Source organism: Geotrypetes seraphini, chromosome 6 (assembly GCF_902459505.1).
Source record: "Geotrypetes seraphini chromosome 6, aGeoSer1.1, whole genome shotgun sequence".
NCBI lineage: Eukaryota > Metazoa > Chordata > Amphibia > Gymnophiona > Dermophiidae > Geotrypetes > Geotrypetes seraphini.
The window spans coordinates 205,736,820-206,025,177 of record NC_047089.1 but is presented as its reverse complement, the minus strand read 5'-3'; the positions used below and the strand labels follow the sequence as shown (position 1 = coordinate 206,025,177).

At 41.8% G+C, this 288,358-nt stretch overlaps 2 protein-coding genes across 8 annotated transcripts; one reads left to right on the top strand and one right to left on the bottom strand.

Annotated features, from left to right (window-relative positions):
* Nucleotides 1-19,995: 19,995 nt before the first annotated feature.
* Nucleotides 19,996-59,016, bottom strand: ARHGAP25 (Rho GTPase activating protein 25). Its single transcript, XM_033947630.1, has 10 exons — nucleotides 58,677-59,016; nucleotides 52,052-52,139; nucleotides 49,846-49,965; nucleotides 39,152-39,359; nucleotides 35,206-35,338; nucleotides 35,049-35,122; nucleotides 28,838-28,959; nucleotides 28,492-28,694; nucleotides 25,555-26,114; nucleotides 19,996-21,091 (listed from the first exon to the last, which is right to left on the bottom strand). Exons 1-10 carry the CDS (start codon nucleotides 58,914-58,916, stop codon nucleotides 20,881-20,883), a joined length of 1,959 nt encoding a protein of 652 aa, XP_033803521.1. The 5' UTR covers nucleotides 58,917-59,016; the 3' UTR covers nucleotides 19,996-20,880.
* A 54,027-nt stretch (nucleotides 59,017-113,043) lies between these two features.
* On the top strand, nucleotides 113,044-254,857 carry LOC117363119 (disintegrin and metalloproteinase domain-containing protein 9-like). Of its 7 annotated transcripts, none has more exons than XM_033950429.1 (21): nucleotides 113,044-113,172; nucleotides 115,993-116,072; nucleotides 118,069-118,136; nucleotides 120,022-120,100; nucleotides 123,648-123,724; nucleotides 125,856-126,045; nucleotides 128,953-129,018; nucleotides 132,863-132,934; nucleotides 145,812-145,981; nucleotides 150,564-150,642; nucleotides 154,366-154,505; nucleotides 161,399-161,576; nucleotides 164,640-164,723; nucleotides 167,228-167,423; nucleotides 197,803-197,908; nucleotides 207,478-207,661; nucleotides 225,929-226,018; nucleotides 240,845-240,956; nucleotides 245,843-246,011; nucleotides 247,242-247,317; nucleotides 254,284-254,388. In XM_033950429.1, exons 1-20 carry the CDS (start codon nucleotides 113,127-113,129, stop codon nucleotides 247,291-247,293), a joined length of 2,238 nt encoding a protein of 745 aa, XP_033806320.1. In that variant the 5' UTR covers nucleotides 113,044-113,126; the 3' UTR covers nucleotides 247,294-247,317; nucleotides 254,284-254,388. The 7 variants fall into 7 exon arrangements, with proteins under 7 accessions (XP_033806320.1, XP_033806321.1, XP_033806322.1 ...); XM_033950430.1 differs by having other exon boundaries at nucleotides 254,287-254,383; XM_033950431.1 differs by lacking the exon at nucleotides 247,242-247,317 and having other exon boundaries at nucleotides 254,287-254,857.
* The last annotated feature ends 33,501 nt before the right edge of the window (nucleotides 254,858-288,358 follow it).

Sequence of the window (288,358 nt, the reverse complement as noted above, 5' to 3'; positions counted from 1 at the left end):
TTTACCCCTCCCCACCTTGCACAGCATTTCTTCCTTTTTCCTCCACCCCCATGTGCTATGTCTACCATCTCTCTCTCATTCCTTCCCTTGCTGTAAAGGAAGTGAGGAAAGAAAGATAGAGGGATCCAGGATAAATCGCTCCAACTCCTTCTACTGCCACATCCAACATTTCTCCCTCTCTCATCCCCCCCGGACTGTGTGCAGCATCTTTTACCCCAGTCCACCAGCCCCATGCCCAACATTTCTCCTTCTATTATCCCTCTCCAGAACCATGCAACATCTCTTCCTCCATTCCCTCCACCACCAGGTCCAACATTCTTCCCACTGTTCCCTCTCCAACACCACATCCAACATTTCTCCCTCTCATCTTTCTCTACCTTACTCCTCTCCCACAAACATGTCCAACAATTCTCTTCCTATGCCCAACATTCTCCTCTTTCTTCCTTTCCCCATGTATACCATTTCCCTCACACCCATGCTCAACAATTTTCCCTTTCTATTCCCTCCTCCACCTCAGCATCTCTTTCCTTCTATCCTTCCATGCTATGTCCCAAGTTCATGCCCCTTCCCTCCCTTCCTTCTGTATCCCTCCCTTCCTTCTGTATCTCAAGTTTGTGCCCCCTCCCTCCTTCCTTGCTGACATTTTCTCTGCGTACAGTGTGCTTTGTTTTTTTAAATTTTATTGTTGGTAGATTATTTTGACTTGGTCATTTTAAAAGTAGCTCGCAAGCCAAAAAAGTGTGGGCACCCCTGCTGTAGAGCCATTTCTTATATGACTGGATGAACTATATTTATCTTTTTTTGTTAGTTCTTTAAATTCATGCAGAAATAAATGGCTAGATTGAACCTAATGACTTCATTAACATCTTTCCCTTTTTTAAACCTCTATACCATTTGAAAGAGGGCAAATATATAATTATTCCCTTCTAGAATTGGAACTTCTTAAATTTAGTAAAAATATTCTGGCACAAGTGTCAAACCTTAAAAAAGGAAATCATATTGAGCATTGGAAAATAATAATAAACTAATAAAAAATAGTGCACATTTAGGGCTCCTTTTACTAAGTTGCGATAGTGGTTTTAGCGTGCGCTTAGCACACGCAGAATTACGTGCACTAGATGCTAATGCCAGCATTGAGCTGGCTTTAGTTTTCCCGCTTAGCGCAGGGGTTTGCGTGCGCTAAAAATGCTAGCGCACCTTAGTAAAAGAGGGGGTTAATTTTCCCCATCCCACCCCACCCGGCTACTTTTCATGCCACCTGGCTGGAAGAAATTTCTGGGGAGAACACTGCAGTAATAGGAAAGCAGCAACTTTCGAGGAGCAAAGTTTATTTACAACAGGTGAAAGTGGGGAGGGGAGGGCAGGTTCATGAGGCAGACATCACTCGCACAGCCTATGGGACCATGAAAGCCCAAGTCCAAACGATGGGAGCAAAAGAGCAATGCTACAAAAAATCGCTAACTCTGCACCATGCCGGGTGCAGAGCAAGTCACTTCTCCCACAGTATGCAGCCACACACCAGGCCTGACTCAAGCAACTGGGCAGATTCTAGATCTGAGATGCCTCAGTGACACACTTTAGCTTCTCTGCCCTGTTTCCTAATCTTCTGCTGTTGCTGGCCAGGCTGCAATAGACCACTGAAACCTCCTGTCTCCACCTGCCTAGGCCACGCTCACTCTCCCCCCCCCCCCCACCGTGATGCAACAGCTATTTCATTGTTGCATTTTTATTGCAAAATTGTCAATTCATTTCACTGAAACGACCGCTGAAATGGCTGTTGATGAAACAACCACAATTAAACAGCTGTGATAAAACAACCACAAACAGCTGCGATGAAATGGTCATGCTGAAATGGCCATGGGAGTAGCCTTAGGGATCTGGTCAATCGGAGTCTTAGGCCATTCCTAGTGCATCCCAGAATCCCTCCTATGGGAGGGGCTTTCAGGGCCTGGGCCAATCAGGGCCTTAGGCCCCTCCCTGGTACATCCCAGGATGGATTAGGAAGGGGAAGGCCCACTATATGGAATAGGTGGGCTTGCTGACCAGAGAGAGTGGGCATCCCTCTGGCCGGCCTTCAAGAAAAAGGTATGTGGGTTTGGGGGGGGGGTGATGTGTTAGGGGGTGCCTGCAGGAGGGAGTGGGCATCCCTACTACCAGGATTGTTGCAGCAGATGTCGGCAGGAGGGAGTGGGCATCCCTCCTGCCGCAGACAGTGTTGTGGGGTTCAGGGGTTCCCTGTAATGACCGCTCAGCCAATCGCAACAGGGGAATTATTCCCCTCCCCCATAAGCTGAGCAGTATGGACTACCCAAAACCGCGATTCTGAAACCGGTGCCCTACTACAAACTTACACTGGTTACAAACTTACACTGGAGGCGCGAATAATGTTCAAGTTTGCTTGTATTTGTTTCAAGCAGACCTGGGGACTAGTGCCTTCCTATCTTCTACCACATTTCGGGCTACACAACCCCACGCGGTCAACCAGAAACTAACATATTTGCATACCCAAGGATCACCGTCTGTAAATATAAATCCCTTTTGGACAGGTCTTTCAAGTTTCAAGCAAGCAAACAGCAGGCCTGGCTGGGTAACTACATCAATGGAGCCAGGCTGACCTACGGTGCCTTTCGGAGAGTAATTAAAACTGTACTGTTTGACAGATTTATCTCCTAACAGAAGCCACACTAAATGTATATTCTCCTTCTGTCTATTTTCTTGTGTAATATGTTGTACCTTCCCTATTTGCATTTTGTAATTCGCTGATTGTCCAGCTCTCTTTGGTGTGAACCGCCTAGAAGTCATCTGACTATGGCGGTATAGAAGAATAAAGTTATTATCTAATATAATAAAATGCTAGACGCGCATGCGCACTCAGATCTGCGTGATCTGAAATCCCTGATCCGTGAGATGTATGTCCGTGGCTTTGCAGACGTGCGCATGTGCGAGTCCGAGCCTTACTGCTTCCCAGCCGCATTGCTTGCCAGCCGCAACCGTTGTACTCCCTGCTCTCCAGATCGCGGTGTACAGACCGGTAGGGCACTGGGAGCTAGGGAGAAAGCAAGGGCTCAGTCTTCGTCTTCGCCCCTCCCCCCAATCCCCGTTGAGCCTCCCACCCAATTTTCTCTTCTCGCGGTCTGGCCGGCTACCTTAGTCACTTGCCCCCGCCGCCACCCCCTTCCCTTCCTGCGGTCGACAAAACTCTTGGCTCCAGCAGCGGCCACAGCACTGTAAACACGCTGCTTCGCGGCCTCTACTGCCTTTATTTGCTCTTCAGTTTCTCTGATGATGTCATCAGGGACACGGAAGAGCAAATCGGAGCAGTTGAGGCCGCAAAGCAGCGTGTTTACAGTGCTGCGGCCGCTGCTGGAGCCAAGAGGTTTGTCGACCGCGGGAAGGGAAGGAGGTGGCGGTGGCAGCAAGGGACTAGGGGAGCTGGCCAGACCGCGAGAAGAGAAAATCGGGTGGGCCACGAAGAGACAGGGAGGAACTGGGAAGAAGGAAGAGGGAGAAAGAGGGAAAGGGGCCTTCTTTTGGGGGAGGGGTATGCTTTGCTTGGGGGGGAGACAGAATGGGGGCCAAGGAGAGACAGGGAGGAACTGGAGCTGGAGAGGGAAAGGGGGAGACAGAAGGGGGGCCACAGAGAGACAGGGAGGAACTGGAGCGGGAGAGGGAAAGGGGCCTGCTTTGGGGGAGGGGTGTGCTTGGAGGCAGACAGGTTTGCTTGGGGGGGGAGACAGAAGGGGGGCCACGGAGACACAGTCAGGAACTGGAGGGGCAGAGGGAAAGGGGGCTGCTTCGGGGGAGGGGTGTGCTGGGAGGCAGATCATTTTGCTTGGGGGGGAAGACAGAAGGGGGGCTACGGAGAGACAGGGAGGAACTGGAGGGGGAGAGGGAAAGGGGGCTGCTTTCTAGCACCCGTTAATGTAACGGGCTTAAAGACTAGTTATTATAATAAAATGATTGACAGGCGATCGGCAGCTGCTTTTATGGCAGCCATTGACTTGGGTTACAAAATCTGGCCCTATATGCATAAAATGTGTAATTTTGATATAAGTGTGTTATGAGACAGGATCTGGGTTGAATGCAGACTGAAAACCTGGCTTTTCTCTAACATATAATACTATTTCCCCCCCTTTTCTCTTCCCTCTATATATATGCTCATGTATATCTTTCCCATCTCTCTTCTTATATTTTTAAGCTTTGTAAACCGTGCCGAGCTCCACTTCCTTGGAGATGATGCGGTATATAAACTTAAGGCTTAGTTTAGTTTAGTTTAGTTGCAGTTTACACACATAATTTAGAAAATATGTGTGAACACCCTTATTGTATGTGTTCATGTTTACACCAGCTCTTGTGGTAGTATAAATGACTATGATTTCATTTTACCAGCAATTTTTGCAAGATTTGTGCTAGTATTTTATAAAGATCTATAGATGCTTCACGTATCTATAAATTAGGCTACAACTAAAGTGCCTTCTTCTCTTAATCTAGGCAAAATTTTATTAAAATGTTCTTCTGGGAATCTAAAAAAAACATATCTCTATTCCCTCACTATAGACTAGGCAACAAAAGTCTATGTCCTTATGAGCAACATACAGCTTAGCAGGCTACTTAGCTTCAACAGACAATTGGGGAAAGGATTACAGTCAATATCTTGGAACAGTCTCTATCTAGAAGGTTACAGGAAACCTGCTGGGTACCGGTGCCTGGACTAAACCACAGTTGGAAACAGGATACTGGGCTTTATTGACATTTTGACCTTACCTAATAGAGGATTTGCAATATTCTTAAATATTTATCTTAGTAGCCACAATGGTCCTGGAGAAACCTAGATTGCCGTTGAAGATTTTAAAGCAAGAATAATCACTAGACTGAGCTTTGCAATCATAGACCTAAAACGGAACCTCTAGGAGTCTGGTGTTGTTAGGTGCCATTGACTCGTGTTCGAGTCCTAATGACTTGATGAATTATGGATCTGAAAAGAAATCAGTTTTGTGCTAGTCTGGAAAGGTCCTCCAGCGTCATCCCCATAGTTGTTTTCAATGTGTCCAGCCATCTGATTGCAGGTCACCCTTTTCATATGGTTCCTTCGATCTTCTCAAACATGATGACGTTTTCCAGTGATTGCTCTCTTCTGATGGTGTGATTAAAATAAGACAGTCGTAACTTCATCTTTGGGCTTCGAGTGAAATAGCTTGTTTCATCTCTTCCATTTGGAAGGAAAAAACATGGCCAACTGATTGGAGAAGATCACTGTTCATACCTTTACCTAAGAAAGGTGACGCCAAGGACTGTAACAACTACAGAACAAATTTCATTAATTCCACACACCAGCAAAATATTGCTGAAAATAATACAATGAAGGCTCCAATCATATGTTGAGCAAGAACTACCCAAAAGTTCAGGCTGGTTTCAGAAAAGGTCGGGGAACAAGAGACATTATTGCCAATGTTAGATGGATATCGGAGAAGAGCAAAGAATACCAAAAACCCCTATCCTTTGCTTCATCGACTACAGCAAAGCTTTTGACTATGTGGATCACAATAAACTATGGAGAACTCTAGTGCAAATGGGAATATCCAAGTACATAACTCAGCTGATAGAGAGCCTATAGGAAAATCAAGAAGCTGCAGTGAGAACTGAATACGGCAACACTGATTGGTTTCAAATAAAACATGGTGTCAGGCAAGGATGCATCTTGTCACCTTACCTGTATAACCTGTATGGTGAAACCATCTTCAGAAATGCAAATTTGGAAGAAGAGAGTGTTGGTTTCAAAGCTGGTGATTGAAATATAAACAACCTGCTCTATGCAGATGATACAACGCTCATCACCAGCAGCAAAGAAGACATGCTGTATCTACTGAGAAAAGTCAAAGCCGAAAGTCATAACATGGGATTAGAACTGAACATAAACAAGATGAAGATTTTGAGCTTGAAGGTGATAGAAGTTGTAAAGATTTCAATCTCCTAGGCTAGGACTCTAGACAGCTCAAATACAAACTTGGAGAAAGATATCATGACCTGGAAATGATCCAGTTCCTAATCAATAACTTGCTTTGAATGAATTATGATCAAAACATTTTACTGGTAAAAACATTTTGTGGTAAAAACAAAATCTTGTTTTTTTTCTGCAGCAACAAGCAATGCTCTCATGCCACCTGTCAGCTGCCTTCAGTTCTTGCAACATGCCAAAAAAACTGGCCAATTTTCACAAACCAATAACTGCTGTTGCTATGTACATTATACTTCCATCGGGATTTTTTTGTGTGTACATTTTCATATTTTTCTTTCCTGTGCACAGTACATACAGCACATTAGTTAATTTTGAATGATTTTTTTTATAGTGTCAGTTTATTCATCTGGTTCTGTTATTTGCCTTAAATTGTCCTATATAAATTTTTGCTGGAAAAAGGCATGTTCCGCTTCATCAGTTGCGTTCTGTAGACCAGTTTTTCTCAACACGCAGTACACGTACCCTTGGGAGTATGCAGGCTGTCTGTTGGGCTCCCCCCCCCCCCCCCGCTGAAGCTGCCAGGGATCCCTCCCTGCCTCCGCCTGCCTGCCCACTGCACCCCCCCACCCCCAAAGCCAAACCTGCTATTTCGCTGGAGCTGACACACTCCATCCTTCCCCAGCAGCAACTCCGCATAGGGATGGGTCATAGCATATGCAGTGAATCATACGCTGCATGTGACCGGCCCACAAGACTTTCCTGGCTGGCCTGAAACCTTCTCTCTGACATCAGAATCGACGTTGGGGGGTTAGGCTTGTGAACTGGCCATGTGCAACATGTGAGTCACTGCACGTGCTGTGGTCTGTCCCTGCATGGAGTTGCTGCTGGGGGGGGATGACGCGTGTCAGCTCCAGCGAGATGACAGGGTTGGCTTTGGGGGTGGGAGGTGGTGCAGTGGGAGGGCAGATGGAGGCATGGAGTGATCCCCGGTGGCAGCGGCTTCAGCAGGGGGTAGGCAGTGATCCACGGTGGTGCCTGCGGCTTCTGTGGATGGGTCGGTGTTGGGAAGGGTGAGGGGCATGAACATGGGGGCACTAACTTGTGACATAGGAGGGAGGGAATAGAAAGGGAGAATCGATGGGCATGAGTGTGTGATTGAGAGATTGTGCACATGGGGAAAGGAAGAAAGGAAAATTGGGCATAGAGAGAGAGGACTTAGGTAGATCTGCATGGAGAATAGAAGAATGAGAGGGAGAAATGTTGGATATGGTGGTGGAGAGGGCAGATTGAAGGGGATTGAAGGGGGAGAAATGTTGGACATAGTGATGGAGGGAGAAATGTGGCATTGTGCTGGAGAGGGGTGATAGAAGGAGAAATGGGCAGTGGTAAAAAATGCTGCACATGATCCGGGAGATGAAAGAGGGAGAAATGTTGGATGTGGCAGTAGAGGGGGTGGGAAAACTAACAGGCAGCCATTCAGAGCACAGAGAGAGACCAAGCAGGCACGCAAAAAGCGCACACCTGCCTCCTGCACTGCTGTGCCACTGCCGCTGCCGGAAAAGAGCAATGGAACCCATGCAGGAGCGGGGAAAGCACGCTAGACCGCTGGGATGCCAAAAAAGGTATGGGGGGGGGGAGTGCCTGCCTGCCTTTGCCTTTGGGTTGGCTGGCTTGGGACTGGCTGGCTTGGGGTGGGTTGGATGGTTGCTTTTGGGCTGGCTGGCTGGCTGGCTGGCCAGGTTGACTGAGGGCTGGCTGGCTGGCTGCTTGGGACTGGCTAGCTGGCTTGGGGTGAGTTGGCTGGTTGCCTTTGGGCTGGCTGGCTGGCTTGGGACTGGCTGGCTAGCCGGGTTGACTGGGGGCTGGCTGGCTTGGCACTGGCTGGGGGTTTGGGAGCTGTCTGGCTGGCTGCCACTAGACGTGCCCATCATTAGACTTGCCCATCACTAGCTATGCCTTGTACCCTGTCCCAGCCTACTACTAGACTACCAGAGGGGGGACAGGGTACAGGGCACACCATTTGGTTCAGAATTTTTTTTTTCTTGATTTTTCCTCTTCTAGAGGTGGTTGCATCTTATGGTCAGGTACGTCTTATGGAGCGAAAAATACGGTACCTGTTCCATTTGTCTCAATCAGGCCTCAAATCCACATCCATCTCAGTACAATTGCTGTTTTCCATCAGCCTATCGAAGGGAAACCCCTTTCTGCTCATCCTGTGGTTTCCAGATTTATGAAAGGTCTTTTCAATGTCAAACCACCTCTCAAACCTCCTTCAGTGGTTTGGGATCTCAATGTTGTTCTTGCTCAATTGATGAAGCTTCCTTTTGAATCAATGGCTTTGGCTCATCTTAAATATCTCACTTGGAAAGTGATTTTTCTCATTGCTCTCACGTCTGCTCGCTGGGTCAGAGAGCTACAAGCTTTAGTTGTAGACCCACCTTTCATAGTATTCTATCATGACAAGGTGGTCCTCCGTACTCATCCTAAATTCTTACCTAATGTGGTTTCAGAATTTCATCTCAATCAATCCATTGTACTTCCAGTGTTTTTTTCCAATGCCTCATTCTCATCCTGGAGAAACAGCTCTTCATTCTCTGGACTGTAAGCGTGCTTTGGCTTTCTACTTGCAAAGAACTAAGCCACACAGATCTGCACCTCAACTTTTTGTCTCCTTTGATCCAAACAAGTTGGGACATCCAATTTCCAAGCACATCATCTCCAACTAGTTAGCTGCTTGCATCTCTTTCTGCTATGCTCAGGCTGGACTGCATCTACAGAGTCGATTCACAACCCATAAAGTCAGAGCCATGGTGGCATCAGTAGCTTTCCTTAGATCTACTCCTATTGAGGAAATCTGTAAAGCTGCCACTTGGTCGTTGGTTCATACCTTCACCTCCCATTGTCTAGATGCTTTTTCCAGATGGGATGTCCATTTCAGCCAGGCAGTGTTACAAAATTTATTCTCCTGAATTTGCCAAACACTCCCACCATCCCATTCTGGTTAGCTTGGAGGTCACTCATATGTTGAGAATAGGCTGCCTGCTTGTCCTGGGATAAAGCACAGTTACTTACTGTAACAGGTGTTATCCAGGGACAGCAGGCAGTTATTCTCACAACCCACCCACCTCCTCTGGTTGGCTTCTCTGCTAGCTATCTGAATTGAGGAGACACGCGTCCTGCATCGGGTGGGAAGGCACTCGCACATGTGCGGTGCAGCAGTCGTGAACTTTCTAAAGTTCTTCAAGCAAGTCTGCTTGCGAAGCTGTCCACATCCGGGCTCCATGGATGATGTCACCCATATGTTGAGAATAGCTGCCTGCTGCCCCTGGATAACACCTGTTACGGTAAGTAACTGTGCTTTAAAGCCAATTCCCAGTCCTTTCACTTTTCATATAGTGTTGCAATCGCTGTGACAATTAGCAATTATTGTCTACATGTATATTGGTCTGTCTGTTAGGGATGGACATTCATTTGCAATGCTATGGGAGATGTTAACGACGTACAACGACAAAAAATATATTATCAAATGAAAAAAAGTAGAAAAAACTCACAAAAATGTAATGTTTTATAATTTACAAATAACAGTAAACACTCTTTTGAGAGAGCATGCATTATTTGAAAGGAGGGCACCCATTCCGCATGCGCAAACCACTGCGCCCAGAGAAAGAGCATCCCACTTGATTCTATAAAAGGCGCCTAGCCGATGATTAACATTCGCGCTGAACAGCGCCTACAAGTTAGATGCCATTTATAGGATCTTTTATAAGTTCTGCATAAGTTGTGTATGCCTTTGCACCATCCAAACTATGCCCCTGAACAAGTCTACACATGCATCACACAAAAGTATGCATCTTCTTGTCTTCTCGTACATGTGATTGCAGTATTTTATTAAAACAGGAGTTCCTTGTAGAACAAGCTTTCAAAAAAGTACCCCTTATCCAGCTAAATATAAATTGGGTGTGCACAAAACTTAGCCTTGCGTTGCAGAATCCAAGCCTGTAGCACTGTGTAAGCCTCCCACTGATGAAACAGTGACAAAATTCATCACCATTTCCGTCCCTGCAGATAACTGTGGGAAACCATCTCCATGTCATTCTTTAAAGAGAGAGGGAAGAATTAGAGTATGAATGGGCACAGCCACTGACCCCCAGGCCTTGCATTGAAGAATGCTGGTATAGAAGGACTGAGGTTGAGATAGACACTAAAGAATAACATGGGATTATTTCCCGCGGTTATCCACGGGTACGGGAACAGTGATGAATTTTGTCACCATGTCATTCTCTACCAGCACAAGAAGGGATAGTAGTGAACATGATGATACTTCTTTCTCATTGATACTTTAGTGCCCTCTAGGGGATGTAGGGTTATCATCGACAATATTTTCAGTACATGATAGAAATGTCTGGGTTTAGATTTGGGGAAAATTTATGACATACATGGTCTAATTTTATCAAGCATTTCAAGAAATAGCTCTTATACTGCATTGTGATATACACATGTAATAGGTGCCTAGAAAGATGTATATCTATTTTTATATCATCTGTGTTTAGGCATACCCAGGTTCATAATTTGGCCAGAGTAAAGATGGGTCAGCACAAATTTACATCATCTTCAGAAGATGTGTTAACTTTGTGAGTGTGAATTTGCTGGTTCTGAGTGTTTAATTTCTAGAGGCAAATAGGTATCCACATTGCCTGTATAAGACAGGGATAAATTAGATTCCTTCTTGGACTTTCATCATAAGCATCTGCGGCAAGATTGATAACGGGAACGTCGAGATATGAACATATCACACCTTTTCTCCAACAGCTGCACTGATTGCCAGTTGCTTTTAGAATTCAATATAAAGCAGTTATGATTTGTCATCAATTTCTATATGGTACAATCCCTGAATTCTTTATGAATACAATGTCTAGCTATCAACCAGTAAGATCATTGCATTCTGAAAACTCTGCGCTGTTGAAGACAAATGTCAACTTCAGCTTGTCTGCGGTGTTCTTTGCTCACATGTTTAAAGATAACAGACTGTTTTCAGTCCAATTCTTTATATTTGAGTTTGCAAACCATTGGACCCCTGAGGAAGGCGTGTTCACTGAAATATGGACCATGTAGGATCCGGTTGGATTTTTATCGCTGTATTTTTTATCATTGTACTTTTAAAATTGAATTTCCATGTTTTTATATGTCAGTGTATAATAAATTATCTCCAGAACATCTGTATCCACAGTTTTTTTTACTATATGTGTATCATAAGTGCACTTACCACCCCTCACCAGCATCAAAGACTGCAAACTCAGAAATGCTTTGTGCAATTCTGAAACAGTTATCCTTCTGTGTAAAGATTTCCCAAGGTTCTATGAAAGAAAACCAAAATTCCTCAGGAAACAGCAGTCTAAAGCTGCAGCAGAAGATGTCTGTGGATGGTGGTGGGAAGGGGGATCATCACCCAATTTCTAATATGTGGCATTTTTGACAGAAGACCTGTGGAGCTTTTTTTTGTAGAAGATATTTTACATCTTGATGTTTTGCTTTCTGTGGATTCCCACTTCCACCTTTCATTTTGGAATTGATTCCATTTTGTAGCTATACAGCCAATTCTGAAGAATTAATGATATGGGGATTCTTCTAAAGCAGCGGTCTCAAACATGCGGCCCATGGGCTGCATGTGGCTCTCCAGGTTTTATTTGCGGCCCGCGATCTGGAGGCATCATTCTCTTCCTTTTGGAGCAGCAGCCGGCTCGTTCGTTCAAAGCCGCGGGTTGGCGGCTCCTTGTGCTATCCACTCCTGCATCGGAAGCCTCTCTGATGTCACAACATCAGAGAGGCTTCAGACGCAGGCACGGATCTCGCAAGGAGCCGCCACCCGCGGCTTTGAATGAACGAGCCGGCCAGACATGCTGCTGCTCCAGTGGCGTACCAAGGGGGGGGGCGGTCCACTGATCTCCCTAGAGTGCGGCTCGCGGCTCGTCTAGAGCAGTGGTGCCCAACCTGCTTCCCTTCCCTTCTCACTGCTGCCATCGGGGATCAGGCCGGCACCGTGTTCTTTGATCTCCCTGCTTCTCTTTCCTGTGGGGCCGACCAACTCTGGTGGCCCGACGTCAATTCTGACGTCGAGAGGACGTTCTGGCTAGCCAATCGCTGCCTGGCTGCCCGGAACGTCCTTTTCTACGTTAGAATTGACGTCGGGCAGCGAGAGTTGGTCGGCCCCGTGCAGAAGAGAAGCAGGGAGATCTCGGCCTGTTCCCGATAGCGGCAGCGGCAGCAGCCTATTCCGCGGCAGCGGTGGCATGGGGGAGGGCAGGAAGAAAGAAAGAAAGAAGGTGGGGTGGGGACAGGGAGCCAGAAAAAAAAGCAAAAAATGGGGCACGGAGGAAGGAAGGAAGAAAGAAAGAAGGAGGGGGGACAGGGAACCAGAAACAAAGCAAAAAATGGGGCACGGAATCAGAGAAAGACAGACATAGAGAAAGAAAGAAAAAGTTGGGGGAGGAAATGAGGTCTGGAGGAGAGGAAACATACAGGAGGCTGAAAGAAGGGAAGAAGTATTGGATGCACAGTCAGAAGAATAAAGTGCAACCAGAGACTGATGAAATTACCAAAGAAAGGTAGGAAAATGATTTTATTTTCAATTTAGTGATTGAAATGAGAAAGAAAAGATATTGAACTTTAAATGTGAGTGCTGCAGAAAAAAATAGAGTACTTGGAGGGCCGCAGAAAAAATAGTTAATGTCTTATTAAAGAAATGACAATTTTGCATGAGGTAAAACTCTTTATAGTTTATATATCTTTCCTTTTAACTGTTAAAGGAAAGTTTTATAAACTATAAAGAGTTTTACCTCATGCAAAATTGGCATTTCTTTAATAAGACATTAACTATTTTTTCTGCGGCCCTCCAAGTACCTACAAATCCAAAATGTGGCCCCGCAAAGGGTTTGAGTTTGAGACCACTGTTCTAAAGGCAAATAAGCCATCAAAAAGAGCACCGCGAGTAATACTGGGCAATACAAATGCAGATAACAATACCTGGGAGAATATCCTTTAAAATATATGTTTATAAAACTCTTTTATTGTCATGATTAAACCAAACTCTTATACATACAGTATATACAATATGCAACTTACAGGATGGTGGTGCAGTCTTCCTCAGTTCCTCTTTGGCTATAGGAGCTGCCAACGAGAGACAAACTGAGGATAAAGGCTAAACATGAAGACATTGGCTAGTCTGATACCTTGTTTGGCGAGGAGGGGGAGAGAGCATACGACATTATCACCAGGGATATCAAAGTAGTTGGCCTCTTTTTAAAGCCACAGGATGAAGGTGTATGTGATGGAGCAGGGGTGGGTGGGATGAGAGGCTGAAGAACGAACAAGTTTATCTCCCTCATTCTATAACATAGGGCCTACATTTATGCACCTAGGTCCTGATTCTATTAAAGATGCCTACCAATCTTAGCACCTAACTTAATTTTATTTTTTAATTGGCTTCATTGGCGCTGTTAATTGAAAGAGCCTTTAAAAACAATTTAAAAGAATTAATTAGCCTGTAGGCACCTACCACCTCACAGTAGGTGTCTACGACAATGCTCCTACATGCCTATATAGAAAGTAGGTGTGGTTAGGGCGGAATTTGGGCTTGGATTGAGTTAGGCACTGGTAGGCATCTTAGGCGCTGGTATTACTATTGGCGACTACTGAAGAAAGTGTGAGATATGTAGCTACCAAATCTAAGATGTTTTTAGTAGCTGGAATGTCACTTTGGAATAAGCTGTCGGGACATCTAAGCTTAAACACTGACCATTTTAGTTTCAAAAAGCTGTTGAAAACCAAGCTATTTGTGGACGCATATTTGTAGAGCTGCTCAGCCTTCATATTAATATATTCCTCGGTAGATGTAACACCAGCATCCCATATAGAATCACATCTGTCCTGACGGACTGACACCTAACCACCCCAATTCTCTAACCAGTGTCCATGTCACAGGCACTGGTTAGCGAATAGCACTGTTGCTGAGCTGTGTTTTTATGGATCATTGTCATTTAATACATATAGGCTTTGTTCCAAAGGACTATTATATATTTAAAGTTTACATTTTTAAACACAATTCACACAAGTGTGAGTGCCCATTGCAGAAGGTGAGGCCATCTGTCTTCTGTCCATATGCATACGAAGTTGAAAGTAAAAGAAGAAGAAGAAATGACCCACAGGACCACAAGGAGACTCTCAAGCCCCTGAAGCACAAAAGTTTTCTGTGGCAGTACAAGTCGTTCATGTAGTTTTACTGCCATGGAAAGCGCTTCTCCCGAAGCACAAAAGGGTTCTCTGTGGCTGCTTCTAATCCTCGCAGCAGACACCAAGAATCCTATGCAAATGCATCGCAAGGAGCTCAGTAGTATTTAAATAAGCTGTCCTTGTGATGCACAAAAGGGAACACACCCTTTGTTCGAGTCAATAAGTGGATTCTTAACAGCCTTTGCTACTAATTGCCTGGATGTTGTTTGTTGGGTGCAAATGAGGTTTTTTTTCTTTTTAAAGAAAATGTATTTTATGGTACTGTAATTTAGCTTTAATTGTAGAAATGTAATTTCGTTTTATATTCTGCAATTATGTATTTTTATTTTATGGAAATCACTTTGTTTAAAGGCGGTATATAATTTTTTTAAAGAAATAAATATTAAGCCAAGAAAACCATGGCTTAACATACTGGCCCCTAACATTATGATGCCTATCAGCGCCTAAGTTGATTTAGGTAAAACGGTGCCTGGAACAACTAAGATCCAAGATGGCTGCAAGTCTCTGAGCGTATGTGAGACGCTCACAGAAAATCGTCAGTTATTTTCTTCTTTCAACAATACCTGATGCTGAAGAGGAGAGGGAAAAGTGCCTCTGGAGCTTCGAGGCGCTTGGAGACCCCTCCACAGGCGACAATGGACGACTTCTTGAGGCATCTTAGCTAGGAGCCGATGCAGTCGGGGAATCGCCCGCTGGAACTGCGGGCTGTGAGTGAGGCTGCAGCGAGTTTCCTTGGGCTCGAATCGACACTGAGCCCCAACGCCAGGATCCCGCCCCCTCAACCATGGAATGCTAGCTCACCACGGGAAAGCAGCCAGTCTGAAGAGGCTGAATTCAGTGAAGCTCTGGAAAAGAACAATGCTGTGGATAAAACACCGAAGGGCCAGGAAGAAAGACAATACCTACATGGGGGAAAGATACCAGGAATAGCAAAACTGGATTAACGGCTGCAAGTATATTTTCAATGCCTAAATCTATCAATGTTACCCTAGACTCTTTATGGGAATTGGTAGCTGCATTGGGACAGACTTTGTCACCACAAATAAAGGACTTAGAAAATAAATTTTCTGAACAAAGGGAGGAATTAAATGGATTTAAACAATACATAATGGTTATTAAAAATAAGATAGAAAAAGTTGAGAAAGAGATTTTAGAAGTAAAGGAGGTACAAACAACTTTAATTAGAGATAATCTTAATTTAAGAAGAAAGATGGAAATCCTGGAAAATAATAATAGAATGAATAATCTTAGAATATTGAATTTTCCAAAGGTACCCTTATTGTCCACCAAAGAAGTTTTAAAGAAATATTTTTTGGAAGTACTTAATGTTCCAGAAGCTACTTTTCCTCCCTTTTCAAAAATATACTATCTTCCTACAAAAACTTTAAAGGAGCAACATCCGGTAGAGGGCAAACAGATGGACTTAACCACAATCCTGGAAACCTCAATGAAAGAAGTAGCTAGGCCAACAACTTTACTTGTTACAGTCCTCCTGCTACCCGATAAGAACTGGATATTAAAGTTATACTTCAGAAACAGACATAAAGAATTTATGGGACAGAGAGTTCAAATATTTCCTGATGTGACTAAAGAAACCCAAAAACATAGAAAACAGTTCTTGCTTCTCAAACCAGGGGTTACTGCGATGGGTGCTTTATTCTTATTACGCTATCCATGCAAGTGCATAGTAAAGTATAAATCTTGTAATTATGTATTTTTTGAACCTTCACAACTAACGGGCTTTCTCTCCATGAAACGTCTTGAAGAGGAATTAGTAACAACTTAGTTAATTAGATTTCTCCTGTGAATTACTCTCAGCTATCCGCCTGATTGATAAATATTCATATTCATTAGTTTTTATTTTCACTGAAGTTTACCATCTTGGATCTTTAATATGGGACTCTAAAATTTGATTAAGCAAATGAGTTATTCTTTAATTTTGTATTTAGTTTCTTTTTTGTAATATTGCTGATTGTCTTGATCATATTCTGTACAAGAAGTTATTCTTGATAATGTTTAATAAAATAAATAAATAAATAAAAAATAAAATAAAAATAAAAACGGCGCCTAATTTTGATTGACACGCAGTAGATGCCGCTTTGTTGGGTGCCTACCGAGTAGGTGCCATTTATAGAAACTGGCCCTAATTGTGCAAGTAAATTTATTAATTTAAAAAATTTCCATCCCGCTTATATTCTAAGCGGGTAACATATGATACATACATAAAAAGATAAACAAACTCTACAAATTCATCAAATCCCGCACTGCTCCTTGTCATGCAGTCTTCCAAAGCCCCAGGTACATTAGATAGATTGTGAGCCCACCGGGACAGACTGGGAAAATGCTTGAGTACCTGATTGTAAAAACCACATAGATAACCTTGATAGGCGGTATATAAAAACCTAATAAACTTAAACTTGATCAAACATCAGCACAAAATAAAAAGTCCTCATCTAATATTCACTTCACATGGGATTGCTCTGTCATCTACTAGTTTAAAACAATCAGGTAACGAAAGCTCTCACAAATAGACAAGTCTTTAACGATTTTTTGAAGGATTACGTGTAGACTTTAAATCTTTCCCCCTCTTTTACAAAGGTGCGCTAAGCTTTTTAGTACGCGCTAAAAAGCTAATGTGTGCATGCTATCCTATGAACGCGTTAGCGGTTAGCGCATGCGTTGATTTAGCATGCACTAAATCCGCACTAAAACGCTTAGCGCACCTTTGTAAAAGAGGGCCTTAATGTCCCTTTCATCGAGTTCCCGCTACAAATACGGCAGCTGCTATGCAGATAAGTATACACTTGTGGAAGTACCTGCTAGCCGAGCACTCAGCACTATTCTGTGACAAAGGCAGCTCGCTTAGTGCATAAATGTAAGGGGGCGTTCACAGGGAAGGGGCAAAGGTGGGGCCTGCAGGACCAACATATATGCATGCAACTTACAGAATACTGTAAGTTAGGCCCACAATTGCCATCCTCAGGGCATGCCCACTTACGCCTACTATTGATAAGGTGTAAGCAGATGTATATAAATGAAGGCACCCAGATTCCATTAAGGAATTAGGCCCCGATTCTATAGACAGCGCCTACCTCCTAGGCATCATTGAGGGCGATTGGCAAGCATCTACTAGGTGCCGCTAATAGAATTGTACCTAGTGGCACCTAAGAAGTCTTAGGCACTCTGCCATTTAGGTCAGGGGTTTCTTAGCCTAAATAAGTGCGCCTGAGTCACACCACGCCCAAAGTTCACCCCCTAACGACGCCCATTTTCTGATCGGCGTCTCATTATAGACGCCTACCGAGCTAGGCGCCTACCAGCTAATTAATTAAAATTGATTTTTAATTAGTTTTTTTTTAATGGTGTCTGCAATTATCAGTGCTGATTAGGCCAATTACGAAAATTAAGTTAGGTACCCAGATGGACTAGGCGGGCTAATCTAGGCACCTAACTTTAGGCATCATTTCTAGAATCTGGGCCTTAGCGCCACAATTTAGATGCCATGCACTGAGCACTCCGTTTTAGAATTGCCAGCTATGGTGGTAACTCTCTACATGTGTGTGTGCTAAGCGCAAATCCCATAAAAGTAATTATGTGCGCAATTGATGTAGAATACTAGCGCAAGTCCACAATTATGTGCATAACATTAGGCATGAGCACTTCTACTACCTCAATGCTTACGCCTAAATGTCACCAAACAATATATGGCAAAAATCAATATTAAATTACATTACATTACTGACTTCTATTCCGCCCGTACCTTGAAGTTCAGATTACAAAAGAGACATCTGGACATTTCCAGGAGAATTACAAGAAGATTGGTGAATTACAGTTGAGGGAAAATCTAATCCCTTCAAAAAGTGGGAGAAACATTTACAATAGCATTAAGTGCAGCTTCACTCGTTTAAATCACACGTTAAAAATGAATCAATGAGGAGTGTTGCCACACCTTAGCTGCTGCTTCGGGTGGCATTCTGAGAATCCTATAACGAGTGAAGCTGCACTTAACGCTATTGTATATGTATTTGCCACTTTTTTTTCTTTTAATAAATCTTTATTGATTTTCAAATCCTAACAGTGCAGTGCATTAAATCTTAACATATGACAAATCAAGAAAAGCACTTTAAACATTCAAATTTTCAAAAACCAACCATTCCCCCCCCCCTTAACTAATCAAAAATATAAATGCATACAAACTTCCAATAATCTGGTTATAATAAATAATAGTGCATTCCCACCTCCCTCCCTTCCCCCCTGGATGTGTAAGGAAATCCACAAAAATGAAAGGGACCTGACCACTATATTGAAGCAATAAAAGATGCCAATGGGCCCCACCCCAAGTTAATTGTTTTACTATGCCCCAAGATTTCCGCATTCATTTTTTCATATTTATAGGTGGAACATACGTTTGCCCACCAGAAAGTAAAGTTAAGTCGATCAGATGCACCTAAACGTGGCAGTTACTCACAGAGGTTTTAGAATAGTGTCAATTATAGACATAGGTGTTTGGCACATCCCTGCCCTGCCCATGACTTTCCCACATCCGCACTCCTCTCACAGTTATATGCTATGGAATTATGGGCTCCTTTTACGAAGGTGCGCTAGGGCCTTAATGTGTAGAATAGCGCGTGCTAAATTGCCACATGCGCTAGCCGCTATCGCCTCCTTTTGAGCAGGTGATAGATATTCGGCTAGCGCACGCTATAGCGTGTGTGCGATAAAACTGCTAGCGCACCTTTTTAAAAGGAGCCCCATGTGTTAATGCTATAAAATAGCTCCAAAATGCAATTACACAAATTAACTCCAATTATTGCCAATTATGAATGTCAGTGCCGATTTGCGCCCAGTAATGCAATAACGCACATAACTGCTAGTATTCTATAACCTACACACGCAAATGCATATCCATGGTGTGTAAAATTTGTACATGAGATTATAGATTGAGGGGGTACGTGTGTGCCCTCTGAAATAGACATTAGAGAGAACACCAGCTTTAAAATTTGAGATGTGAATTTTAAACTGAAATATTTGATAGAGCGAGTAATCATTTCCCTGCAGCAATGTCATTTCCGAAAAGAAAACTGTAAATGTTGTGCAGCTAGCAACCCTTTCCATTTCCCACAAATTCTTCCATTAAAGCCTGCTACAGTTTTACACATTTGTAAATTTGGGAGGTATTTGCTAGAAGGAAATGTTATATTTTGTGCATCTTCGACTTTTAAGGATGCTCCTCTAGTCAGGGGACCCTGACAGAAACTGTGAATGGTTTGGTTCCATATTAAACCTCTCAGAAGTGAGGGCTACAGGGCAACTTTCTGGCCCAAGTAAGAAAAGTCTGGAGCAGCTTTTCTTGGTTTTTATAAACCAAAATGACAGGTTCACACCTTCATCTAAGACAGGGGTGTCAAAGTCCCTCCTCGAGGGCCGCAATCCGGTCGGGTTTTCAGGATTTCCCCAATAAATATGCATGAGAGCTATTAGCATACAATGAAAGCAGTGCATGCAAATAGATCTCATGCATATTCATTGGGGAAATCCTGAAAACCGGACTGAATTGCGGCCCTCGAGGAGGGGCTTTGACACCCCTGATCTAAGACTAAGGGTCTCTTCTATTAAACTGTGCTAGCAGTTTCTATCACGGGGAGCCGCACTGAATGGCCCACGCTGCTCCCGACGCTCATAGAGTTCTTATGAGCGTCGGGAGCGGCTTGGGCCATTCAGCGCAGCTCTTTGCACTAAAAACTGCTAGCACAGTTTAATGGAAGAGGGGGGTAAGTCATGGCTATTCTAATAGCCCTTACACTGGAAGATGGGATGTCCAATATCCAATCTGAAGGAAAGGGTGGTACTGAGTTCAGTGGTGTAGAAACAGCAATGGCACAGCTGTGATGTGGTTGGCAGAGATCCCCAAGCCCTGCCAGCTAAAGACTCCTAGCAGTGAACAGCGACTCATACCTGTTGCTCTTGCTGGCCTCAAGCCTTCCCTCTGATGCAACTTCCTGTTTGCGAGACCAGGAAGTTATATCAGAGGAAAGATTTGGGGCCAGCACGAGCAAGCGGGTATGATCACTGCTGGTGAAGAACTATAGGACTGGAATGGAGTTTGGGGGAGTTCAGTTAAAATAAACCCAATCCCTGGGGGAAAGGGAAAGGAGAGATGCCGAGAGAGGTTGTCATACCCAGCCATTTGGGGCTCAGGACTGCCCAAAGTTAGGTGTCTGGCTATGCCCCTGTATTAGAAAGTTAAAAAAATCAGCTATTTACTTTCCCATGCAAAAGGCATGAAGTACAAAGATGACTTCTGCCATGTAAACAAGTGTGGTCATCTCCTAAACATCCAAAGTTTGTTGTGGGTATTCATTGCAGATTGAAAGATCATGTCTTTATCACATCACTGTGCTCTGTACTTGCCCCACCCAAACCTTCCCATCTCTTTGTAGATCTCTGGTTCACCAATTCCCATTTGAGCTGTTTCAGTTTTGAAATTCTAGATGAGCCAACATGCAAACAAACACAGGCTCCTCTGCTTTGTACCCTCTGCTTCATCCTATTTCCAATATTGTTACCATCTCTGCGAGGTGAGGAAGGAGAAGAAAGATCACATATAAGTAAAACCAAATGCAGTAAGTTCTTTTCAACTACTCTGCTTTGGTCCCAGGATCACTCATTGATTTTAACAACCCTTTCATTTCTTTCTCTAAGATCCCATTCCTCTTTTCGGTGTCACTTTTGGATTGCTGTGCATTCCTAAGGGTAATCTCCAGAGCTGAGTATTTCTTCTTTTCCTCCTCAATTTCTTCATTTAACCTGACCACCTTGGCCCAGACATCATAATTCTCCTTTTCAAGGCTGCAAGAAAAGACAAAGATAAAGGGGAGACTCCATTTTCTAACCCTGCGCCCGAGTGTTGGGTTTCCAGGCCTTATTGGGAAAAACATGTCAATGCTACGTGGCAGAATTCTTATTATACTGTGTTATTATTACTAGTAGTAATTCATTATTACAAACTGAAATACAGTGGTACCTCGGTTTACGAGTGCACCAGTTTGTGAGTGTTTTGCAAGACGAGCAAAACATTCGCAAACTTGGTGCCTCGTAAACCGAGCTTGCCTCGCTGTACGAGCGCCCCCCCCTGCGATCCGGCATCCCCCCCAGCGATCCGGCATCCCCCCCCCCCCGAGCAGTCAATGACACCCTTTACCCAACTTGGCACCAGTGCCGGTGCCCGAAGATCCTCCCTCTTCTGGCGTGGCCTGGGCTGGGCGGTGCATCGGAGATCCTCCTTCTTCTGGGCTGGGCTGGACTGGCTTTGAGCATTTGCGCATGCTCAAAGCCTTCTGTTCTCGCTCTCAATCTCGGAGAGAGCGAGACCAGAAGGCTTTGAGCATGCGCAAATGCTCAAAGCCAGTCCAGCCCAGCCCAGACCAGAAGAAGGAGGATCTCCAACGCACCGCCCAGCCGCGCCAGAAGAGGGAGGATCTTGGGGCACCAGCACTGGTGCCAAGTCGGGTAAAGGGTGTCATTGACTGCTCGGGAGGGGGGAAAAGTAGGATTGCGGTGGAGGGGGGGCAATGCGAGCGGGGGGGATGTCGGTTCGCAGGGGGGTGAAGCTGGATCGCGGGGAGGGGTTTGGAACAGCATCGGATTCCTCAAAGGGGGGGCGAATGGAGCAGCGCCGGTAGCCTCGTGGGGGGAGGGGGAGGGGGGAGGAGGTGGAACCAATCAAAGCAGTTTCCCTTACTTCCTATGGGGAAACTTGCTTTGATATACGAGCAATTTGGTTTACGAGCATGCTTCTGGAATGAATTATGCTCGTAAACCAAGGTTCCACTGTACATTGTTAAGTGTATACTTGTATACAGTGACAATAGAGTACTTAGTTTGTCTTTATCGTAGACAATTAGGAGATGTTTGGGGTTGCATTATAAAAATATAGCAATACTATTTGTTGGCCCTGATACTGCACAATGAAAGCTTAGTCCATAATGGCGTTTGGACACCCAAACTTCTGTTGTAGAATACTAGCATAATCTGGCATTGGCACATCTAAAACCTAGGTACGTACCAGCCATAGACCTTCTGTAACTTACTGTATTCTGCAAGTTGTGCATAAGTGTGAGGAAAGTGTGGCGTAGTGGTTAAAGCTACAGCCTCAGCATCCTGGGGTTATGGGTTCAAACCCACGATGCTCCTTGTGACCCTGGGCAAGTCACTTAATCCTCCCATTGCCCCAGGTACAGTACATTAGATAGATTGTGAGCCCATCAGGACAGACAGGGAAATATGCTTGAGTACCTGAATAATCTCATGTAAACTGTTCTGAGCTCTCCTGGGAGAACGGTATAGAAAACTGAATGAATAAATAAATAAATAAGTGGTGGCTCTGCCCATGCCCCTCCCATGTGAGCATCCCTCTTTGTAGTTACCTGTTATGCCTTAAGCACACCCTTACAGAATAGCGTCTAGTTGATTTGCTGTCACATACGCAGTTAAGTGTTCACTTACTTGTGAAAGTGCTGGTAATTCTGCACATTTATGCAGGTGCCCAGTTATAGAATTGTCCTTTTACGAGCTGTGTGTCCATGTTACAGCTGAACAAAGTTTGGATCTTCCATAACTAAAGCGGCCTTCGTGCTAATCTGTCTTTGCCAAAGGTCCTAGCTTTCCTGTATCATTACTTTCTATAAGAGTCACAAAGTACAAAGAAATTTGATTCAATCACAACCTTCATCAGGCAACTACATTGGCTCCCAATATCATCCCAAATAATTTCCAAATCATCATGTATCCTAGACCAGATTCTATACGGAAACTCAGCAGCCACTCTCAACCAACTATTCTCTACTGTTTGGTCGACATGAAAAAGACTCCTTAACAGAATCCAACTAAACCTACCATCCACAAAATACCTCCACTACAAGCAAATTTTCTACTCTATGCTAACTTATCTGGGTGTAAAAACCTGGAATGACCTACCAAAAGCTATCAGGAAAGAGACAAACTACCTACATTCAGAAAAAACCTGAAGACTCACCTCTTTGACAATTAACTGTTTTAGTTTCTGCATAGCACCCCCTACTTCTAGGTCCCTCCTCTTGCTTCTCCATGCCCCCTTCCCCTACTACTTTCCCCTTCCTCTTTGACCTGTCGCCTTGAGCCTTTATAGGTATGTGTGACTCACAAATAGAAGATTAGATTAGAAAGTACAGCATGAGCTGAAAGGGACATATTATTAAATATAACTTACACTGGCTATTGCACCAGGAATCACACTAACATTAGTATAAGCCACATAGTGACATGGTACCAGAGATAATCTGTTTCTATGACTGACTGTACAGACATGTGTTATTGTGACTTGGGCCTATGGACCCATAGTTTCAAGGACCCCAGTCAGATGACCTTTCCCCCTCCTTGCCTCACAACTGCTGAACTGTTTCTCCTTTCACCATGCCCCCAAACAGCTGATTGCTCCTATTCCCCATCATTATGTGATTTTCCTGACAGGTGTGAGTCTTGTAGTGCCCAAACTTCCACTTTGTTCTACAACCACAAGACGAATGCTGGCTGAAAATTGCACAGTGCTGAGGAGCAGAAGAAAGGAGCTGTCCAGAGGAAGTGGTGCCCGCAAGCAGCACGGTAATTTGGGGAACACCGAGAAGAAAGGGGAGCTGAGCAAGAGATCATTGGGGGGCAAGAGACAAAATTCCCCCTTCCCAAAAAAGCATAAACCTCCCCCCCCATCCAAAACTCCTACACTTGCTCCCTCTGCAGCCTGGCCTTAGCCTACAAGACAATGGTGCTGGTGGCCACCTTGTTAACCTGATGCTGTAAATGTCTGTCCCAAGTGGATCAGTGTTTGCAACCATATGGGTGCTCCATGGTACACAGTCAAAGGCGCAGAGGACAATGGCATGCCGATAATCTCGCGCCAACATTTGAACGCAGGAGAAATCCATGCTGCCGCTTTGAAGCCTTCTGTTTTATGCTGTGAGGGGGATGTGGGGGGAACCCTCAACTACAGTTAGAACTGCTCGCGCTCCTGTTGGAGGGGGTGTTTAGGGGGGGATACTGAAAACTCCCATTGTCCTTCCCATTTTCGGCCTTCGGGAGTTTTCAGTGTAGTGGGAGGATTCCTCCCCACCCACCCCAATGGGAGCGTGAGGACTAAGTGTAGTGGTGGGTTCTCCACCCCCACACCCCTCTTAGAGTGGAAAAGAGTCCTCAAAGCGGCAGAAGCAGCTGCATGCATTTGTCCTGTGCACAAATGTCAATGTGGGATTGTCAGCGTGACATTGTCCTCCACAGTTTTGACGAGTCACTGTGCTCCATAGATCTCTGAACCTTGAGGCAAGATGAGCTGGTTAGATAATTCAGCTTGTCAGTGCTTCTGTCCTGCTGGCTGGTTGGGTGGGCTTGAGTTTCAACGTGTGGAGAGGAGAATGGGAACTATGGGATTTAGTAGCAGAACAAGTGAAGGGATTGAATGGGAGAGTGGAACGGGAAGCATGGGAACAAAGTGATGGGGAAAGCATGGGCTGGAGTATTGAATGAGGCATTGGGAGAGGGAGAAGTAAGGGAAATGAAAAGGTATTGCGGTTTTGAGTGGGAGAATTGCCTCGCAAGAATTAGTGAGGGCAAAATGGGAACTAGGAAAAGTGAAGACTAGGAGAGAGAAAGACCCTTGGTCAGAGCAATGGGGACTGACTAGGTGGGACAGCAGGGAGATGGATAGTATAGATTCTGGGGGTGAGGAGAGAAACTAGGTAGATGAGGTAGAGGGAATTTCAGGGCAGGGGGAGAAAGAGGCTTAGGAAAGAAAGAGTAAAGATTCTAGGAAAAGAGTGAGAGAAAGGCCATGAGTACAGAGGGGAGAATGGAGATCAGGTAAGAGTAAGTAAGGTAAGTAAGGACTGAATGGGTGAGAAATTGGGAGAGGGGAACAGAGGGAAGTGGTATGGGAGAACAAAGAGAGTGCCCAAATAGAGAGGAAATAGCAAGATGGGAATTTGGGAATATAGGACAGGGAAAAGCTTGGACTGAAGGTACAATGTTGGTTGACTGTGATTTTGATTGCTTTTGCTATAGTACATTGTTCCTTGTTTTTTCTTCTGGTATGCCCAGTTAACCCTCAATAAAATATGTTTACAGGAAAAAAGCCAGCACTTGTTAATAGGTATTGGACAGCTGTCAACATTGTTAAAAACAACTGGACCGCTTACAAGTACTCAACATTTTTTTAAGAGGGTAGCAGTATGTCTAAGAGTGCCTGGGAAAGGCATCTTTCCTTGAAAGTGCCACACTGAATTTACCTTTTTATTCGCTCCTCATATTCCTTTTTCTGCATAGCCAATTCTTTTCTCAGCTCCCAGAGAAGATTTTCAAGTGACTGTGAACTTGCAGATTCTGTGCCTGGCTCTGTAGTCCCTAAAATTGGACTGTTCTCTTTTTGTTGATGTGGGCTTTGGGTTTCTTTTTCATTGCTCCTGCTGTTCAGGTTTCCTTCTGTGTTTTCTACCCTGGAGGCAGGAACATTATCGTAGGTTGAAATCCGATTTAAATCAAGAAGACTGAAAAAGTCCCCAGACAGAGATCTTTTGTGCTTTTCTGTTGGAGAGACAGTCTGACATCCAAAGTCTGAAGTCCAGAAGTCACTGCTGAATATTTCCCCTTTCTGGCTCTTTGGCATCTCTCCCTGGGGAGCGGAAGTGATGGAGCACTTCCTAGTGGGAAGGGTTTGAGTTCTTTTTCGAGGGCTTGCTTTCCATGTCTCTAAACCATCCTCGTACTGGTTGTCATCAGTTCTCATGAATGGGCCTAGGCCATCACTCAGTCCTGAGGAAACAGATCTGTTCAAATCCAGGTTGTCTTTCTGGAAATGAAGCCAAAACAATTACAATACCGATTACATTTAGCAGAGGTAGATGTCCTTTTTCATCTCATATACAGGTAACAATGTGGGCCCAGTTTCCAAGGGAATGGTATAATTTAGGGGTAAAGAATTTTTGTGCACAATAGAAGAGAGGGACTTGGGTGTGATAGTACATTAAGGTGGCCAAACAGTTTGAAAAGACAATGGTGAAAGCTAGAGGAATGATTGGGTGCATAGGGAGAGGTATGGCCAGTAGGAAAAAGGAGGTATTAATGCCCTTGAATGAAGCTCTGGTGAGACCTCATGTAGAATATTGTGCACAATTCTGGAGACTACACCTTCAAAAAGGTATAAACAAGATGGAATCGGTCCAGAAGAAAGCTACTAAAATGCTCAGTGGTCTACATCATATGGCGTATGGGGGACAGACTTAAAGATCTCAATATGTATACTTTGGAGGAAAGGGGCGATATGATGGAGACATTTAAATCCCTATGTAGCATAAATATGCATGAGACAAGTCTCTTTCAATTGAAGGGAAACTCCAGAGTGAGAGGGCATGGAATGAAGTTAACAGGTGATAGGCTCAGGAAGGAAATACTTTTTTTTTTTTTTTTACAAAAAGGGTGGTAGATGTGGTAGAGATAAAGACTGTGTCTGAATTCAAGAAAGCGTAGAACAGGCATGTGGGAACTCTTAGGGAGAGGAGGAGATAGTGGATGCTCCAAATGGGCAGACTGGATGGCCTATTTGGTCTTTATCAGTCATGGTTCTAAGGCATCATGATGGGACAATTTGTTTATTCAACTATATCACATTTAGAATTTCTGTTCTGATTTCTATGAAACTATGAAACAGCTAGGAGGAACCATTTTGCTCCTTTCCCAGAGATTTAACTATGCTTATTTAAATAATTTTATTTAAGTATCTGTAGCCTCCTTTTTATTAACAATTTTGTCCATTTTTAAGGAAAGGATAGAATGAGGAGGCCAAATCATGTTGAAATTGAAAATGATATGTACCATATATACTTGAATAAAAAATCTATCCGAATATAAACCAAGGTAACCTTTCTTCCATCAAAAAAGGGGGGGAAAAGGATGACTCAAATATAAACCAAAGGTTTATATCTAAGTATGGAAACGCTCTCTCTCCTTTCTCTCTTCCACGCCCTACCCTGCACCAATAATCTTACCTTCCCCGAGGTGTCCCCTCCTGGCCCACCCCAGCCTGGCAGCAACAGTCCCAGCCATTAGAGGCCTCTCCTGAGCCTACTATAAGTCCTGGTGGTCTAGTGGTGATTCAGGATAGGAGCAATCCCTCCCACATATTGTCCCAGCCAGCTCTGCACCTCCAAGACACATCCAAGCATATCTGGTGGTCCAGCTGTGAGTCGGGGAAGGAGCGATCATCCTACACAAGTTAGATGGGTGCCACAAGTTAGATGGGTGGGAAGAAGGTGGGAGGAGAGCAGGGAGGTGGAGTGATGCGGATTTGGCTGGGACTGGATACGGGAAGGATCGCTCCTTTCCCAGCTCACCACTGGATCACCAGGACATAAGGTAGGTGCAGGGGAGGCCTGCAATGTCTGGGAAGGGGAAGCACTCAAATATAAACTGAAACCCCCATTTTTAGTCCCAAAAATCTCAGTTTATATTCGAGTATATACGGCATATATATATGCATAAATAAATAAATTCCACAGAACTTGAGGGCCACAACCCAGTTGAGCTTTCAAAATTTCCAAAATGAACATATAGCATGTACTGCTTCAATTTTATGCAAATAGATCTCATGCATATTCATTGTGGAAATCTTGAAAATCCAACTGGGTGGTTGCCCAACCCTGACTTACATTACATTACATTACATTACATTAATGACTTCTATTCCGCCTGTACCTTGCAGTTCTAAGCGGATTACAACAAAAAGATAACTGGACATTTCCAGGAATAGGAATACAGTTAACGACGTTGGGCCTAATACATCTAAACGATAGCTGGACGTTTTCAGGAAGAGGAATACAGTTAAAGGCGTTAGGTCTAAATCACATTTTGAAGGGAGGATCCTAAGAAGGGGAGAGAGGGGAGAAGAGTGGGGTTAGGAAATTAGGATAAATTTCTTGAATAGTATGGTTTTGATTTCTTTTCGAAAAGCTTTGAGGTCAATTGAAGCTGTCAGTAGGTTGGTGATGGAGGGGTCCAATTTAGCTGCATGTGTTGCTAGTAGGTTGTCGTACATCTTTTTGCGCTTAGTTCCTTTATAAGGGGGGTAGGAGAAAGGGGACTGGGTTCTCCTTTGTCTGGAATAGAGGTTCCTATTTAGGCGGTTGTTTAAGCGGTTGTTTTAGACCATGAAGATTTGGCTTCTATCTTACTTGTTGGTTTTTGCTGATAATTCCTGCTCTGACTGGTGGTATGTCCTCTGCGGCATCCCATCCCACTGAGCTACGGGGGATGGTAACCTTCTTTGAACCGCCCTTCTGGAAAGATAGGGAAGGAGGTAAATCTTTTGATTTGGGGAAGATTTTCTCATGGTGGCTAATCATTGCAGTCATCAGTTTCTGGATCTGGGGCGTACCTAAAGGAGAAAAGGCATTAGAGTATGATCTGGACCCTGTAATCACTTTAACCGCTAAAAATATGCTTTAGACATCAGCACTTGTACAGCAATTATCTATGTGGAATAATCCATGTTTTATGTAATTTGTCCATCACAGCTACCTTTCATTATTGTTACAGGGTCCTCAAGCTTTGGCCGAATGAGGTTTACACCAATCACGGTTGCCAAGTTATCCACACTCATCTTATTAACACTGGAGTTCAGTTGTATTTCATAAAGAAACCTGCCAGAGATGAAAAGCAAAGTTTAACTTAGAAAAGGAGATAAGGTCAACAATAATAGATTTGGTCTTTTCTCAACCCACCCCACCTCCCTCCATTCAAGCAGACTTCTGTCCTTCACAAACCTACAATTTCACCTTTCCTGAGTCTGTTTCAGCTTCTTTGAGTTGTGAACAGCATAGGACTGGAAGGTAATGCAGTATAGAAATAAAAGTGATATGTTATGTTTCCCTCAATAGGTCTTCAATTCTTTCTCTCTCTTCTGCTTCCTTCTACTGAACTTTGTGAACCTGCGGCCTGCATTCGGAGCTCATTCTGTCTCTATGTGTACTGCTTTGTGAAATGAGCAGCATTAGCACAGAAACCAGAACTTGATCTGCTGGAGCGAGCAGCAAAAGGGAGAGGATGAACAGGAGGGTGGGAATAAGAACTTAATTAGACTGAAGGGGACATGATCAAAAAATTTAAGATATTGAGGGGCACTGACTTAGTAGAGAAAGAGAGATTGTTCACCCTCTCCAAGGTGAAGAGAACGAGAGGGCACTCGCTAAAGTTAGAAGGGGATAGATTCCGTACAAACGTAAGGAAGTTCTTCTTCACCCAGAGTGTGGTAGAAATCTGGAATGCTCTTCTAGAGGCTGTTATAGGGGAAAGCACCCTTCAGGGATTCAAGAAAAGGTTAGATAAGTTCCTGCTGGACCAGAATATACGCAGGTGAGGTTAGACTCAAATAAGGCACTGGTCTTTGACATAAGGGACGCCACGTGAGCAGACTGCTAGGCACGATGGACTGCTAGTCTGACCCAGCAGCGGCGATTCTTATGTTCTTATAGGCAGAAGACAAATGGAAGGGAGGAGGAATCACATTTTCTTGGAGGTCTGCAGGATATCATGCAGCAGGCATGTTATCATCTCTAGAATTTGAGCTTGGGAAAAAAAAGCAGAATGGGTTTCCAAGAACAGGTTGACAGGCAAACTTTATTAAATTCACGAAGATGTCCGCGTTTCAGTGGATGTCTGTATCAGGGGTCAACAAGGTCAATAATACAGTCTGGATAATATCCCGCTGTTCTTTTAATATAACGGTAAAGGGGGGAGATTTGATATACAGTACTGTTTTTTCTGTGTGGCTACAATCAAAGCGGTTTACATATTTTAGACAGGCAGTTATTTTGTAACCTGGGGCAATTACCTGTTAAGTGACTTGCCCAGATTCACAAGGAGCTACAGTGGGAATTGAACTCCCAACCTCAGGCTACAGAGGCAACCACTTTAACCACTAGGCCACCACATAAACAGGTAAGAGCAACGTAGCAAATTCAGTTGAGGAACAAAATGCTTCCAGGACTCTCTACTGAGGCAACAGAGTGTTAGGTATGTTCTCTTATGGCAGTGCAGAAACACCATCTATGTGAGTTGAGCATTTAAAAGAGCTGCCCTAGGATTTTGCCATTCCAGGCACTGACCTATTGTGTCTGCATACAGTGGCGTAGCAAGGGTGAGAGGCACCTGGGGCGGTGGCGCCCCTTCCCTGCTCTCATCTCCGTCCCCTCCCGAACCCCTCTGCTGCACGTGCCCCCCTTCCTTTCATGTCACTTCCCTTCCCCTTACCTCTAATTCACTGCCGCGAGCAACAAGAACTTCAATGTCCACCTCGCAACCCCGTCAGCTCTCCCTCTGACGTCACTGCCTATGCGCGGCCCCCTTAAGTGACGTCAGCGGGGAAAGACAATAGGGTCGCAAGGAGCACGTTGACGTTGTTACTCACGGCGGTGAACTAGAGGCACAGGGGAAGGGAAGGGGTGAGCGCGCATGGCAAGGGGATGAGTGGGAATAGGCAGGTGGGGCAGAGAGGAGGAGGGGTGCCAGCCCCCCCCCCAACATGGCGCCCGGGGCAGACCACCCCCCCTTACTAGGCCACTGCCTGCATATAAATGCAGGTGAGATCCATTGACCTCTGATGCTCTTTTCAGCTCAGAGCTCTTGCAACCATATCAGTTGTGGGGAAAAGTGTGAGACTCTGCAGGTTCTAGCATCTCTTATTGGATCAACATAAAAATGATGCGTAAAGGTTACAGTGCATGAATTTTACAGACCACATAGCCACTAGGAGTAGCTTAATGGTTGCATCAGTAGGCTGAGAACTAGGGTTGCTTGGAAACAAACAGGAGAAACTGCCTTCACACCAGTGAACAGCAAACAAAACAACAAAGGTGACCAATTGTTGTTCAGTCTCTTTTATTATGATGGACACGACATGATCGTGTTTCAGTCCACAAGGGCCTGCCTCAGGAGTCATGTTGTAATCAAATCATATGAAATCCACAAAATTTTCAACACATTCTATAGAAAACCTCTCCTTGGTGTATTAACATGTACTGCTGAATGCAGCTTGAGTGAACAGCATCTGCTGCCCGCGGTTAATAGAAAGAGGGTTTTACTTCCATTGAAAGCAATAGAAGTAAGGAGGACAGATTGAGACATCTGGGTTTTACTTCTATTAAAACCAATGGACGTAAAATCCGAATGTCTCAATCCACCCTGTTTTTTTCTGAAGTCCCAAAGTGATGGGCTGGGTCAGGAACCGGTTGAGTGGAAGGTGACAGAGGGTAGTGGTCAATGGAAATCGCTCTGAGGAAAGGGATCTTACCTCAAGGTTCTGTTCTTGGGCCTGTTCTTTTTAACATTTTTATAAACGATATTGCTAAAGGGTTGTCGGGTAAGATTTGCCTCTTTGCGGATGATACCAAAATCTGCACTAGAGTAGACACGCTGGATGGTGTGAATAACATGAAGAAAGACCTGGCGAAGCTTGAAGAATGGTCTGAAATTTGGCAGCTAAAATTTAATGCTAAGAAATGCAAGGTCATGCATTTGGGCTGTAAAAATCCGAGGGAATGGTACAGTTTAGGGGGTGAAGAACATATGTGCACGATGGAAAAGCGAGATTTGGGTGTGATTTTATGTGATGATCTTAAGGTGGCCAAACAGGTTGAAAAGGTGACGGCGAAAGCTAGAGGGATGCTAGGTTGCATAGGGAGAGGTATGGCCAGTAGAAAAAAGGAAGTACACGTTTACAAAAATTAGACAGTTCTAAGTCCAATAAATGCTGGCACTGTAATCTGGAACCAGGGACATTAGATCACTTACTATATCATTGTCCCTACATTAAATCTTTTTGGAATTCAATTTGGCCACAAATTAATAAATTGATGGAAAATCATATATCAATATCATATGATACAGTATTATTTGGAATGATGATGAGAAAAAAAAGTCAAATTTCACCAGAAAATAACAAGCTTTTATTAATTATGACAGGGGTTGCCATTCAACATATAACCAATAATTGGAAAAATTATAACAACCTAAATTATACATTTTGGTGGAATACAATATGTCATATATTTAAAATGGAAAGAACAATAGCAATACAAAGAGGGACATATACTAAATTTATAAAAATATGGGGGCCATTGACAAATTACTACAATGAATAAATAGTTGGATTTTTCTTCTTCTTTTCTTCTTTTAAATATCTTTTTTTGTGACACACATAAAGGGGGGGAAGTGAAAATAATTTTTACATAATAGGCTATAATATGATATACAAGATGTAATGTGTAATTAAAAAGTAATAGAAGGGTAGGGGGAGGGAGAAGGGATAAAAATATATTTAGAATATGATGTATTAGATACAAAAGTGATATTGTGTATTTATCTATTGAATTTAATATTTTGTACACTTTATGTAAAACTTGAAAATAAAAAATAATAAGGAAAAAAAAAAAAAAAAAAGGAAGTATTGATGCCTCTGTATAAGATTCTGGTGAGACCGCATTTACAATATTGTGTACAATTCTGGAGGCCGCATCTTCAAAAAGATATAAAAAGGATGGAGTCGGTTCAGAGGAAGGCTACTAAAATGGTGTGTGGTCTTCGTGATAAGGCATATGGGGACAGACGTAAAGATCTCAATCTGTATACTTTGGAGGAAAGGTGGGAGAGGGGAGATATGATAGAGACGTTGAAATACCTACGTAATATAAATGTACATGATTCGAGTCTCTTTTATTTGAAAGGAAACTTTGCAATGAGAGGGCATAGGATGAAGTTAAGAGGTGATAGGCTCCGGAGTAATCTGAGGAAATACTTTTTTATGGAAAGGGTGGAAGATGCGTGGAACAGTCTCCCAGAAGAGGTGGTGGAGACAGAGATTGTATCTGAATTCAAAAGGGCCTGGGATAGGCACGTGGGATCTCTCAGAGAAAGAAAGAGATAATGGTTACTGCGGATGGGCAGACTAGATGGGCCATTTGGCCTTTATCTGCCATCATGCTTCTATATTTCTAACCCTACTAAGAACCAGGGAAGGCCAGTGCAAAGCCCACTGCATTTCCTTATGATTTTAGGCCTGTCACTTAATGCTCCATTGCTTCAGTTACAAACTTTAGATTGTAAACTCTCTTGGGAATGAAAAAATACATACTGTATCTGAATGTAAGTCACCTTGAGCTACCACTGGAAAAATTGTAAGCTAAATTCAAAATCCCCTCTTAACCCCCCCCCCCCCCTCCTTTTCTTTGATCGTCATCCAGGCAGTTTCCATCCTACTGCAAAAAGTGTGCTCAGCTATTATTTTGAAAGGAATCCTATTACATTAAGGCAACTGAAAAAGGGAATCTGCTTAAATTTAGGTCATTCCAGAGTTCCAAAGGTTAGCACAGTAGAAAAAAGGAACAATAATTTTTTTTTTTATAATGTTCAAACCTTATTGAATTTCTTTCCTCCAACAAACAGTGATGGAGTAAAGAAACATCCCACCATTAGGCAAGTTCTTCCGGTTGCCTTTGCTCCCGTTGACAGCTGCTGTATATATAGCAGTAGCATAGCCAGACCTTTTATTTTGTGTAGGCCAACAGTTAATCTGGGTGGGCCTCCCAAAACTAAGCACCCCCTTTTATCCTGCATCTTGCATTTGCTACCGCCATTTCACCTGTGCCCCAGCAATTTCCCCTCTCCCCCAATGTACTTCAGCTTTTTCACAGGTGGTGGCATTAACATGCATCTGCTACCTATACCTCACAGGCTTCCCTCTGCTATTACATTACATTACATTAGGGATTTCTATTCCGCCATTACCTTGCAGTTCAAGGCGGATTACAAAAGAATTATCAAGGAAGTATTACAAAAAGATCTTACCAAAAAAAAATTTGGTCATTTTCAAAGAGAGTAAGAAATGAGTATGGCTATTTGTTTAGGGTAGTTGGCTTTAGTGAGAGGCAGTGTTTGATTCTTGCGGTGTTATTTCTTTTTCAGGGATTTCTTGAAGAGTATGGTCTTTATTTCTTTTCTACAAGTTTTATAGTCTAGGGATGCCGTCAGTAGATTGGCGATTTGGTTGTCTAGTTTGGCTGCTTGAGTGGCTAGTAGGCCATCATATAGTTTTTTCCGTTTGATCTCCTTAATTGGGGGGTATGAGAATGGGGTGTGCCCTGCCAAAGAGGAAACATAGACAGTAGATGCACTACATGCATAGGTGGTGAGGTACAACAGGAAGGGGGGAGTTGCCAGTGTGTAGCCACAAAGGCCGGATCCAGCTGTGGGAGAGAGGGGAGCAAGGGGTCACTGCTGAATTGTTGTAGGTGGGCTTGAGCCAATAATAGATGGGTCTGTGCCCATCCAGGCCCACCTGTACCTATGCCACTGTATTTAAGTAAGAATAAATATGTTTATATGTATTCTAAAACCTGAAGAACTTTCTGAAAAGTTGTTCATTTTCTAAAAACCCCCAATACTTTTTTCAATTCTCTCATTGATGATGTCATTTCTCTTTTTTCAGAGACAGGACAGAGGACAAATTAAGTACTTCCAAGGTCATGTTAATTTATTGGACATTTGAATGAACACCTTTTAATTGCTCCTAATACTATACAACCAACATAACAAAATAATAGCATGATCAGGAGACAAGACACCCATTAGTCATGATAAATATTTTTTCAAATGGATGCTTCTCTACCCATTGATGGTTTTTCAACAGTCAAGAATGCATGCATATGATTTTTGAAAACCTTTAAAACTCACATACCTGCAAATGAAACTCAACAGATTGTAATTGTCCCTGGGAAGGAGAACCACTTGGTTCATTAGTTCTTCATGACCCTAAAACAAGTAGAGTTAACTTAATCACTGATACAGAAATTATCAACTTAAGCAGCTACCTTACATTCACATAATCTACGTACCTTGACTTCATCAATACTCATCAGCTGAGCACTTGATAGGAAATCTTCATATTGTGCCCAGGGTATTACCGGTTCAGGCAGCTCCCGTAGATACAATTTAAACAAAGAGGCAACAGTGTGAACATCTGTAGTGCTGGAAGGTATGATTATTACAGTCAGGATTAGCCCAAGTATATATAATGTATTAATTAATTATTTTAAAAAATGTATAAATCGCATACAATCGAAGCGATGTACAAAATGACATACATAATAAAATGACAAACCATAAACACATCTTAACAAAATAGCATCTACATAGCAAAATAGGAAAAACTAAAATACACACATGATTGTATAACATCCTTTCATTGGCTCATTGGGGCAGAGTGATAGGGGATTATAACAACCTACAGTCAATCCATGTTATATGAACACATCGACAAACAACTGAGTTTTCTGTTGTTTTCTGAAACATACCCTGTCTTTTTTGTTTTTTTATCGATTTTATATATATTTTGTACAGTAAGATTGTAATGAAAAACTAAAAATTAAAAGAAAAATAAAGAAATTACAGTATAAGAGATATTGACATATTCTCCTTACAAAAACAATCTATAGTCCACAATTAATTTATGATCCAAGACTTCAAAGAGTGACTATAACAATCTAGGAAAATCAATATAATCTTAATCTTAAGAAAATCTGAGTGACTGAAATCGCGGGGAGTAATTAAACATGTGACTCAGTTGTTCCTTCCATTATTTCACCTTTCTCAAGACATTTCAACGCTACAAATTTTGTTAGGTGTGTCGGATCAAAGAAAACATATTTATCTGAACCATAAAGAACAAGGAAATCTGATGAAAAATCCCCCCCCCCCACTGAAATTATTTCAGATTTTAATAACAGAAACTGCTTTCTCTGTTTTTAAGTCTCTTTGGTGGCATCTGGGAAGATCTGCACTTTCTGACCCAGAAACTTTAGTTCTATTTTTAAAGAACATCTTCATTATCCAGTTCTTATCTGGCATCAATGCAACAGTTACCAATAATGTCACCGGTGTGTAAATGGTTGTAATTAATTCTTCTGAAACTGAAAAAATTTCCATGAAATATTTTTTTAACATTTCCCTAGGGGACATAGAAAGAACCCTAGGGAAATTTAGAAATCGTAAATTGTTGGCACGATAGCCATTTTCAATCATTTCCAGTTTCCGCCTAATATTAATACAATCTTTAATCACAGTTTCTTGTACTTGTTTGACCCTATTATTTCAATTTCACTTTTTTGAGAAATAGTTTTATCTGAGGTCATTTGATTGTAATACAGTCAGTTCTTGTTCCTGTTTATCAATTTTCATTTCCAGCACTTTAATTTGTGGATTCAATGAGCTTCCCAATTTAACAACTAGGTCCCAGAGACACTCCATTGTGATTTCAGTGGGTTTTTCAACCATGAAAGAAGAAACCTCACCTCCCAAGTTTGTAGGTTTTGGGTCTTGTTGTGCCTCCCTCTTTCCTCGATGTTCCAACCGTAGTATCACTCTCCAGACTCAAAAAGTCTTTTGGTAGATCTGTGTCATAGCTCGCTGATGAACAAGCCTCTTGGGTTATAGGCACTGCCTCATTGGACGCACCTGATACCCGCGTGAGCTAGTGCGCTGCGGTTGGGGGGAGAGTGTCTCTCACTTCAGGGCTAAGCGTGACCTCTAGCCCAGGGATCCTTGCGGCGTCATTCTATACCGCCAAGTCCTGCGGGCAATTCCCTGAAGCTGTCGACTTCCTCTGAAGCCGGTTCAAGAGCTGCTCGATAGTGAGAGGAGGAGGATTTTCAGAGCTCCGCGAGGCTCCAGCGGCACTTCTCCCTCTCCTCTTAGGCATGGGAAAATCTCAAACAAAGCTGAGCAGGTACAATAAGTACAATAAAGTAGAATTTCAAAATTGTACCAAATGCTCACGAGACGCTTCCGAAATTCAGCCACTCATGGCCATCTTGAATCATCATATCATATCCTGTCTTTACATAGTCTCATAACCCTAGGAAGGGAATCCTGATTTCCTTGTCATTGACAATCCTCATATACCCCACAGATCGCAAACTACAGTTAGGATGATAAACATTCCAAGGATCTTGAAACCATGCTGGAGCAGTAGAATATATCACCTTTGCACATATGAAAGCCCCTTGTGATATAGTCATTGAGGGAATGGAAGCCAATTAAGTTTTTTTTTAGAATTGGCATAATGTGCTCAAACCTGAGAATATCAGCTATTAGTCTTTCTACAGAATTCATTAGCAGTTGAAGAGATCTTAGTTTAGACTTGGGTAACCCAAGATATAGCACATTACAATAATCAAGACAAGTCAGTATCGAAAATCAAATCGTGAAAGCATTGGTTCCAATCTATGCAAAATATGTAATTGAGCATACCCTGATTGTATCACCTTGACAATCTACTTCGTCATAGAGAGGGCAGAGTCTAGGCAGACACCCAGAACTGTCAAGGATGCTTGTCGGTCTTCTAAATCTGCAATCTAGTCAGGTTTTCAGATTTCTCCAAGATTTCTCCAATGAATATGCATTTAGATCTATCTCCATACAGTGAAGGAATGCATGAATATAGATCTCTTGCATATTCATTAAGGACATTCTGAAAACCTTACTTGGTTATGAACTGACATTGAGCACCCCTACATTAGGCATACCTTCAGCTATGTGCCATCCCTGCCCCACCTCCAGAGGTGGCTCAAGGACATAAGCCCCATGTCCAGTGTATCCCCTTCTATTCCCTCCCTCCAGATAGCCAGCATCCTCTCTTTTCCTTCCCACTCACTGCAGGTGGCCAGCATCTCCCCTTTCACTCCCTATGCCAACCCTTGGGTCTCCCTTCCCCTCCTCATACTTCCACTATCACCCTATTATTTCCAGGATCACTCAGATAGTACTCTACACTGCCACAGGTCCTTCCAGTAGAGTCCCACTCTCAAGCACTGTCATGTTCCACCTACCTCAGATACATTTTTATTTGGGGGAGGGGAGGAGAAGAGGTCAGGACACAGCAGCTCTTGAGCACAAGTCTCTATTGGAAGGCCCCTCGCCCATACAGAGTGCATTTGAAGTGACAATGGCAGCACGGGGAATGGAAGGTGGGAGGAGAAGATTACAGACCCAAGACCAAGGGGAGGGGAGAGAGGCTGCTCTCCTGTCACACTGCCATCCCCCAAATGCTTTCACACTAGCTGTCACATTAGTAAATAGACCCTACCGACAATAATGGGACCTGTGCTAAAACAGTGTTAAACAACTCAATAAACAATCTGTATTATCTTTGGGGGCTACATTTCAACTTAGAAATCCTTGTAAATGTTTGATCTTTTTTGATCAACATTCGTACATTTTTTTTTTCTTGAGGCAAAAGAAGCAATACTTTCCAGTGCTCCCATAGTGAAATAAGGTCCAGTTTTTATTTATTGGAAGACATAACAATACATTAATTATGATTTTCTTTAATTTCTGTATATACTAGACCCTATGATTGTGAATTGCTTCTCCTATAATGTGGGCTTTATTTGAGAGATGATTAATAATATAATTAATGTTATATGGCCAGATTGGTCATTTGATTTTTTTTTCTTTCTTCTTTTATTTAATATGTTAAATCTCTCTTTTCCTTATATATATATACTGTCTTATGTATATTTATAAAATTACAAATAAAGAAAAAAAATTAATAAATAAATCTAGTCCTACGAACACGAAACAGGATAAAAATCATGATTTCCTCAGCCTATTTTTGATGGTCTTGAAAGAGTTTGGAGCTGCTACCGTTTACAAACTGGAGAGTGAGGTCAATGGCAGAGAAAACCAAAATAATGAAATAGTACTGAGGACATAAGAGAAGAAGCGACACTATTCAAGCAAACTATAATCACAACAGCAAACAAAAACAACACTAAACCATACCGATCAAAGGATGGTCTTTCTCCAGCATCAAAAGCATCTCTCAGCTGTTTCACCTGGTTGTCCTGTCCGGGAAGGCGGAAGACTCCCTCCTCATTTAGCCCTTGCTCTAGGATGAAGTCAGCGCACTTCTGCATGAGGATGGGGACCACATGCTCTCCAAACTTCTGTTCATAGGCTATGGTATCTGCTAAACGCTGGCCAAACACAACTGAAGACCAAAAGAGGAGAAGGAAAAGGGTAATTCCGGCTGCCATAAGCTTTCTTCCTAACCGAGACATGTATAACCCCTTGAACTGGTGGAATGATCTCAGAAGCTGCTTGTGCAGTAAAGTCATTTTGATCGCAGCAATCAAAGATATAACTTAAAAGCTCAAATTTCACAAAAATGTGCTTTTTACATACTCTACTACCATATTATTTTCTATTTGCAGAATATAGGGGTCTTTTTACTAAGGTACACTAAGGGCTCCTTTTATCAAGGTGCACCTGCCGTGTGTTAAACCGCCTGCCGCGCTAGCCGCTAACGCCTCCATTGACGAGGCGTTAGTATTTTGGCTTGCCGCGGGGGTTAGCGCGTGGTGAAATGTCCGACGCGCTAACTCCCGTAGCGCACCTTGATAAAAGGAGCCCTAACTGATGTACCCCCTCTTTTACTAAGGTGCGCTGACTGATTTGTGCGCGCTGGACGCTAACGCATCCATAGAATAACACGCACATGTTAGCATTTTAGTGCATGCTAAATCAATTAGCATGCGCTAATCAGTTAGCACACCTTAGTAAAAGAGGTCCTTAGTGTGCTGTAAATGCAGTGAAAGACCATTGTATAACTATAAGCTGGATGGCACGCAACTCACACTAATTCATTAGCGCATCTTAGTAGAAGGACTTCCCATAGTCCTGTACTACGTGAATGCATAAGCCAAGGCAGGGAATATATTCTTAACATGCAGTTGAAAACAGTATACAGACTATCCCGCTCTTTTACTAAGATGTGCTAATCGGTTAGCGCACTTTCGTAAAATAGGGCCTAAATGTATAAGCAGGGATACACAAAAGCAATGAACAATTAAAGTGAAATCAGATTTTTTAGAACAATGTAATGTAATGTAAACCCTGCTTTTCAAAAAATGCATCCAGCTGTCTTAACTCTTCCCCCTGCCTCCCCCTTGTAAATTCCCCCCCAAAATCTCTTCCTCTTTTGCTACTTCATTCTCCTCAAAGTCCCATCCAGGTAAACAACTCCCTAAATTGCAATTCTCCAGGAAATGTAAACAAATCCCTCAATTATAATTCTCCTGGTCTTGTCCATTTATCTTTTTTTTTTTTTTCTTTTGCAATTCAAAAATCCTAAATTGTATTCTCCTGGAAATGCCAAGCTAGATTCTTTTGTAAACCGCCTACAACTGCAAGGTACGGGCGGAATAGAAGTCATTAATGTAATTTTACCACACAACCCATTTTTTCCAGGGAGTCTTTCTTTTATATATATATTTCCTGACAGCAGGAAAAAGACTGCATAATAAAAAATGTGCAAGCAAAAAAATCTTCTGGAGCATAGGGTTGAGTTTACAAAAAGGCAAGAAAGGCATGCAGTGCATTTTGGGAATAGAAAACTTTAAGAATAGCCTTGCTGTGGCAGATCAACGGTTCCTTAAAACCAGCATCCTGTCTCTCACCATGGCCAATCTGGTGCACAAAGAAGTCCCCAGAAAATCTCTGAAGTGGTGATCTCTGCACCTACCTGGCTAAGGACTTGTAGTTTCAGAAATTTGTCCAAATATTTTCCAAACCCAGCTATTAAACTTTGACCACAGCCTCCAGTACATTTTTGTTTCCAGGGTGTTGGAGGGGATATGTTCTGTTGAATTTTATTTTTTTTCTCTTGTGGGAGATCTGGATTTTAAATTTACATACCCCCCCTTTCCCCATATCTGAGATCAAAGAAATTTACAATTGGGTACACAAGTTAATTTCATGTGATTTGAAGCTTTGAGCAAAAGATAGGCTTTTCCATAAGCATGTGAACAAATTGCCTCATCAGCTTTTGATATTTTTGGCATCTTGTGTGTTCTTTAAATCAGGCAGTAGGTCTGAATAGCCTGGTACCCCTAATTTGTTAACTATGAGTCATGCAAGAAGCATCGTTTTGTAAGCAACAGTGAAAATGAAATCAGCTTTCTTGTAGGTTCAGCAGAGAGAAAAAAAAAAGTTTAATTTGCATACATGTGAAACCATTTAAGATGTTTGTACATTAAAAAAAAGTCTTTTTAGCAAAACCTGGGTTTACATAAATCCCTGCGGGAAAAAATATCTTTGGAAAGACTGAAATTTAGTGTAGAAAAAGAAAGCTTATGCTTATAGTATAACTTTTAATCCCAACAGCAATCCGCCTGCCAGCTTTTCTTTTTTTTTTCAGCCCTTTCACATGTCCTGGTTGTCCTCATTCTTTCCAACTGCAAACTCTCCTGACATGCTCTAGGCTTCCTCCCTCTTCACACATCTGCTTGCTTCTCACATCTGGACCTGAGTGGCAAAAAGGTAAAAGGATACCTTTTGTGCGTTGCACTGGCTTTTTCCTCCTGAATGCCAGACAGATCAGCCTGAACTCGAAAGTTGGGAAGCAGCAGCCCAGGTCCCAGCTCAGCGTTCTTGCAGCTTTCCGCATCCCAGCTGCCATGGTGGTGGGTTATGACCAGCTGGGTGCCTAACTGTGCCGTGTCAGAAACCAAACCAAATGGCCTCAGGAATGTGCCCTCCTCCTGAGCCGAACCCTGGAATAAAGATCCTGCGTCTCTTCCAGATCAGTAGTGTAAAGATTCTCTGTCTTTTCTTTCCCTCTGCAACCACAAGACTTGCCCACACCTGCCTCTTCCTACAAAGAGCTTCTTTTGTTTTTCAATAACGCACATAAACCTTTCCTTGAGTATAATAAATGCATGTGACTCCCTCTCTCTCTGGCTAATTACTAACTGAGATTCTTTCCTTTAGCTTGCAGAAGGTTGATAAAATACCCCCCCCCCCCCCCCACCGACTTGCTTTGCTCTTCTGTTCTCCAAGTGACAGGCATTTTCAATTAGCTTTTATGAATGATGAGATATTCCTGAGTCATCACTGGATGCTACTGGACCAGAGCAGAGCTTCTGCAGTTTAATTTCATTTGCTTTATCCAGAATCCACTCTCCCTCTGGAGTTAATTCTCTCGCAACACAAACAGAACAGTTTGTTCATCTCCAGGAAGTCTGTCTGGCTGGAGAACAAGGTATTGGATTCCCTAGACAAAAAAGCATGGCCAGATCACATTGGCTGCAACGTGCAAAGGTCAACGCTGAACATAACGCACAGAAAGCGGCTCCAAATAGCGCTACCTCCTCGTTCTATAACTTTAAGCACCATTTAGGGCCCCTTTCACAAAGCTGTGGTAACGATGCTGCCGCGGTAAATGCACCAAAGCCCATTCAATTCCTATGGGCTTTGGTGCATTTACCGCAGCAGCATCGCTAGCGTGGTTTTGTAAAAGGGGCCCTAAATGGTGCTTAAATGTAATGAATATTAGCACTCAAATGGATAATTGTACACTCGGGGATCCTTTTACTAAGGTGCGCTAGCGTTTTTTTAGCGCATGCACAAAATTAGCACGCGCTAGCTGAAAAATTACCGCCTGCTTAAAAGGAGGCAGTAGTGGCTAGGGCATGTGGCATTTTAGTGCACGCTAAGCGCATGCTAAAACCACTAGCACCTTTGTAAAAGGAGCTCTTGGAGTACAAACAGGAGAATCTGCTTTCACCACCGTGAATAGCCAAAAAACATCAAAGGTGACCAATGGTGTTCAGTCTCTTTTTATTGTGATTGACTCGACACGATCGTGTTTCGGCCCACAAGGGGCCTGCCTCAGGAGTCTTGTAGTTAAGTCATGAGAGACAGAATCACAATGCTTTTTTACTCATCATGGAAAGTACTACTATATATAAAACCTGCATTATCGGCTAAACTACTGGCTTGAAGAACTGTGTGCTGCTGTCCGTGCCGAAATTGTACACTTGTACACCTAAGTGCTCTCTTTTACAAAACTCCGATAGTAATTTTTAGCCCAGGCTGGTGCACTGAATGCTAGCGTTGTTCCTAATACTCATAAGAGTTCCTACGAGCGTCGGGAGCAGTGCAGAGCATTCAGCATGCCAGCCTGGGCTATAAAAATGCTATTGCAGTTTTGTAAAAAGGAGGGTAAATGACACATGCAATTTGCTTAGTGCAGGAATGCAAGGGGACTTTCTAATTTTTTTAATTAAATGTTTTTAAATTTACAATTTGAGAAAAATATAGCAATCTACCGACAGAGAGAAAAAAAGATATCTGGTTTTCCAGCTTAACTACAAATCATATTACAAAAATTTTCATGTCCTTGAAAAAAGACAATACAGGAAGTAAGGCCTAGATTCACTAAGGGCATGGATCGGATCCGAGTCCGGGGGGCTGATTCACGAATCGCCCTCATGCAAATGAGGGTGCTCGGAATCACGCCCCCAACCGACCACCGAGATCGCTCTGTAGCAAACATGACACATGTTCAGACCATCTGTAGATGGTCTGCGCATGCATCGAAGAGCAGCGACTTTTTTTATTTTTTACTTTTACCTAGCCCAGCGAACCCGTGGTTTTAACCCACTTTAAACACGCAGGTTAAAACCACGGGCTCGCACTGTGAGGGAAGGCCAGGGCAGTGCTTGGGGCAGAGAGCAGGAGAGTCAGGGGCAGAGAGCCGCGCAGGAGATTCAGGGCAGAGCAGGGCGGCAGGAGAAAATCACGGCAGAGAGCGCACAAGAGTGGGGGCAGAGAGCTGGAAAGTCAGAGTAGACAGCAAGCAGAGAGCAGGAGATGGCAGTCAGAAAGTAGTGAACAACTGGTCCCCAGCAGTCGCTTGTTTGTGATCGACCAGCCTAGTTGGTGTTGCAGGTTTTTTGTTAGTGAATCGCTATCATTTCAATGCCATTCCCCCTCATTTTCATGCGCGGATCGGAATCGGATCGAAGGTGATCGGCCTCGAGGTTAGTGAATCAGGTCATTGGGGAATCGGGTCGCAAACCGATCGGTACACGATCGGTTTGCTTAGTGAATCCAGCCCTAAGTGCCTAGAAATATAGAAGAAAAAATAAACTAAGGCCCTCTTTTGCTAAGCCACGGTAGAGGTTTCTATCACAGCCTGGTATGTAAATGCTCAGACGCTCCTAGAATTCCCATGCAATTTAGAGCATACTGTAAGATTATGCGCAAAAGTGCTTTATTTAGGTATGCACATTTTCGCCTGTTATTGACATGGCATATCGATGCACATAACTGCACTAATTGGAGCCATGTGCAGTTACAGAAAAAGCTCCGTGGAGCGGTGAATGGCCTTGTCCCCGCAGTTAAGGGAAGGAAGGCACGCGGTCACCGATCGCGCATGGCCCCCTCCCTACCTACCTACGGCCAAATGTATCTTCCTCCCCCCTTACCTTTGCGGCGCTTTAGTAAAGCTGAAGCTGGCGAAACTTGCCTGCCTGCAGTCACGTGTGTGTGGGTGGAAGCTTCTCCTCCTCTGAGGTTCCAGTAGGCATCATAATGTTAAGCGCCAGTATATTAGGCCAGGGTTTTCTTGGTCTACAATACCAGCATCTAAGGTGGGTAACTCAATCCATGCCTAAACTCCGCCCCTAACCATACCTACTTTTCAGATAGGTGCCTCGGTATAGACACCTACATGGCACCTACCGAGTTAGGCACCTACCCAAAAGTTACATTTTTTAAATTGTTTTTTTAGTGGTGCTGTTCAATTAACAGCGATGATTGTACCAATTTAAAAAAAATTAAGTTAAACACCTAGATCGGCTAGGCATACCTATCTAGTTGCTTTATGGCAGGCACTTTTCATAGAATCAAGGCAGAGAACTCTTGATTACAGATTGAATGCAGACAGGCAACTTTCAAAAACTGTTTCTATGGGAATACTGGACATCTCCAAAAATCCCATTAATGTACAATGAACTAGATGAATCATTATTTGCTAAACTCTCTCTTGTTTTTTTAACCAATACGAGGAATAATCCCTAAAAATGCAATCTGTGCTGCTTGACCACTCAGAATTCTGTCACATTAGCCCATGGTTTGCATTTTACTAGTGAATCGTTCACTCTATCAAAAATTACAAAGACTAGGGGACACTTGATGGAGTTATAGGGAAATACTTTTTAAAACCAATAGGAGAAAAAAAATTTTCACTTAGAGAATAGTTAAGCTCTGGAATGCGTTGCCAGAGGTTGTGGTAAGAACGGATAGCGTAGCTGTTTTTAAGAAAGGTTTGGATAATTTCCTGGAGGAAAAATCCGTGGACGGGCATAATCAAAAAAAGCGTCTAAGTCCCCTTTTGGCCTAAGTCCCTAAATGTTCAACCCAGAAGCAGGGAAAGTGTCCATAACCAAAACAAACGTCCATGTTTTGATTATGGCCTTCCTCTGCCTAAACACCCTATCTCCACTACGTCTAAATGTATACCCACACCACGTCTACACTTTTTAGCCATAATGAAATAAAAAAACGCCTAAGCCCCAAACGTCCAACAGAAGGGCTTTTAGGCGAAGGAGGAGCCAGTCCTTTGCCTAAAAGCTGGATTCTGTAACCGGTGTCTGTCAAAAACAGCACCGGTTACAGAATCCCCCCCCCACAACGATCCAGGCAGGAGGGTGCCCAAGCCCTCCTGCCATTTCAAACCACCAACCCCCCCCCCGACACGATCGGGGCAAGAGGAAGCCCAAGCCCTTTTGCCCCACGGCAGCCGCGACCCCCCTGACTCGATCGGGCCAGTAGGGAGCCCAAGCCCTCCTGGCCCAGGCGACCCCCTACCCCCACCCCCCACTACATTACAGGCAGGAGGGATCCCAGGCCCTCCTTCCCTCAACGAACCCCCTCCCCCCAACATCCGCCCCCCCCAGAACCCCCAATCGGCCCCCCAGCTGACCTGTGACCCCCGGCCGACCCCACGACCCCCCCCACCCCCACCCCCTTCCCCGTACCTTTTTTATGTTGGCCGGACAGACGGGTGCCAAACCCATCTGTCCGTCCGGCAGCCCACAGAAGAATGGGGCCGAATTGGCCCAGCCGTATCAAAGCCCCGCCTACTGGTGGGGCTTAAAGTGCCTGGGCCAATCAGAATAGGCCTGGGAGCCTTAGGCCCCTCCTGTGGGTGGGGCCTTAGGCACATGGTCCCAACCCAGCTTTGGTTATGGGTACTTGGACGATCAGGCTTTTTGATCGTCCAAGTAGCCATTTAGGACCCTTTTTAGACTTTTTTTTTATTATTACCCCCATAGTCTATTATTGAGAAAGACAAGGGGGAAGCCACTGCTCGCCCTGGATCGGTAGCATGGAATATTGCTACGCATTGGGTTTTGGCCAGGTACTAGTGACCTGGATTGGCCACCATGAGAACAGGTTACTGGGCTTGACAGATCATTGATCTAACCCAGTATGGCTGTTCTTATGCTCTTATGTGTGCCAAGTATAGGACAATCAAGCCTTTGTAACATCACTGATGAGGTTGCCTCTGAAGCACTGTGGAATGAGGCACTATGACATCACAATCTCAGCTCTGGAATGTTGCTCTCATTGGGGTTCCGGAATCTTGCTATTCTTTGAGATGCTGGAACGTTGCTACTCTTTGGGTTTTGGCCAGGTACTAGTGACCTAGATTGGCCACCGTGAGAACGGGCTTCTGGGCTTGATGAACCATTGGTCTGACTCAATAAGGCTATTCTTAGGTTCTATTCTTCAGATAGGCTATGGGGCTCTATAAAATGGCATAAAGTGGCATTTGGACATTTTTATTGCTAAAATGTTCAAATCATTTTCATAACCTATATTTTAGACATCTTTCTAGGCTGTTCTTCTCCTTTTCATCTAAACTCCAAGGGGGCGTGTTGAAGGCATGTTTTGGGTGGGCTTAGTGCGGGCTTAGGACTTGGATATTTTGCACTGATAATCAAATATTTAACAAAACGTCCAGGGCACCATTTAGACATTTGAGGCTAGACCTGTTTTAAAAATAAATAAGGGCCAACAAGGTGCCCAAATTGACCAGATGACCGCTGGAGGGATTAAGGCAGGGATAGGGAACTCCGGTCCTCGAGAGCCGTATTCCAGTCGGGTTTTCAGGATTTCCTCAATGAATATGCTTTGAAAGCAGTGCATGCAAATAGATCTCATGCATATTCATTGGGGAAATCCTGAAAACCCGACTGGAATACGGCTCTCGAGGACTGGAGTTCCCTACCCCTGGATTAAGGCATGATCCCCTTTTACTCTCCCAGTGGTTATCGAACCTCTGCTACCACCCAAAGATGTGAAAGAAACCGTAAATTCCAGCCTGTATTACAGCTTCAGATGGCCACAGAGACATTTCAGCAGAGCAAAGATGCACTCTAGGGGGATATTGCGAGGAACGTCACATTAAAAAGTCCCAGATACACATTTCACCATAACCCGCTTATATTGTATGGTGAGCCCTCCAAAACCCACCCAAAATCTACTGTACCTACATAGAGATGACACCTGCAGACATAAGGGCTATTGTATACAGGTGGTATACAGGTGGGTATAGTAAGTTTTGGTTGGGTTTCGGTTCATACTATGCCCAGTAGTAATTGTCCAAACTACAATATTTCAGTGAAGTCACTCTTAATGTTTCTCAGCACGACCCACACCACAGAATACATAACTGGCCTGCAGCAGAATGATGTAAGCGTTAATATGCACAGATTAAAGCTTTTTGAAATTGTGCCTGATAGCAAAGCAAACCACTGAATTATTATTACATTGCCTTCAAACCTGACACTCCAGATGGCATATAGAAGTTAATAAAGGACTTCCCAGATGGGTTTAACTAACTGCCAGGATAGGCAAATCGTATTTTAATATCACATATGCATAGAGGAGAGTGTGGTACAGCAGTTAAAGCTATAGCCTCAGCACCCTGAGGTTGCAAGCTCAAAGCCACACTGCTCCTTGTGACCCTAGGCAAGTCACTTAATCCCCCCATTGCCCCAGGTACATTATATAGATTGTGAGCCCACCAGGACAGACAGGAAAAAATGCTTGAGTATCTGAATAATTTTATGTACAGTGTTCCCCCCGCGAATTTGCGAATCGCAGACATGGTCATTCGCAGAATGTTCCGACCACCTCTTCCTGTAGTAAAGTCAGGCTACTACAATCAGGAGCTGCGTGTCAAAGCAGCTCCTGATTTGTGTAGCCCGATTTTACTACAGGAAAAGGCGGTCGGAGCAGACAGCGAGTGATTTCCTTCACCCGCCGACCCTCCAACTGCCCTCTCCTGCCTCTCCAGCTGCCCTCTCCTGCCTCTCCAGCTGCCCTCTCCTGTCTCCCCTGCCTAAAAACCGCATTCGCGGTTTTTCAAAATTCGTGAGGGGGGTCCTGGAACGGAACCCCCATGAATTTCGGGGGAGTACTGTAAACCATTCTGATCTCCCTTGGAAGAACAGTATAGAAAATTAAATAAATTAGATCAATGAATTTTCTCCTACAATGTGGCTCGCTGAGCAAAAAGGTACCAAAAGTACAGCATGTGACTTATTTATACCATAAGATAGGAGGATATTAACTGCATAATTCTACAAAATTTCAGCCTTGGGTATAGTCTAATTATCCCCCTCCTTTACTAAATTGTAACTTATAGAGCTGCCGGCGCTAAAACCCGCGCTATGCGTTAGTAAAGGAGGGGGGTATGTCTTTAAAAAATGAGAAACCTTTATTAAAAAAAAAAAAAGTAATTAACCTCAGAAATCATATACAGTACCTCATTTTAGGTACCTGCAGTTTTTGGGCTGTAGAACATGAAAAACATTCAAACTGTGTCCCATTCTACTGATCCTAGAGTACATAAAACTTTCAAAATAAAAGTTGCCCTTCCAAACCTTTATAGCCTTTATCTCTGTTTGTGACCCTATTTTTGGTACCTTTTCACTCAGCAGGTCACAAATATTTTAGGCATCCCTTAGAAAAATGATGTGGCAGGGATTGAAAGAATGAAAATTCCAGCTCATGAATCCAAAGATATAAGCCCATGAGAGAAAGAAAGAAAAAAAAAATCCATCAATTTCTGTAAAATTCTCAAAAGAAAATTAGTCCCACCATGCAGAAGACAATACACTTCTCCCTCCGAATCCACGGTTTTAGTATCCGCGGATTTGGTTATTCACGATTTATTATTATTTTTTTTTTAAATAAAGCTGCATTCTGGACTTTCCCTGCCTCCCTCCCGCCTCTCCCCCAGCATCCCTGACCTTACCTGGTGGTCTAGCAGGCTTTTGTGGCAGGAGCGATCTTCCTACGCTCCTGCCCCGTGCAGATCACTCTTAGGAAATGGCTGCCGTGAGCTCCCGTAGTCTCTCACAGCAGGGCATAATTCCCTGTACCCTCTATACAATGAATTATGTAACAGACTGAGATCATATCGGCCCCATAATGGAAATGATGCTAGATATCGCATTCTCTCACTCACCGCATAGGCCTATCAGATATGTGCGTGTGTTCAGATATTACCAGAAGATTCTAATCATTATACAACACAACGTGATGGCGTTCTGGTGACACAAATTAACTCGTATTTTAAAAACTTAAAGGCATGCCTTGCTAAAACCTCTCCTCACCTCCCGAGGGTGCTCCTGTCACTCTTTTGATGGCTTTAACCCATTCTTCCATCTCAGCCTGTGAACTTGCCATGAGGATGCATGAATCTTGCCCTGAGCGGGTCTGGTCCCCAAAGATTCCTGGCAAAACAGTTTACTTTAGTTTATTAAATATTTGACTGACTGTCCTAACACCAAAGCAGTTACTAGTATATCTTTAAATACATATAACTAACAAAATTCAAAACACAAGATAAACAAAGGTATTACAAGACATTTCAACAAATATAAGTCCTATATATAATCCCCTTCAACTAATAAGGCGAGTATCGTTCTTAGCCTAATTTGACGATAATCCTCAGTCTTAAAAAGTCTGTGTCATTAACCAAGATTTAACTCCTAATTGAAATCTGGGGAAGGGGAGGGGGGTCACGGATTTGATATATCACCTTTCTGTGGTATAACCAAAGCAGTTTACACACATTATGGTCTCCTTTTCCAAAGGTACGCTAGAGGTTTTAGCGCGCACTAGCCGCTGCCGCCTCCTTTTAAGCAGGCGGTAGTTTTTCGGCTAGCACGCGCTAATTGTGTGCGTGCGTTAAAAACGTTAGCGCACCTTCGTAAAAGGAGCCCTATATGAAGGTACTTTTTCCGTCTCTAGTGGATGCACAATCTAACCCCCTAAGCCATGGTAGAGGTTCCTACCGCAGCCCGGAGCGCTAAATGCCCCGCCGCTCATAGAATTCCTATGAGCGTAAAAGCATTTAGCACTCCAGGCTGTGGTAGAAACCTCTATCACAGCTTGGTAAAAGAGGGCCTAAGTTTTTGTACCTGGAACAATGGAGAGTTAAGTGACTTACCCAGGGTCACAAGGAGCTTCAGTGGAAATTGAACCCAGTTTCCCAGTTCTGAGCCCACTTCACTAACCTCCGTCCTAAGATCCCCCCAAACAAATTTCCATCCTTAGTGGTCAAATGATATAAACGTACCGCATGAGTTCCATAACCTAAATGATAGTGGGCAAAGACCATGTTTCTCCTCATTCTACTATACATTGAAAATCACTTAGGCAAACAGTTTGGTAATAATTATAACCGTGGCTACTTTTTATTTCCTTCTGAAAAACTACTTTATCTAAAGAATAAATTGTTTTAAATTAAACTGAAAACATTTTATTAAAAAGTAAACAAGAAGGAGGGATGTTTAAACCAGACCCAAGCATGGCTTTTCTAGAGCTTCTTTACCCCAGTGTTTCCCAAGTCGGTCCTGGAGAACCCTATAACCAGTAAGGTTTTAAGGATATCCAGAATGAATATGCATGAGATTAATTTGCATATATTGTCTCCATTGTATTCAAATTTCTATCATGCATATTCATTGTGGATACTCTGAAAATCTGACTGGCAACATGGGGAACATTGCCCTGTTGAAACGGTCTGGAGCCTCATTGGGTATCAGTTTGGAATGTAATTATCTAGATCAGGGGTTATCAACCCAATCCTCAGGTTACATCCAGCCAGTCAGATAGATTTTCAGGATAACCACAATGAATATGCATGAGATAGATATGCATACAATTAAGGCAATGCATGAAAAACTCTCTCATGCATTTTCACGGCGACCTGTCAAAAGCATGCCAGATAATGACTGCCCCGACATTCACACACAGGACAAATGCAGAACACCGTTTTTCTTCATTTTTCTATTCTTGGGAGGGGGGGAACTCCCCACTTACACTCACGCTTTGCTTGAGAGTTTGTGTGAGGCGGTGTGTGTTGGTGTGTGGGGGGAAACTTAGAACTCGCACGCTACGGACATTTTGCCATCTGAGGAGGGGTGTGGGGGGAACCCTACAAAAATTAGTGCTCCCGTTGAGGGTGGGGGGTGCTCAATGCTGACATGGTCTTTCCCGCAAAACCTCTCTCCCCCACTATACTTACATTGGTACACCAACAATTCCCCTCCCTTCATGCGCGCACTTGTTGCTGCACGCAAATGTCGGGGTGGGATTGTCGGCGCGCCACTGACGGTGTGCCTTTTTCACTGTGGATATCCTGAAAACCTGACTGGCTGGGTGTATCCCAGGAACTAAGTTGAAAACCCCAGATCTGGATCAAAGCTAGTACTACCAGTAAAATCAATAACTCAACTAGACTAATTCAATCAATTCTCCAGGAAGTCCAGTGACATTTTAAGAAAAGAAAAAAAAAAAACCCTATTGACTTACCTGGGATAATTTCAAAGATGAACTTTCCGGCATCTTCTGAGTTTCCTGCCACTTCCCTGACAGTGCTTTTTTGTACAGTTATGCAGCCCTGGAATCAGCAGATTAATACTTTTTGACTTCATTGAAAAGTAAAATAGAAATTATGGTGGCCAATGAGCGATTTCTTTGATTGATCAACCAAGTCCCTTCCCATCCCATAACCCCTCATTGAAGTGCTAATTTAGCAAAAACAAAAAATAGAAATAAAAAATTGTGATTTGGTTAATAATGAAGAAAAACAACATTATGTGGCTCATCAGTTCATATTTGAGAATGCAAAACAAATAATGCTCTGTTAATTTTCAAATGAGGGTGATTTTTTTCTTACATATTCTGGAGAGGAACTGAGAGAGGATCTGCTAAGGGGAAGAAAAACTGCATTGGGATATCTTTCCTGCTAGCAACTTGGGAAAAGATAAAACTTGGACTTCAGGAGTTTTTTTCATTATCCTTCTCTTTTTTAGTTCCGTACTCTGATTTTTCAGTAAATTCAGGGTCAATCTTGTAATGGACTGGCCACCCAAACATGGCAACAGAGCAGTGGGGCACCTTGGAGGGAACTGCTGTGAACTTCACAAAAAGGGTGCCAGATAAACATCTCACCAGAACTCCCTTATAGGTTATGGTGAACCCCCCATAACACCCCCAAAACCCACTATACCCATCTGTCTTCAACCCTAATAGCCCTTATGGCTGCAGGTGGCACCTATATGGCAGTAGAATGGGGTTTGGAGTGCACATGTTCCAGTATAAATGTAGTGGTTAGAGTGGCTTATGGGCCTGGGCCCTCCTCTCTGTGGTTCACTAGCCCACCCCAAAGGCTATTTAAAACACCTGTGTGCAGCTCTACTAGGCTTTCCTTAACCAGGTGCTGATGTTCCTTGGACAGGTATGTACTTTTTAATTCTGATCTTTGGGGGGGGGGGGGGGGGTGAGGGGGTCAGTGAACACTGGGGGAGTGTGTAGGTCTTTACTTTGTCTCTGCAGTGGTTATCTTGTCACTTTGGATAACTTTTTGGCACTTATATCTGTTTTTACATCATCTAACTCACAACGTTTAAGTGTCATCCAGGATGTCTAGTAAAACATTCAATTATCTCTGCAGGATGACTAAGTCTAGGTCGGCCCCCATCCCGCTCACAAACTGCCCTAACCCCTCCTCCAGATATATCCCGTTCAGCTCTGGGTGCACAGCAGCATTCAGAGGCATAAAAAGTCCCACTACAAGTCCAGAAAGTCGGTTTATCAGCACTTGGTTGACCTGTCTTTTAGGCTGGATGATATATATCCTAGAGTGTTGATAGAATTGAAAATGAATTTGCAGAGCTATTGTTAGCAATTTATAATTTTGCTTTAGATTCAAACAGTTTTTATTGATGCAAACAACAAATACAACATCAAAGCACATCAATAATGCATCAACTTTAATAATATAATATACATAATAAAAGACAAATTCCACTTTCAATAAACCCCCACTTTATCTATATGTAATTATGTGTCTGAACCTTTCAATAACCTCTACACACCCACCCTTCCCCACCCAATAGTACTCTCTTCCCAATGATACTCTCTTCATTCAACTAAATAAAAGCCCAATTAAGAGACCCAACTTAAAATCGCAAATCTTGCAAATATGAATCCCAGGGTTCCAGGGGTGATCCAGGAAATTATAGACCGGTAAGTCTGATGTCGTTGCCAAGTAAAATGGTAGAGATTATTATAAAGACCAAAATGACAGAACTGATGGATTAACGAGAGAAAGCCAACATGGTTTTAATCAAGGGAAATCTTACCTCACCAATCTAATGCATTTCTTTGAAAGGCTGAATGAACATGTGGATAAAGGTGAACTGGTTGATATTGTGTTTTTGGATTTTCAAAAGGCCTTTGACATAGTAACTCATGAAAGACTTCTGAGGAAATTAGTCATGGGATAGGAGGTAATGTCCTTTTATGGACTGAGAACTGGTTGAAAGACAGAAAACAGAGAGTGGGTTTAAATGGACAATATTCTCAATGGAGAAGGGTAAACAGTAGGATTCCCAGGGGTCTGTGCTGGGACCGTTGCTTTTTAACTTGTGAAATAATTAAATTTGTTAATGACACAAAGTTGTTCAAAGTTGTTAAATCGCAAGAGGATTGTGAAAAATTGCAAGAGGACCATGTGAGACTGGAAGACTGGGTATCAAAATGGCAAATGATGTTTAATGTGAGCAAGTGCAAAGTGATGCATGTGGGAAAGAGGAACCCAAACTATAGCTATGTGATACTGGGTTCTGTGTTAGGAGTCACTGCCCAGGAAAAGGATCTAGGTCATTGTTGAGGATGCGTTGAAACCCTCAACTCAATGTGTGGCAGCTATTAAGAAAGCAAATAGAATGTTAGGAATTATCAGGAAAGGAATGGAAAACAAAGATGCAAATGCTATAATGCCCTTGTATTGCTCTATGGTACAATCGCACCTTGAATACTGGAATTTGTTGTCAGAGAATGTGGTGAAATCAGTTAGCTTGGTGGGATTTTAAAAAAGTTTGGATAATTTCCTAAAAGAGAAGTCTATAGGCCATTATAGAGATGGCATGGGGAAAATCCACTGCTTATTTCTAGGATAAGCAGCATAGAATCTGTTTTGCTATTTGGGATCTAGCTGGGTGCTTGGGACTTGGGTTGGCCACTGTTGGAAACAGGATATTGGGCTTGATAGACCTTTGGTCTATATGGCAATTCTGTTCTTAAATTTTAGGGTTTTTATGGAACTGCTTCACTTCCCCACTTCAAGGGCACCGCTCCTGGGCATCATAAATGACGTTATGGTTGTTGATATGTTGAGTTTTGTATCAATACTATCCTTTTCCTATTTAAGGATCCTTTGTATCTGGCCCATACATTTTTGAACTCCGTCACTGTTTTTGCCTCCACCACCTTTACAGGGAGGGCATTCCAGGCATCCATCACCCTCTCCGTGAAAAAGTATCCCTTGATGTTTCTCCTAAATTTACCATCCCACAACCTTTAGTTTCTTTGCCTCTCCATCTTAGATCTGGCAGGCCTACCCTGCCTCTTTCCTTTTATAGTATCCATTTCAAACTGCTGATTCTTGGGTTCTTAAGGCTATAAATTTCCTAACTATGGCTTATATTGCATTTCCACCTTTATTCTTAACCCAAATTGGCACAGATTGTAATGGATAGAGCAGAAGTTAAGAACTTTGTTTTCAAATTTTCTCAATTATGGAATGAACTTCCTCTAATTTTGAGGGGTCCTAGTCTTTTTCAATTTTTTTCCGCAAATCTTTAAAAACTTTCCTATTTGCTAAATACTTTGGAAATTAGCCCCATTGAAATTCGTATTTTTTTTAAAGTATTGCTAACTGAGTCGAGCTTCCTTTGGTTGATGACCAGGAATATCAAGCTAAGGTTTAGTTTAGTTTAGCAGTTTAGGCAAAATCAGCATTTTCATCAAGACCATTCTTTCCATCACTGAGAGTGGCAAATCTTACCATAGAAGAGATATGTTTTTTAACATCTACAGTTTTGTCCACAAAATTCCTTCTGTTCATAACTTGCCAACAAAACAAACAAAACCAGACAGATATTTTAATTCCCCTTTACCCAGAAGAAAAGTTCCTTTGCCACTATTCTTCTCTTCCTGGATTGAAATATAGAATCTCTAAATTTTCATAATTTATCTTCAGTCCTGAAAAACTTCCAAATTAATCTCAAACCACAAGTACGTGTGAATGATACAAGAACTATGAAGAAAATGACAAACTAACCCCCTTTTATAAAACTGCGAAAGCGGTTTTTAGCACCGACTGTCGTGCTGAATGCTATGCACTGCTCCCGATACTCATAGAGTGCCTATGAACATTGGAAGCAGCGCAGAGCATTCAGCGCACCGGCCTGCGCTAAATAACATTTCCACAATTTTGTAAAAGGGGGGGATAAAATTCGAAGGGCACAAAAAATTACTTTTAAGTTTTCGCACTGAGGAGAAACTGAAGACACAGCTTCTCGGCTCTGTGGAAAACTAAGAACTGATGGCTCTATGAGCTGATGTCGGGCTGTAAAGCTCTGGCATGCATGTGGTTATGGGCACTGCCTAAAAATTTAAAGTGACAGTGCACTTGGCAATGTTCGTATTAGGCTCCATAGGTGAAAGTTATATATTCTAATCAGAAACTAAAAATTGGAGAAAGAGAAGCAACCTAAGAATTTAAGGTAAAGCAATAGAATAGTGGTTTTTTCTGTCATGGAACGGTTTCTGTTAAAACCAAAGTTCTCGCCCAATAAGCTGGAGTTTCAGTTCACCTCAGAATGGAGAAGAGTGTTGAGAAGAATTTTCCTGAGTGGTATTAAGAAAGAATTAATAGAGAAGAATTGGAGCCTTACGGAAATAAACCACTGTACGGAGGTGAGAGATGATCCTCAGGTCAACAGTTTAACAGTGTGCACAATTAAGGCCTTGGAGACAGAGCCTCCCTCCCTCTCCCTGAAAAATAAAGTTCTGTAGCCCCATGCACTTCCCACAATACATGGGGGATATTTCACTAAGGGTCCAACTAAACCTTTCTGGGATTGGTGACCCTCAGCTACAAATCCCAAATGCCTTCAGCTGTCAATAAAAAGCAAAAAGTGAAAAAATACAAAATCAGGTTCACAGTTTTACCTATCTCATCCAGACTCAAGAAATTCTGGGCTTCAGAGCCTAAAATGCAGAACCTACTCATAGCTTCATTGTGAAAGATTCTTTCACCAACTGCCCAAGAAAGACTAGTATGTGGGGTAATTTGGAGGTGGGCCTACACCAAGGGTCTCAAAGTCCCTCCTTGAGGGCCGCAATCCAGTCGGGTTTTTAGGATTTCCCCAATGAATATGCATGATATCTATGTGCATGCACTGCTTTCAATGCATATTCATTGGGGAAATCCTGAAAACCCGACTGGATTGCGGCCCTCAAGGAGGGACTTTGAGATCCCTGGCCTATACGGACTTGATACAGAGGCACTATGCTATATTGTAACAAATATATAATTGTAAATATGGCTGTGGTGATAATAACAAAAATAGAACCGATATGTAAAGCACACCGGAACCTAGGACTTGAGACTGTAAAGAAACACCTTACAAAAAGGCTATAACATGATGTACTCTTGATATCAATTCTTTGGCCACATGCAGATCGCATCAGAGAAGGAGGTGACAGCGCTCTCTTTATTAGTCCCACAGCCACATCAGCAGCAGCCTGAAGTTGTTCCCAGGGAAGGTGTCCCAACTCCTTCATGCACTATGCATTAGGCCAGGGGTGTCCAACCTGCGGCCCCTTGAAGTATTTTGTGCGGCCCCGGTCGAGGGCGATGCAGTATTTTCCTCTGCTGCCCCCAGGTGTTTACGGTCTTGCAGGCTCCCTCCTCTGACTTGCTGCAGCGTTTGCGTGGCCCCAGAAACATTTTTTTTCGGCCAATGCGGCCCAGAGAAGCCAAAAGGTTGGACACCCCTGCATTAGGCCATGGGGTGGGATCTTTGCTGCTGTGGCTGGGCCCAGTATGGTAACTCACTTAAAACTACTATTATCCCAGGGGCAATAAAAGCACTGAACATCAAATATATGCATGAGCTCTTGGAACATCTCTTTTTAATCCAGCAGTGGAAGCCTATGGGCACCTTCAGCCAGAGAGAAGGCAGCAATATCAGGCAACTTGGTTTTCTTGGGAAAATGGCCATTTAAATCACTTGTCTGGGGCTAACCAAGCATTTTCAGTGGTACTTAACCAAACAGTGCCACTGAAAACACCCAAGCCAAAAGCAGCTATTCTGTGGCAATTCTTGAAGCAAAGTTGGCATTTAGCCAATTAAGGGCTGATACTCAGTATTCAGCTAAGGCAATCACATATATAGAACTGCATCAAACACAATTCTCTCTTTATGTTGTTTACCTTAACCAGTTAAGTGCTGAATATTGCATTTAACCAGCTAAGTTTTATCCAGCTGCATATTTTTGGATATTCAATGCCAGTGCCCAGATATGGCCCAACATTGAATATCTGGGTATAAAGCTGCCAGTGGCCAAAAAACCACTGACTGCCGATGGCTGAGTATCTACCCCTAAGTAAAAACGTAGGCTGCCTCTATCTGTTATGGGTATCATTTCCCCATCTTTCATAACTAAAGAGGAAATTATTTTTCTCTATTAGAAAAAATTTACGGCTACAGCAAAGTATAAATGCTAATTTACTTTAAGATAGTTCAGATGTAATTCTGCCCTGCATATATTGTCTTTCTTCTAGTTCAGGGGTGTCAAAGTTCCTCCTCAAGGGCCACAATCCAGTCGGGTTTTCAGGATTTCCCCAATGACTATGCATGAGATCTATTTGCATGCACTGCTTTCATTGTATGCTAATAGATCTCATGCATATTTATTGGGGAAATCCTGAAAACCCGACTGGATTGTGGCCCTCGAGGAGGGACTTTGACACCCCTGTTCTAGTTATTCCAACTATATAGGATGCAATTATTTGGCAAGGCCTTATCGTTCAGTTATACCACTAGTGAACAGGTACTGTATGGGGGAGCTATGCACCTACCTGAGGTTTTGTCTCCTCTTCATCCTTGTAATAGTACAGATGTTGGCCCTTCAGCACAAAGTACCTCTGCTGCCAGTTCTTCACAATGGATCTCTGCTTCTTCAGCCAGCCCGTTTTCAAAGGCCACTCCAAGGAACTTGGGGAGGATAGTTGATTAGAGCCTGCCATGTGTTCACCAGCCATGACACTCCGAGAGCGGGCTAGGGAAAGGAAGAGAGAGGTGGGCTGATTTATGGACATCGAGAAGAAAAGCTACTGGCTGGAGAAAAAGACCCATTGGAGAGAGAAGATCCAGTGGGCATTTGGACTCCGAATTCTGAATTAGAGACAGTCCAATATGATGCCTGGAGGGGATTAGCAGAAAGGGCAAAGACAATGTCTACTTTCAGAGATTAAGACTGCAGTTTCTTAAAGGAAGTGGCCACAGTAACTTTCAGAATATACTTCCTTTTTTTAATGCGTAGGAGTTAAGACTTACAAATAGAAAAAAGCAAGCAAGGCTGCCTGATTTTTGTCACTGAAAAGTTTAGCAACATAGTTCCGTTTGCTTTGAGTCTGTGCTGGCCTTAACCGGAACCTCCAAAATTATTATTTTCACTTAAAGTTCACTATATGGAGTTGCCAATACAGCTCTGTTTGTGTTGCAGTCTTAGTAACCTTCATAAAAGTCTATCAAGCCCCCCTCGTCAACATTCATGCTCCCTGATCATGTCTCTGCAAGTCAAGTGAGGAATGCTGATCACTCACGTTTAATGTTTTAATAGCAGACCGATTAGTCTTCCAAAGCCAAACCTGTGGAATGGTAATGGGTTAAGTCTGGCATGTGCTAAGGATGCTGGCTCAACTCAGCTAGAGAGCTCAGCCTGCTAGACTTCAGAGAGAAACTACAGAATCCTCTTTTATTTAGTTGATAGGTGTGATGACACAAAATGTAACTCTGTTGTACAGTACAAGTGTAGTCCTTTCTCTCCATAAGGTGAGGGTTTGTACAAATATGAGAAGTGGGGAGGCAGATCCCTCAAGACCCTCACTGGCTGACTTAATATTTCCCATACATCAATAGACCCACAAGAATTCTCACTCCAACACCAGGAGATTCTTTTAATAAAACATCTTTATTAGGTGAAATCCTCATAATCGAATATTTACTAAATAGCTTTCTTTGTTCATTTTTTCTTTGGCTAACATAACAAAGTACCAATTCCTTCCACTTTCACTTCTAGATACAGATCAAAACATCATCTCCTGGTCACTTTCTGGGGTCCTGGGTGGACACCCCCTCTGCTTCTTTCCTTCAGAGTCCCAGATTCCTCAAGATCTCCTGCAAGACTCTCTCACAGAAATGCTTTCCAGACTTCACAATTTGTTCCTCAGCACTTTCTTAGTGACAGGGCCACTGGATCTTCAATAAGAAAATCTCAAAGTACAACCGTACTTGACTATATGTCCTTTGGTGAGATAAAAGAAATAAGGAAAATTGTCAGAAGTCTGTTAAAACTCTTATTCTCAGAAAATTACTCTACCTTGGGTATTAAGGATGCACCGCAGTTCAGCTCATCACATAATTGGACTTCTCATGAGCTAGGATGGGATGTAAAGTGTTGGTCCACCTAATGCCTAAGGGGCTCATTTTCAAAAAACAGACATCCATAAAAGGGAATAAACCAAGTGGGCATTTTTGAAACTGACTGTTTATGTGTCTAGTTGTTTTGTCTCTAGTGCCTCTAAATATTAAATGTTAAAGAGGTATGTTAAAGGCATGGTTTGGGTGAGATCCCTCCGAATGAGTACGACGTACAAAAGATCCTACAGCCATTTCCTACCTCAGCTACGGAACCGACTACCCACACAGATCAGGTCGCTAGACTCAGTAATGACCTTCCGCAGAACAATAAAGACCTTCATCTTCTGCCAATCGGGCCATTAAAAATTGCCTCCTCAATATACTTCTCCTAGTACTGTACTCTTTGCTATGACCAGTCTGGTCTCTAGAATAAGCTCTGTTATTGTCTACTGTAACCTATTTGTTGTCATGACTAGTCTGTTTTCAAACGATTGTGAATGTCTACCTGTAACCCGTTCTGAGCTTCTGGGAGAACGGGATAGAAATCGAAATAAATAATTAAAATTAGGGTGGGCTTAGCACTTGGACGTTTTACAGCAATAATCAAACATTTTACAAAATGTCCATGGCATAATTTGGATGCTTTGGACTAGACCTTTTTTTTTTTTTTTTAATGAATGAGGACCAAAAATGTAACCAAACTGAACAGATGACCACTGGACGGATACAAATATGGTTCCCACAAACTTCCCCAGTGGTCACTAACGCCCCTCCCATCCACCAAATATCTGCATGAAACAGTACATATCTATCTGTAATGACAGCTGCTGCAGATACTATGGCCAGTCCTAGCAGAGATGCAAGCAGGACTCTGGAGTAGCCTGGTGGGCAGGGTAGTAGACAGCAGGGAAAGGGACCCAGGACATTTCCCCCTCCGTATTCGCGGGGGTTCGGGGCAGAGCCGGCCCACGAATATGAAATAACCGTGAATAATATTCAGGTCGGTTCTGCCCCTAACCCCTGCTTCCCCCGGCTATTTTAAGCCCTGAAAGCCCCCCCCCCCTTAAGCCTTACTTGATGGTCTAGCGGGTTTTCAGGCAGGAGCGATCTTCCCATGCTCCTGCCCCGTGCAGATCGCTGACAGGAAATGGCTGCCTTGAGCTCCCGTAGTCTCTTGAGCCATTTCTTGTGAGTGATTTGCACAAGGCAAAAGTGTGGGAAGATCGCTCCTGCCCCGAAAACCCGCTAGGCCACCAGGTAAGGCTTAAGCGAGGGCTTACAGGGCTTAAAATAGCCCGAAAAATAAAAGTGATTTTTTTTCATTTAAAACCGCGAATAAGCGAATCTGTAGATACGGAGGAGGAAGTGTAGTACACTTTTGGAAAGTGTGAGCCTAACAAAAATCTACTGTACTGCCATATAGGTGACACCTGCACACATAAGGGCTATTGGGGTGGTAGACAGGTGGGTACAGTAGGTTTTGGGGAAGCTTTGAAGGGTTTACCATATAATGTACGTGGGGTTAAGGTGAGATATGAACCTGGCACCCTTAATGTGAAATTCACAGCAGTGCCCCCTAGGGTGCCACTTCTCTACTGGTATTTCTGTGTAGCCAGTTCATTTAAAATGCTAGCCATTTCTACATGCAAATGGCTTGTTCTGGACTTTATCTTTTTATAATGGCAAAACAAATTAGACGTCTAGCTGGACTATTTTTTATTTATTGGACATTTTCTCCACCAATTTTTTGGATGTTTTTCTCAAAACATCCAAAGTCAGAAATAGACCTCCTATTGAAAATGCCCTTCCACGTGATACTCAAAAAAAATTGTACTGATTCTTCTTTCAAGACCTTCCCTTAAGTCTGTACCTCTTTAAATCTTTTTTTTAAGCCAAGTAGATCTAGGGCTGCTTCTTTCCTAGTAAGTCATGGTGATAGGCAGCCTCTGCTGTTCCTCCTGAACCCAGAGAGGTTTCTTCAGCACACACCTTGTGTTTAAACCAAATTCCAACAACTTTTTTACATAGTGATTCCAAGGCATTATATAGTTCTCTGCTAGGGTTACCATATGACTCCAGAAAAAGGAGGACAGATTGAGACATCCGGGTTTTACTTCTACTGAAAGTAATGGAAGGAGGACAGTTAGAAACATCTGGGCTTTACTTCTATTGAAACCAATGGAAGTAAAATCCGGATGTCTCAATCTGTTCTCCATTTTCTGGACTAAATATAATGAAGGTACAATCGTATTCCGTGAAGAAAAAATTGTAAATATAAACGTTGTAAATAGTTAAAGTAGGGGTTCATTCACACCAAAAAGTATATAATAACAAGTACAGGACAGTTGACAAAATCATAAATAAACGGAGAAAAATAAACCTCAATTGTGGGTCGCCGGGACTACACAAGTACCCAAAGCTCACCACCTCATCACGGGTTTATAAAAAAACTCCGTACAATTATAAGTTGCTTTAACACTTCAACATCTCTTTAGAAGAATAGTTTTCAAAAAATTCTCAAAGGATTTAAATTTCAACGTCCATAAATTTTCTATAATTAGGTGAAACAGTCCCAAACTAACTATATTTATGGCAATCAGCTCCAGCTGTAGACAAATTCAAAACAGGGTTTAATAGCGTGGCTGTAAAACCTGCATAATAGCTTATATAAGAGAGTTAAACACTGCTTTCAGGCGAAATAGAAGATCTTTTCTATCGGGACGAAGATTCTCCTTCAGATGAGTGTTTAACTCTCTTATATAAGCTATTATGCAGGTTTTACAGCCACGCTATTAAACCCTGTTTTGAATTTGTCTACAGCTGGAGCTGATTGCCATAAATATAGTTAGTTTGGGACTGTTTCACCTAATTATAGAAAATTTATGGACGTTGAAATTTAAATCCTTTGAGAATTTTTTGAAAACTATTCTTCTAAAGAGATGTTGAAGTGTGAAAGCAACTTATAATTGTACGGAGTTTTTTTATAAACCCGTGATGAGGTGGTGAGCTTTGGGTACTTGTGTAGTCCCGGCAACCCACAATTGAGGTTTATTTTTCTCCGTTTATTTATGATTTTGTCAACTGTCCTGTACTTGTTATTATATACTTTTTGGTGTGAATGAACCCCTACTTTAACTATTTACAACGTTTATATTTACAATTTTTTCTCCATTTTCTGGACCCATATGGTAACCTTAGACTTTCTCTTCAAATACTGAAAGCATATGCACACTACTCAGTGATAGGCAGGCCTATTCTCAATTTCATCATCAGCAGGCTCCAGAATTTTCCCCACTTAGGGTCTTATATACTAACCCACAAAAATTCTGCACAATTTAACTAAGAGATACAAATGAGAGCTCATCTGCACCCTTCGTTAAATTTCTCAGGGAATTTTTCACATGTTGCCACAAGCACAAACTTTGCTTGGAAGTAGTCCACAACTGGAGATCATAGATTAAAACACAGCAGGCTCTCTGAAACTCAAAGAAATTCACATAGAGACCCCACAGCCTGCGCTCAAGTCTCAGATAAATCAGAAAGCAAGCTGGCTTCTGGGGGAATGGACTACGAGCCTCGAAGAGCAGGTTGGCTCCAGAGGCACACCTGGGTGTTGCCCTGCAAGCTGCAAACTGTCCTCTCCCAGGCAGACTATCCCCAAACTTGGGGGTCCTCTGGGCACTGAAATCTCCTGAAATGGAAGAAAAATACCCCCAAATAATAAAAAACAAACGGAGCAGATCAGATCAGAACACACCTCAGTTCGCTTGTAGAAGGACAAACTGAATAAGGCACTATACTCCACTGGTGAAGGAGGAGGAGCTGAAAGATGTAATAGACATCTTTCTGTAATCAGTTTGTGATACAGACTCCTGTGTTTATGTAGCAGAATCAGTGTTCTGTAGGAGGCCATTTATGTATCCTCTTGCCACCTACGACTGGCTGCATTCAAAAGCTCAAGAACAGACTCTGTTTTAGCAATGAAAATAGGTTGTTTAAGGAAGGAGCAATTGTGACTAGTTTGAGGTTTACTCTAGAAAATACATTATAAATGTCTTCTATAAAATGTCTAAGAATTTATAAAAACAATACTGGCTTCAAGAAAGGCAAATATTTTATGCTACCTTGTGGTCATTTGCAAAGCAATATGACCTTTCACTTTCTATATTTATACACATCAGGCATACTGTATGAAAAATCTCATTTTGATCTTTATTCTCATTCTTTAGGATGGTCCATCTCTGGCATCTCTGCTCCCATGCTCCAGGGCTCAGGCTGTATCTAGAACAGTGTCTCTGAAACTGTGTGCCAAGGCACAGTGATGTGCCCCGAAGAGATTCTGGGTGTGCCACGAGAGATTCCAGAATTTTTTTCTTTATTTCTAAAAATTCCCTTCATAAGTATACACTAGAATAAATGACATGTATGTCATGTATGCAGGAGTCTGTCAATGTTATGAGTGTCTGCATGTGTAAGGATACAACCACCCACACAAGCATCAGTTTGTTTGTTTTTACGTGATTGGTCCTTGAAAACTAACGGCAAGTAATTTTAATTTTTATGCAGTAGTAAACCTAACTTGAGCAACAAAGCAATTAAGGCTTTGTTACAGTTTGGATCTTCTTATCTTTGCCAACTTGGATTTTCAGCTCTGACAGAAATTAAATTTAAAAAAAAGAGAACGACTGCAGATGGTGGATGACGAAATGTATGTTGGCTTGTCGACTATCAAGCCGTATTTTGAGTTTATTAGCACTCAAAAACAAGCACATCTATCGCATTGATTAGCAATTCTATTCTATCTACCGTATTTTCACGCATATAACGCGCGCGTTATACGCGTTTTTACCTACCGCGCATACCCCTCGCGCGTTATATGCGTGAGCGCGGTATACCAAAGTTTTAAAACATAGTTCCCACCCCGCCCGACGCCCGATTCACCCCCCCAGCAGGACCGCTCGCACCCCCACCCCGAACGACCGCTCGCACGCGCTCCCACCCGCACCCGCATCCACGATCGGAGCAAGAGGGAGCCCAAGCCCTCTTGCCCGGCCGACTCCCCGACGTCCGATACATCCCCCCCCCCGGCAGGACCACTCGCACCCCCACCCCGAACGACCGCTCGCACGCGCTCCCACCCACACCCGCATCCACGATCGGAGCAAGAGGGAGCCCAAGCCCTCTTGCCCGGCCGACTCCCCGACGTCCGATACATCCCCCCCCCCCGGCAGGACCACTCGCACCCCCACCCCGAACGACCGCCGACTTCCCGACAATATCGGGCCAGAAGGGAGCCCAAACCCTCCTGGCCACGGCGACCCCCTAACCCCACCCCGCACTACATTACGGGCAGGAGGGATCCCAGGCCCTCCTGCCCTCGACGCAAACCCCCCTCCCCCCCAAGAACCTCCGACCGCCCCCCAGCCGACCCGCGATCCCCCTGGCGACCCCCACGACCCCCCCACCCCCCTTCCCCGTACCTTTGGTAGTTGGGCCAGAAGGGAGCCCAAACCCTCCTGGCCACGGCGACCCCCTAACCCCCCCCCGCACTACATTACGGGCCGGAGGGATCCCAGGCCCTCCTGCCCTCGACGCAAACCCCCCTCCCCCCCAAGAACCTCCGACCGCCCCCCAGCCGACCCGCGATCCCCCTGGCGACCCCCACGACCCCCCCACCCCCCTTCCCCGTACCTTTATTAGTTGGCCGGACAGACGGGAGCCAAACCCGCCTGTCCGGCAGGCAGCCAACGAAGGAATGAGGCCGGATTGGCCCATCCATCCTAAAGCTCCGCCTACTGGTGGGGCCTAAGGCGCGTGGGCCAATCAGAATAGGCCCTGGAGCCTTAGGTCCCACCTGGGGGCGCGGCCTGAGGCACATGGGCCCAACCCGACCATGTGCCTCAGGCCGTGCCCCCAGGTGGGACCTAAGGCTCCAGGGCCTATTCTGATTGGCCCACACGCCTTAGGCCCCACCAGTAGGCGGAGCTTTAGGATGGATGGGCCAATCCGGCCTCATTCCTTCGTTGGCTGCCTGCCGGACAGGCGGGTTTGGCTCCCGTCTGTCCGGCCAACTACTAAAGGTACGGGGAAGGGGGGGGGGGGGGTCGTGGGGGTCGCCAGGGGGATCGCGGGTCGGCTGGGGGGCGGTCGGAGGTTCTTGGGGGGGAGGGGGGTTTGCGTCGAGGGCAGGAGGGCCTGGGATCCCTCCTGCCCGTAATGTAGTGCGGGGTGGGGTTAGGGGGTCGCCGTGGCCAGGAGGGTTTGGGCTCCCTTCTGGCCCAACTACCAAAGGTACGGGGAAGGGGGGTGGGGGGGTCGTGGGGGTTGCCAGGGGGATCGCGGGTCGGCTGGGGGGCGGTCGGAGGTTCTTGGGGGGGGGGGGGGTTTGCGTCGAGGGCAGGAGGGCCTGGGATCCCTCCTGCCCGTAATGTAGTGCGGGGTGGGGTTAGGGGGTCGCCGTGGCCAGGAGGATTTGGGCTCCCTCCTGGCCCGATATTGTTGGGGAGTCGGCGGTCCTTCGGGGGGGGGGGGGAGGGATGTATCGGACGTCGGGGGGGGGCATCAGGCTTTCAGGATGGGGACAGACCTTCAAGGGGGGACAGTGCACGGAAGTCAGGGGGGGTGAACGGAGAGTCGGGACAGCGCACGAAAAGTCAGGGCGGGCGAAAGGAGCGTCGGGCAGCATGCGCGGTATACCCGTGAGCGCGGTATATCAAAGTTTTTGTGCAAATCATCGTGATTTCTGCGCGCTATATTCGTGTGCGCGTTTTATACGGGTGCGTGTTATTTGCGTGAAAATACGGTACTTTAGTTTCAGCATTGTTACAATTACCCATACATAGCTTAAAGAACTTTAAATAAATAACTCAAAATTTAATTTTTGCTGGTTTTGCGTGAAAAACATTTGCTCCATTTAGTATGGCGCAAAAATCATTTGCTTCGTTTAGTGTGCTGGAGCTAAAAAAAAGTTTGAGAGACACTGATCAAGAAGGAGAAAGAGCGCTCAACTACAGAAGTACTTAGAAAAGAGTCCCTACACATTTAAGTCACTATTAGTGTCTCTTATTGCTGTGAGATGCTTAGAGTAGAGTCCATGTGCCAGTCTGAATCTGAACATTGGGCAGTAATGATTTTTTTGTCATAGTACACCTGATCATATTGATTGAGAAATAGTAGGGCAGACCTTTGAAACTATAACAATAAGTTCAATTTAACCCTTTATTTGGCATTGTTGCTCAGAAGCAACATGTGTCTTCCATTGCTCTTATGGGAGATCTGCATCTCCAAATGCTCTCGTTCACCATTAGGTTACGTAAAGCAGCTGTTTTCACCATCTGCCAATTAAAGGGCTAATATAGATAAATCATTCCCTTACAAAGCAGCACTATGAAACTACATCATTAAATGTAAGATTTAAAAATAGAAACAATACAAATAATGGAATGGGTCAGGTCTGAATGAGATACAAGATAGGCCAAAGATATCTTCTTTCAGGTACAGCATAGCAATACTTCTAGCAAGTTCCAGCTCCATACCTCTGTCTGGCTCTGGAAAACCTGCAGGCTCATACCTGTTGTCACTATTGGTTTTGGGTTTTTTCCCCCAACATTCAGAAAACAAGGATCCCACAGATTTTCTAGGCTTACATTTCACGTATGCTGGCCTTTGAATAAAGCAGAGTATTCCAAAAGGGTTTGCAAAGCATAGCCCTAGGGTTACCATCTGGCTCCAGAAAAAGGAGGACAGATTGAGACCTTAAGCAGGGCTGTCTGTGCAAGGTGATAGAGGAAAGAAACTTTCAACTTATTTTATTTTTAGCAGCGATTTCACCGCGCGATCACTTCCAGGTTTGATGTCATCATCCGGGAGAGCTACATAACCCAGTACAGATATGGTGTAGCCATCTTTTGATCAGGAGATGCGTTTCGGTGTCCTGTTAAAAGGTATGTCATAGTGGCTTCAAAAATTTCTTGAAGTTGTGCATAAGTCCAGTTTATTGATATAAATTTCTATTCTGGCTCTAGTTTGATCGGATTGTTTTACACCCTGAGGCAGCAGACTCGTGAACATAAGAAGCGCCATCTCCGGATCAGACCTTCGGTCCATCAAGTCCGGCGATCCGCACACGCGGAGGCCCTGCCAGGTATACACCTGGCTTATTTTATAGCCAACCATATCTTTATATGCCTCTCTCAAGGAGATATGCATCTAGTTTGCTTTTGAAGCCTAGGACTGTCGATTCCGCAATAATCTCCCCTGGGAGAGTATTCCAGATGTCAACCACTCTCTGTGTGAAGCAGAACTTCCTGATATTAGTCCTGAACTTGTCCCCCCTTAGCTTCATTTCATGTCCTCTTGTCCATGTCAAATTGGACAATGTAAATAATCTCTGCTCTATTTTGTCGATTCCTTTCAGTATTTTGAAGGTCTCGATCATATCCCCACGCTGGCCACCGTCGGTGTACCAATCAACAGAAGATAAGTTGAAAGTTTCTTTCCTCTATCACCTTGCACAGACTGCCCTGCTTAAGGCTTTTATACTTTGGGAGTGTAATGGAGGTTATCACCCAACCACCTTGGACCACCATTGTGGTGGTGGGAGGGCTTCAGTCTGAGGCTTTTTCCTCCATTTTTTTGAAACACATCCTATTTAAACCAAAACAGCACTGTTTATGTTGCATATGACATTTTTTGTATTTTTTTTGTGAAAAATTATTGAGTTTTCACATATCCGAGTTTATCTTACTGTTCCATTTTATAAACATATATTTGCAAGTGCCACCTATTAAGGCTGCACATTAATTTAGCTTTGTTTTGGAAATGGAAATAATTTGCATGTGTTTAAGGAAAATGATTCCCTTAATCCCTCATGTAAAGCCCTGGCTGACACAAGCAGTTTTTAAAGATCTATGCGTGTCTCTGAACTGGCACAAAATCCAAAGGGGAAATTCCCATTGTAAAATTGGGAATATGTGTAGAGGTTTGGACCGCCCAAGTCATGCCCCTTTGAAATCTCAGCAGTATAGATATCTATGTGCAAATAGCAGCTTTTCAAAAAGGTCATTTACACTTATAAATGCTGCTGCTTACTTGTGGAGATGCTTCTAAAATAATTTCCTATCTCTACTAAATAAATGCAAAAAATGTTCACATCACACAGTAATGAATGTGAAGGCGGCAGAGGAAATTTATTTTACCTGGTACTGAACTTAGAAGCTTTTTAACATCAGCAGCAGAACGCAAGAGCATATGATGAAGTTGAATGGGGGTAGTTTCAAGTTTCAAGTTTATTAGCATTTTTTGGATCGCCTATCGAAATATCTAGGCGATGTACACTCTAAAAGCCACAGATAGTGGTTTCACATATATTTTTGACAGGTTAGACATAATACAGACAATTTAAAACAGTTTTTAGAGAACGATCTTTACAATACATTTGGGGTTAAGGAATGATATGAGTAGGCAGGAAAGAAGGGGAAAGTTACATCATTTTTATATATTGAAATTTACATAAAGGGAAAACACAGTGGGAACAAGGGGAATTAGAAAGTGCAATATTTATATTAAGAAGTTTAAAAATTATGCGTGTTATAATATGTGTTCAAATGCATCTTGAAATAAGAAAGTTTTTAAAAATCTTTTAAATGTATGTAAATCTTTTTCTATTCTTATATAGTTCGGTAATGAGTTCCATAACGTGGGTGCCATAACGGAGAATATTTCGTTTCTTCTTATGCCAATAATTTTTAAAGAGGGGATAGATAATAAATTCGAAGTAGATGAACGTAAGGAACGTACGGAGTTATACGGAATGATCATTTTAGAAATAAATTGTGGTTCATTGAAAGTCAGTGTTTTATGTACTAAAAGTATAATTTTGAAAGTAATACGATGGGAAATGGGTAGCCAGTGTGATTTAATCAGTAGTGGAGTGACATGATCATATTTTTTGGCTTTATGGATTAATTTTATTGCGGTATTTTGAATTATCTGAAGTCGTCTTTTTTCTTTCTGGGTTATATTAATGAAGAGGGGAAGATGTGGCTCACTGGTAGAGCTGCTGCCTCTGCACCCACAGGTTATAAGATCAAATCCCAGTGCTGCTCCTCATGACCCTGGGCAAGTCACTTAATCCTCCAGTGCTCTTTGAAATGCCAAAGCCACAAAAAGCAAGTATATAAGTCTCCATTTCCTTCCCTTTTTGTCTGATGCAGAATAATCTTCCCAACCCCTTTTTTCCAGTTAGAACTATCCCAAGGATACAGTTCAGCAGTCAACCTAAAGTGATCTGAACGCAGTGTCAATAAAAAGCCAAGCCTGCTTTGGATCAGCATTTTCAGGGAGGTTTTTTTGGTTTTTTTTAACATCAGGACACTGATCAAACAAGAACCCTTGTGCAACATAAAACCCAGCACATTGCTATCTGCAAAGGCAGAACAGGAAGTTACAAGGCCAGAGTAGCTGTGCCACTGCACACATTAGACATTACAGACTTGATTTTTAAAAATGCCTTCCGGGGAGCCTTCCATTTCCAGCAAGGCATCCAAAGAAAAGTCTATCCCTGGCCACAGCCAAGATCAAAGCCTCACTAGAAGAGAAGGATTCATTTGTCAATCTATGTTAGGGGCTTCTGTATTAGAAACATTTTCTGCTCTTTATTTTGGGCTGCTTTTTCTCATCAGTCAGAGCGCCTTTCATCTTTTTCAGGCACACATGGTTCTCCCTTCATGATCCCAGTGGCCTTGCACGCACCCAGCTTCTCTGTGCATTTATACAATTTCCCTTCTTAGAACATATTGAGGGATCGTAGCTCGAGCTCTATCATCAATCCTGAAGGAGGCACATGCAAGTAGTTTTACTTGCCTAATTTTTTTGGGGGGCGGAGGTGGGTGTGTGTGTGAGAATGCAGGGACCAAATGCTTATACATTCAGGAAGCTACCGGAAATTTAACTGTTGGGTAAAAAAAATGTGCCAAATCAATACAAAGTCAAGCAAACTGGCCTGTTTATTAGAACCTTCTATACCGCTACTAATGACTGGGGAGTCAATTCAGAGCGGTTTGCTTGAGCTTTAGTAAAGGTGTTTCCATACTTGAGCTTCTGTATAGGTGAACTTTGTTTTGCATGTTTCACACAAAGTAAATTTCATCCATTCAGAGCATATATTTTTTATAGTACTCTCTATGAATTGACCTCATAACTAGCCTTCTTCAGTGACCCTCAGAAGTATCACCTAGGACTCAAAAAATCTCATTGTCCCAGGCTTTAAGTACTGTTTCCTCACTGACTCATTGCACTTTTATATATAAATACATTAATAAATATTCTTAACATTACTTATAAATAATTTTTTAATTCATTGTGTGATTTACTATTTAGCTTTAATGTGGTCTTCCTTTCAGGGATAGCGGTGCCGACATGTTTCACCTGAATGTTTTTTCAAGGCACTGATCTCTTATAGAAGCCTTTTAGAGCTGAGCTCAGATCATAGGTTCCCGCTAAATATACATACCTAACACAAGCTTTAGAGCAAAATTGTGTATGCTGTTTTCATTTTCTTTCTTTAACCATGGTGAAATGTAGAGAGAAAGGGACAGTTTCCTTTTTGAACCTCCTCATCCATCACAGACCACCAATGAGCACTTTGCAATTCGTTCTGCAAAGGTACCAGGTGAAGTTGGTACTGGCATACAGGTAGGTGCCCTTGCCGGTGCTTGATGTTTCTTTGAGCCCTGGGGATTGACTGGTTGACCATATGCCCCAAGATTTCAGGAGATTTTGGAGTTATCAGCATCAAGACCCTGGAGAGATACCAGGATTCAGTGTGGTTGTAAGGGCTTCAGGTGCACTCAAGAAGCAGGGAGTTGCTGTGACTCTCCTATAAGGGGAGCAATGAAGGGGAATTTGGATGTGTTACAAGAGATGGGGATGAGTGCCAGTTTGGGAGTTTCGGTACCTTTCCCTCTATCTCCCAGGTTGCTTTGGGCTCCTTAACCTCTTAAACTCCCTTCTTAAGCCTGCAGCTGTAACTTTGGAGAATATCTGGGATGCTATAAATAGGTTAGAGCAAGTTTTCTTGGGACGTAAGACTGTGGTGAATATTTCATTACAAGAATGTAAGTCTCAGGCACAAGAGCAGAAAGCTCATGGAGTAGAATTAATAAGGAAAAATGAAGAGTGTCTCGGGACTCTAGAAGATGGGCGAACTGCTGATAAGAGGTATCTCAGTTTTGACCAATAAGGTTGAAAAACTGGAAAATCATGCTAGGAAATATAACATTCTTAGAAAGATAGGAATAGAGAAAAATAAAGACAGATAAAGACCATGTAGCCTACCAAGTCTGTCCATCCATATCATCTGCTATCCGTTCTCCCATTCGATTGGTTAATTCTTCTAAATCTCCTTATATATCCCTAAATGAGATGTTTAAGAAACATCTAATGGAAGCCTTCAAATACTACCAACTCCAAGTTTATTATCTTCCTGAGATGAAATGCTCTAGATCAAATGGATCAAACATCTTTGGAAAAGGACCAGCAAAAGACAACCTTAATGTCACTCAGCTACTGAAAACCCCTATTGAAGAAGAAACTGTAAGAACAACTTTGTTGATGATGTTTACGCTATAAGCAGATAAGGAGTTGGAGCTCCTTTTACAAAGCCACGTTAGAGGTTTTAGCACACGCAGCTTTTTAGCGAGCGCTAAACCCACACTATATGGCTAGAACTAACGCCAGCTCAATGCTGGCATTAGTGTCTAGCACAGCTGGCAGTTTAGCGCGCACTATTACACGCGTTAAACCACTAACGCGGCTTCGTAAACGGAGCCCTTGGTCTTGAGAGTGTATTTTAGAAATTGTGATACATTATATTGGTTTTGGGAGTGAAGATGTAGAAATTTCCTGATGTTTGCATTGCTTCTGAAGAAAAAAGGGAGGAGATTTTTGACTAAGCACCAAGCAGTTGTGCTAGGTGCTACTTTTTTATGTTTCCCCTATAAATGTTTGATCAAATTTGAGAATAATTGATAAATCATCTTTGATCCCAATCACTGAATGTATTTCTGGAGAGCCACCGACCAACTGTAATGCTCTGAGCTGAGGATATGCACTGGATGTAGTCTACTTGGATTATGGTAAGGCCTTTGACATGGAGGAGATCCATAAATAAACTCAGTGGGCTAAGTTAGGACATAAAATGAACTGGATTAAGAACTGCTTGACTGACAGACAGCAATGGGTGATGGTAAATGGAGTTTTCTCAGAGGATAGAAATGTAAGTAGTAGAGTGCCTCAGGGATCAATACTGGGGCCGATGCTATTCAACATATTTGTGAGCGACTTTGCTGAAGGGTTAGAAGAATGGTTTGCCTTTTTGTGGATGACACCAAGATTTGCAAAACAGTAGACTCCTTGGGAGTGGACAATATGAGACGGGATCTACAAAAATTAGAAGAATGGTTGAATGTTTGGCAGTTAAAATTTAATGTGAAGAAGTGCAAAGTGATGCACTTCGGGTGTATAAATTCAAGGCAGCAATATGTGCTAGGGGGTGAGAGATTGACATGCGCGGGCCAGGAGAAAGACCTAGAGATGATAGTGTTTGAGGATTAGAGAACGACATGGGGCACAGTTTGTCCCCACCCCTTCCCCACAGGCTCTGTCTCCATCCTCATGAGCTCTGTCCTCATTTGCACAAGCCTCAAAAACTTATGATTTAATATTTAAATATTTTTATTAAATTCTAAAAAGGGACAATATTCTGTACAACTGTATATAAATCACAAATAAAGCCTTCCATTTCAATCTGGTTTTGGTATAACTTTCCCAAAGATTCAGCTGCCTATGTTTATATAATCTGGAAAGTTAATTGGATTATCTTTCAGACTTGGATGTAGAAGAGAAGCTAAACTGTGTAGTAGGCGAACAGGAAAATAAAATGTTCATTGATGGATAGATCTGTTGCAGTAACAGTAAGATGCTTGAGCAGCTGGGCACATGATGGAAGGACATTGCAGATGGTAGGAGTTTGATCAGCAAATAAGACTCTTGTTCCCACATCACTGGTAGACAAGACACAAATGATGTCATTTACCAGAAGTTCATTTAAATCCAAAAGCAGTTTCTGCAGGGTTTTTTTTTTTAATCACTGAATTCAGTTGTCAATTGTCTAAGATGTGTTAAGTTTTTACATAATAACACAGGGACAAAGTTTGTCCCTGACCCCATCCCCACCGCATCTCTGCAGGCTCTGTCTCCATCCCCACATCATGGGCTCTGTTCCTGTCTCCACACCGCAGTTAACTGCGGGCACCCGTTTCTGTGTCATTCTTTACTGAGAATCTCAAAGTGGTGAAACAATGTGACAGGGCGGTGGCTGTTGCCCAAAGAATGCTAGGCTGAACAGAGAGAGGCATAACCAGCAGAAGAAAGGAGATATTGATGCCCCTGTACTGTGCCCAGTTTTGGAGGCTATATATCTTCTGAGGACATAAAAGGACTTGAGATGGTTCAGAGAAGGGCAACAAAATGGTACAGGGTATTTGTCATAAGATGTATGTAGAGATTGCAGGACTTGAATATATATTCACTAGATAAAAGGAGAGAGAGAAGTCTATCCATGAACACAGAAAACTTCTAGGGACCAAAACGGTTGTAAGATTTCCTATCATTTGATGAAAAATACTTTGAACAAAAAGCATATTGAGCAGTCTTATTTCAGGGAGTAAAAATATGGAATCAATTACCTCTATAGGTTTGACAGTTATCGTACTTTTCATTTTGAAAGCCTTTGAAAACTTTTTTGTTCTCAAGATAAGATTTAGGCCCTCTTTTACTAAGCTGCAGTAGAGGTTTCTACCATGGCCCAGGGCGCTAAATGCTCCGACGCTGCTCCGATGTTCATAGGAATTCTATGTTCAAACCAAACGTCAATGGCTGATATATAACCTCAGAAATGTCCACACTTCGCTTAAATCCAAATGTCTAAGGTGCTTCTATGCTGTTCATCTTTTCCACCTTCATTCTTAAATACTACATGTAATATTTCGCCTTAAGACCTCAGAACCACCACTCCTCCGTCCCACTCTAGGTGTTGTTTCACGGGGAGATTCATGTGGTAACTCCTCACCGGTCTAGACTACTTTTTCATGATTTTATCACGATTTTATTCAATTTGTATAACTTTCTTATTTTTTATTTTTTTATATTTACTTATCTTAGTAATGGCTTCTTTATCCTTCAATAAATTAAGTGGTTAGACCCAACATGTTTCATCGAAATTTCGTCAGGGATCCACTCATAACCGCTATCATCCAACAAATAGAAGTGAATGTGTAGGTTGGATGATAGCGGTTATGAGTGGATCCCTTACGAAACTTGGTCCAGAGGAAGGCTACTAAAATGGTTGGTGGTTTACGTCATAAGGCGTATGGGGACAGAACCAAAAATCTCAATATGTATACTTTAGAGGAAAGGCTGGAGAGGGGAGATACGATAGAGACATTTAAATACCTATGTGGCATAAATACGGATGAGACGAGTCTTTCAGTTGAAAGGAAACATCAGAGTGAGAGGGCATGGGATGAAGTTAAAAGGTGATAGGCTCAGGAGTAATCTAAGGAAATACTTTTTTATATAGAAAAGGGTGGTAGATTTGAGGAACAGTCTCCCAGTAGAGGTGGTGGAGCAGGCATATGGGATCTCTTAAGGAGAGGAGGAGATAGTGAATGCTATGGATGGGCCATTTGGCCTTTATCTGCCATCATGTTTCTATGGGATACAGGTTCTTCAGACACAGACTAAACCATAAGCTCCAGGGCAGGAACAGGAAATACTAATACTAAAAGCACTACTGGCCTATTTTTGCTGACAACTTTCAGATGCAAGACCTCACAGTTAGTAACAGAAATCAGAAGACATGCCAAAAGTCACAGACAAATACCCCACTAAGAAAACTACATGCCTTGCACATGACAGTGTTGTATTCTGTAATTTCATTTCCTGGTGATTTCAGCAAATACACACTGTAACTTAAATTCTAATCCCAGCAGCAAATTATATCACAGAAGAAGCCAAGAAAGAAAGTGCCCAGGTTCTCACTACACAGATAACATTATCGTTCTTGGAGCCTTAAAACTTGGCCATCTTGACTGTGATGTACACCAACAGTCACTAGGTGTCAGTGTTCTACTACTCATTAAACACAAGACCGAGTAGCTTCAGAAAAGTTTTTGAGTGCTTGACATTGTGCTAGCAAGTTGTATTCTTAGATCTTCCAAAACTACAGTGATGGTGTGCAAAAGCAGACAAGTTGAGGTGAGAAGGAGAGAGGAAAACAATAGACCAGATAGGACATCACATGCAAATAAGGAAAAAAACCTGAGTTATTTCTTCACTTTTTTAAAATATAGTACAGTAGCTAGCCTAACTGGAATTCAAAGGAATCTACTCCCTGATCCCCTTCCTACTTGATTCCTATCATCTCTTATGCATATGTGCAGTTGGAACTCATCAGAATTGGCAACTCACCATCTTTAGGGGAAAGGTTCCTTTCAATCTGATGAAAATTGTTGAATACTTACTGTCCACTGTTTGTTTTTATAAAAGCTATTAATCTCTAATGTATTTTAATAGAAAATTTAAAGGATCTTTCTTTGTTTCAGCCTCTCTTTCACTAAAGAGCTTTGCAGTCCTTGCCACTAGGTCACGATATCTATTGCAGAGTGCAGACAGAGCCTCACAGCTGAGTCTTCTGCCTCAGAGGAGCTATCACTTAAATCACACGTGACAGAATGGTGCTGCTCGACAGCTGAAATGAAATGAGGTGATGCCAGTCTCAGCTCAGTTTTGCGGTATCAAACATAGATGCATTTCTTGGTTTTGAATTCTTTGGTGAACTACTGCAACTCAGCATACTTGGGGATCAACTCCTCTCTAGTTTACAAACTGCAACTCATTCAGAACACAGCTGTCAGACTTATCTTCAACCTACAGAAATATGATTCAATCTCAGCCTACCTCAAACAATTACACTGGCTACCAATTTCATTGCGAATATTCTTCAAAACATCATGCATCCTACACCACATAATCCACGGAAACTCAGCCACTCCTCTCACCCAACTATTCTCAACAGTCTGGTCTACCTCCAGGAGACTCATAAACAGAATACAGTTGAATCTCCATTACAGGTGTTTGTTCCACTCCATGCTTACATTCATAGGAGTCAAAACATGGAATAACCTGCCAGAAATGATCAGAAAAGAAACTAAACATACAACATTCTGAAAAAACTGAAAACCTTCCTCTTTGACAGCTGAACCTACTTGACTTCTCAGAAATGAATCTTTCCACCTCTTTCGCTAGATGAGCTCCTAGACAACTATGATTTCTTGCCTCCTCTTACCCTCCCCCCCCTTTCAAGGCCCCTTTTAGTCCTTCCTCCTGATCCCCTTTCAACCCCTCTCTGAATGTCGCCTAGAGCCTGAATAGGTATGTACGACACACAAATAGAAAATTAGATTAGATTAGATTAGATTAGTGATATATTTGATTGGATCAACGTGTGAATTCTCCAAAAGAGATACTTTTAAAACCCCTACAAGTCCCTTCTTCAAGTTTTCTTATTGCTTGATGTACCGCTTTAATTTCCAAAGCGGTTTACATCACCCAAATTTAAAAAAAGAAATTTGTTTTAAAAGGGGTATTGACATACATGCTAAAGATTTCTATTGACTAGACACGGTACAAAAGGGGAAATGGGTAGGGTTACATTACTTTAAAAAAAATGAGATGCAAATGAGCATATGGCAAAGGCCCCTGCACTATATCCAATAAAGGGTATCACAAGCCACAATGACTCATCTTCTGCAAATCAATATAGCAGACCAGAAAACTGGCACTGCTGAGGTCAATTTTCAAAATGGCAGGTTTTTTAGCGCACTGTACCAGATGACTAGCTTCTATTTGAGTTTCATTTTCTTCTGAAGTACAACTATAAAACTAAGCACATATTCCAGTTTACACCTATTTTTTATACGCGCAGATGAATAGGTGTGGAAGGGGCATTTTGAAGGGATGGAGCTCACTATGGGGGATATTCTATAAACAGTGCCTACATTAATTGAGAAATGCCGTTTTAAATGGGTGAAAAATGGTAGAATTAATGTGCCTACTGGTGCCTAAATAAAAGATGCCGGAATCACACTTACGTAGGCCCTTTATGGCGCTTAATGTCACTGTAGGCATGGCTAATGCCGGAAGTAGCATTAGGCGCCATAAAACGCCTACGTAGGTGATTCATAGCATAGATAGGTGCCGGAAATGTAGGCCTGGAAAACCCTGGCCTACATTTCCAGTGCCTATCTGTCCCAGAGGCACAATTCTAATTTGTAATTTTCCTGGAAATGTCCAGTTATCTTCTTTTATAATCCGCCTAGAACTGCAAGGTACTGGCGGAATAGAAGTCACTAATGTAATGTAATGTAATTCTCTCTATGGTGCTGTCGCCTGATTGATATGCCAACGGCAGCCGCTTTGTAGGAGGCCACCGATATCGGCACCATATAGAGAATCTGGGCCTGTGTGCCTACTCTAAATCTATAGGTGCAGATATTGAAACACCTATATGTCTAGCATATACATTTCAGTTAGACTTGTCCAAAACAGGTATAACCTGGAGTGTGTGGCCCAAAAATGCATGCCACTATAAATGAGAGGGATCATACAGACAGTACAAGACGTGTTAGGGTTCTTTATCGCTGGCTGTTGCGGTAAAAGCACTGACGCTCATTGGAATATTAAATTCTGTTTCATGTATATATACAGAATTCCTAAGTATAAGGGGGGTCAATATCCAGTTCAACTGGTCAGGAGAAGCTGCTGCCCAGTTAAACCACATTCAACCTAACAGTGCTACTGAATATCTGCTGCCTGCCAGAGCGCTCGACGGTTAGTGTTGGAGTGGCCCAGAGGCAGAGCCAGGAGTTACACAGGCACTGTTGATAACTTGTTTCCCCTAAAATAAGACAGTGTCATATTAATTTTGGGTCCAAAAAATGCACTAGGGCTTTTTTCGGGGATGTCTTATTTTTTTTCATGTACAACAATCATCTCTCCCTTCCTCTCCTCCATTCCAGTTCTTCCTCTTTCCTTTCTCCCCCCTCTCCCCATGTGCAGCATCATTCCTCCCCTCTCACCCATCCCCTTGTGCAGCAGAACCCCACTGACCCTCCCACCGTGAGACTGACATACCTCTGCTCCGAGGCTTCCTAAAGCAGCAGGGGTGGGGGTTGCTGAATTAACAAGTCCAATTTTTTCAGCAAATCAGGCAGCACTAGCGTCAGGGATGGAGTCAGGGAGTGTCAGGGACATTTGGAGAGGGGAGGGCTTCGGGGGTCAATCTTAACTAGGGCTTATTTTTGGAGTAAGGCTTATATTAGGAGCATCTTTAAAAATCATGCTAGGGCTTATTTTCGGGATAGGTCTTATTTTTGGGGAAACAGGGTATTCAGATGCAGTACCTGGACAGCTACTCAGTTAACTTGGCACAGAAAAAAAGCTGTCCTAAGTTAACCAGGTAGCTATCCTGGTATTGCCACTGAATGCAGGCAGTTCCTGGATAATTCCCGGTGGCCACTCCAGACCTAGATGTTGGTATCAGGAACAGAGGCTGGTACTGAAAATCAACAGCAGAGTTAAAAAAAAAAAAAAAAAAAATGCCGGCTCAGTGTTGCCCAGATAATGTCCAATTATGCATTAGAGAAATGATCTGAGAAAAGTGATTGTGGGATGATCAAACTGTTGTGTTTACCAAAATCTTGGAGGAGGGAGGAGCCTGTAAGCTAATTGAGGGGGATGCACCAGCCCTGAATATATGCAATCTATTGCAAGCATCCTGATTGCAGCAATCCTGAAAACCCATCTAGTTAGATGAGCTTCCAAGCCAGAGTTGGGAAACACTGCTGCAGTGAGTAGACAGATAAGATCTACTAGCAGGAGAATGTGGAGAGGTTTGTAGAGACACAGCCCAGGCTGTACCTGCTGTAAGGAACCTCTACTACTAACGTGTTTCCCCGAAAATAAGCCCTAGTGTAATTTTTAAGCATGCTCCTAATATAAGCCCTATCCCAAAAATAAGCTCTAGTTAAGATCGACCCCGCAGCTCCCCCTGAATGTCCCTGACACTCCCCAACTCCATCCTTAGTTTAAAAATAAAAAATAAAAATCCAGGCTTCCACTATTTCTGGGCTCCCATCCCCCTGTGCAGCAGAACTCCACCAACCCTCCCACCGTGATAACTCCGAGGTATCCAAAAACAGCAGTGGCGGCAGCGGATTGAACGGGTTGCTTTGCAGCCTTCCCTACTGGGGCCTTCCCTCTGCCGCCTCGCTGATGCAGAGGGAAGGCCCGTTCAGAGCGCTGCCGCTGCCACTGTTTTGGATGCCTCGGTGGTGCAGTATGTCCGTCTCATGGAAGGGTTGGTGGGGTTCTGCTGCACAAGGGGATGGGAGGGAGGGATAGAAAGATGCTGCATAAGGGGATGGGTGAGAGGGGGAGGAAAGATGCTACACATGGTTGGGGGAGAGAAAAAGGAAAGAGGAAGAATTGGGGAGAGGAAAGGAAGGGAGAGATGATTGTTGTACATGGAAAAAAAAAAAAAAATGACATCCCCCAAAATAAGCACTAATGTATTTTTTTGTAGCTAAAATTAATATAAGACCCTGTCTTATTTTCGGGAAAACACGGTGGCACTCTTAGTCCAGTATCTTTCACAAGCACTAAAAGTTTTGAAAACTGCATCACATTTGACTGGAGACTACATCAGTATGTTTCCCATGAGTCACAGATATACTCAATGTCCTGGTCATACAGTCATGGTCATAAGCACAAGCAGTTTCCAGGACTAACCCTGTTTTTTTTTTTCTGCTGTAGATTCAAAGTATTTTATTTATAGAGCAATGGGGTGGAGAGTGAGGAACTAGCCAATCATAATAACTGGCTGATATACACCAATCTCTTAAACTGTATATAACACTGTTGAAAAGGGAAACAGTGATAACCCACTCCACTGCCTGAAAGTGAAGAAAGCTTGCTGCTCTATTCCAATTTAACAATGGTTAAAGCAATGTCTTGTAAGTTTATTAGTGATATATTATCCCGGACTAGTTGGTCAGACAGAATGAAGTAGATCTCCCAAACCAAGCACAATGACCGGTATTTTGCCATAATATACATCGCTCAAAGCACCAATTAACTAATATTCTAAGCCTTTGGCCTTTGGAAATAAACATTCAATCCAAATATAGATACAGTACAATAACTTGGGTCTGGACATATCTCTGACTCAAGGCTGGGCACTGTAACTAAGCACATGAAGTCAGGTGCACCTTTGCATGAGTATATGCTCATAAAAGTAACCCTTATATGTGTTAGCACCCTAGGCGCTATTCTATAAGGATGTGCATTAAGTGTTACAGCATGTACATGTGGGTGGAACATGGGTGGGGCTCCCATTTATGCAAATAACTTACAGTATTCTATGCATTATGCACCCTTGCTGCACCTAGGTACCTGGACAAACTTTCCAAAACCTGGCAGTTTGTCCGGGTTTTGGAAAGCCCCGAGCTTTGATTGACAATAAGAACATAAGAGTTGCCATACTGGGACAGACCATACTGGGAAGGTCCATCAAAGTCCAGTATCCTGTTTCCAACAGTGGTGAAGCCAGGTCCCAAGTACCTAGCTAGATTCCAAGTACCAAATCAGATTTTATTCTGCTTATCCTAGGAATAAGTAGTGGATTTCCCTAAGCCATCTCAATAATTGCCTATGGACTTCTCTTTTAAGAAATTATCCAAGCCTTCTTAAAACCCTGCTAAACTAACTGATTTCACCACATTCTCTAGCAATGAATTCCAGAGTCTAATTACATGCAGGGGGTCTCCATGCCCCCGACAGGGACACACTGAAGGCCCTCCTGGGCTCCGTGGCATTCATGCGTCTGCACTTCGCACTTCCTTCGGACGACTCTGGCAAGGGCCTCTTCCCCTGGGATCGAGTCTCCTGTGGATCCTGAGCCCTGGAGGATTCAGAGGAAGCTGAGCCCAAAGCTCCTGCCCTTTCTCCATGTGCCTTCAGTCAACCATCCTGCATAAATCTGGCATGTTACAGGGGTAGAAAGGCCTGAGGGTCCATCCATATTGATTTTAAACAATATTGAGGGGTTTTGAGGCAGATGGAAGCTTAGAAAAGAATCCAAGATAGCCACCAAAAATAGCCTATCAGGGGTCCCCTGAAGTTCAAAAACTACAGGGAAAGGGGTTTTAGAGGAAGGGGACCCTAGCTCTGGCCCCAGAATCATTCAAAAATCACTTTTTCAGACCCCTTCTAATAGCCTTACTCATTGTGCCATGTAGTACCTGCCTGCCTCAGCTCAGAAGTATAGGTGGAACAAACGGAGAAGAACCTCACAGGTTCACTTTATAAACTTGGTCTTTGGGCTGCCAGTCTAATCAATGTTGGACTGAGCCTCAAGTCCAGTGTTCCCTCTAAGGTGAGCGCATGAGCGATCGCTCACTATTTTCAGTGGCGTCGCTCATACGCTTTCCCCTGTCGCTCACTCGAGGGCAGAGCTGAGAGGAAGCGGCGGCGGCCTGTAGTTTAAAGTTAAAAGATACATCGGCAGCTCCTCTCAGGATCCCCAACTGCATCGGACTTCCCGACGGGTGGGGATTCGTGAGAGAAGCCGCTGCCACGTCTTCAGTGTCCTCCAAGGGCGGGGGGGCGGTCCTCCCCGGCTGTGCACCGCCCTAAGGCTGCAGTCGGAGAGGAAGTTTGGGCCAGCCAATCGCTGCCTGGCTGGGCGGAACTTCCTCTCCGACGGCAGAATTGACGTCGGGGGAAGCTGGTCGGCCCAGTGTGAAGCAGAGAGAGCTTCGGGCAGCCGCGGCGGTGGCTTTGGGGCCTGTTTCCCCCGATGGTTGCAGCGGTGGCTTTGGGGCCTGTTTCCCCCGATGGTGGCAGCAGTGGCTTTGTGGAGGGTAGGGAGAAAGAAAGGGGGCAGGCAGGGAGACAGAAGGGAAACAGAAAAAAAGAAAGGGGGCATCAAGAGGAAAAAAAAGAAAGAAAGGGCAAGGAGAGAGGAAGAAAAAGTTAGGGAAGGGAATGAGGTCTGGAGGAGAGGAAGCATACAGGCTGAAAGAAGGGAAGAAAGATTGAATGCACAGTCAGAAGATGAAAGTGCAACCAGAGACTCATGAAATCACCAGACAAGGTAGGAAAATGATTTTATTTTAAATTTAGTGATCAAAATGTGTCTGAATTTATATATGCTGTCTATATTTTGCACTATGGCCCCCTTTTACTAAACTGCAATAGTGTTTTTTAGTGCAGGGAGCCTATGAGTGTCGAGAGCAGCGCTGGGCATTTAGCGCAGTTCCCTGCGCTAAAAACTGCTATTGTGGTTTAATAAAAAGGAAGGGGGGTATATTTGTCTATTTTTGTATGGTTGTTACTGAGGTAACAATGCATAGAGTCATCTGCCTTGACCTCTTTGAAAAAAAACCAGAATAGGAATGATAATTAACATTTTCTCAGCGTATAGTGTGCTTTGTGTTTTTTTATTTTATTGTTGGTAGATCATTTTGACTTGGTCATTTTAAAGTAGCTCGCAAGCCCAAAAAGTTTGGGCGCCCTGAGCTAGAGTGTTGAAGCTCTGTATTTCTATTTTATCCCCCTTTTACAAAACTGGAGCGTTTTTTAGCGCCAGCCGTGGTGGTAGCAGCTCTGATGCTCAGAATTCTATGAGCGTCAGAGCTGTTACCACCGTGGCTAAAATCCACACTACAGTTTTGTAAAAGGGGGAGGGGTTAGTTTGTGATGACATATTCCATACTAGGCGAAGGTGTTTTCTGTGTTCTGTGTGTTCGAAAGATATGGTTTTCTGTTAGGATTGACGATGTAGGATTGATCTGTGCTGGTCTGGCTTGTTTAGTTTTACAATAGGTGTATTGATGTACTGCTCACTGCAATATGTAAGATGCTGCCTTTTCCTAGGTACTCATGTGTGATGTGTGGCTTGTTACTAAAAATCATGTTTTTCGTACAGATGGGGGGGGGGTTGCCAAAAAATGATGGGCCCCGGGTGTTACATATGCTAGGTATGGCACTGTATGTAAAGATACCAGAAAGCTGGCGAAGCAAAAACTTTAAGTAAATTGTTATTCTTCTAAGTTTTGAGTATTTATCCCTCCCACAATCTCATGGGCACTCGTTTCAAGTTTATTGAGATTTTGATTTAAACTCAATATCAAATATTTTCAATGCGTATAACAAAAATAAATTTGGGGAAATAAATAAAACCATTTGAACAATAAACATACAAACATATCCATGGATGATTAAAAATACATAAGGAGTACAAGGATAAACTACATTTGTTTAAAAATGCATCCTCCGCGCCTGCTCATAAATTTGTGGAGTATGTAACTTGTCGCTCGTGCATATTTTTTTTTGCACACACCTCATCAATCCTTAGAGGGAACATTGGCCTCAACCCCCAGAAACTCTCCCGCAATAGGGGGAGGTCCACGCAGCCGGCCCGTTATTAATACAGGCCAAGCCAGGAAGGAGCCAAACAGCCTGCGCTCAAGCCTATTAAATCTGGGATGTGAGCAGCTACTCAGGGGACGGCCCCCAAGCTCCAAAAATATTATAACAGGTTAGCTGGGCAGGTGTCCCCGAGGGCTGATACTGCTAGCAACAGACCTCTGCTTCACCAGTCTGTGTCTTCTCCCAGGCAGAGGTCCTAACAAGAGGAAACCTCTGGGCACCGAATCTCCAACTTAAAATGACAGGAAACCCCCTCCCCCCAAAAAAAAAATAATAATACAACCGCAGAGCAGAGCAGAAATGCTTCTGAGCAACTTGTTTGCAGAAGAATAACTGAGGGGACAGGAGCAAGCCTTCTGGGAAGGAGGCGGAATTGAAAGATGAGTGATACCATTCTGCAAGCAACTTATGGGTTCAGATGCATAACCGTAGCAATCAGGACTACTAGACACTTTGCACTAGAATAGGCTCTCACGGTGTAGCCTCAGGATGCCTATAATGAGGTGTCCATTAAGAGAATTGCCACCTGTGTGCAATTCATGTGATTTTGAGGAGCTGGCACATAGTGGTTCTGTTTCATTTACCTTATTGTATTTCTAGGCCCTTCCCTCACGCCAGTGCCACTCTTCAAAGGTCTTCCAGCTCTAATATATTTACCAAAGAGAATTTTAGCAGAACATCAAGTTCTCCTTTCAGCAAATTCTTCCCCTTTTCCTATTTATTTACTTGGCATACACAAAGTCATGTCCCTTTTCATTGTTTGGCCAAAACGCGAGACAAAATGCTAATCATTGAAAGTACTGTCAAACAGAAATAACGATTGGAAAGCTCTTATCACTGTTTGCACTTTCTAGCAAATGTTTCAGCACAAGCGAAAGGAGTCAACAAAGGTGGTTCAGGACTAGTGATGGAGACTGCCTTTGGCCCTGGTATTCCTGTGACCATGAAGAATAATATCCAGTCACCCTATGCTGGACAGGAAGAGTCTGTACCTTTGACAGCCTCCTAATGCAGTCCTGGAAAGAAACCTAACCAGACTGGTTTTCTGGATAACCCCACTGAATGTGCATGCATGTTTGTTATTGATAACCTGAGAAATAGATTGGCCTGGTGCAATTGAAGGACAGGACCGGGGAACAGACAGTAACAAATCAGTCAAGAACTGTGGTTGTCAATTTAGTTAAGCAAGCATCGTTCAAGACAAGGAGAAACGTGGGGGGCCGATGCTCAGAAACAACGCTGACATTAACAGGCTGTTAGCCCCAAATAGTGTCAGTGTAGATGCTGAAACCACTAGCGTAAACCACATTTAAATGCAATCATTAACTACCCCACAGCTCTGCTCCTCCCCCCCCCCAAAAAAAAAATTCTCAGGAACATTTAGCACCAGAAACTTTCTACCAGGTCCGGGGCAGCTTTAGAAGGGTTGGTTGGGATCTTGCCTGGTACGTGTGACCTGGATTAGCCATAGTTGGGCTTGATGTACCTTTGGTCTGTCCCTCATGATATGGTAACTTTCATGTAGAAGTGTCTAGTGTCACCCTCTTCTCACCTGATCACTCTGCTATAGATGGGTTTTCCTAACAAAACTACATTTAGTGGTCTAATGGCCCCTCCCCCTTTCCAAGCATCAGCCCCAGCCTTGCACACCCCTACCCACCCATCCCCACAAATCTTAACAAATACCCTGGTAACCCAACTTCCATTCCAGAATAAAATAGCCTGCCAAGTGCACTTTGATAAATACCTGAATATACATCTTATACCTTATGAACTTCAAAAGGTGTACCGTAATACAAGCGTTGAGACAAATACTGTAGTATCTAAAATCTCTTCAATTTACTGTTATCTCCAACCAATCCTGACATATGAGTAAGGCTCATTCCTACCACAGTAAAGATAATTGGCCCTATATCCCTTACATCCAAACCTCCAAAATACATGTCTTATCTATACACACGCATCCCCAAATACCACACCTGTACCCAAACATACGTCCGCTCTCTCCAATCCTGTCCCCAACAGAATCTCACCAGTACTCCCAAAGCATCTACACATTTATGGTGGAAATATTCTCGAATGCATTAATTCTCATTTGTTTGTTTAGTTTCAAAAGAAATAATGAAAAAAGACTCACTTTTTTATTTTGTTGTTTTATTGTCAAGCCAAGGTATTAATGTTCCTAGTTTCTGACAGCTCCTCCTCCTTAGCTTTTCATTTTTTTTTAAATTATTATTTATATACCACTTATATCCTAAGTAGTTTGCATTCATGTACTTTATCATATTTCCCTATCTGTCCCAGTGGGATCAAACTCTATCTAGTGTACCTGGGGCAATGAGGGGATTAAGTGACTTTCCTAGGGTCACATTGAGCAGTGAGGGATTTGAACCCACAGCCTGAGGGTCCCATGCAGTTGTGCCATTGATACATAAGCAAATTGTGACTATCTAAAAAGCAGATCAACGGAGCTCCTTGCGGACATTCCATTAATACATATAAGCAAAACATGAACAACTGAATCTTTATCAGAGCCTTGTGCAGGTGTCCACTGGTAGATATAAGCAAAACATGGACAAAACACTAACGGAAGATCTTCATCACAGCCCGTCAGGCCTTGCAGTGTAAAACATAATGAGAACATGAACAGCTTGTGATCAGGCCCAGAGGAAGGAAGCTTGTTAAAATACTAATTATAGCTATAACCCAGGACATTTCTTTAAAAAAAACAAAAAACAAAAAAAACCTGCAAAAAAGCATGCCATTGTTCCCAATAAAACCATTAAGGCAATTGAACCCCTCACCCCCATGTTTCTGACTGGAACTTTGAGAGATAATTAATCTTTGTTAACATCTATCTCTACTGAATCAGAAAATGAGAGGGGTTTCTGTCATTTGGCTGAACTGAAATAGGAAATGTAACAAGATCATAAAGGTCACACGGCTGGCAGCACCGCATGAAAATTATTCCCTGAAAGACAGACACACAGATAGCTTGGAGGAATTTTATACCTTTTAAGTCCAGTGTATCCAAGTGGACGAGGAGTTATAAAATAAAGAATCAGAATGAGTAGAGAGAGGGAGAATATATCATTTAGAGGCTTCTGTTTAGGAGATGAATTTCTCAAATAGAATGGTTATAATTGACTTTCAGAATGCGCCGTAGGTCAAACTGGCTCTGCTTATGTAGTTGTTCAGCCAGGACTGCTGTCTGTCTGCTTGAAACTTGAAAGACCTGTCCAGAAAGGATTTGTATTTGCAGCCTGTGATTTTTGGGTAAGTAAATATGTTTTGGTTTCTGGTTGGTCTTATGGGGTTGTGAAATATGAAGTGTGGTAGCAGGTAGGAAGGCGCTAGACCCCAGTCCTGCTTGAAACAAATGCAGGCGAATTTGAACAGAATGCGCGCCTCCATTGGCAGCCGGTGCAACTTTTTGTAGCGACGAGGAGAGCCTGCTGCCGCCTGCCTGCTGCGGAAGCTACCTCTCTGCAGCAATTTCTTTTTCCTGCATAGGCGGGACTTGCAGGGAGACAGCTTCCGGGGTAGGCCAGTGGCAGCAGGCATACCTCATTGCTACAGCTGCCGGCTGCCCAAAGATATATTACAGCAGCCGAGCACGGGGTAGGGGAGTCGGAAGCTAGAGAGCAGCGTCAGAGGAGGGGAGGGGGTTTGCGAAACAACATGGAGGAAGGGAGGGAGGGCTCAGTGGCATAGCGAAGGCGGTGGTGCCCCTCCCTGCCCTCTTTTCCGCCCCATCTGCTCCTTCCCCTGCTACCGCGCCCCTTCCTTTGTGCCTCTTAAACATTCTGGGAGCGAACAGCAAATCCAACCTGCTATTTGCACCAGAGTCAGCTCTACCTCTGATGTCACTTCCTAGGCGCAATGGGCATGCAGTAGTGGGGGTGGGGGGTGGAGAGGAGGATGGGTGCCAGCGCCCAGGCAGACTGCCCCATCCCCCTTACTAGACCACTGGGAGGGCTGGAGAAACAGCATGAAGGGAGAGCTGGAGAAGCATTAGGAAGAGGAAAGCTGGAGAATAGAGCATGGAGTAGGGTAGTGCTAGATAGGAGGGGAGAGACAGAAACAGCAGAAGAGGAGGTTGAAGGAAAGAGAGAGGTACCCGCAAGGGGGGGAGGAGTTGAAAGGAGAGAGAGTGAGAAAGAAAGAAGCACCCATAGGAGTTGGAGAGAGAGAGCAACAAGCATTAAAAGGGTACAGAGGATGGGAAGGAACCAAGGAAATGGGTGGAGTGTGGGCCTGGTCACGTGTCCTCTTTTTTTTTGTCTTCACAAATATGGTAACCCAAGTTCTAGAGGTGAAATTAAAAACAATTCTCAGAAACCCTGTGATTGGTAGCTACAGAGCTCTTATAAAAGACTTGAACATCTCTAGCAGGTGACTATCAATTATAGATTTATGTTGTGTTGGATTAGCTGCATAATTATTAACTTACCAGTAATTGAGAAAGTAGACACTGGTGAAAGCTTTATAATTAGACCTATGTACATAGTTCAATAAAATCTGTTTAACTTATTAGCCAACCTTGTTTACAGAAGTCTTTTCAGATTTTTTCCAGGGGGTGGGAGGGAAGGGAAGAAGAGGGTATTGATTCCACCTGCTAACACAAGAACCACAGGAACCCAGAGACTGCCTTTGGAGGACTCCAGCCAGGTCTAGCCTCAGACCCTGAGCCGCCATGAAGAAGATGTAGAAATAAAACCAAAACAGAATGCAATCATGAAAGATGAAGCAAAAAAGCTTACACATTTGGGTCTGTCTCTTAAGTTTGGCTTTATTAGGCAAGAATGTGAAGCACAGAAGGTTAGAGACTGTCAAGTGCATTTATCCCACAAAGTGTCATGCTCTTTTATAATCTTTGCCTGTTGGAAGTGTTTTAGGATAGTGTCGGTAGATATGGTACACCACTGTCACACTGACCCTGTCCCACCAAGTGCACTAACAAATCATGTTGCACTTTGGGGGAACATAGCAAGTGAAACACTAATGCTCAGATTTAAAGATCAGGCACAGTTGCTTTTTGTAAATGTATGCAAAACCTTCAAGATAAGTAAATCCCAGTGGCCAAATGGCTGAATCTTTACATTTGATGATTATTATTAATTTTCATTTTTGACCACAAAGTGGACTGTTCTTGAGAGATTTTTGAATTCTTTATGCTTGTTTTGCACTTGGCACGTTGGGTACCATCTAGTCTATTTTAAATTTATTATAATTTATACATGAAAAAATAATTTATTATAATTTATACATGAAAAAATATATTTAACAGTTCCAAGGTGAGCATTATGATGTTTGTGGGTTAGTCCGGCTTAGCACTTTGGTGCTGTATGCTAGGACACATCCAGGTGAACTTTCCATTGACTGGTAAGAAGTTCCCATGAACTGATTGCACACCTGGCATTGGGTAATAAGTGTGAATTCTCTCAGAGCATTTATTGTGCTCAAGCACCCTCAGTCCCTACAAGCTTAATAAGAATTGAGAGCAGGTCTTCTCTATCCAACAGTTGCTATTTGTACATCTTTTAACATAAATTTGTTTTCCACGGTTTATTGTGTCCCTGTCCCTCTTCATAGTCAGCTTCTTTCCTCAGTGGTAGCTACACCCCTGGACAAGAGGTGTAAGAAAGACCACTACAGCCGAGAAACCAAAAAAACAAGAGGAAGGAAACAGAAAGTAAAAAAAGAGAGATCTTGTTGGTGAGACAGGAAACTAGACTGTACCTGAGAAATACAAGCTGTTCCCATTGTAAGTGTGGTCTGCACTTTTACTATACCATGCAAAAATTGTGACAAAGCCTCTGATACTGTGTGCAGACAGCAAGACCACAAATGGTATAGCAAATTGCTCTTCCCCCCACTTTGTCAGTGCCCAGTAGGACCCATAAGACAGAAATAGCAGCACGATTTCAAATTCCACAGTCTGTCGGCAGTGGTGAGAAAACAAAGCCAGAGCAGGGCCTATCAGCTGGTGCCTGCACCCCACTTCCTGTTTTCAAGGAAGCTTGTAGAGTGCAGGTGGGTCTCTGAATGCATACAGAGTCCTGTGGGCCTTGAGCTTTTTGAAAAATCACAGTGGGAAGATCTGATTTGCAGTTCCTGATATGATTTGGGTTGGAGGCTACTTGGGCAGAATCCTACGAGTAGAAAGAGCTTTAAGGGACAACACAAACCCTCCCTTGAATTTCTACTGCTGTCCCCTTTGGTGGTGCCATCCCATCCCACCCAGTCCCATCATCGCCACCCACTTCCCTGCTGCACTGGATGGCCTTGCATCAGTTTGGTCAGATATTAAATGCAATGCCACCCCCCTCTACATAAACATACAACTCATAGTCTCTTGGGGTGTGCCAAAGTCCCCAAGGAACTTAGGAAGGTCAGGCTACAGGATTTATAAATGTAAAATAAGCTATACTTGCTATGTATGGTGAATTTCTTCAAAAAGGTGGCAAACATTGTTCCCCTTTTACAAAGCAGTGCTAGTGAGTGCTGTGCGGCAAATACTCCGACATCAATTCAATCCCTATACGCATCAGAGCATTTACTGCATTGGCCCAAGCTTCGCCTATATTTGAGAAGCCTATATTTGAGTTAATGCGTCAACAGGCAGTATGGTGGCTGTGATGGCACAATTGCAGTGGGCTGAAATTCTCTGCATTATTATAAAGACTCATGAGAACATAAGAATAGCCTTACTGGGTCAGACCAATGGTCCATCAAGCCCAGTAGCCCTTTTTCACGGTGGCCAATCCAGGACCCTAGTACCAGGCCAAAACCCAAGGAGTAGCAACATTCCATGCTACCAATCCAGGGTAAGCAGTGGCTTTCCCATGTCTTTCTCAATAACAGGCTAAGGACTTTTCCTCCAGGAATATGTCCAAACCTTTCTTAAAACCAGCTACCATTAACACATCATCAAGAATGGCCAAATCAGAAAATGAAGTGAGACCCCAGAAACAAGAAAACACAATAGTCCAACATATTTCAAGATAAAATCAAACAGCACTGAATTTCCTAAGGGGCCCTTTTACAAAACAGTGCTAAAGAATGGCCTTAGTGCACCCTTTTTCCCGTGAACTAACCCCCCTCCCCTTTTTTTATTTTTTTAAAAAAGCATGATTACTGCAGGACCTAAGATTATTTTTAGTGCAGCGGTAAACTGACCAGTTTTTGAATTTTTGTATTAATGTAGCCATTAGCGCTTGGCCATTAAAAAAGATTAGCGCATGAGCACCTATCACCATTTATTTTATAGGTGATAAGTGCTCATGTGCTAATCAGTGCGCAGCAATGTAGCTTCACTGGTTACTGTAACCATGCCCACTCTCTGGTAAAAATAAAAATCATTTTTTACCACATGGTGTGCCTGTGCCCCCAGAACTTACTGTAGGATGGCTGAACATGCCCTGTGACAAGCTCTTTTAAGCTGCAGTAAGCATGTGTTAGTGCTACCACTGTTTGGTAAAAGGACCCCTAAGTAATCTAATTAGCGCAGTGAGCTGAGACAGTGTTCAGTTCCCACTATAACTCCTTGTGACCGTCAGCAGGTCACTTAACCTTCCATTACTAAAGGTACAAAAACATTGTGAGCCTCACCTAATATATTACCCGCTTTGGTTATACCACAGAAAGGCGTAACATGCATGTGTGACTTCCTATTTAGCTGTCGAAATGGGTTTCAAAATTGTAAACATGCCTGGAAACCTTGTGTCCACCTCACTCCGTGGATCACAGAATTTTTTCTTGTGTTTTTAACTGTCCCTAGCTGTTTAATGGGAACCCCCCCCCCCCCCCATTTGAGCAGGACCCTGGAAGTACAGCAGGGAAAGACTGTCCAAACCAGAACATGGCCTAGATCATCAGGTCAGCAGTTTGGCTTTTCCTCATTGCCAATTTGCCTTTTCTATCTCAAAGCTGCTCCCTTTGGCTTTTCACCGGGGCAGGGGGGGGGGAGGAAGGAGGAATCTCCAATAACTATCCTCAGCCTCCTTTATGGTGGGGTGGTGGGGGAGGGAATGTCTGTGAAAACACCCATGTTGGCAGTGCTTGCGCTGTGAAAAATGCGGATTCTGTGTCTCCAGAAGGCACCAGCTCAAAACCAGTTTCAAACACAGAGTAAGCTCTTTAGAGAAGGGGAACTCCAATGTAACTTTTCTTCTGTAATACTGCAGATATCTCCTGTCTTTTTATAAATCTTATATCTTTTCTGTACATCCCGTGAAAACCCCCGACAGGTCACAGTTTTAGAATCCCACCGCCCTCATCACCAGCTAAACCCCAAAGCTTCAGGAGACATGATCTCCTATGAGATTATTAGACTCTCGAGATACCACTTTTTTTTTAAACTGAACCGCAGAGCTAGCATGAGAGCTACAGAATAAAATGTTAAGAGGCTTGGGTACCTAGTTTACCAGCATCCATCTTCAGGCTGAAATCCCAGTTGCGGGGCAGCTTCAGGGACATGTTTCTTGAGCTTTTCACCCCCTGTAGTGATGTGTGTTAGGTAAAGAAGCCGGGGATCCCCTGACCCACACCCACACCCCAGATCCCCTTGCAGTTCAGTTCAGGTTGAGTGCACGTCCTCTCTTCTCCGAAGAAGCTCAAACATGATTTTCCAGTCTTTTCCCCTTTCCTGTATGTCCCATCCTCTGGTTTTCTTCTTCTGCCTATAAAAGTCCGAAACAGACAGCAGTACTGGCTAATTTTATAATAACCACTGGGACGCTGCTTGCAAATTAGGATAACTTCAGTTGAATCTTTCTGGCAACCTCTTGGGGAAGAGTGAAGTGCACTAACAGCCTTTCAGTTTGCTTTCTCCCTCCCCTCTTCTTGCATTTGAGGAAGTGGGTGTCCTTGCTCTGCTGCTCAACTTGTACTCGTGGTTAAGGGCAAAGAACCAGCTCCTGAAACCTGTGTTCGGAAAAATGTAAAACTGCTCTAGAGTTTGCTTTTAGAAAGATACTGAGGAAGGGATATTTCCAAAATCACTTTTTCATGGCTTTGGGGTGTGGATAGGCAGACAAGACTGGATCCTGCGTCCATCGACTGGCACATTTTTTTAGGGTACAAGAGCGACGCCAGCCCAGGCACAGAAACATTACAAAACAATAAGGGAGGGAGAGAAGAGAAAAAAAAGGGGTGTATCTCAAGGATAAGTAGAAGACTCAAGTTTTAACAAAGGAAATATTGCACTCTGGTGTCCCCAAGTATAATTGCATCTGTATTTACATTATAAAGATTTTCTAAGTACCATTGGCTGTCCCCAGAAAGCAATTTTGTATAGAGCAATGAACAACGGAGGTTCAAGTTAGACAAAATATTTTGAGAAGTTGTGCCTCTGTTACGTAGATCAAACTTCAGGAGTCTCCAAGTGGCTCCTTTTATAAATTTCCAAACAGGCTTAATGGACAAATCAGAAAATGAAATGAGACCCCCCAGAAACAAGAATAAACAATAGGCCAACATATTTCAACACAAAATCAAACAGCACTGAACTTCCCAAGGGGCCCTTTTACAAAGCAGTGCTAAAGAGTGGCGTTAGTGCACCTTTTGTTCTTGTGCATTAACCCCCCCCCCCCTTTTTTTTTTTTAAATGATTACTGCAGACCGCTACAGTACTCAGCTTTTTTAAAAAGAACCTAAGACTATTTTTAGTGCAGCAGTAAACTGACCAGTTTTTGAATTTTTGTATTAAAGTAGCCATTAGCGCTTGGCCATTAAAAAAGATTAGCGCATGAGCCCCTATCACCATTTATTTTATAGGTGATAAGTGCTCATGTGCTAATCAGTGTGCAGCAATGTAGCTTCACTGATCACTGTAACCATGCCCACTCTCTGTGGTAAAAATAAAAATCATTTTTTTACCACATAGCGTGCCTTTGCTACCTCAGACCTTATTGTAGGATGGCTGAGCATGCCCTGTGATAAGCCCTTTTAAGCTGCAGTAAGCATGTGCTACTGCTACCACTGTTTGGTAAAAGGACCCCTAAGTAGTCTAATTAGCGTAGTGGGCTCAGACAGTGTTCAGTTCCCACAATCACTCCTTGCAACCCTGGGCAGGTTACTTAACCCTCCATTACAAAAGGTACAAAACGTTATCATTGTGAGCCTTACCTAATATGTTACCTGCTTTGATTGTACCACAGTCAAAATGGGTTTCACAATTGTGAACATGCCTAGAAACCTTGTGTCTACCTCACCCCGTGGACCATAGAATTTCTTCAGTTGAATCTTTCTGGCAGCCTCTTGGGGAAAAGTGAAGTGCACTAATAGCTTTCAGTTTGCTTTCTCCCTCCCCTCTTCTTGCATTTGAGGAAGTGGGTGTCCTTGCTCTGCTGCGGCTCCTGAAAACTGTGTTCAGAAAAATGTAAAACTGCATTACCACAGAGACCTATGGGCAGTTATATAGAGTTTGATTTTAGAAAGATACTGAGAAAGGGACATTTTCAAAATCATTTATTCATGGCTTTGGGGTGTGGATAGGCAGACAAGACTGGATCCTGCTTCCATTGACTGGCACAATTTTTTAGGGTACAAGAGAGACGCCAGCCCAGACACAGAAACGTTACAAAACAGTAAGGGAGGGAGAGAAGAGAGAAAAAAAGGAGTGTATCTCAAGGATAAATAGAAGACTCAAGTTTTAACAAAGGAAATATTGCACTCTGGTGTCCCCAAGCATAATTGCATCTCTATTTTAAAAGACTTTTCTAAACACCACTGCCTGTTTCCAGAAAGTACTATTGTATAGAACAATGAAGGTTCAAGTTAGACAAATATTTTGAGAAGTTGTGCCTCTTGTTACATAGATCAAACTTCAGGAGTCCCTCCAAGCTGGGTAGGGCTGTGGCTCACTAGTTGAGCTGCTGCCTCTACCCCTAGAGGTTGTGAGATCCAGCGAACAAGAAAAGGACCTGGGTGTACTGATAGATAGGACCCTGAAACCGTCAGCGCAATGTGCGGCGGCGGCAGCGGCAAAGAAAGCAAATAGAATGTTGGGTATGATAAAGAATGGAATCATGAGTAGATTGGAGAGGATCATAATGCCGCTTTATAGAGCAATGGTCGGACCCCACTTGGAATACTGTGTACAACATTGGTCCCCTAACCTGAAGAAGGATATAAAACTGCTGGAGAGGGTGCAGAGACGAGCAACGAAGCTAGTAAAAGGTATGGAGAAACTGGAATACGAGGATCAACTTAAGAAACTGGGATTGTTCTCCCTTGAGAAAAGAAAACTCCGAAAGGATATGATCGAGACCTTCAAAATACTGAAAGGAATCGACAAAATAGAGCAGAAAAAATTATTTACATTGTCCAAGTCGACATGGACAAGAGGACATGGAATGAAGCTAAGCAGGGACAAGTTCAGGACAAATATCAGGAAGTTCTGCTTCACGCAGAGAGTGGTTGACACCTGGAATGCTTTCCCAGAGGAGGTTATTGCGGAATCGACCATCCTAGGTTTCAAAAGCAAACTAGATGCACATCTCCTACGAGAGGCATAGAAGGACATGGGTGACTAAAAATTACGCCAGGTGTACACCTGGCAGGGCCTCCGCGTTTGCGGATCACCGGACTTGATGGACCGAGGGTCTGATCTGGAGATGGCGCTTCTTATGTTCCTAGCACTGCTCCTTGTAAACCCTGGGCAAGTCACTTAATCCTTCAGTGCCCACCGCTTTGAATGTAAACTTTGTATTGCCAAAGCCACAAAAAGGTTGTATACAAGTCCCCCATTCCTTTTCCAAGTGGCTCCTTTTATAAATTTCCAAACAGGCCTAGTCTGCTCAGTAAGATAGTTGTAAGGTAGGCCAAACAGTCCATCTTTTCCACCCACTGAATGCTGGAAACATGTAAGTGCAGCATGTGCTTGAGCACCCCCAGTATAGAGCAGTCTTTCACTGTATACAGAGAAGGGCAGTTTGTGCTTTGTTAGCACCTCGGTTGTTTTGAAAGATTGACTGCTGTGCTCCTAGTTTTATCATCTCATTTCATGTATCTGCTTTCATAAAAAGAAAAGGGATAAATAGACCTGGTTCAACTACTCCCTCTCAGACTGTAATTCCAAGGCTAGTTCTGGCTCCCCAATTGCCTTTGCCATGTTCAAGGATGGAGGGGATTTCACGGGGAGGAGAACTGAACATATTGGCAGTTACAGAGTTACAACTATCTTACTGAATGGATCTTTTTAGTCTTTATTGGACATTATTTACTATGGGGTTGATATTCAAAGTGATTTAAACCAGTGTTCTTCAACCTTTTGACACCCATGGACCGGCGGAAATAAAATAATTATTTTGTGGACCTGCACCGGTCTGTGGACCAGCAGTTGAAGAACATTGGGCTAAGTCGTGAGCCAGACCCCGCCCCACTCCATAATAGTACTAATTGTAACACCATTTTTTCCATTCATTTTTCATATATACACATACACAACATAATTGTATTAACAACACATAATGGTTAACCACAAAATTAAACTACACAAAGCACACTGTATGCTTCTCAATATTCATTCCTACCATAACACAGATAACCCCATGCAAATACGGGACCAAAAAACATCATAGAGAAGGTTTCCGGTTCAGGCGCAGGACGCGCATAGGAGCCTCTGCCCACAGCTTTGTGCACTGCAGCACTGAGGAAGAGGGAGCCAGCCCGAAGACAACGCCGCATCGATCGCACTATGGACTGGCTGCTGAAGAGCACTGTCTGGGGCTCGATGCACCTGCCAGACCTGTGGACCGGCAGGAAATTTCTGTGGACCGGCACTGGTCCACAGACCGGCGATTGAAAAACAGTGATTGAAACAGTCAGAAGAGGCTCATGGCTAGTTTGGGGCTAACCACAGATATTCAGTGGCAGTGGCAGTGGCATAGTAAATTGAGGCAGAGTTAAAAAGACCTGTATGGTTTGTCCAGTTTGCCTAGTTGCCCATCAGTCACATTCATTATCAAGGCGATCCAGTATATTACATTTTACTTGCTAAGTTCCACTATAAGATGTCTTCCTCTCCTCCTGAGATATGCAAGAACTGTACTGGTTCCTGATCCATCCTTGCCATTTTCAAGGCTCAGTCCGTAAAAAAAGAAGTCTACCCTGCACTGGCCCTACTTCCCCAGCTACCAAGGTGCCATCAAAACGTACTCCAGCCACTCCTGATCTGTCTTCCCACATACAGGACACAGACCGAAGAAGTCTATCCAGCATGGGCTACTCTTTCCCACTGCTGGAGCTACACTTTAAGTACCGCTCCTGCGCATCATAAACAAAGTTATAGCTGTTGATCTGTCAAGTTATGTTTCAGTTCTATCCTCCTTGTAACCCTGGGTAAGTCACTTCATCCTCCATTGCCCCAAGTTCACAATAAGTACCTGTATATGTAAACCACTCTGTGTGTGGTTGTATAACTACAAAAAGGTGATATACAAGTCTGAATTCTCCTTCTTTCTATTTAGGGATCCTTTATGTCTATCCCATGTATGGAGGTGAGGAGGGGCCGAGTGGTAGGGCTGCTGCCTCACCATCCTGAAACTGTGGGATCAAATCCTAGTACTGCTGCTTGTGACCCTGGGTAAGTCATGGAATTCTTCATTGCCTCAGGTACAAAATAAGTACCTGTATATATATATATATATATATATATATACATACACTTCCCCCTCCCCATTTGCGGTTTCGGTAATCGTGATTTCACATATTCGCGATTTTTGGGAGAGGGGGAAAAAAAAGAAAAAAAACAAACATAGTTAAGTCTTCCCCCTGGCATCCTGGCCTTACCTGGTGGTCTAGCGAGCTTTCGGGGCAGGAGCGATCTTCCTACGCTCCTGCCCCGTGCAGATGGCCATTAGGAAATAGCTGTAGGGAGTTCCCGTCGTAGTCTCAAGAGACTACAGGAACTCAAAGCAGCCATTTCCTAATGGCGATCTGCATGGGGCAGGAGCATAGGAAGATCGCTCCTGCCCCAAAAGCCCACTAGACCACCAGGTAAGGCCGGGAAGGCGGGAGGGAGGTGGGGGTGGGTCAGAGCCGGATATTCGTGTTTTTTTGCCATTCGCGGCCCCTATCTCCCGCGAATCTGGAGGGAGAAGTGTGTATATATATGTATATATATATATATATATATATATATATATATATATATATATATATATATATATATATATATATATATATATATATATATATACCAAAGTAGTATACAAGTCCCATTCACATTTATGAACTCTACCACCTCTATCAGGAGGGCATTCCAGGCAGATTTCATCTTGGACCACTGCTTTTCCATTTTTTTTGCCTGCCCACCCCATCAGCCCTTCTTTCAGGCATTCCCCCATTTTACCCCAATCAATCTGAAATCCAGTACTTTGAATTTTGTATATCTGCACTCTACTTTTGCTCTTATATCAAACCCTATAATTTGATGATCACTGTTACCTGGGTGTGTGCCTACCCAGATATTGGAAGCATTTCCTCCATTCGTGAGAACTAGACCCAGTCGCCCCTTCCCTTGTGGGTTTCATCACCGTTGTCTGAGCAAATTGACAGGCACCCACGATGTCCCTGCTTCTTTGTTTTTCTGCAGATGAGATGTTCCAGTTCACATCAGGCATTTAACTGGTTAGTGCCTAAGCTGAAATCAGCTCATTTCTGGACAGACTGGAGTGAGTCAACACTCCAGACTAAGCTGCGGTAGTGTTTTTAGTACATGCTGAAGATTAGCGCACGCTGACCCCCGCGCTATGTGGAAATACTAATGCCAGCTCTATGGAGGCGTTAACGTCTAGCACAGTGGTTCCCAAACCTGTCCTGGAGGATCACCAGGCCAATCGGGTTTTCAGGCTAGCCCTAATGAAAATGCATGAGAGAGAACTTGACTGATTTAGGGCTCCTTTTACTAAACTGTGCTAGCGGTTTTAGGGCACGCTACAATGCCACGTGCGCGAGATCAGTGGTTCCCAACCCTGTCCTGGAGGACCACCTGGCCAATAGGGTTTTCAGGATCGCCCTAATGAATATGCATGGAGCAGATTTGCATATAGTAGAAGCGACAGGCATGCAAATCTGCTCCATGCATATTCATTACGGCTAGCCTGAAAACCCGATTGGCCTAGTGGTCCTCCAGGACAGGGTTGGGAACCACTGATTTAGAAGATCATTGAAGACTCACTTATTTGATAAATTTGTTTAAATTTTTAATGGTATGACTATCTATACGCTGGTGTATTTTCTTGCTATGTGTTTTGATGTACTCTCGCTGCAGATTATGCAGTTTATTCTTGATGTAAACCACTCTGAACTGTAAGGTATCGCAGGATATAAATAAAGCTATTATTATTAACCACATAAGCGTTAGTTGACTGCTTATGCTTCGATATATTCAATGCTATGTTACTGGGCTTTAGTACCAGATTTCTCCATCAGATTCATGCCTAGGTAACCTGGGTTGAGATACTCTTTTATGAAGAGCAAGACAAAGGGCTCCTTTTACAAAGCCACGCTAGCGGTTTTTACGCACGCACCGGATTAGCCAGAAATCTACCGCCTGCTCCAAAGGAGGCAGTAGCAACAAGTGTGTGCGGCAATTTAGTGTGTCCTATTCCGCGCGTTAAGGCCCTAGCGCAGCTTTGTAAAAGGAGCCCAAAGTTTGGAGCTGACAACTTCCCCGGGTGAGAGACTTTTTTGGCCAGTTCTGGTTACCTCTGTCTACTTTCTTACTCCCTTTCACTGAACTGTAATACCATTTGCAGACAGATGAGTATGTAACTGCTTAAACCCAATGAAGTCTTCACTGACCTTTTGAGAAGATAACTCTCAAAAGCTTGTCAAAGATACATGAAGTTAGTCTAATAAAAAGGTATCACAACCTACCTCTCAATGCAGTGTGGTATTTGTAGTCTCTGCTTTTGCCCAGGAAATGTTTGTTTATTGGCCTTTCAGTGCTCCTTGTTCTTTTAATACACCAAAAAAGGGTTGTAAGAAATTAAGGATGAGTCAAAAATATTCCTGCTATGACTGGCAGACTTAGCAGTTCTGCAAGGTTAGTGATATGAATATGAAGGCTAGAGCCAGGCATGGAATGCTGGGAAAAGAGGTTGGAGAGAAACATTCTATTCAGTTGGGAATCAGATGATGTAGAGGGAAAAGAGGCCAGAATCCAGGATTTGAGATCAAGAGAGAAGCAGGAAAAAGGTGGTTGACAAAGCAGCCGGGAGTGGTGAAAGCTGATGAGAAAATTAATGTAAGTGTGTGGGTCAGGAAGACAGTAGAAAAGGCAAGGTCAGAGGATTTATAAGTCAGATTTGGGTCTGGAGTTAATATATATGATTTCTTTCTTCTGCCACCTCTCATGCATCTTGTAGTACCTTGCAAGTTCCTCTCACAAATTTGGTATGGCAGGTATTTCAACTGTTATATTCTGCTAACTGGCCTTGTGAAATTGACCATCTGGGGAAGGGGGCCTATTTCTGAGCACCGTCTCTTATTATTGCTGGATTTACTCAGGAGGGCAGGGATAGCAGGCTTGGTTATAAAAATATCAAGCCAATTTTTGTCAGGATTATACTATACTTTGTAACCAGGCGTTATGGGATTTGTAGCTTTTAGATGACCTGCCATGGAACCATGAAGGATCCAAAGAGAGCCTGGCAAAGCATTCCAACAGGTGGCCTTATAGAAACATGATAAATGATGGAAGATAAGAATCCATATGGTCCATCCAGTCTGCCCAAGGTAGCCACTGTTGTACCTGCTACTCTGTGCAGCCCCGCTATGTCCTGCTTAAAATGCAAAGGTGATTTAATTTTGCTTTAATTCCATGCTGTTTGTAGGAATCCTATGTGTTTATCCCATGCATTTTTAAATTCAGTCACAGTTTTTGACCCCACCCCTACCGAGAGGCTATTCCAAGCATCCATCATCCTCTCTATAAAAAAATGTTCCTGATGTTATTCCTAAAGTCTAACATCCTGTAACCTCAAATCACATCCTCTAGTTGTACTTCCCAATCTCTGAAAAAGATCTGTTTGTACTGCTGTCATTTTAGGTAGGCATTTAAAAGAGGGTAAGTGTTTTCTGCAAATTTGGTCATCTCACTCATTGCTCCTTTTTTCAGATCATTTACATATATGTTAAACAACAAAAGTCCCTCTACAGACCACTAAGATACTCCAATTTGGAAACTGACCATTTAATCCTACATTCTATACCTGTCTTTTAGCCAGTTTCCAATTTACTTTTTAGTTTCATGAGAGGAAAAATCCTAATACACAGGGCTAATTTTCAAAGCACTTAGAAACACAAGTGACTTACCTTTATCCATATATTTGTTTAAAGTTTCAAAAAGTTTAATAAATTGGTATAAAGCAAATTTGCTAAACTCATGCTGACTCATTCCCATTAAGCTTTGTATATGTATATGGTAAGTACTTTTGTTGTTAGAGTAACTTCTAGCATTTTACCTGGAACCAGCATGAGGCTTACTGGTCTGTAGTGTCCCAGATAAAACCAGGAGCCCTTTTTCAAAATCAGTGTTACATTGGCCACCTTCCAGTTCTCCAGTGTGTGGCCATTTTAAATGATAGGTTAGAGATTATGTGTAATAACCAGTGGCATACCTAGCATATGTGACAACCGGGGTCCATCATTTTTTGACGCCCCCCCCCCATCTATATGAAAAATATGATTTTTAGTAACAATCCACATATCGCACAACAAGAGTGTACCTACGAAAAGGCAGCATCTTAAACACTGCAGTGAGCACTAGAACACCAACACATACATTGTAAAACTAAACAAGCCAGATCCTGTACAGTCAATTGATCCTGTACAGTCGATGCTATCAGAAAGCCATGTACCTTTCATACACACAGACAGATACACCCTCGCCCAATATGGAATAATCACAAACTAAAAATAGAAATATGTAGACAAAAGTTAAACTGAACCGCCAAGAAACCAGACTCTGCATACAATGCAACACTACAACACCACAAAACCAGTAATACATGTCCTCTAATACTGTGCAAAATATAAAGACAGTAGATGTAAATTTGAAAAAACTGATACATAACAATCACCACTTTACAAATTAACAAATAAAAATAAAACAAATCATGAGAAATAAGAAAATACCATTTTATTGGACTAATCCCCGTAAGCTCGGTCCCCATCCCCGCAAACCATCTGATTCCATCCACACAAGCCTTGAATTGTTTTATATTGAACTTATTATATTAAAGTATAAAAAGAAACAATTATTATATTAAAGTATAAAAAGAAACAATTGTCAATTTATGAATCAGCGTCTTCTCCCCACTCTCTCTTTCCCATTTCCCTTCAGCGTCCTCAGCCCACTCTCTCTCCACTTTCCTTCAGCGCACGCACATAAAAACAAGCAAGTAATTTTATATCATTTTCATTCTATTCATTCATAGAAATTAAAGTCTAAATAATGCCAGTCACATAACAAAACATGATTTTACAAAAATAATTCCCTGCACAGTCAAGCCTGCAAGGATTACTAGATGTCTTACAGCAGCTCCCCTCCCTCCCTCCCCCTTACCTTCGTGTCCAAGTCAAAATGATCTACCAATAATAAAATTTTAAAAACACAAAGCACACTGTACGCAGAGAAAATGTTAATTATCATTTATATTCCGTGGGTTTTCAAAGAGGTCAAGGCATATGACTTTATGCAATGTCACCTCAGTAACAACTATCCAAAAATAGACAAATATACTCCCTCCCTTTTTACTAAACCGCAATAGCGGTTTTTAGTGCAGGGAGCTGCGTTGAATGCCCCACGCTGCTCTCAACGCTCATAGGCTCCTTGCGCTAAACACCGCTATTGTGGTTTAGTAAAAGGGGGCCATAGTGCAAAATATAGATAGCATATATAAATTCTCAAAATGGACACATTTTGATCACTAAATTGAAAATAAAATCATTTTTCCTACCTTTGTTTGGTAATTTCATCAGTCTCTGGTTGCACTTTATTCTTCTGACTGTGCATCCAATATTTCTTCCCTTCTTTCAGCCTCCTGTATACTTCCTCTCCTCCAGACCTCATTCCCTTCCCCAACTTTTTCTTTCTTTCATCCTGCCCCTTCTTTCTTTCTCTCTCCATGCCCCCTTTCTTTCTGTATGTCTGTCTTTCTCTCTCTCTCTCTTCGTGCCCCATTTCTTTCTTTGTTTCACCCTGCTCCCTTCTTTCTTTCTCTCTCTCTATGCCCTCTTTCTTTCTCTCTATCTGTCTTTTTCTCTCTCTCTCTCTCCGTGCCCCATTTTTTCTTTTTCTATGTTTCACCCTGCCCCCTTTCTTTCTGGCTCCCTGTCGTCCCCCCCCCCCCTTGTTTCTTTCTTTCTCCCTCCCCTCCCCTATGCCACAGCCATTGGGAAAATGCTGCCACCGCCGCTGGGAAATAGGCTGCCACTGCCGCCATCGGGAACAGGCCGGCTCTGAGTTCGCCCTGCTTCTCTTCCCCACGGGGCTAACCAACTCTTTGCTGCCCGACGTCAATTCTAAAGTCGGAGAGGATGTTCCGGGCCAGCCAGGCAGCGATTGGCTGGCCCGGATCGTCCTCTCCGACATCAGAATTGACGTCGGGCAGCGAGAGTTGGTCGGCCCTGCAGGGAAGAAAAGAAGGGAGAACTCGGCCGGCTTGTTCCCGATAAAGGCAGTGGAAGCCTTTCCCCGGCGGCAGCCTATTCCCCGGTGGGTGGCCAGCTGTGCACCCCCATGGGGCGTGCACCCAGGGTGGACCTCCCCCCCCCCGCCCTCCCCTTGGTACGCCACTGGTAATAACTTAGAAGTTTCATGATTGAATTCATTCAGTACCCTGGGATGAATACCATCTTAGGGTTACCATATGGCTCCAGAAAAAGGACGGATTGAGACATCTGGGTTTTACTTCTATTGCTTTCAACGGAAGTATAACCCAGATGTCTCAACCTGTCCTCCTTACTTTCATTGCATTTAATGGAAGTAAAACCCAGATGTCTCAGTCCTCCTTTTTCTGGACTAATATATATGAAATCACAGTGTATTTTTATACTTATATTTTCAACAAGAATTATTGTTATGTGAAGTGCTCAGACCCGCAACCATGTAGAATAGTATAAAACTAAACCGGAGTTGCCGCTGGGACCATCATAGCATTTTCACTGTCCCGACAGCCATTAAGGAAAAAAATATGAAACAAAACTGAATCTGTGAATATCCAGACGGCTAGCTGGTCTCATATGCAGGCAGCAGCTGTGGTTGTGCATTTAAAATGAAGGAAAAAGCTCCTATACTCGTTTATACTGTGAAACCCCCCCGACTCGAGTTGCGTGGCCTTCATCAGGAGGGGATACTAGGGGCTCCTTTTATGAAGGTGTGCTACCGGTTTTAGCGCACGCAGAAGATTAGTGTGCGCTCTAGCGTGCGCTAGTCAAAAATCTACCGCCTGCTTAAAAGGAGACGGTAGCGGCTAGCACACGGGACAATTTAGTGCGTGCTATTCTGTGCGTTAAGGCCCTAACGCACCTTCGTAAAAAGAGCCCTAAATGTGGCTGCAAGAGCTGGACTGGCTAACATGCGTCTTTTTTGGCTTCTGCCTTGTTAGCCAGTCTGGCTCTTGCTGCCACATTTAGTATCCCCTCCTGATGAAGGCCACGAAACTCAAGTCGGGGGGGTTCACAGTACAAACGAGTATAGGAGCTTTTTCCTTCATTTTAAATGCACAACCACAGCTGCCGCCTGCATATGAGACCAGCAGGCCGCCTGGATATTCACAGATAAGTTCAGTTTTGTTTCACGTTTTTTTCTTTAATGGCGGTTGGGACAGTGAAAATGCTATGATAGTCCCAGCGGCAACTCTGGTTTAGTTTTATACTATTCCACATGGTTGCAGGTCTGAGCACTTCACATAACAATGTTTCTTATTGAAAATATAAGTATAAAAATACACTGAAATTTCATATATATTTGATTATAATCATCTCAGTGGTTTAAACTCCCTGGAATTGATGTTTATACTTCTTTTTCTGGAGCCATATGGTAATCCTATACCATCTGATACTGATGATTTTGTTACTCTTTAGTTTCGTCAGCTCTTCGGAATTATCACCATCAAAGAAGTTTTCTGCTTTGGGTTAGACCCCAATATCCTCATCAGTAAAGATAGAGGCAAATAATTAATTTGGTTTTTTTTAATTAACATTTATTTATTTTTATAGACCACTTATAGTCTAAGTGGTTTATATTCAGGTACTCAAGCATTTATCCCTATCTGTTCTGATGGGCTCCAATCTATCTAATGTACCTGGGGCAATGGGGGGAATTGAGTGACTTGCCCAGAGTCACAAGGAGCAGTGTGGGTTTGAACCCAGAACCTCAAGGTGCTGAGGCTGTAGCTCTAACTACTGCACCACACACTCCCCACATTGGGCTCCTTTTACTAAGATGCGCTAGCGGTTTTAGAGCGCGCTACAATGCTGCACGTGCTAGACGCTAATGCCTCCATTGAGCTGATGTTAGCGTCTAGCGCGTGCAGCATTGTAGCGCGCTCTAAAACCGCTAGCGCATCTTAGTAAAAGGAGCCCAATGTGGGGAGTGTGTGGTGCAGTAGTTAGAGCTACACCTCAGCACCTTGAGGTTCTGGGTTCAAACCCACACTGCTCCTTGTGACTCTGGGCAAGTCACTCAATTCCCCCCATTGCCCCAGGTACATTAGATAGATTGGAGCCCATCACTTTGCCTCCATTGAGCTGGCGTTAGGTTTTCCACGCTACCGCAGCTTAGTAAAAGGAGCCCATTGTCTTCCTTTAGTATTCTTTTTGTTCTTTGTTGTGTAGAGGTCCAACTGGTTCCTTTATAGGCTTTTTAGCTTTGAATTTACCTTAGAAAAACTTTCATGTTAGGTTTTTACCTGTGGGGCAAGCCTTTATGGATTCTCTTTTGGCCTGTGTTATAACTGTTTCATCTAACTTGCCAGTTCTTATGCTTATTCCTATTTTATTTTCTTAATTAGGGTCTGCTTTCCATTTTATGAAAGATGTCATTTTGGCTTTTACTGCTTCTTTAATGCCACCATTAAGAGGGGGGGGGGGAGTTATCAACATGGGCTACTGTTAATTTGGGCTATTTTTCCAAAATTTAGGTTATTCTAGCACAGGGTCTTATTGCATAAAATGGGACCTTGTGCTAAAATAACTTGATTTGTAGTAAAATAACCCATCTTAACTGTAGCCCACATTGCTGATTTTCCCTCTAAATCACAATAATGGTCATTGAGGCCTTTTTTCAAACTCTTTTTATAGAGTGGAGTATATTTTATCTTGGCTTCTGATATACAATAGTATTTTTAAATAATGACCATGCCTCATGAAAACCTTTGATCACAGCAACCATTCCTTTTAGTTTTTCCCCCTAATTTCATCATCTTGAACCTGTATAGGCACAAAGCGATCCACAAATCCTAAATTAGATTAGATTAGATTTTGTCTTTGTCTCCCCTTTTTAAGATAAAATGCTACAGCAGTGATTTAAAAAAAAAAAATCCTCCTTCCAGAAACTTTTCCCAGGATAAGTGCACTTTATAATTATCTAATATAATAAAGCCCTAAGTGCGCATGCGCACTCCCACCTGCGTGCTCCTGTTTTCCGTGCGCTGTAGGGACCCGCAGGTAGGAGTGCGCATAAGCGCGGCAGCGCGGAGTCTGTCGGCCGCAGCAGCTCTTGCCATCTGAAGGATAAAGCCAAGAAGCACAAAATCTATAAGGAACACATCTGAAGATCTTATGAGAAGACTGTAAGTTGCAGTATATAGTACTCCTTCCCTCCCTTCCTGTAAGTTTGCCGCCGCCGCTGCCGTCCTTCCCCAGAACCCATGCTCGCGGCAGCAGAAAGAAGAGGCCATATAGCGCCACGTCTCCCGCGGCTTTGGAGTGTGAACTGGCCAGGGCGAAGTCAGCGGGGGCCGGACCGGAGCTGGAAAGGAGAGGAGCTGTTCTCCTCCCTCCTCCCCTCCTCCAACGGACTTTAATTCCTGGCTCCCAGGCTTCTCCTCCTGCTCCGGCTGGGCACACATAAAAAACCCAAAAAACCCCAGAGTTCGCTTCAGGTCCGGCAAGGGCTGCGGGTCCTGAAACCTTCTGATTCAAGCAGCGTCTGCAGCACTCTACACACGCTGCTTCATGGCCTTCTACTGCCCTGATTTGCTGGGCAGTAGAAGGCCCTGAAGCAGCGTGTGTAGAGTGCTGCAGATGCTGCTGGAATTGGAAGGTTTGTCAGGACCGCGGGAAGGGAAGGGGAGGCAGTAAGGGATTAAGGGAGCCAGCCAGATCGCGGGAAGGGAAAGGGGGGTTAGGGGAAATGCTGCTGCTGCACAGGGAAGTGGTGTGGGGGGAGGGAAATGAAGGGGGAGGGAATACTGCTGTAGCTGCTGCACAGGGACGTGGTGGGAGAGAAATGGTGCTGCATAGGAGGCAGGGAGAGAGACAGATAGATAGAAAGAAAAGAAGAAAGACATAGGGGCAGGGAGAGACACAGAAAGACAGACAGACAAAGGGGGCCAGGGAGAGAGACAGTCAGCAGGAGGGAGAGAGAGACAGAAATAAAGACACACAGGCATATATTCTAGCACCCGTTAATGTAACGGGCTAAAATACTAGTATTTATATATATGAATAAGGGACACTGAAGTATTACTGTGTTGTAATTAGAATATTGAAGATAACCACTAGTTCATTGTAACTTCATGGTTATTCTTTTGCAACAAGCTCATCTATGAGCACATTTTTTTTCAAGTTTATCTGTCTGTCGGTTATGGTTTATTGGGATAGAGTTATTATTAGCCTGGGAATAGGCAGCAGAAGCTCAGGTAGTTGAATGACAGAGGTGTTCTTTCCCTTCTTTCTGGGGGTGGATTTTTCTGCTTAGCTATTCGTTGACTAGCTTCCAGGGGACTGCACAGCCCACTTATAGATTAGATTGAAGTTCAGTGGTTCTCAATCTCCATCTGCTGATGTGCATCATACCCATCTGTGCTAGTCTAGAGAGACTAAAGGAATGAAAATTAGCAGGTAAAATCTAATTTCCCCTTCCCCTCCACACAGTTTGGAAGTTCCTATTATCTCCCCACCTCTAAATCTGAGCAATCTGGGAAACCCCATGCCCTCCCTTTCCTTTCAGTCTCTGAGTCCCAACTCTCTCCTTCTCCTAACCCACCCATTCTTCCCCTCTCCATCCCCAAATCTCCATCCCTCACCCTTCACCAATTCATCAAATCCAGAAGACCCTTGTACTTCTCTTTCCAGTCCATGTTCTCCTAATTCATCTTAGTCCCATCGTTTTAAGATTCTGAAGCAATTGAATTTTTATTTTTTTTCTTATGTCCTTAATTGCCCTCCTTCTGATGCATGTAACTAACTTCTACTTTTGAGGTATTGTTGTCTTATTCTTCCTTTTCTTCAGGCTGTTCATTGTCAAGTTGTTTGAACTATGTGGTTCTGTGCCTACATCATCCCATGCAGTTCAAACAGTTTGTTACTGAACTGCACAGAGCAAAAGAGTAATAGGTGCCAAGTATAATCACTGGATAGGACATGAATGAAGGAGATAAAAAAACAGGAAGCTTTAGCTTGGTGCTTTGAATCTTCTTCCTCCTGTGGCTTTAACACAGATACTCAAGTCACAAGGAAGGAAGGTGAACTGCCCATGACCAGGTCCTGCACCACTTTGGGATTTTGTTCTTACTTTCCCATCTTTGCTTTCTCCTGCTTTATTAGTTGTACTCGTTGGAACCAAATTCTTTCCTTTGTGGACTTTTGATAACTTTTTACTGGACATAAGAATAGCCTTACTGGGTCAGACCAACGATCCATCTAGCCCAGTAGCCCATCCTCACGGTGGCTAATCAGGTCACCAGTATCTGGCAAAACCCCAAAAAGTAGCAACAATCCATGCCTCCGATCCAGGGTAAACAGTGGCTTCCCCCATGTCTGTCTGAATAACAGAATATGGACTTTTCCTCCAGGAAATTGTCCAAACCTTTCATAAAACCAGCTATGCTATCTGCTCTTACCACAACCTATTTTCTGAGTGAAAAATATTTACTCCTGTTGGTTTTAAAAGTATTTCTTTGTAACTTCATTGAGTGTCCCCTAGTCTTTGTAATTATTGACGGAGTGAAAAATCGATCTACTTGTACTCGTTCTACTCCACTCAGGATTTTGGAGGCTTCAGTCATATCTCCCTTCAGTAGTCTCTTTTCCAAGCTGAAGAGCCCTAACCTTTTTAATCTTTCCTCATACGAGAGGAGTTTCATCTGCTTTATCATCTTGGTCACTCTTTTTTGAACCTTTTCTAGTGCCACTATATCTTTCTTCAGATAAGGAGACCAGAATTGAACGCAATACTCCAGGTGAGGTTGCACCATGGAGCGATATAGAGGCATTATAACATTCTTAGTCTTGTTAACTATCCCTTTTTAATAATTTCTAGGATCTTGTTTGCTTTTTTGGCCACCACCGCACATTGGACGGACAGTTTCATCCTATTGTCTACAGTGATACTCGGATCTTTTTCTTGGGTGCTAACCCCCAAGGTGGACCCTAGCATCTGGTAACTGTGATTTGGGCTTTTCTTCCCAATGTCCTTCACTTTGCATTAGTCCACACTACATTTCATCTGTCACTTGAATGTCCAGTCTTCCAATTTCCTAAGGTCTGCCTGCAATTTTTCACAATCTGCATGCGTTTTAACAACTTTGAACAGTTTAGTGTCATCTACAAATTTAATCACCTCACTCATCATTCCAATTTCCATACCATTTATAAATAAGTTAAACAACACTGGCCCCAGTACAGATCCCTGTGCCACTTCACTGTTCACTCTCCTCCACTGAGAAAAATGACCATTTAACCCTAACCTCTATTTTCTATCCAATAACCAATTCCTAATCCACAACTGAACTTTGCCACCTGTCCCATGACTTTTTAATTTTCTCAGGGCCTCTCATGAGGAACTTTGTCAAAAGCTTTGTGAAAATCTTCATACACTATGGGACTCATAATTGAAAGAGAAAAATGTCCAAAAAACGGCCTAAGTCGGCACTTGGACGAACATTGTCCAAATACGTCCAAGTGCCAATAATAAAAACGGGTTTGGGGCGTATTTCTAAATGACCTAGGCCTTCATATTGCCGCTGAACGACCAAACCTAAATGGGGCGTTTCAGGAGGAGTGTCGAGGGCAGGAATTGGGCGGGATGTGGGCCGGCTTTTACTTAGTTATACAGCATGTATAACTGAAAGTTATACAGCCCAGGATCGACGGAACTTGAACGTTGTGACTTAGACCATTTAAAATATGGTCTAAGTCACAAAAAACCGCCTAAAGTCAGCAGATAAGCACTGCAAACACATAAAATAGACCCCCACACACTACCCAGTGATCACCAACCCCCCCCAACCCCATAAAAATCGTAATCACACCTTTACAATTCTGCCTCCAGACCATCAAAACCTGGCAGCCTGGCATGGTTTTGGCAGCCTGGCAAAGTCTAGTCGTCCAGTACAGAGGTGACTTAAGCCATCTTGGGGGTGGGTTATGGACTCATGGAGAGGAGGATCCATGCCCATAAGCCCCTGGAATCGCTGCATTGATACTTAAACATAAGCACTCCCCTATACACCCCCAAAACCCTTTTGTACTGGCATATAAGTGGCTCCTGCAGCCATAAGGGCTATTAGGGTGGTAGATAAGTGGATCTAGGGGATTCTGGAGGTGGTTTGGGGGGCTCACCATGACCTATAAGGGAGCTGTAGTAAGGAGAAGACATGGCATCCTTTTTGTGAAGTTCACAGCAGTGCCCTGTAAGGTACCCCACTATTTAGGTGCCATGTCTGAGTGTTCAGTCCATCACTTTGCAGACCCCTCCCACATCCAACAGGGCTTGTTCTAGTCGTTTTTGACTTGGACGAAAATGTGGTATAAAAGCGGACGATTTAGAGTCTTGGATGATCAGATTGGCAGGACGTATAATTAGATGATTTTCGAAAGAAAAAAAATTTTGGATGTATTTTTTGAAAATGTGTCCTAGGCTGTTTTTTTACTTTGGATGACTTGCGACTTAGACGAAAACAGACTTAGACGTTTCTTTCGATTATGCCCCTCCACATCAACCGGCTCACCTTTATCCTCATGTTTATTCATATCTTCAAGGAAGTCAAGCAAATTGGTGAGGTAAGATCTCCTTTCTGCATTCTCCAAACCTACTCTACCTGAATGTAACTCATCTTGAGAACATAAGAATTGCTGCCGCTGGGTCAGACTAGTGGTCCATTGTGCCCAGCAGTCCACTCACGTGGCAGCCCTCTGATCAAAGATCAATGCCCTGAGACTAGCCCTACCTGAGCACGTTCTGGTTCAGCAGGAACTTGTCTAACTTTGTCTTGAATCCCTGGAGGGTGTTTTCCCCTATGACATACTCCGGAAGAGCATTCCAGTTTTCTACCACTCTCTGGGTGAAGAAGAACTTCCTTATGTTCGTACGGAATCTATCCCTTCAACTAAAAATGGTATGAGCTAAATCCAAAATCCCTTCCTTTCCTTTGTCTTGGAATGCAGAAACAGAAAATGTTGGCAAATAACGACTGCAAGGTGTATCTGGATTACCCACTTTTGACCCAGTACTATAGAGCCTACCCAAGGATGGCATTACTTACAGTGCTGTATTTTTATTTGCACAAAATGATAATTACATATAGGTTGTATTGGTAACAAAATGGATGTTTTATTTATTTTCTTACCTACACAACATATATGTAATTACCATTTTAGTTTATCTATATGGAGAAAGAATGAGCAAGAGAACACCACTTAAGAGAGAGAGAGAGAGATGCAAATGGGGAGAAACCAGAAGACAAGTTCTGGGAGTTACAAACACAGTGAGATCCAGCTGATGAAATGCTGATACACAGGGAGATGAATAACAGGATGTGAAGATAGTTTTTAGTTCTTTGTTTGAATGATAGTCTCTTTACAGATTCTGAAGTCTTAAAATGGCATAGGTCAGTGATCCTACTAGCATGAGGATACTTGTATTTTCTCTAAGTGTTGGGCATGAAAGGCCCACTACTTAGCTTATCTGTTTTTACCTCATCCTTTTTCATCACCTTGTGATTTTAGTGTTTTAATGAAGAGCAGAGATGTTCGACCCCCGGAACTGACAGAACGAAAGTGTTAAAAAGGAGACACAGGGGTGTCCAGTCATGCTAATTCACATTATTCTTAGCATCTACCTGATCTCCATTGCAGGTGGGTACAGGAGTCTTATTTATCAAACTCACTCAGTCCTAGAGGTCCAACGTGGCATCACAGTGTTTGGGGCAAGCCAAGAGATGGAAATGTTTGTGTGGGAGATGGGGAGGGGGAGGGGGAGGAGAAGACTAACCTGAAGAATGAAACATTCCATTCCATCTTCATTTATTTGGTCCCTCATAAATATATATATTTTTTTTAAAAAAATCATTTACCGGTAGTTGGTGTGTTCAAGTTTTTATACAAGTTTCCTAGTATATGGAATTGTTATAGCTTATCCTTTGATCAGACACATGGCCTGGGGTGGGGGAGACTGTCTTAGGCTTATAGAAAACCTGCTGGCACTTCTCAGTAAGTCAAAAAACACACAATCATTCTGTATGAGGTTGCTCCAAAATTAAACAGTTAATTGGGGTACTTCATGCAGATGAATTATTTCACAAACAAATTTATATTTAGTGCACCCCATCAGAAGAGTTCAAAGTGGTTTACAATATTATAAGAATTGCCATACTGAGACAGACCGAAGGTCCATCAAGCCTAGTATCCTGTTTCCAACAATGGCCCACCCAGGTCTCAAGTACCTAACTAGATCCCAAGTACTAAAACAGATTTTATGCTGCTTATCCTAGGAATAAGCAGTGGATGTCCCCACTCAATAATGGTCTATGAATTTCTCTTTTAGGAAATTAGCCAAACCTTTTTTTAAACCCCACTAAGCTAAGTGATTTCACCACATTCTCTGGCAACGAATTCCAGAGTTTAAGTACACATTGTGTGAAGAAATATTTTCTCCAGTTTGTTTTAAATGTTTGAAATGCAATATTAAAAAGGAAGCAATGATAGCAAATACCCATTAGACCTAGGTTACAATAGTATCTTTAAAAAATTATATTAAATCAAAGTGGGGGGAAGGGGGCAAAGAGTGTGAAAAAACAGATTCCAAAATTCCAAAGGTGAGACAATGATGCAGTCAGTGCCAAGGTGAACAGGATAAATACAAATCTGAACAATTAAATCTTTATTGAGATGGGATTTTGTCCACACCAAGGGTTTCTTCACCAACCACTCCCTTGTAGTCCTATTTGGAGAGGGACTCTTTGGTGGTGGTGGTGGGGGAGGGGGAGGTCCCAACTAGGTACCTGAACAACCTGATGCAATGTTTCATCTTCAGCATAAAACTTGAATTCTTCTCTTGAAGACACTGCAGATGAATTTCTGCTGCTTTCCCCATTATATTGCAGCTCTGTAGAATTTTTACATGTGTGAGAGAACTCGCTCAGACTGCAAACAGACACTCTACATCTCTTTGTAAACACTCTATGGTAAACTGCAGAAGTATGGGATTAATTTCCCTTTCACCCTTGATTTCCTTTTGGTTGCTTCACTTCAGGATCCTGAGGAAAATTCTCAATTCTTAGAGGCCTGTCTGTGTCCCCCTCTCCTTCCTAGGAAAGAAAAAAGAGGGACGTCAGAATGACACCTTTCACTGCTAAATATCTGAAATATAACACTCACGTTCTCTGACCTCATCAACCCAGTATCATTAAGGCACAAAAGTACTTAAGGGACATAACCATATTGATTATGAAACAACGATATTAGCAAGTGTTCCTTGTAACTTTTTAACTCCAGTTATCATGAGGTTCCCCAAAAGCCAAAAAAATAACTGATCCTTGTATCCTTCCACCTCACTTCATCAAATAACCATCTGAAGTGACTAGGACACTGCTGTCTATTGCCATGGAAAAGATTTCAGGGACAGATTTATAGTTTATAATTTATATTCTGCCTTTAAACAAGGCAAATTGACAGTGATCTGGGCCCCCAGGCACTAAGAGCCATGGCCCCTAACTATCTATCAAAAATAATTAAATTAGATGGAAGCTAATAATGAGTTGTGGGTCTTTGGGCATAGCCCTATTATCCCAATGGTCAGTCCACCTCTGGAAGCCATACCAGTTTTCTTTTTGAATTTATAATAATTTACCTCCCTTACCCCCCTCCTTTACAAAGCCACACTAGCGTTTTTAGCACCGGCCACTACGGTAACAACTCTGACACTCATAGAATTCCTTTCAGCGTCTGAGCTGTTACCGTGGTGGCCACCACTAAGAAAGCTAGTGTAGCTTTGTAAAGGAGGGGGTTATTGCCAGAGGGAGGGGAGGGGCAATTTCATATGCTGTGAATATATTTATTTATCTTTAAAATTTATATACCGTTTTATTCCAAAATGGTTTACAAATAGTTACATACATACAATATTATAAAATTCAGAACAAGGTTCGAACAAAACAAACATTCAATCCTTACAGAAAATCAATTTCTCAAAGAAATGCATCTACAAATAATTGCATTTTCCTAAATCAGCATTTTCCTAAATGAGCTCGTCTCTACATTTTTGGATTTGACCAACCAGGCTATTCCACAACTTAACCCCTGCACATGTAAAAGTCATGGCATCCATTGCCACATATTTAGAGTTAGCCTTCATTTTCTGCAATGCTGAACTTTCAGAGCGCAATGATCTTAATGGTTGATACTCAGACATCAAACCTTTAAAAAAATTCAGGGATCGTACCATATCAAAATTGGTGACGTTTCATAATTGCTTTGTATTGAATTCTGAAAGCAACTGGCAGCCAATGCAATTGTCGGAGAGATGGAGTAATATGCTGATATCTTGATGTTGTAGTTATCAATCTAGCTGCAGCATTCTGTACCACCTGGCAAATGCAATCTGTGAACAATACATTGTGTAGCTTTAATTGCCCAAAGTCAATGTATTACTAATTTCAAGTTGTTCTTCCTCTCTAGTTTTCAAACCAAAATCTGCAGAGATTTCCTTTGAGATCGTAACTCCCCAGAAATTAGAAACAAACTACAGCGAAGAACAGGTACAAATGTTGTTGTATCCCAAACAGTGTGAGCAAACTCCAAATAAAAACTTCCTCACTCTTATATACCGTAAAAGGATGCGCTATCCTTTAGCAGGGTGGTTTATTTTTGATTTTTTTTTTTTCATTCTAAACCAAGGATCTCAAAGTCCCTCCTTGAGGGCCGCAATCCAGTCTTGTTTTCAGAATTTCCCCAGTGAATAATCATGAGATCTATGTGCATGCACTGCTTTTAATGCATATTCATTGGGGAAATCCTGAAAACCCATCTGGAATGTGGCCCTCAAGGAGAAACTTTGAGACCCCCCTGCTCTAAACTTACTCCCAGTGTCGTAATAGTACAAAAAAATCTATAGTAAAAGCAACACTAAAGAATATCATGGTCGATATGATTTAAAAAGGTGCTACATTTGGCTGCAGCTTTTAACTTCTCCTATAACATAGAATATTTATTTCCACTTAGGACTGGACAAGGTACGTATTATTATTCCTGGAGGGTCCCACAGCACCAAGGTTGTCTGGTACAGGTCTTCTGTTTGCCAGTTGACTGGTCCAGGGGTGCCCAGACCACGGATGCTCCGGACCAGAAAGCTCTGGTGGTGTTTGGGGGTCTGGAGCCACTAGAGAATCTTTGCTGAATGCAGATGGGGGTCAAAAAGTCTAGGGAGTCTTTGCAGTGTTGGAGTAGAAGTGGAATTGATGAGTTCATGGCCCATTGGGCCACCAGAGATTTTTGATTGGGCTTTTTTGTTTGGCTTACATACTGACAGGAAATGAGACAATCTTTGCCCACATGCTGGCAGACATGAGACAAAACGCCCAGTGCCGTACACCATGGCAGTGTGTGTTGGCTCTTCCAGTCACTGCTCATTTTTTAATGCCACAATTTGCATGCCGTTAGTGTAAGTAGAAGTTTTTTCAGTACATGCGTTAGAAAGCTCAACACACTCTTCTAATGCCCTGCTTATTACATCAGCCCCCTTAGAAAGATTTTACCTACACAGAGAAAGAAGCACTGCATTACTCTCCTCCTCCATTCTAAATGTCTACATTGATGCTCCTACTGTGGCTTTACCCTAAATCTAACCAGGTGGCATGGTCACCACTCATAGCTTTAGTCAGCACTATGGTTTAAACATCTGATGCTGCGAATGTACTGTACATATTAGTGATTGTAAATTGTTGAGACATAGCAATGAATGGTGGTATATTACGTATTGTAATAAGCATATAAACTGAGGCACCAACATTTAGGTTTATGCAGGTTGAATATGGAACCCATTATTTTTATTTTCATGTTACTCAATTCCATTTTGGTTTACAGAGCAGAAAGGGCATGAATATGTATCCTTGGTGTAATTTAGGGCTCCTTTTACAAAGGTGCGCTAGCGTTTTTAGCGCACGCACACGATTAGCACGCACTAGCCGAAAAATTACCACCTGCTTAAAAGGAGGCGGTAGCAGCTAGCGCGCACACTAAAACCGCTAGCGCACCTTTTGTAAAAGGAGCCCTTAGTGTTCTAATCGCAGAGTGCCTCCCACTTTGACACAGGGCTCTTTTCCATCTTGCCTCTCCTCCAAACCCCCCCCCCCCAGCAGAAGTGTCACCGAGTTCAGGCCTCAGGAATTTTCACCCTCGCCTAACACACACAGGGAACAGATTTCCCAGGTCTTTGCAAACGTTGTTCCAGGTTTATTCAATACAATCTCTACATGTTCCATGTTGGGCTTAGTAGTAAGGAAGTGGGGAAACTTCAGATGAAAACGGAAGCAAAAATATGGTAAATCTCTCCGTTGTGTCATAGCTTCACAAATAGAAACCCAGAAGAGGAACCCTATACACCTCTGGGGAAAAATGTGTCTAAATATATCTCAAACGTATGATGCTCATCAGCAGTAATGTTCAAGTATAAAAGTAGAATGACATCATTTTGCTTAATGAAACTGTCTTTTTGTAAATTACTGGTGTGTTCTTTTTCTTATGGCCTCCTTCTAGATGGATGATAACATAACATATACCATCAATATAGAGGGGAAGGAGTATATTATTCACCTGGAGAAACAGTTAAGTGCTTAGTCAACTCCATTGTAATAGATATATTGAGGAACTGGTTATTTGTATAGCAGTGTAAAAAAAATTGTACAACAGAATACTGGCCAAATTATTCTGGGCAATTTATCTCGCATCATAATTCACAAATCTCCTCTTAAGTTCTAGCTTCTATTTTATTTCTGAGGAGATAATTGTCTTCCAAAATCACCTTCCGGCTTAGTTACTCCTCTCTCAGTTATGAATGCTGACCTCTATGAGAGCCCCTAGCAAGCTTCATACTGATTTAATTGAATTTGGTACTAGGGGCTCCTTTTACTAAGGTGCGCTAGAATAGCGCGTGCTAGATTGCCGTGTGCACTAGACCTTAACGCCAGCATTGAGCTGGCATTAGTTCTAGAAGCGTAGCGCGCAGTAATTTCCTGCGAACGCTAAAAACGCTTGCGCACCTTAGTAAAAGGAGCCCTAGGTCTTATAAACTGCCCCTTTCAATGAAAACATGGAAACAGCACAAACAGCTGAAGATTAGATTATGGTCAAAATTGATACATGTAAAATACAGGTACAGTATGAACAGCTGAAGAGCTGAGCTTCATCTGAACTCCATGCAGGCATCATAATGATACATGTAAAGGATGAAGGTAGCATGTTCAGCTGAAGAGGTGCTCTTTATCAGAGCTTGGCCCCGTATCAAAATGCGCAATTTCCTCCAAGCTTTTCTTTTTTGAATTGGCACACCGGCTGGAGCCTTTTATTACCATTCTGCTAACAGACTCCTGAGGCAAGCCCATATGGGGCCAAAACACAACCGTGTCGAGTCACGATATATCAATAAAAGACATTGAGCACCACAGTCTTCCTTCAATGTTTGTTTTTCATTTTCCAAGTTTTGGGAAGTAATCATCTCCTGTTTTTCTAAAATTAAAAGTTAGACATAAGAGGCTAGTCTAATGAAAACTGTATATTTGCTATTGTAAAATGTGTAAAAAAAAAATAGCAATTAGCATATTAGAGTGAGAAAGAAGAAAGAATTATAGGAATAAGATTAAAAGAGAAAATAATATGCTGAAAAACACTTTCATAATGATTCTAAAATTTCAGACATAAGTATCACTTGTTCAAGATGGTATAAATCAGAAAAAGGAAAAATCGCTGACCATTATATTTGTTTTAATTGCCAGTAGACTTTGGCTAGCACAGTCATAGAACTAAAGCAATTAGTTAGGGGTGAAAGGGTTAACTCAGAAGTCCCCAAAGTGTTACCCACCAACTACTCCCTCCACCCCCCCCCCAACACACTTTTATCAAGTAGCGCTAGAAGTTTTTAACCTGGGCTGGCAAGGTAAGTGCTCTGACGCTCATAAGAATTCTATGAGCGTTGGAGCATATGACTGCGCTGGCTCATGCCATAAACCTCTAATGTAGCTTGATAAAAGGAGCCCTAATTTTTCTGTCCCTTCACAGATTTCCTGACCTCAGCTTAATCCATCTGACAGAGGAAGTTTCACTTTTGTTTTTGGTCATGGCAGTAATGCAAGTAGGGATCCCAGGCTCCACCACCTTGGCAACAAACACACCACACCTGAAGAGGGAACCCTTCCCTCACTCAACAAACTCCAAAGGGAAGTCGCCTCTTGTTCAGCAAACTCTGATGAGAACTCCTCAACCATTCTTTTCGGTGATTTCAAATATCCTATGTGGCCCTTTTCTTGAAAAATTTGGAGACCCCTGGATTAGCACATAGACACCGGGGAGGGGGACTGGCCTGTTTCAGCCTCGATTACATACTAACAGAAAATCTTTCTAAAGTGATTAAGCTGATGGTAAGACTTATTTTACTCCATAATGTAGTATTTAATTTTTTTTTCTGGTGGGGATCTTTGGTTTTCTTTCTTTTAGGATATTTTTATCTTCTGACTTCAGAGTTCATACGTATGATGAGTTTGAGAATTTGAGATTTTATCTTCCTCGCATTGAGGTACCATTTCTCCAATTTTGACTGATGGTTTGTTGTACCTCTGCAAGATGATTGATCAGGCTGTCCTCCAACTGCTACAAAGCTGGTGGAAAATAATGTTATTTTTGACAAGTTTCAGTTTGCAGGTTACATCAGAGTCTCTGCTGCTCCCAGCTATTAATGCCCAGATGATGGAGAAAAAAAGTAAGGCTTCTATAGTAGTTGCCTTTCTAAATTTTTCTGTGGTGTTTGATAGCATGGAGCATCCCATATTAATAAAGAGAATTAGGAAATTTGGAATTGGCACCATGGTGCTTAGATTGTTTCAATTTTACTATTATGGAATAAATTCTTTATAAGTCCCATTAATTTAATAACTTCTTACTTAATCAGGACTACTAGTTATCTTCAATGTACAAGCTTAAATGTCAAATAAATATCTTCCACCATATGGTAAAAAGAGTGCTCAGCACCTTAAAATTCTCACATCACAAGGCAAGAGGATTCAGGAACCATCATCGCAACTCTTTTATTCCTGTGCCGCTGCCACCAGTGCAATAAATATGACAATATCACTTATCTGATAGGTGGTCATAGACGTTTTTATATTCAACTGTTTGCAAATCCACTTGCCAGACAAATTCTTCATCCTCTGAAATATTCACCATAGTAATCAAATACTAATATTCTACTAATCACAACTCCCCTCAACTCAGATCTGGGTTTTGCCGATAAAGGCTTCATCAGGAGGAGAAACCTTTACCCCCATGTTCAAATTTGAATATATGAGAGGTAGGAATGTAGGTGAAATTTTATCTAATAAGCGAGATACAGATAGTCGGCATCAAATTCAGCAACTGAGGGGCCAGTTTAAATGTGGCCAATGCCTATATTGTCCACATGTATTAGAAACAGATAAGATATTAATTCCTAATACTAAAAATTGGTATTACAATTTTTATGGTCATTATAATTGTAATACCAGTTGTGTTATTTATTGCATAGTCCATCCATGTGGTTTGTATTACATTGGGCAGACCTAACGAAGTGTTAAAGTTAGAATGGGTGAACATGTGAGTTGTGGTATAAATAAATATATTGAAGCTCCACTTACCAATCATTGGCTAGAGAAAGAACATAGGATTAGAAGTTGATACAGTGACAAAATTCATCAATATGGCAATTCTTATGTTTTTATGTATAAATATTTAAATCCTTATTTTACTACGCCAGATATAGACATCTAAAAGAAGCATATGACCCAGTAAGGATCATAAGACTCTTCACTAAAGTGTGGTAAATGCAAAGTCTGTGCACTGCAGTAAATGCTTAGCATCTGCCCTGAAATTACTACAGCCACCAAATTATATGCATTGGCATAAAACGCAGGAATACCTGTACCATTTGGCAAAGCATGTAACAGTCCAAAGATGAAAAACAAAAGATCCACCATGGTGATGCAAGCCAATCCCTTCCACAAAGGAACCCCCCTCCCCCAGAGCAGATCCCCCCCTCTTGTATGGCTGTTTGACCTTGAGATTATCACTAGGTGGTCATATATACCATTTTGAACCGGGGGCACTGGCAGGGTGGGAGCAGAGGGAGATCACTCCCATCCCAGACCACTGTACTATGAGGGAGATTTTGAGAGGAGGAATTGGGGTATGGAGGAGGTCTGCTGTGGGTGGATCATATCTCGGGGAGTTGATCACGTGGAGGGTTCTGCTCAAAGGGATTATGCAGAGGGGATAAGATTGGGGTGGCCATGTGGGTGAGGAGATTGGCCATGTAGGGGTGGATCATATTGGGGAGAGACTTTGATCAAGGGGTTTGGGGCAAGGTGATACATGTGGTGGAGAATTATGATGGCATTACTGGACTGCCGGTAGGACAGCTGTACTTACATTACTTCTTGGAGGCTATTAATTGCAGCTGGTACTATTGACGGGTGAGTAGCACCAATCTACATACTAGCTGTCACTAGCAGCCATGCCCTGTCTATGGCCATGTCCCGCCTCTATCCCACTAAGAAGCTAGTTCAAGTCCTTGACTGCACTGACTAGTTTTAACTCACAGTAGCCATTATTGCATATGTGTATTGACATGCATAGTAAAACCCGCACTAGCTGCTTAATGCAGTTTAGTCAAAGGGGCCCTCAAATCCCCACTGTACCTAAAAGTATCTCATCATGAGTTAATATTTAAAAAAAATATATGAGCTAAATTTTTTTTTTTTTAAAGCCTGTATGACAAAAAAGTGTTCTATACCTCCCATCTCCTGGAGTACAATATTAGAAAAGCAAAGCTTACAGTATATTTTAGATAATTCTAGCAGTTATTAAAACCATTAATAATCCACTTTCCTCAATTCTGATTCTTTGTGTGGCCTTTACAGGTTTTAAAAGCTCCCTCTTGTAGATTCATCCAGTCTTCTAAATTTAATCTAAACTTAATGCCACAGTGCTGTTTGGCATCGGAAATTTTGTGAGCAAGTCTTATACATATGAAATGCGAAGGCATCATGAACGAGGAAACAGAATGGTTATGTGGCTATAATAAAGGATTCACAACCTTTACTTTTAAATGATAGAGATAATCTAATCTAATCCTTAGGTTTGTATACTGCATCATCTCCACGTTCGTAGAGCTCGACGCGGTTTACAGTAGGAGAAATAGGAAGGAACTACAACAGAGGGTTAGAGGTAGAAGTGTGAAGAAAATTTAGAGGACTTGGGATGCCAAGATATAAGAGTTTCCTTGATTCCTAAGTTGGAGAGAGACTTACATTTTTTGAGAAAAGCCAAGTTTTCAGATGTTTGCGGAAAACTTGGAGAGAGCTCAAGTTCCGAAGAGGGGAGGTAAGGTTGTTCCAGAGCTCAGTGATTTTGAAGTGGAGGGAGGTCCCTAGCTTTCCTGTGTGGGAAATGCCTTTTAGCGAGGGGAATGATAGTTTTAATTTGTAGGAGGATCTGGTGGTATTAGGGTTTGAGGAATTCCAAGAAAGAGGGATAAAGGGAGGGAGGATACCATATAGGATTTTGAAAGTTAAACAGGCGCATTTATAGTGGACCCTGGCGATTATCGGAAGCCAGTGGAGCTTGGCCAGGAGCGGGGAGACATGGTCAAATTTACTTTTAGCGAAGATGAGCTTGGCCACGGCATTCTGAATCCGTTGGAGTCTGTGGAGGTTTTTCTTAGTTAGGCTTAAGTAGATAGAGTTGCAATAGTACAATCTGGAGAGGATGATGGATTGGATAAGGAGGGTAAAATGTTTTTGATGGAAGCAGGATCTAACTTTCCTCAGCATGTGAAGGCTGATAAAGCATTTTTTTACCAAGGATTGGAGGTGGTCATTGAAGGACAATGTGGAATCAATGATGATGCCCAAAACCTTGCTCGAGAACTCAACCTGCAGAGAGGAGCCAGAGGGTAGTGGGATGGAGGTGGGTAGGTGATCTAGTTTTGGTAAAATTATATTGAGTCAAAAAAAAGGAAGAGAACATAGGAGTAAGACCTAGTTTTGCACTCAGACATGTAACCACCACTTTGTCTTTCTTGATTTTTCTAGACTAATTGCTTTTATCAAGGTGTTATTGCTGATATCCCAGATTCTTTTGTGACACTTAGAACTTGCTCTGGACTAAGGTAATCTCTCTTCTGGCTGGCTCCTTTTACAGCAGAGGTACAGCTTTATTCCTTCAGTTTAGAATTGGCTGTATAACAAAAAATTATATATAGTATATACATTAGGGTCGATATTCAAAGCAGTTTAAGTGCAACTGAATATCCCCACTGAATGGCCAACTGACCTGCCAATAGGCAGGTCTGGAGGTGGCACTAGTGAGGAGACTGAAGTTATTTGGGTGCTAGTAATGTTCACTGCCAGTACCTGCATAGCTAAGCAGTCTAATGCAGGAAAGCGTCAAAGCTGTCCTAAATTAGGTCACTTAACTATGTGGGTGCCGACACTAAATATCAAGCCAGCACCTGCATAATTTTTTTTTTTTTTAGAGCCCCCAAACCCTTTCAGTACCTCCAACAATGTCCCCTCTTTCACTCCCTTTTTCCCCTTCCCTAGCCTGTGGCAAGAACCCCTTCCCCAAAGCCCCCCCTATTCCCTCAGCCATCCACGTAAGCACCCCTTGGGCCCACCTCTATCCCTAGCAAGCCCCTTGTGGCTTCTATCCAAAATGGCTACCACAACATCTCATGACAGTTCATGGCTCTAAATGAAGTACCACGAGATGCTGCGAGAGGTTCTGGCAGACATTTTAGACAGTTGCCTTCAAGGGGCAGGAGCAAGGGGCTGCGCTCCTGTCCCCATTGATCCCTCTGGACCACCAAGGATATAGGTAGGTCTCAGGGAGGCCTACCTGGACATTTGGGGAGGGAGACCAGCCATTAGGGGGGCGGGTTTCTTGCCACAGGGATGCGTGAGGAAAGAGGGGGCATTGGGGGCTCTTAAAAAAAAGTTATGAGAGTCCCACCTGAAATTAGCCCCCAATATTCAGTGCCAGTTCCTGGACATGGCCCAGCACTGAATACTGGGAGCTAATTTAGCCAGTGACAGTTAGCATTTAAAATAACACTGACCTATGCTAACTGAATATTGGGGGAATTGTGTCAGCTATATGAACTTTATTTTCTGAAAATGTGGAATTAGAGTCCTAGCTGCTTCTAGGAGCATTCTCAAGGGAAGAGAGTGTAGTTTTAAGCTCCTGAATACTATTTACTTCTTCAACAGTTTCTTCAAAAGCTCTTCAAGTTATAAATCCTACTAAAAAGGAATTGCAGGAGATAACTGTTGAATGCATCTCTTTCCTAGGAATGTGTGGTACGGTGGTTAAAGCTATAGCCTCAGCACCCTGAGGTTGTGGGCTCAAACCCACACTGCTCCTTGTGACCCATTTGATAGATTGTGAGCCTGCCGGGACAGATGAGGAAAAATGCTTGAGTACCTGAATAAATTCATGTAAACCATTGTGAACTCCCTTGGGAGAACAGTATAAAAGTTGAAAAGACTCATTTCTTTTGGGAACTATTTGAGCTGAGCATTTCTAGGTATTGATGCTTTGCAATGAATGGTAGGTTTAGATTCTTTTGTATGTGTAATATCCCAAATAATTTTATTTTTATTTTTTAAAATAATTTATATTCCGGATATCCTACAATTCTATATGGATTACAAATTATTCAGGTATACTCAAGCATTATTCTATAACTGTCCTGGATCATGATAAGAAACTGAATGTGGATAGGCTCAAGAGTAACAGAACAGAAAGTGCAGTCGTTGCATGGAACAGCCTCTCATGGAAGAAATAGGGACAGAAAGGGAGACTCGTAGGCCATAGAATGGGATAGGCCACTGAAAGCATGACCCAGTCAATTTTATGTCTCGAATAGCATCAGCAACTAAACCTTTGGTGGTTGGAAGACAGATGTGGAGGTTGGTGTGGCCTCCTAATCATAAAAGGTGTTCTGCTACCCCTGGAGATAATTCTTTAAGCCCTGGGATAAGTGCTGAAGATCCTTAGCTAGCGGGAGAAAGGGTAAACCCAGAGATCAAGTGAAATATGTGGTAATATTTATTTATTTAAACAAATTCTTACCCACCTATTCCTAGACGGTTTACAAAATACAATCATAATATTAAAACAGACAGGTAAGCACATACAGTAATTTCTTCCAAAGATAGAAAGGGAAAGTGGGCAGAATAAATGGGTCTTGCAGTCATTTTATAGCATTATATTCTTTTGTGTTTCTGTGGAAACTGCAGGGGTTTGCTACAGCTAGAGAATACCAGCTATATCATAAAGCCCCTGGAATCTTCCAGTACATTCCAACACTTGATCTATGAGATAAAGACCAAGTTTCCAAAAGAAGATATTTCGGAATTACATAACTTTGACCCATATGATGAGCAAAATAAAATGCAAAGGTCCATGGTCTTTATCCAGCCTAAAAGGGTAAGCATGACTTTCCATCAGGATGCACGGTGACATAATCTGGTCCCCATCTCCACTCCATTCCTATCTCCAGGCAATTGTTTTCTGGCCCCACCACATTCCAATCAAATGGCTTTCGTCCTCTCACCATCCCCACAGATGGTTCCCATTGTCCCTGTCCCCATGCAACCTCTAGTTGTTGGGAATTGTTAGCCATTCTAAATTCCTATTTAACAGTGCTTCGTTAAAATCACATTCTCTGGGAAGCAGAGACTTATTTTTCCAAAATAAAAATTTCAAAGAAATTCAACCTGGCAAAAATATTATTTAATAGATGTAATGATCAACGTGGGCTACTGTGAAGACAAGCTATTTTATTGTTAACCTTAGTTATTAGTAACTAGGGGCCCCTTTTATCAAGCTGCACTCATAAAATTGCTATGAGCGTCGAAACACATACCTCGCCGGCCTGGGCTAAAAACCTTTAGCACAGCTTGATAAACGTGGAGGTAGGTCTCATTGCATAAAATAGTACAAGTTAGTGGTGAAATAATACAGCCTAGTGTTAGCTCACATTGATAACTATGGGCAGATTACACAAAGCTTCGGCACCATGGTAAAAAATATAGCGATGGGAGCAATTTTTTTTTTACTAGCAAAGCTCAGCACAATAACATGCAAATTATATGGTATAATTAGCCGACAGAGAGGAGAGCGATGGCTACAGCTGGCTGGGGCTTCTTCCTCTGCCGGCTCCTGCTTCAGAGTCAGCAAGGAAATCGCTAATCACCTGTATTTTTTAATGGGCAGTGTTGTGCAAGTACACAACACACATACACTAACTACGCCTATTTAAAAAAAAGACCAATCACCCCCCCTCCCCATCACCCTCCTGCAACTCCCACAATGCCAGGATTCCCCCTCTTGCCAAGCTCCCCTCCAAGAAACCCTAGTAGTCTAGTGGTCACAACACCCCCAGCTCACAAGAGCCCTCCCTCCATACAGGCCGGGCCCCCCACCCTGACACCATGACCTCCATACCTCTTATTCAGAAGAAGATTAGCAAGAGGGATGCCCACTCCCTCCTGCTGGCAGGCCTGCCGGCAGGAGGGAGTAAGCAACTCTCCTGCTGATCTTCTTCTAAATATGAGATATGGGAGCCCTGGTGTCAGGGGGGTCCTGGCCCTTATGAGAGGACTCTTGTAAGTTGGGGGGTCCCGGCCACTAGGCCACCAGAGTTTCTTGGAGGGGGGCTCTGCAGTAGGGAGAATCCCGGCATCAGGAGTGTCATGGGAGGGGGGCTGGGATTGGCTGGGTGTGTGGGTGGGATCAGAAGAAGGAAAGGAGGGAGGGAGGGAGAGATCTGGGGTCTTTTTTAATTGGCAGGTAGGGTCTGAGTTGGCAAGCCTTACTTTCCAGTCAGTGCCTGAGCCAATCAGCGTTCAGGCACTGCTAGGAAAGTAAGGCTATGACAGATCAGACCTTGGTGTAAAAGTCTGCTAGGGAAACAACACATTTCCCTGCTGTGCATTACACATAGTGCTCATTATAATACTAATGAGCTCCTTGTAATGCATTAGCATTGAATTCTCGATGGCTGCTACGATGATCAATAGCAGTAGAGAACCCTTTGGTGCATTCGGAAGGAGGATATTCCTGAATGTAAGACTGGTTTAATAAGTCTTATTGGTATGGAAAACCTTTTGTACATTGTTGGTCTATGACCCTAAATGTGTTAGTGTTTGCAGCAGCAATTAATTGACACGCCATGCCCATCTTTCAACAAAGATCAATACAAGATCTTAGTACAATCCCTTGTACTAAGTATTGTTGATTACTGCAACAGCCTCTACTTACCATGTCCAAACTACATGATAAAACAACTACAGACCGTTCAGAATACAGCCCTCAGACTCATCTACTCCCTCGGCAAATATGACCACATCACCAATGCATACCTAGACTCACACTGGCTACCGATAAAAGCAAGAACCCAATTCAAATTCTACTGTCTACTATATAAAGTAACCCATGGAACTGCACCCAACTACTTAAACAACTGTCTATACCGTAACCTGTCTCACAGAATAAGGAGAACTCAGAGCCTATTCATATACCCACCTCTCAATGGTACCAGACGCAAAAACTATACGACAGCCTTTTGGCGACACAGGCAGCAAAGATTGACCCTACCATCTCCAATCTACTGAGCAAATCAACAGACATTAAAGTATTCTGAAAAGAAATCAAAACTCATCTTTTCAAAAAATACTTCCCATCATCTTAACCTCACTATAGCATTAGAATATACTCTCATGAATACCAACTCCTCCACCACAACAACTCCTTCAACATAGTATAACTCACTACTGTATCCCGAATGTATTATTATTATTCACCACAGCAACCTATTAAATACTTACTCTTTGCTTTCTAATTCTCCTGGAAATGTCCAGACTTTCAATGTAACTTGCTATACACATGACTCTTTGTATTGTAATTTGTATACATACTCCTTACTTTGTAATTCTCCTGGAAATGTCCAGACTGTCAATTGTAACTTGCTATATACATGATTCTTAGTATTGTAACGCTCCTGGAAATGTCCAGACTTCTAATTTGTAATCCACTTAGAACCGCAAGGCACAAGCGGAATAGAAATCACTAATGTAATGTAATGTACTTGAAATGTCCCTTCAGAAACAGCAGCTTTTGTCTCAAGGTGTTTGTGGGATGCCACACCCCTGAATTAACTCTTCCAGATGTAGCCAAAAAAGGTGCACCAGCTTGTAAGGAGAGGTTGAAGGCTAAGAGTAGTCCATCTGAGAGGTTGAGTTTTGAACCCTTTTTTGTAAAAGATTGTCTGAGATTGGAAATCATAAGTCTAAAGTTTAAAATTAAGCAATGTCCCGGGCTTGTATTCTCCAGGTAAAAGAATCTGTGCTTCACCTACCCAAATTTCTGGAATTATATTTGATTCTAAGCAAGGATATGGTGAGTAGAATCAGCCTTATTTTAATTTTCTCTCCTTTCTCAACCTACATAAAATCTCATAAACTGAATAGAACTTGATTGAAGCAAAACCAGTGAAAAAGCCCTAGTTGAATTTCTAAACCCAGGTATGATGAGGTACCCTCCATGTGTTATTTGACGATTGTATTCATACAATTCTATTGATTTAGGCCCAGATGCACTAAAGTCAGCAATCATCTAATGATCATCGCTAAACCAGTTTTGACTGGTTTAGTGACGATTGCAATTGCCAACCTGATGCAGAAAATGGCTCACCGCGTGGTTTTCTGCACAATCACTTATTCTCCGATCCATGCAAATAAACTCATTAATATTGAAATGCCATTTAAACTAGCAGAGCGACTGTTGCTCTAACATAGCATCCTGTTGTGAGAAAAAATTGGCAGGGGGATGCCTACTCCCTCCTGCCAACGGATGCTCCCCTATGGCAGGTGACCCACCCCCTCCCAAACCATCCCCTCCACTCCTCTTCTCCTTCCCCAAAACAAAGGTAGGAAGGATGCCCATGCCCTCCTGCCACCGGATGATCCCCCTGATAAGCATAAAAATCCCTTATATGTAAACAATTTTTAATTAACTTCCAAACGTTGCAACATAATTTATAGGGTTTTTAGGAACTGTGTTTATGGGTAATATTATTAATTGATAAATTGCACAAATAATAACATAAATGAAAATATTAATCAAAAGTATTAATTGGTAGGTGGTGGTGGGCATAAATGATTATAAAGACACTAGTCTTTAAGCCCGTTACATTAACGGGTGCTAGAGAGCAGCCCCCTTTCCCTCTCCCCCTCCAGTTCCTCCCTAACTGTCTCTCCGTGGGCCCCCTTCTGTCTTCCCCCAATAAGCAAAACGATCTGCCTCCCAGCACATCCCTCCCCCCGAAGCAGCCCCCTTTCCCTCTACCCCTCCAATTCCTCCCTGACAGTGTCTCCGTGGCCCCCCTTCTGTCTCCCCTCCCAAGCAAAGCTGTCTGCCTCCCAGCACACCCCTCCCCCCCAAAGCAGACCCCTTTCCCTCTACCCCTCCAATTCCTCCCTGACTGTCTTTCTGTGGCCCCCCATTTTGTCTCCCCCCCAAGCAAAGCTATCTACCTCCCAGCACACCCCTCCCCCAAAGCAGACCCCTTTCTCTCTGCCCCTCCAGTTCCTATTGGGGGGAGGGGCGAAGACGACGACGTAGATGAACTGAGCCCTTGCTTTCTCCCTAGCTCCCAGTGCCCTACCGTCTGTACACCGCGATCTGGAGAGCAGGGAGTCCAACGCTGGCGGCTGGAAAGCAATGCGGCTGGGAAGCAGTAAGGCTGGGGACTCGCGCATGCGCACTCCTGCAAAGCCACGGACATACATCTCAGGGATTTCAGATCACGCAGGTCTGAGTGCGCATGCGCGTCTAGCGTTTTATTATATTAGATACAAGGCAGGAACTTGAATACGTACATATCATAAGAGGTTCCAAAGATTAACGTCTGTAGAGTTATGATATGCCCATCACAAGTTTCAACCACTCAAAGAGGGAATAAGAACAATATGTATTAAAACACACGGTGAAAATGGACATTAGAGATTGATAATACAAGTTTATTTGTCATCATAACATTTGGAAGTTAATTAAAAATTGTTTACATATAAGGAATTTATATGCTTATCATCTGGAAAATACGTTTCTTACTATCAACTGTTTTACATGGGGTGGATATATTCTGTAATACCAGTTGATCCCCTGACATCCTCCCCAGTATCCCGGAATACAGAGGAAGGAACCTAAGACCATGATTGGCTCATGCGCCTAAAGACCCCTATTCTTTGGGGGGATGCACCAAGGAGGGAGAAGGCCCACCATTTTGGATCGGCAGGCCTTAGAGCTGGCGGAACCAAGCCTTCCTCCTGCTTTCTTCAGACAAAGGTACTGGGGGATTCAGGGGGGCATCCTTCCTGCCAATTTTTTTACCTGCGAGGGAGGGCGCAGCATGGATTTACACCAAATGTCAGTTGGTATAAATCCTCACTCCCAAAATGTAGCATGGAAATCGGCTCAAAGTGCTGTTCTATAAAGAGTGTACGACTTGTAGCACTCCACACTGATTTTTTTTCAGCACTCAGATTTGGGTGCCATTTACTGAATCTAATCCTTAATGTCCAATGTTTTATGTTTACGTTTCATTTGATAAGGTGCATCATCTCCAAGAAAAAGCTTCAAATGTTCAGGGTGGGGTGGTTCAAATTTCTGGCAGCAAGACAGCTTTTCATAATGTGGTAGAAGGCAATTTTCAAAGTTTTTCCCCATGGAATAAGGGCTGATGAAAATGGCTTCCCCGTCTGCTGTTAAAAGTACTCATGGTTTAAAGAGGCGGGTCTGGGATGAGGATAGGAAAGAGCATTTGGAAATTCCTGCAGATGGTTTCAGCCTTGGACTCTGCAAAGACCATGGGTACTATGTAGCTGTCCAATCAAAAATAATGGGTCAAATTATAAAGAACGTGGTCTCCCAAAGGTATGAACCAAACAAATAAACAAAACAAAGGAGAACTTGTTGTATATGAATAAAAAGAGAAGACTTTCAACCAAAGAGGTGCTCAGGACATTGAACAAAGGTGGTGAAAACACTAACTGGAAGTGATGTAACTATGGGTGACGAGGAAGGAAGAAGTTTCACTCTGTTCCAGCTTTTGAAGGCTCTCTGAGGAAGCCAACGTCGAAACGCGTTAGAGCCTGCTGGAGTGAGACCGCTCCTAACCACCCGTGCAAGTTAAGTTTCAGTTTATTTAATGAAAACGTTTAAGTTATTTTTGCTTATATTCATATACATTTTGGACACCAGTTAAGTCTACTTCACAAGTTTATCACAGAAATTCTTTCTACCAACGGAGATGATGCCATGATAGAGCATTGAAACACTTATAGGGGTTTTTCCCCCGTTAATGTTTTCACCACCTTTTTTCAAGGTTCTGAGCACCTCTTTGGTTGAAAGTCTTCTCTTTTTATTCATATACAACAAGTTTTCCTTTGTTTTGTTTATTTGTTTACTATGTAGCTGTGGCACAGTTAGCATCTTCATTTTCAAAGAGAAACCCTAATGAGCTTACAGTCCTGTAGGTATAATCTTCTGGCAGGACTGCAAGCTCCCCACAGTTTCCGAATCGCCCCTCATGGAAGAATCTCAGTTGCATAAAATGGAGGAACCAATTAGGTCTTTATCATTTTCATTATATCATTCATGTAGTGCTAGTAGGTGTGTGTGGCACTTTATAGACCCAGTATAATAAAGTCTCTTCTTGAAGCTTATAAATTGATAGACAGATAAATATCAAGAAGTCATTGGTCTCTAAGGGGTCCTTTTACAAAGGCGAGCTAGCGGTTTAATGCACGTAATAGCGCGTGCTAAACTGCCGGCCGCGCTAGCCGCTACCGCCTCCTCTTGAGCAGGCGGTAGTTTTTCGGCCAGCGCAGGGGTTAGCACATGATTAAAAGTTGCGCGCGCTAAACCTGCTAGCGCAGCTTTGTAAAAGGAGCTCTAAGTTAAGAGTGAATTGCAAAGAGTGAAGCTTTTTCAGAGTCCCTATAGGAAAGCTATTGTCTGCTGTATTATTGGGAGGGGGGTATATCTTTTGTTTTGGTATTATTCCTGATGGTAATGATGGATGGGGGAGGGAATTTTTATCTGTTGTATAGATACTGATTGTGCTTGGTTGATTATCATTATTTGTATATAAATTGTATTGCACTTTTTTGTTGGCATTAAAAACTAAATAAAGTAAAAAAAAAAAAAAATAATAATGCATCTAATATCTTATTTTTCATAGTACCAAGTTATGGGTGAGGATATAAATGGAATAACAATCAAAATGGTTCAGATGATCAGTTATGTCAACACAGTAAGTAGATAATCTTATTTCCATTATTCAAAAATAATGGAAAATTGTAAATGCCATAGAGGCCTGATATCATGAAGTTTGGGGTTTCTTCTGTGTATTTGGTTGAATCCTGGGTTCTACCATAATCGGACTTTCTGAAATAGTCCAATTGCTATGACATTTTTTTCAGTTCTAGTATGACTATGTAAAAAGAGTTCAGGGCTTTTACATGTGTTTATACATTGCCCACAATGATCTTCTTGAATCCCAGCAAGTCATTTGATTTTCTTGTGTGTGAGAATTTTGTCTTAGACTTAGAACAAAGAACATAAGCATTGCCATACTGGGACAGACCAAAGGTCCATCAAGCCCAGTATCCTGTTTCCAGCAGTAACTAATCCAGGTCACAAGTACCTGGCAAGATCCCAAAAGAGTATTTTATTTTTTTTTATTTATTTAAAAAATGTCTGCTCCTTGTGACCCTGGGCAAGTCGCTTAATCCTTCATAGCCCCAAGTACGTTAGATAGTTTGGTTTATAATTCTTTATTCATTTTTGTATGTTACAACAAGTGTATTAAATAAACTCATAAAAAACTTAAATATACACACTTGATTAGCTCACATATTAGCATTAAATTTAACATTTCATTAGAAAATTAGTATTATATAAAATTAAAATATTATGTAAGAAATCTAAATTTATATCATTTTTATTAAATATAATAATCCCCCATCCCACCCTCCCTCCCAATTCAATAATACATAAAATCAATTTTATTATGAATTCATTCAAATATTGATATATTATGTAATAATCAGAAATAAAATCCCACCCCTTTCCCTTCTAATCAAATATCTTATCATAGGAAAAGTTAATCATTCATTACAAAAATCTGTTAACGGTCCCCGTACTTTCTGAAACTTACTCATATAATCTTTTTGCGTTGCATTGGTGAGTTCCATTTTGTATATATGACATACAGAATTCCACCAGAAATTGTAATTTAACCTGTCATATTGTTTCCAATTGTATGTTATTTGTTGTATTGCTATTCCAGTTAAAATAAACAAAAGTTTGTTGTTACTTGACAAAATTTGACTTCTTGCTCTCATAGTTGTTCCAAATAAAATAGTATCATATGTCAAAGCTATCGGGTTTTCTAACATCCTATTAATTTGAGGCCAAATTGATTTCCAGAATGATAAAATAAATGGACAATAGAATAAAAGGTGATCTAATGTTCCAGCTTCAATATGACAATGCCAGCATTTATTAGACTTAGAACTATCTATCTTTTGTAAACGAACAGGGGTCCAAAAAGCTCTATGTAGAAGCAAAAACCAAGTTTGTCTCATAGATGCTGACACTGTATATTTTAACCTCCAAGACCAAAGTCGTGGCCATTGAGATGCATTAATTTGATGCTTTATCTCAATGCTCCAAATGTCTCTAAGACCATTTTTTGGTTTTTTATTTACAAATCCAGATATTAATTTATACCACAGGTACGTTAGATAGATTGTGAGCCCACCGGGACAGATAGGGAAAATGCTTGAGTACCTGATTGTAAAACCGCTTAGAAAACCTTGATAGGCGGTATATAAAATCCTAATAAACTTAAACTTAAACTTAAATATTTAAAACCTAAACGGTTTACATGATATCACATACATAAGTTTATAAAACAAAATAAACAAAACAAATTCTCAAAGTATCAGCCGCAGGAAAATCAATACCAGAAAAGGCCTATATGAGCAATCATACAGAATTTCAAAATATCAGGAGTCAGGAGGAATCAATGTCTAGAAAAAGGCATTTATAAATAATTGTGTTTTAAGTAATTTCCTAAATGTTCATTTTCCACCATATTTCCATATTTGCCCCATAAGTGAGTTCCACAGTTTCACCCCTGCGCAACAAAAGGCCATTGCGCTGGCTTCAACATATTTTTGGGTTAACGTTTGCCTTTAATAAGGCTGAATTCTTAGAGTGCTGTGTTCTGTTTGGTAGATATGTGGCCATCTTACTCTTTTTTTTTTTTTTTTTTTTTTTTTTTTTTTTTTTACGTTTAAAATCTTTATTCATTTTTTTGTGTTACAACAAGTGTTACAAATAAACTCAATAGAAACTTAAATACACACTTGAATAACTCATATATTAATATCAAGTTTAACATTAATATAATAATCCCCTGTCCCACCCTCCTTCCCAACCAATAATATATTAATCGATTTTATTGTATATTCTTTGAATATTAATTTAGTATGTAATAATCAAAATTGAAAAACCCACCCCATTTCCCTCTTTACAATTATCTTATCATGGGAAAAGTTCATTAGAGAAATCATGTTAACGGTCTTCAAATATTTCCAGTTTTATTTATGGGAAAAATTATCCTTCTTTACAAAAATCGGTTAATGGTCCCCATATTTTTTTAAATTTATTCATGTATCCTTTGTGTGTTGCAATAGCGTGTTCCATTTTATATATGTGGCATACCGAATTCCACCAGAACATATAATTCAATCTATCATGTTGTTTCCAATTGAATGTAATTTGTTGTATTGCAATTCCAGTTAAAATAAATAAAAGTTTGTTATTACTGGATGAAATTTGACTTTTTGCTCTCATAGTTGTTCCAAATAATATAGTATCATATGTCAAGGCTACTGGATTTTCTAACAACCTGTTAATTTGGGGCCAAATTGATTTCCAGAATGATAGGATAAATGGACAAAAGAATAAAAGATGATCTAATGTCCCAATTTCAATATGACAGTGCCAGCATCTATTAGATCTTGAACTATCTATTTTTTGTAAACGAGTAGGGGTCCAAAAAGCTCTATGAAGAAGAAAAAACCAAGTTTGTCTCATAGATGCTGACACCGTACATTTTAGCCTCCAAGACCAAAGTCGTGGCCATTGAGATGCACTAATTTGGTGTTTTATCTCAATGCTCCAAATGTCTCTAAGACCATTTTTTGGTTTTTTATTTATATATCCGGATATTAATTTATACCACTGTGCGGCTTTGTGACCTATTGAGTCCATCTGGAAACATAAGAATTCCAAACTGTGATATTTAGCAAGATCTTTCCATTCAGGGAACCCTTTCTGAATAGATTGCTTCAATTGCAACCATTTAAAATATTGTGTTTTATTGAGACCAAATTTTTGTTGCAATTGTGAAAACTCCAGCAATTTATCATTTTTAATTACATCATCCAAAGTGCGAATGCCTGCTATCATCCAATGTTTCCAGATGACTTTAAAACCGCCAATTTTGATCTTGGGGTTTAGCCATATAGTTTGGTTGGTTGATTTACTAATTGGAATTTGAGTAAGATTACTTATGTATTTTAGAGTTTTCCAGGTATCCATAAAGATTTTATGATCTTTGTATAACCTTGGCATTTTGATACTAATTACATGATTAAGACGTAATGGAAACATAAGTCTCCATTCTAGCCAAAACCAATCTGGAGTATTATCTGTGGGTTCTGGGAGGATCCAATACATACCATGACGTAAGATATAGGCTTGATGATACCTATAAAAATTGGGAAAATTTACCCCTCCCTCCTTAATTGGTCTTTGTAATGACGCTAGAGCAATTCTTGGTTTTTTATTAAGCCATATAAATTTTGTCAAAGTCCTATTAATTTTTGTATAAAACGAATCTTGAAAGAAAGCTGGTATCATCCCCATTTGGTAACATACTATCGGTAAAATCATCATTTTTACCGTTTGTACTCTTCCCCACCAAGATAAGTGCAAAGGATTCCATTGCTCACACATTTCTGTTACTTTTTGTAATAAGCATTTTTCATTAATTTTCATTGTTTCGTCTACTGTTTTTGTTATCAAAATTCCAAGGTATTTAATATATTCTTCCTTCCAAACAAAAGGGAATGTATCAAATAAACCTTTTGTACAATGTATATTTAGTGGAAGAATTTCTGATTTATTCCAATTAATTTTATATCCTGAAAAATTTCCAAATTTCTCAATCAATTCAAGTAGATGTGGAATGGTGGATTCTGGATTCTTCAGATATAGTAATAAATCATCTGCGTAAGCAGATATCTTATATTCTTTATCTGAATGAGGTATACCCTGTATCTCCTTAGCTTGTTGGATAGCTAATATTAAGGGTTCTAAAACAATATCAAACAGCAAAGGGGATAAGGGACATCCTTGTCTAACTCCTCTCTGTAGATTAAATTTTTCTGAAAACGTATTATTAATATATAGTCTAGCAGAAGGGGAGCTATACATTGTTTGTATCATTTGTATAAATCCAGGACCTATACCAAACCATTCCATTGCTTGATACATAAAAGGCCATTCTACTCTATCAAAGGCCTTTTCTGCATCTAATGAAATTGCAAAAGTAGGTTCATTCATTTTCTTTGTTAAATATAACATATGGAATGTTAATCTGGTATTGTGAGATGAATGTCTTTGAGCAACGAATCCTGTTTGATGCATACCTATTATATGGGGGAGAGCTTTAGCTAATCTTAGCGCAAGTATTTTTGCTAATAATTTTCCATCTACATTTATTAAAGATATTGGTCTATAGTTTGATACCAAAGTGGGATCTTTATTGGACTTTGGCAAAACAATAGTCAAAGATTCTGCTATAGTGCCTTTAATACAACCTTTATTGAGTTGATATTGATAGAGATTTAATAAATAGGGTAATAAAAAGTTTTGAAATGTTTTATAAAATTCCACTGTATATCCATCACCACCTGGAGCGGATCCAACTCTAAGGGACTTCAAAGCTGTTCCTAGTTCTTTTAGTGATATTGGTTCTTCCAAACTTCGTTTTATATGTTCAGGAACTTTTGGACCCTCTAACATTTTTAAAAATTCAAAACCATCTTTTTCTTTATTTGGATAATTTTCGGAAGAATAAAGAGATTTATAGAATTTTAAGAATTGTTTTAATATAGGTTCAATTTGTGTATATGTATTTCCATTTTCATCTTTTATTGCTATTAATTTTGTTTTTCTTTTTTTCGCTTTAAGATAGTTTGCCAATATTCTTCCTGATTTGTTTGAATTACCATAGTACAATGTTTGTTGAGAAAATAAATCTTTCCTAATCATCTTAGATGAGATCTCATTATATTTACCTTTTAATTTTAATAATTCTTGTTGAATAGAATATTCCCATTTTTCTATAAGTTTTGATTCTAAATTTTTTATCTCTTTTTCTAAGATTAAAAATTGTTTTTTAATTTGTTTTTTTAGAAAAGCCGAATAAGAAATTATTTGTCCTCTAATTGTTGCCTTAAAGGCATCCCATAAAGTTTCTCTGTTAATATCATCATTATCATTTATTTGAAAAAATTCTTTCATTTTTGTTAGAAGATTTTCACAAAAATTTTTGTCAACCAACATTGTATTATCTATTTTCCAAATTGGTCTGTTATTATTTTGATATGTAGTTTTAATTTTGATCCACACTCCACCATGGTCAGATAGAATAATTGGATCAATGGCTGCTTGTGTCACTTGATGTGCAAGATGTTTTGAAGTAAAGATATAATCTATTCTTGAAAAAGAATTGTGAACATGAGAACAGAAAGAAAATTCCCGACCATCAAAATGAAGTATTCTCCATATATCTATTAAATCACAAGATTGAATCAAATTATCTAGTCCCATAGATTTCATAATTCTACTTGGGTTTTTATCTAATAAAGGATCCATTACAGCGTTGAAGTCCCCTGCTACTATAAGATTTGAAGTAGCCAGTGGTATGATCAGTTGTTGAAGAGTTTTAAAGAATTCATTTTGGTTCGAATTAGGGGCGTATATGTTGATTAACGTCATGGTAGTATTTCCCATATTCATTTCCACCATTATCCATCTTCCATGAATATCTGAAGCTTTTAGTTTAAATGAAGCAGAGCATTTTTTATTAATTAAAATAGCAACACCTGCTTTTTTCCCTGTAGCTGGTGAGAAAAAACACTGTTTGACCCAGCCTCCTTCTAGCTTTTTAGATTCTATATGTGAGAGGTGGGTCTCTTGTATAAGGCATATATCTGCATCTTGCCTTTTTAAAAATGATAGTGCTTTTTTTCTTTTAATCATATGATTTAGACCGTTAACATTTAAAGACATAATTTTAATATCCATTTATTTTTAAATTTTCAGGTATTAAATTATGTATATTTTCCCAATGTTTTAAGTATTTCATTTCTCTTTTTTCCTTTATTCCCATGATTACCTTATATATTTCCCTTTTATTCCCTCCCATCCCTCTTATCCCTCCCTTCCCCCCCTTATTAATTACGAAAACTTGGATACGCAGGTTGAGGTTAGATTTAGATAACTCCGACAAGCTATTAATAATTATCTAAAGTACTACCATTTTTTCCCTATTTCTGTATATTTTCTCTTATTTTATTATTAATTATAAGAATAAGTAAAAAGTTTTTCATTCTTATGTATTGAAAGATTATTTTCTGTATTTGTATGTCTTTAAATCCATAAGAATGATTATATTAAATCATTTATATCTAAGAACATTTCATTACAATTCGTTTCTTTTCAGGTGGAATATTATTTTTGCTTTAAAAAGCTTTCCAATTTAGCCTCTTTCCTCAGAACTGTAACAAGAGTCTTCAGCACAGGAATCCTCCCATCTCCTATACTCATTATTTTCTTATAATTCACAAGAGAGTGTCAATTAAAAGAAGCTAACACTCCCATTAGTGTTCTTATAAGTTCTTTCTCAATAGTATACTCTCTAGATATCTATGATTTTAAAGTATCTGAGGCCTGTACAGATAAGAGTGAAGTCCTGTGCCAAAAACCCTCATTTTATCTCTCATAGAGGATTGCCAGGTTGAACAATTATGGGTACTAAAATTCCACTTAATAAATAAAAGAACATAAAATTTGAGATATATATTGAAGGATGATTCTCTTTCTTATTATGACTCCGCTTTCAAAATTTCTCATTCAATCAGTATATTTTAAGTTTGTTGAAAAAACTTTCTTCGTCATTATTTGAGTTCGGAGATGTGTTTCAATTCATTTTCATTCCTTCCAGTAAGTTTATCTTATTTATTCTGAGTAGAATTCTAGAATTTTATTGTATTTTTCAGTTTTCTTGTTTTCCAAGGAGAATGTTGAGAGTTGTTTAAGTCTTTAATTCGATCCTTGTGTGTTCTTTTTCCATTGTTTTCCGTTCTGAACTATCTTTAACCGTCAATATTCTTTAGTATGAACTCATTAATTGTTTTTTAGATTGTCATAGGTTGCTCCATTTGATTTATAAATTCCTGTAGTTTTTTTGGATCTGTAAAATTTTGCGTTTTGTTAGCAATGGTAACCTTCATAATCGCCGGATAGAGGAGCCCAAATCTAGCTCCTAGAGATCTTAGTTGTGGCCTCATATCTAAAAATTGTTTTCTTCTTGTTGCTGTTTCTTTTGCAAAGTCCGGGACAATGTATATTTTTGAATCTTGGCATTTAAGATTTTTGATTTCCTTGGCTAATTGGCAAATTTCAACTGCTTGTTGATGCCTTAAAAGTTTGAAAATTAAAGTTCTTGGACCTGTTTGAGTGTTATTTCTTTGTGTTGGAATCCTATGAGCTCTTTCAATTTCCAGTTCCGTTTTAAATTTCAGTGGTAGTATTTTAGGTAGAAATTTTTCAAGGAATGCAATCGGATCATTCTTTTCCACTCCTTCAGGTAATCCGATTATTCTTAAATTGTTCCGTCTTTCACGATTCCGGCTGTCTTCAAGATTTTTTTTTATCTCTGTTATTTCTTTCCATATGATTTTGCTGTGATTCATATCTGTATTTAATTGTTCTGTAATATCTTCTAATGTTGAAATTCTATTTTCTGTAATGTCTACTCTTTTAGTTAGGATTGCAGCATCTTCCATTGCTTTTTGTAGTTTTTTGTTACTATCTAAGACAATTTCTTTTATTTGTCTTAGTTCTTCCATAACATCCAGATTTTTTTCTGTTGGTAATGGGATTTTAGAGGGTGTACCTGGCTCAGGTTTCGACCTCTTATTACTTCCGGATGTTCCAGCTCCCAATTCAGCTTTATTTTGTTTAGTTGAAGTCATATTTCAATATATATTTTAGTTTCTTTAAAATTAAAATATTTGATAGTAGATCTTTTTAATTTATTTGCATATAAGGAGCTATTCGTTTATCCAACCATCCGTCCAAGCCACGCCCCTTTTTTCTCAGTATTCTTAAAGCAACTGTAAGTTATTTGTCTTAGGTTCTATTGCTTTGAGAAAAATGTCAGTAATCTTTCTTTTTTTTTTTTCCTTCAAGCCTTATCTCAGTCTCTATGAAGGCAATAAGACTCAGAGTAGCAATTCCTTTTTAGATATGGCTGGTTATTCTTTTATAGGATTAATTTATCAAACTTGTTGTGACATCTAGCTTCAGTGCTGAAAAATTTGTAGCCTTCTTTTCTAGCTCTCCTCTTATAAGCCCAATCGCAGCCTCTACCAAGGAGAGCAATATTCCATCCAATATTTTTATTTCAGCATCTCTCAATTATCTCAATGTCACTTTTTTTTTCAGATTACATTAATCCTTTTATTTGTCCTTTTCTCATGGACCAAACGCTGAGAAAAACATACAATCTCCTATATCTGATCTTTTCAAATACAACAGCAGAGATTGTTCAGTAGATTTACTACAGACCTTGCCTTATTTCCAGCAGAGGACAATTAATCCAAGATAGCCTATTTCCTTAGTATGACAGGCATTAAGCGTTTCAAATCCTTTATCCCTATCACTAAGCAGCTCACCGGCAGTCACAGACTTTGTCTATTAATAATTAATTTTTTTTTTTTTTCGATCCAAGATGGCCGCGATCGCGCATCGAGCAACCGCCCGCAAATCCCACTCGGGGAACCTCTCCTCCAGCGTTTCACACCGCAGGACTCAAACCGTGCCAAAGAGGGGAAAGGAAGCCTCCTCTGCCCTATGGCGTCTCAAATCAGTCTCCTCCGATAATATTCAAGAGCTGCTGAGACGTACTTAGCCCTCCACTCCTCACTTCCCAGAAATAAAAACGGCACCTCTGTCTCCCGACTCTCATTCAAAAACGTACCAGGATCGAGAAAGGCACCCCTCTTTCTCCAACTTGATTAAGGAGGCAAAGTTTAATTTAAATGTAAAATCTTTTTTTTTTTTTTGTAGTTTTTTCCTGAAAATTAAGCCTGTTTGTACGGAGCTATACTTTCACCCAACCGTCTTCATTCGCGTCCAAGCCATAAAAAAACACTCTTTTTTTTTTTTTTTTTTTTTTTTTTTTTTTTTTGATTTATAATTTTTATTCATTTTCAAATTTTACATAAAGTGTACAAAATATTAAAATACAATTAATGAATACACAATATCACTTTTATATCTAATACATCATATTTTAAATATATTTTTGTCCCTTCTCCCTCCCCCCACCCTTCTAGTACTTTCCAATCATACATTACATATTGTATATCATATTATATCATATTATATAAAAATTATTTTCACTACCCTCCCCTTTATGTGTGTCACAAAGAAGATATTGAAAAGAAGAAAAGAAGAAGAGAAATCCTATTATTTATTCATTGCAATATTTTGTCAATGGCCCCCATATTTTTATAAATTTAGTATATGTCCCTCTTTGTATTGCTATTGCTCTTTCCATTTTGAATATATGACATATTGTATTCCACCAAAATGTATAATTTAGGTTATTATAATTCTTCCAATTGTTGGTTATATGCTGAATGGCAACCCCTGTCATGATTAATAAAAGCTTGTTATTTTCTGGTGAAATTTGACTTTTTTTCCTCATCATCATTCCAAATAACACTGTATCATATGATATTGCTATATGATTTTCCATCAATTTATTAATTTGTGGCCAAATTGCATTCCAAAAACTTTTAATGTAGGGACAATGATACAGTAAATGATCTAACGTCCCTGGTTCCAGATTACAATGCCAGCATCAATTGGACTTGGAACTATCTAATTTTTGTAAACGTGTAGGGGTCCAAAAAGCTCTATGTAATAAAAAGAACCAAGTTTGTCTCATTGATGCTGACACTGTACATCTCATTCTCCAAGACCAAATTAGTGGCCATTGAGATGCATTATGGCCATCTTACTCTTAAATAATTCAGGTATAGTGTCATGTAGGAATCAATGACAAATAATCACTGCTTTGTACTGAACTCGGAATGCTACTGGCAACCAATGTAATTGTTGGAGATAGGGTGTAATGTGAACATATTTCGACCTTCCCGTTATCAATCTGGCCGCTGCATTTTGTGCAACTTGCAGTGCCCTGTACCTCGTCTTGGTTATTCCAAGGTATAGGGCATTGCAATAATAAAGCCTCGACAATAGCATTGCCTGTACAACGGTATGGAAATCAAAAGGAGACAACATCAGTTTCACTCGATGCAATAAATGCATCTGTGCAAAACATGCTTGTACTGTCTTAACAACTTGACAGTTCATTGTGAAGCCTAAATCAAGGGCTCCTTTTACGAAGCCGCGTTAGCAGCTTTATCGCAGGCACCTTTTTAGCGCGCGCTAACCCCTGCGCTAGCCGAAAAACTACCGTCTGCTCAAGAGGAGGCGGTAGCGGCTAGCGCGGCCGGCAAATTAGCGCGCACTATTACACATGTTAAACCGCTAACGCGGCTTCGTAAAAAGAGCCCCAAGTCTTACACCTAGGATGGTCGATTCACTCGCTGGAAGTACCTGATCTATTACTTTTAATTCCTTAGGCCACTTATCATGATCAAATTTCCCCACGAACATTACTTCTGACTTGTCCACATTTCATCTCAAATCCTGCTCTCCCATCCATTCAACAATTTTGCTCATATAATTACTCAATAACCTTTCCAAATCTTCTCCCCTTCCACACACTGGGGGAAAAAAGATAATGTTATCCGCATATATTCGGTAAATCAGATTATGACAGGGGATGCCATACAACAGATTACAAGTAACTGGAAAAACTGGAAGAGACTTAATTACAGTTTTTGTTGGAACTTTTTATGTCACATTTATAAAATGGAAAGGACAATAGCTGTACAGAAGGGGAATTTTAGGAAATTTCAGGAGATTTGGGAGCCATTAACAAAATATTGCAATGATTGAATATTACTTTTCCCCTTAAAAATGCACAGCTAGAATGGGAGGAGGGGGGAATGGTTTTTTGACTTGAACATTAAATAAAGTATATAGGAATAGGGTTTATGATAGATTTTCTTGAATTTAAAAAATGTAATTAAGTAGGGGGGAGGGGGATAAATTCTGATATAGAGTTTTAACGGAATATTAAGTGTTGTATTTGTGTTTAAAATATTATAAATGCTGTTACACTTATTGTAAGTTTATTAAAAATGAATAAAGAATAGTAAAAAAAAGCTGATTTCTTTTTTTTTTAATCTAGCATTTTTCCTGTCAAAAATATAATGTACAGGCACAAGTTTTGTGGTTCCCATCCCTTTATTGCCCATCCTGAAGTGCTTCTGGAAGGTTTTACATTTTTGTAATGACTTTATTTCCCATGTCCTTCTCACCTCACACCCCTTCACACTGAATGTGAAGTTTCCAGCATACCTTAGCATATTACATGGAGGATAACTGTAAACTTGTGGAGGGGCATAATCAAAAAAACGTCTAAGCCCCTTTTTGGCCTAAGGCCTTAAACATTGAAAGTAGAAGCAGTCCTTCACCTAAAAGCTGGATTCTGTAACCGGTGTCCGTCAAAACCAACACCGGTTACAGAATCCACCCCCCCTCCCCCCCCCGACGACATCGGGGCAAGAGGGAGCCCAAGCACTCCTGCCCCATGGCAGCCCCGAACCCACGATGAAGCCCAAGCCTTCCTGCCCCAGGCACCCCCAAACTGCCCGACAGGATCGGGGCAGGATGGAGCCCAAGCCCTCCTGCCCTTGAAGCAAAGGCCCCCCCCAACCCAGATCGCCCCCCCCTCCGCCGACCCCATGACACCCCCAGTACCTTCAATAACATTAGTCAGACGGACGGGTGCCAAGCCCGTCCATCCGACAGGCCAGCCATCCATTGAATGGCTGGCCTAAGGACCTGATTGGCCCAGGCGGCTCAAATCCCGCCCACAGATGGGGCCTGAGATGCCTGGGGCAGGAGGGCTTGGGCTCCTTCCTGTCCCGATCCTGTCGGGCAGTTCGGGGGTGCCCAGGGCAGGAGGGCTTGGGCTCCCTCCTGCACCGATCCTATCGAGCAGTTCGGGGGTGCCCGGGGCAGGAGGGCTTGGGCTCCCTCTTACCCCAATCTTCATCGGGGGTTTGGGGCTGCCGCGAGGCAGGAGGGCTTGGGCTCCCTCCTGCCCTGATCGTTGTTGGGGGGGGGAAGGTAGATCGCGGCAGCGGAGGAGGTGAGCCATCTCTCCTGCCGCGATCATTGCTGTAGGGGTAGGCAGGTTGCTGGAGCCGCTGAGCTGATCGCAGCAGCCACGATCAGCTCAGTGGCCCCTTTTCTGCACTTATACCTGTTTTGACTTGGTCTAAGTCAAAACGTATATGTGCCAACTAGGCAACCTGCCTAAAGTTTTGGTTATATCTGCTGCATGCCTAGGTCAAGGTCGGCCCACCTCCCGCCCACCGCCCGCCCTTTCCCCTCCTCTAAAAACGCCTCTTTTCTCTCTGTGCATTTAGAGGCAGGGGAAAGGCCTAAGTTGGTTTTAGATACGTCTAAAACCAGCTTTGATTATGGGTACTTGAACGATCAGGCTTTTTGATCGTCCAAGTACCCATTTAGGCCACTTTTTAGATGTTATTTTTTATTATTATTATTATTATTATGAGCCCCTAGTTGTTTATTTTAGGATATTTTGTTGGCAGATGTACATCCCACTTAATCTGCACATCATATTACGCGGACTCGAGATTTGGACAATAGAAGATAAAGTATCTATGGAAGGATCGACAGATGACATGCTAATCAGATTTATAAACTGGAGAGAGACAGATCTTATCCCTCGTCAAAATCATGATATTGCTTATCTGATAACGTAAGAATGTTAATATATTTACAGATACTGAGGGGTGGAGGGAGGGAAGGGTCTTTGCAGTTAGAGGATAAGTTTATAAAATAATTGTATGCGCAAAATATTGATTTACGCATGCAAACAGACTCTAAGGGCTAGATTCACTAATCTCCATTAGGGTTCCTGATCCGTGGCCGATCTGTGCAGGCCCGACGAATTTACAAAACAAAAAAAATTTAATGAGGGTGATCGGTGGAACGCCCCCCCTCTGACCGTACAGATCGCTAGTGTGTGATCCCGACGCATGCACAGATCATCTGTATATGGTCTGCGCATGCATTTAAGAGCCATCTAGAGCCGTTATTTTTTTTTTTTTTAACTTTTAATAATAATAATAATAATAATAAAAAATTTATTTTGTATACTGCCATACCCAGGGAGTTCTAGGCGGTTCACAGCAGTTAGATTCAAAACAAACAGTGCAGTTGCAGTTGACAACCAAAAAAATGAACAAAGCAATTATAAAAGTTAACATGCTGGTTATACATCTACAATTTAAGTGAAGGGAACAAGAAAAAAAAATACATGCATATGTACAAAAAGTACATGCAATAAGGACATGCATAAGTACATGCAATAAGTACATGTGGCAATAAGTACATGCAGCAGAATACATGCAATAGATACAATAAGTACATGCATACAATTTAAGTGAGGAGAAATGCATGCACACCATAAGGAAGGAGCATACAAGGGAAAATGTATACAAGCCATAAGGAGTGGGCAACAATCTTAGAAGAGTGAAAGGGGATAGTCATGGGGAACGATTAGGGATTCGGTCTGTTGAATAGCTGAGTTTTAATCTGCTTTCTAAAACTGAGGTATGAAGAGGCATCAAGTATAATTTGGGCTAGCCATGAATTTAGTTTGGCCGCTTGAAAGGGGAAGGTTCTTTCGTAGAATCTTTTAAGGTGACACGATTTTAGTGATGGAAAAGCGAACAGATTTATTCTGCGGGAGCTCTTATTGTTGTGGCTTAGGTTGAAGTGACGGTAAAGATAGTCCGGTGACATACCAAATACTGTTTTGTAACAGATGCATGAGAACTTAAATAGGACTCTGGATTCGAACGGCCGCCAGTGCAGCTTGTGGTAGAAAGGGGTTATGTGTTCCCATTTCTTCAAGCCAAAGATGAGACGGACGGCAGTATTTTGGATCAGCCTCAGCTTCTTGATGATTTTCTTGAAGGCGCCTAAGTATATGATATTACAGTAATCCAGAACATTCAGAATAGAAGATTGTACCAGCAGACGAAAAGAGGTGTCGTCAAAGTATTTTTTTATGTTGCGGAGTTTCCAGAGAACCGAGATACTTTTCTTAAATATTAGGTCGGAGTGTTTCTCCAAAGTGAGATGCTTATCTAAAGTGACTCCTAGTGTTTTTAAGGATTGCTCAATACAGTAGTCCAGCCCATTCACATGTAGCGTGGTTTCCTTGATTTTGTCATTTGGGGTTGCCAGGAAGAATTTAGTTTTTTCTGGGTTTAACTTTAAACAAAACACTGACATCCAAAGTTCGACCTGATTTAGAATAGATGATAGAGAATTTAGCAGCTCTGGTGTAAAGCAGGATAGCGGAATGATTATGATGATATCGTCTGCGTAGATGAAGAATTTTAGCTGTAGACTCTGCAAGAGGTTTCCTAGGGAGGCAAAATAGATGTTAAACAGGGTGGGGGACAAAGGGGAGCCCTGTGGACCCCACACGGGTTGTCCCAGCTGTAGGAGATGATATCGTCCTTAAACACCTTATAGGATCTATTTCCCAGGAACCCATGGAACCAATTGAGAACATGGCCTGAGATTCTGATAGATGCCAAGCAGTCCAGCAGAATAGCATGGTCAACCAAATCGAATGCACTACTCAGATCAAGTTGCAATATCAGAGCATTTGATCCTTGGCTGAAAAGAAGGTGAAGGTAATCAAACAGAGAGGATATAATTGTTTCAGTACTGTGCCCTGATCGGAAGCCGGATTGGTTGTTGTGTAAGATGTTGTGTTTCTCCAAATATGTAGTGAGTTCGGTATTTACCACCCCTTCGGATATTTTGGTTACTAGAGGGATATTGGTGATGGGTCTAAAGTTAGAAGCAATGTTAGAAGGTTCTTTAGCATTTTTTATAATGGGTGTAATCATAATGTGACCTTGTTCCACTGGGAACTTCCCTGAGGATAGTAGAAAGTTTACCCAAGTCAACATCTTGACCTTAAAATTGATGGGGGCAGATTTCATGACGTTTGGAGGACAGGTGTCCAATTTGCAGTAGGAATTAACATACTTATTGTAGAATTTACTAAAAATTTGCCAGTTGAGGGTTGGAAATTTGTTCCTATTCAGATCAGCTCTGGAATCGTCAGAATCTTGCAGAAAGGGGTAACACCAGTGGGGCTTGGCCGGGGCGGGTAGAGAAGATCTCAATTTTTGAATTTTTGAATTGAAAAAATCAGCCATGCTGTTTGCGGTTAGAGTAGGTTCTTCAGGAGTGTCGGTAAATGTTTCGATATTGTATAAATCATTTACCAGATTAAAAAGGCTGCTACTATTGTTTGAAATGTTACCGATTATATGGGCATAGAAGTTTTTTTATTTTTCTATGGAAAGATTTTTGTAGTTTTTTAATTTTGATCTCCAGGCAACTCTATGCTCTTGTGCTCCTGATTTTAACCATAGTCTTTCTGATTTTCTTAATTCTCTCTTTGTCATCAGCAGCTCTGTATCAAACCATCCCTCTAGGTTTCTAAGTCTTTTTCTACGGGTTTTAATGGGAGCCATTTCATTTAGAATGTTAGTGCTATCATTAGTCCATGAGTTCATGAATTGTTCGATTTCTTCATTTTGTTCAGATACGATCTCATAGTGAGACCAGAACTCAACGGGATTTATCTTATCTCTGCTAGAATGAAATTTTTTATTTCTTGTTTTGGGGTTATTGTTTGTTGGTTTAGTTGTCTTTAGTTGGCGGTCGAGTTCAAAATTACAGACCATAGTGAATCGGTCCAGTATTCTTGCTTCCAGTAAATTTTGGGATTAGGCAGTTCTCTAGTGGAGAAAGCAACTAAGTCTAACTGGTGTCCTCTTTGGTGGGTTTTAACTGGGGGAGGTTTGAAGTAACCTAATGAGCAAGCCCATGATTTTAACCCGCTTTAAACCACGGGTTAAAACCACGGGCTCGCAGTGCGGGGAAGGACAGGAGAGTCGGACTGGCAGGAGAGATTCGGTTCAAGAGCAGGGCGTTGAGTCAGGGCAGCAGGCAGGAGAGATTCGGAGCAGAGCACGAGATCGGGGCAGGCAGGAGATCAAGGCTGAGACAGGGCAGGAGATCAGGGAAGAGAGCAGATCAGGGCAGGCAGGCGATCGGGGCTGAGAAGCAGGGCGGCAGAAGGCAGGGCATTCGGAAAGGACCTCAGCAACTGGTCCTCAGCAGTCGCTTCTTGTGTTGATAGGCCAGCCTAGTCAGTTTGCAAGTTTTCTGTAGTGAATCGTGTCCCTGCCTACTTTGCATGCCGTTCCCCTCATTTGCATGCACGGATTGGAATCGGATCAGAGGAGAGGTAAGTGAATCAGCCGGAGTAAAATCAGGTCACACACCGATCGGTACACAGTCAGTTTGCTTAGTGAATCTAGCCCTTATTCAGTTAGGTCACATGTTTGATCATGTGATCCCTTACTGCTAAAGTATCATTGGCTGCCTGTGTTATATAGAAATGCATTTAAGACTCTGCTTGGCACATAAATCACTGTGGGAACAGAAGTGCCTAAACTTAAACAAATAGTAGTTTTATTTATGCCTGTAAAATGCCTTAGGTCTTTGCAAGACTATAGGCTCTCGATATCACATCTTTCTAAGGGGCATTGGGCACTGAGCAGCCACAAGGGAGAAGGTATTCTTCTGGCTTGCCCAAATGCCTTGGTGAAGTTAATTATAGGTTCAGGGATTTCTAAAGATGCATCTATTTAAGTGGGCCTATAATTTGTAATTATTAGTATGCAGAAGACAACTCTGTCCTTTTAGAGAAATATTTTAGAATGTGAGATAGGAAAGACATCCCAAGGTCACATTCACGCTACCTTTGTGGAGTTCTTTTCCTCATTAAGAATTACTGGATTTTAAAATTGTAAACCACTCTGGTCTGATAAAAGTGAGTGGTAAATCCAAGTTTTTAAATATAAATGTGGGTCACAATTAAGCGTTCTTAGGGGAAGAAAGCAGGAGTCATCATGTATATTGTACATGTGTACATTTACACCTTTTGTCAGGCAGGTCTAATGTCCACACTTTCAAATCAAACATGATTTCTGCAGGATTTGTGCAGTATTTTATGAAGACACATAGGTGACCTGTTACAAAATTACTTCCTTAGGGAACAGATAGGGAGGCTTAGAGGATGAAGACAAATCTACAGTTTCTTAGCTCATCAAAGCATCACCAACATGGAAATGTCCAACCTGCTTGTCATTCCTACTAGAGTTTTTACAGCAAAATAAAGCTTATTGCATTACATATTTTGCTTCACTGTGTATGTGACCAAAATTGTTCTCTGATAGTTCTAGAAAAGATGTTAAATCTTCAGGGGCAGCGACTTTTGGAAAAGCGTGTTCTAGTTCTGGTGGAGCCATTGTTGTGGTATGTTACAGACTTTCCAATTGTTTCTATTTTAAATATTTTCTACAAATTAATCCATGCTTTCTTTATGAAAGAATCTACATACCCTTATGCCTGCAGGTGTCACCTATATTTAGTTAGATTTATTAAGTACCTTTTCATGAAGAGATTCACCCAAGGTGGTTTACAATGCATTGAAGTATTTTCGCCATCTGTCTCAGCAGGCTCACAATCTTAAAAAGTCACTTAACACCCTGTGAAAACAGGGTGTTAAGTGACTTTCCAGAGTCACAAGGTGCAGGCTGGGATTGAACTCACAACCTCAGGGTGCTGAGGCAGCAGCTCTAACCTCTAGGCCGCTTCACCATATGTCAGTACAGTAGGTTAATGGTGGGTTTTAGAAGGCTTATGCTTTCTACCAAAAGTGCACTAAACAGAGTGGGATATGGATTATAGTCCTCTTCTCTGCAGTCCAGGAACCTGTTTGCGGCTCTACTAGGACTGGCCATAACATCTAAAGCTGTCATAAAGGCTGATATGTACTGTTTTATTCACATCTTTAGGGGATGACAGGGGTTCAGTGACCACTGGGGGAGTTAGGGGGGACCATGCCTTCATGCCTCCAGTGGTCATCCGATCCGTTTGACCATCTTTTGGGCACTTGTTTGTTATTGAAACTAGTCTACCCTCAAACGTCCAAGTTTTGCCCTAGACGTTGTATGCAATGTTCCATTATTGCAGGAAAATGTCCAAATCGTAAGTCTGCCTAAAACATGCCCCCATCATACCCCTTAGGTACATATTTGTCTTTATAAAATAGCCTCACAATAAGTGACTATTTGGCCTTCATAAGAACTTTTCCAGAGTACAATAGGTTAAACCTGAAATCTTCAACATCATCATTCCTGGGCATTGTACTTAAATTCCTCAGCCACAGAGCTAACAAATTCCTAGTTCCAGGTGGGAAACTTTTTAGCCCCATCTATAAGAGCATAAGAATAGCCTTACTGGGTCAGACCAATGGCCCATCAAGCCGAGTAGCCTGTTCTCACGCTGGCCAATCCAGGTCACTAGTAACGGCCAAACCCCAAGGTGTAGCAATATTCCATTCTACCGATCCAGGGCAAGCAGTGGCTTCCCCTATCTAATATAATAAAGCCCTAAGCGCTCATGCACTCCCACCTGCGTGCTCCCATTTTCCGTGTGCTGTAGGGCACCGCAGGTAGGAGTGCGCATGCGTGAGAATCCCCCGAGGCGGATGTCAGCCGCGACGGCTGTCGGCGGCTGCAGGCCGCGGCAGAAGATGGCTGAAGCCTGGCTTCCCAAACGCAAGAGGACGCGTCTTGCTTCTGTAAGAGGAATAGCCATTTATAGCTGCAGCTGTCATAGAGCCTGAAATGTACTATCACGTTTGCCTCTTAGGGGGGGTAGGAGAGTCGTAAGTCTCCATTGGGGGTTTAAAGGGGGGGTCATATCTTTATTCCTACAGCAGTTTGGTCATTATCACAAATTAAAAGCCTGCCCTAAAACACTCTGACATGCCCCCTTGAGATTTAGATGAACTGCAGTTTTGCCCAAAAAACATCTGCCTGCCACTTTATGCCATTTTAGAAACTGAGCCCCAAAATAACAACCAGTCCTTAGGATAAATAGTTGGGTTTTCCATTCTCAGACTGGCCATATTGCTCAATTATCTATAAGTGTAGTCTTCTAGAGAATATTGTAATCACATCATATGTCATATTGTATTAATAATTGGGAGGAGGGTAGGAGAAAATGATTGTTTTATGTATTATTTGTGTAGTTAATAGTGCATTTTATGCAGTATTTTATGTTCAATTAATTGTATTGCACTGTCAAAGTTTGGAAAAAGGTGGAAATAGGGAAGGTAAAAGGGGAAATGGGAGCCTGAATATGGGTAGGTAAAAGGAAGGGAGAGGGGTTACTGCTGGACAGGGGGAACAGGGAAGGGGTACTACTGGAGAGGGGGGAGTTAAAAGGAAGGGAGAAGGGCTACTGCTGGACAGGGGGAGCAGGGAAAGGGTACTACTAGACAAGGGGGAGGTAAAAGGAAGGGAGAAGGGCTACTGCTGGACAGGGGGAGCAGGGAAGGGGTACTGCTGGACATGGGAGGTAAAAGGAAGGGAGAAGAAACAGAAAGCCAGACAGACAGGGGGCCAGGGAGAGAGACAGTCAGAAAGAAAGAAAGGAGGCAGGAAGAAAGAAAGACAGACAGAAAGAAAGAAACGCCTCAGCGCCCCATTGTGCTAAAAGTCTACACATATATTCTAGCACCCTTAATGTAACGGGCTTAAACACTAGTGTCTTAATAACAGACTATGGACTTTTCCTCCAGGAAACTGACGAAACCCTTCTTAAAACCAGCTATGCTATCTGCTCTTACCACAATCTCTGGCAATGCGTTCCAGAGCTTAACTATTCTCCGAGTGAAAAAATATTTCCACCTATTGGTTTTAAAAGTATTTCCCTGTAACTTCATCAAGTGTCCCCCTAGTCCTGTGGTCTCAAACTTGCGGCCCGGGGACCAAATGCGGCCCGCCAGGTACTATTTTGAGGCCCTTGGTGTGTTTATCATAATCACAGAAGTAAAATAAAGCAGTTTCTTGATCATATGTCTCTTTAGCTATAAATTGCATTATTATTATTAAGACTTAGCTAAAAGGAAAGATTTATAAACTATAAAGAGTTTTAACTCATGGAAAACTCATTTCTTTAATAAGACATTAACTATTTTTTTGAGGCCCTCCAAGTACCTACAAATCCCAAAATGTGGTCCTGCAAAGGGTTTGAGTTTGAGACCACTGCCCTAGTCTATGTTTCAATATACATCTTAATGCATGGAAGTACTTGTTCCTGATTTTACTCATGAAATCAGTATTGCAGCAGGTGCCATAATGCATCAGGATGAGATTGTCAGAAGTTTAGAACTGGTTTAAAATCTCCTTTCTGGAACCGAGTGCAGTCATGAAAGCACATGAACAACAATAATTTTTAGCTACCCACAAAACCTAAATTAGTTAAATTTTTTAACATATTTTAATTAGTTTTTAATGGCTTGGTCAATTTCCATGCCATTAAAACCAATTAAAACCAATTTATATCTACGCAGAAATAAGTTAGGTGTCGCTAGGTATCCTCAATGTAGGCACCCTATAGCATCTAACTTAGGCATATATAGAATCAGGCCCATGGTGCCATTGAAAATATGTATAACTAATAATTTATATAATATCTATCTATCTAACGTTTAAGTTACAGGATCAGTTCTACAACTGGGCACTTCCATGTAAATATGCTTTGAGGATATGCAGGGGAGGGGATCTTATTCTGCAATAGCATCTGGGCACCCAGATTTCATAATATAATACTAATCTAATCTAATATCAGCACACCATACATTTACGTACCTGAAGATAACACCCGCCATAGACCTAGTGGAACTGTGGGTATAGAAATGCAACAGGCATATGCATAGCCTACAGTTTTCTGCAAATTACATGGTAAGTAGGGGTCCTTCCCATGTTCTACCCATGTACCTGATAAAAGTTCAATAGACTACGAAAGAACCAAATCCCTACACTCAAGGGCATTGCCATGGTACTGGGAGATATTTTATTTTTCACTTCATTATTCCAGTTAGCCGTTCAACAGCTTTATGTTTAGTTGATCTCGGAAATAAAATCTATCATCCATAGTAACCTTTTGTTTCATTTCTGGGTTTAGTATCCTCCATCAAGGACTACTGAGACATTTGCGTCAATCTTTGCACACTTCCTGGCACACAATCTGGGCATCCGCCATGATGATTCTGATAAGATGTGTTCATGTGCGTCAAGCATATGTATAATGGATAGCAGAATAATGTAAGTTGGGGGAGGGGAATTCAGGCTTGCTCACTATTTTTTTTTGTTCATATCATTATACATTATTTTCTGTGCAAGGTTTTTATTCCTTCTAGATCCCCCGTCTCTTATTTTAAATGGTAAAGAATAATTTAAATAAATAAACCGGAAGTTGCGTCAGAGACGACCTTTACGGCAGCCATTTGCAACGACAACGCTCCACCAGCTGAAAGAAGGCCGTTTAGACATCGCCAGCCACAGGGCAGGGAGGTTTGTCGGACCGGGCCTGTTGGGGGGGGGGTGAAAGTACCATGAAGGTAAGGGGCAGGGAGGGAGAAAGGGAGCTGATTCAACTCGGTGGGACAGTAAGGAGGGTGGCAGTAAAGAGGGAGGGAGGGCGATAGGGACCAGCCGGCTGTGCACCTCCCCTAAGGCTGCACCCGGGGCGGACCACCCCCCCACCCCCCTTGGTAGGCCACTGCACGTAGGTAAGAGAACTTTTGTATTGGATATAGACTGTGGAAGAGAATACAGGCTATTGGAAGAGCTTTTTCTATTAGTCAAAGGCTTTGAAATGGAGCACAAGTAGCTTGGAAAACTCTTCCATAATTTAAAGCAGGGGTGCCCACACTTTTTGGGCTTGCGAGCTACTTTTTTTTTTTTTTTTATTCTGTATTCATTTTTAAAAGTGCAGTATAAGTGCAGTATAAGATAAAATCATTGTATACTTTAACATCACTTAATAGTCTAACATCTCATCCTCCAAGCCCAAGTTCATGGCCATTGAGACGCAGTAATTTGATGCTTTATCTCAATGCTCCAAATGTCACGCAGACCAGTTTTTTGTTTTTTTATTTATAAATCCAGATATTAATTTATTATACCACTGAGCGGCCTGGTGTTCCAGGAAGACCACTTGAAAACATAAGACCAGCAAGCTATACTGATTACTAAGATTTTTCCATTCAGGGAACCAACCCCTCCTGAATGGCCTGCTTCAACTGCAACCATCTATAATTTTGTGATTTATTGAGGCCAAATTTATGTTGCAATCGTGAAAAGTCAAGCAGCTTACCATCAGAAATAACATCATCTAACGTGCGTATACCCACCTTCATCCAGTGTTTCCAGATGACCTTAAATCCGTCAATTTGAATCTTGGAGTTCAGCCATAGGGACTGAAATGTTGATTTATGAATTGGAATAGTTGTTAAATTATTCACCTATTTTAGTGTCTGCCAGGTATCTGCTAAAATTCTATTGTTTTTATACAATCTAGGTAAAATGACCAAGTCAAAATGATCTACCAACAATAAAATTTTAAAAAACATAAAGCACACTGTACACAGAGAAAATGTTAATTATCATTTATATTTCACGGGTTTTCAAAGAGGTCAAGGCAGATGACTTTATGCAATGTCACCTCAGTAACAACTATACAAAAATAGACAAATATACCCCCTCCCTTGTTATTAAACTGCGATAGCGTTTTTTAGCACAGGGAGCTGCGCTGAATGCCCTGCGCTGCTCGATGCTCATAGGCTCCCTGCGCTAAAAACCGCTATTTAGGTTTAGTAAAAGGGGGTCATAGTGCAAAATATAGACAGCAGATATAAATATTCTCAAAACGGACACATTTTGATCACTACATTGAAAATAAAATCATTTTCCTACCTTTGGTGATTTCATGAGTCTCTGATTGCACTTTCTTCTTCTGACTGTGCATCCATTATTTCTGTCCTTCTTTCAGCCTCCTGTATGCTTCCTCTCCTCCAGACCTCATTCCCTCCCCCAACATTTTCTTCCTCTCTCCCTGCCCCTTCCCCTTTCTTTCTTTCTGTCATTCTCTCTCCATGCCTCCTTTCTTTCTTTCTCTCTCCATGCCCCATTTCTTTCTGTCTCCCTGTCTTTCTTTCTCCATGCTCCCTTTTTTTCCCCAGAGGTAAACAATATATTAATAGTTTAAAAGGATGTACACAACAAAACAATCTTGTGTATGGTTTCCTCTATCCTTTTTGAGGTGCCCTACTCGTCACAGTTTCTTGATTGCTGCATCAATATCTGGAATCTGCTCCTTCAGCTGGAAATAAAGCAATTCATGAAACATGTTCCCTTCAGTACTGTCTTCCTGTGGATTCGTAGCGGAAGCCTTTATTTCCTTTGCAACCTTCTGTTTCTCTCTCTTAGTTTTAGCTGGAGAAGGTTATTTCTTTCTCTTCTTCCTCTCAAGTCTATTATCTGAGTCACTGCAGGAGCTGGATGAGCTCAAGTTCTCTTTGGTCTTAGGCATTCTAAGCCAAAAGCCCTCACCAACACCTTCGTTCATGTTGAAAAACCAGAACAGACCTCTGTACAGACTAATGCTATCTCCATGTTCCCTTTCTGTCTGTCTCCCTGCCTTTCTTTCTGTCTCCCTGCCCCCTTTCTTACTTTCTCTCTCACTCCCTGCCCTCCCCCAAGCCACTGCCATCGGGGAACAGGCCGCTGCCGTAAAGCACCGGGCTGACAAACCTTCCCCGCTCGATGTCAATTCTAACGTCGGAAAGGAAGTTCCCGGTCAGCCAGGCAGCGATTGGCTGGCCCGGAATTTCCTCTACGACGTCAGAATTGACGTCGGGTAAGGAAGTTTGGTCAGCCCTGTGCTTCAGCGTCCTCTTTACAGGGTCAGGAAGCAGGTAGAATGGAAGGCAACGCGAGTCTATCATGGAGCCCAAGATGGGCTCCACGATCAACTCGCGTTGCCTTTGCGATCTACTGGTTGATTGTTATTGACCTTTTGGGCACTCCTGATTTAAAGGGTAAAGGGACTTGTATACCATTTTTTCTGTGGTATACACAGTCAAAGTGGTTTACATATTTTAGTCAGGTACGAGCAGTCCCCGGGTTAAGAACAAGTTACATTTTTAAAGCTGTTCTCAAGTCATATTTGTATGTAACTCAGAATTTGTAGATTTTAAGATTCTTGCTGCTTACCTCTGCTCTCAGCTGACAAGGCCCAACTGTCCCTACTAGTGTTCCTCTAAGGCACAAGTGTGAAACTCAAGGCCTGCGGGCCAGATCCAGCCTGCCTGGCCGTTTAATGCGGCCCGTGGTCGGATGCCCTCGGTGTTATCTTGTGACCTGCTCCCTCCTCATCACAACTGCAGTGTGCACGAAGCTGCATGCGGCGGCTCCTCGCGCATCCCGCGCCTCATCCAGAAGCATTCCCTCTGATGTTGCAATGTCAGGATGCATGAAATGTCAGGATGCATGAAAAGCCGCTGCACACGGCTTTGTGCACACTGCAGCTGTGAGGAGGAGGGAGCCGGCCACAAGATAACACCGGGGGGGCATTGGACCGCAGGCCACATAAAACGGACAGGTTGGAGCCGGCTAGAATGTAAGACCTACTGGAGGAAGGCACAGCATGGAGGGAGGGAGACAACAAAGTTAGGGGGGAATGATTTTATTTTCAAGTTAGTATTTGAATTGTGTCAATTTTGAGCATTTTAATCTGCTGTCTATCTTTTGCACTGCTCAGGAAGAAATACATTTGTTTCTTTTTCTCTGGGGGTTGTACTGCATGCAGAGTCTTGAATCTTAGGGTTTCTTTTTTATAAATTAGTACTTTTAGTTTTTGGTCCCGTATTTTCATAGGGGTTATCTGTGTTCTGGTAGGAATGAATGTTGAGAAGCATACAGTGTGTTTTGTGTAGTTTAATTTTGTGGTTAACCATTACCATTATGTGCTAATAAGATTATATTGTGTATGTATATATGAAAAATGAATGGAAAAAATGGTGTTATAATTAGTACTATTATGGGAAAGGGATCTTGCCCACGACTTAGCCTGTGTTTTGGATTTTGGCCCCTTAATGTGATTGAGTTTGACACCCCTGCTCTAAGGTATAGCATGCACAACCACACACTGTTCTTAATGTGGCCATGCATCATTCCTGAATCTGCTACAGGAGAAGTGGAGGAGTCTATGCCATTGGAAATACTGCTCAGTGAAATCAAATGAAGCCGCAACCGAGTTCTTAAGTACAAGTCATACTTAAGTCAGGTGTCTGTAACTCAGGGACTGCCTGTACTTATTTTGTACCTGGGGCAATGAAGAGTTAGAGGATTAAAGCATGTTAGGCTGAGGGAATTATTTTACTGGCTGAAAGTTTTCCCTTTAGTGAATCATTCTAAGAGAAACTTGCCCTTCATTCTGATTGAAAGTCTGTGTGGAAAAAAATTCATCGATGAATACAACTTCTATACTCTACCATCTAGATCAGCAGTCTCAAACACGCGGCCCACGGGCCACATGTGGCTCTCCAGGTTTTATTTGCAGCCCGCGGTCTGGAGGCCATCATTCTCTTCCTTTTGGAGCAGCAGCCGGCTCGTTCGCTCAAAGCCGCGGGTTGGCGGCACCTTGCGCTATCCACTCCTGCATCGGAAGCCTCTCTGATGTCACAACATCAGAGAGGCTTCAGACGCAGATGCGGATCTCGCAAGGAGCCTCCACCCGCGGCTTTGAACGAATGAGTCGGCCAGATACGCTGCTGCTCCAGTGGTGTACCAAGGAGGGGGCGGTCCACTGTTCTCTTCCCTGCAGGGCCGACCAACTCTGGCGGCTCGACGTCAATTCTGACGTCAAGAGGACATTCTGGCTAGCCAATCGCTGCCTGGCTGCCTGGAATGTCCTTTCCGACGTTAGAATTGACATCGGGCAGCGAGAGTTGGTCAGCTCCGTGCAGAAGAGAAGCAGGGAGATGGCCTGTTCCTGATAGCGGCAGCAGCAGCAGCCTATTCCGCGGCGGCAGTGGCATGGGGGAGGGCAGGAAGGAAGGAAGAAAGAAGGTGGGGTGGGTACAGGGAGCCAGAAAAAAAAGCAAAAAATGGGGCACGGAGGAAGGAAGAAAGAAGGAGAGGGGACAGGGAACCAGAAACAAAGCAAAAAATGGGGCACGGAATCAGAGATAGACAGACAGAGAAAGAAAGAAAAAGTTGGGGGAGGGAATGAGGTCTGGAGGAGAGGAAGCATACAGGAGGCTGAAAGAAGGGAAGAAGTATTGGATGCACAGTCAGAAGAATAAAGTGCAACCAGAGACTGATGAAATTACCAAACAAAGGTAGGAAAATGATTTTATTTTCAATTTAGTGATTGAAATGTGCCAGTTTTGAGAAAGAAAAGATATTGAACTTTAAATGTGAGTGCTGCAGAAAAAAATAGAGTACTTGGAGGGCCGCAGAAAAAATAGTTAATGTCTTATTAAAGAAATGACAATTTTGCATGAAGTAAAACTCTTTATAGTTTATATATCTTTCCTTTTAACTGTTAAAGGAAAGTTTTATAAACTATAAAGAGTTTTACCTCATGCAAAATTGTCATTTCTTTAATAAGGCATTAACTATTTTTTCTGCGGCCCTCCAAGTACCTACAAATCCAAAATGTGGCCCCACAAAGGGTTTGAGTTTGAGACCACTGATCTAGATCATCACACATCTGTTCTCTTGATTTCAATTGACCTTTCATCAGCTTTTGATACTATTGGCCACAATCTCTTACTAGATAGACTTCAATCTATTGGCATTACAGACCAGGTTTTGCTTTGGTTTAAATCTTACTTTGATAATCGTTCTTCTACTGTCTTCTTTAACAATACAACTTCAGAAAGCTTTTCTGCACCTTATGGCATTCTGCAGGGTTCTATTCTTTCTCCTCTTCTATTCAATATTTTTCTTGCGCCCCTTATGACACTCTGTCAGTCTATTGGTTTTTCCGTATTTGCATATGCGGACAACATACAGCTATTACACCCTCTTGACTCTAATAGTTCTTTTGAAATATCAGCTATAAATTGAAAACTTGAACAGATTCATCAATGGCTTGATACAAATAGATTAGCCCTTAATATTAATAAAACAAATATCATGCTTTTCCCTTGGAAAGACTGTTATAAACTTTTCTTCCCAATCACTATTAAGGGCATCTCCTTGAAGTTGATTCACAGAATTAGGATTCTCGGGATTATCTTTGATGATAAATTATCTTATCATGACCATATCAGTCATGTTGTCAAATCAACTTTTTATAGACTCCGCCAAATTCATTCAGTATCCAAATTCTTATGTCCAAAATCTCTGAATATACTAATTCATTCTCTGGTTATTTCTAAAATTGACTATTGTAATGCCCTGTTTAAAGGATTGGCTCAAAAGGAAATTAGACGTCTGCAAATTATCCAGAATGCCTCAATCAAACTTATTATGAAAGCCAAGAAATTTGATCTTGTGATACCCTTACTTAAAAAAGCACGTTGGCTTCCAGTTGCTCATCATATAATGTACAAATTATGCCTGCTCAACTTTAAGTCTTTGGCATTTAAAACCCCAGTTTTTATTTATAAAGTTTTAATCCCTCATACTTCATCTAGATTATTGAGGTCAAATGACCAACATTTATTGGTCATTCCCTCTCTTAAAATTATTAACACACGGCGGCAATCTATTTTTTCAGTCACAGCTCCTCAATCCTGGAATGTCCTTCCAATTTATCTAAGAGAGGAAAAGAATTTTGAAAAATTTAAGAGCAAACTCAAGGGTTTTCTTTTTAAAGATACATTCAATGATTAAATGAATTACTTATTGCTCTTAATCCATCTTTAGATTTTTTTTGATAGTTTTCATTTCCCTTTCCTATTGTTTTTAACCCTAATTGTTTTTCTTTATAACCAGATTGTATTTCTTTCTGTTTGATTGTATGTGCAAGTTGACTTATTAATATGTTTTAGTAGATTTAGCACTTGTCAGTTATGTTTGTCTTCCTTAACTTTGTAACTTTTATCAATCTGTACATTGCTTAGAATTTGGAATAGGCGATTAATCAAATTTTATAATAAACTTGAAACTTGATTAATGTGATGCTATCATTTTTTTTTAAGTGAAATAGATACAAAGAGCTTTAGTAACTGCAGCATCAAGTATTTTAAGGAGTTCCTTTGGCAAGAGAAAGGAAACTGCCTATTGGACTTTCCCATGCTCCGTGAACCCTACAGGCAGGCTCGCTGTGGTGATGGGGTTCTGAATACAGGAGAAGATTGTGACTGTGGCACAGAACTTGTTAGTACTAATTGATGTTCCTCATCTTGCATAAAATTATTAAGTCCACCATTTTGAGTGAGTTGACTTGCATAGAAAATCTAGCCCTCAGATGACTAGGCCAGTGGTCTCAAACTCAAACCCTTTGCGGGACCACATTTTGGATTTGTAGATACAAATGGATTTGGATTTGTAGATACAAATGGATTTGGATTTGTAGATACAAATGCGGATTTGGAGGGCCGCAAAAAAAATAGTTAATGTCTTATTAAAAAAAGGACAATTTTGCATGAGGTAAAACTCTTTATAGTTTATAAAACTTTCCTTTAACAGTTAAAAAGAAAGATATACAAACTATAAAGAGTTTTACCTTATTGTAATTTCTTTAATAAGATATTAACTATTTTTTCTGTGGCACTCCAAGTACTCCATTTTTTCTGCAGCCCTCACATTTAAAGTTTAATATCTTTTCTTTCTCAAAACTGACACATTTCAATCACTATATTGAAAATAAAATCATTTTCCCTACCTTTGTTGGCTGGTGACTTTATTTTAACTATGTTTCCAGGGTCTTCTTGTCCTTTGACTGTTTTTCTCTCCGTCTTCACTTTCTGCCTTGCATCCATCTTTGGCATTAACTTAATATTCAATTTTTCTGCTTTCTTTTCAAAATCTACGTTTCCATGTCTTACCTTTCCTTCTATCTCTCTCTTCTTCCATCCCTATTTCCATGGTCTGACATCTCTCTCCCTCCCTCCTTCCTTCCTTCCTTTCCCCTGGTCTGGCATCTGTCTCCTTCCCTCCCCCATGCCCTGGCATCTCCCCCTCCCCCTCCATGGTCTGGTATCTCCTTTGCTTCCCTCCCTCCCATGAACTTGGCATCTCTTGTTCCTCTCCTCTCCCTTGTCTTCCTTTTCCTTCCTTCCCTCTCTTTCCCCAATTTGGGTGCAGCAGCAACAGAAGCAGCATTTCCCTTCCCCCTTTCCTGTGCAGCAGAAGCATTTCTCTTCCCCTTTCCTTCCCCCTCCCTTTCCCTGTGGTGCAGCAGCAGCAGCAGCATTTCCCTTCCCCCTTTCCTGTGCAGGAGAGGCATTTCTCTTCCCCCTTCCCTCCCTCTCCCTTTCCCTGTGGAGCAGCAGCAGCATTTCCCTAGGGTCCTCCTTTCCTATGTAGCAGAAGCATTTCTCTTTCCCCTCCCCTTCCGTTCCCTTCCTTGTGGAGCAGCAGCATGTCTGGCCGGCTCCCTTGCTCAGTCGATTGTTCGTTCAAAGCCGCGGGTGGCGGCTCCTCACGAGATCCGCGCCTGCGTCTGAAGCCTCTCTGATGTTGTGACGTCAGAGAGGCTTCCGATGCAGGAGTGGATAGCGCGAGGAGCCACTACCCGCAGCTTTGAATGGAACGATGACTGAGCAAGGGAGCCGGCCAGAAACGCTGCTGTTCCACAAGGGAAGGGGGAAGAGAAATGCTGGTGTGGATGGCACCAGGAGCCGCCGCCGGCCACAGCTTTCACCGGAACAATCAACTGAAGCAAGGGAGCAGTTGATCATCACGTTCAGACTGCGGGCCGCAAAATAGCACCTGTAGAGCCGCATGCGGCCCGCGGGCCGTGTGTTTGAGACCGCTGCTCTAGGCCATATATAATACGCCTAAACTTTCCCTAGAGAAATGTTTATTCAGTGTTAGAGATTCTTCTGTTAACGTAGGTTTACTAATTTGGTTGTTTGGACTGCTCTTATAGTTAGAAAGTTCTTCATAATATATAGCCCTTAATCTTCCATGCTGTCATTGAAGCCCCTTAAAGGATAATCCTGTAACGAAGGTGCCAACTTATAGGCACCTAGAATGCATGTAAATGATCAGAATTCTCGTCTGTGCCAAAATTCCAGCTACACGTTATTGTATAAAATGGTTCATAGTATGCAGGTGGGTATACATATTAAGAACCTGAACAAATTCATGTAAACCGTTCTGAGCTCTCCTAGGAGAATATATGAACATAATTGTTGCCATACTGGAACAGACTGAAGGTCCATCAAGCCCAGTATCCTATTTCCAACAGTGGCCAATCCAGGCCATAAGTACCTGGCAAGATCCCAATGAAAAAAAACAGATTTTATGCTGCTTATCCTAGGAATAAGTAGTGGATTTCCCCAAACCATCTTAATAATGGCTTATGGACTTATGAAGAGATGCCAGAGCATGGGGGGGAGGGTGAAAGAGACAGATACCAGATCTGGGGGGAGGATAGTAGAAGAAAGAGATGTAAAAACCATGGGTGGGGAAAGAGAGAGATGCCAGACATTGGGGGAGAGGGGAGAGAAGGAAAGAAGATGGATGCCAGACCAATGGAGGGGGGAGGGAGAGATGGAAGGGGGAAGCAGACAGGTTTTAGAAGGGGCTTAGAAAGAGGGCAGATGCCATCTGGAAAGGGTAGAGAGAGGTATATGAAAGACATGGTTTTCTGTTAGCATTGACTGCAAGATTGATCTGTACTAATCTGGCTTCTTTAGTTTTACATAGGGTGCACACTTCCCCCTCCGTATTTGCGGTGATAGAGGAATAACAAGTCAGCGAATACAGAAAAAACGCAAATAACTTTTCGTACGTTATTCAGTTTTCTGTTAAAAAAACAACAACCCTAGAGAATATGATAAAACCGCGAATAACCTGACCTGTTCCTGTGAAGAAAGTGCAGCGATTTTCTCTGTACAATGCTGGGAGCAGTAATTTTCTCTGATGTAATTTTGGGGGCGGATCCTGCAAACGAAAAACCACAAATAACCAAAAACACAATTGGTGAAACCGCGAATACGGAGGGGGAAGTGTATTGATATTCTAATGCTCAATGCAGTGTGTAAGATTCTGCCATTTTCTAGATACACTCATGTGCGAGTTGTGGATTAGTATTTAAAATCATGTCTTACAAATAGAGGAGGGGGGTGTTAAAAAAATGATCGACCTAGGGTGTCACATATGCTAGGTTTGCCACTAGTTAGAAGTTTTCAATTTCTATGTAAGGAGGAATCTACAATATTCTAAGATTTCATTGGATTTTAAAAGAAAATACACATTCTTTTCTTCTAGAATTGTCCATGCTGTGATCCTGCAAGTTGTACAGTGAAAAGAGGGGCAGTTTGTGCTATTGGAGACTGCTGTCTGATGTGTCAGGTAAAGTACAGCATGAGTGTAGTTTCATAACACGGTGGCTAGGTTTGGAGGTGGAGAAGGTCCTTTGTTTTAACCTATTTTAAAAAGATACATGGTGTAGTAAGGGGGGAGGTGGACCACCCTGGGTACAGTCTTGGGGGGGAACCAGCACCTCTCCACTCCCCCATGCCATGCTCACAGCCTTCCGTCTCCACCCCTCTTACCTCTTTAAAATCTTCACCAACACGAACAACTACTCTGGCCTGCTGCTTGCACCGGCCTGGCTCCCTCTAAAATCACTTACGGGTCGTGGGGCCAGGAAGTGACATCACAGGGAAAGCCAACGCGGGCACAAGCAGCAGGCCGGAGAAGCTGTTCACACTAAGGAAGATTTAAAGAGGTACGGGGGTGGGAAGGAAGTGCGCGAGGGGGGCGCCACTGCCCTGGGTGCCTCCTACCCTCGCTACACCACTGAAACTACTAGCACAAATTCAATAGAAATAGCACCAACATTGAAGCTGCAGATGTGGGGAGAATTCTATAAATGGGACTCAAAATTCAGTGCTGTGGAAAAAAAATCAGCTTAAATGCTATTCTATCCCAGATCTCATGTCCCGGCCTACCAGAGGTGGAAGAGGAGGTGGGACAGGGTGCAGAGCCTAGCAGGGAGGGGTGCATTGCAGAGCCTGGCAGGGAGGGTGGCTGGCTGCATAGCCTGGTAGGGCAGGGAGGGAAGGGGGCTGGGTGTAGAGCCTGGTAGGGAAGGGGGCTGGGTGCAAAGCCTTGTAGGGTAGGGAGGGAAGGGAGCTCGGTGCAGAACCTAGCAGGGCATGGCACTTGAATATTAAGCCCCTGTCTATATGCCTTTTATAGAATTTTATAGCATTTGGAGCAGATTCCCATACCCATCTCTGGATATCAAACTTATGCCAGCTAAAACCTGGTGTAAATCCCGGTGTGCAAGTTGGGCATGGATCCCCCATATTGTATAACACTGCATCCTACTTTTTGGAACGCACCTGATTCACCCATGCTCCTCCCACAGCCATGCCCCATTTTGATGGGAATTTGGCACCCAGCATTAAAGAATAAGGTACAGCCAGATGTACATGCAAATCCTAATTGATGTTAGCATCCGATCCAATTATTGCTCTTTAATGGTTTGTCATCCAATTAGGTTGTGTGCACAGGTTATCTTTTCTAAAAGGTACATTGATGACATTTTTATTCTGTGGAAAGGAGATGATACCCAATTAAATTGATGACACCTAACAACAACAAAGTATGGCAGTGTTACCACTGCTATAAGCAATAACATTCCATCCGCATTTTAGGATTTCTAGGCGTAATACCAGCATGGCCAATAATGAAAGCTCCTTTTATAAGAAATAGTACTAAGAATTTAAGGTGTACCGCATCAATGGCGTAGTAATGGTGAGTGGCGCCTGAGGTGGTAGAGCCCCCTCCCCCCGCCGCGCATGTGCCCCCCTTCCCTTTCCCCATACCTTTTTAACTTCTCCAGCATGAGCAGCATGCCCACATCGGTGTCGGCTCGTCCTTTGACATCACTTCCTAGGCATGGGCCCCAGAAGTGACATCGGAGAGAGCGCTAATGCTGGTGCAGGCAGCAACTTCAGGCCGGGGAAGTAAGAAAGGTATGGGGATGGCAAGGAGAGGAGCAGGGGAGGGGGGAGTAGAGAGGAGGAGGAAGGGTGCAATGCCCTTAGGAAGACCATACCCCCTTACTGTGCCACTGTGCTGCATACCAGAGATCATGTGACATATTACTTCCTCTTTTTTGTTCAGCTTGTACCTCACGCAGTTCTGAAACTCCAGGGGAAATGGTCTCAGGCTTAAAAGTATGCACAGTGCAATGAGGTCCATATTGTAAGCAGCTTTAGAAAGTAGTCAGTTCAGGCAGTGGCATAGTGGGAAGCAGGGGAGGGGAGAGAGTGTGTCATGGGGGGCGCAGACTGCCCCAGTTGCTATCTTGGTGGGGGTGCCCGCAAGTCTTAAGCCCCCCCACCCAAGCCATGCTCATGTCCATGCCCTCCCTTCCCCACCCCCCACATACCTCTTTAAAATCTTTGCCTGAACGAACACAACTACTCAAGTCTGCTACTCATGCCAGCCTGGCTCCTTCTGAAATCACTTTCAGGTCATGAGGCCAGGAAGTAAAGTCAGAGGGAAAGCCAATGCCAGCGCAAGCAGCAGGCCAGAGAAGCTGCTCACACTGGCAAATATTTAAAGAGGTACGGCACAAGTGTGGCATGGGGGCATGGAAGGAGTGGGGGGGTTGGCACAGAAGGAGCAGGAGGACAGAGAGGAGGGCACAGGGGCACCATTTCCCCAGCCACCTCTTACCCTCACTGTGACACTCAGTTCAGGGGAAGAGTTTGGGTGGAGTTGTGATTTATGTGCATATTTTAGAAAGCATGTGCATATTGATGATGATGCCCTGCTCAGTAAAGTAGTTCCAATTGCTTAAATGTCCCAGTAATCTGATTTTCATCTCATTCTACTAGCTTGCTCCAAAGGGCACACTCTGCAGAAAATCAGCTCAAGAATGTGACCTTCCCGAGTATTGTAGTGGAAAGTCTAAGGATTGCCCATCTGATTTCTATCTCCATGATGGGTACCCTTGCTCTTCATTAGAACATTACTGCTACAAAGGATTTTGTCGAACCCACACTGCTCAGTGCAAGAGGTTGCTGGGTGAAGGTAATAGTGAACACTGGTTTTCTGAACTGGTCTACTATGTTTGGACTAGATAATATGATTTACAGGAGCTGTGTGAAGGGAATTATTTTAAGTTCAAATCCAGTACTGATCCTGTATTAAGGAAACCAGCCACTAGGAAATGTTTCTTGGAGGTTAGACTCCAAAAGATTGATATTCAGCGCTATGTAGCCAGCCGGGAACAGCTCTCAAACAGCTAAATACAATAGCTCATAGCTGGCTATCCACTGATATTCACTGGGGGATAGCCTTCTATCTCACTTTGAATATCCCAGTCTCTGGATTGGCCAGTAACTGGCTATATTGCCCAATATAGCCAGTCACCACCAATATTCAGAAGCCAAAGAGAACCGCCTAAAAGGGTAGTATATCTTTGGAAATGGTAACAAGTTCCGTTTATATAATCTGTTTATATAACAGTCAAAGTAAATGTCTCACTATGTCAGTAAGAAACCCTCAGAGTCCTGCACTGCTCAATATTATCATTGAAACAGATGGAAGCAGGTGTACAGTTTTTCTTTCATTGGGTTTTCATACTTCCTTTTTTAAATCTTATTATTCCATCTTGTGCACTGTGTTAACTATGAAATGTACAACTAATGCCAATAAATAGATAAATAAATAAATAACTAGCAGCACTTAACTTTATCGTGTTGCTACGTGAATGGCAACAAATGCCTAGCTCGTGAACCAAAAGGCCAGACGGGACCAGTTTCGCTGATAAGGCTTCTTCAGGGGTCGAGAAGTTCGGGCTGTAAAAAGATTGCAATCACTCAATACATAATACTCTTAAAAACCACTAGTCAAGTATAACATTTAAATTAAACTTTGGTACTCACTGTGAACAGCTTGACCCACGCTTAGCAGATCAAAAATGGCGTCGGCAAACTGCCAGAAACGCGCACGCTCTATATAGCCTGATCTTATGACTCACTTTGTGACCTCACACTACCTTACAGCTTTTTAGTAAAAAATAAAGAAATTATTATTGTCATATTCTGCTGTTACTCATCAGGATTTCAATTACACTTAGAAAAAAGCATGCCAATCAATGGCACTGTTGAGACCTGATGGTTTAACTGTATTTAAGTAGAAAATCCATCGGCACTCCTTTTGGTGCAACTGCCTCTGTTTATCTCCCCCTCTTATGCTGGATTCTACTTTGTCAATACAGAAGCATTTAAGGTCAGTAAACTTGTGCTTGAATTGGACACAATGCTGAATAGTAGGAGCTGTTAATTTGTTGTGTTTTAAGTTGGATTTGTGTTCAGACAGTCTGACCTTAAAAGATCATGTTGACATCCCTACATACCACTTTTGACAGGGGCAGACTATAACATAGATAATGTGGTCTGTACTACATGTCAAGAAATGTCTAATGGTGTATTTTCTACCATTAGCTGGATTAATAAAATCTTTGGTAGGCACCATTACTTCACAAAAAGTGCATTTTCTGCACTTGAAAAACCCTTTGGGTAATAAATTATCAACTTTAAACTGTCGTTGTGTTATCATAGCAGGGCTTAAAATATCTTTTAGATTTTTCTCCTGAGTAAACACAACTCTAAGGTCTGTTTGATGAAAAAGAGGATGAGATTGAATGATCTTCCAATTGTTTCTAATGATGTTAGCTGGCATGTTTCCATGCGTGGAGTAATGCATCACGCAAGTACAGATGTCTTCTTTAGTGTCTTCTTTAGATCCATTTTGATGTTGTGAAAGATAATCATGGTTATAATATCTAGCTCTTTTCCATGCGTCTTTTAAAAGTTTTTCGGGATACTCTCTTGCACTTAGTTTCTTCTTCAATCTTTTTGCCTGCTTTTTAAAAGTGGAGATGGAGGAACAGTTGCGTCTTAAACGAAGAAACTGAGAAAAAGGCAAGTTTCTTCTTAAATCTAAAAATGTATTTCTGTGTTGAATTCAAAATGATCAATGGTTTGAGTAATAAATAAATCTAAAAAGGTTATATTGTCAACTGCATAAACCATCGAAAACTTAATATTTGAATCACAACTATTGAGCCAAACTTGGAATGCCAAAAGATTCTCTACGGTACTTGTCCAGAGCATCAGCACATCATCAATATATCTGAACCATTTGTGGATATGTTCCCCAAATGGAGAATTATCTATCCAGGTTTTTTCAAAAGTGTCCATAAATAGATTGGCTGCCAATGGAGCAAAAGTGGTGCCCATAGCAACCCCCTTATTTTAATTTAATATTTTCCATCAAAAAGGAAAAAATTCTCCTTCATCGCCATCTTTGCTAGTGAACATAAGAACTCAGTTGGGATGGTATGGGGTCGTGTCCTTGTTTCCAACACCTTTTTGATAGTAGATAGGGCTTTCTCTTGGGGAATAGATGTATACAATGAAGCTACATCAAATGAGACCAAAATAAACGGAAAATCATCCTGTGGAATTGTATCGAGTTTCATAATCACATCTTTGGAATCTTTGATGTAAGAATCCATCTTGGTGACTTCCCCTTTTAAAAACTGATCTATAAAAATGGAAAGGGGTTCTAAAAGTGAGCCCTGAGATGACATTATTGGTCTACCAGGAGGATTGATAGTACTCTTGTGTATTTTAGGTAACACATACAATACTGGTGTTGTTGGAATTTTTTTGTTCAAAAATTTATGGTCTTTATGGGTTAAAAACCCATCTTGAAGACCTTTGTTGGTTACCAAAAGTATTCTTTGTAGACGTATAGTCGGGTTTAAGGCTAGTTTTTCATATACTTATGTGTCACTCAATTGTCGATGGATTTCATTCATATAGTCTTTCTTATTCATTACAACTATGGCGCCGCCTTTGTCTGACTTCTTGATTACTATTGAAGGATTTTTCTTTATGTCGACCATGGCTTGTTTCTCTTTCAAATTCAAATTTGACTGATGTCATGTATTCTTATCTACCCATTGTTTAATGTTTCTTAGCACACACTGTTTGAATGCGTTGATGACAGGATCCATTGACAGGATCCATTGGCCTTTTGGTTCACGGGCTAGGCGTTTGTTGCCATTCACGTAGCAACACGATAAAGTTAAGTGCTGCTAGTTATTTATTTATTCATTTATTTATTTATCTATTTATTGGCATTAGTTGCACATTTCATAGTTAACACAGTGCACAAGATGGAATAATAAGATTTTAAAAAGGAAGTATGAAAACCCAATGAAAGAAAAACTGTACACCTGCATCCATCTGTTTCAATGATAATATTGAGCAGTGCAGGACTCTGAGGGTTTCTTACTGACATAGTGAGATATTTACTTTGACTGTTAAGTCAAGTGTGATAAAAGTTTATGTGTTGTTCTTCTCATAGTATATCTTTGACCATTGAGACTTATCCAATTAGCCACTAAATATTGGCATAGCCGGCTATGTCCTGGCTGGTCAAAAATATACTGGAAATTCAATGCCGATGGCCAGATATGGCACTGGCATTAAATTTCTGGAATCTCCCATGGCCTGAATATGAACCTGAAAGTCTTAGAGACTGATGCAACTTATTTTCTCTATAGACTTACCAGGGAAATGCAGGCACACTTGGAGGTGACGTCATCCAATGGAACCTCTGGTGCCGCAGTGGTTCTTCAGGTTAGAGATGTCTGATTTTGACATCTTTGTGCATGCATGGGAGTTCACCCCCTCCTCGATCTCCCTTCTCCCCTTCATTCTTTAACATCTGTGAGTCATGATGATAGGTTCTTCATATTTCAGCTTCCTTACAGTTTTCAAATTCTCTCTTTCTCTTTTTCATTTGCAGCGAGATTTATTTTCTTGGCCAGAAAAGTACATCTTGACTTCATTTGTTAATTTTGTTGTCACTTTCGTCTTCTTTTGCGTCTTGGCAATTTCATCGCTGTCACATAGCTTCCTGTTCAAGCGGACTTCCTAAGTTGTCACGTGCTAGATCCCGGAGAGTGGTGCATAAGCCCTGTGGCCTTTCAGTTAATAGTGCAGTCTTGGGGTCAGCCCCTCATGGACCTGATGGCCACAAGTGTCAATGCAAAAATGCCCCGCTTCTTCAGTCGTTGCAGAGACGGTCAGGCTGAGGGCCTGGATGCTCTGGTTCAACCATGGCCAATGGAGGGGCTGTTGTATATGTTCCCTCTGTGGCCATAAGTGGGCAGAGATCTTCTTCGCATAATTCGCCATCCGGGCCTCGTGGTTCTGATGTCTCCAGATTGGCCTCGACGACTGTGGTACACGGACCTGGTGAGGCATCTGGCGGCAGATCCTCTTCCTCTGCCTCTCTTGGACGACCTTCTCACTCAGGGTCCCATTCCAATGTTCGATCCGGGTCCCTTCTGTCTTACAGATAAAGTGTTCTCTGCTCTATTGGGATTCCGGAGGCTTTCCACCTCTCGGACTTATGTGAGGGTTTGGTGTCTCTTTGAGGAGTTGTGTGATGCGCGTGGAGTGGTCTCTTTTCGCACTTCCCTGCCTAACATCTTAGAGTTCTTGCAGGATGGCCTGGACAGGGGACTGGTTTGGTCTTCTCTCCGGGTTCAGCTTGCGGCTTTGTCAGCCTTTCGTGGGTTGTTGAAAGGTCAACATTTGACTGCCATTCCTGATGTGATTCACTTCTTGCGGGGAGCCAAGTTGCTCAGGCCTCCCTTGCGGCCCTCTGTTCCTTCCTGGGATCTGAATCTGGTTCTAGTGGCAGTTCTAGTGCGCCCTCTTTTTGAACTGTTGGGCGACTGCTCTTTGAAGGACCTTACTCTTAAAGCGGTCTTCTTGGTGGCCATTACGTCAGCTAGACATGTTTCTGAGCTGCAAGCTTTCTCTTGTAGGGCTCCCTTCTTGGAGTTTTCTAGGGAGCAGGTTGTCTTGAGGCCTGTTCCTTCTTTTCTGCCTAAAGTAGTTTCTCCTTTTTATGTCAATCAATCTGCAGTCCTCCTGGTGTTGGGTAGTCGGGAGGGCTCTTTTGAGCAGAGACAGCTGCACAAGTTGGATGTCAGTCGGGTTCTTCGCTCTTATGTGCAGAGGACCCAGGAGATCAGGAAATCAGATCATCTCTTTGTCCTTCTAGCAGGTCCTCATATGGGGGATGGCGCTTCTAAGGCTACTATTGCACGCTGGATCAAGGAGACTATTGCTTCCACTTATCTTCTGAAGAAGAAGCCTGTTCCTGAATTTCTCAAGGCTATTTCCACTAGGGGTCAGGCAGCTTCTTGGGCTGAGTCTTCTCTTGTGCCTCCAGTGGATATTGGCAAGGCTGCAGTTTGGTCTTCTCTGCTTTCCTTTGTCAGACACTACCGTGTGGATGTTCAAGCACGTCAGGACATGGTATTCGGTGAACGTGTTCTGATATCGGCCCTTTGCGGGTCCCACCCTTGATGGTTACTGCTTTGGTACATCCCATCCAAGCGATACAGAAGGAAAAATTAGGTTCTTACCTGCTAATTTTCTTTCTGTTAGCCTGTAGACTAGTATTGTTCCCCACCCTATCTGTCTTTGTGCAGTGATTGCGGGTTTTTGTTTGCGTCAAGATTTTGAATTTTTCTGCGGGTTCTAGTATTTTTCTAGGGCCGGGGAGAATTAAGAACAGCAGCATTGGCTCAGCTAGCTTAGCTGGTGAGCTGTGGGGATGTTTTTATTTTCCAGGATAAAGTTCTACACATGTTCCAACAGATTTTTGCAGATGTTTGTTGTTTTTTTCCACTCCTGTTCAGAGTGTGTTTTACTGTTTCAGTTAAGAATTTTCCTAGGTTCTGCTTGGCTATTCGGCAGACTGGATTAGTAGAGGGGAAGCTATACTGATATATAAGTTTGATCTCAGTCTCCACCTGCTGGTAGCAGTGAGGTATAATACCCATCCGTAAAGGAACTATACTGGTTTACAGGCTAACAGAATGAAAATTAGCAGGTAAGAACCTAATTTCTCCTTTTCAGCCCAGCACTCTCTGTATAAGAATAGCAGTTATATGTTAACCCTTCATTCTATTTGAATATCAGACTGATATTTGCTTCTTTTCATCAACTGGTAACATCTATTTTTATCTTCTAAATTAATGGTACATGACTTGTTTCTTCCTTGGAATGATTTTCAGTACTACTGTTTCAGGGGGGCGTGGCTTAGCGCGAGGCACGAATGGAAGTGTAGTCGCAGAGCTCCTCACCATCTAGGCACAAAATAAAAAAAAATAATTTTCCTTCTGGATAATTTCATCAAAGAAATAATCGACAAAGAAGAAGAACATAATATAAATCAGATGACCTCTTTAACTGAAATTAAAACGAAGCCTGAGGTAACTGGGAGCTGAGAAAGCAAAGTACCGTTTTTTTTTTATCTATAACGATACTGTGAGATTTGAAACGCAGCGCTGAAGCAGCCTGTGAATGAAAAGCCGAAAGAGAGAAATACCGGCTTTAGAAAAGTGAGTCTTTTATAAAAAAAAAGATAAAAATAACTCAAAGTTAATTGAAATAACAGAATACTTGAGTAAATTTCGCTCTCCTCTATCACAGCTGCGATTGGGCTTGTGAGAGGAGCTGCAGGAGGATTGCCGATTTTTTTTTCTAAGCATTGAAACGGCGCGATATTGAAGATAAGTGACAGATCGGTGTACCATCGGAGACAAATAAATGACAGAGGGAAAAAAAGTTTAAATAATATGGTGAGTGACTGACAGCGAAAGGATTTGGAGAGAGAAAGAGAGAGCTGACAGTTTGAATCTACCCCCTTTAAAAACTGTGAAAAGACTCAAAACTGCAGATTTTATTTCACTGCTGAAACGGCAAGACATCGAAGAGCTGGAATGGTGAGGCAATAAAGAAGATATGCTGATATTGAAAAGAATAGTAGCTAACTAAATAAAATTTGCTGATTCTACCAAAATGTCTTTAAGCTAATGTGAAATGACTGTGAGGAAAGGCTGATATATTGAATTGGCAAACGGAAGGAAAATGTTTCAATACAGTTTTAAATTAATACTGCTAAAGCTATAATTATTAGAAAATTTATGTAAAAGTAAAAATACTAACTAAAAAAAAAAAGTATAAGAAAGATTATACTCTTAATGTGAATGTTGTCAATAGAATTCTTAAGTGTGGCAGTTTAAAGCGGCCATTTTCAGCTTAATGAAGAAATGGAACACAGAATAACTAACTGAACTTCTGTCTGAAACCTATCTATTTGTTCATTTTTCTTCAATAATAGATAGATATTGAGATATATTACAAACAAGAAACTGCTGACACTGAAAAAAAAAAGACTGAGAAGAAAATAATTTTTAACAGCTTTTCTCTGACTGATACAGAGAAATAGTGAAGCCAAGCTGGGGAAAAACTGACCAAAAAGAGGAAAGTTTCAAAGCGGTACTAAAATTAGTACTTTAAAAAACTGAAGCAGCAAGACATCGTGGCAATTAAGAGAAGCTGAAAAAAAAAAAAAAAAAAAAAAAAGACAATTGCTTCAAATTGCTCAAAATAAAGGAAAATAATTCTATAAAGTGTTGCTCTCCTCAATCGGGGCTGCGATTGGGCTTGTGAGAGGAGATAAAAATAAATAAATAAATACCAAGAATTTTTTTGTCAACGCTGAAACGGTGTCTCATTGAGAGAGAGAGTGAAAGTCAGGAGAGATTTAAGAGAAGGAAATGTTGTTGGACTGAATGTTCCCTCCTTCATTGAAACAGTAAAGTGAGAAAAATAAAAGAAAAAAGGAAAGATTTTTTAAACTGACATAAGAAAAGGGCTTAAAAAGAAAATTTCTACTTCAAAAGATAAAACTAAATCTTGGAAGAAAAGAGATTAAAAACCTAAGAATATCAAATCTAAACCTAAGAGACTAAATATAAGAAATAAGAATAACCAAGAAAAAGAAAACAACAACATGACAAGTACCAGACAAAACAAAAATGAGGCTGGTACATCTGCAAAAAGACAGAAACAAGACCAAATAACACCAAGCAAAATACCACTTCCTATCGAAGAATCAGACACATTAAGCAAAGCTGAAGTCATGGAAGAATTAAAACAAATCAAACAAATGCTTAAAGAAACTATAACTAATATGTCTGAAATGAAAGAAGAAATTTTAAATATACATAGACAAATGGAAGTTAACAACAAAAGAACAACTGAACTAGAATCAAAAATGGAAACTATAGAATGTGAATCAAAAAGATGTAAAAACGACAGCCTAGAATTAAATAAATTAAAAGACCAACTGGAGGATTACGAGAATAGAGGAAGAAGAAAGAACATCAAACTCTTTGGAATACAAGAAAATTTAGAGGGAAAAAATACTATCCTTTTCCTTGAAAATTTAATTCCAAAAATTCTACAATTAGACTTGAAACAACCAATTGAAATTGAAAGGGCGCATAGAATCCCAATTAAAAATTTAGAAAATAAAAACAGACCAAGACCAATCATTTTCAAAATGTTGAGATACCAACAAGCACTAGAGATACTAAATGCTGCAAAAAAAGATAAAAACTTAAATTATAAAGGATCAAGATTATGGTTTTTACCAGACTTCGCCAAAAACACAGCAACTAAAAGGAAAAGACTACTAGATATGAGACCTCTACTCAAAGAAAAAGGATTTAAATATGGTCTATACTACCCGGCGAAAATGAGAGTGTCATCTGGAGACAAGTCCTTATATTTTGAGGATCCCGAAAAACTAAAAGAGTTTCTCTCTAAACCAGAACCTATGATATATTAACATAATATATTAAGATGGTTTTGAAAACTCTATGAAAAATTAGAAAATATAACATATCGAAATATTTGAAGAAATGGAGGAAAACAATACAAAGAAAAGACAATAATAATTATATGAAAGAAAGAACAGAATATAGGAAAATTATTAAATAATACACTGCATATATGTTTAAAATAATTATATGTTGAAATCATAATACTAAGGAAATACAAATTAACATATTGTTAAATGGAAAATGATACATTAATAAAATGTTATGGAAAATGATTAAATAAATATAAAAGATCAATATAGATAGATAGAAGGGAAATTTGTTTAAACAATTGAAAATTGATTGCCTGGAATGGGGAGAATGTTAGGATTACAGTTCCAATGTGTATCCTTAAGCAGCCAATGTATTGGGTGGGAAAGGGAGGGATAAGGAGAATATTTATTAGAATAATTAAGGGAGATACATTAGGGTTAAATATGTGTGTCATGAAGAAAATTTTTTGGATATTAAATATGAAAGAGGAGAGGAAGAAAAAGATAATGAAAAGTATTAAAATATATAATGTCTTTTAAAATATATTCTATTAATGTCAATGGCCTGAATCACGTAATTAAAAGGAAAAAAATATTAACATTTTTAAAAAAACAAAATGCAGATATTTACTGTCTGCAAGAGACCCATCTTAATATGAAGGAATCACAGAAATTATCAGGTGGATGGATAAAAGAATGTTTTTTTGCTCCAGCAGTGGGTAAAAAAGCAGGGGTTGCAATCCTTATAAATAAAAAATGTATGGCCAATATAAAGGTAAAAAATTCAGATCCACATGGAAGATGGATACATATCGATATAGGTATGGGAAATGATACCCTGACGTTATTTAATATATATGCCCCTAATTCGAATCAATCAGAATTTTTCAAAAAGCTACAAAATATGTTATTACCACTGGCTGCCTCTAATTTAGTGGTGGCTGGAGATTTTAATGCTGTAATGGATCCATTATTGGATAAAAAACCAGGTAAAAATATTAAATCTTTAGGTCTAGATAATTTAGTTCGATCATGTGATTTGAAAGATATATGGCGTATTCTTCATTTTAATGATCAGGAGTATTCATTTTGTTCACAGGTTCATAAATCATTTTCAAGAATAGATTATATTTTTGTTTCAACAAATAAAGTGCAACAAGTGATTAAAGCCTCCATTGATCCTATTATCATTTCGGATCATGCGGGAATATGGATAGAATTACAATTAGATCAATTAGAAAATAATAGACCTCTTTGGAGATTTGATAATGCATTGCTTGTGGATGACAAATTTTTGGAAAATTTTAAAACACAAATTAATGAATTTTTTCAAATAAATTTAGTGGAAGATACATCTATAGAGAATGTATGGGATGCATTTAAAGCAACTATGAGGGGTAATATCATATCATATTCAGCTTTTATTAGGAAACAAATTAAAAAACAATATATAGAATTAGAAAAAGAAATAAAAATATTAGAAGCTAAATTGATAAGTAAATGGGAATATGAAACTTTGCAAGCTCTTTTGAAAGTAAAAGGTAAATATAATGAATTAACTTCAAAAATGATAAGAAAAGATTTGTTTTCCAAACAAACGGTGTATTATGGAAATTCTAATAAGGCGGGAAAATTATTAGCAAATTATCTTAAGGCAAAAAAAAAGGAGAACTAATATTAATGGAATAAAAGATGATAATGGTATAATAACAAATCAAACAAATATAATATTAAAACAATTTTTAAATTTTTATAAGGATCTATATTCTTCCGAACCTTATTTGGAGAAACAAAAAGATGGAAAAAAATTTTTAGATTTAATAAATGGACCTAAGATTCCTGATCATATAAAACGAAGTTTAGAAGAACCTATATCATTAAAAGAATTAGAAACAGCATTGAGATCTCTTAGAGTTGGATCCGCTCCAGGTGGTGATGGTTACACAGTAGAATTTTATAAAACATTTCAAAATATCCTCTCCCCACATTTATTAAAATTATATCAGACACAACTTATAAAAGGTAATATAAAAGGTACTATGGCTGAATCAATAATAATTGTTTTGCCTAAGCCAAATAAAGATCCTACTTTGGTTTCGAACTACAGGCCTATATCTTTGATAAACGTTGATAATAAACTTTTGGCGAAAATTTTGGCTTTGAGATTAGCCAAAGCTCTCCCACATATTATAGATATGCATCAAACGGGTTTCGTTGCTAAAAGACATTCCTCCAATAACTCTAGACTATTATTTCACATGCTAAACTTATCAAAAAAAATGGATGAACCGGCATTTACAGTTTCATTAGATGCTGAGAAAGCATTTGATAGGGTAGAATGGAATTTTATGTATCAGGCTTTAGAATGGTTTGGTATAGGTTCTGGATTTATACAAATGGTAAAAACATTGTATAGCTTCCCGATTGCAAGATTAAATATTAATAATAAGATATCTGATGGTTTTCAATTGCAGAGGGGAGTTAGACAAGGTTGTCCTTTATCTCCTTTGTTATTTGATGTTGTATTAGAACCCTTATTGTTAGCAATACAGCAAACGAGGGAGATACAAGGAATTCCATATTCAGATATGGAATATAAAATTTCGGCTTATGCTGATGATATTTTGCTTTATTTGAGAAATCCAGAGTCTACCTTATCTTCTTTATTGGAATTAATTGATAAGTTTGGCAAATTTTCAGGTTATAAAATTAATTGGAATAAATCTGAAATTATACCCTTGAATGTTTACTGTGTAAAAGGATTATTTGATATTTTTCCATTCATATGGAAAGAAGAAGGATTTAAATATCTAGGCATTCAAGTTAAAAAAACAATTGAAGATACTGTAAAAGAAAATGAAAAATATGTATTAAAAAAAGTAACGGAGTTATGTGAACAATGGAACCCATTACATATATCTTGGTGGGGCAGAGTTCAAACTATTAAAATGATGATGTTGCCTGTGGTTTGCTACCAAATGAGTATGATACCTATTTATTTTCAGGGGTCCTTTTATAAGAAGCTTAATAGAATTTTAACAAAATTTCTTTGGCTTGGTAAAACACCTAGAATAGCTTTAGTAACCTTACAAAAATCAATTAAGGAGGGAGGGGTAAATTTTCCAAATTTCTATAGGTACCATCAAGCCTATATTCTACGTCAGGGTATGTATTGGATCCTCCCAGAACTTATAGATAATGCACCAGATTGGTTATATTTGGAATGGTGCCTTATGTTTCCCCTAAATTTAGTTCATTTACCAAGTATTAATATACCTAAAAGATACAGAGAAAATAAAATAATAATGGATACTTGGAAAACATTGAGATTTATTGATAAATTAACACCCATCCCAATATATAAATCAACTAATCAATCCATATGGATAAACTCCAAGATCAAAGTAGGCGGAGCTCAAATCCTTTGGAAGAACTGGATTATTGCAGGAATTAGATCTCTAGATGATATTATTTCAGAAGGTAAACTGCTGGATTTTTCACAATTGCAACATAGATTTGGTCTTAATAAAACACAAAGTTTTAAATGGTTGCAATTGAAGCAGGCCATTCAGGTTGGGTTCCCTGAATGGAAATCATTAAACAATCAATATAGTTTAAAGTTCTTATGCTTTAAAGCAGACTTCCTAGGACATCAAGCCGCATTGTGGTATAAATTAATATCTGGATATTTGAATAAAAAACCAAAAAATGGTCTAAGAGACATTTGGAGCATTGAGATTGGACATCAAATTAATGCATCTCAATGGCCACTAATTTGGTCTTGGAGAATGGGATGTACAGTGTCAGCGTCTATGAGACAAACATGGTTCTTTTTATTACATAGAGCTTTTTGGACCCCTACTCGTTTACAAAAACTAGACAGTTCTAAGTCTAATAGATGCTGGCACTGTAATCTAGAACCAGGGACATTAGATCATTTATTATATCATTGTCCTTATATTAAAATATTTTGGAATTCAATTTGGCCACAAATTAATAAATTAATGGAAAATCATATTGCAATATCATATGATACAATTTTATTTGGAACAATGATGAGAAAAAAAAGTCAAATTTCACCAGAAAATAATAAACTTTTATTAATTATGACAGGGGTTGCCATTCAACATATAACTAACAATTGGAAAAATTACAACAACCTAAACTACACATTTTGGTGGAATACAATATGCCATGTTTTTAAAATGGAAAGAACAATAGCAATACAAAAGGGGACATATAATAAATTTATAAAAATATGGGGGCCATTGACAAAATACTGTAATGATTAAATAATAGAATACTTTTTCTTCTTTTCTTCTTTTAGAGATTTTTTTTTTATGACACACATATAGGGGGGGTAAGGAAAACAATTTATATATATATATTATAATATATGATACAAAATGTAACAAATGATAAAAAAATAATAGAAGGGTGGGGGGAGGGAAAATGAATAAAATTTATCTAGAATATATTGTATTAGATATAAATATGTTATTGAATAATTATCAATTGTATTCTAATATGTTGTATACTTTTATAAAATTTGAAAATATTATATTAAAGCAATAAAAGGGTGGGGGGAGGGTGAAGGGGAAAATCAAATTCAGACATACATTGTGTTAGATATAAAAATGATACCATGCATTTATCAAATGTATTTTATTATTATGTACACTTTTTGTAAAATTTGAAAATAAAAATATAATGGAAAAAAAAAAAAAAAAAAAAAATCCAGCCTGCAAAATTGAATATAATCAATAGTTATAAAGTTAAAAAAAAAAAAAAAAAAAAAGTACTACTGTTTCATTCTATATTAAAAAAACAAAACAAAGGGGGCGTGGCTTAGCGCGCACACAAAATGGACGTGTGATCGCAGCGCTCTTCTTAACTAGGCAACGGTCGGTAAAAAAAAGTTTTCCCCTCCAAGCCGATTTCGGCGAAAAATATCAAAAAGAAGAGCGGGAGCATGGCAAGCACCCGACAAAATAAAAATGAAACTGGTGGGTCGGCGAAAAGGCAGAAGCAGGATCAAATTACCCCGAGTAAGGTTCCACTTCCTGCTGAAGAGTCGGAGGAGCTGAGCAAAGCCGAAGTTATGGAGGAACTGAGGCAAATTAAACAAATGCTAAAAGAGACTGTGAGTACTATGGCTGAAATGAAGGAAGAAATACTGAATATCCACAGACAAATGGAAATAACTAATAAAAGAACAACAGAGTTAGAAGCTAAAATGGAGGGTTTAGAATGTGAAGGAAAAAGATGTAAAAATGACAGTTTGGAACTGATTCAATTGAAAAATCAGCTGGAAGATTATGAAAACCGAGGAAGAAGAAAGAATATAAAACTTTTTGGAATGCAAGAAAATTTGGAAGGGAAAAATGCCATACAATTTTTAGAAAATCTAATTCCTAAAATACTGCAGTTGGATTTTAAACAGCCTTTAGAAATAGAAAGGGCGCACAGGATTCCAATAAAAAATATGGAAAATCAAGGGAGGCCAAGACCATTAATATTTAAAATGTTAAGATATCAGCAAGCAATAGAAATTTTAAATGCTGCCAAGAAAGATAAAAATTTAAATTATAAAGGATCCAAAATATGGTTTTTGCCTGACTTTGCTAAAAATACAGCAAACAAAAGGAAGAAATTCCTTGAATTGAGACCTCAATTAAAGGAAAAAGGATATAAATATGGATTGTATTACCCAGCAAAAATGAGGGTATCTTCTGGGGATAAATCTTTGTATTTTGAAGATCCGGAAAAGCTAAAGACCTTTCTTTCAAAATCAGAACCTATGTCATTTTAGCATAATGGATGTTGAAATGAAAAGAAAATATTAAGTCTGGTTTTGATGGATATTGAGCAAAAAATTTAATGTAAAACTATGAGACTTGGAGTGTTGAAGAAAGAAGAATATGAAATAAAGAACAGGAAATAAAATGAACAAGGGAAAAAGACAATAAAAAAATATAAAGAAGTAAAGGCAAGAAGGATGGACTGGAAATTCATGAGACTGAACTTTAGACGATTAAGGGATGGACGACTGGAGTAAAGAGTGAACAGAAAGGAATAAAGAACTTGAATAATTAACAAAAGGAGAAAAGTGAAGAATGGACTAGATAATAATACAAATGAGAAAAAGAAGAAAGCAGAATATTAAATAAAATGACAATTGGCAGTTAAGAGACTTAAGGGAAGATGGATATAGATAAGAAAACAATATGAAAGATCAGTTAATTTAATAAGTCAATAAACGAAAAGTAATGAATAAAAGGAAAACAAAAAGAAGAATGCAGAATGGACTAATTATAGACAGAAATGATCTATGACATTTAGATGCAAGTAAAAGAAAGAAAAATGAAAAATATACAAGAAAGTTACATAATATGAATTTATTGGTAATTGAAGGAGATGACTAAAAGATCAAATGTAAAGTTTGATTTTGTAATGTTAGAGTTTCAAAAGGATTGGATTTTAATTGGAAAAGAGGAAAATGTATAAAAAAATTTTAAAAAATATTAATTATAAAATGAAATTTATTTTTCAGAATGAAATAAAAATGTTTATATATAAATAGATGATAAAAATTATAAAATTGTAAACAATTTTTAAAGAAGTATATGAAAATATGGATATTTGTTTTTAGGTATTAAAAGGATGATAGGGGTTGTTGGATTAGAGTGTATGAGATATACGAAAAATAATAATACTTTATTAAATATATGTTTATGATAGAATTTTGTGGTATGAACTAAAATATTGGGGAAATGAATTTAAAGATTGGTGAGAAGATAAAGATGCATTAATGGAATGTTAGGAATTAAATATGGTTAATGTGACCAAAGGTTAAATAATAGATAGAGAAAGTCATTATTTTAAAATGGAAAAAAAAAAAGAAAAGAAAAAAAAAGATTTTATGATTAGAAGAGAGACATACTAAGATACATTGTGGTGGGTTAATGAGTTTATCTTAAGAAATGATAAAGGGGATATTAATAAATATTGGTTGCCTGGGGGAGAGGGGGAAGTTGGGGTTGCTGTTCCAATGTGTGTCCTTAAGCAGTCATTATATTGGGGGGGGAGGGGGGAAAAGATGGGTTTTAAATGTATTACTAGAATGATTAAGGAAAAGATCAATAAGGGGTTGGGTACTTTAGGGGTAAAAATGTGTGTCATTGAGAGAAGTTCTTTAGATCTTAAATATGAAGGAAGAGGGGAAGAAGATTATGATGAGAAGTTTAAAATATATTATGTCTTTTAAGATATTTTCTATTAATGTCAATGGCCTGAATCATGTAATCAAAAGAAAAAAGGTATTAGCATTTTTAAAAAAGCAAAATGCGGATGTTTATTGTTTGCAGGAGACTCATCTGAATATAAAGGAATCACAGAAACTAAAGGGTGGGTGGGTGAAGGAATTTTTTTTTGCGCCAGCAGCAGGTAAAAAAGCAGGGGTAGCAGTTCTTATAAATAAAAAGTGTATGACCAATTTTAAGGTAGTAAATTCAGATCCACATGGAAGATGGATACATATTGATATAAGTATGGGAAATAATACCCTGACGTTGTTCAATATATATGCCCCTAATTCGAATCAATCAGAATTTTTTAAAAAGTTGCAGAGTATGTTGTTACCACTGGCTGCTTCTAATTTAGTGGTGGCTGGAGATTTTAATGCTGTAATGGATCTATTATTGGATAAAAAAACAGGTAAAAGTATAAAATCTTTAGGTTTAGATAATTTGGCTCAATCATGTGATTTGAAGGATATATGGCATATTCTTCATTTTAATGATCAGGAATTTTCATTTTGTTCACAGGTTCATAAATCATTTTCAAGAATAGATTATATTTTTATTTCATCACATAAGGTGCAACAAGTGATTAAAGCTTCCATAGATCCTATTATTATTTCAGATCATGCGGGAGTATGGATAGAATTACAAATAGATCAATTAGAGAATAGAAGACCTCTTTGGAGATTTGATAATGGATGACAAATTTTTGGAAAATTTTAAAACACAAATTAGTGATTTCTTCCAAATGAATTTAGTGGAGGATACATCTATTGAAAATGTATGGGACGCATTTAAAGTGACTATGAGAGGTCATATTATATCCTATTCAGCTTTTGTTAGAAAACAGATTAAAATGCAGTATATAGAGTTAGAAAAAGAAATTAAAATATTGGAAACTAAATTGGTAAGTAAATGGGAACATGAGGTTTTGCAAGCTCTTTTGAAAGCAAAAGGTAAATATAATGAATTAGCTTCAAAAATGATAAGAAGAGATTTGTTTTCCAAGCAGACAATGTATTATGGAAATTCTAATAAGGCGGGAAGATTATTAGCGAATTATCTTAAAGCAAAAAAAAAGAAGAACTAATATTAATGGGATAAAAGATGATAATGGTATAATAACAAATCAAACGGATATAATTTTAAAACAATTTCTAAAATTTTATAAGGACCTGTATTCTTCCGAGCCTTATTTGGAGAGGCAAAAAGATGGTAAAATTTTTTTAGATTTAATTAATGGACCTAAGGTTCCTGATCATATAAAACGGAGTTTAGATGAACCTATATCATTAAAAGAATTAGAAACAGCATTGAGATCTCTTAGAGTTGGATCCGCTCCAGGTGGTGATGGTTATACAGTAGAATTTTATAAAACATTTCAAAATGTCCTTTCCCCATATTTACTAAATTTATATCAGACACAACTTATAAAAGGTGATATTAAAGGTACTATGGCTGAATCAGTAATAATTGTTTTGCCTAAGCCAAATAAAGATCCTACTTTGGTTTCAAACTACAGGCCTATATCTTTAATAAATGTTGATAATAAACTTTTGGTGAAAATTTTGGCTTTGAGATTAGCCAAAGCTCTCCCACATATTATAGACACGCATCAGACTGGTTTTGTTGCTAAAAGGCATTCCTCTAATAACTCTAGATTATTATTTCATATGTTAAATTTATCAAAAAAAATGAATGAACCGGCTTTTACAGTTTCATTGGATGCAGAAAAAGCGTTTGATAGGGTAGAATGGAATTTTATGTATCAAGCTTTAGAATGGTTTGGTATAGGTTCTGGATTTATACAAATGGTAAAAACATTGTATAGCTTCCCGATTGCAAGATTAAATATTAATAATAGGTTATCTGAAGGTTTTAAATTGCAAAGGGGAGTTAGACAAGGTTGTCCTTTATCTCCTTTGTTATTTGATGTTGTATTAGAACCCTTATTGTTAGCAATACAGCAAGCAAAGAGGATACAGGTTATTCCATATTCTGATATGGAATATAAAATTTCGGCATATGAGGATGATATTTTACTTTATTTGAGAAATCCAGAGTCTACCTTATCTTGTCTATTAGAATTAATTGGTTTGTTTGGTAAATTTTCAGGTTATAAAATTAACTGGAGTAAGTCGGAAATTATACCTTTAAATGTTCATTGTGTAAAAGGACTATTTGATAATTTTCCGTTCATATGGAAGGAAGAAGGATTTAAATATCTTGGTATTCAAGTTAAAAATACAATTGAAGATACTGTAAAAGAAAATGAAAAATTTGTATTAAAAAGAGTTACGGAGTTGTGTGAACAATGGAACCCTTTACATATATCTTGGTGGGGGAGAGTTCAAACTATTAAAATGATGATGTTGCCTGTAGTTTGTTACCAAATGAGTATGATACCTATTTATTTTCAGCGGTCCTTTTATAAAAAGCTTAATAGCATTTTAACGAAATTTCTTTGGCTTGGTAAAATACCTAGAATAGCTTTAGTAACTTTGCAAAAATTAATTAAGGAGGGAGGGGTAAATTTTCCAAATTTTTATAGGTACCATCAAGACTATATTTTACGTCAGGGTATGTATTGGATCCTCCCAGAACTTATAGATAATGCACCGGATTGGTTGTATTTGGAATGGCGCCTTATGTTTCCCCTAAATTTAGTTCATCTTCCAAGTATCAACATGCCTAGAAGATATAGAGAAAATAAGATATTAATGGATACTTGGAAAACGTTGAGGTTTATTAGTAAATTAACACCTATCCCAATAAACAAGTCAACTAATCAATCTTTATGGATAAACTCCAAGATCAAAATTGGCGGAGCTCAAATCCTTTGGAAGAACTGGATTATTGCAGGCATTCGGTCTCTAAATGATGTTATTTCAGAAGGTAAACTGCTGGAGTTTTCACAATTGCAACATAGATTTGGTCTTAGTAAAACACAAAGTTTTAAATGGTTGCAATTGAAGCAGGCCATTCAGGTTGGGTTCCCTGAGTGGAAAACATTGAATAATGAATATAGTTTAGAGTTCTTATGTTTCCAAGCAGACTTCCTAGGGCATCAAGCCGCATTGTGGTATAAATTAATATCTGGATATTTGAACAAAAAACCAAAAAATGGTCTAAGAGACATTTGGAGCATTGAGATTAAGCATCAAATTACTGCATCTCAATGGCCACTAATTTGGTCTTGGAGAATGAGATGTACAGTGTCAGCATCTATGAGACAAACTTGGTTCTTTTTATTACATAGAGCTTTTTGGACCCCTACACATTTGCAAAAATTAGACAGTTCTAAGTCCAATAAATGCTGGCACTGTAATCTGGAACCTGGGACGTTGGATCTTTACTGTATCATTGTCCCTACATTAAAAGTTTTTGGAATGCAATTTGGCCACAAATTAATAAATTGATGGAAAATCATGTAGCAATATCATATGATACAGTGTTATTTGGAATGATGATGAGAAAAAAAAGTCAAATTTCACCAGAAAATAACAAGCTTTTACTAGTCATGACAGGGGTTGCCATTCAGCATATAACTAATAACTGGAAGAATCATAGTAACCTTAATTATACATTTTGGTGGAATACAATTTGTCATATATTCAAAATGGAAAGAGCAATAGCATTACAAAGAGGGATATATCCTGAATTTATAAAAATATGGGGGCCATTGACAAAATATTGTAGTGAATGAATAGTAGGATTTCTCTTCTTCTTTTCAATGTCTTCTTTGTGGCACACATGGAGGGGGGGTAGTGAAAATATTTTTACACAACATGTTATAATATGGTATACAATATGTATGGGGTGATTGGAAAGAACTTGAAGGGTGGGGGGAGGGAGAGGGGATAAAAATATGTTTAGAATATTATGTATTAGATATAAAAGTGATATTGTGTATTCATTAGTTGTAATTCAATATTTTGTACACTTCATGTAAAATTTGAAAATGAATAAAGAATTATAAAAATAAAAAACAAAATTGTTCTTTCACTGATTGTGGAATTGACTGGCTGCCCATAAATCAGACTCATCCCTAAACAGAATGATACTAGAATGATCTATGGATTGAGCCCATCCTATACCAGCAGTGTTGTCCTAAAGTTGTAAAGGAAAAATTCAAAAGGTCTGTTCAAAAAGTTCCAGGACAGATTGAATAGCGCGCCAACGGAAAGTTCTTATGAGACACACTAGGTGGTGCTGAGTAGCTTGAAACCTTACCAGTAGCCTCCTTTTTTCGTTTGTTCATATCTGTTTTCAACTCTGAGATACAATAGTTTTTATGAAAATAGGTTTTCGTGATTGGCTATTTTTCATTATGTGCGACTTCAATGAGCAGTGCTATAGCATGAAGCTCTGTTTTAAATTGGGTAAGACTGCTACAGAAACTTATGAAAGGTTGAAAGTGGCTTATGGGGAACATGTCATGATGATGATGGAAGGTGTTTTGAATGTGTCAAAAAGTCATGAATTTTGCATAAAAATGCATTGACAGTTCTTCCCAGCCACCTTACTCTCCTGAGTTGGCCCCTGGTGACTTCTTCTTGTTTCCTAAACTTAAATCCACGCGGAAAGGAAAGCGATTTGACACCATTGAATAAATAAAGTAAAATTCAGTGTGGCAATTCCTGAAGATGCATTTAAAGACTGTTTCCACTTCCGGCGGAAACATGGAGCTGTAGACAGCGTGCTGCTACAGCTCCGCTACACCTGCCCACGGCGCGGCAAATAATCAGCTTTTTTCCCCCCCGGTTCGGGTCGGCTGCGGCATTGGAGAGTCAGAGGGAGAAGCGGCACGACTCGGACGCATCTTTACAAGCAGCTCTGCCTTACACTACCGGGACGTCCGGCGGCCACGTGGCGCCGCAGGCAACGTGCGGCGACTCTGCCGAATAGGACCGCGGCGCGGCTCTCCCCCTGCAGGACTAAAGTTGGGTTCCCCTGCTGGGGAGTTTATAGGAGGTGCGGCGCACCTCTGAGTTCGCCTTCCGGCGACCCTGCAGATTTGGGCTCGGGACTCCCGGTAGCCGCGTGGTGCCGCAGGGGGCGTGTGGCTGGGACTCTGGGCCCCGGATCGCGGTGTGGCTCTTCCCCTGCAGGACTAAAGTTGGGTTCCCCTGCTGGGGAGTTTACAGGAGGCGCGGCGCAACTCTGAGCTTGCCCTTCAGGCGGCCCTGCAGTTTCGGGCTCGGGACTCCCGGTAGCCGCGTGGTGCCGCAGGAGGCGTGTGGCTGGGACTCTGGGCCCCGGATCGCGGTGTGGATCTTCCCCTGCAGGTCGGATTCCGGGGTGAGTCTTCTATTGGTGCTGGGGAGCTTCCTGGAGGTGCGGAAGGATTTGAGAAACCTAGAGTGGGAGCGCCATGGCGACTAAGGCGGTCCGGAAGGATCGGGAGCGGAGTAAGCTGCCGGAGGCCAGGTTGGTGGATCCCGTGGCACCCCCATCGCCGGAGGCTCCTCACTCATCCTGGGTGTCAGCGGTTACGGCAGAGGTTCAGGCTGCCCTTGAGAGTTCCCTGGGGGACAAACTGCAGCGCATACTTGATAAACTGGACACGCTGGATCAGAGATTTGCATCCCTTACGTCAGAGGTCAAGGAAACTCAGCAGCGGGTGAGTGCTGCGGAGGACCGCATCCAGCAGCTTGCCCAGGAACAGTCTGCCCACAGTACAGCGTTGGCTGCGTTGCGTGCCAAGGTGGACGACTTGGAGAACAGGTCCCGCCGCAATAACCTTCGGTTTGTTGGCCTGCCTGAATCGGTGCGGGACGTGGAGGTGGGGGCAATGCTGGAACGCTGGTTGACTGAGTCTTTGTCTTTATCATCTTCCTCGGGCCCCTTGCGGGTGGAGAGGGCGCATCGTTTGGGGCAGCGGAGAGAGAATGCTGACAGACCTCGAGTGGTCATTTGCCGTATCCTGAATTATCATCACAAGATGGAGGTCCTGCGTGCATTGCGACAGGGCAAGAAGCTCTTGTATGACAACAAGCCCATTCTTTGTTTCCAGGACTACTCAGCGGAGGTCTCTCAGGCGCGACGCAGGTTTTCACCATTATGCACCCGTCTCATCCAACGCCACATTGCCTTTTCTCTGCAATACCCCGCTCGCCTGAGGTTGACACATCTGGGAAGAGCTCATCATTTCGACACTTTGGAGGCCGCGCAGCGTTTTGTGACGGAGATGATACCTGAAGATCCACAGCAGGGAGCGGCAGTGGACTGAGGAGACCCATATCTGGGACCGGGTCTATAGTTTGAGATGGGACTGGGGGCTTCTCTCCTTCCCATCTGTGTTGGGTCCCGTTTTTTTTTGAGGGTCTGCCGGGTTGCTGTTTGGGGGGATGGAGGGGGGTTGGCCTACTTGTCCTCTGCTAGTTTGGGTTTGTTCAGGCTTCTCTAGTTATTTGAGCACTGGGGTTTGGGCTTGGTGAGAGTGCTTGAGGGTAGGCGTTATGACTGTGATGTTCGTGGAAGGGAGGGGTGGGTAGAGTGTCTCGGGGGGTTTGGCGGCGGGAGGAGGGTTTTTTTTTTAATTTTTATTTTTTTGCTATTCTCTGTGTTTTGGGGTTTGTGGGTCCGGGGGTTTTGGACATTATTCCCGTGGGCGGGTGTACCTGGTTTCCTGGAAGTGATGCCCTTTTTGGGGTGTCTTGGGTGTGGAATGGGTGAGGGTAGGTTGTGGTGGGGGGATAGAGGGGTGGGGAGGGGGGGAGTTGGGGGGTGGGGGTGGGTTTCGAAGGGCTTCAGGGGATCTGTGGTGGGGCTTTTTGTGGGAATTTGGGGGGGATGGGTGGGGGGGTTCTGTGCTAGGGGATTGACTTGGTGGCAGGGGCACGGCTTGATTCTTGGGGCAAGAGGTGGCGAGAAGCCGGGGGAGCGGTGGCTGGGACGCTTCTCTGGCAATCTACTGGTTCTTTCTTTTTGTATGATTAGGCTACTGAGCGGATTGCTCTGGAATACACTTTAACTTCTTGGAATGTTGGGGGGATCCACTCCCCTATTAAGCGCTCCAAAATATTGCAGCGTTTGAATCGTTCTAAAACCTCTATTGCTTTTTTACAGGAGACCCGTTTATCCTCCGTGGAACATGCCAAGCTCTGTACCTGGTGGGTGGGTTCATATTTGGAGGCGCCCGCCGTGGGGGGAAAAGGTGGTGTTATTATTTTGATCCGTAAGGGGCTTCGCCTACTCACCCAGAAAGTGCTCCGCGACCCCGGGGGGCGTTACATAGCTGCCTTAGTGTTACTTGATAATCGGCCACTTTTGCTCTGTAATGTTTACGCTCCGAATAATCCTTCGGTAGGGTTTTTTAGGGGGCTTCGCAATCACCTCTTGCAGTTTGGAGATGTTCCGATGCTGGTGGGCGGGGACTTTAATGAGGTACCGGATCCAAAGTTGGATCGGTCTGCATCGGGGGGTAGAGAGACCTCCAAACTCTATACGGGTGGGCGGCTTTTGGAATCCACCTTGGGGTTGCTGGATGTGTGGCGGGTGTTACACCCGTTGGAGAGGGATTACTCCCACTTATCCAGGGCGCACGGGACGCTCTCCCGAATTGATTTTCTCCTCATCTCTCGCGAGCTGCTTCCCCGGGTGGTGGGGGTAGATATGGGCCCCATTGCAATATCTGACCACGCCTGGGTGGGATTTCGGTGGACCTGGGGAGACTCGCGGATCACTAGAGGGTCCTGGCGATTTCCCTGTTACCTGTATAGGGATACCCGTTTTCACGAGTATTTGATGCAGCGCTGGCGTGATTTTCAGGTTACCAATCAGCAGCATCGGGATGATCCCATTCTCTACTGGGAGACGGCTAAGGCTGTCTTACGGGGGGATGTCATTTCATATGTGGCCAGGGAGTCGAAGCGGAAGCATAGGCAGATTCTGGCTTTGGAACGGAAGGCGACTGTGTTGAGACGCCAGTATGGTAGGGCGCCCTCCTTCCTGCTTCGGGCGCAGCTTCTAGAGGTCCAGCAGGAACTGAATGAATTGTTGCATCTTCGGGCTTTGCGGACGAGGGAGTACTATAAGTTTTCTTTATTTCGGTTTGCGAATAAGAGCAGTCGATTGTTGGCCCGCCTGGCGCGTCCGAGGGGTGGACCGGAGAGCATAACGACTCTTCGGGGTTCCTCTGGGGTGCTGTATCATCGGTCGGAGGAGATCTGTGCATTATTTCGGGAGTTCTTTGCTGAGGTGTATACTGATCCAGGTCCCGAGCTTTTGGATGGGCAAGTTTATCTTGACTGCCTCGATTTGCCTCGTTTATCTCAGCGGGATGCAGCCGTTTTGGATCTTCCTATCACCGCAGAGGAGGTGGAGGGGGCGATAGGGGTCAGTTCGTTGGGCAAGGCGCCGGGCCCGGATGGGTTTCGGAGTGAGTTTTATAAGTTGTTAGTGACGGACGTAGCGCCAGTACTGGCTGAGGTTTATAATCTGAGTGTTGCTAAGGGCTTTCTTCCTCGCTACGTGAATCTAGCATCTATTATAGTTCTCCCGAAGCCTGGCAAGGACCCTCTTTTGCCAGAATCGTATCGTCCTATCTCATTGTTGAATTATGAGGCGAAGCTTTTGGCTAAACTTTTGGCTAACCGCCTGGCGCGTGTTTTGCCATCGGTGATCTCGGACTCTCAGGTGGGGTTTGTGCGGGATAGACCGGTGGCTAAGAATATCAGGCGCATCTTGTTGGCATTAGAACGGGTGGGACAGGACGGTAGCCCCGCCATGCTCATCAGTTTTGATGCAGAGAAGGCCTTCGATAAGGTGCGGTGGGGTTACCTTTTTGCGGTGCTGAGGACGTACGGTTTGGGCCCCTTCTTTTTTGGTGCAATCCAGGCGCTGTATAGTGATCCAGAGGCGCGGATTTTGGTAAATGGGACTTGCTCGGGTTTTTTTCCTATTGGCCGAGGGACTCGCCAGGGCTGTCCCTTGTCGCCGCTCCTCTTTGTGCTTTCTTTAGATCCTTTACTTCGGGAGCTTCAGGCAAATGCGGATATTCGGGGATTGGTCCTGGGAGATTCCCATTTTAAACTGGCGGCGTTTGCGGATGATCTTTTGGTCTTTTTAACGGACCCGCAGCGTTCCTTGCCCGTATTGTTGGAAAGTCTTCGGGAATACGGAGATTTCTCTGGCTTTGCCTTGAATTTTGCGAAATCTGAGGCGCTGGCTTCCTCTGTCCATCTTCAGCGGTTGTGGGGGGATAGTTTCCCGCTGCGCTGGGCTGCCACCTCTTTTCGATATCTGGGGATTCGGCTGACTATGGATGTGGCCCAACTGTATCGTCTTAACATAGATAAACTCCTGGCGGATACTAAACTGTTGCTAGCCAAATGGCAGGCGTTGCCGTTGTCTCTGTTGGGGAGAATTCACTTATTTCGTATGGTTGTTTTCCCGAGGTGGCTTTACGTTCTTCAGACTCTTCCCCTTTCTTTGTTGCAGAGGGATATTCGTTCCCTTACCTCCTTATTGATCTGGTTTTGTTGGGGTGGACGTAGACCTAAACTGAAATGGTCCCTGTTGGTGGGGCCTGCCTACGGGGGTGGTTTGGGGGTGCCTGACATCAGGGTTTATAACCAGGCTTGCTTGCTTCGTCATCTTAGTGATTGGGTGTTAGGTACCTCTTTTTATACGGATCTCTCTCTGGAGCGGGATCATTTCTATCCTCTTCATCTATTGTATCTCCTCCATGCCCCGTTGTCTAAACTACCGCGACCCTGTAAGCGTAGTATTTTGTTTCGGTCCTTGTGGAATCAGGACGCTCATTCTAGTGTATTCCTACCGTTGGCGGGGAATTTAGCTTTCCCTCCGGGGGTTGGACCCTCCGTGTTCGGTCGTTGGAGGGCACGGGGGGTGGAACAGTTGCGGCATGTTCTGCGGGATGATGGGTCTCTCTTACCTTATGCTGAGTTGGCGGGGAGGGGGGTCCCTGAGATAGGTCTTCCATTTGCCTATTGTCAACTTAGTCACTATGTGGCTTCCCTTCAGGGGACTTCCTTGCAGGGGGATTTTGGGACCCAGCTCTGTACTTTTTTGGCTGCAGATCCTGATACTAGGGTCTCTATATCTGCTTTGCATGGCCGGATTCTGGCCCTTTGCCCGCCTAGGGTTTTCCCTGGTATTTTGGAGGCATGGCAGCGGGACTTGGGTTGGGAATTGGGGGACAATTTCTTGTTAAAAACCCTGAACCGAACTGCGGGTTTGGTACATAGTGCTGAGTTACGTGAATGTCACTTTCGAACTGTCCTGCGGGCCTATGCTTCTCAGAGTCAGGCTTACCATATGGGTTGCATCGATACCCAGTTATGCATCCGCTGTACGGGGGAGGTAAATTCTTATTTTCATGGTATTTGGAGTTGTGAGGGGATTCAGACCTTCTGGACGGAAGTGGCCTCTTTTTTACAGGGCTTGTTGCAGACCCCTGTGCCAGTATCCGTGCAGTCTATGCTGTTTGCCCATTTCTCATTCTTGTATATGTACAATTCTTATGAAAAATTATTTCTTAGTAAATGTTTTATTTTGGGGAAGAAATGTATCTTGTGCTGCTGGCTGTCATCTGAACCACCTTCATTCTGGTACTGGAGGAATCGCCTTCATGAACTTATGGGATGGGAGGCCCGTTTGGCTCGTCCTTCTCGACGCCGGAGCAGAGATTTTGTTCATACTTGGACTCCATATTTGAACATTTTGACTCCTGAGAGTCGTAGTCGGGTCTTGAATAGACTCCACCTCTGAACCTGTGCTTTGCTGTTCCCTGCTTATGAGTTTCTCTGTATCGGTGGGGGGATGGGGAGGGGTGGGTGGGGGGTAGGGGCTTCTTTGTTGGGGGGTGGGGGTATGGTGGGTCCGGGGAGGACATAAGAGTCCAGTCCTCCGCGGGTGTTTGATGAAAATGTATCCCATGGTTGTTATTGCCGTTGTATTTACTGTTGCTTAATAAAATAGATTTGAACTAAAGACTGTTTCCAGAAGTGAACACGACGCTGGGAAAAGTGTATACGTAGGGAAGGGGAGTACTTTGAAGGGGACCCAATTTATAGAATTGGAAAAAATGGTGAAGTCTCTAGAATCAAAATTAATTGAAAAATGGGATTATTTGACACAACAAAAACTATTAAAAGCTAAAGGTAAATATAATGAAATTTCTTCAAAAATTATTAGAAAAGATTTATTTGTGCAACAAGCTTTGTATTATGGAAATTCGAATAAGGCGGGAAGAATGCTAGCAAATTATCTTAAAGCAAAAAAAAAGAAAACAAAAATAATTGCTATTAAAAATGAGAATGGAGAAATGTTATCTCAAATTGATCCCATTATAAAACAATTTTTAAAATTCTATAAAGATTTGTATTCTTCCGAGCCTTATTCGAAAAAGGAAAAAGATGGTTTAGAATTCTTAAAGTTAATAGAAGGTCCAAAGATTCCCGAACATATAAAACGAGGTTTAGAAGAGCCAATATCCTTAAAAGAGTTAGACACAGCTTTGAAATCCCTTAGGGTTGGATCCGCTCCAGGTGGAGATGGTTATACAGTAGAATTTTATAAATCATTTCAAAACATCATAATGCCCTATTTAATAAAATTATATCAGACACAACTAAATAAAGGGTGTATTACAGGTACTATGGCTGAATCAATAACTATAGTTTTACCTAAGCCAAATAAAGATCCCACTTTGGTTTCAAACTATAGACCTATTTCTTTAATAAATGTGGATGGAAAAATTCTAACTAAAGCATTGGCATTGAGATTGGCAAAAGCTCTCCCTTTCATTATAGATATGCATCAAACAGGTTTTGTTGCTCAAAGACATTCATCTCATAATACTAGATTAGCACATCACATGTTATATTTGACAAAATCCATTAATGACCCAGCATTCTCTATTTCATTAGATGCTGAAAAAGCTTTTGATAAGAGTAGAATGGTCCTTCATGTTTCAGGCAATGGAATGGTTTGGTATAGGATCCGGTTTTATACAAATAATAAAAGCATTGTATAACTCCCCTGTTGCTAGATTATATATCAACAATAATTTTTCAGAAAAATTTATTCTACAAAGGGGGGTTAGACAAGGATGTCCACTATCTCCTTTGCTTTTTGATATCGTGTTGGAACCCTTGTTATTAGCTATAGAACAGGTAAAGGAGATACAGGGTATTCCGCATTCATATAGAGAATATAAACTATCAGCATATGCGGATGATATTTTACTTTATTTGAGAAATCCGGAAATAACCATTCCTAATTTGCTTGAATTGATTGAAAAATTTGGAAAATTTTCAGGTTATAAAATAAATTGGAATAAATCAGAAATACTTCCACTCAATATACATTGTACAAAAAGTTTATTTGACCCATTTTCTTTTATTTGGAAAGAAGAAGGATTAAAATACTTAGGAATTTGGATTACAAAAACTGTGGATGAGACTATGAAAATTAATGAAAAAAATTTATTACAAAAAGTGTCAGAAATGTGTGAGCAATGGAACCCTTTGTGTATATCTTGGTGGGGGAGAGTGCAAACTGTAAAAATGATGATATTACCGGTAGTTTGTTACCAATTGGGTATGATACCAATTTTTTTTCAGGGGTCTTTTTACAAAAAATTAAATAAGATGTTAACAAAATTTATTTGGCTTGGAAAAAACCCCAGAATTGCTCTAGTATCTTTACAAAGACCAATTACGGAGGGAGGGGTAAATTTTCCAAATTTTTATAGGTACCATCAAGCCTATATTATGCGTCATGGTATGTATTGAATCCTCCCAGAGCCCATTGAACATATACCAGATTGGTTCTGGTTAGAATGGAGATTAATGTTTCCTTTACGTCTAAGTCATGTTATCAGTATTCATATGCCAAGGTTATATAAAGATCACAAAATATTTGTTGATACTTGGAAAACTATAAGATATATAAGTAATCTAACTCCTATTCCAATAACTAAATCAACGACTCAAACAATATGGCTTAATCCAAAGATCAAAGTTGGCGGTTTTAAAATCATCTGGAAACATTGGATGACAGCTGGAATTCGTATTTTAGAAGATGTAATGAATAAAGGTAAAATGCTTGAGTTTTCACAATTGCAAAATAAATTTGGCTTGAATAAATCACAATATTTCAGATGGATGCAATTGAAGCAGGCCATTCAGAAAGGGTTCTCTGAATGGAAAAACCTTAATAAATATCATAGTATGGAATTCTTATGTTTTCAGATAGATTCTATGGGTCACCAGGCCGCAATGTGGTATAAATTAATATCTGAATTTGTACATTAAAAAAAAAAAATGGTCTTAGAGATATTTGGAGCATTGAGATTAAGCATCAGATTAATGCATCTCAATGGCCACGACTTTGGTCTTGGAGGTTAAGATGTACATTGTCAGCTTCTATGAGACAAACTTGGTTTTTTATTTTACATAGAGCTTTATGGACCCCCACACGTTTACATAGAATAGATAGCACTAAGTCTAATAGATGCTGGCATTGTCATCTTGAAGCAGGGACATTAGATCATCTTTTATTCTATTGTCCATTCATACTAACATTTTGGAAATCAATTTGGCCTCAAATAAATAGGATGTTAGAAAATCCGGTAGCCTTGACATATGATACGATTTTGTTTGGTACTGCAATGAGAACTCGAAGTCAAATCTCATCAAATAACAATAAACTTTTATTTATAATGACTGGAATAGCAGTACAACAAATTACACATAATTGGAAAAATTGTGACAGATTAAACTACAATTTTTGGTGGAACTCAGTTTGCCATATATATAAGATGGAGCGTACATTTGCAATACAAAAAGATTATATGAATAAGTTCAAGAAGATTTGGGGACCATTAACAGATTTTTGCAATGACTAATTTAAAAATTTTTTCCCATGTTAAGATAATGGTTAAAAAAGGGAGGGAGGGAAGGGGTAATGTATTTATTCTATTTAATATACATTATAAAATATATTATAATGAATGTTTGTTTTATATGGAATTTACGTAATAAAGGGAGGGAAAAGGGTTCATAATTAAATAATTGATAAATTCTTTACAATATATATGTTATATAATTTATATGAAAAATAATATAGAATATGATTTATATAAAATACATTATAGAAATATCAAGTGTATTGTCAAGATAATTGTATGAAAAATTTATAACACTTGTTGATATATGAAAAAAATCAATAAAAAAGAAAAAAAAAAAAAAGAAGGGGACCCAATGGAATTTGTAAGACTGTATAATAATTTTTCTAAAAATTAGTCCTGGAACTTTTTGAACAGACTTCGTATGTTTTATTATTAACAGTGTATTTTTCTCTTTTCTTTTCAGATTCAAAAGCCTGTGGTGAAGATAATTTTATAGAAGTCAATACCAAGAGAGACAGATTTGGAAATTGTGGTTTTAAGAACAGACAATTTGTTGTATGTCTTGGCAAGTAGGTATAGATCCTGACCCACAGAAACGTGAACCTCTGTAGCACCCTGAGGAATGTTTTGAGAAAGGTCTAGAGCAGTGGTTCCTAAACCTTTTCCTGGAGGCAACCCAGCCAGTCAGGTTTTTAATATTTCCACAATGATTATTCATGACAGAGATTTGCAAGCACTGCCTGCAGTTCTCTCTCATGAATATTCATTGTGGATATCCAGAAAATCTAACTGGCTGAGATGCCTCCAGGAAGAGGTTTAGTAACCACTGCTCTAGGGGCAAATGGGTGGAGTATTGTGGTGTTGAGTTCATTGTTTGTTGAAGTTCTATAAAAGGTGCTTTTTGGAGCCTATTCTATAAAGAATACTAGTGTAACAGTACTAGTTCTCTTGCATTCTGCATAGACTTACCAAGGAAATGCAGGCACACTGAAAAAATGACATCATCCGACAGAGCCTTAGGTGTTAGAGCAGTCCTTCAGCTTTGGTCTCCCTCCTCCCCCTCAAAACACAATGCCTTAGTCCTGCAGTCCCTATACAAGCAAGTGCTCCACAGGATAGTTAATGCAGTGCTCTTGCAGCTACTTCAATGATTTGTGCATGATACTGCCTCTATTTTGCAGACTGTGGAAATTCCTCCACCATTGCCAGAGCAGTCTATCCCTGGGGATTTGGATCAGATATAGGGCAATTCTGGGAGCTTCTCAGGTTCTTCAAAATCACCCTGGTCAGGCCATCAATCACCAGAGTGTGTTCCCTCTCCATAGGAATCCCAATACTCCCATCCCTGGGATCTCATTCCTGTGACATCAGAATCACAAGACTGCTAACTTTTCTCTGAAAATTAGGTCTTAAAGCCTCTGTCTTTTACAGGGGGGTAACATAGAAACATGATGGCAAATAAAGGCCAAAAGGCCCATCAAGTCTGCCCATCTGCAATAACCATTATCTCTTCCTCTTTCTAAGAGATCACATGTACCTATCTGATTTTTGTTTTATTAGACTGTATCTGGTAATGACCGTACACTCTGGTAGCAGTGACTTGCATTTCCGGGGTCAAATACCCCTGTTTCCACTGACCTCATCAGAAAGTGCATTTCTAGGGGTCAGACACTCCCATTTTCACTGGTGTCATCAGAAAGTGGCAGGGGTAATTTCCGGTGATGTAGACAGGGGGTGTTACTGTGGGGAGCGGAGCAGAGGGTGGTGCTTGGGTGGAGGAACCACCATTCATTCCTATGGGAAGGGAGGGGTGTGGGTAGAGTGGTGGGTGTGGTGTGGACGGGGCACGGACAGAGTTTGGTGTGGGCGTGGTGGGGGCATGGGTGGGATGTGGGCATGGTCTAACCCAGAAGTGAATACTGATTGGCCGAGCCTTATCTCACCTGTCAATCAATTTGATGGATGGTGTACCCATTGTGCTACCAGCACCCAATTATTGGCACTAATTTGCTCATTAGGTAATTAATTTGTGCACACAATTTTGAGCACTATATTGAATATTGAATTAGGGTGATAATGCACATTCTTTGAGAAGAGGCCGCACTGCTAATGACATTCATTGGAAATTAGCAAAATTCCAAATTAAAATGGCGTGAAAGTTTTCTGGGTGCCAATTCCTAAAAATTACTTTCCAAATATGTACAGAATAAATGTTCAGAAATTCAGAAAAATAACTTTTTGTTTATTCAATCCTTATACTTCCTCTCCTTTTCCCTTCAGGACAGCAAGGAAGGGGTTCAGTTAGGGACCATATTAGTTCTTCCTTCTTCTGCCTTGTACTGAGTGATTTTAAGTGCGATCTAATACAATAACTGAATGACAATTCCATAAATAACCCTAAAATCATTCAGGATCATACTCTAACTATCTGGTAAGATGTGGTTTTGGTGAGCATCTTTTTTTTTTAAATATTCTTTATTCATTTTTGAAACTTCAATTGTGCACAACAAATGATGCATTTACATACATTATTATCATTACAGCACAATATACTTGATAAAAGAAAGATAAGACTTATTTTCTCCCATCCCCTTCCAATTTAAAAACATCTGATAAAAATACTTATAATCAACCCTTCTTTACTTAACACATGCCAAAACATACCCTCTACCCCCACCCCAGATGTGCACATTTTCCACAATTATACAATTAGATTAATCTTTACAATATTTAGTTAATGGTTCACACACTTCCATAAATTTTTTATAATAACCCTTCTGAATGGCCATAAACTTTTAAATTTTGAAGATATAACATAGGGATTCCCACCAGAATTAATAACTTAATCTATCCCAATTTTTCCAATTCTTTAAAATTAGCTGCATGCAAAGGGGCGTGGCTTAACGCGAACACAGGATGGAGGTGTGATCGAGACGCTCCTCTATATCTGGGCAAAATTTTAAAATTATAATTCTCTTATTGTTGATTTCGAGGTGAAAAAACAAGTTTAAATTAAACTTAAAACTATTACAAACTAATATTGAGTTCCTCCGATAAAATCGAGATAGATACTGAGAGAGGAAAACTGAAAGAAAGATTGCCGGTTTTTCTCTCAGCGCTGGTTTGACGCGGCAGATAACTGACAGAAAAGAAATCTATTAACAGAAACAATCGGATAACAACGCTGTTATTAAAGAGTGAAAAAAGAAGTACTGCTGAGAGTTGGGTGAAGTCTGGGTGAGAAAATTAAGAGAAAAGGTCTGTTTCTCTTTAGCCGGTTTTTTTTTTAATGACAGATGACAGTTGCTGTAGCGACGAGGTATTTTTAAAAAAAAAGCTCACAGCGTGAATGACACCAGCCTGCCTTGCCAGATCTAGGTAAGGCACTGGGAAAAGAAAAGTTAGAAATATCAAGAGCGTTGTTATTTCTATGTGCTGAATGTTTAAACTGACTAACATTGAAGGGAAAAAAATAGAGAGAGACTGATCTCGTTAGTAAGGCTGCTGACAGTTGATATATGGAACTGAGACGGTTTGTTATAGCCTTCTCTAGCCGGAGCTGAGTCGGAGCCTGGAGATAAGGAGATCGATTAATTACTGGCTTCTTTTTCTGATATAAAAAAAAAAAGAAGTAAAAGTCTGAAGGCAGAAAAGAAAATATAGAATTGAAAATTATCCTCCTTTGACATTGATGGAAGGGAGACTGAGTAACTGAGGAAGAAGAATATCGGCACTTTCTCTCAGTAATTAAGTACCGAAGTGATGTAAACAAATAAATATCAGTTTGCTAGAATAAAGAAGTACTGAATTGAATGTCCCTTTCCTCTGACAAAGCTGCGATTGGGCTTATGAGAGAAGAGACAGAGAAAAGGATTAATGGAACTTTTTAAGACTGAAGCAACAAGACATTGAGGAAATTGAGAGACGCTGTGAATAAATAGAATACAGTTACTTCAAAATTGCCAAAATAAGAAAATAATTGGAAAAGGTGTTGCTTTCCTCAGTCGGGGCTGCGATTGGGCTCGTGAGAGGAGAGCTAGAAGAAAGGACCATCAAAAATATTTTATTTGATCAGCGCTGAAGCGGAGTGTCATTAAGGGAGAGTGACTTCAGGATATAATGAATTAAATCTATGAAAGACCTAACTAGTCTGAGAGAGATCTAAGAGAAGGAAAAATTATCAGACTGAGTGTTTCCCTTCTCATTGAGATAGTGAAGGGGCTTAAGGGAGAAGAAATATAAAAAAAAAAATAAAAAAAAAAAAAAAAAAATCTACTTCAAAAGATAGAACCAAATCCTAGAAGAAAAGGAATTAAAAACTTAAGAACACCCAACCTAAACCTAAGAGATTAAATTTAAGAAAGAAGAATAACCAAGAAAAAGAAAACAACAACATGACAAGTACCAGACAAAACAAAAATGAGGCTGGTACATCTGCAAAAAGACAGAAACAAGAACAAATAACACCAAGCAAAATACCACTTCCTATCGAAGAATCAGACACATTAAGCAAAGCTGAAGTCATGGAAGAATTAAAACAAATCAAACAAATGCTTAAAGAAACTATAACTAATATGTCTGAAATGAAAGAAGAAATTTTAAATATACATAGACAAATGGAAGTTAATAACAAAAGAACAACTGAACTAGAATCAAAAATGGAAACTATAGAATGTGAATCAAAAAGATGTAAAAACGACAACCTGGAATTAAATAAATTAAAAGATCAACTGGAGGATTACGAGAATAGAGGAAGAAGAAAGAACATCAAACTCTTTGGAATACAAGAAAATCTAGAGGGAAAAAATACTATCCTTTTCCTTGAAAATTTAATTCCAAAAATTCTACAATTAGACTTGAAACAACCAATTGAAATTGAAAGGGCGCATAGAATCCCAACAAAAAATCTAGAAAATAAAAACAGACCAAGACCAATCATTTTCAAAATGTTGAGATACCAACAAGCACTAGAGATACTAAATGCTGCAAAAAAAGATAAAAACTTAAATTATAAAGGATCAAGATTATGGTTTTTACCAGACTTCGCCAAAAACACAGCAACTAAAAGGAAAAGACTACTAGACATGAGACCTCTACTCAAAGAAAAAGGATTTAAATATGGTCTATACTACCCGGCGAAAATGAGAGTGTCATCTGGAGACAAGTCCTTATATTTTGAGGATCCTGAAAAACTAAAAGAGTTTCTCTCTAAACCAGAACCTATGATATATTAACATAATATATTAAGATGGTTTTGAAGACTCTATGAAAATTAGAAAATATAACATATCGAAATATTTGAAGAAATGGAGGAAAACAATACAAAGAAAAGACAATAATAATTATATGAAAGAAAGAACAGAATATAGGAAAATTATTAAATAATACACTGCATATATGTTTAAAATAATTATATGTTGAAATCATAATACTAAGGAAATACAAATTAACATATTGTTAAATGGAAAATGATACATTAATAAAATGTTATGGAAAATGATTAAATATATATAAAAGATCAATATAGATAGATAGAAGGGAAATTTGTTTAAACAATTGAATATTGATTGCCTGGAATGGGGAGAATGTTAGGATTACAGTTCCAATGTGTATCCTTAAGCAGCCAATATATTGGGTGGGAAAGGGAGGGATAAGGAGAATATTTATTAGAATAATTAAGGGAGATACATTAGGGTTAAATATGTGTGTCATGAAGAAAATTTTTTGGATATTAAATATGAAAGAGGAGAGGAAGAATAAGATAATGAAAAGTATTAAAATATATAATGTCTTTTAAAATATATTCTATTAATGTCAATGGCCTGAATCACGTAATTAAAAGGAAAAAAATATTAACATTTTTAAAAAAACAAAATGCAGATATTTACTGTCTGCAAGAGACCCATCTTAATATGAAGGAATCACAGAAATTATCAGGAGGATGGATAAAAGAATGTATTTTTGCTCCAGCAGTGGGCAAAAAAGCAGGGGTTGCAATCCTTATAAACAAAAAATGTATGGCCAATATAAAGGTAAAAAATTCAGATCCACATGGAAGATGGATACATATCGATATAGGTATGGGAAATGATACCCTGACGTTATTTAATATATATGCCCCTAATTCGAATCAATCAGAATTTTTCAAAAAGCTACAAAATATGTTATTACCACTGGCTGCCTCTAATTTAGTGGTGGCTGGAGATTTTAATGCTGTAATGGATCCATTATTGGATAAAAAACCAGGTAAAAATATTAAATCTTTAGGTCTAGATAATTTAGTTCGATCATGTGATTTGAAAGATATATGGCGTATTCTTCATTTTAATGATCAGGAGTATTCATTTTGTTCACAGGTTCATAAATCATTTTCAAGAATAGATTATATTTTTGTTTCAACAAATAAAGTGCAACAAGTGATTAAAGCCTCCATTGATCCTATTATCATTTCGGATCATGCGGGAATATGGATAGAATTACAATTAGATCAATTAGAAAACAATAGACCTCTTTGGAGATTTGATAATGCATTGCTTGTGGATGACAAATTTTTGGAAAATTTTAAAACACAAATTAATGAATTTTTTCAAATAAATTTAGTGGAAGATACATCTATAGAGAATGTATGGGATGCATTTAAAGCAACTATGAGGGGTAATATCATATCATATTCAGCTTTTATTAGGAAACAAATTAAAAAACAATATATAGAATTAGAAAAAGAAATAAAAATATTAGAGGCTAAATTGATAAGTAAATGGGAATATGAAGTTTTGCAAGCTCTTTTGAAAGTAAAAGGTAAATATAATGAATTAACTTCAAAAATGATAAGAAAAGATTTGTTTTCCAAACAAACGATGTATTATGGAAATTCTAATAAGGCGGGAAAATTATTAGCAAATTATCTTAAGGCAAAAAAAAGGAGAACTAATATTAATGGAATAAAAGATGATAATGGTATAATAACAAATCAAACAAATATAATATTAAAACAATTTTTAAATTTTTATAAGGATCTATATTCTTCCGAACCTTATTTGGAGAAACAAAAAGATGGAAAAAAATTTTTAGATTTAATAAATGGACCTAAGATTCCTGATCATATAAAACGAAGTTTAGAAGAACCTATATCATTAAAAGAATTAGAAACAGCATTGAGATCTCTTAGAGTTGGATCCGCTCCAGGTGGTGATGGTTACACAGTAGAATTTTATAAAACATTTCAAAATATCCTCTCCCCACATTTATTAAAATTATATCAGACACAACTTATAAAAGGTAATATAAAAGGTACTATGGCTGAATCAATAATAATTGTTTTGCCTAAGCCAAATAAAGATCCTACTTTGGTTTCAAACTACAGGCCTATATCTTTGATAAACGTTGATAATAAACTTTTGGCGAAAATTTTGGCTTTGAGATTAGCCAAAGCTCTCCCACATATTATAGATATGCATCAAACGGGTTTCGTTGCTAAAAGACATTCCTCCAATAACTCTAGACTATTATTTCACATGCTAAACTTATCAAAAAAAATGGATGAACCGGCTTTTACAGTTTCATTAGATGCTGAGAAAGCATTTGATAGGGTAGAATGGAATTTTATGTATCAGGCTTTAGAATGGTTTGGTATAGGTTCTGGATTTATACAAATGGTAAAAACATTGTATAGCTTCCCGATTGCAAGATTAAATATTAATAATAAGATATCTGATGGTTTTCAATTGCAGAGGGGAGTTAGACAAGGTTGTCCTTTATCTCCTTTGTTATTTGATGTTGTATTAGAACCCTTATTGTTAGCAATACAGCAAACGAGGGAGATACAAGGAATTCCATATTCAGATATGGAATATAAAATTTCGGCTTATGCTGATGATATTTTGCTTTATTTGAGAAATCCAGAGTCTACCTTATCTTCTTTATTGGAATTAATTGATAAGTTTGGCAAATTTTCAGGTTATAAAATTAATTGGAATAAATCTGAAATTATACCCTTGAATGTTTACTGTGTAAAAGGATTATTTGATACTTTTCCATTCATATGGAAAGAAGAAGGATTTAAATATCTAGGCATTCAAGTTAAAAAAACAATTGAAGATACTGTAAAAGAAAATGAAAAATATGTATTAAAAAAAGTAACGGAGTTATGTGAACAATGGAACCCATTACATATTTCTTGGTGGGGCAGAGTTCAAACTATTAAAATGATGATGTTGCCTGTGGTTTGCTACCAAATGAGTATGATACCTATTTATTTTCAGGGGTCCTTTTATAAGAAGCTTAATAGAATTTTAACAAAATTTCTTTGGCTTGGTAAAACACCTAGAATAGCTTTAGTAACCTTACAAAAATCAATTAAGGAGGGAGGGGTAAATTTTCCAAATTTCTATAGGTACCATCAAGCCTATATTCTACGTCAGGGTATGTATTGGATCATCCCAGAACTTATAGATAATGCACCAGATTGGTTATATTTGGAATGGCGCCTTATGTTTCCCCTAAATTTAGTTCATTTACCAAGTATTAATATACCTAAAAGATACAGAGAAAATAAAATAATAATGGATACTTGGAAAACATTGAGATTTATTGATAAATTAACACCCATCCCAATATATAAATCAACTAATCAATCCATATGGATAAACTCCAAGATCAAAATTGGCGGAGCTCAAATCCTTTGGAAGAACTGGATTATTGCAGGAATTAGATCTCTAGATGATATTATTTCAGAAGGTAAACTGCTGGAATTTTCACAATTGCAACATAGATTTGGTCTTAATAAAACACAAAGTTTTAAATGGTTGCAATTGAAGCAGGCCATTCAGGTTGGGTTCCCTGAATGGAAATCATTAAACAATCAATATAGTTTAAAGTTCTTATGCTTTAAAGCAGACTTCCTAGGACATCAAGCCGCATTGTGGTATAAATTAATATCTGGATATTTGAATAAAAAACCAAAAAATGGTCTAAGAGACATTTGGAGCATTGAGATTGGACATCAAATTAATGCATCTCAATGGCCACTAATTTGGTCTTGGAGAATGGGATGTACAGTGTCAGCGTCTATGAGACAAACATGGTTCTTTTTATTACATAGAGCTTTTTGGACCCCTACTCGTTTACAAAAACTAGACAGTTCTAAGTCTAATAGATGCTGGCACTGTAATCTAGAACCAGGGACATTAGATCATTTATTATATCATTGTCCTTATATTAAAATATTTTGGAATTCAATTTGGCCACAAATTAATAAATTAATGGAAAATCATATTGCAATATCATATGATACAATTTTATTTGGAACAATGATGAGAAAAAAAAGTCAAATTTCACCAGAAAATAATAAACTTTTATTAATTATGACAGGGGTTGCCATTCAACATATAACTAATAATTGGAAAAATTACAACAACCTAAACTACACATTTTGGTGGAATACAATATGCTATGTTTTTAAAATGGAAAGAACAATAGCAGTACAAAAGGGGACATATAATAAATTTATAAAAATATGGGGGCCATTGACAAAATACTGCAATGATTAAATAATAGAATACTTTTTCTTCTTTTCTTCTTTTAGAGATTTTCTTTTTTTTATGACACACATATAGGGGGGATAAGGAAAACAATTTATATATAATATATTATAATATATGATACAAAATGTAACAAATGATTAAAAAATAATAGAAGGGTGGGGGGAGGGAAATTTATCCAGAATATATTGTAGTAGATATAAATATGTTATTGAATAATTATCAATTGTATTCCAATATGTTGTATATTATTATAAAATTTGAAAATATTATATTAAGGCAATAAAAGGGTGGGGGGAGGGTGAAGGGGAAAATCAAATTCAAACATACATTGTGTTAGATATAAAAGTGATACCATGCATATATCAAATGTATTTTATTATTATGTACACTTTTTGTAAAATTTGAAAATAAAAATATAATGGAAAAAAAAAAAAAAATAATAAAATTAGCTGCATGGCAACTTCCATCATTATAAACAAAAGTTTATTATTTTTGCTGAAATTTGACTTTTTGCCCTCATTTTGGTGAGCATCTTTGAAAATAATTACCATCTCACCATATGATTTTATTTTGTTTATCTTTTTCTGTGTTTGCAGTGATATTTTCTGTGGGAAGCTGATATGTGAATATACATCATTTACTCCTTTAGTTAAATTAGAAGGTGATATTATATACTCTAAATTGAAAAATATCAGATGTATATCCATAGACAAGAATCTGAAGGAAGAAGAAAAGGACCCATTTTGGGTAGAAGATGGCATAGCATGTGACGTTGCTAAGGTAACATACCATCTCTATCTTCATTGTACGTGTGAAGTATATTTTCATAACAATAGGGCACTTACTGTTGGTGAAAAGTCTAAAAAGATTTCTCCTTTAATGCTCCCAAGAAGTTGTGAATGTGTGTGTGTATTTAATGTACATGTATATTTTATAAAATGTGTGAATACATTGCAAAGATGCCCCAGCTCAGCCCAAACTACAGTATATTTCCAGAAACACATACGTATAATGCAAATAAAAGTCATGGCAGCGAAGCAGAGGGGAATACCAACAGAAAAGTATATCAAACTGGAGAAAAAAGTGAAGTCAGAGACAGGTGACAATGGAGACAAAGGCCCCGATTCACTAAAATCAGCAATCATCGCTACACCTGTTTTCACAGGTGTAGCGACAATTGCTGCTACCCACCCAATTCACTAAACGGCCCACCGTGTATTTTCCAATCCAATCCAACCCAACCCATGCAAATGAGTAAAACCCCATGCAAAATAGCCAAGCGATTAATTCACTAACATTTGCTTAGCTATTTTGATACTATAGACTTGCTATAGACTTGCTTTAGAGCGTTTCAGCTATCAGTCAGCCTGCAACGCCAGAAAGTTCGGCAAACTTGGAAGTGGCACAGCAGCAATATTGTCCCCTGATGAAGGCTGACTGATAGCTGGAACGCTCTAAAGCAAGTTGAGCGTTGGGTAGTTCATAGCTCTCCAACGTTGATTTTGGCTGGAAAGCCATTAAGATAAGTGTTGCTGTTCTTCTTTAAAATATACATTGATGAATCGATTTTAGGTTTTGATACCATTATTAAAATAAAGAAAAAAGCACTAAAATAAATGAAAAAGTTGAACCCTTAGAGGGGCATAATAAAAAATACCGTCTAAGTCCCTTTTTGGCCTAAGGCCTTAAACGTTGAAAGCAGAAGCAGGGAAAGTATCCATAACCAAAACAAACGTCCTTGTTTTGATTATGGCCTGCCTCTACCTTCAGCTATTTAAACGCCCAGCCAACCACTACGTCTACAAGTACACCCCCACGACGTCTACACTTATACCCCATAATAAACCAAAAAAACGCATAAGCCCAAAACATCCAACACATGGGCTTTTAGGCGAAGGAGGAGCCAGTCCTTCGCCTAAAAGCTGGATTTTGTAACCGTTGTCTGTCAAAAACAACACCGGTTACAGAATCCACACCAACCCTCCCCCCCACACACACACACAACATCGGGGCAGGAGGGAACCCAAGCCCCCCCTGCCCCGGGCATCCACGGCACCCCCCGACGACATCGGGGCAAGAGGGAGCCCAAGTCCTCTTGCCCCGCGGTAGCTGCGGCACCCCCGACGATATCGAGGCAAGAGGGAGCCCAAGCCCTCTTGCCCCGGTGATCGTGCCCCCACCCCGCCGAGTACAATCGGGCCAGAAGGGAGCCCAAGCCCTCCTGGCCCCAGCGACCCCCTACCCCCCACCCCCCACCACAATACGGGCAGGAGGAATCCCAGGCCCTCCTGTCCTTGACACAACTCCCCTCCCCCCAACGACTGCCCCCCGAACCTTCGATCGCCCCCCCGCTGACCCGCGACCCCCCATCCCCCTTCCCTGTACCTTCAACATTGGCCGGACAGACGGATGCCAAGCCCATGTGCTTAAGGCCCCCCCCCCACAGGAGGAGCCTAAGGCTCCCGGGCCTATTCTGATTGGCCCAGGTGCCTCAGGCCCCACCTGTGGGTGGGATTTCTGCCACCTGGGCCAATTCGGCCCCATTCTGGACCTGGCTGGCCTGCCGGACGGGCGGGCTTGGCACCTGTCTGTCCGGCCAACGTTGAAGGAACGGGGAATAGAGGGTGGGGGTGGGGGGGTTGTGGGGTCGGCCGGGGGTCGCGGGTCAGCGGGGGGGCCAATTGGGGGTTCGGGGGGCAGTCGTTGGGGGGAGGGGAGTTGTGTCGAGGGCAGGAGGGCCTGGGATTCCTCCTGCCCGTATTGTAGTGGGAGGTGGGGGGTAGGGGGTCGCCAGGGCCAGGAGGGCTTGGGATCCCTCCTGGCTGGATCGTACTCGGCGGTGGAGCACGAACGCCAGGGCAAGAGGGCTTAGGCTCCCTCTTGCCCCGATATAGTTGGGGGTGCCGCGACTGCCGCAGGGCAGGAGGGCTTGGGCTCCCTCATGCCCCGATGTCATCGGGGAGGTCGGGGGTGCCCCGGGACAAGAAGGCTTGGACTCCCTCCTGCCCTAATGTCATCGGGGGGTGCCGCGGATGCCCGGGGCAGGAGGGCCTGGGCTCCCTCTTGCCCCGATGTTGTGTGTGTGGGGGGGAGGGTGATGTATCATGGCAGGAGAGATGGCTCATCTCCCCTACCACGATGCCATCACTCCTCTATCCGAACTGACGCAACCCGCGGCAGGAGAGATAGGGCATCTCTCCTGCCATGGGTCGCGCAGTTCGGGTAGAGGAGTGATGGCATCGCGGTAGGGGAGATGAGCCATCTCTCCTGCCGCAATGGTTGCGGTGGGTAGGTTGCTGGGCCGCTGAACTGATCGCGCTAGCGACCATCAGCTCAGCGGCCCCTTTTTTAGCACTTAGACCTGGTTTAACTTTGTCTAAGTCGAAAAGGTATAAGTGTCAACTAGGCAACCTGCCTACGGTTTTGGTTATACCTGCTGCACGCCTAGGTATAGGTCAGCCCACCTCCCGCCCACCACCCGCCCTTTTCCCTCCTCTAAACACGCCTCTTTTCTCTCTGTGCATTTAGACGCAGGGGAAGGCCTAAGCTGGTTTTAGATAAGTCTAAAAACCAGCTTTGGTTATGGGTACTTGGACGATCAGGCTTTTTGATCGTCCAAGTAGCCATTTAAGACACTTTTTAGACGGGTTTTTTTTTATTATGTACCCCATAGTTTTTACATTAAATAAAAATTTAAGGTTATGGTTAGGAAGGAGGTTTTTAAGTAAATGATTACATCACTTGCATTCAGGATGAAGACTTGAAATAACATCCATGTTATAAGAGGTCTCTTTACTGAGAATAGTGCATTTTTTTTTAAAATTTATTTATTTATTATTTTCAACTTAAATTTCAAGTATTACACTTGTACAGAAAGCAAGAATAGGATAGATATCAAATACAAAGCAATATAAATCTTAAATTAAACAAATATACTATTTATGCTCAAGTCCACAATTAGGATCCAAGAATTATAGAAAATTGGCGAAATTATCTAAAAAGAAAATTATAAAAGAAACTGAGAACTATAGCACTGAGATAGGGTCACAATATCCTAAATATAGGGCTCAAAGATTGTTAACATTCAGGCGAGACATAGCCACAAAATTTGTCAATTGTGATGGTTCAAAAAACACATATTTAAGAGTACGGTGATATACAATACATTTACACGGATGTCTCAAATAAAAGGTTGCCCCCAAAGATAAAACCCCAGGTTTCAAAAGAAGAAATTCACGGCGGCGCCTTTGCGTCTCCCGTGCCAAATCTGGGAACATTTGTATTTTATAACCAAGAAAGCTTTTTTGTCTATTTTTAAAGAAAAGTTTTAACAACCATGTTTTATCAATTGGCAAAGCTAAAGTAATAATCATGGTGGCTGGTGATGCTAAATCCTTCTCAGATGTTTCTAAGATCTGTGATATATTTAGAAGTTCTTGATCTGAAGGTTTTTCTTTTAGTTGTTGATTTTGTTCTTTATCAGGCAAATAATAAACCCGTGAAAATGGTGATAATGAATCTTCGGGTATCTCTAAGTTCTCTACTAGATATCTCTTAAGCATATCTCTAGGTGTTACTAACTCAAGTCTTGGAAAGTTAATTAACCTTAAATTATTACTGCGTGAATTATTCTCAAGCATTTCAGTCTTCTTCCTTAGGCTAATATTGTCTTTAACTAAGGCCTCTTGAATTTGTTTCAATGATACAATTTCTTTTTCTATTTTTTGAACAGATGAGTTAGAAGTATTCGTTTTTTCTCTTAAATCCTTCAATTCCTTATCATGTTCCTTAATTTTCCCTTCAATTTGTTGAAGTGTAGGAGTAATATTTTTAACAAAACCAGCCATTAAGTCCCAGATAGAGTCTAAAGTCACTTCTGCAGGTTTAATCAATTCAGTTGAAATTTGTGTAAATGTAGAGTTCTCACCGTTCTGAAGTCCTTCGGGGGATGTCTTCAGCCCTTCCCCCTCATGTTGAGATGATATTCCCCCAGATATCTCCATGGGGGCCCTAGAAAAGTGGGCCCCAGCCTCCAAGCTCTCCAGTGGATCCTTACTTGCCTCTGAAGAGGAGAAAACCAATGAATCCGGGGTTTCCCTGCCCCTGGGAGAGCTGGTCGTCTGGGGTTGCGGGGGCGGTGCCCTAACGTCGGGGCTCAGTGTGGTGTCGGGCCCAGGAGCATCCACGTTGGTTTCGCCTCCCTGTGTTGTCAGCGGGCCGCCATCCGACGTTGCTGCGACCTCCTGCATGCGCCGCAGTAAATCTTGAATATTCCCGAGACCTGGGGCTCCAGGACGCCGCGAGGCAGAAGCGGCACTCCGGCCCCATCTCTTCGGCATCGCGGTAAGTAATTACCATTAAGGAAATTGAAAAGGCACAATCCTGGGACACGCAGCTCAGCGCGTCCTGTCTCAGATCACCATCTTGGATCTTCCGTGCATTTTTTAATGATACTTCAACCTCCCAATGTAGTTGCTTCGGGGTGAGTTTGTTGTTAAAATAGGGCATCATTTGAATGATAAAAAGTAGTGGGTTAACAGAAGTGTTATATTAATTATAAAATGGAAGTTGGACACTGATGTGTAAAAAAACTCTTTAAAGCAAGTATCGTATAAATTATCCTTTATACCCCCTTTTATTGATTAACCGTAACTGTATTACCGACAAGTCTGCCAGTTTTTTCACAGGTCTGCATGGTTTTTTTAATTCATTTTTTTTCCATGGCCCAGATATTACACAGGTATTACACACGCAAAATATCTGCCCCATTAAAAAATTAATTAAAAAACAGGCAGACCTGTCAAAAAAACTGCCCCCAACAAACGCCCCCCCCCCACAACCCACAAATGGCAGGAGGGATGCCCACTCCCTCCTGCCACCCGACGCTCCCCCACCATGCTGAAAAATATGTCAAGAGGGATGCCAGGTCCCTTCTGCCATCGGCCCCCTCCTCCCTCAACTGCCCGCCCACAGCTGGCCGAATACTACCCCCTGCCACCGAACACCCGTGCTTAAAAATATGGCAGGAGGGATGCCTACTCCCTCCTGCCATTGGCCCCTCTCCTTCCCCCCCAAATAAATGGCAGGAGGGATGCCCACTCCCTCCTGCCACTGGACAGCGGACACTCCCTCCCCATACATTTAAGTTGGGAACAGGAGAGGTACTCAGTCCCTCCTGCTCCTCCGGCCTCCTCCAACACAATGTGGGCCTTAGGCCCCCACCACGGTGCATTATGTGATGCATGAAAGGAACCTAAGGCCATGATTGGGAGGGGCCTGAGGTGCCTGAGCCAATCAGGAACTTCCTTAGGATCAGCCTAAGTTTATTAATAAGCCAGAAACCTGACACAGCCAGTGTTTCAGCAAACAATGCCTGCCTCAGAGATTCAGTCTGAGCCTCCTTGGTTCACTACAGAAATGAAGTCACAAATCTGCTGGAGTAAAACTAGGTTATCTACGTCTGGTGCGAAAAGTGTAGCAGCCAGAGTACAACGCACCAATGGTATGGCTGGATTGTAGGATTACAATAGAGGATTACTGCACACAAATCCAAGAGAACCTTATTAAAGAGTTCAAGTATGCGCTGATCTGGGGTTCCTAAGGGGAAACATAACCTACAGAAGGTTGGAAAAGAACATGTTATGGAGGAAGCATGAAGCATTTAATTGACAAGAAAATCAGAATTAAGACTTAACAGGATAAGAAGCATTGCCAAATGATCCTTTTAACGAAATTCAATATACATAGGATTTGTAACAATATACATATGAATGCATCCTTGGGCGGGTTTTATCTTCCTGAATGTGAAAAGGGGGTTCAATGAGGAAAGAAAGTATATGGATAAAATGTTTGTTGTTAGTTCTAGATATCGGGATTTCACTATTATTTTGTGAGGGATGGGTAGGGATGGGATGGGGATATGAAAAGATGGGTGGGGGATAGGGGATTTTATTATAAGTTTTAATTTCAGGGAAAATGTTATTTAGTGAATACTCATTATAATTTGAATTACTGGATGATATTTATATACATTAAGTATACTCTGTATAATGGATTTTAAGATAATTTCATTAAATGTTAATGGCCTCAACCATCCGATTAAAAGGAAAAAAACGCTATTTTATTTAAAACAACAGAACACAGATATTTGCTATATCCAAGAGACACATTTGTCAGCTATAGAATCTACAAAACTAGAGGGAGGTTGGGTAAAACATTGTTTTTTTGCCCCTGCTGTAGGAAAGAAGGCTGGAGTAGCTATTTTAGTGAATAGGAAATGTACTGCATTATTCAAATTGGTTGCTTCAGATCCTTTAGGAAGATGGTTACATGTAGATATGAACATGGGAAATACTACTATGGCGCTTTTTAATGTATATGCCCCTAATTCAAACCAAATTGAGTTTTTCAAGTCTCTACAACAATTGGTTTTACCACTGGCTGCTTCTAATCTAGTAGTGGCCGGGGATTTTAACGCCGTTATGGATCCTTTGATGGATAAAAATCCTAATAAAATTATGAAATCATTAGGATTAGATAATTTTCTACAGTCTTGTAATTTAAAAGGTATATGGAGAATACTTAATTTTGATGGGCGGGAATTTTCGTTTTGTTCTCGTGTTCATAAATCCTTTTCAAGGATAGATTACATCTTTGTTTTGGACCAATTGGTTCAACAAATAACACAAGCCTCTATAGATCCAATTATTTTATCTGACCATGGAGGAGTGTGGGTTGAACTTAAAATTGTTGATCAAGAATGTGGATCCAAAATTTTGTGAAGATTTTCAATTAAAAATGAACAAATATTTTCAACTTAATAATATAGGAGAGATCTCTATGGAAACTTTATGGGATGCATTCAAGGCAACCATGAGAGGACAAATTATCCCATTATCTGCATATATTAGGAAACAGGTCAAATTACAATATTCCAATTTTGAAAAAGAGATTAAAGTTTTAGAATCGAAATTGATTAATAAATGGGAGCACTCTACGTTACAAGCTCTTTTAAAAGCTAAATGTAAATACAATGAGATTTCTTCTAAATTGGTTAGGAAAGATTTATTTTCTCAGCAAGCTTTGTATTTTGGAAACTCAAATAAGGCTGGAAGATTATTGGCGAATTATCTCAAAGCAAAAAAGGACAAAAATAATTGTAATTAAAGATGAGAAAGGAAATACTTACTCTCAAATTGGACCTATTTTGAAACAATTTCTACATTTTTATAAGGCTCTTTATTCTTCTGAGCCTTATTTAGATAAAGAAAAAGATGATTTAGAGGTTTTAAAATTATTAGAGGGACCTAAAATTCCTGAACATATAAAAGGAAGTTTAGATAAGCCTATATCATTAAATGAATTACAAATGGCATTGTGAAATCCCTGAGAGCACATTTATTAGCTATTATACCAGTTCTTTTTGATGCACTCTGGGGGGGGGGGGGCATTATGTCCCTCCTTCTTTTGACTTTGCCTTCTTTTGGCTCAATTTGGGTTCTTCTGCCTTTTGAATGCGCATACTGTAGTCTTTACACCATTATTGAGTTCTTTGATGGTACGGTTGAGTATATTATATTGCACTGTTCACAGCCGCATTGACTTGCCTCTGTATTTCTTGTATATTTTTTCTTGTATGCCCTTTGTTCCTCTGGTTGACCTCAATACACATGATTAAAAAAAAAAAAGAAATCCCTGAGAGCAGGATCCACTCCAGGTGGTGATGGTTTTACGGTAGAGTTTTATAAAGCATTTCAAAATACCCTATTGCCATATTTGTTAAATTTATATCAGGCTCAACTCAATAAAGGTTGCATTATAGGCACTATGGCAGAGTCATTAACTATAGTTTTGCAAAAGCCAAATAAAGATCCCACATTGGTTTCAAATTACAGGCCTATTTCTTTAATAAATGTTGATGAAAAACTTTTAGCTTAGACATTGGTTTTATGCTTAGCCAAGGCTCTCCCTTTTATTATTGGTATGCACCAAACAGGGTTTGTTGCTCAGAGACATTCTTCTAATAACACCAGATTGGCTTTTCAGATGTTATATTTAACAAAAGCCATGAAAGAGCCAGCCTTTTCTATTTCCTTGGATGCAGAGAAGGCCTTTGATCATGTTGAATGGACCTTCATGTATCAAGCTATGGAATGGTCTGGTATAGGGTCAGGATTTATACTAATGATTCAAACCTTATATAGCTCCCCGGCTACTAGATTGTATATTAATAATAATTATTCGGATCGTTTTAGTTTACGGAGGGGAGTTAGACAAGGATGTCCCTTGTCTCCTTTGCTTTTTGATATTGTATTAGAACCCTTGTTATTAGCTATTCAGCAAGCAAAGGGGATACAGGGTATTCCTTATTCAGAACAAGAATATAAGGTCTCTGCTTATGCAGATGATATACTGCTTCATTTGAGAAACCCTGAAACAACCATTCCATGCTTACTTGAATTAATAGAGAAATTTGGAAAATTTTCAGGATATAAGATAAATTGGAGTAAATTGTAAGTAAATTGGACTAAATTGTAAGAGATGAATGCTTTTTTCTTCTCCTTGATGAGGTCCGAAATCTCCGCACAGAACCACTGTGGCTTATTGTTCCTTCGCCGTTTACTTACTGATTTAACATAGCGGTTTGTTGCTTCTTGTATGGTGGCTTTCAAAGTCGACCACATTTCTTCCACGTTATCGGTTTCTGCTTGGCTTTGTAGCGCCTAGTGAACGAAGTCTCCCATTTCTTTGAAGTTTGTGTCCTCGAATTTGAGGACCTTGGTCAGTGTGGTAGATTTAGTGAAATCTTTCCTGAGATTGAACCATACCATGTTGTGGTCACTGGAGGCCAATGTGTCGCCCACTGAGACCTCTGTGACACTTTCTCCATTGGTAAGTATCAGGTCCTGTATTGCCTGATCCCTTGTTGGTTCCAACACCAGTTGCCTGAGTCTTGCTCCCTTCATAGAGTTTAATAGCCTCCTGCTGCTGCCGGAAGCAGAGGAAAGCGTGTCCCAATCCACATCAGGCATGTTGAAGTCACCTAACAATCCTGTGTCCCCACGCAAGATGATATTCTCTATATCTCCGATTAATTCCATATCTAGGTCATCCTGTTGTCTTGGGGGTCTGTATATTACACCAAGATACAGGCATTTGTCCTTCCCTCTGGCCAAATTTACCCAAAGGGATTCCCCAGTGTAGTGGACATCTGTGATTCTGGTGACCTTAATGTCATCTTTAGTATATAATGCTACACCTCCTCCCATTTTGCCCTCCCTGTCCCGGCGAAGCAAGTTGTAACCCAGTATGATCATGTCCCACCCGTGGGAATCCGTGAGCCAGGTCTCAGATATCGCCACCACATCCAGGTCGGCATTCCTCATTTCTGTTTCTAATTCCAGGATCTTGTTTCCCAGACTGTGGGCGTTTACGTTGAGATAAAAAGGCTGCTTTGCTGACCTCATTGGAATGACTACAAGACGGCATTGTATTTTCCAAAACAGACAATATTTTTATTGTTAGTAAAATGGCTTACAAATTTATAGCAGCGGAGTCATAGCAGAAAGAAATATATATTGTCAGTTCAGAATATGCAATGGAGAGTAATATTTACACTCATATGCCAAGCAGGGGGCTAGCACACCCTCCAGGCATAAGCAGGTAAATCTCTCTGACCCTACTTGTGATGCATGTTCTTTTATACAGATAAATTCTTGCTTTGTTTCAAAAGGCTCATCCCCGAACTCTGGTCATATGACTCCCTAATGATACAAAAAATGTATACCTAACTATTTCCCCCCCCAGTCCACGCCTCTCACTTCCCCCTCCACGAGAGGGGCCCTAGCAGTCCAGAAACAGAGGGCACTTCGGGAACTTCTTTTGTCCATATCTTGAATCCTTATCACCTTGCTGAGGCTGATTTATTCGTTATACAACACTGTATTTCTTCAGGATGGTGTCCTTGTAAGCAGTCTTATGCAGCAAATGGAAACAAAGATGCAAGGGTGACATTCCAGCATCCTGGCCATGCCTGGATCCCATGGCTTGCTTTAGAGACAGGCACCAGGCCCCCACATCCCTGCTCCCCCTTCATCCTTCAGGGGTTGTTACTTGTTATGGGTGTTTTATATGGCTTCTCAGGGTGCCTTGCATATATCATACGGCACTGATAACAGCTCAGTACAAATGAACAATGATCACCGAACCTTGGAGAAGTATCCTCCTTAGGAAGACAAGAACTAGGCCAGCAGGAGTATCATTTTCATAGATTAGCGAAGTACATGCTGTTCCATCTGGTTAGCTTGTAAAGAAAGGCTGCGTAGACTGTGAGAAAATATGTGTTAAAATGGCTGTAATGTCCATCATACACAAGGTATTTCTCCACTAGGTAGTTCAGTATGTCCAGGTTATCCAACTCAACGTACATAGCCCTCCATGTTGTATGTTTGTTATGTCTCAGTGGGGATGTTCCCGCTTGAGCTACTTGGACACCTTTAGCATTATTCGCATGTTTTGTACTTTCCCTAGACCCAGAGTTACAACGTGCACCTATCCCGGACTCCCCAGACCCAGAACTACAGTGTGTTCCTATCCCAGACTCGGAAATGTATGTACCCTGTGGGGGTATTCCCGCTTGGGCTACTTGAACTCCTTTAGTACAATTTGCAATGTGTGTTCTCTCACTGGACCCAGAATTACAATGTGTACTCCCTCTAGACCCAGAATTACAATGTGTACTCCCCCTAGACCCAGAATTACAATGTGTACTCCCCTTAGACCCAGAATTACAATGTGACCCAGAATTATAATGTGAGCCAACTCCAGACTCGAAAGTGTGTATACTCTCCCCTGATCCAGATCGGTGTTTACTTACCTTAGTCTCAAAAAAGTATTGGCAGCTTAGCTCGCCAGGTAGGTTGTTTGTGCCCGTACCCTCCCCCAACTTACCTAGTTTAAAGCCCTGTGTAGTAGGCGGGCTAGACGGTGTCCAAGGACGTTCTTCCCTCTTCTGGTCAGTTAAGCCATATAGTTTGATTTATTGATTTATGTACTGGAATAGGTGTTAAATTATTCACAAATCTTAAGGTTTTCCATGTATCAACTAATATTCTGTTTTCTTTATATAACCTAGGCATTTTGATACTAATAACATGGTTTAATCTCAGAGGAAACATGAGTCGCCATTCCAACCACAACCAATCTTGGCTTGATGATACCTATAAAAATTGGGAAAATTTACCCCTCCCTCCGTAATTGGTTTTTGTAAAGGCACTAAATCAATTCTAGCAATTTTACCCGGCCAAATAAATTTTGTAAGAATACTATTTAACTTTTTGTAAAAAGACCCCTGAAAAAAAACTGGTATCATACTCATTTGATAACAAACCACATTTTAATCGTTTGGACTCTCCCCCACCAAGATAAATGTAAAGGATTCCATTGCTCACACATTTCTGTTACCTTCATTAATAAAAATTTTTCATTCACTTTCATTGTTTCTTCCAGCGTATTTGTTATCCAAATTCCTAAATATTTCATTCCATCCTCTTTCCATAGAAAGGGAAATGAATCAAACAAACTTTTTGTACAATGTACATTGATAATGATAGAAAATCAAGTGATGTTTTTTAAGTTCAAATGTTATTTCCTAATGCACTTGTTGTAAGTTGTAAAAATGAATAAAGAATTTTAAAAAGAAGTCACAAATCTTTCAGATATACCATAAAAGCGCCAGAGGTATTTGCCAAAACATGGGTTTTGTTAGAAATTGTGATTTTTTTCTTCCTGTTACATATAAGTACATGCCGGCTTGTTAATATACATACCTATACACACAATTTCAAAAGAGCTCTTTTCCACATGTAAAAAATGCTTTCCATGCAGAAAGAGGTAATTTTATAACAGGTTCCCTCTGTGCCGGATTTAGACTTCGTGAGACCGTAAGTTATATAAAGCTCGGAGACCTCTTGTTAATAAGTTACACCATATTGTATATACTAGAAACAAAATGTAAATGGAATTTTTAAAAATAATTTTAGCGTATATCTATCTATATATATATATACATACACACACACAAGGGATCTTCAAAAACTTTACTGTTTTATTTTTTTAAAACACTATTTATTAAATATCTCATAATCAAAACTTACGTCACTTTTTCACATAATCACCCTGTTGCCTGACTGACTGGTCACATGACATTCTATGACACTCCCTCTTACCACTTCTCCCACCCCAACCATTTCCTGTGAAAATATGAAAATGCAAAAACTTTTTGAAGAACCCTTGTGTGTGTGTGCATGAATGTATGTATGAGCCTTACCTCCGACGTTGGAGCCCTGACGTCAGAGAGAAGGTTTCCGTGTCAGCTACGTGCAGCGTGTAAATTGCTGCCTGCTGTGCATCCCCCCCCTAACAAGCCGCTGAAGGCAGAATGAGCGAGGAGGTAACTGGAACCCCCTCCCCCAAAGACCCGGAATGCTTTCCTCTGACATCAGCCCTGTGGGTCAGCTTCGAGAGGGAGGGAGGAGCACGGAACCCTGGCAGTGGATGGGACGGGAAGCAAGGAGGGATCAGCTTCGATGGATGGGCAGGCAGGGATCTCCAGCAGAGGCTTCAGCTTCAGCAGGTTGGGGGCGGGCTGCAGGGAGGGATCCCCGGTGGTGGTTGCAGCTTCGGTCAGGCAGGGAATATCCTCTGTGGCGGCCAGGCCGCGTACCCCCAACAAGCGGCCCGTGTACCCCTAAGGGGGTGTTGAGAAACACTGATCTAAGAGGTCTACATTTATGCACCCATTGTGCATGTAGTTGTATAAAATGCTAGCACTAAGAGCCATATTCTATAAACGGCACTTGCATTAGGTGTCGCTAAGTGTCCTAATTGCGGCCGCCTAACAACACCTAAGTTAGGGTTTGGTGCAATCCCCTAGTGAGGGTAAAGAAGTTTGTGTCTGGAGAAGACTGCTGATAGAGAATTAATGTCACGGCCCTTGATAAAACTGGAGGCGAAATAGGGCCACTGGTGGACTTTTTTGTGAATGTGAGATAAAGAATACTGCTGGATTTTGCTTTTTTTTTTTCCAGCCGTTACGGTTGTAAGTTGTGAATGATATGTGATTGTATCTATGAAAACTGTTCTTAAAGACACATTTGGGCAATTGTTTTGAAGACTGCAATAGAGTGGAGGTTTTTGACCAATGGCTGGAGAAGCTCCTATATATAAAATATATTCCATCTCATAAAGTTGGGACTTGTTGGAGCAAGATATCTGAGGACTTTTTCTGACAGTATTTGAAACTTGTGCAGTCTCTATTGATATAATTGCTAATGTGCTTAGCTTGTTTTCTGGTTATACTCCATATACTTGTTAGGTTTTGCTAGTAAGATTTCTTATATTCATAGCTGAGCAACTTTAAATAGTACATGTATGTTTCATTCTTGTGCTGCTTCGATTGTAAAAACATTAAAAAGCACTATGAGTAATTTATATTTTACAAGAATTGTGAATAGATTTTTCATTAGTGTCTGTACCAAACCAGGCCAGAACTTGTGGATTATACCCATCAATATGAGAGAAACAAAGTAGTTATGTGTGATTCACCCCCATGCAGTCATAGACTGCTCAGTATTTTTCTGTCTCCAGAGAATTGCAATAGCACACTGTGCAGTCTCTGGATTGGACAGGCCACATACTTTTAGTCATAAAGGGGCCCAGGGCAGAAATTAAGGAGGATGTCCCTCTTCTGCCTATCCATCTCCCAATTTCCCCACCCATATTTAAATGACTTCTTCACACACAAAACACAGACAGGCCTTCACCAAATACAGAACAATGGATCACAAATTAGAAATAGAAATATGAATACCAAAACTGAACTGGAAACCCAAAAAATTAACTCTGCAAGTACCGTACTTCATTTTGTACTGAACACAATCAGTGGCATAACCATGAGAAGGGACTGGGCCTCCCACTTTGAGCTTAGGCCTCCTCAAAATGAACATCTCTCTTGATGTAGCTGGTGGAGATCCCCAAGCTTCATCAGCTGATGACCACATCCTTCCCCTCCTCAGGTCCAGTGACCAGAACTTTCAAAGTTCTGTAGCTTGCAGCAGTATTACAGAGCCACTGCCTTCCCTCCCCCTTTCCGCTTGGTTCTCAAGTATGCATGAAAAAATTGACAGCTTGAGGATACTGTCACTAGCTGCAAAGTTTGGAGGCTTCTGGTTGCCAGACTGGAGGAAGAGCTTTCAGTCCCAGGGCTTGGGGATCTGCACCAGCTCAAATATTTATATTTTGCATTCAAGCGGGGGGAGAATTTGGTGCCCATCCACCCATTTGGGGCTCCAGCCCCTCTCCACAAATCAGCTGCATGGCTATGCCACTGATTATAATAAAAAAATATTTGTGATGCACATATCCCAAAGATAACATATTCCAGTTAATACATTCAAAATAAAACACTTTTTTCTACCTTGGTGTCTGTACATTTTGTTTTTCTATCATCTTGATCCCAGTTTTTCTTTCTGCTTTTTCTCTATCTTTTACTAATTATCTTTCCAGTGTCTGTTCTCCTCACTTGCTCCATTTCCCTCACTATGCCTGTCTCCAACATATTGATTTTTTCCCTTTCCCATGGGTTCAACTCTCTTCCTCTTTCCCCATGGCCCAACATTTTGCTCCCTTTCTTTTCTATTGTTGTGTTCTTCCCTTCCCCCTTAATGCTGAACAATGGGTTGGAGGGAAAGAGAGATGTTGCATTTCTCTCTCCCTTCCATCCCCAGAACTAACATTTCTCCCTCTCTCCCTTCTTTCTATCCCCAGGTCCATAATCTCTCCCTATCTCTTCCTAACTAGCCTTCCCCTATCTTTCCCCCCCCCCCCCCAGGTTCACAATCTCTCCCTTTCTCTTCCCAACAGTCCTCTCTTCAAGTATCTTTATCCTTCCTTCACTGCACCCCACTCCACATCCAACTTCTCTGTTTCTCTTCTCTCCTTTCAGATCACTGCCCACTATCTTCCCTTCTCCTCTGTTTTCAGCCCCATAAGCTCTTCCCTTTACCTATTCCCATACTCAGTCTGGCACTTCTTTTAAATCCCTCCCCCAGTCCCCCTTTCTACTTAAGAAAAATTACAGCTAGTAATAGGGATTTCCTCACCCGTATGTCTTCCTCCTTCTATCCATGCCAGTCTGATGTTGCTCTTACCTTCCATCGCTGAAAAATTCATTTTTGCTGCAGGGGACTTTCAGCTGTGGTAGCCATAGGCAGCAGAACGCTTTTTTGTTTGGGGGAACCTGCAAGCTCCGCCCCAGACCCCTCCCCCATAATAGTACTAATTGTAATACCATTTTTTCCATTCATTTTTCATATATACACACAATATAATTTTATTAACAATACAGAATACAGAATGGTTAACCACAAAATTAAACTACACAAAGCACACTGTACGTATGCTTCTCAACATTCATTCCTACCAGAACACAGATAACCCCTATGCAAATATGGAACCACAAACTAAAAGTACTAATATATATAAATGAGACTCTAAGATTCAAGACTCTGCATGCAGTACTACCCCAGAGAAATAGAAATAAATGCATTTCTTCCTTAACAGTGCAAAATATAGACAGCAGATGTAATTTCTCAAAACTGACACAATTCAATCACTAAATTGAAAATAAAATCATTTCCCCTAACTTTGTTGTCTGGTGATTTTGGTTTTCAAACCATCTTTATTAATCTCTGGCTGCACTTCCTTCTGTCTGTGCTCTTAACTGTGTATCCAGGGCCACCTTATCCATTTGCTGGTTTCTCTCCTGCACTTTCTACTATACATCCATCTTTAGCATTAACTTTTAACATTCAACGTTCTTCCATTTTTCTGCTTTCTTCTCAAAATATACTTTTCCATGCATTCTTCTCAAAATATACTTTTTCATGCCTTTCCTTCCCATCTATCCATGTGTACCATCTCCTCCCTCTTTCTTCACCCCCCTCCTCCCATCTATTCATAAGAAGCATTTCTTCTTATCTCTTCCCTGCCGCACCCACTGCTGTGCACCATCTCCTCCCTCTGTATCCCCTTTCCCTTCATCCTTATGCACCATCTCGTCCCTCTCCCATGGTCAGACATCTCCCTTCCCCTCTCATAAAGTCTGGCATATTTCTCCTCTCCTTCCCATAGCCTAGAATCTCTCTCCTCTCCCATGGTCTGGCATCTCTCTCTCCTTCCCTCCCTCTTCCTGAGATCTAACATCTCTCTCCTCTCCTTTCTGCCGTCTGGCATCTCTCTCCCCTCCTTCCCTTTCATGCTCTGGCATCTCTCTCTCTCCTTCCCATTCCAGTTGTCTCACATCTCTCCCTTCTTTGGGTCATCTCTCCTCCCTCCCAATGTAACATTTCTCCCTTTCTCCTCTCCACCACTATCATGTCCCTTCCCTCCCCTCCATCAGACTCTGCATCCAGCCCCCTTCCCTCCCCCACCACTTGTCAGGCTCTGCACCCAGCCCCTTCCCTCCTCCCTGTCAAGAACTGCACCCAGCCCCATTCCCTTCCCCCTGTCAGGCACTACACCCAGCCCCCTTCCCTCCCCCTGTCATACGCTGCACCCTGCCCACCTACTTTTCTGCTAACCCGGTGGGTGGCGGCAGCCGCGGGATGCGTTGTCTTCTGCCGCTCAGTGGCAATTAGCACAAGTGCGCTTTGGCACTCCTGCTTGGCGCTAAGTGGCTTTTTGATTGGCTCCCACAAATTCTCGCAATTCGCTGAGCGGCAGAAGAAACACATCCTATAGCTCATGCTACCCACCAGGTTAGCAGTGGGCAGGAACGCGTAAAGCTTGCTCCTGCTCGCTGCACCTCTGGACCACTAGGGCTAAATTTTGGGGGAGGCCACTGCCTCTGTGGCCACCCCCATTCCGACACCTATGGTAGTAGCCAATCTGAAGCGCTGCTTACAGCTCCCCTCCCTGCTTTCCTTCAGCAGTCCATCCCCAATGACGCAACTTCTGTTTTCTGCCTGGGAGGACCAGGGCAAAGGAAGGCAGGGAAGGGAGCCATAGGCAGCTGTTCAGATTGGCTGCCGCAGCTGCAGCCCTCCTGCAGCAATAATGGATTTGTCAGCGACGGAGGTAAGAACAGCATCAGACCAGTGCGGATAGAAGGTGGAAGACATGCTGGTTCATAGGGGGCCCTCCCGAGCCACAGGGCCCAGGGCAGTTGCTCTCTTTGCTCCCCCCTAACACCGGTCCTGACTATAGGCTTCTAAACTAAAGGACTTGGTAACATTGAGTTCAGCATTCCTTTAGGTGCTAACTCCTGGACCTGATGGAGATCTGCAGCCTAGTTGAGCAGTTATATGTATAAGTGCTAGGCACTATTCTATAAACATTACACCTAAATTGCATAGTGTAAAACTGTCATTAGGACATATGTACAACTATCTTTGCATAGTAAACCGCTTCAACCGCATTATTCAGTCTCTTGCATTGTATCTTGCTCTATAAGTCTCTCGCACTGTACTTTAACTGTATAAATATCCTTGCTGTATATATACAGTCTCTTGCATTGTAAATTTGCATGGTATTTTCGCTGTATAAACACCTATGCTGAATATGTACAGTCCCCTGCATTGTAAACTGCTCTCAACTGCTTAGTACATTCCCTTACATTATATCTTCGCTGTATATGTACAGTCTCTTGCATTGTAAACCGCTCTGAACTGTTTGTGGTACTGCGGTATACAAAAATAAAGTTATTATTATTATTATTTATTATTACTTGGACAAACATGGATGTGTCCAATTGATGTGTACAATTATTATATGACATACACAGGCGCACACACTTACATCAGCCATTGGCCTGTCATAAGTAGGTGCACCAATGCGGCTTTGTTCTAACCTTCTAGACTGGTCTAGGCATAACCTTAAGAACTGACATGCCCCTTTGTGGCTCCTACAATGAGGCTCCAATTTATAGGATTGCTGCCTTATTTTCTTCTGTGCCTAATAACTGAAATAAAATGTATTTTTATATTTTAGGTCTGCAAAAACCAAAAGTGTGTAGATACTTCTCAACTGTTTACAATTAAAAACAACTGTGACCAAAACATACAGTGCAATGCACGTGGTGTGAGTAACTAAAATCGTTTATATTCTCCTTTGGTAAAGGTAATATTTCATTTGACCTTTGAAATAGAAGCTAATCATTTATAAGTCTGGCTTACATCATAAGGTTCACCTTGCCCAATAACTTATCTCTGACATACATACATACATTTATTTATCTATCAATTTTATGAAGATATTCACCCAAGGCAGAGAATCTCGATGTCACCACCACCATCCAAAGATTCTTTAAATCTTTCTTTCATGTTGTCTACTCATTACCCCCTCCCTCTTCAGCAAGTCCTTTACCGTCGTGGTCTACTACATCTTGTATATAGTTTGGTGAGGAGTATAGGGGTGCATCTATTTCCCAGAGCTACAGGTTTGGAGTTTTAAAATTATCAGTGATGTGATTTGGTGTATGAAGGACAGCCCTATCTTAGAACTACACAGTTGGCAATTAGAGTAAAAACCATGTCTTATATAAAAATCATGTCTTATATTCGATAACTCTTTATTGTAACCACTTCGCTGATTGTCCAGCTCATTTTGTTGTAAACCGCCTTGAACTATCATGGCTTTGGCGGTATATAAGAATAAAATTATTATTATGATTAATGGATAACAACAGGATCTCCATGGGGACCACAGATTACATCCAGATAGGCAGGCACCTCTGCAAACTGCCAGAAACTTAGGACAAGGTTCCAGCAGTTTCTGGAAGCCTGAGAAAACCCATTGAGAAGCCCAGCCAGTTTCTGGGACTTCCTGGAGGATGGTCTCTGTTTGTAACTACACTCCAGATGAGATTTAAGGACTGGATTTGGGCAGTACATTTGTCTTTTGGCAGAGCCCACCAACTGACAAGTGAATATTCTGATTAAGAGGTTTGGTTTCTGTTAGTCAGAGCCCACCTTCTGATCATTGAAATTTGGAGTTAGGAGATTAGGAATACTGTATAACATCACCTTTTGAGGAGTATAGGAGGAGTGTATATAGTTTGGTCTGTATCTTTCTACCAACTGTTTTCACTGTTCAAGAAAGTGCCTCTTTTCATTTTGAGAAGAGTAATGTTGAAGTCTGGAGTTTACAATGCTGGTATGGACATACTTCATTTTGGAGTGAAAGGAGAGAGTGGATTGTCTGGTGCTTGCCTACTGTGGGACTCCATCTTGTAAGCTGGTCCCAGCTCTGGTCTTAAACAAATAAAATTATCTTTGTGTGCCCCTTCCCAGCATCTGGGTGAAGCAAGGGGTTTCATAAATGCTGCCCGAATAACAGGGACCTTGAAAGCACACAAAGAAACAGTGGATAAAGAGAATTTGCATAGGTGTCGGCTCTCCCTCTGATGTCACATCCGGGTCCCATGCCTAGGTAGTGACATCATAGGGAGAGCTGATGCTGAGTGGGTAGCGAGTTGGTAATGGAGTTGATAATGCTGCTCGTTCTGGGGAAGTTAAAAGAGGTATGTGGTAGGGAAGGGGTGCATATGCGTAGCAGGAGGGGGTGGGTAAGGAGTGGCATAGGGCAGGGGAGGGGCGCTACTGCCCTAGGCACCTCTCACCATCACTATACCACTGCTTCCTTCCAAGAAGTCTCCAGTCAACATTTGAAACAGCAAGTACCATGAGGCAAGGCAAATGTTGGGATGTATCAATAGAGGCTTCATCAGCCACAAACCTGAAGTCATAATGCCGCTTTACAGAACCATGGTGAGACCTCACCTGGAATGCTGTGTGCAATTTTGGAGACCATACTACCAAAAAGATGTGCTTCGAGCTGAATCTGTCCAGCGAATGGCCACTAGAATGGTCTCCGGACTCAAGAGTCTCTCATACGAAGAAAGACTGGGCAAACTACAGCTATGCACTCTTGAGGAGCGTAGAGAAAGGGGAGACATGATTGAGACATTTAAGTACATCACAGGTTGTGTCGAGGCGGAAAGCGATATATTCTTCCCCAGGGGACCCTTGGTCACAAGGGGGCACCCGCTCAAACTCAGAGGAGGGAAATTTAATGGTGACACCAGGAAGTATTTCTTCACAGAAAGGGTTGTAGATCACTGGAACAAACTTCCGGTGCAGGTGGTCAAGGCCACCAGCGTGCTCGACTTTAAGAATAAATGGGACATCCACGTGGGATCCCTATGGGGGTCGAGCTAAGGATCGGGGTCATTAGCACTCAGACTTGATGGGGTGGGTCAGAAGAGTGGGCAGACTTGATGGGCTGTAGCCCTTTTCTGCCGTCATCTTTCTATGTTTCTAACTTGGAGCCTAATAGTGGACTAGACAGAGCATCTTCTAATAAAAATCTAGCAGTGGAGCAATTCAGTTCCTGAACCCTCATCCACCACTTATGTGAGAAAGCCTTCCACCTGGGAGCACATTCATGCACCAATCCAGTACAGTCGGAGAGGATACATAAGCAGAGAGAGGGAGACATGACCAGCGTGGAGATCAATTGGAGAGAGGGACCTATTTAAACCGTGCCCTGGAGGATTGCTGGCAGTGCAAAACTAACCCCAAGTAACCCGTGATGGAGACATTAAGCATGCTTACCATTGCAAGTATTCCACATCCAGTGAAGGAACTTTTGCCTTCACCTGCTAGGTGCTGCTGACTATGACCAAGTGATCCCAGCACCGAGTTTAACATCATGCTGGAGTCAGGGAGCAACTTTGGAAGTGAGATGGAGGAACGAGGAGTTTGCAGCTTGAAATAAAAGATTGTCATCATGCTAGAAGGAGGCCAGTTAATAGGTCATATATAATGTCCATCATATAGCCACTCTCATTCCCCAGCTCCAGAAGTGATACTATTTTTTTGGAACGACAATGAGAGCAAGGAGTCAAATCTCATCAAATAACAACAAACTTTTATTTATTTTGACTGGAGTAGCAAATCAGCAAATAACATACAATTGGAAAAATTATGACAGGTTAAATTACAACTTTTGGTGGAATTCTGTATGTCATATATACAAAATGGAACATACAATAGCAACACAAAAAGGTTATTTTGGTAAATTTCAGAAGATCTGGGGACAATTAACAGATTTTTGTAATGAATGATAAATTTTTCCAAGGTAAGATATTTGATTAGAGGGGAAATTGGTGGGTTTTATTTTTTATTATCTCATAATATATGAATATATCAATAGTTTCATTGTAATGGTATTTGTATGCAATACTGTGATGGGAGGGGAGGGGATGGGATGGGAGGATTTTCTATTTAATAAGAATAGTTTAAATATTAGGTGTATTATATAATATTCAAAATATTATAGAATATGAATTTGTAATGAAATGTTGTACTTAAAGTGTTATATGAGAGTTAATCAAGTGTATATTTATAAGTTCATATGATTTTGTCTACTACACTTGTTGTAATATGCAAAAATGAATAAAGAATTAAAAAAAAAAAAAAGAAGCAGCAGTAGAGATCAGGCAAGCTCCTTGTTCAAAGAAGAACTTGAAGTAATCACAACTGTGGGAGGCCCCAGGAGCAAAGAACCAGTGGAGCAGTCTCCATCCAGAATTGATTGGTATGAGGCAAGCACTGCAGCAGAGTCCATGCTGTTGCCTGAAAGCCTCGCCAGTCTGACATTGAAGAGACAGCAGTCGCCAAAGGCTGGGGCTGGTGTGTTGAGACCCAAGGGGTGAGGGAGATTGCCACATGAGAGCCCTGCTCCTCGACGAGCATCAGCCTGATGTCAGAAAGTGAATCTGACTCTCCATTCTCCACAGTGTTGCTAAGGAGGGTGTCTAGCTGTGCAGGGTAGTCATCATCAGAAGGAGGAGATATTGTATTTCCATGAGGACCACATCACCGCTTTCTACATCCAGCCTCCCCTGGTCCAGACAGGCATACAAGGCTGCACCAGTATCTCTACAGTTTCAGGGCAAGGTACACTTCTGGTCCCCCGCTCATCAACTAGTGGTAAAGGTACTGCAGATGGCCTATGACTTTTCAATTCCACTGCAGCAGGATCCAGTAATGGGCCTTCCATTGCCAGAAAACCTTTTTGATATTCTCTGCCTAACCTGGGAAGAAATTACTGTGACTGATCTGCAGGAAGAATAACTGCCCCACCTGGAACGTCAGCTGGGGCTGAATCGCCATCCACTCGGCCCACTGGAGAGAGGAAAGGAAGAGAGTCCTGAGGAGGTGAAGGAGCACTACCAAGATCTACTAAGTTCAAGTATTCCACAGATTATTTAAGGGACCCCTGGGTACAACCTGGCCAGGAAGCATGACCCCCATCTGCCAGCACCCAACTGGTCAGACAAATGCATCAAGCAGTGGGTCTACCAAATATGGGGGCTCAATTACCCATACGTATTCCTTCTAGTTATGGCCATGGTAAATGCCTATCGAGACATTTGGGTAAGGGACAAAATTTGTCAGCATTTACCCATTAGCCCAGGACAAGACAATACAGAAATCACATTGTGTGATGCAAAGTAGGATGGGACTTGGAGAGAACTGTACAAAAATATGTGGTCCGCCTAGATAGTTCCACAAAAAAGCCCCATTATTTCTACATTTTGGAGTTGCTTAAGGGAGGAGCCAAATCCCAAATGGTACATAATCTAGAGGGCTACTAGTAGGTCCCATGAACTGTTTGTAGAACTGTTTGCAATGAATATTAACAGTTTATCCTGATATGGTGACTTTAATAGCCATGGCTTGAATCGTGTCCCCTTAGTGGGGTACACAGTGGGATTCTATAAGTTCTCTGAAATTTTATTTATTTTATTTAGTTTGCAATGTAAAGGTAACATGTTTCTGTTGTGTTCAATAAAAGCAAAAATAAGTTGTTATAATATGATCAGCTTTATGTAATTTTGCATTGGAATTCCTGGTCAACTGAACTTTAACTTTTCTTTCTGGGGTGAGAGCACCATTACAGAAAGGCAGGGGTCTGCAGCCCACAGGTTAGAATAGTTTCAAGTTTATTTATAATTCGGTATACCAACCATCACAGGTATCCGGCTAATTTATAATATTAAAATTAATAAAAACATAAAAAATAGAACTAAAATAAGGCACGTTGAAGCCAAGACAAGGACAAAGGTTTAGACAAGTTGGATACAAGAAGAATTGGGGGGGGGAGGGAGATTATAATTACATTAAGAAATAAAAATAAGAGGAAGGGAAGAGAGGGAGGAGAATAAAGGAGGAAAGGGGGTCACTTCTTAAAAGCGGTTCTCTGTAATTTTTTTCCCCTTGGAAAGTATTCTTAGCTGCAGTTTTGATATGCATCTTTGAATAGAAATGTTTTGAGGTTGGTTTTAAATTTGGTTAGAGATTTTTCACAGTGGAGATGTGGTGGCATTGCATTCCAGAGGGAGGGGGCTGTTACAGAAAAGATGGTGTTTCTGGTATAATATAGATCTTTGATTGAGGGAACCGTCAGTAGGTTCTGATCAGAGGATCTGAGGGCCCTGGAAGAAGTATGGGAGATAAGATATTTATCTAAGAAGGCAGGTGAGCGGGAGAATTTAATTTTGAAAACAAGTAGGAGTATTTTGTAGTAACATCAGGGTACAGCTGAATGTTAAATGATTTTCTCTTTACCAGTGATAACTGCAACATCACCATCCATTTCAATTCTTTTTCACAGATTACATTTCTCATGAATTATAACCAAAAATTTCACATTTTAGAAAGTATGTTTCTCTAACCCAGAGAAACACTATAGGAGTAAAATTATTTTTTCGTCTATGGTACTGATAAAATGTGAGAGTTTGGTAGCAACAAGGTAAACTTCTTAGGATGATAATACAGGGGTCTCTCCTACCTTAGGGAGATGGGGGGTGTATGTTAGCCTAAAACTCACAAGGCAAACTGATTTTATCATCTGTTGCTCTCTCTTGCTGTGCCATGCACTGGCCACCCATGTCATTTGAAATTGAGAGTTCTAGCATTTTTTTTTCTTTCTCCATTCATCTGGTACCGATTTTAAAAAATTGGGGTTATGAAGGAGTTTAGGGTGAGGACAAACTAAATGATTCATTTTATTAAGAGAATAATATGTTCATTTGCTGGGGGAGAAGAGTGTAGCCTGGGGAAATAGTGTGCACTGGTGAGGAGTTTAGAGGTGCATCTATGCAGGTATGGAGTTTAAAAAATTTTTAATGCTCTGTATTGATAATATATGAAGAGCAGCACAGTTGGCAGTTGGAGTACAAAAAATAGGTGCTAATGGATAACAGCAGGAAGGTGTGAACTTGTGACTGAGGGAGTCTGAAAAAAGCTTATGCACCTGGGTCTCCATGAAGATCACAGATAACATTCAGAGCCAGATGCTCTAAAATTGCCATTAAATTCCTGTGGGTTGCTATGGTCCAATTTGAAAACAGCGATCTATGTTGAAACAATTTTGCATGCAAAGGAGTTTAGCGGAGGTCCGCCATAATCCCATCCAATCAGTCGGAGAAAGCAACTGACACACCTGCAGGGGAAGCTGACACAAGTGCAGAGCCTGCAGGAGAAGCCGCAAACAGCTGAGTGGCAGGGGAAGCCCTAAAGCAGCCTCCTGCCACTCAGCTGTTCGGGGTACGAAGAGTAGTTGGTTTTTTTTTTATGGCTATAGATGTGTGTATGCCAGAATCCTTCCCGACAATGGCTCCCTTCCCCCACACCCCAAGCTTTAAAAAAAAAATCATTAGGAGGGAAACCTACTCCACTACAGCCTTTGCCACCCAAAGCCCATGGCACCCCCAACCCCCCACCTTTAGACTGAAGATCGGCATTCCCTCCTGTTGCTGCCTCCCATTTGAAACCCCCCCCTGCCCCCCAACTTTTAAATTTAAGATCGGCAGGAGAATTCCTGGAGTAGCCTAGTGGGCAGTGCAGTGGACTATAGAGATGGGGACCCAGGCCCATACCCACTCTAACTGCTACACTTATGGTGGATTATATGAGCCTTCCAAATCCCACTCTGCCTACATATAGGTGAACTGCAGGCATAAGGGCTATTGGTGTGGTGTACAGTTGAGTCCAGTAGGTTTTGGAGTACTCACCATACACTCTTATAAGGGGGTTATGGTAAGATTTGTACCTAAACCTTTTTATATGAAGTTCATTGCAGTGCCCCACTGCTCTGCTGAGATGTCTATGTGCAGGGCCGCCATCAGAAATTTCTGGGCCCCTTACTGAGCAATCCTATTGGGCCCCCCACGCACCCCTTCCCCACCGATCCCCCCTTTTTCCATGGGCCGAATACACACATACTGTTCTCTGTCACCGCACTCTTTAACCAAAAGATTTGTAAGCCAGCAACCACGTCAAGGTAGACTCTTTCAGCAGGGCCCTAACCTAAACTAAACTAATCTATACCTATCTATTCTAAACTAACATATGTCTAGCGCGCACAAACCCCTGCTCTACGTGGGAAAAATAATACCAGCTCAATGCTGGCGTTAGCATCTAGCGCGCGTGGCGTACGCTAAAGCCACTATCGTAACTTAGTAAAAGGAGCCTTATTTTTATTAGTTAATTATTATTATTTTCCAATGCTCAATATGACTTCCTTTTTTAAGGTTTGACACTTGTGCCAGAATATTTTTACTAAATTTAAGAAGTATTTGCCCTCTTTCAAATGGTATAGAAGTTTTAAAAAAGGGAGAGGCGTTAATGAAGTCATTAGGTTCAATCTAGCCATTTATTTCTGCATGAATTTAAACAACTAAAAAAAAAGATAAATATAGCTCATCCAGTCATACAAAAAATGGCTCTACAGCAGGGGTGCCCACACTTTTTGGGCTTGTGAGCTACTTTTAAAATGACCAAGTCAAAATGATCTACCAACAATAAAATTTAAAAAAAAAACACAAAGCACACTGTATGCAGAGAAAATGTTAATTATCATTTATATTCCGCGGATTTTCAAAGAGGTCAAGTCAGACGATTCTCTGCAATGTTACCTCAGGAACAACTATACAAAAATAGACAAATATACCCCCTCCCTTTTTACTAAATTGCAATAGCGGTTTTTAGAGCAGGGAGATGCACTGAATGCCCTGTGCTGCTCTCGATGCTCATAGGCTCCCTGCGCTAAAAACCGCTATTGCAGATATAAATTCTCTAAACAGACACATTTTGATCACTAAACTGAAAATACCCTCATTTTTTTTCCTTTTTGTCTGGTGATTTCATGAGTCTCTGTTTGCACTTCCTTCTTCTGACTATAAATCCAATATTTTTTCTTTCTGCCCCTCCCCTTTTCTTTCTGTCTTTCTTTCTTTCTCTCTCCCCCTCCCCCCCAAGCCATCGCGCCAATTTCTCCACTTCCCCGATTCTTTCCCTACCCCCTAAGCCACCATGCCGATTTCTCCCTGCTTCCACAAGCCAGGCCAGGAATGTACAAGCGCCGGACTCACAAGACTTCACCTCTGATGTCAATTCTAATGACGGAGAGGAAGTTCCAAGCCAGCCAGGCAGCGATTGGCTGGCCCAGAACTTCCTCTCTGACGTCAGAATTGACGTCGGAAGTGAAGTCTTGTGAGTCCGGCGCTTCTACGCGCCTGGCCTGGCTCAGGGAGGCAGGAAGAAAAAGACTGCCAAGTCAACGCGATCGACTCACATTGCCTTTGCGATCTACTGGTCAATCGCGCTCGACCATTTGGGCACCCCTGCTGTTATGGTATCCTGTCGTGACCTGAGGAAAGGGGTTTAGTCCCCAAAAAACTGCCTTATTTCCATTTCCTATTTATAAACTTTAATCAATAGATACAATACTACTTGATTCTACGTAAAGCAACAAAACAATTTTTTCTACCTTTTGTCGTTTTTGTTTTAATCATCTTGTCTTCACTATTCTTTCTAGCCAGCATCTGTCCGCTCTGTCTTCCATACAGCATCAGCCCCTTCCATCCACTGTCCGCCCTCTCCCCGTTCCATATGGCATCTTCCCTCTTTTAGTGCTCCTTCAATAAACTGTCTATCCTGTGCCCCTTCTCTTCTCCTTTGTACATTATTGATTTCAGCTCTGCCACCTCTCCATTTTTCTCTCTCTGTCACCACCCCGTCCCCTATGCTTTGGCATCTCTCTCTTCTCCTTTCTTTCCTTCGCACTCCACAGTCTGGTATCTTCCCTTCCCTGATTCTCTAGCATCTCACTCCTTTCCTTTTCTTCCATCTCTCTCTCCCCCTCCATGCTCTGACATCTCCTCCTTCCTTTCCCCCTTCCTTTTCCCTTGGTCTGGCATACTTTCTTCCTTCCCTCCATGCCCTGGCATCTCTTCCTCCCTCCCTTCCCTCCAATCCCTGGCATCTCGTTTCATTCCCTCCCTCATCTTCTTTCTCCTTCCAGTTGGGTGCAGCAAGTCTCTTCCCCTCTGCTAGCCGAAGATGTTCATGACGCCAGGTCGAACACCCAGGGCAAAATGCTACTCTCCCCCCCCCCACGATCCTCCTATCTCTCCCTCCCTCCCATCACGAGACTCTAAACAGCACTGCTCTACTCTAAGCAGGCTGCTTCAGGGCTTTCTCCTGCCGTGATTCCCTCTGGCACGTCACTGATGAGGGAAGGAGGGAGAGATAGGAGGGTCGGATCGGGTTGGGGGGTCACCCGGGATGATGATGAGGCTGCTGCCAGCAAATCCAGCAAGGGTGAGCCCCAAAGCACAGCACTGGTAGGCCCCCCACTGACTATTTCGGGCCCTAGGCCTGTGCCTAATGGGCCTATCTTTTAATCTGGCCCTGCTTCCCCCCCCCCCCCATATGCCCTGACATCGCTCTCTTCCACTCCATGATATGGTATCTCCTTTCCCTCCCTCCCATGGTCTTTGCATCTCTTTCCTCCTTTTCCTGATCTTCCTTCTCCCTCCTTCCCTGTCTCTCCCCAAATGGATGCAGCAGTATTTCTTTTCCCCCTCCCCCCACTGGATACAGCAGTATCATCAGCATTTCTCTTTCCCCCCCCCCAATTGGGTACAGCAGAAGCAGCATTTCTCTTCCCCCCTCCCCCTAATTGGGTGCAGCAGCATTACTCCTCCCATTCCTTCCCCCCCCCCGTCTCACACACCCGGCAGATTCACATAGTAACATAGTAACATAGTAGATGACGGCAGATAAAGACCCGAATGGTCCATCCAGTCTGCCCAACCTGATTCAATTTAAATTTTTTTTTTTTTTTTTTTTTTTTTTTCTTCTTAGCTATTTCTGGGCGAGAATCCAAAGCTTTTCCCGGTACTGTGCTTGGGTTCCAACTGCCGAAATCTCTGTTAAGACTTACTCCAGCCCATCTACACCCTCCCAGCCATTGAAGTCCTCCCCTGCCCATCCTCCTCCAAACGGCCATGCACAGACACAGACCGTACAAGTCTGCCCAGTAACTGGCCTAGTTCAATCTTTAATATTATTTTCTGATTCTAAATCTTCTGTGTTCATCCCACGCTTCTTTGAACTCAGTCACAGTTTTACTCTCCACCACCTCTCTCGGGAGCGCATTCCAGGCATCCACCACCCTCTCCGTAAAGTAGAATTTCCTAACATTGCCCCTGAATCTACCACCCCTCAACCTCAAATTATGTCTTCTGGTTTTACCATTTTCCTTTCTCTGGAAAAGATTTTGTTCTACGTTAATACCCTTTAAGTATTTGAACGTCTGAATCATATCTCCCCTGTCTCTTCTTTCCTCTAGGGTATACATATTCAGGGCTTCCAGTCTCTCCTCATACGTCTTCTGGCGCAAGCCTCCTATCATTTTCGTCGCCCTCCTCTGGACCGCCTCAAGTCTTCTTACGTCTTTCGCCAGATACGGTCTCCAAAACTGAACACAATACTCCAAGTGGGGCCTCACCAATGACCTGTACAGGGGCATCAACATCTTCTTCCTTCTACTGACTACGCTTCTCTTTATACAGCCCAGAATCCTTCTGGCAGCAGCCACTGCCTTGTCACACTGTTTTTTCGCCTTTAGATCTTCGGACACTATCACCCCAAGGTCCCTCTCCCCGTCCGTGCATATCAGCTTCTCTCCTCCCAGCATATACGGTTCCTTCCTATTATTAATCCCCAAATGCATTACTCTGCATTTCTTTGCATTGAATTTTAGTTGCCAGGCATTAGACCATTCCTCTAACTTTTGCAGATCCTTTTTCATATTTTCCACTCCCTCTACGGTGTCTACTCTGTTACAAATTTTGGTATCATCTGCAAAAAGGCACACTTTTCCTTCTAACCCTTCAGCAATGTCACTTACATACATATTGAACAGGATTGGCCCCAGCACCGAACCCTGAGGGACTCCACTAGTCACCTTTCCTTCCTTCGAGCGACTTCCATTAACCACCACCCTCTGGCGTCTGTCCGACAGCCAGTTTCTGACCCAGTTCACCACTTTGGGTCCTAACTTCAGCCCTTCAAGTTTGTTCAACAGCCTCCTATGAGGAACTGTATCAAAGGCTTTGCTGAAATCCAAGTAAATTACATCTAGCATATGTCCTCGATCCAGCTCTCTGGTCACCCAATCAAAAAATTCAATCAGGTTCGTTTGGCATGATTTACCTTTTGTAAAGCCATGTTGCCTCGGATCCTGTAACCCATTAGATTCAAGAAAATATACTATCCTTTCTTTCAGCAACACTTCCATTATTTTTCCAACAACTGAAGTGAGGCTCACCGGCCTGTAGTTTCCTGCTTCATCCTTGTGACCACTTTTATGAATAGGGACCACATCCACTCTCCTCCAATCCCCAGGAATCACTCCCGTCTCCAGAGATTTGTTGAACAAGTCTTTAATAGGACTCGCCAGAACCTCTCTGAGTTCCCTTAGTATCCTGGGATGGATCCCGTCTGGTCCCATCGCTTTGTCCACCTTCAGTTTTTCAAGTTGCTCATAAACACCCTCCTCCGTGAACGGCGCAGAATCTACTCCATTTTCTCGTGTAACTTTGCCGGACAATCTCGGTCCTTCTCCAGGATTTTCTTCTGTGAACACAGAACAGAAGTATTTGTTTAGCACATTTGCTTTCTCCTCATCACTCTCCACATATTTGTTCCCAGCATCTTTTAGCCTAGCAATTCCATTTTTTATCTTCCTCCTTTCACTAATATATCTGAAAAAATTTTTATCTCCCTTTTTTACATTTTTAGCCATTTGTTCTTCCGCCTGTGCCTTCGCCAAACGTATTTCTCTCTTGGCTTCTTTCAATTTCACCCTGTAGTCCTTTCTGCTCTCCTCTTCTTGGGTTTTTTTATATTTCATGAACGCCAACTCTTTCGCCTTTATTTTCTCAGCCACTAGGTTGGAGAACCATATCGGCTTCCTTTTTCTCTTGTTTTTATTGATTTTCTTAACATAAAGGTCCGTAGCCATTTTTATCGCTCCTTTCAGCTTAGACCACTGTCTTTCCACTTCTCTTATGTCCTCCCATCCTAACAGCTCTTTCTTCAGGTACTTTCCCATTGCATTAAAGTCCGTACGTTTGAAATCTAGGACTTTAAGTATCGTGCGGCCGCTCTCCACTTTAGCCGTTATATCAAACCAAACCGTTTGATGATCGCTACTACCCAGGTGAGCACCCACTCGAACATTAGAGATACTCTCTCCATTTGTGAGGACCAGATCCAATATCGCTTTTTCCCTTGTGGGTTCCGTCACCATTTGTCTGAGCAGAGCCTCTTGAAAGGCATCCACAATCTCCCTACTTCTTTCCGATTCCGCAGACGGAACATTCCAGTCCGCATCCGGCAGGTTGAAATCTCCCAACAGCAGAACCTCCTCTTTCCTTCTAAACTTTTGGATATCCACAATCAGATCCTTATCAATTTGCTGCGATTGAGTCGGAGGTTTGTAGACTACACCCACGTAGATAGAAGTTCTATCTTCTCTTTTCAGAGCAATCCATATCGCTTCTTCCTCTCCCCAGGTCCCATGCATTTCGGTCGCTTGGATATTGATCTTTACATAGAGAGCTACTCCTCCACCTTTATGACCATCTCTGTCCTTCCTAAAAAGATTATATCCCGGTATGTTTGCATCCCATCCATGTGATTCACTGAACCATGTCTCTGTGATAGCAACAATATCTAGATCTGCCTCTAATATCAGGGCTTGCAGATCATGAACTTTGTTGCTTAGACTGCGAGCATTTGTGGTCATCGCTTTCCAGCTATTTTTCAGCGATAATCTCCTTTTTCGTATGGATTTTTGTGTCGTTTCACTTTCCGTTGCAATACTAAGAAATGAGTTGCTGATATTGCTTATGTTGCAGCCTTTACTACTATCACATCTTTTCTTTTGCCGGGGGTGGTCTCTATAATTGTCCTTCGTACATACACCACCCCCACCTTCTAGTTTAAATGCCTAGAAAAATATTGTCTAAATTTCTCTGCAAGGTTTCTTTTTCCTGCTGTAGTAATATGTAGCCCATCAGTGCAATATAGCTTCTTGTCCTTCCATGTATTTCCCCATCCTCCTATGTACCTGAAGCCTTCTTGATGACACCAGGCTCTGAGCCATCTATTAAAGTCCTCTGTGTTTTTCATTCTTTGCTCTCCTTTTCCATATGCAGGCAGTATTTCAGAAAAAGCTAAAGTCTTTACAAAAGGTTTCACGCCCTCACCAAGCTCCCGAAAAGCTTTCTGTGCTGCAAGTGTGGAGTTGTTGGCCAGGTCATTTGTTCCCAGATGGATAACAACATCAGTGTTAAAATCCTTAGTTTCTTCCTTAATTATAGTCAGTATTTGCCTGGAACTCCTGGTAGCTGAGGATCCTGGAAGACATTTCACTATTTTGGTCTCCTCGCCCTGTGTTCCAAGGTTAATGCCTCTGATGATGGAATCCCCCAAAAGTAATAGTTTTCTGTTTTTGGCTTTTTTATTTGTACTTAGGGTGCTCTTGTTCTCTTGAGTTTCTTTCATTGGTTCCAGTCCCACCTCCCTTCTGTTTTCCTGAGTATCGCAGTGCACTAGTGGAGCGAAGGAATTCTGTAGAGGTAATATTAGTGAAGGTGGATGTTTCTGTGTTACATGTCGCAGTCTTCCTGAGCCTACTGTGACCCATTTATTCCTGGGCTGTTTTATTCTTTGAGGTAGAGGTGGTAAGTTGGTATGATTTTGTGGAGTGATGGAAGCTGCTTTAATTGTATTCAATTCCTGTTTAAGTTTGCAGAGCTCCTCCTTAATACTGGCAAAGGCAAGTTGCAAGTTTCCCTTGGTCGCTGACCTATCTCCCAAAGGGCAGCGACAGAGGGAAGTTTACAACTTGCTGCTCTTGCTTACTTCGGGCCTTTCTCGTTGCCGGGTCCTGCCTTCACGGAAACAGAAAGTAGGCAGGACCCGGCAGCGAGAAAGACCCGAAGTAAGCAAGAGCAAGTAAGCTTCCCTCCGTGGCTGGCCTATCTCCCGCATGCTCCGGGGCTCTAATGGTCCGTGTCGGCTTCTCTTCTCTACCCCCCCCCCTCACGTAATTTCCGGTTTCGGAGGGAAGCCGGGTTCGAGTCGCTTGCTGGGGGTTTTTTTTGTTTAAAGTCCGGCGGGTTTTTCGGCGGCTCTTCAGGCTGCGCATTAAGCAGTGGTGGCAGCAGGATTCGACAGATGACAGCAGGGCGGGTATCTAAATTTGCTGGACGTTGCGCCCGGCTGAAAAGCGCTGGGGAGAACACTGGGGAGCCCGGGCCCCTGAATGCAGGACTAGTAGTACTGCCCTGATGGCGGCCCTGTCTATGTGGCCAGTCTACTAAAAGTGTTGGCCTCTTCTACATCCCAATGGCTTGTTTTGAGCCTCTTTCTTTTGGATTTTTTTAATGGCTTTTTTGTGGTGCTAAATTTATGACATCAGCTTATAGAATTGTTATCTTGGTGTACTTAAATTTCATGTTTTTCTTCTGTATTTCAGGTTTGCAATAATGCTGGGAACTGCCACTGTATAGATGGTTGGGCGCCACCAAACTGTAGCGAAAGAGGAGCAGGAGGTAGCATTGACAGTGGGCAGATGGCAGATTTATCTGGTTAGTAGTAAACCAGCACTGACTCGAAACACATCACCTGTTATTTTCCATTGGAAATGAATGGCAACATCTTAAAAAATAATTACAGAAGGCAGAAACCATTTGACTTACTGGTCACCATCAATGAAACAACTGAGACTTAAGTTCTGGAGATATCAGTGGAAAATATGAAAATACTGGGGGAAAGGCAAGTGAAACTGTAGAGGATGCTTCCTAATAACCTCATGTTGTATCAAGGTTCTTAAAAGGCACAAAACCTTAAAGCAAGTGGCAGCAATCAAAAGGCTTTTCAGAAAATTAGAGTAGCCACTCATAACCATTCAATAATAATTGCTGACTGATAGCCACAAGTTCTCAGTATCACTAAATGCCATATTTTTATGTTAAACACTTACTTGAAATCCTCTTTGTGCTTTATCAGCCATCTCAGGCTTCTCTATAGATAAAGGACTGGGATGTAGGAATGCCCCATAATAAACCAACGTCCAGGGATGCAAGGATAAAAAAGGAGTCAGGCTCAAATGATGAGAAAAGACCTCATAAATATACAACCCAGATTTATTTTAAGAATACAAACATATAAGAAAAGCTGTGCTGATTTAGATCAAGGTTCATTGAGACCAGCATCATGTCTCTGATAGTGGCTAGTCCTAGTAACAAAGACCCAGCAGATCCGAAAAACTAGATCTATAACGATCAAGAATTGGTTGGATATTCATCATCTGCTCTTGAATACTGCAAAATGTGAAGTTCTTTGGATCTCTAACTCAGGTTCCCCTCTGTTCTGTGAATTGCTGGTCTCTCTATGCAGGTGAAGGACCCAATCAAATTTTATAATTTGGGATTCTTAATTACCCTTTTCTCAGTATATTTCAAAGGTTATAAAATTCTCTTTTTTTGCTTCAGGAAGATTCATTTCTTAAAGTATTTATTATATTCTTATTAGCTCAAGACTCGTTTACGTACTTAGTGCTCCTTTTACAAAGCCATGTAGCGATTCCTATGCGGCAAATGTGATGACGTACATAGGAATTAATGTGGACATTTGCCATGTGGGAATTGCTAACGCAGCTTTGTAAAAGGTTAGTGATTAGTAGAATAAACTACTGTAATTCACATGTCCTCAGTACCAGAGAAAATCTTTATAGTTGGTCCAAAACTGCAGTTAAGCTGTTGTATAATGCTAAGTTTAAAGATCATGAAACACTGGATTCCTGTGAGGGAAACATAAAGTTCTATTAATAGTACATAGGGCCTATTAACTCAGGGATTACAAAATGTCTTCATTCTTTGTTGCTATTGTATCAGCCTTCTCAAATCTAAGGTCTTCTCAAAAAAATAACTTGGTAGTACTATTGCATAATAGTTGGTTAGATTCCACTCGCCAAACAGCATTCAACTGTGTGGCACCAACGTTATCAAATTCACTTCCTATGGAATTATGAAAGAAGAATCTCATAAGAAATTTAAGTCTGGGTTGAAGCCTTGTTTTTTGTTGGGTTTTTCTTTTAAACAGGTTTATGATTAAATGTTTTAACTCACTTGTTTTTTATCTGGGATGTATGCCAAATCAATTATGACTTTAGGTTGCCCGGAACAGCTACAGTACAAACTGATTGTATAAAGTAGAGAGTATAATTTTAAGATAATTTATAACATAGAATATTCCATACCCTTTTGAATCTCAGTATCATGAGATTAATTGTTGTCCTATGCAAGCCAGTGTGGCTTCTGCAAGGGAAGATCGTGCCTAATGAACTTATTGCACTTCTTCGAAGGAATTAATAAACAAATGGACCAAGGGGACCCCATAGACATCATATACTTAGATTTCAAAAAAGCCTTTGATAAGGTACCCCATGAACGCCTACTACAGAAACTGAAGAACCATGGGGTGGAAGGAGACGTACATAGATGGATCAAAAATTGGTTGGCGGGTAGGAAGCAAAGGGTAGGAGTGAAGGACCACTACTCAGACTGGAGGAGGGTCATGAGTGGTGTTCCACAGGGGTCGGAACTCGGTCCGCTGCTATTCAATGTATTTATAAATGATCTAGAAACAGGGACAAAGTGCAAAGTAATAAAATTCGCAGACGACACCAAACTATTGAGTGGAGTTGGGACAAAAGAGGATTGTGAAGACTTACAAAAGGACCTGAACAAACTAGAAGAGTGGGCGACGAGATGGCAGATGAAGTTTAATGTAGAGAAATGTAAAGTCTTGCATGTAGGAAACAGGAACTCGAAGTACAGTTATACGATGGGAGGGCTGGTAATGGGTGAAAGTACCCTAGAAAAGGACTTGGGGGTAATAGTGGACAAGACAATGAAGCTGTCGGCACAGTGCTCAGCGGCCTTAAAGAAGGCAAATAGAATGCTAAGTATTATCAAGAAAGGTATTACAGCCAGAACAAAAGAGGTTATCCTGCCGTTGTATCGGGCGATAGTGCACCTGCATCTAGAGTACTGCATCCAATATTGGTCGCCGTACCTCAAGAAGGATATGGCGTTACTCGAGAGGGTTCAGAAAAGAGCAACGCAATTGATAAAAGGTATGGAAATCTTTTCATATGCTGAAAGACTAGAGAAACTGGGGCTCTTTTCCCTGGAAAAGCGGAAGCTTAGAGGGGATATGATAGAGACTTACAAGATCATGAAGGGTATAGAGAAAGTGGAGAGGAACAGATTCTTCAAACTTTCAAAAACTACAAGAACGAGAGGGCATTCGGAAAAGTTAAGAGGGGACAGATTCAGAACCAATGCTAGGAAGTTCTTCTTTACCCAAAGGGTGGTGGACACCTGAAATGCGCTTCCAGAGGGTGTGATAGGACAGAGTACGGTATTGAGTTTCAAGAAAGGATTAGATAATTTCCTGAAGGAAAAGGGGATTGAAGGGTATACATAGAGGATTACTATACAGGTCCTGGACCTGATGGGCCGCCGCATGAGTGGACATGATGGACCTCTGGTCTGACCCAGCAGAGACAATGCTTATGTGCATCCCCTCCTCTTGTTTTTATTTTTGTCAATTGTTTTGTGTTTTTGTTACATATATTTAACATGTAAATCACTCTGATGTAGTGCTCAAAGGGCAGTGTAACAAATGCATTGAAACAACTCATTCCAGGGATGAGCAATGACTCTCTCAAGTCTTTCTGGCTAATAATTTTTTATGGATTTTTTTTCCTCTAGCAACTTATCTAAATCTCTGACTAATCCTGCCATTTTAGTTGCTTCAACAATATCCACCAGCAACAGCTTTCTCTGATTTGTTTTCAGTCTGTTCATTATTAGTTTCATAGCATGTCCTCTTTGTTTTTGTGTTGTTAAGACAAGTCATCCAAGTGCCGATAATCAAACCATATCTTAAAACAACTTAGGCCTTTTCAGTGCTGCTGTATGCCCAGAGCTAAAAGGGGCATTTTAGGAGGAGTGGTGAGTGCGAGAATTGGGCGGGACGTGGGCCAACCTAGACTTAGTCATACTGCAAGTATAACTGAAAGTTTAACAAGGCTGCCCAGCCGGAACTTATACATAGCAACTTAGGTGATTGAAAACCAGGTCTAAGTGCCCAGAAGGTATCCAAAGTGACCGATAACCACTGCAAACACAAAGTGCAGTCCCCCACACACTCCCCCAGTGATCACTGACCCCCAACCCCACTATAAAAATCATAATAAAAACTTTACATATCTGCCTCCAGAACATCAGCACCTGGCATAGGAAAGCCTAGTAGAGCAGCACAGAGGTGGCTTAAGTAGTCTGGGACTATTGGGATTATAGACAGGTGGGTCTAGTAGCTTTAGAGGGGTGTTTTGGGAGGCTCACCATGACCTATGAGGGAGTTGTGGTGAGATATGTATATGGCACCCTTTTTGTGAAGTTCACAGCAGTACCCTTTAAGGTGCCCCACTATTGTGTTGCCATGTCTGGGTGTCCAGTCCATCACTTTGCTGGCCCCTCCCATGTCCAAAAGGTCTTGTTCTAGGCATTTTTAACTTGGATGAATTTTTGGACAAGAATTGGGTATAAAGATAGACGACTTAGTGGTCTGGCCGACCAAACGGCTGGACGTATACTTAGACACTTTTCAAAAAAAGAAATATTTTGGATGTATTTTTCAGGAATGGACTTTAGATACTGCCGTCTTTGGGTGACTAGCAACTTAGGCCCAAAACGGACTTAGATGTTTCTTTTGATTATGCCCCTCCACACATCTGTTCCCTATTTAATTGTTCCACCCCACTCATGATGTTATAAACTTTTACAATATTCACTTTCAATATTATTTTCTCCAAGTTGATGAGCCCTAACCCTATTTAACCTTTCTTCATAAAGAAGGTATTCAAATCAGTGGCATAGTAAGGGGGGGCAGGAGGGCTAATTTCACCATTGGCGCATGACCGTTAAAAAAAGTTACTATGTGAGCCCCTACCAACACCTATTTTATAGGCAGTAAGGGGGAAATTTTGTATAGGACGCTGGTCTCAGCAGCCATCTAAGAAGTGACTGCCTCAGGGTTTGTTTTTTTTTAAGCATGCATCCTGATTGACTGCTAGACAGTAGTAGGATGCCTACCGCTGCCTATAGTCGGGACACCCGTTTATAAAATTTGCCCCTATGGGCCCTTGTGCTAATTCCGTTCTAATCAATTAATGCATGGCAATGCCTCATGTATAGCGATGTCACATTAATGCTGGTTAGTAAATGAGGCAACTAGATTGTAAGCTCTCTGGAGATGGGGACTATTTAATGTATCTGAATGTAACTTGCCTTGAGCTCCAGTGAAAAGATGTGAGCTAAATCCAAATAAATAAATGCAATAAATAAAACTACATGGGAAGACAATTTCTTTAAAATAAAATTAAAAACATTTCACCTTTCAGATATTAGTTTCATTAAAAGTAGTGATTCTGAACAGTCATGGAAGATGTGGCTGCTGATTGCCTCCTCCGTGTTAGTACCTGCTCTTTCCTTGGTTGGCATTATCTTTATAAGCCGGAAGTTAAACATCAGAATGTTGGAACCACAAATATCACAACTACAACAGGCTGCGTAAGTATTGCTCTCAGCCCTTCGGATAATGAGTCTAAACATTTGTTGTTGAGGAAGGGTCCATCTGAGGATGGAACAAAATCGATCAGGAATGTCCAACCACAGTCCACGAGGGTCGTAGTCCAGTTGGGTTTTCAGGATTTTCCCAATCCTGAAAATCCAACTAGGCAAAGGTCAAGATGGACACCCCTGCAGTAGAGTGAGAGGGTTTCCATTTCATTTACTGTTAAAAAAAATAGTTGACACAAATGGGAATGTTTCCTTTAGAATACAGTTGAGGGATTTCAGGCAATTCCCAATTTTAAACTTGTACTTAACAGTAGAACAAATTATAGAGAGATAGAACCATGAAGTCTAACCCTTTTCCCTGCTCCACTACAATTCCACTTGCTACAGATCATATAATCTGAAATACAGCTCTCCTTCCGTATTTGCGGGGTTAGGTGCAGAACTGGCCTGCGAATAGGGAAAAATCACAAATAAGTTTTTGGGCCGGCTGACCCATCTCGCCTCCCTCGTGTCCTCGGACCTTACCTGGTGGCCTAGCGGTGATGTGGGGCAGGAGCGATCTTCCTATGCTCCTGCCCCATGCAAAACCATCATCAAAATGGCTGCCGTGAATTCCTGTTGTAGTCTATAACGGGAACTCACGGCAGCCATTTTGATGATGGCTCTGCATGGAGCAGGAGTGTAGGACAATCAATCCTGCCCCGCGTCGCTGTTAGACCATCAGGTAAGGTCTGGGAAGGTTCGGGCAGCCTGTACAAAGAAGAAAAAAATCGTGAATTATCAAATTCACAAGTAGGGAAACCGCGAATCCAGAGGGAGAGCTGTATCCAAAAGCAATCTTTCATATACATTACAAAATTTACTAATAAACCTTGGGGTTTATTAAAATGTGTTTCATTGTTCTTCAGCTTCATGTTCTGGAAAACTCCTTGACTGCCTTTGGTCATATTTGTGCCTGAATACAAACTGCCCAGTTATCAGATGGATGATTGACTTAGGCAAAATGTTTTAGATCCATGGAAATCACTTTGAAAATTATTCTCTAATTAACCAAAATCTGTAGGGACTGGCCAACTCTGGTCTTTCAAGGAAACCAGTACATCCCAAAGTTTCTGTTTAGATGAAGCTTGTAATGGGTGATTCTCAAACATACTAGTTAGGGTCATAGTACCTGCATTGGATATGCTTGCTCTCTAACCACTGATATTTTTATGACTCTAGACCAAAAAGTGACAGTCAGTTAGACGTTGTATCGGCATTATCACACTTCTAATAGCCAAAGGACACAACACCTACAGTAAGTTACATTATCTGGTTTGTCTTAGCAAATTCTCTGTATTCAGCATGATATAGCTTGATTTTAGAAGATATTGAACAAACAAAGTCAAGCCATCTTCAAATTTTAAAGAAAATATGTTATGAAATACAATTTAGTTATTGTTTCATTTATTAACTAGTCTTATAGCCCGTTACATTAACGGGTTCTAGAATATATGTGTGTGTCTCTTTATTTCTTTCTCTCTCTCTCCTTAGCCGCTTTCTTTCTTTCTGTCTTTCTTTTTCCTTGGCTGTCCATCACCACCCCTTGCCTGCTCGCCCTGTCCATTCTCCCTTCCTTTTACCTCCCCTGTGTCCACCACCACCCCTTCACTGCTCTCCTTATGCAGCAGCAGCCCTTCTCCCTTTGTTTTACCTCCCCCCTGTAAATCAGCACCTCTTTCCTTTTCCCCCTGTCCAGCAGTGGGCGTCCCTTCCTTTTTCTCCCACCCTCCTCCTTCTTATCCCTATGATACACTTACCTTGCTCTGCCCCTGATCAGAGGTTCCCGACAGTCGCCCAGTTGCACCCATTGGAAAAGTTCCTTCTGCCGCATCCCGCACCCCTCCTGACACGACTCCCGCTGTCTTTCTTTCTGTCTGTCTCTGTCCCTGGCCCCCTTTGCTGTTTGTCTTTCTGTATATCTCCCTGCCCCTGTGTCTTTCTTCTTTTCTTTCTGTCTCCCTTCCTCCCTCTGTCTGTCTGTCTGAAGCAGCATTCCCTCCCCCTCCATTTCCCTTCCCCCACACCAGTTCCCTGTGCACCTGCCCCTGTGTCTTCTTTTCTTTTTCCCTTCCTCCCTCTGTCTGTCTGTCCGAAGCAGCATTCCCTCCCCCTCCATTTCCCTCCCCCCACACCAGTTCCCTGTGCCTTTCTTCTTTTCTTTCTGTCTCCCTTCCTCCCTCTGTCTGTCTGTCCAAAGCAGCATTCCCTCCTCCTCCATTTTTCTCCCCCCACACCAGTTCCCTGTGCACCTGCCCCTGTGTCTTTCTTCTTTTCTTTCTGTCTCCCTTCCTCAGTCTGTCTGTCCAAAGCAGCATTCCCTCCCCCTACACCAGTTCCCTGTGCCTGCATTAGCGTTTCCTCTACCCCTTTCCCTTCCCACATTCGTGACTACAAACGCGGGCCCGAGTCCTTTTCCGCCCCCACCCCTTCCCTTCCCGCAGGCCCGACTACACATGGCGATTCAAGCAGCATGTGCAGCAGTCTTCACATGCTGCTTCGGGTGCTTCTACTGCCCTGATTTACTCTGGCACATCCGGAGCAAATCAGGGTAGTAGAAGGGCCCGAAGCAGCGTGTGAAGACTGTTGGACACGCTACTTAAATCGCCAGTCGGGCCAGCGGTAAGGGAAGAGGGGGGGAGCGGCAAATGAGTCGGGTCCCAGGCAGCGGAAAGTTGCTGGGCTCCTCGGTGGGGGCACTGAGTGGCCGCTATCCCTATCCTCCCAGACCCCCCCCTCTCCGCTGGAAGAACGGATATCGGCGGTTACAGCCGCTGGCTTCGGCGTCTTCTATCCACTGCGGCCAACCCTAGCGGAAAGAGGAAGTAGTCAGAGAGGGCGGCCTGCAGTGGACAGAAGACAGCAAAGCCAGCGTTCTCTTCATTTAAAAGCGGGTGAGCCGGCGAGAAGGAGGAGGTGGTGGTTTTGGCAGTGAGTTAGGGCGGGAGGGGGGAGTCGCCGGCTGTGCTGTGCTTTCCCAATCACAGTGGCGCTGCTGTTGGTGTCAGAGCTCGCCGCCTTGGTGGAGAGTAGGGAGGCTGTTGTGAGGTAATACGCGCGCATGCGCACTCGTGCGGCCACATCCCGACAGAAAAGGGATCAGGGAATACGCTTGTCGCGAGTGTGCATGCGCGGGCTAGCATTTTATTATATAGATATTTTTTAAATTCCATCATGAAACCAGGAAAGCAAATATGAATCTCAATTGCCAGCTACTTATTTGAAATCTCATGATGTCTAAATATTTAATGAAGCACTGGTAATGATGACAGATAATAATAATAGTAATAAATTTATTCTTTTATACCACCATTACCCAAGAGTTCTAGATAGTTTACACCATAAGAAACTGAACAATCAGTGAAGTACATACATATCATAGGATAAAACCAGAACTAGATAAGAATTTGTAAGATCCATCTGCTCAATTTATTTCCTGTTACAGTGTCTCTCAAACTGTGTGCCCCGAAGAGATTTCAGGTGTATCACGAGAGATTCCAGAATTTTGCTTTGCATACGCACGAGTCTGTCAATGTTATGAGCATCATTCGTTGACATGATCGGTCCTTGAAAACTAATGGCAAGAAATTTTAGGTTTATTTTCGTTGTTTTTTTTTAAATGCAGTAGCTATCCTAACTTGAGCAACAAAGCAATCAAGGCTTGGTTACTCTTTGGAACTTCTTATCTTTGTGAACTTGGATTTTCAGCTGTGACAGAAATTATAATGAAAAAAAGAGAATGACTGCAGATGGTGGTTGATGAAATGTGTGCTTATCGACTATTGAGCCACGTTTTGAGTTAATTAGCACTCAAAACGAGCACAACCATTGCAATGATTAGCAGTTCTATTCTACTTTAGTTTCACCGTTGTTACAATTACTCATACATAGCTTAAAGAACTTTAAATAAATAAATTCTCAAATTTAACCCCCCCATCCCTTTTACAAAACCGCAATAGCGGTTTTTAGTGCAGGCCAGTGCGCTGAATGCTCTGCGCTGCTCCCGACGTTCATAGGAACTCTATGAGTGTCGGAAGCAGCATAGAGCATTCAATGCGCCGGCCTGCACTAAAAAGCGCTATCATGTCTTTGTAAAAGTGTGAGGGGTGGGTAATTTTTTGTTGGTTTTGCAATTTTATCATTTCAATTATAATGTGTCATAAAAAACATTTGCTCCATTTAGTGTGCCAGAGCAAAAAAAGTCTGAGACACTGCTGTAGACCAAGCTGATCTTTGGTATTCTCTTCACTTCTTAGTGATATCCATTCTTTCTTAAAGTCTGTTACTGTTATAGTTTTCACTGTTTCCTCCAAAATACTGTTCCATATATCCACCACCCTCTCTGTGAAGTAATACGTTCTGATTTTCTCTTCAATATGACCCCTCTTGGAGCCTCAGAATGTGATCTATACACTTTATTCTATACCAGTCTTTAAGCCCGTTACATTAATGGGTGCTAGAATAGATGTGTGTGTCTATCTTTCTTTCTTTCTCTCTCTCTCTCCTTGGCTGCTGTCTGTCTTTCTTTCTTTCTTTCTGTCTCTCTCCTTGGCCGCTGTCTGTCTGTCTTTCTTTCTGTCTCTCTCTTTCCTCAGCTGTCCACCACCACCCCTTGCCTGCTCCCCCTGTCCAGCAGTAGCCCTTCTCCATTCCTTTTACCTCCCCTGTGTCCAGCAGTACCTCTTCCCTGCTCCCCCTGTCAAGCAGTAGGCCTTATTCCTTCCTTTTACCTTCCCCTCCCCCCCCGTCCAGCAGCACCTCTTACCTGATCCTCCTGTCCAGTAGTACCCCTTCTCCTTTCCCTGCTCCCCCTGTCCAGCATCCGCTAGCCCGGGCAGCCTCGCATTATCAAAGTGGGCCGGCCTAGCAAATGCCCCACGGCTGCTGCGTTTGCTGGTCTGGTGGTGAGAAGAGGTGTCCCGGCAGCGGCAGCACAGGAGTCAAACCGCCACCGACGCACAAATCTCTGCACGCGCCACAAGCCATCACGAGCCACCCCATGTGCTGCAAATTGAATTCATCACGGAGGCACACAGCACGGTGGCAGGGATCACAAAACCCTAAGCGCGCATGTACGCTTAAGGTTTTATTATAGAGGATATCATGACAACTAGTCTTGTTGAAAACCCGAATGTTTTGGAAAATCCCTGACGTGTAAATACTCTTTTTCAATCTGAGCAATAATTCTTTTCAGTTTGCATGTGTGCTCTTTCAGTTCTTTGTCTCCCTTTTTCTGCTACCATTGCTGACTCTGTCCCCTAGACCCATGGGACATCAAGCCTTTATATTTACTTCTAACTGCAGCACATAGCAGCTGCCAGTGCACATCTGAAGAGAATGTCATGCTCTCTCATGTGCCTCTTGAGTGAACCTCTCTTTTCGGTATTATTACATGACCTTGGATTTATTTTTCTCTCTTAAAAACACCCATTATGCTGACCACAGTCTAGATGTGGCGGGATTAAGAAATTGTGACTCCGTCAGAAGCTCCTTATCTATCTTATCTTTATGTTTTATTAATATTTGATATACCGCTTAAGCATATTACAGATCTAAGCGGTTACAATAAAATACAGCCACTCGCTAAAGTTAAAAGGAAATAGATTCCATAGAAACGTAAGGAAGTTCTTCTTCACCCAGAGATTGGTAGAAATCTGGAACACTCTTCCAGAGGCTGTTATAGGGGAAAGCACCCTTCAGGGATTCAAGAAAAGGTTGGATAAGTTCCTGCTGGAACAGAACATAAGCAGGTAAGGCCAGAATCAAATAGGGCACTGGTCTTTGACCTAAGGGCCACCGCGTGAGTGGACTGCTGGGCACGATGGACCACTGGTCTGACCTAGCACTGGCAAATCTTATGTTCTTATGTACTTAAGGCTTCCTTAGCTGTCCCTAAGGCTCACAATCTAGCTAAAAGACCTAAGTAAATAATTATTAAAATAAAATAAACAATACAAAAGCAGAATATAAGGAAAATAAAGATGCTGCAAAATAAAAGTTCAGTTTAACGAAGATGACCAGAGCAAGATGGTGGCTTGATCAGAATGAGCAGAGCAGCAAACCCATCGGTCGTCCACGATCAAGCAGGCACAGATGATCCAATCCTTTCAAGGATCTGGACAACAGCAGGGAGACCACAGCCTCCCTCGATGGATCCAGAAACACCTCCAGCTCCTCCCAGATGAAAGAGTAGACCCCACCACAGCCTAGGCAACAACCGGCAGAGCGATCAACCATGACTTAACTAGTCCCGCCTCCAGCAGTGATCCCCCCGCAGTGACAAGAGGGGGAGGATCGAAAAGCGAGATAGGGAGGAAGCACAAAAGGGAAGCTGCAGTCCCCAAGAACCACTCCAACTCAGGGCCCACTGTAAGCAGCAGCAGCAGCCACAGCGCAGCCAACAAGCAGAAGATGAGAAGAGAGAGCACGCAGGACAGAACTGGGCTCAAACACAGCAGCCACTCCACTCACAGTCACAATCTTGGCATCCAAAAGAAAGAAAAGAAGAGCTGCGATTCTACAACGATCCTCAGCCATCACCAAATGCCTGGTAGGAAAGGACCCGGCTAAAGATTAACAGTTCGAGGCCTTTAGGTTATTCAATCGTTAAGCTGCGGTTCTACAACGGTCAGACTCCTACATTCAAAGATGTTAGTAATTTTCTGACTCACCCAGAGTAAAATTAAAAGTAAAATGAACAGAACAACATAAAACTATAAATAAAGTAGATGAAAGAAACAAAATAAAGTTAAAACCAGCAAAATTAATTGAAAAATTAAAAAATAAAAGAGGGAGACACTGAAGCCCAGATCTTAATTGGGCAACATTCTAGAATTAAGGATTAAGAATTAATTCTAGAACTCTAGAATTCATTGCCAGAGAATGTGGTGAAATCAGTTAACTTAGCAGGGTTTAAAAAGATTTGGATAATTTTCTAAAACAAAAGTCCATAAGCCATTATTAAAATGGACTCTGGGAAATCCACTGCTTATTCCTAGGATAAGCAGCATAAAATCTGCATTACTACTTGGGAGCTTGCTAGGTATTTGGAAACAGGATACTGGGCTTGATGGACCTTTGGTCTGTCCCAGTATGGCAAGTCTTGAATTCTTATAGATCATTAGATCATTATTTGGTCACTTTTTCAGTATTATGTTTTGCTTTTTGTAAAACTCCAGCCTATTTTCTGGGTCTTCATTTACCTTCCCCCCTCTCCCCCCCCCCCCCCCCCCATAGAGTTCCTATGAGTGTCAGGAGCAGCACAGAGCATTCAGCTTGCCAGCCTGTGCTAAAAACCATTATCACAGTATTGCAAAAATGGGGGGTAATTAGAATATTTTTATTCTATAAGTCAGGTTTTACTAGAATCCTTTCCCTCTTTGTCCTTAGATGAAACAGTTCAGGCACTTCTTCCCTTGGCAGTCTAAATCTTTGAAAACATGGCTACCATTCTTGGTTTAATGCCAAACTACGCTGGAGCTTATTGGGAAAGAAAAGAGGAGGTGCGGGGGGGAGGCTGGGGGGTCGCAACAGGGCGGTCTGGAGGCGCACCAAGGTGGGGCTGGAGCAGAACAGGGCAAGGCCATGGGTGGAGCCAGGGGCAGAACAGGGCAAGGCCATGTTTCCAGGGTTTTATAACCCAAAATATGGTAACCCTAATCATAGGGAAATTCTGCCTCCTTTTTTCTTTTTTTTTGCGACTAACTCAACAATGAATTTCCTGTCTTATTACTTCTCTTTCTTCTTCCCCTCTTAAAGTCAGTCAATTTGTACCTCTGCTTAATCTTTTGTAAACCGCATAAAACTTCACGGTAATGCGGTATATAAGCTGTTATTATTATTATTATTACTATTATTATCCCGGTCAATATTCAGCCTGTGCCTATATAACTCTCTTATGTGGGCTCTGGCTGAATATTGGCCAGGATCTACATAAGCTCTGGCGGCCAGCCCTACCAAATTTAGCCCCCGATTTTCAGTGCCTATGCCTGGACATGGCTCGGTACTGAATATCTGGGACTGATCCAGTTGATGATGGTAAGTAGTTTAAAAAAAAATGCTAATTTCTACTGACTGAATATTAGCCGGACTGTGTTTGTGTTTGCCTTTTTCTGAGGTATTTTTCCAGTTCTTTACATGGCCATGGTGTTTTCCCTCTCAAAGGGTAGATTATCAAATCTGGTAAATAAATAGAATAAATAAAATCTTTTCTCTCTCTTGTCAGCAGTTTCGTGGCTTATTATATTGTTCTACTAAGGCACAGAAACTGACTAACCAAAGCAAGGCCTGTTGCAATGAGCCCAAAGCAGGAAACAGAAACTCTGCAATCAGAATGAAGATCGTCTTAGCATCATATTAAAGCAATAGCAGCAATTGATGCTCAAGTCACTGTTTCGTATTCTAATCTCCTGGGACAAATAAAACTATTCACCTTGGGCAGTTTCTCCATGAGTCACATTATCACTTTTTTGTTGTTGTGGCACTTTTGTGGACTTTTTCTTACTCTAGTTCCTTTTTGAAGCATGAGACCCCAAACTAGACAAAGTTATCTAGTGGACAGCAGAATGGAATAATAACTGGTCCATTATATGAATGCAATATGGAGTGTTCTATGATGTTGTTGCTTTGCTGTTTCTTATTCCATATCTGGCCCACTACCACCCCAAAATCCTTTTTGGAGTACAACATGTAGTTCCCAATTTTCTTATGTGTGCAAAGGACTTTTCTCTACTACTGTATGTGTAATGTGTCCATCATTAAATAGGCAATGTATGTGTAAGATTTTAGAAATGCTACTTTTGAACTTAAAAAAAAATAGGCAATGTAAATATCAAAATATATGGATTTTGAAAGTATTATAGTGTCATATAGTGGATTTATTTTAAAATATAAGATAAACTTGGTATCGGATATGAATGTTCTTTTGCAAGTGAAATGCACATAGCTGCAGCCTAGCTAATATTTTCCTTTCTTGAATTGGGTTGGTTCAGTGACTCAGTGGCAAGCACTGCTTATAATGATGTATAAGTCTTGGGTTCAGCTTTTTGGCCTGGATTCTTCTCTCTTGGCTAGCCAGAGGTAGAAACTAGAAAGACACTACAGAGACAGCTTTCTTAGTGGAGTTAAGGTGCTCAGCAGCAACACCTAGTGGCCAGAAGCAGGGTCCCTATTCTGGAGAAGGGCTGGTGGGCTAAATGGTCTGAGACCAGAAATAAATCAACACTCACAGCCCACTTACTATACAGGCTGGTTCCAACCTGAGGCTGAAGGAGCAAGAGGAAACAGCCACCACAAAAAAAACAACAACAGAAAAAAAGTTATAATAATTTGATTTGGCTCAACCCACGCTAGGACCCAGCTATATTGATGCCTGGTTGAAATTCTGATGTGTCTGCCACTTCATGAACTTGCAGGGGCAGGACTACTGCTAAGGAGAAAAAGGTAAAGTCCCATTTATTGTTTGGCATTGATGCTTACTAACTGATTAATGCTTGTGTGCTAGGCTTTACAGTGAATTTCAGTCCATGTCCCCTCCAGTGCCCCTTTGAGTAATAAAATTGCACTGCAATAACTGGGTTAGACAGCAGGGAATCACATCAAACTAGAGAAAATAGTTACCATTCCAAAGGAGAACAGATTGAGCCAGTCTGGGTTTTACTTCAACATGTAATTTTACTCTGGAATTCATTGCCAGAGAACATGGTAAAAGCAGTTAGCTTACCAAGGTTTAAAAAAGATTTGGGTAATTTCCTAAAAGTCCATAAACCATTATTAAGATGGTCTGGTATGTATATGGGGGATGAGTCTTTGGTCAATAGGTACTCTCTCCCCCCCCTCCCCCCCTTCATCCTCTTCCTCTGCCCTCTCTGAACGGATGGACTTTATAGGCTTTAGCCACAGACAGTTTCTTTGGGGTGGGGGGTGGGGGTAGGTACCGGAGGGGGTTGGTTTTGCTATGGGGGGGATCCTTTGGGGGGGAAGTTGAGGTGGGGGACCAGGGGTTGTGGGTTTGCATTCTTGTGTTCTTTAAATGTATTTGATGACATTGGTTTCTGGATCGTGGATCTTGTTGACGAGTTGAGACTGTAGCTCTGTATCCTGCTCTGTTGTTTATTTCTTTGTACCTATTGACGGTCATCAATAAAAATTGTTTGAACACAAAACTAAAAAAAAACCAAAAAGATGGTCTTGGGAAAATCCACAGCTTATTTCTAGGATAAGCAGCATAAAATCTTTTGTACTCTCTTGGGATTTTGCCTAGGGTTACCAGATATCTGGGAAAACCCGGATATGTCTTTTTAGAGGACTGTCCAGGTGCCCGGATGGACTTTCTTAAACCCAGCAGTTTGTCTGGATTTTAGAAAGTCCTGACGAGCTCCAGCCACATCTGGAGGGCCTCTGAGTATGCGTGAATGATGTCACACACATCCATGCGTGCTCCAGGCCCTCCAGACGTGGCTAGAGCTTGTCGGGAAAGAAGAGAGGAGGCTCTGTGGGGGCTGGGCCATGTGTCCAGGGTTTTGCGGCCCAAAATATGGTAACCCTAATCTTGCAAGGTACTTGTGTCCTGGATTGACCACTGTTGGAAACAGGATACTGGACTTGATGGACCTTTAGATTGCCCCTGTATAGCAACCCATAAAATGGCAAAACTCCACAAGTAGCTGCAGTGCTGGAACCAACATTTTCTGTGTTAGGAGCAGATATTCAGTGTTATGCACTCCTATCTTTATTTACCAATAGCTGCTCTAACATAGCGCTCTCCTTTGTGGTGAAGGCACAACTGCCCCTGCCTAACACCCCTTCATTCACTCCCTCACCCCTTTGCCCAGCATCCTCCTTTCTCTCCCCCACTCCCTTACTACACCACTGGCCATGAGTCTGTGGCAGCTCTGGATCTGACCCTCAGAGGGCCCTCTGGTGCTTCCCAGTGCTCTGTCAGCATCACAACTATCTCAGGGCATGATGGGGAAAACCTGGAACAGGACAGAGTTTCTCATAAGAGAAATTTGAGCATTGGAAGACTGCGGGAGATCCAAATTTAATTCCCACAAAGATACTGTTATGACTTCTACCAGGTCCATCGGCTTGAAAAGTCTGCACTCCATCAGGACCCATCATGCCCTGAGATAGCTGTGATGCTGACAGAGCTCTGGGAAGCACCAGAGGGCCCTCTGAGAGTTACCCAAGGCTATGACAAAATTGTACCCATTGCTCCTGAATTCCAGCAGCTTTTTACACTGCCTAAGGTGGATTCACTAGTGGCACAGTTACTAAGCGGACTTCACTCCCTAGTAAGGGAGAAGTGATACTGAAGGTTCCTCAGGATCATAGGGTGGGCTTGGTCCTCAAAAGGCAATTTAGTCTCAAAAGGCTTTAGTTCTGGGACTAAAAGCGGCAGCTGCGGCTTCCTTTTTGGTACATGCCTAACATAAGATGCTGCATCAGGCTCCATCTACAGAGGAGAGTGCATACTCTCAGGTGTTGCAGATGCTCTATATATGTTTAGGGCCATGAGCAAAGTGTCTGCCTATTCTATCTCCGCTCAAAGAATGCTCTGGATCAGACACGGATGGGAGATTCTGCTTTAAAAACTTCTCTGAGCAGGCTCCTTTTTAAAGGACAAATGCTTTTTGGTGAGGAGCTAAACAATCTCATGGCCAGTGAAGTGGATCATCATCCAAAATCGTTGCCGGACAATAGATCATGTAATCCAGGAGAGTTGAGTCATAATTCCTTGCATGGCTACAGATGTTCTCAACATGCAATGGCTGACTCCTCTATTCAGCACTCCGGACAGAGATTTGGGGGTTCCAGATGTCCTCAGGTATCAGCTCCCCACTCAGCAGCTGGCACAAAGAAGACCCAATGATGCCATGCCACAGTCTGAGCTTCCCTAAATGGGCAGAAGGCTCTTGGAAGACATGGATGCCTGGATGAGCAGCTGTTCAAACATATCGGTGCTGCATTTCATTTGAGAGGAAGTCTTTATAGAAGAGTTTCTGGCAGTAAGACCGGAAAAAGCTGCCAGAGACAGAGCCACGGTAAACTGGCTTCTGGAGATTAAATCTGTAGAACCAGTGCTGGATGCCTTGTGGAATCAGGCAGCCTTGGGCAGATACTCAATATACTTGAGGGAGTACAAAGAAGAGCAACCAAACTGATAAAGGGAATGGAAAATCTCCCATATACCGACAGATTGAAGCAGTTGGGACTTTTCTCCCTGGAGAAGCGAAGACTTAGAGGAGACATGATAGAAACCTTCAAGATCCTGAAGGGCATAGAAAAAGTAGACAGAGACAGATTTTTCAAATTAAGGGGCACCACAAGTACAAGGGGGCATTGGGGGAAATTGAAAGGGGACAGGTTTAGAACAAACGCTAGGAAGTACTTTTTCACTCAGAGGGTGGTAGATACATGGAACGCGCTTCCAGAGGCTGTTGTGGACAAGAAAACACTAAATGGATTCAAAGAAGGTTTGGATAGATTCCTAGAAGAAAAAGGGATTGGGGGGTACAGATAGGTATAGACCATTGCTCAGGCAATGGGCCTGATGGGCCGCCGCGGGAGCGGACCGCTGAGCAGGATGGACCTATGGTCTGCCTCAGCGGAGGCAACTTCTTATGTTCTTATGTTCTTATATTTATCATGCCCAACAATGACTCAGACGTTTGGAGACCCATCCTATCAATGTAGTGCTGAAGGTGCTCAGATTCTGGAAGGAAACTGTGGGTTCAGTCATGGCTGCTGTGGTGCCGGGGGAATTCCTAGTCTCACTGGATTTGACGGAGACATTCTTACATATTCCCATTTTCCCGGAACACAGAAAGTTTCTCAGGTTTCATGTTCTGGAGAGACATTTCCACCTCTTGGTGCTCCTTTTCAGGTTGGCAACAGTGCCTTGGACCCACGCTTAGGAAGTGATGTCAAAGGGCGAGCCGATACCAATGTGGGCATGCTGCTCATGCCGGAGAGGTTAAAAAGGTATGGGGAAAGGAGGGTGGGGAAGAGGGCGGAGAGGGGCGTCACCGACCCGGGCGCCATTCACTCTTACTATGCCATTGGGTAGATGTTTCTCTTTCAACAAGTTAGCAACGCTCCTTACACAATTTGCACAAAAACGGAATATCTCAGGTCAGAATACAGACCTGTGCCAAAACAGAATAAGTAACCACAAATTAGAAATAGAAATGTGCAGACAAAAACTAAGGGCATCCGGATGGCTTTTCAAAACCTGGCACTTTGTCCGGGTTTTGAAAAGCTGGTGTGTTTGGGGCCGGGGCTGAAGTGCTTCCAGCCCTGGGGTTTGGAGGGAAGGGGTGGGGGTGGAGCGGGACTGAGGGTAGAGTGGGGCAGACTTGGGGGTGTAACAGGGCAGGGCCATGCATCATCTTTTACCAGATGGAAAATCTGGTAACCCTAACAAAAACTGAATTCTCCTTAGCTCTGCTGTCCACTCCAATTTCACCTATGCCACTCCTGTTCCCAGCAGAAAGGAGAAGGGAATAAGAGAAGAGGATGTAGATCAAGGAGCACAGTTGTTCTTTATTTTGTTCCCTACTGTCTGTTCCAGGCTCACTCTCTCTTCTGTTCCCTACTCAGAACGGGAGAGGGGCTGGAGCAGAAACAGGTCTGCTCCACTGCCAGATATTGTAGGCACAGGCTAATAGTTATAAAGGCAGACCCTGTGTACCCATGAAATGGGCCCCTGATTATACACAGGTAAAAGCAGCCCTGCTGGCCCCTACCCTTTTTCAGTCCCAGCACTGATTAACTACAATTGAAGACTCATAATGCCTCAACCTGGAGATCTCCATTCCAGTATCATTAATAATAGTGAATGAACAGGGATGGGTCGGTTCCCAAAAGTCTGGCACGTTCGTGGAGCGTTTATTTTATTTCTTCTTCCAACTTGTCTGGTGTACAGATCAATAAAATAAAATAATAAAAGCTAAAACTAACAAGCACACATGAATTTCCCAAGCTTCAGTTCTGGGGAGAGATTTTTTTTAAAAATAAATGTGCATAAGAACATAAGAATAGCCTTACTGGGTCAGAACAATGGTCCATCAAGGCCAGTAGCCCATTCTCATGGTGGCCAATCCAGGTCTCTAGTACCTGGCCCAAACCCAAAGAGTAGCAATATTCCATGCTACCAATCCAATGTGTGTGTATGTGTGTGTGTGGGGGGGGGGGGGGGGGGGAGGGGGGGGGTTTCTTGCTACTGCCCCTTTAAATCCTCATGGTGTTCAGTGTCATGTGATGGGAAGAGTGTCAGTTACTCTTTTAACTGCCAGGACTTCTTTGTTGTCTCCGTAAGGTACAGACCTTTGAATTAAACTTTTATTCCTTTATGAAATTAGCAGCTGACAGTGACCAAGCTTCATTTCTTAAATCTTCTGAACAGAAATAATAGTTTACTTTTTTGGTTATGTTTTATTTTTATACTTTTATTAAACCAGTTACTCTGTGATTCAAGCTAAGGTACCCATAAATTGTGTTTATACCTTTCAAATTCATCCAAATGCCTCCTTCTTCCCCCTCACAAAAAAAACCTGAATAATATGGTGATGCTCATTGCAGTGGTTTCTTGGTGCCTAGATATCTGATAGTTAGCCTTGGACAAGCATGTTACGACAGCCCTATTAGTGAGTGATGTCATGAAGACTGAGTCAGCTCAGGATATCTCATCCCAAGCCCAGAAAACTCTTTAAAAAGCTTTCTGAGCATGTAGATCGTATTGGAGCATTCAAATCACTAAATGGCTCAGTACTATCCATTATAAGTATAGACTGGGTTTAAGGCAGACCTAGTTGATATTTAAGGGTATGAGAGTGCTGCTGGAACAAAGCTGCTCTGTCACTTTCTAGGTTACAGAAGTAGAGTTGGAGGGCGTCTTTAAAACCTCTTTAAAAGCCCAGGAAGGATAGAGTACTGTTGCGTGTGTTTTCTTTGCAAACTGAATAAGTTTAGATCAAATAATAGCACAGCAAATTTAACAAGATTGCTTACCATTTTTTTGTTTACAAGCAAACCCTGTTTCCTGTTTAAGGGCTAGATTCACTAAGCCCACCGATCAACTTCCGACCACTTAGCGACCCGGTTTCCCTCCGACCCGATTCACATCCTCCGATCCGCGCGTGCAAATGAGGGGTAACAGCATTCAAATGTAGGCAGGAAGCGATTCACTAAAATAAAAAAGCAACACCAACTGGGCTGGCCGATCCAAAAATAAGCGAGGTCATCGAGGTCCTTTCCGACTGCCCTGCCTTCTGCCACCCTGCTCTCTGCTATGCTTCTCTGATTTCAGCCCCGATCTTCTGCCTGCCCCAAGTAAATCTCCTGCTCTCTCCTGCCTGCCCCGATCTCCTGCTCTCGCCCCGAATCTCTCCTGCTGCCTCAACTGGCCCCCCTGCTCTCGCCCTGATTCTCTCCTGCCGCCTCGACTCTCTTGCCCTTTCCCGCAGTGCAAGCCTGTGGTTTTAATCCACGGGCTTAAAGTGGGTTAAAACCACGGACTCGCAAAAAAAGTTAAAAACAGTTTTTAAAAAAATTCTCTGCCGGGCTCAGAAGGCCAGCACATGCGCAGACCATCTACATCTGTGCATGTGTTGGGATCCCTATAGAGTGATCCGGGCAGGCAGTTGGGGGCATGATTCCGATTGCCCTCATTTGCATAAAGGTGATTTGTGAATCAGCCCCCACCCACCCCCCCGGACACGAATCGGATCCAATCTGTGCTCTTAGTGAATCTAGCCCTAAGTCACAAACAGCACTGCGTGAACATTTGCTAATTATGTTAAGAAAAGCTGTATATCAAATAAACTAACTGTAACTGTAATTAAAGGTGAGAAAGGTGAGGGTAGTTAATACTTGGTTTGAGTGCAAAGATGGAAAATCCCCAGGGGAAATCCAGAGAAAATGCCGACTACCAGATTAGCTGAGGCTGCACAATTTAGGAATAAATAGAAAAATCATTTGAAATGCAGCCCCTTATGAGGCAGCGAACTGCACAAGAATTCAAAAAATCATGAGTTGTACTATAAAAAAGGCAAACCTTGGGATGCAGAGAATGTTTTATGCATGGAATTTTGCCACTTTTTGGGACACTGCCATGTACTTGTACCCTGGACTGCCTACTTTTGGAAAGAGGAATATTGAGCTACATGGACCATTGGTGCTCTGATCCCGCTGCCTCCTGCCGCAAACCCCAAAACCATCCCCGGCAGGAGGGATGCCCACTCCTTCCTTTTGCAAACCCCAAAACAATCCCCAACAGGAGGGATGCCCACTCCCTCCTGCCAGCACCCCTCCCCCCAACATTCCTGGCAGGAGGGATGCCCTCTCCCTCCTGCCGGCAACCCCCTCCAAACACATGACCCCCCCCCCAACTTCCACATGGGAGTGGCTTTCTGTATCTGGCCTGGGAAGGAGGCACTGGTTGGCCCAGGTGCCTAAAGCCTATCCTATGGGGCGGGCCTTAGGCCCCACCCTGGTGTTTCCCAGGATATACCGGGAAGGGGAAGGCTCGTCATTCTGAAAAGGCAGGCCTGCCGACCGGAGAAGTAGGCATCCCTTGTTTATAAAGGTATAGTGGGTCTGAGTGGGCTTTGGGGGGGTTCCGGCAGAAGGGAGTGGGCATCCCTCCTGCTGGGGATTGTTTCGGGGTTTGCAGCAGGAGGAAGTGGGCATCCAGATGACTTGCAGTGGGGTTCAGGGGTTCCCTGCTGCTGCCGCTCAGCTGATCACAGCAGGAAGATTCCCTTGCCGTGATCAGCTTAGCAGCAACGCAATTCTCTAAATGGCACCTGTGACATGGGCACTGGTTAGAGAAGCGGAGTGGTTTCTCAAAAGCCGCTTAGGCGGTTGCTGAGACCGGGCGTCCTGTACAGAAACAGGCCCTTCATCTCCACCACCTCCACCTCCACCTGGAGACCATTCATGCATTTTCTGTGAAAAAGTATATTCTGAGGTTGCTTCTGAAGTTATTCCCTTTCACCTTCATCCTAAGCCCCTTCATTCTAGAGTTTCCTTCAATTGAAAAAGACTCGTCTCATGTGAATTTATGCCACATATTTATGCCACGTAGGTATTTAAACATTTCTATCATATCTTCCATCTACCACCTTTCTTCCAAAGTATACATACTGAGATCTTTGAAGACTACCAATTATTTTAGTAGGCTTCCTCTGGACTGACTCAATCTTGTTTATATCTTTTAAAAGGTGCAGTCTCCAGAATTGTACACAAAATTCTAAATGAGGTCTCACCAGAGTCTTATACAAGGGCATCAATACCTCCTTTTTTCTACTGGCCATTCCTCTCCCTATGAACCTAAGCATCATCCTAGCTTTTGCCATCAACTTTTCAAGCTGTTGCACCTTTAAATCTTCACATACCAATATACTCAAGTCTCACTCTTTTTTCGTGCATAAAAGTTCTTCATTCCCTAAACTGTACCATTCCCTTGGGTTTTTGCTGCCCAAATGCATGACCTTAGCATTAGTGCCTCCTTTTATGAAACTGCGATATAGCGCAAGGCGTCGCACTGAATGGCCCGTGCTGCTCCCGACGCTCATTGAGTTCCTATGAGCATAGGGAGCTGCGCAGGCCATTCAGCGCGGCTCCCCGTGCTAGAAACTGCTATCATAGTTTCGTAAAAGAGGGGGTAAATCTTAGCTGCCAAATTTCAGACCATTCATTAAGGTTCTTTCCTCATGTTATCCACACTATCAGGGGTGTCTAACCTATTGCAGATTTTGGTATCATCCACAAAGAGGCAAATCATACCAGGTAGCCCTTCAACGATATCGCATACAAAAATATTAAAAAGAGCAGGCCCAAGAACTGAACCTTGAGGCACACTACTGGTAACATCCCTTTCCTCAGAGCAATCTCCATTGACCACAATCCTCTGTCGCTTTCCACTCAACCAGTTCCTGACCTAATCTGTCACTTTGGTGCCCATATGAGGGCACTCAATCTATTGATTAGACACCTGTGTGGAACGTGTCAAAGGCTTTGCTAAAATCCAAATACACCACATCTAGCACTCTCCCTCTATCCAATTCTCTAGTCAAAGAAATTGATCACATATGTCTGACAAAATCTGCCTCTAGAGAGTGTGATACAGTCCTAATGAATGAAACTTGGCATCTTTGCATGTCCAGGTTACAGAAATGTGCTCTGATTAAGGAGCTCTTCACTGGAGGGATTAAGGCAAGTTACCTCCTTAATCCTCTAGTGATTGCTATCCCCTTTCTTTCCCCTAACATGAAATTAGCAAAGGATTTTGGGCTCTTTGACAACTTCAGAAACTATGGCATTCTGAATATTCCTCCATGCAAATGCAAAGAGAGTAGCTTAGTGATAAGTGTAGTGGACTGAAAAACAAGTGACCCAGGTTCAAACCCCACTTTACGTCTTTGCAGGTTTTTTTAATTGTGAACCTTCTACGTTCAGAAAATCTGAGCCTCCTAACTCTGCTCCTCATGGATGACTATGTGGCCAGCTTATAACACAGGCATTTCTCTGCTGCCACAAAGACATCCATATTCCTTCTTTTACCCTGTTCATAGGTTGGACATTTCATTTTCTCTTCAATGTAATCCTTTCTTAGTCTTATTCTTTGCTTGATTCTTAATTGTTAGTCTTATTCTTGATTCCTTTCCTTTGGTCCCAGGTTCACTTCCCAGAGGCTGTGGGGTTTGTATTTTAGAACAGGTTGTGTGTAAGCAGATTCTGTTCAAAAATAACATGAGAAATGGAGCCCATGTTCTGAATTCAGATGTCATTTTAAATGTGCTGCTCCACATCATTAAACTGAAGGAAGATGTGCTTGCAGAGGGGATAGGGTTTGAAATGAAAGGTAGTTGAAAAAATCAGGTTCTGTTCATGTAACTCGGATTCATCAGCAAAAACTAGCTGTGTAGAAAAAGGGCAGAAAGACTAGGACAAGATATGAAATCCACAATAAATAAATAAATGCTCCAAGGACTACAACTGGGGGCAAAGACCCTATCTTCTTGAACTAGACCTGGCTTGATTTAAAATAAGTTTCCCATTAGCCTTCTTTTAAGCTTATGAGAGATAAAAAAAAAAAAAATCTCAGGGAACTTAGAGAAGGGAAATTTTAAAGACATGAACTGGTTAGGTAACATGACAGCTCTACGGCAGGGTGTCAGCCTGCAACATTTTACTAATTCAAAGTCTCCCTCTTCCTTCCCAGTATGCAGATTGCCTGAAATATTGAGTGTATTTGCCTTGTTGAAATGAAGACACATCGTCATCCCTTCCTGCTCCTCCACCTGGTCCCTGCCATCTTTCTGACAATCAGCAGAGGTGAGTAAGTTAACCTGGCAATCATCAGGCCACTTTTTATAATCATAGTGTACTGTGTTGTGTGGATTTTTTAGTGTAAACGATTTGGGAGCCAAAGAATCTCCTTCTCAAACAGTGTGAACGTCTTTCTTGGAAAAGCTAAAAACTCAGTTTTTTCATATTAATATACAGTTCATAGTAACATATTAAATGATGGCAGATAAAGACTCGAATTGTCCATCCAATCTGCCCAATCTGATTCAATCTAATATATATTTTTTCTCTTAGCTATTTCTGGGCAAGAATCCAAAGCTCTGCCCGGTACTGTGCTTAGGTCCCAACTACTGAAAAGTTCTTTTTATTATATAGACTTATACCAAAAAAGCACTACAATTCAATACATTACAAAGTGACAGCAGCAAATATCATACAAATAATACAAACATAAACTGACATTTCACTATCCCCACACCAAACCTGTACATATGAAACTAAACATCCCCAAACCCTGTACACAAAATGACTAGAAACCCCCCCTCCCTCCCAGCAATAAATAAACATAAATACAAAAACTCAGATAAAACAAAAACTGTAACACGCGTCAGGGAGGCTGAAGCCGCACCCCCTTCCACAATAAACGCCACTGCTGTTCACTCCTCCTTTTTCTCTCTGCTGCTGCAACTTGGCACACTGCCCGCACCACATCCATCGCCACTGTGTCCGGTGCCAGCTGTCGCTGCCTCAGCGACATCTGGCAACGTGCCATCCAAATGAAATACTTCAGTATGGATAAAATAATAAAAAAAGTTTCACCATACACCCTCTTCCCCCCACCACCCCCATAAACCCAATCCGCATAACTCAGACTTTCAAACAAACCCACCTGAAACCCCAAATCCCTGGCCACCCTCCTCCCCACCTCAACTGAAAAGGGGCAAAAACACAAAAAATGTTCCATCGTCTCTAACACTCCCTGGCACTCCCCCCTTGGACACTCCCTGTCAGTCACAGGTCTACACTTTAGATTCGCCCGGACATACATCTTGCCATGCAGTGCCAGCCATGCCACATCGAAGTACTTAGGGGGCAGGCGTGGCATCGCCACATAACGGAGTGCCTGCTGTTGACGTATCCCCGGGCAATCCTTCAGCAGAGGTTCCACCGCATAACACTGGTGCAGCACTCTTTCCATCCATGTCTTCCTCCCCTCCACCACTTCATCCACCATGACCCTCCAACTCCTAACTAAACGGGCCATGTCCGCCTGACCCGGCACCCCTGCCAAAACCCCTACCACCCGCTTCTTCCCTATTTCCACTCCCCCCAACCAGTCTTTCCAAAACACTGTACCCCACGTTAGAACACTTTCTACCCATGCCACCCTTTCCTGCTGTCCCCTCACCAACCCCCCCAAATGGAACTGGAGGAAGAGGGAGGAGAAAAAAAGAATGGGGTTCACCATCCCCAAGCCCCCTTGTTCTTTTGCCAAATACGTTACCCCCCTCTTTATTGGATTTAAGCGGTTACCCCAGAGGCACTGAAAAAAAAGACTATACATCGTAGCGTGCAACCCCTGCGGGAGCAAACACACATAACTAAGGAATAAGAACAAAGGAACCAAATATACTTTCATTAGACGCACCCGTTCCAGAAATGTCAGCTTCCACTGCTTCCAGGCTTCCACCTTCTGCCGCCCTTCCTGGATTTTTCCCTTCTAATTCTCCATTTGATACGTCTCATCCCCACTGAAGACAACCCCCAGCACCCTAACCCTCCCCTCTGGAGGCAAGAACCCACTTGTACTCTCCACCTCCCATGCCGGATCCCCGAGTTTCAACAAATGACTCTTTTCCTGGTTAATGCACGCCCCTGTGGCACCTGAATACTCTCCCAGTTTTTCCTCCATCCACCTAAACTCTCTATTTGAAGACACAAACACAGAGATGTCATCGGCATATGCCACCACCCTGACCTTTGTGCCTTCCCCCATATCTATCCCTGTTAAACCCCCACCCTTCTCCAGCCGCTGCAGCAATGGATCGATGGCAAATACATATAGCAATGGACTTAAGGGACAGCCCTGTCTCACCCCTTTCCCAATGGAGAAACGCTCCCCCCTCCACCCATTTACCAAGGGAAAGGTTGCTGCCTCCCTATACAGAGTCTTCAACCCCTCCACAAACTGCACAGGAATCCCATACTTTGTAAGAACCCCCCACAAATATTTGTATGGCACCCTATCAAAGGCTGTGGCTTGGTCCAAACTAACAAGCACCCGCCCCCCCCTGGGCCCTCCGACCCCTCTCAACTGCCTCTCTTACTGTTACCGCTGCTTCTATCGCCCCCCTCCCCTGCACGCCACACATCTGTGCTGGTGCCAGTACTGATGCTGCCACCTCTCCCAGTCTTGCGCACATCATCTTTGCTAAAATTTTCCTATCTGTATTAAGCAAAGAAATCGGCCTCCAATTTCCCACCCTTGACCCTTCCTTCCCTGGCTTCGCAATCAAAACAAGTACCGCCTCCCTCACGGACCTCGGCAGAACAGGCTGACAGCTAAGCTCCGTAAACAGCCGCACCAAGAAAGGTATCATCTGCTCACAAAATGTCTTAAAAAACTCGGCTGTCAACCCATCTGGACCGGGTGATTTCCCTCTGGTCAGGCCGGCTATCGCCCGTCTTACCTCCTCCACTGTCCAAGGGCCATTCAGCGCTTCTGCCTGCTCCTCTGTTAACCCTCCCCCACCCCCGGGGTCCCCTCTATATATTCCTCCCACCCCTCCCTTTCCTCTTGCCCAACTTCAAAGAGCCCCCCAAAATGCTCTCCCACCACCCTCAATATCCCTTCTTGTGACTCCTGCTCTATCCCCTCATTGTCCCACAAACTCCCCACCTTCCGCCGCCTGACCCTCTCTTTGCATGCCCTGAAAGGGTCCGGTGAGATGAAATGCCCATAGTCCCTCTCCCACATTAAGGACCTATATCTATCGTACTGTAGTGCTTCAATTTTTCCCTTGAGTACCTGAATCCCCTCCCCCTTTTCACCCCCTTCCATCCTCCAATTTAATTCCTTCCTCAGGGCTACCAGCCTCCCCTCCCTATTTTGTGATGCCCTCCTACTTATTTTCTTGAAAAAACCCTTGATCCTACCCTTCACAACCTCCCACCATCCCCCCAATGACCCGTACGCGCTTACAGTAGACAGCTGGTCTGTCCAGAACTCCCTAAAGGCCTCCTGTACACTCTCCTCCTGGAGCCATGCATTGTTGAGCCTCCACAGACCCCTACCCATAACTGGGTTCTTCCCCCCTACTTGTATGCTCACCAAAGCGTGATCTGTAAATTCAACATGCTGCACTTGGGGAGGGTCCTGACAGTCTTCCCTCCTTACAAAAAACCTGTCGATACGACTGCGGCATTTCCCCCTGCCAAACGTAAACCCCCCTTGCTTCCCAAAAACTGTATAAATATCAACCAGCCCTGCCCCCTCCCCCACTTGTTTCAAAAATAATTCATCATATCCTAAAGAAAATTTCCTCCCTTCCCTATCCTCCTGCCTCACCACTGCATTAAAATCCCCTCCCCACACCACCCTCCTGGCCGTGTATAAATATGGTCTGATCCGGGAGATTAGAGCTTTACGCTCCCACTTCCTCTGAGGACCGTAGATGTTCACCAACCTTACCTCCTCTCCCTCCACCCTTACATCCAAGATCTGCCCCCTCCCCCCACCCAATTCCACCACCCTATGCACTTCCACCGCCCTAGAGTTAAACAGAATTGCCACCCCCCCCATAAGCCTCCTGGGCTAATACCCAGTATGACGGCCCCCATTTCCAGTCCCTTTTAGCTTTCCACAATAAACTTGGGTGGTCAACCCTTGTTTCTTGCAACATGATAACATCCAATTGTTTGGAAGCCAGGAACTCATATACCAGAAACCGCTTTCTCTCCGTTCGGAGACTAGCAACATTCAAAGTTGCAATATTCAAACCGGGACCCCCCATCATGACACTAATTTAGATTTCTTCCCCCCCTTCTCTCCGCTCCCTTCTTCCATTTCCCTCTTCACCACCACCCCTGGAGGGACCGCCTCACCCTCCGCCAGAATCAACTCTTCCCCAATTCCTTCCCTTTCCTTATCTTCCCCTTCCTTAATCACATCCCTCCCAACCAGCAAAACATCCCCTCCATCTACTTCCATACCCTCCTTCCCACCCACCTCTGTATTTAGAAAAGCCCCTTCCCCATCCCCTTCCTCTCCCACTGTCTCAACCCGCAACCTCTCCAGAATCACCACCGGGTATTCCTGCTGCCCTCCCTCCCGACCTTTCTTCCCTTTCCTCTTCTGGGACACCCCACCTCCATCCTCTTCCTCCTGTGCCAATACACTAAACCTATTAGTATCCTCAACCCTATCTCCCCTTCTTTTCCTCTGGTGTTTCCCCACCTTCTTACCCTCATCCCCACCCCCACCCTCTCTCTCCCCCTCTGCTTCCTGCACCAGCCCTTCACCCTGCCTCACCTTTTCCTGGCTATCTTCCTGACCACCCTCCTGATCCCGTTCCTCCTCCTGGGCCCGCTCCTGCGGTTCCTCCCCTCCCCCATCATTTTCCTCTCGCCACTTGTTATGTGCAGCCCTCGGACACTTGCTGAACGGGTGTCCCAGACATCCACACAAGTTGCACCGAATGAGGGCACACTCCTCCCCAATATGCCCCTTCCCTCCACATTTTACACACATCAGGGTAGGACACACCATACTTAGATGCCTAAACGATCCACATCGAAAACATACCCTGGGCTGCCCCTTGTAAAAACATTGGATGCGCTCTCTCCCAATGTATGCCACTGGTGGAACATGCTGTATCACATTACCCACTTGACTTAGCTTCATGCTGGCCGTCCATCCACCAGCCCAGACCCTACTCGGGTCCATGATCTTCACTAATGGAGTCCGAAGCACCCCATACCGATTCAACCAGTATGTCAGGTCTGAACTGGGGATGGACTCATTTCTCACCAACACTGTCACTTGCACAAGGTCAGGCTTACTCACAGGTATGGCTTTAAATTCTGCCCACTGCTCCCTCCCCCTCACCCCCTCATATTTTTCCCAAAATAACTCTAAACCCCTCTGTCTCTGGAAACTGATGTCATACTCCGGAACCATTACCGGATGAATACAGGCATACAGGTCCTCAGGGATGAAGCCCAACCCCAGAACCATTCTCAACACCCTGTCCCTTGTTGGCATATTCCCCACCCCCACCCACTTCAACTGAACCACATTTCTTCTCTTGAAAATACCCCCCTCTCCCCCTCCCCCGCTACCCCACCCCCCACCACCATTCCCATTCCCTCCACCATCCTTTCTCCTCCCCCCACTCTCCCCTTGCACATTCCCCCTGCCCTGATTCCTACCCCCCTGTCCCGATCCCCCAGCCACCACATCTGCAAAAGATATTCCCCGTTTAACCCCTTTCCGGGCACCATGCCCACCACCACCAGATCCCCCACCCTCTCCCACCCCAACACCCCCATTCACATCCATAGGGATCTGTCCTGCATTCAGTTCTTTCAACTGCAGTTCTTTAGAACAAGGCAAAACTTGCTTTATCCATTGCTGCCGTTGTGGCAGCACAGCTTCATCACCTACAGCCACCTCCTGCTGTATTTCTCTCTGTAGATTCTCAGGTTCCAGCTCCTGACTCCACTCCACTCCTTCCAACACACTGGAAACACCTCTTTGCTGTACTCTGCCCTTTGAATTAGGCTGAGTTCCCTCAGCACAGCTCAGAGAAGACTCCACCCCTTTCTCAGTCACATTCTCAGTCACACAAAAGATTCCACCCACCAGTTCTTGGGAACTCCTCCCCTGAGCTGCATTCTGGGATTTTCCTTGCCCATGGAACTCAGGTGTTTCCAATCCAGGCTGCTGATCAATCACTTTCAAATCACATTCCTCCTCCTCCTCCAAGAATTTTAGCAAGTTACTGGGCAAACTAGTCTCAGCTGCCTGCTGTTCCAGCACTCCCTCAGGTGCTTTTATTAAAGTTTGTGGTAGCTCAATTTCTGTTTGTGGTTTCTCAGTCCCTGCTAATACTTGCTCAAACTCTGTATGAAGTTTTTCAGTCCCTGCTTGTTCCAGGTAGTTCACTCTTTGTGTGGCTTTCTTTTTCCTGCGCTCCTTTGTCTGCTCCTCCTCCTCTCTGGTTTCTGCTGTGTCTGCACTCTTTTCCCAGCTGTACCAATTCAGGCTGTCTCCCAACTTTTCTCCAGTAGCCTCTGTGGTAGCTTTTTCTTCCACTGCTGTGGGAGTTTCCTGCACTTCTTCCAACTGTCCTGCTTCTGCACAGGGTTCTTCTGCAGAAACTGCTGCCTGTAATTTCCCCTGGTGTCCCTGCAGCCCTGCCATTCTCTCTCTGTTCCGATACACTTCAGCCATGGGGTTAGACACATCTTTTGTAATACCAGCCATCTCTATTATGCAGTTCTCCACCTGCCGCTGAAGGTATTGCTGTTCTTTCTTATACTTTTTCTTTTGCTTCTCTGGAGCCAGCTTATACAGAGTGGACACCATACGTTGTTTCTTTTGTAAGTCCTGCAGCTTTTTCTCCAGTCCAGCCATCCCCTTAACTGTTAATATGGCTCTTGTGGCCAAATCCATGTCCTTCTCCACCTCCTCCTCCCCACTGAAAATATCCTCCTCTGACCCTTGTGAGTCCTCCATATCCTCCACCACTGTAACAGCCTGGGCTTTCTTCCTGCCCATCTCCACCTCCAACTCCCAGGCCCTGCCAGACCCCTGTTGTACCTTCATGCTCCTTGGTGTCAATTCTGGAACAGGAACCCTTCCTCTAGGAGCTCTGGGGTCTGGCTCTTCTGGCCTCCTCCAGCCTGATGGCCCAGGCTTTTCACCATCTGGTTCCCTCCTTCCTTCCATAGTAGGCCCTCCAAACCAGGACCTTCCCTGGGAAGGGACCCCAGGCTTCATAGCTCTGCCTGGGGCACAGAGCTAGGCCCAGCTCCCACCTTCCACAGGCCTCTGGTTCTCAGTTGCAGCTCTCTCTTCAGCTCCTTTCACAACCAAAGTCACACACAGACTGGTTCCAACTACTGAAGTCTCCGTCAAAGCTCACTCCAACCCATCTATACCATCCCAGCCAATTGACACCCTCCCCAGCCCATCCTCAGCCAAATGACCATATACAGACACTGGCCTTAGTTCTTTCCTATTTACTATTATTTTCTGATTCTAGATCCTTCTACTTTGCTGAACCGTATGCCTGGAACAAACTGCCTGGCTCGATATGTCAAGCTCCATCTCTGGCAGTATCAAATCTAGACTTAAAGCCTACTTCTTTGAAGCTGCTTTCAAGTTCAAGTTCAATTTATTTAATATACCGCAAATATAAAACCAAAGGTAAATCTAAGGGGTTTACAATAAAAATTTAAAATAAACAATATAAAAATAGGGTAGGGAACACAAATTAAACAAAATGTAAAATACAATTGAAAACATGAGGAAAAAAGGGAATCAGCGGTTATAATAAAAACAAAAAGATTGGGGAGAGGGATGATGAATAATATGGTAGGGGAGGAAACAGAAAATTAGTTCTACCCACATTGGTATGAGAAAACCAAGAATGCAACTTTTGGGAAAGGTTGCCATCAAAGAAAAGTAAATTAAGAGCAGAAGGCCAAGAAGAAATAATATGCCTTTCAATTCCAAAATCCAATACACCTGCTAAGCGCCAATATCTGTCTTATTCCCCCATCTGAGCACCTTCTTATCCAGTTTGTCTGTCTTAACTAGATTGCAAGCTTTTTTGAGTAGGGACTGTTTCTGCTATGTTTGATGTACAGTGCCCCATATGTCTAGGAGCACTATAGAAATGATAAGTAGTAGTAGTACTCCCCATTAAAAAAAAAAAGTCCAGGCATCCAGACAGTCCTCTAAGAGGAATACATGTCCAGGTTTTCCCAGACGTATGGTAACCCTACTTTTTCTAACAGTGGCAAACCCAGGTCACAAGCACCTCTCAAGATCCCAAGAAGTAAAACAGATTTTATGCTGCTTATCCTAGGAAAAAGCAGTGAATTATCCCATGCCATCTCAATAATGGCGTATGGTAGGGCTACCATGTGACTCCAGAAAAAGGAGGACGAAGTGAGACATCTGGGTTGTACTTCTACTGAAAGCAATGGAAGTAAAATCTGAATGTCTCAATCCATCCTCCTTTTTCTGGAGCCATATGGTAACCCTAGCTTATGGACTTTTCTTTTAGGAAATTAGCCGAACCTTTTTTTTAAACCCTGCTAAGCTAACTGCTTTCACCACATCTTCCGGCAATGAATTCCAGTTTAGTTATACCTTGAGTGAAGAAATATTTCCTCTGGTTTGTTTTAAAGCTACTACTTAGTAGCTTCATCACATGCCCACTAGTCCTAATATTTTTGGAAAGAGTAACTACCTCCATTGTATGTAAATAAAACTCATGCATATTCATTGTGGAAATCTTGAAAATCTAACTAGGTTGTGGGCTTTGAGTACTGGATACCCCTGCAGTATTTTTTATTTATTGGGATTTATTAACCACCTTCATGTTTTAAGAGATTCGCCCAAAGTAGTTTGCAATACATTGAATAGTAACATACAAAGAAACATGATGGCAGATAAAGGCCTAATGGCCCATCTAATCTGCCCATCTGCAGTAACCATTATCTCGTTCTGTCAAAGAGAACCCATGTGCTTATCCCATGCCTGCTTGAATTCAGACACAGTCTCTGTCTCCACCACTTCTATTTTGAAGTATTTTCTCTGCAGTAGACCTTTCTTGGCCCACATCACTGTGATGTTTATCTGTCATTGTTTTGCATTCTAAATAAAATTCTGTATATCACACTGCCCTCACTAGGGGTCCTTTTTAGCAAGGGATAGCTCCTCAAATGCTTGCCAAAATCATACTTTCATCTGTAAGATTTTTTAGGCTTCTCTCCACATTTATTGTTATGCTGTGTCATATTGCTGACTCTGCCTGGCTCATGGAGGCAATCTATATATTTTCTTGAAAATATTTTTCAGAGATGCCAAGTTATCCAGTTCCAAGCTGGAGATTTCTGGGCCAGTCCTGGTTTTGAATGTGTCTGATCCTGCCCAGGGGGTCTAAGACGATTCATCGTGGCTGTTTTAGTAGGGCTTCTTCTAGGGTTACCAGACGTCCGGATTTCCCTGGACATGTCTTCCTTTTGAGGACATGTCCAGGGGTTTGGACTGCTTTTCAAAACCCAGCACTTTGTCCAGGTTTTGAAAAGCTTCCGACTTTGGGACAGCATCTGCCAACGTGTGGATGCAATGCGGTGGCGTCAAGCACACATACGACATCATTGCATTGCATCTGCACATGCGCGGATACTTTCCCGACACATGAACAGGTTAAGGGGGTGGAGCTGGGGGTGGGACTGAGGCGGGGCAGGGTGTGATGCAGGTAGAACTGGGCAGGCCTGTGGGCATGGCCATGGGTCCGGATTTTCCTTTGGGAAAATCTGATAACCCTAGCTGTTTCGTGCAATGAACTAGCCATAATGAATCTGATTCAGTGTTTGGGAGGGCCACCAACTGCCCCCAAAATTAGCAGGCTGCTGGGTGAGGCCGGAAGCAGGCAGTGGTGGTTGGTGAGGACCCTGGGTGCATCACATTCTTCAGCTGCTTGGACAGCAGTGGCTGGTGGAGAGCTCAGGTACTGGAGAGAGGGCTGGGGTATCTCTGCGGTAGTGGTTTTCAACAGCTTGACGCAGGTACTGGGGAGGGGGCTGGGATGTCTGAAGCCAATCCTCCCCATAATGGGATGATTCATCGTGGCCACTTCATCGCAGGCACGATGAAATGTCCCATGATGAATTGTCCTATTCTTTAGCATCCCTCCAGACCGGCACAGAAACGGATGGGTTTACACTCCTCTGCCAGCAGGTAGAGACTGAGACACTAACTTTTGGCTACAGTACAAGTAAGCTGTACAGTCCCTATTCCAATCAGTCTTTCCTCAGTTTACAGAAGGTGGAGTGGTAAGCTTGTGCAGTCTGTGCTGAGGTTTGTTTTTGGCCTGTTGGATTTAATTTAGCGAGTTTTTCTTGTCCCTTTGCTGTCCAGACAGAGTTTGGGGGACCCTTGCGGGGGTCCTAATGACCTCGGGAGTGCCACACTCAGAAGGATCAAGTCCCTTCCCCCATTTCCCCCACCTCCCCAGGTTTTCTGAATTAGAGGATCCTCAACTGTATGCCTGGCCACCTGTTCGGTACAGACTACAGTTCAGAGTGCCTGTGGGGTCTGCTGTCATGATACAGCTGGTGAGATGTGAGGTTAAAAAAAAAGAAGAAAGACACAAGAAATAAAAGGAGCATAAAGTGGTCCTGAGGCCGCCGTTGTTGTACGGCGTTGTTGTGCATGGATTTTTGGCGCATTCAGTATGAGCGCTTCAAAAAAGCAGCACAAGTGCATTTTATGTGAGCGTCAAGCGGTGGATGCAGCTGGCGGATGCACAAAATGTTCCAGCTGCCCCGAGGGGTACCCAGCTTTGGGTGTTGGCATGTCAGGCTCCCCTTCACTTGTGAACCGCTCATCAGCGGGAGGTGGTGGTGATACCTGGGCCTTACCTGCCACCCACGCCGGGGTTTCCGCATCTGCCAGCAGTCTGACAGACTTTGTGTTGTGAATCGCCAGGAACGCTGTGGATTCCCTTATCTCTGTGGCTGTGGCTGCTAGTGGTGTTTCTGTAGCAATGGGGTCGAGTTTGGCTTCGGTGCCACATAGTATTTCAGGTGACAGTTTAGCGATGGTCCTTCCCTCAGTTTTGACAGGAAGCATGTCCATTTTGCCCATGGCCTCAGTCATAAGAACATAAGAATTGCTGCTGCTGGGTCAGACCAGTGGTCCATCATGCCCAGCAGTCCACTCACGCGGTGGCCCTCTGGTCTATCAGGGTACGTCCTTGTGTAGCAGGAATTTGTCTAACTTTGTCTTGAATCCCTGGAGAGTGTTTTCCCCTATGACAGACTCCAGAAGAGCGTTCCAGTTTTCCACCACTCTCTGGGTGAAGAAGAACTTCCTTATATTCATATGGAATCTATCCCCTTTCAACTTTAGAGAGTGCCCTCTCATTCTCCCCACTTTGGAGAGCATCACAAGACCCCCCCTCGTGTTAGAGAGGGTGAATAACCTGTCTTTATCTACTAAGTCTATTCTCTTCGGTATCTTGAATGTTTCGATCGTGTCCCCTCTCAAACTCCTCTTTTCGAGGGAGAAGAGGCCCAATTTCTCTAATCTTTCGCAGAACGGCAGCTCCTCCAAACCCTTAACCATCTTAGTCGCTCTTCTCTGGACCCTTTCAAGTAGTACCGTGTCCTTCTTCATGTACGGCGACCAGTGCTGTACGCAGTACTCCAGGTGAGGGCACACCATGGCCTGGTACAGCGGCATGATAATCTTCTCCGATCTGTTCGTGATCCCCTTCTTTATCATTTCTAGCATTCTGTTCGCCCTTTTTGCTGCCGCCGCACATTGTATAGACAGCTTCATCAACTTGTCGACCAGAACGTCCAAGTCCCTTTCCTGGGAGGTCTCTCCAAGTACCTTCCCGGACATCCTATATTTGTGCATGAGATTTTTGTTACCGACATGCATCACTTTGCACTTGTCCACACTGAACCTCATCTGCCATGTCGATGCCCATTCTTCGAGCCTAATTATGTCACATTGCAGATCTTCGGAATCCCTCTGCGTCTTCAATACTCTGAATAACTTCGTATCATCTGCAAATTTAATCACCTCGCTCGTCGTACCTATGTCCAGATCATTTATAAAGATGTTGAAGAGCACGGGTCCAAGCACCGAGCCCTGTGGCACCCCACTGGTGATGCTTTTCCAGTCCGAGTATTGTCCATTTACCCCCACTCTCTGTTTCCTATGCACCAGCCAGTTTTTAATTCACATGAGTATTTCACTTTCGATTCCATGGCTCACAATTTTCCGAAGTAGTCGTTCATGCGGAACCTTGTCGAACGCCTTCTGAAAGTCCAGATATACAATGTCGACCGGGTCGCCTTTGTCTATCTGCCTGTTCACTCCCTCGAAGAAGTGCAGCAAGTTTGTCAAACAACATCTGCCTTTGCTGAAACTGTGCTGGCTGGTCCTAATCGGACTGTGTCCGTCAAGGTGATCGATGATGCAGTCCTTTATCAGCGCCTCTACCATCTTTCCCGGTACCAAGGTCAGACTCACTAGTCTGTAGTTTCCCGGGTCTCCCCTCGAACCTTTTTTTGAAGATTGGTGTAACATTTGCCACCTTCCAGTCCTCCGGAATCTTTCCCGTTTTGATCGACAGGTTGGCTGTTAGTTGAAGCAGTTCAGCTATGGTCCCTTTCAGTTCCTTGTTGACCCTCAGATGGATGCCATCCGGTCCCAGGGATTTATCGTTCTTGAGCCTATCAATCTGCCTGCATACCTCTTCTAAACTGACCGTCAGCCCTGTCAGTTTCCCGTTTTCACTTCCAGCATATATACTGATGGGTTCCAGAATGCTGTGTATATCCTCTTCGGTAAATACAGACGAAAAAAACATGTTCAGTCTGTCGGCGATTGCCTTGTCCTCCTGTATCGCTCCCTTTATTCCTTGGTCATTTAACGGTCCCACCGCTTCCTTCGTGGATTGTTTCCCCTTAATATATCGAAAGAAACACCTTGAAGTTTTTCGTATCCTTGGCTATTGTTTCCTCGTAGTCTCTTTTGGCCCCTTTTACTGCCTTATGGCATCAGCGTTGATGTTGTTTGTTCTTATTCCAGTTTTCATCTGTTTTTGATCTTTTCTATTCCTTAAATGAGTTTTTTTTGTCTCTGATCGCTTCCTTAACCTCTACAATGAGCCGCGACAGTTCTTTATTCTTTTCCTCTTTGATCCCTGATACGTGGTATATATAGGTTATGTGCCTCGGTGACTGTATCCTTAAAAAGAGACCAAGCTTGCTTTAGCATCTTAGAGAGACAGGAACAGATCTTAAATATGTCTTCTGCTCCTGCTATGATTTCTGGATTGCCGCCAGGGTTGCTTAGCCATGATTTTATGTTAGCCATGTGGAAGGCTTATTTACAGGCAGCTGGGGTTCCTGCTTTAGTTCTGAGGGTCTCGGGGTCATCTGCAGGTTTTTCCCTGCCACAGCCACCCCCATTCAGTCTCCTGCTCCCTCTGTCCAGCTCCCTCAGCCATCATCCAAGCGGCCGCAGGTGTCTTGGGGTGAGGATTCTTTTCCAGCTGATACGTTTTCACCGGATGTGGACTGGATCTTGGGGATCTGTTAGGGAGCCTGATGTTTTGGATGGAGATTTTTCAGAGGTGCCGATTGGCGAGGATGTGTCAGTTGTGTGCATTTTTCATCTGGAAGAATTGCAGGAACTCATTCTTCAGGTGTTTTCAGTTTTACACTTTGAAGAGGAAGTTAAGGACCCCTCCCCTCGTGTTGTGGACCCTCTTCTTAGAGGGATCCTGTCAACATCCCGCTCTTTCCCTATGCATCAGGATATTCAGGATGTAGTGCATGCCCAATGGAAATTCTGGATGTACCTTTTCGTTTGACGTAGTCCATGGCCAGACTCTACTCTATTCCTGGTGGGGATAGAGAAACATTTTAAAGTGGTGGCCTATGTCAATCATCAGGTAGGCACCAAGAGTCATTTGGTGGCAGAACACAACTGCAACAATGATTTTATGGTGAGAATACTAAAAGGAAATTTTTAAATGATCCAGGAACATAAGACCTTTGAAATCAAAATCCTAAAATATTATGATACCCACCAAACAGGACTCAAGGGTTTTTTTATTGCATTACAAACCATAGCAAAGAGATCATGGATGCCTGCCAAAGTTTTCTGCCTAGTCAAATGATAAGAGCCCACAAGGTAAGGGATGAGGTGCTCATAAATGGAGAAAGTGTTTCTAATATCTGTGTGGGTGCCCACTTAGACACTAATGATCAGCCCATGATATGGTTTGATATAAGAGCTAAAATGGACCATGGATATCAGTGGCATAGTGCGGGGAGGAGGGGGTCCACCCCAGGCGTCGTCATGGTGGGGGCACTGGCACCTTTCTTCCTCTCTAACCACTTGCCACGTGCGCCTTCCCTCCAACACCCCAGACACCAAGCGCCCTCCCCTCCACCTTCCAATCTCTCTGACCCTTCTTACAAAATCCTGGTGGTCTAGTGGGCTAGGGGGTTCAGATCAGATCCCCCCCAGCTCGAGAACCCTCTACTCTTGACATCACACCCATTCCTTTCGTCAAAAATCAGGCAGGAGGGATGCCCACTCCCTCCTGCCTTGAAGGGCCACCTCTTCATAATAGTGGCTTTTCCCCCTCCTGGTTTATCCTGGATGCACTGGAAGGGGCCTAGGGTTCTGATTGGCTCAGGCACCTAAGGCCTGAGCCAACTGAAACTTTAGGCTCCTCCTAGTGCATCCCTACTGCCTACCAACCCAGCCAGCAGATTAACCGTTCCCCTTAACTGTATCCATGACATCCTGTTTGTCTGTCTTGTCTATTTAGATTGTAAGTTCTTTCAAGCAGGGACTGTCTTCTTTGTGACTCTGTACAGTGCTGTGTATGTGTGGTAGCGCTATAGAAATAATTAATAGTAGTAGTAGTAGTAGCAGCAGCAATATACTGCTTTGTCACCCTCTTATCACCCATCCATCTATCCCTGTTTCTCACTTTACCCACCTCATCCTCTGAGACTGTCATTGGAATGCTTTATTTCACTTATATATTCTTCTATTTGTCAATATTTCCTTTATTTTTGAACTGAAGAAGAAGGGTTACCGTACCTTTGAAAGCTAATAAAAAATGTACTGTTAGTCCAGTAAAAAAGTTATGCCATTATTTCTTTTGTTTTCTTTTATTTCTTTATAAACCATTTTTATAAATCTTTAGAAAGAATTCATGAAGTTGTGTTTCCCTAGATGTCAAGGCACAACTTCCCTTCTCACCTTATGAAACTGTAATTCCACAGAAAATGACCTCAAATATGACTGGTGACCAGGTAATGTATCTTGTAATTAAGAGAGAGAGATCTTTGAATCATTATATCTGCATATCCCATTCTGATTATTTCACTCTATTGCAAACATGTTCTTCCTCTGTCACAAATATATGTACTCAGCAGCACCATATAGGGCTTGCATTGAAACACTACAAAATGGATCTTAAAATATAATACTAACTCCTGGCACTGAGGTCAGGTGATATCAGAAACTTAACCCCCCTCCCATTTTTTTTTTTTTTTCCATTATTTTTTATTTTCTAATTTTACATAAAGTGTACATAATAATAAAATACAATTGATAAATGCATATTATCACTTTTATATCTAATACATTATATATCTAAATTTGATTTTCCCCCTCACCCTCCCCCCTCCCTTTCATTACTTTAATATAATATTTTAATTTTCAAATTTTTATAAAAAGTATACAACATATTAGAATACAATTGATAAATATTCAATAACTTTTTTATATCTAATACAATATAATCTAAACAAATTTTGTCCCATTTCCCTCCCCCCACCCTTTTATTACCATTTATTCATACGTTACATTTTGTATAATATATTATAACATACTATATATAAATTGATTTTTTTCTTACCCCCCCTCTATATGTGTCATAAAAAAGATCCCCAAAGGAAGAAAAGAAGAAGAAACATCATATTATTTATTCATTACAGTATTTTGTCAATGGCCCCCATATTTTTATAAATTTAATATATGTCCCCCTTTGTATTGCTATTGTTCTTTCCATTTTAAAAATATGACATATTGTATTCCACCAAAATGTGTAATTTAGGTTGTTGTAATTTTTCCAATTGTTAGTTATATGTTGAATGGCAACCCCTGTCATAATTAATAAAAGCTTATTATTTTCTGGTGAAATTTGACTTTTTTTTCTCATCATTGTTCCAAATAAAATTGTATCATATGATATTGCAATATGATTTTCCATTAATTTATTAATTTGTGGCCAAATTGAATTCTAAAAAATTTTAATATAAGGACAATGATATAATAAATGATCTAATGTCCCTGGTTCTAGATTACAGTGCCAGCATTTATTAGACTTAGAACTGTCTAGTTTCTGCAATCGAGTAGGGGTCCAAAAAGCTCTATGTAATAAAAAGAACCATGTTTGTCTCATAGATGCTGACACTGTACATCTCATTCTCCAAGACCAAATTAGTGGCCATTGAGATGCATTAATTTGATGTCCAATCTCAATGCTCCAAATGTCTCTTAGACCATTTTTTGGTTTTTTATTCAAATATCCAGATATTAATTTATACCACAATGCGGCTTGATGTCCTAGGAAGTCTGCTTTAAAGCATAAGAACTTTAAACTATATTGATTGTTTAATGATTTCCATTCAGGGAACCCAACCTGAATGGCCTGCTTCAATTGCAACCATTTAAAACTTTGTGTTTTATTAAGACCAAATCTATGTTGCAATTGTGAAAAATCCAGCAGTTTACCTTCTGAAATAATATCATCTAGAGATCTAATGCCTGCAATAATCCAGTTCTTCCAAAGGATTTGAGCTCCGCCAATTTTGATCTTGGAGTTTATCCATATGGATTGATTAGTTGACTTGTATATTGGGATGGGTGTTAATTTATCAATAAATCTCAATGTTTTCCAAGTATCCATTATTATTTTATTTTCTCTGTATCTTTTAGGTATATTAATACTTGGTAAATGAACTAAATTTAGGGGAAACATAAGGCGCCATTCCAAATATAACCAATCTGGTGCATTATCTATAAGTTCTGGGAGGATCCAATACATACCCTGACGTAGAATATAGGCTTGATGGTACCTATAGAAATTTGGAAAATTTACCCCACCCTCCTTAATCCCTCCCATTTTTTTTAACAAAGCCACACTAGCGGCTGCTGCGGTAATCACTCCAATGGAAAGAACAATAGCAATACAAAGAGGGACATATACTAAATTTATAAAAATATGGGGGCCATTGACAAAATATTGCAATGAATAAATAATAAGATTTTTCTTCTTCTTTTCTTCTTTTAAATATCTTCTTTGTGACACACATAGAGGGGGGGCAGTGAAAATAATTTTTACATAATAGACTATAATATGATATATAATATATAATATAAGAATAAAAAATAATAGAAGGGTGGGGGGAGGGAGAGGGGGAAAAAATATATTTAGAATATGATGTATTAGATATAAAAGTGATATTGTGTATTTATCAATTGTATTTAATATTTTGTACACTTTATGTAAAACTTGAAAATAAAAAAAAATAAAAAAAAAAAGAAACACTACAAAATGGATCTTAAAATATAATACTAACTCCTGGCACTGAGGTCAGGTGATATCAGAAACTTAACCCCCCTCCCATTTTTTTATTTTTTTTTTTAACAAAGCCACACTAGCGGCTGCTGCGGTAATCACTCCAACATCCATAGGGAATTAATGGATGTCAGAGTATTTGCCAGCTTTGTAAAAGTGGGGGAGGGATTAAGTCTGATGTGGTCGAGCAATGTGATAACAGCCAATTCTTCAATGTTTAAAACTCCTCCCCCTTGAAAATATAACCAGTGAGATAAGTCCTTTTTAATCTTTTCAACATATTTTCAGCTTCATAATTTAACCAGGTCTTATCTATGATATCCAATGCCAAGATTTCAGCAAAAACTATGGGGTTGACCCCCATAAAAAAACAACACCCCAAACCCCTGCTCGCAAAAAACACAATAATCAATTAAAATATATGAACTAAGCAATCAGATACAAAGATATTTTGTAAGAGACAACCAATTTTTTTTGTTTTGTTTTATGGGGGTTAATTTAGGCCCTCTTCTATCAAACTGCGATAGCAGTTTTGAGTGCGGAGAGCTGCGCTGAATGGCCCGCGCTGCTCCCAACGCTCATTGAGTTCCTATGAACAGTGCGGACCTTTCAGCGCGGCTCCCCGTGCTAAAAACTGCTATTACAGTGTGATAGAAGAGGGCCTTAATATTATTGCATTGCCTTTTTGTTATTGAGTTTTGTTGTGCACTTATATAAAATGTTAATAAAATTTCTTTGACTTTAAAAAAGAAAGTGAAATACAAAAGCTATGGGGTTGATTTAACTGGCCAAAAAGCCTGGATGGTTAAACCGCTTGTTCAAAGCTAACCAGTCAAATTCAGTGGCACTTAACTAGTTGGTACCCAACTCAAAACCAGCTATTTGGGGGGCATTTCAGGGACAGAGTCAGCACTTAACCAACCAAGGTAACTCCGTAAATAGGACGGCATAAAATTCAATCCTGTCTTTATATGATTTGCCATACTAGTTAAGTGCTGAATATTGTACTTAACTGGGTATTGTTTTCTTAGCTCTGTAAATCTGAAAATTCAATGGCCTGATATTGAATTTTTGAGTATAACACTGGCGGCAGTCAGCAAAACGCTGAGCGGCACTAGCTGAATTTCAACCCCATGTCTTGAAAATTATTTATGGTCATAAATGAAATTCTACAGAGTGAATTTAATGGTGGTTACTGCTATTTAGTTCATATCACCAAATTTTATTTATTTTTTTTTTTTCTTGCTTCGGGATATTTGAGAAGACAGTGTCATATACCATTAAGATGCAGGGAAAGGAGCACCTTGTCCATCTGCAGAAGGAGTAAGCACATGATTTTTCTTTCTACCCAAAAAGTCTCTTTTGATGACATCTATCATTTTATGATATGCCTTAACACACCAGCTTACTCTTGGAAACATTGGGAAAAAAAATCAAGGGAGTGCATGCATGGGAAAAACTATAATTTCCAGTGCAAAAAAGGTACATGAGTCCTGAATCTGTGGGTAGTGCATCTTCACCCACGAGGTATGTAGAAGGCGTCATCTATATTTTCAACCCTGCCTCCTTGCATCACTGGGCACTGCCCTCTCTCCTGTATTTTTCCTCTTGCAAGTGAGTTGAGAAGGTGTCTTTTCATCTGCTCTACTAAATTTCTTATTTTTCAGGTATTATCCAATGGTTTTCTTAGAGTCTTTGGATGCTATAGTGGTTCACAGTAAACCTGGGAGATCTCTGCCTGGGAGAAGCTGCAGACTCAGTGATCTGAGGTCTCTAGCTAGGCGGGCCACCCTTGCTGCAGAGCACCTGTCTGGCCAGCCTGCCTAACATTTGGATCTGCTTGGGGTTCAGCCCCTGGGAGTCTGCTCACCGGGTATTAACCGAAGTATGTGAGTGCAGGCTGAATTTAAGCTCCACTCTGGTCGGGAGACCTTGCCTGTGTCGGCTGCATCCCCCGCTGAAGAATAGTGTGAGATTGGTGGGGTAAAGGGTTTCAGGCTGTTTCAGCATAAGACCCTGGAAATCCTGCATGTTTGTCTGAAGCAGTTTTTCCTTCAGCTAACTACAATGAGAGCTGATACAGGCACAGCACATGGCAGCACAATGAGCATAGCCCCATTACTTGTCTATGAGAGACATCAGGGTGGAGTTAATTCAGGGATTTTACAGAGTTTCTAGGGTTTCCGGGGGGTCACCCTCCCCTAAAATCCTGTTTTTTGAATTTTTTTTTTCCATTTTTGTAGCTCCTCTGGGCCATTTGTGGCACCAAAATTGCTGCCGCAGTGGCCATCTTGGATTTCCAATTTTATTTTAAAAGCCTTCCCTTGCCTCAAAACACATCATTTGGGTCTGGAAACAGTCAGGATGGACTCCACAGCATAATATAACATAACATAACATAAAATCAACTTATAGACCGCATAACCATGAGGATCTATGCGGTTTACAAAAAATGAACCTATATCATAAATGAAACTCTAAAGCAGGGGTGTCCAACCTGCGGCCCCGGGAAGTATTTTGTGTGGCTCCGGTCGAGGGCGATGCAGTGTTTTCCTCTGTTGCCCCCGGGTGTTTACAGTCTTGCTGACTCCCTCCTCTATCTTGCTGCAGCGTTTGTGCGACCCCAGAAACATTTTTTTCAGCCAATGCGGCCCAGGGAAGCCAAAAGGTTGGACACCCCTGCTCTAAAGATTTAGTTACCCAGAAATCTAGAAAACAAATAAGTCTTCAAATGCTTCCTGAAATCTAAGTAAGAAATAGATGCATAGAATAATTGCTTAAAATCCCAGAAAGATTTTAAGCAATTATTGTAGTGGTTTAACCACTATATCATGTCAATTTTTCACTGGATGTGTACCTGAGGACCACCCATGTACCAGGTGCCATGGCACATGAGAGGAGGGGACAGGGGTGTTGGGTTTAGCCCCCCCCCCCCCCCCCTGAGATCCCTAGAGTTCTCCACTGGCGATCCGGTGCCACCAGCAAATAGAAAATGCATGGAGGCTACTGAGTCAGTGAAGTCTCTTGAGAGAGTCCTAAAAAGATACCCCAGGGACTCAGGTCAGGTTTTTGACGCGGATTTTGTGGTTCTCATGTTTGATGCCTATGTAAAGTACAAGCAGTCCCCAGCTCCAGCTGAGGCTATTTATTTTGTTATCCTAACTCGACACATATTAGGGATCTAATACCAATATACATAATATACAGTTTATGGGTTACAGGCTAACATACTTAATATACAGTTAACAGGTTACAATCTGCCATAGTTATAGTACAAGTTTTTTCCACTACAAATTTTTATCCTAACTCAACACATATTAGGGATCTAATACCAATATACATGGAGGAGCATAATTGAAAGGAACGTCTAAGTGCGTTTTCATCCAAGTCACTAGTCGTCCAAAGTAAAAAAACAGCTTAGGACACATTTTCGAAAAATATCTCCAAATTATTTTCCGTTTCGAAAATCGTCTAAGTATATGTCCTGCCGATCTGATCGTCCAAGCTGCTAAATCTTCCATCTTTATACCACATTTTCGTCCAGCTTTTCGTCCAAGTCAAAAACGCCTAGAACAAGCCCTGTTGGACGTGGGAGGGGTCTGCAAAGTGATGAACTGAACACCCAGACATGGCACCTAAATAGTGGGGTACCTTACAGGGCACTGCTGTGAACTTCACAAAAAGGGTGCCATGTCTTCATCTCACTACAGCTCCCTTATAGGGCATGGTGAGCCCCCCAATCTACCTCTAGAATCCCCTAGACCCACTTATCTACCACCACAAAAGCCCTTATAGCTGCAGGAGCCACTTATATGCCAGTACAAAAGGGTTTTGGGCGTGTATAGGGGAGTGCACATGTTTCAATATCAATGCAGTGATTACAGGGGTTTATGGGCATGGGTCCTCCTCTCCATGGGTCCCTAACCCACCCTCAAGATGACTTAAGAAGCCTCTGTGCAGCATGACTAGGCTTTCCTATGCCAGGCTGCCAGGTGATAATGTTCTGGAGGCACAATTTTCAAGTTGTGATTAATATTTTTATGGGGGTTGGGGGGGGGGGTCAGTGATCACTGGGGTAGTGTGTGGTGGTCTGTATTATGTGTTTGCAGTGCTTATCTGGTGACTTTAGGTGGGTTTTTGTGACTTAGACCATGTTTTAAATCAGTGACACTGTGAAGGCCTAAGTCATTTTTAAATACGTCCAAAACCCGGTTTTATTATCGGCACTGGGACGTTTTTGACTGATGATTGTCCAAGTGCCGACTTAGGCCGGTTTTTGGACGTTTTTCTCTTTCGATTATGAGCCCCATAATATATAGTTTCCAGGTCGCAATTTCCCATAGTTACAGTGCAAGGTTTTTCAATACAAGTTTTTGTCCTAACTTGACACAAACTAGGGATCTAAAACCAATATGTTTGTTGTTTTATTTATTTATAATCTGCTTTTTACAAAGTGGCTTACAATGTAATATATACAATACAAATAATACATATTTAAAACACAAACAAATAAGCGACCAGCACTTATACCTGCACAGAATCTCAATTCCCATATTTCATATTACAAAACAGGTGTCTTTTGATTATGACAGGAGTCGCCATGCAACATATTACCAATAATTGGAAAAATTATACTAATCTTAGTTATTCATTCTGGTGGAATTCATTGTGTCACATTTATAAGATGGAAAGAGTAATTGCTTTGCAAAAAGGGAATTATAATAACTTTATAAAGATCCGGGGGCCAATGGCAAATTATTGTAATGAGTAGACATCATTTTCCATTGATAGCATATTTATACATAGGGAGGAGGGGATTGGTAGGAAATTTTATCAAATAATTAAGATTACAATATATACATGATATGTTTGTTTGAAATAATTGAGGAAGGGTGGGTGGGAAGGGAATAAACTCTATTTATTTATGCCGATAATAGAATGAATTTTAAGTGCTGTGTAAAAGTTTTCAATGTTGTAATCTTGTGCACTTGTTATGAATAAAGAATTTAAAAAACAAAACAGGTGTCTCTTCAATAACTTCTTAAAAACACCAAGGCACATGATTCCATTCCTGTGGGCCGATGCACAAAAACATGCTTGTTCGTGTGATATTCAATCTCAGACATTTAACTGGGGGAACAAACAAGTATGTACAGTTTACAGGTTAAATTTGCCATAGTTACAGCGCAATATTTTTCAATACAAGTTTTATCCTAACGTGACACATATCAATATTGTATCAATATTCATTTCTTGGTAATCTATTAGTCGTGGGCAGGGGAGTTAGATGAAGGGGTAACATAACATAACAACATAAAAACATATTTATATACCGCAGTACCTTAGGACTTCTGTGTGGTTTACAAAAGAAAATTGAAACAGTGACAATAAATACAAATGACCTTGAAATTACAAACATTTCTTAAATAAGTAGGTTTTCAATAATTTTCTGAACTGCTGTAATTGACAGAGCTAACTAACAGATTTACAAACTCTTTATCACAAGAAGCTGCCTGAAAAGATAGGCTTGCCTAAAGTTGAGGAGTCTTTCAAGGG

Excerpts from the sequence above, each read along its gene's own strand:
- LOC117363119 (XM_033950429.1), top strand. The coding sequence starts at position 113,127 with ATGCTAATTCACATTATTCTTAGCATCTACCTGATCTCCATTGCAG. Across the intron at positions 118,137-120,021 it reads ATTATTCACCTGGAGAAACA|GATATTTTTATCTTCTGACT; the intron begins GTTAAGTGCTTA and ends TCTTTCTTTTAG. Across the intron at positions 240,957-245,842 it reads GCAGATGGCAGATTTATCTG|ATATTAGTTTCATTAAAAGT; the intron begins GTTAGTAGTAAA and ends TTCACCTTTCAG.
- ARHGAP25 (XM_033947630.1), bottom strand. The coding sequence starts at position 58,916 with ATGTCCATAAATCAGCCCACCTCTCTCTTCCTTTCCCTAGCCCGCTCT. Across the intron at positions 28,695-28,837 it reads CCCTGTAACAATAATGAAAG|GTACGCCCCAGATCCAGAAA; the intron begins GTAGCTGTGATG and ends TTTCTCCTTTAG. Across the intron at positions 21,092-25,554 it reads TATGAGGAGCGAATAAAAAG|CCTTGAAAAGGAGAATTATG; the intron begins GTAAATTCAGTG and ends CTTTTCTTGCAG.